At 38.6% G+C, this 281,926-nt stretch overlaps 15 protein-coding genes and 2 non-coding genes across 25 annotated transcripts; 3 read left to right on the top strand and 14 right to left on the bottom strand.

Moving 5' to 3' along the window:
• Positions 1–4,567: 4,567 nt before the first annotated feature.
• Positions 4,568–38,753, bottom strand: yrk (Yes-related kinase). 6 transcript variants are annotated; one of them, XM_067426665.1, is made up of 14 exons: positions 38,426–38,753; positions 25,165–25,201; positions 22,639–22,897; positions 22,447–22,549; positions 22,172–22,270; positions 21,985–22,088; positions 19,636–19,785; positions 15,373–15,537; positions 14,171–14,326; positions 13,428–13,607; positions 10,935–11,011; positions 8,027–8,180; positions 7,647–7,778; positions 4,568–6,072 (listed from the first exon to the last, which is right to left on the bottom strand). In XM_067426665.1, exons 3-14 carry the CDS (start codon positions 22,844–22,846, stop codon positions 5,864–5,866), a joined length of 1,737 nt encoding a protein of 578 aa, XP_067282766.1. In that variant the 5' UTR covers positions 22,847–22,897; positions 25,165–25,201; positions 38,426–38,753; the 3' UTR covers positions 4,568–5,863. The 6 variants fall into 6 exon arrangements, with proteins under 6 accessions (XP_067282766.1, XP_067282764.1, XP_067282763.1 ...); XM_067426663.1 differs by lacking the exon at positions 14,171–14,326 and having other exon boundaries at positions 22,639–22,894; positions 25,046–25,201; positions 38,426–38,744; XM_067426662.1 differs by lacking the exon at positions 14,171–14,326 and having other exon boundaries at positions 25,046–25,201; positions 38,426–38,744.
• A 1,189-nt stretch (positions 38,754–39,942) lies between these two features.
• sesn2 (sestrin 2) lies at positions 39,943–48,745 on the bottom strand. The gene is made up of 10 exons (XM_067425392.1): positions 48,549–48,745; positions 47,159–47,224; positions 46,557–46,745; positions 46,268–46,450; positions 43,411–43,623; positions 43,176–43,317; positions 42,610–42,722; positions 41,506–41,696; positions 41,153–41,297; positions 39,943–40,539 (listed from the first exon to the last, which is right to left on the bottom strand). Exons 1-10 carry the CDS (start codon positions 48,573–48,575, stop codon positions 40,453–40,455), a joined length of 1,356 nt encoding a protein of 451 aa, XP_067281493.1. The 5' UTR covers positions 48,576–48,745; the 3' UTR covers positions 39,943–40,452.
• Positions 48,746–50,710: 1,965 nt separating this feature from the next.
• Positions 50,711–62,773, bottom strand: matn1 (matrilin 1). Of its 2 annotated transcripts, none has more exons than XM_067425276.1 (8): positions 62,623–62,773; positions 58,644–58,990; positions 56,704–56,926; positions 54,441–54,569; positions 52,933–53,337; positions 52,699–52,851; positions 52,527–52,604; positions 50,711–51,380 (listed from the first exon to the last, which is right to left on the bottom strand). In XM_067425276.1, exons 1-8 carry the CDS (start codon positions 62,702–62,704, stop codon positions 51,331–51,333), a joined length of 1,467 nt encoding a protein of 488 aa, XP_067281377.1. In that variant the 5' UTR covers positions 62,705–62,773; the 3' UTR covers positions 50,711–51,330. The 2 variants fall into 2 exon arrangements, with proteins under 2 accessions (XP_067281377.1, XP_067281376.1); XM_067425275.1 differs by having other exon boundaries at positions 52,527–52,607.
• A 4,789-nt stretch (positions 62,774–67,562) lies between these two features.
• On the bottom strand, positions 67,563–75,537 carry LOC137047605 (Mtp family protein). Its single transcript, XM_067425391.1, has 7 exons — positions 75,379–75,537; positions 72,002–72,110; positions 71,133–71,209; positions 70,153–70,281; positions 69,934–70,029; positions 67,985–68,077; positions 67,563–67,825 (listed from the first exon to the last, which is right to left on the bottom strand). The coding sequence occupies exons 1-7, from the start codon at positions 75,445–75,447 to the stop codon at positions 67,751–67,753; spliced, it is 648 nt and encodes a 215-aa protein (XP_067281492.1). The 5' UTR covers positions 75,448–75,537; the 3' UTR covers positions 67,563–67,750.
• A 2,175-nt stretch (positions 75,538–77,712) lies between these two features.
• On the bottom strand, positions 77,713–90,263 carry LOC137047872 (uncharacterized). Its single transcript, XM_067425778.1, has 10 exons — positions 90,194–90,263; positions 90,056–90,124; positions 88,017–88,967; positions 86,945–87,051; positions 86,726–86,826; positions 86,540–86,643; positions 85,822–86,044; positions 84,493–84,896; positions 82,477–82,799; positions 77,713–77,816 (listed from the first exon to the last, which is right to left on the bottom strand). The coding sequence occupies exons 2-9, from the start codon at positions 90,087–90,089 to the stop codon at positions 82,486–82,488; spliced, it is 2,238 nt and encodes a 745-aa protein (XP_067281879.1). The 5' UTR covers positions 90,090–90,124; positions 90,194–90,263; the 3' UTR covers positions 77,713–77,816; positions 82,477–82,485.
• Positions 90,264–92,973: 2,710 nt separating this feature from the next.
• sdc3 (syndecan 3) lies at positions 92,974–135,215 on the bottom strand. Its single transcript, XM_067426743.1, has 5 exons — positions 134,835–135,215; positions 104,807–104,900; positions 102,609–103,267; positions 99,403–99,628; positions 92,974–96,774 (listed from the first exon to the last, which is right to left on the bottom strand). Exons 1-5 carry the CDS (start codon positions 134,886–134,888, stop codon positions 96,608–96,610), a joined length of 1,200 nt encoding a protein of 399 aa, XP_067282844.1. The 5' UTR covers positions 134,889–135,215; the 3' UTR covers positions 92,974–96,607.
• Positions 135,216–140,036: 4,821 nt separating this feature from the next.
• On the bottom strand, positions 140,037–146,657 carry LOC137048376 (uncharacterized). The gene is made up of 3 exons (XM_067426511.1): positions 144,945–146,657; positions 140,466–144,817; positions 140,037–140,174 (listed from the first exon to the last, which is right to left on the bottom strand). The coding sequence occupies exons 1-2, from the start codon at positions 146,655–146,657 to the stop codon at positions 140,735–140,737; spliced, it is 5,796 nt and encodes a 1,931-aa protein (XP_067282612.1). The 3' UTR covers positions 140,037–140,174; positions 140,466–140,734.
• Positions 146,658–150,450: 3,793 nt separating this feature from the next.
• pum1 (pumilio RNA-binding family member 1) lies at positions 150,451–189,725 on the bottom strand. Of its 2 annotated transcripts, none has more exons than XM_067426784.1 (22): positions 189,576–189,725; positions 177,058–177,371; positions 173,088–173,156; positions 172,892–172,997; positions 172,627–172,814; positions 171,506–171,675; positions 169,971–170,214; positions 169,579–169,672; positions 167,157–167,258; positions 165,395–165,537; positions 163,833–163,971; positions 162,003–162,131; positions 161,607–161,897; positions 160,345–160,581; positions 158,098–158,365; positions 157,841–157,970; positions 157,424–157,558; positions 157,184–157,321; positions 155,470–155,595; positions 155,261–155,382; positions 154,976–155,168; positions 150,451–151,882 (listed from the first exon to the last, which is right to left on the bottom strand). In XM_067426784.1, exons 2-22 carry the CDS (start codon positions 177,358–177,360, stop codon positions 151,751–151,753), a joined length of 3,459 nt encoding a protein of 1,152 aa, XP_067282885.1. In that variant the 5' UTR covers positions 177,361–177,371; positions 189,576–189,725; the 3' UTR covers positions 150,451–151,750. The 2 variants fall into 2 exon arrangements, with proteins under 2 accessions (XP_067282885.1, XP_067282884.1); XM_067426783.1 differs by having other exon boundaries at positions 169,579–169,687.
• LOC137048579 (small nucleolar RNA SNORA5) lies at positions 153,202–153,336 on the bottom strand. Its single transcript, XR_010899464.1, has one exon. It is a non-coding gene; the product is annotated as a small nucleolar RNA SNORA5 (small nucleolar RNA).
• Positions 155,729–155,864, bottom strand: LOC137048580 (small nucleolar RNA SNORA5). Its single transcript, XR_010899465.1, has one exon. It is a non-coding gene; the product is annotated as a small nucleolar RNA SNORA5 (small nucleolar RNA).
• Positions 189,726–194,449: 4,724 nt separating the features above from the next.
• Positions 194,450–202,264, bottom strand: nkain1 (sodium/potassium transporting ATPase interacting 1). The gene is made up of 8 exons (XM_067425366.1): positions 201,969–202,264; positions 201,446–201,760; positions 199,305–199,442; positions 199,092–199,172; positions 197,750–197,947; positions 197,607–197,664; positions 197,444–197,525; positions 194,450–195,236 (listed from the first exon to the last, which is right to left on the bottom strand). The coding sequence occupies exons 2-8, from the start codon at positions 201,497–201,499 to the stop codon at positions 195,227–195,229; spliced, it is 621 nt and encodes a 206-aa protein (XP_067281467.1). The 5' UTR covers positions 201,500–201,760; positions 201,969–202,264; the 3' UTR covers positions 194,450–195,226.
• A 1,109-nt stretch (positions 202,265–203,373) lies between these two features.
• Positions 203,374–209,775, bottom strand: snrnp40 (small nuclear ribonucleoprotein 40 (U5)). Its single transcript, XM_067424932.1, has 10 exons — positions 209,530–209,775; positions 208,520–208,649; positions 208,339–208,432; positions 207,180–207,345; positions 205,589–205,711; positions 205,377–205,497; positions 205,115–205,197; positions 204,193–204,254; positions 204,003–204,106; positions 203,374–203,872 (listed from the first exon to the last, which is right to left on the bottom strand). The coding sequence occupies exons 1-10, from the start codon at positions 209,638–209,640 to the stop codon at positions 203,823–203,825; spliced, it is 1,044 nt and encodes a 347-aa protein (XP_067281033.1). The 5' UTR covers positions 209,641–209,775; the 3' UTR covers positions 203,374–203,822.
• A 93-nt stretch (positions 209,776–209,868) lies between these two features.
• Positions 209,869–214,527, top strand: zcchc17 (zinc finger, CCHC domain containing 17). The gene is made up of 8 exons (XM_067424933.1): positions 209,869–210,095; positions 210,433–210,512; positions 210,591–210,648; positions 212,089–212,189; positions 212,322–212,413; positions 212,700–212,800; positions 213,984–214,108; positions 214,239–214,527. The coding sequence occupies exons 2-8, from the start codon at positions 210,438–210,440 to the stop codon at positions 214,395–214,397; spliced, it is 711 nt and encodes a 236-aa protein (XP_067281034.1). The 5' UTR covers positions 209,869–210,095; positions 210,433–210,437; the 3' UTR covers positions 214,398–214,527.
• Positions 214,528–214,762: 235 nt separating this feature from the next.
• On the bottom strand, positions 214,763–217,645 carry fabp3 (fatty acid binding protein 3, muscle and heart). The gene is made up of 4 exons (XM_067424934.1): positions 217,458–217,645; positions 215,633–215,805; positions 215,221–215,322; positions 214,763–215,042 (listed from the first exon to the last, which is right to left on the bottom strand). Exons 1-4 carry the CDS (start codon positions 217,528–217,530, stop codon positions 214,989–214,991), a joined length of 402 nt encoding a protein of 133 aa, XP_067281035.1. The 5' UTR covers positions 217,531–217,645; the 3' UTR covers positions 214,763–214,988.
• An 8,967-nt stretch (positions 217,646–226,612) lies between these two features.
• dclk3 (doublecortin-like kinase 3) lies at positions 226,613–239,137 on the top strand. The gene is made up of 5 exons (XM_067425341.1): positions 226,613–227,177; positions 231,814–233,282; positions 236,834–236,966; positions 237,099–237,266; positions 238,568–239,137. The coding sequence occupies exons 1-5, from the start codon at positions 227,114–227,116 to the stop codon at positions 238,981–238,983; spliced, it is 2,250 nt and encodes a 749-aa protein (XP_067281442.1). The 5' UTR covers positions 226,613–227,113; the 3' UTR covers positions 238,984–239,137.
• Positions 239,138–242,931: 3,794 nt separating this feature from the next.
• Positions 242,932–257,100, top strand: zftraf1 (zinc finger TRAF-type containing 1). The gene is made up of 4 exons (XM_067425345.1): positions 242,932–243,910; positions 247,992–248,230; positions 253,043–253,254; positions 255,403–257,100. The coding sequence occupies exons 1-4, from the start codon at positions 243,602–243,604 to the stop codon at positions 255,792–255,794; spliced, it is 1,152 nt and encodes a 383-aa protein (XP_067281446.1). The 5' UTR covers positions 242,932–243,601; the 3' UTR covers positions 255,795–257,100.
• A 397-nt stretch (positions 257,101–257,497) lies between these two features.
• On the bottom strand, positions 257,498–276,287 carry arpp21 (cAMP-regulated phosphoprotein, 21). 2 transcript variants are annotated; one of them, XM_067425342.1, is made up of 20 exons: positions 276,099–276,287; positions 271,103–271,345; positions 270,971–271,006; positions 268,771–268,839; positions 268,396–268,504; positions 265,633–265,711; positions 265,497–265,556; positions 265,262–265,399; positions 265,086–265,185; positions 264,871–264,969; positions 264,385–264,422; positions 263,599–263,655; positions 262,761–262,933; positions 262,130–262,240; positions 261,813–261,961; positions 260,991–261,071; positions 259,489–259,695; positions 259,327–259,405; positions 258,881–258,987; positions 257,498–258,208 (listed from the first exon to the last, which is right to left on the bottom strand). In XM_067425342.1, the coding sequence occupies exons 2-20, from the start codon at positions 271,232–271,234 to the stop codon at positions 257,984–257,986; spliced, it is 2,049 nt and encodes a 682-aa protein (XP_067281443.1). In that variant the 5' UTR covers positions 271,235–271,345; positions 276,099–276,287; the 3' UTR covers positions 257,498–257,983. The 2 variants fall into 2 exon arrangements, with proteins under 2 accessions (XP_067281443.1, XP_067281444.1); XM_067425343.1 differs by having other exon boundaries at positions 271,103–271,352.
• Positions 276,288–281,926: the final 5,639 nt, after the last annotated feature.

The raw sequence follows: 281,926 nt of genomic DNA on the forward strand, positions 1-281,926 counted from the left end.
AATGGCTGATGTTTTAGTTCTACTTTGTGGAACAGCTAAAATATATAAACTGAAGATCTAAGGGGCCTTCTTGGTTTATAGACAGAAAGTATTTTAAGAGATAGTCTGGTACAAGACCAGTGGTAACTTCTAAACTAATAAAATGATTTTCAGATCAGTGCGAAACTAACATATTACCAGTGAAAATACTCAATAATAAGCATAAAGTGTGCTTTTGTTCTCGTTCAGCACTAGCGCAGCAGAATTTTGAATTAATTATAGCTGTTTGTTTTTTTTGTATTTTCAGGTAGATCAATCAAAATAATAATTTATCTCAGATCAGGCTTTAGAATTAGCTTCTTACTTCTTTCTATGGTTTCTTACGTGTTGCAGCATTAAAGGGTTAGTTCACCCAAAAACGGGTGAACACAAATTTAGATATATTTTTGTTTAAAGCTGATGGCTGAGAAAGGCCTCAGAAAGGCCTCCATTGGCATTCAGTACATTTCCACTGACCCACTTACAAGACCCATAAAAGGCACTAACAAAGTCCATCTCACTACAGTGGCTGTACAATAATTTTACGAAGTGCAGAGAATAGTTTTTGTGCGCAAAAAAAATCTAAATAATGACTTTATCCTCCAAGTTATTGTGGTCCGTGTAGGTCTCGGACGTGAACTCACCTAGAACTCATGCAATAGCGGCGCTCCTCCTCTTCCGGGTCATGTATTTGAATGGCTGAGCCGAGTCATATTCTGGCGCATGCATCGAGTTCACGTCAATAACTTGGTGAATAAAGTCGTTATTTTGATTTTGTGCGCACAATAACTATTTTCGTCGCATTGTAAAATTATTGTACAGCCACTGTAGTGAGATGGACTTTGTAACGAAGTCTTTCCAATGGATTTCCAATGCCAGTGGAGGCCTTTCTGAAGCCTTTCTCAGCCATCAGCTTTCAACAAAAATATCTTAATTTGTGTTCCGAAGATAAACTAAGGTGTTACGGGTGTCCAACGACATGAGGGTGAGTAATTAATGAAATAATTTTCCATTTTTGAGTGAACTAACCCTTTAAGAGCCATGTCCGTTGTTCACTAAAATTTGTTTTGCAAAGCTTATATCTAATTGTAACATAAACCCTTATGCCCATCTGATATGATCAGGTATTTTGTTGACAATAAAGAGTCAATTCCCAGTTTAGAACCCCCCAGTAATTATGCAGCTACATTGTTCTTCCACAACTAAGAACTGCATAACATTTGACACATACAGTCCCTGACAAAAGTCTTGTCGCTTATCTATTTTCTAGAAATACCTGATATTAACCTGACTTTTAATTAATTCATTGGTGTTAGAAATAGCTCATATGAAAAGCTAAAACCCTCCCAAATGATGTTTTAATGCACTGAAATAAATAATTTTTCACAGAAAAAATATTTATCATTTAATCAAGACAGAAAGGTCAAATTTTGGCAAGACAAAAGTTTTGTCGCCTATACAGAAATGGAACAAATTTACTGCAAATAGAAAAATATGTCAGCAAATTAAGTTGTGGTGCTGTGAGATCCAAATTTAATATCTTGTATGACTTCCATGAGCTTGAAGGACTGCATCCATGCGGTTTGGCAAGGATTCATAAAATTTATTGATGAAGTCATCAGGAATAGCTAAGAAAGCAGTCTTGCATGCCTGCCAGAGTTCATCAATATTCTTTGGTTGCATCTTCATGCGTCCTCTTTCATCCTACCCCACATATGCTCAATGATGTTCATGTCTGGTGACTGGGCTGGCCAATCCTGGAGCATCTTGATCTTCTTCGCCTTGAGGAACTTTGATGTAGAGATGGAAGTATGCGATGGAGCACCGTCCTGCTGCAGAATTTGGCCTCTTTTATGGTTGTGAATACAAGAGGTAGCTAAGATTTCTTGGTATTTTAGACTATTGATGTTGCCTTCCACCCTGCAGATCTCTCGCACACCCCCCATACTGGATGTAACCCCAGACCATGGATTTTTCCGCCACCAAACTTCACTGTTTTCTGGGTAAATCTCGGATCCATTCTGGCTCCAGTAGGTCTCCTGCAATATTTGCGGCGACTGTGGTGTAATTCAACAGAAAATTCATCTGAAAATCCACCTTACGATCAATTGCAAGATATTATCACAAATATAGCAGGATTATATTAACCCAGTTAAAAGTTTCACAAGGGTGTTTATGATCTAAGTCAGTTTTCAAAAGATCATTATTTTATATGGAATATATTTGTGTATTATACAGTAGGAAATGTTTCACTCTTTGTTATATTGCAGGCATTTGCTAAAATCATTTAAGTTCAATTTTTGTCTCATTAATGTACACACAGCCCCCCATATGGACAGAAAAAATAGAATTGTTGACGTTTTTGTAGATTTATTAAAAAAGAAAAAATGAAATACCACATGGTCCTAAGTATTCAGACCCTTTTTTCTGTGACAGACAGTCATATATTTAACTCAGGTGCTGTCCATTTCTACTGATACTCCTTCATTTGAGTCCAGCTGTGTTTGATTATACGGATTGGACTCAGGAAAGCCACACTCCTGCCTATATAAGACCTTACAGCTCACAGTGCATGTCAGAGCAAATGACAATCATGAGGTCAAGGAAACTGCCTGAAGAGCTCAGAGGCAGAATTGTGGCAAGGCACAGATCTGGCCAAGGTTACAACAAAATGATGCTGTACTTAAGGTTCCTAAGAGCACACATAATCCTTAAAGGGGTACTTCAGCACTGGGAAGATGAATCTGTATTTAAACTGGGTCATCAATGTAGGAGAAATGTGAAATTATTTTTGAATTTGGTGCCGTCTAGACTGAGAAAAGACAGAAAAGGTATTTTTGTCTCATGGGGATGAAAGACTACAATTCCCAGAATGCTTTGCTGCCCTGTGAAGTCATTCCCAAAGCCACTGGATTACTGTGACTGAGTTGGAGAAGACACTACAATTAAAAACTGAACGCGTCTGTTCAATATAATGAGTGAGTCGCCGCGTAAGTCTCACAGCACTGAGCACTAACTGCAGGAGTCAGATAAATGAGCTGATAAATGAGCTCTAGTGATGAGAGCTGAGGTTATCGCGACTACACTCGCGGCATAAGCTCACAACGCGAGTTCAGTCTGGCGCGTTTCAGTTCATGCCTTTGCAAGCTTAACTTTCATAGAAATTAATTTGAGAAGTTAAAAGACTTCCATTGCTCACCATAGCTGTGCCTGTAGCTGCGAGCTGAGCTCTGAGTGTGATCTCCATCCCCCATGCGCGGGTTCAAAACATGTGGAAATGGCTCCCTCTGCTGGCTGTAGTCTTTAGCCTTTGGCCAAACATTCCTCCTATGATGCAAAATCGTCAATTTGCGTCAGGAGGAATTTTTCCAGAAATAAAATGCATACATCTCTTGTCTCAGGGGGATATGAGGGGGGAAAGCACAATCATTTGAATATACTCCAGGGTTTCTACTGATACAAAGCCATATGCTAATCGCTGAAGTAACCCTTTAAATGGAAGACGTTTGGGACAACCAGAACCCTTCCTAGAGCTGGCTGGCCGGACAAACTGAGCTATAAGGAGAGAAGAGCCTTGGTGAGAGAGATAAAGAAGAACTCAAAGATCACTGTGGCTAAGCTCCTGACATTTGACATTTATGCATTTGGCAGACGCTTTTATCCAAAGCGACTTACATTGCATTGTACACATTTTACATATATATATATATAATATGATACTTATAATCACTGTTGGAATTTTAAATAGTTATAGCTATAGAACATACTTTTTTAGTGGTCATGAAGTTAATAGGCAATTTTTTCAAGCTACTCAAGAGAGGATGCGATTTCAGCGTTGAACAAATCTCTTGAATAGAATGATTCAATGACAAATACATTCAGTCACTTGTTGCCACCTACTGGTGTAATGGTGCAATTGATATCTTTATAGATCTTATTCACAGCAGCGCCATCTTTGATTATTAACGGGAATATCATCTATTCAGTGGGTTGTGCTGTTTATTTTGATTGTTCTGCTGACAAAACACTGCAAAAAAATATATTTCCAAGAAGAAGAAGAGAAAAAAAAAACACCCGACAATAATGAGCTCAGAAAAATAATAAGTGAGAGCTTTGTATAGGCTTTTTTTTTTCGTTTCTTTTTTTTATTATTTTTTTTACAGCGGATGCCGTTGAAAACACGGTAAGTCCCATTTTTGATACTGGTCATGGCGCTGCCCTGAATAAGGTCTATTTGAAGCTTCAGTTTACATTTTTTTAAAGGTGATTTACCCTCATTTGATCACTATCGTGTTTATCCGATTCTGAACTGTAAACTTTTATCTCAGTACTTCTCTGATTAATTGTTTCATGTGACAATGTTGTGGGGAAAAAACGTGAGGAAACGCAAAAGCATTGACATAGGTTTTCCTTCCATGATCTCATATTTTCTTCCCCATGTCCGTTTAGTGGTTCAGTAAGATTGAGATATTTTACCGATCAGCTGTAATGTTTTGCAGAGTCCTGCAAAAGTGAACGTCAGGTAAAATAAACATGTTAGACACATGGGTTCAGTTCAGTAAGCTCAGTATAATAATAAAATGGCACAAACATTACAGAACTGTAATACACATTCTTCAGGGTTACAGCAGAATATCACTGACCCTGCATAAAGGCACAGGTTTGATATCCACTTAAATTATAAACTAAATCACAGAGATATGATGTAAAATACAGTGTAAAATGCAGGACAAAAAAAACTATAAAAACAGTAGTTCTCATTGTATAGGACAGCTCTGAAGGAAGTCTTTTTGAATGCTATCTTTAAAGTCAATACTGTGTCTTTAAAGTCATCATAAAACAACTGGACTGCTCTCTAATAAGATAATACAAGAATGTTAGCTTAAAAATTAAACAAAAACGATTATTATAAGCAATAACAAGACTGGCTAAATGAACACACGCAAGAGCACTTCAAACTATCTTGAGATGGGCACACAATCACCTTTCATGATTTCATTTTCGCCTTTCGAATATCAAGACCTATGCATTCAGTTTCCCTTTTTTGCCAGACAAAAAAAGAAAGACAAACTTGTTACATTGAAAAATGCACATTCAGGAGCTGGAAGAGCTTTCTCTGTGATTGAATTTTAGATTTGCATGTCACATTCATCACAAATCATACCTTCGACTAGATAGCTGTGTGAAAAATCTCAGTTATCTGGATTACTGTTGAATGTCCAATAGAGATATTCTGTTTTATATCAGAAATGAATGAACTCATTAGAAATGAACAGTCTACAGAGCATTCAAACACTCTGTAGATATAATGAAACAGACAGGGGTTAATATGATTAAATGGGAAACTATTTGCTATTGCCAAAACAAAAAGATGGAAGGTGTATTAATTGTGCATATTTAGGCCTGGTTTCACAGACAAGTCTTAGATTAAGCCAGGATTTAGTTCATTTAAGTAGCTTTTATAAATGTGCCTTAGAAAAACACTGATGTGCATCTTGAGACAGAACAATGGCACTGACATATTTCATATTTACAGCTCAAACATGCATTTTAGTCTGGGTCTAGCCTTGTCTGTGATACCAGGGGTTAAAGTTACAGAAACAACATTAACATTGCCCATTTTATTACGTCATAAAAGTAACCCATCTTACAGTTTGTGAGCAGTATCTTGGAAAGCACGTTCAGTTTGAAGCTCTCAAGCTAAAGCACAAGATGTTCTGAGCCTGTGATGGAGGTGCCGTGGATCAAAACCAGTTTATGGAGGTATTGGGATAGAAAAGTAAAGGCAATTGCATCTTTCCTGAAGGGTATATTGAAGTAATGCACGTAAGAGTGTATGCGTCTATCACAGGTTCTCTCCAGGCTGGTACTGGGGTTCAGTAGCAGTAAAGTAGTCCTCCAGGAAGCCCTGCAGGTACTCAAAGGTGTGCCTCTCATCCGGATCCTTCCTCCAGCACTGCAGCATCAGCTCATGCAGAGACCCCGGACAGCCCTGTGGACTCGGCATTCGATAGCCACGCTCCACCTGTTCCAGGACCTCTCGGTTGTTCATCCCTACAAAAAATCATACACACAGAAAGATAATTAAATATACTACAGGATTAGTGCAATTTTTTAGCCTGACGTGGTCATATTCAATTCTAGTCAGAATAAGAGTCTGAAACTGCTCCATTGGGCTGTTATTATGGGGCGTGTTTTAACCAAACCAGGAAAGACATCAATTGGATAGAACTACAACCAATCAGAGCAACGAAGCGACGCATAACGTTATGTTGTCAAATGTCAACAGAACTGCACTGTGTTGCCAAGTCGGCATTTTTTCCCCGCGGGTTGAAGCGACCTCAATTATGTGATATATAGACCCAGGAATGCAAAGTTTAGCAGGCAACCTTGCTAAAATAACACACATTTTACCCCCCAAACGCCATTTTTTCTGGAGAACCCCCCCGAGAAGCTATTGTTCAGGGCTAGTAGTTGGCAGATTTTGTTGTAAAAACTTGGCAACCCTGTCTGCACGTGCGCTGAAATAAACGGTCTTTGCCGGTGTTGAAAAAAAAGAGTTTAAGGATACACAGTTACTTACCAACATGATCATCATTTCAGAGAGAAATAGTGAAGGTGATGCATATACGAACAAGCTCTGCGTTTAGGATTTGAAAAAATTCAATCCAAGCCCCTTTGATGACGTGGAGGATTACGCTACTGTTGATCATCTGTCCATCATCGTCTAAAGCCCGCCCTGATGATTTCATTGGGCCGAACAGTTTCTGTTCAGGCATAATCACTCCTCTATGGATCGAGTCCAGACCGAACTGCCCGAGCTCAAATGTTGTGGTTCGGCTGCCATCCAGGCTAGCGATTTTTATTATAAAGCCGTGCGTCCACCAAAGCGATTTTAGCCAGCTGAAAACACCTCAAGCCTTGTTCACCCCGCCAGCAACAAAGCGACACGATCCCACTAATTTTAATGGAGCGCTGGCGACTTCCGGCGACACGAGCGACAGTGACCGTTGGCGACAGAATGTGGTCGTGTCAAGCAATGCGAGACACGCCACAAAAGTGCAGAAATTTCAACTTTATGCAAATGAGAAGCGATTTTCGCGAGCGACAACCAATAGGAGTGAAGTCAGTGGCGTGCGCGTGATCCGTCTGCTGTTTTGCTACTGCGGTGTCGAGTCAAGATGGAGGAGAAGTTGATTTTAGCTGTTAGCAATTTCCTACGTTCTTTACGATATGTCTCTGTGACACATATCGTCATACAGACACATTAAAAAAAAATTATACATGGAAAAACGTGTCTGCGATTGTGGGGATATCAAGTAAGTGAATAGGTGACCTCTAGCGAATGGAAAAGTCACATAGTGCACCTTTAATCAAAGCTTAAAATGACTTTTATAATAAAATATTTTTTGAAAATACTACAGAGTGGATAACAATGTTGTAAGAAACACGACTGCAAATGTAAATTTCAGAATCTTTAGAAAAATGTAATGGGACTTAAAAAATTCGAAGTTGTTAATTTACTCGTATTTTAGCTCATTCTGCCTGTGTACAAAAGAAAACGCAAATGAAGAAGATCAGAAATAACCGGTGTGAATAAAAACAATAGCCATGGATGTGTGGCGCACCTGGGTAAGGCACTCGGCCCTTGGTGATGAGCTCAGTCAACAGGATACCAAAAGACCACACATCTGATTTGATGGTAAATTTTCCATATAGAGCAGCCTCAGGGGCGGTCCACTTTATCGGAAACTTTGCTCCTGTAATTTGAGGATTGAGACAATCAGTTCAGCACATTTAATGATTATAATAAATGGACAGCATTGAACCAAAAGCAGCCCAAAATCAAGAAATGAAAGATGAAAACTGTACAGCAGTAAAATGAGTATTAGAACAAAATGTGCTTGAATGATATTGAGTAGAGGCTAAGGAAAAGATAAATAACATTTAATAGTATGAAATAAAGGATAGACTTAAGATCAAGTTCTGGTCATAGATTGTCAGTGACCTTGTCTAGCTGTGTACTCATTGTCCTCGATGAGTCTAGCCAGTCCAAAGTCTGCAATCTTACAGACCAGACCCTCTCCGACCAGGATATTGGCAGCTCGCAGGTCTCTGTGGATGTAGTTCATCCGCTCAATATAGGCCATGCCTCCAGCGATCTAGAAGAAAGAAAGCGCTTTCGTCACAATACTTAAGAAGTGAGATCGAAATATTAGTATTAGAGTGTGTTCACACTTGTAGTTCGGTTCTCTTGCTTCTTTTGGTCCGGACCAAAAGGGCAAATGATACATTTAGTCCTGGTTTGCTTAGCGTTCACACTGTCATTTTTAACACTGACCTAAAGATATAAAACAAAACAAAAACGGCCTTTATGATGTAAATTTTGCGACTGAATTCACCGAACATCTAAAACAATGCTGTGCGCTGGCCTAAATGCTCTTACTGTATGTATCCGTACATATTTTACCAGCTGGGAACTCACAACAAGTTAGGTTCTGTCGACTAAGACAAGAAAAACCAGGGCTGTGTCCCAAATCGACCCCTATAACCTTAAATAGGGCACTGTTTTAGGGGACAGCCATTTGCAGTGGTGTCCGAAAACATAGTGGACATTATTGAGTGCACTCATTCAATCCCACAATGCACAGCAATTAAAGGCCCTATCATACACCCATCGCAATACGGCGCCAGATGCGGTGCAAGTATTTTTTGCTAGTTTCGGCCTTACGGAGTTATCATTTTCACGTCCTTTGCCATATAGTTTAAATAGCAAATGCAATGGCGTCCATCTTTTCACCCATAGGCATGCTGGACTGAAAACGAGGTGTGTTCAGGCACATTGTTGGTGCGTTGCTATTCTGAGAAACTGAAAACAACTGTGCCTTATTTTTTTGTGTTATTTAAGGAGCGTGTTAGTAATATGCGCCCTGCTTATTACACACACAGGGATGCGCAGCAGCACACCAACATGTTTAAATATTAAAAATAAAAGTATTCCTCTCTGGAGAAGTGTTCAGTCTTTCCTCTCACAAATTCCTCCACGTAAATAGCGAATCCACCATGGTGTGAGCACAACTGGCTTTTAAAGGGAATGGGAGATGAGACTCTGATTGGTTTATTGATGTTACGACTAAAACACACCCATGACTCGTTAAGAGAATAGGGACATCCCATTTGGACCATGCGCCTGGCACGCCGACCATTTTTCCCATTGTTACACTAGCAAAAGTTGATTCGGACTTGCCCACACTTGCTCTATACGCTTTAGACCATGTGCTTAGATCGTTAAAATAGGGCCCAATGAGTAAGCAACCGTTGTATGCTTAACAGCTAGAGAATACCCATAATGCACCATGAGAGTCGTGTGTGGAATGAATTCCCGTGTGTGACCAGTAGATGGCGCCTGCAGCTGAATCATCCAGCCATTCGTTTTCCAAACTGCTGGTCCAATGTGGCTACAGCGTAATATCATACAGGTATAAATATCTTTTTAATTGATCATTAAATTATGTAATTAAAGGTTTATTTATAGATTCCATGACAGAACTATGGATAAATCTTTTCATTACTACCGAAGTTGCCAGTTTGCTAAGTTTCAGGTGATTATTAATCATCGAGCACAAACTATGCTAGAGGCGCACTCAGTGTCTGAATACACTCCTTCAACTGGACTATATTAGTGGAGTAGTGTAGGGTCTTCTAATTGTGAATGAGGGTGTAGGGAGCGATTTTGAACACAGCACGTGTGTGTTTGCGGGTCGTATCTTGGGTCATCACATGCTGATTTTGGTTCGTTTAGATGTCTTTGGGCCTTTTCAGGAGTCTCAGTCCATTTGTTTGGTGCGCACCAGAGTTCGGAAGGCAGCGTTCAACTTATTCAAATGAACTGCAATATCAGAGCAATCGCACCAGTTCGTTTTAATAAAACCAAACATGCCAAGGGTGGACACGGTCTCTATAAAGACATGCTTTCAAAATGAATAAGAAGATCTTGGCACTTTTTTTTTTCGAGGCAACTTATCGTTTCTTATTCAAATTCTTTTCTTGTTTCTTATTTATTTTTCTTATTCATATTTCACCAGTGGTGTACATATCATGCATATAATTAACTGATCCAGGATCTGAAGATTAATTATGGCTGGATATATGTAACCATTTATAGAAATGGGAAATGCAAAGAACAATTCTGGTAATGCTGCATATTTTTGATTCAATAAATCAACTGACTCACGAGTCATTCATTCAAGAATCGCACTACATAGGTTGAGCTGTTTGTTTTTGATTCCCTAAAAAACTGATCTCACATGACTCATTTGTTCAAGAATCAGACTAGAGGTTACATTGTATTTTTTTTTAATTTACTAGACAGAAACACCGGCTTCTAGGTCCCAACCTTAAAGCATTTAACACTAAGGGCCAGATGTACAAACAGCTTGCTCCAGTGCAAACCCTCTTTTGGTGTTAAAAAATTACTGTCAGGACTATAAATTAGCGCTGAAAAGGTGTTGACAAGGTTATTCCGCTGCTGATCTTATTGCATATGCATTTGTAGGAGTTTCCCTTTCAGACACAAAATTTATGGGAGGAGAATATTTAAATCAATCATGCAAGGTTAATTACTAAGGTCTCTGCTTGTCAGTTTACTGGTGTTTGCGTCATTATGTACAGCATGTCTTAAACAAGACGCTAATTCGTGCTGCTTTAGGTAGATTGCTCAGGTCATTATGTGAATGAGCTGCTGTCGTCAGTAGATCACACACAGAACTTGCCACTCCTAATGGCATTTTTTTGGGATTGCGCTTTCACACTAATTTGCCCTGTTTAGTAAATCTGGACCCGAGTTGCTTCAGGAAGACTTTCCCAGTAATGGATAGCAAGTGCTTCGTGGATATTTGTTGACTAAGAAGGTTTACCTGGGCTGCCATGTCCACGAGTTGAGGCAATTTTAAATTTCTGCCCTCTCCATCCTTTAAAAAGTCCAACAAGCTTCCTAAAACACAGAAGCATCAAAGAAAAATGTAAATAGATAAATGTACTATATTATATATATATTAGGGATGCAACAATACAGTTAGTCCACGGTTCAATACATACCTCGGTTTTTAACCAGGTTTTTTTGGTTCGGTTCGGGTTTTTTGCTATTCTATTCTTAGGCGACAGAAAAAGGTTAGGGAGATTTTTTTTTATTGCTATAGTCTTTCTTGATTTTATTTAAAAGACTTGAAAACCCTTACTTAAACTTAAATCTTTACTTAAAAAACCCTTGTACACATTCCCAGTGTATTGTATAATATAATATATAATTAAAACTACATAGTCTTCAATATACAACATTGATTAAAAGCTACTGTATTAAAGTTTTTTTTGTTTTTTTGATAACATCATTAGAGGTGAACGGTACCTTTAAGGATTAGGCTGCGCTGCTGTCAATTGAAGACCTGCTTACATCTCATATACAGACGCGCGATTTTACTTTCACTTTAGACATAACTGACTGTGTTTATATGTTAACCTTGTGTGTATTTGACTGTATTAGCGCAGTAAGACTGTCCAGTAATCACGTGTGCTTGACAGATGTTGCGTGGAAATAAAATTAAAGGGGGGGTTGAAATGCTGTTTCATGCATACTGAGCTTTTTACACTGTTAAAGACTTGGATTCCCATCCTAAACATAGACAAAGTTTCAAAAACTAATGTTGGACGTTTGATGGAGTATTTCTGTGTCAAAAATACTCCTTCCGGTTTCTCACAAGTTTCGGAGAGTTTTTTTTCGAGTATGGGTCTACTTGACGTTAATAGAACGGAAGGTCCTTGTATGGGCCGTACGGGCTCTTCTCCCGGTAGGGTGCGCGCGCGCGTGACTAGAGCGAGAGAGGAAATGCACGCCCATAAACACTCGCTCAGGTGCAGATCCAGTCCTCTGTGAAGACTTATGTCGCGTGCCGCGCTCCACTTTATTCCTATGGGTGACGTCGAGCGACTTCAACGCTTCAGCACAGCATTCCGGGACATTTGAACCGATTTGAACGCAGAAATGACGGGAAGCTTCAAAGCATCGCTTCAGTCGCGTCTCAAAGTGGATTTCCACGCCACTGCTGTCAGGACTTTACCAAATCATACCAAAGAAGTGTGTTTCTGACGGAGCGGTCCCAGCGATAAAGGTTCGGTCCTGCTTTGGAAGCAGCCGGTGAGTAAATCTGCTTCAAATGTCTCTGCTATTGGCTCGTCGCGTGAGTAAACATCAGTAAACGACACAATCGCGTGCTCCATCATTCAAATGCGCTAACGGTTACTCCATTGTTGTTCTGTATAACGTTACACTAGTCTGACTCTGACGTGCAAAACCGTTTTGCTTGCTACTTCTAAGGTCTAGTCGCATACAATAGTCAATAAACCGAATCATGTCCTCATAAACTGCTTGTAAAGACACAGAAATGTGGAGAGGCCACTAAATACAGTCCATACCACAGAGACGGACGTCCTGATGTTGCTGTTTCTTCTGTTCAATTTATTTCTGCCTCAGATTTGATTCTGGATCATATCTGTATTAGCTGAGATAGCGATGGGTTTCTCCACGCTTGAGGACGTCACCGCTTTGTTTCGTGATCGTCATTCTTTAGCTCCGCCCACACGATACGCCTCCAGGCGCTCGTTTTTTTCCGGAAAGACTCGGTACAGCCTATATTTCTTTTATAAATATAATAAAACTAAAGACTTTTCGGAGATATGAAGGATGCAATACTACTCTATAGGTACTCAAGATTGACATGAGATTGACTGAAACTGAGTGTTTCACCCCCCCCTTTAAAGGCTTTAAAACGCGGCTAAACATCCCTTAACTTTAGTAGACTCACAGGCACACTCAAAAAGAGCCGAAATAAACTGAGAGAAATATTTCAAATGAAGAGAAATGGAAATAATTAATTAAATGCAAAACCGAAAAAAACACAATCCACCAGTGCGTATTAACCCGTGAATGCTGTACCGAATAGTTCAATATTATATTGAGTATTGTGGCATCCCTAATATATATATATATATAATTTCAGCAAGGACACTTACAATCAATCAAACGTGACAGTAAAGACAGGAATTATAATGTTACAAAATACATTATAGAACCCTGGAGATTTCCAAATAAAAAAACTTTTCAACATTGATATTAATCAGAAATGTTTTTGCGCAGCAATTATCATATCAGAATGATTTCTGAAAGATCATGTGGCACTGAAGACTGAAGTAATGATGCTGAAAATTCAGCTTCGACCACAGGAATACATTACAGTTTAAGATATAATCACATAGGAAACAGCTTGTTTAATCTTATCTTCAAATCTTACCGACCCCAAACCTTTGAATGGTAGCCCATGTGTTCCCTTAGACAGCATTCTACTAACGGTATATACCTTGACTCATGAACTCTGTGATGATATAGATGGGCTCCTCAGACACCACAGCATACAGCTGTACCAGTTTATCATGCCGGAGTCTCTTCATGATCTGGGCCTCGTCCAGGAAAGCCTCCGGAGACATGGTGCCTGGCTTCAAGGTTTTGACTGCAACTTTAGTTGTGCCATTCCACATGCCTACACATAGAAATGTTGTCAGACACAGCCAGAAGTGTTTGGCAGAACATGGCAATGTTTAGGGGATGAAAGAAGGGGTAGGGAGAAACAGATGTAGATGCATCTGGGAATACGGCCACACACCAAAGCAACAGGAAGCTGGGATTACTGCAGACAACTGTACACTAAGCTACTGGAACAGTTTTTTTGTTGGCGTTCTTTTTCAAAATATATGCAATGTTTGTCGAATGTGCTGTTGCATTTTTAATGTCAAAATAAACATCGACACAGCGCTAAAATGCTCTTGGGGTTTAGCTGATGTAGTGCATTCGAGGATTAGCTGACAGTTCAGAACCATAGACTGATGCTTGGCAAAGCAGGGTCAATCACAACATTTGTGCTTTATGCTTTTTGGATATTCAGCATTGTGAATGACCCACAAAAGGACACCTTTCCATGTTCTCTTGTCATTGTGACTGGTGTGCATGGAAAAACGTGCTGAAGGCGGATGCGTCCTTTGGGAACGCTGGCTGTAGCTTTAGCAAATGCTGACATGAACATCGACACTGTCGTATCCCTCTCACCCATCCAGACGTCGCCAAAACAACCCTGACCCAACTTCCTGTTGAGCTGCAGCGTTTCCCGGGCGATCTCCCAGGCGTCCCGCCCCAAACCCAATGTTTGGGGCGTGGAATTTGGACAGGCTTTAGTCAAGTAGCAACATAAACCATCATTACTTCCTGTTAAGAGTGTTGAAAGAGAGAGGGGGGTGGGGGGTGGAAAAGGAGGGAAAGAGGGTGGCATGCAATGTTAGATGGACCAGAGAGAGAGAACAAAAACAGCACAGCCTTACATTATTTCCCTGACATCCATTTCTTTCCTCTACAGTGCCTTGAAATATTTTGTGCAACCTTCTTTCTTCAATTGGAACGTAAATGATATCTTGAGAAATGTCTTTTGTTTTTTATTTTTGTCCATACAATAATAGTCTAAGGTAACTAAAACCGGTTACCGACGGATGGGTGAAATCTTTAAAAAGGTACAATATGTAACTTTTTTTGTCCAACAAAATTTAAATAATGAGTCAACATCATCAATCCTTCTTCAAAACAGTTTTTTCTTTGTCTTTGCCTTTATTCACTATGGTAATCCTGTAACAAGTCTTTATATTTTACACCTGTTGGTTATATTGAATTCAAGTTGAAAGAATGTGACAAATTTGCTTTAATTCAACAACTACCGCAAATGGCAAACAGAGGAGAGTCTCCTGGCAAAAAGAGGACGTGACAGAGCTCGTAATAAAACAAGAATAAACATAAACGGCTTTACAGAGACGTTGAGAACAGAGGGATTTGGAAAGCTGATAAAGCGACGCAGAGATGATGGTGTTTTTATTACTCAACAGGTGAGTGAGGTATTTTATTAAACAGATACATTTCCATATGTAGCTCTCTAACAGAGTTTAATGTAAAGCATCACCTATTGTGACGGCTCCGTTCATTGTGGTTGTTGTAGCGCTCTGCTGGATCTTATTATAAAGAAAGTAGCATGTCTATTAATGGGTAAAGCTACACTAATGTCTACAGCTAGTCAGTAGAGCCAAAGCACAACTAAAACAATGCTCTTCTGCAAAATGCATGCAGTTTTGTTTTCTAAAGTTACATAGTGTACCTTTAAGAAATGTAATATTGTTGCAAGGCACTATACCACAGGCAGGGTGAGCAAGGTGTGCGAGGTTTGTTCCCTTTCTCCTGCAACATGTTCCCATGCTTTTTGTGGTTCCTACCCATCCACACTTCACCAAACTGGCCATTGCCCAGTTTCTTAATGAGCTGAAGGGACTCCCTGGGAATCTCCCAAACATCCTTAGTCTTCACGGACAGGTCAGCCAGTTTAGGCATGCCCCGCCTACAGCTGCCAATCAGACGGCAGCACAGCCCTGCTGCACGCTCTGAAGAACAGAGCACGGAAAGAAAGAAAGACGTGGATAGAAACAAAAAGAGAAAGAAATGCAGAAGACACAAACAGCAGGCTATATAAAACACACATTTACAAATGCACAAATCAGATTAAAGAAGGAATCACAAACACATGAAAAACCTGTGTGATACATGTTCCCTCAGCAGAGGGCGCCAGAGCTCACTGACAGCCAGCGGAGGCAGCCTGTGTCAGAATAGTGTTGGTGAGTTGTGCTAAAGGATGTGTTAGACATACTGTATATCTGTGAATTTTGTCCATCTGTGTTTGTGTGTGCATTTGCTGAAATTCTGCTCGTGCAAACTGAATTTTTAATTTTGCATTTTTTATGCTCAGAATAACAATTTGGAATGTAACGAACAACATATACAATTATTCATTTTATTGTATCCATAAATTATATTATGTATCATTACTGTACATATAAAAAGACGTGGGGCTCTGTGCAAACCTTACACATTTTATAAATTACTTTAAATTATATGTAAATCTTTTGGAACAAACTAAAAACAAAAATCCCCAAAAACATGAAATGCTTTGAAAGTACTGGGATTTATGTCATTTGTACTATTTTAGTTTTTTTCCTGGCATCTAATGTTAATGTGATAATGTGCGTATATAACACTGATTGTTTGTTCTTGAGGCATTGAATAAAGTAACAAAAATGAATAAATAAAAAATTAACAAATTAAAGGATGTGTAAGATGCAAGCATTATCTTATAGCATAAGCCATTTTTAATCTAATATAATTACTATTATTATTACAGTAAGGTACAAATACCTTAATAAATAAAATGTATATAATTATAATTTATTATCAATTAATTAATTAATAAGCTCATAACAACGAAGCAATTGACTGATAACATGTTTTTTGTGATAGTGCTTTTTCTACTGTCTCACTTTGAAAAATACCTGACAGTTTTTAATGTTTTTGGAAGAAGCCTCTGGACTGCTTTTATTTCATCAGGAATATTGTGAAATATTATTACAACTTAAATGAGCTGTTTTCTATGTAAAAACATTGTAATATGTAATTTATTCCTGTGTTTAAAGCTGAATTTCCAGTCTTTAGGGTCACATTTCCCCCCCCAATAATATTATTTATTTAAAAAATATATATAATTTATTATTATTATCATCATCAGTGTTGAACTGCTTAATGTTTTTTTTTCAAACTGTGACATTTCTTATAGGATTAGTTGATAAAAAGTTCAAAAGAACAGCATTTATTTGAATTATAAAATGTTTGTAACAAATGTAAAAAGCCTTTACTGTCAGTTTTGATCAATTTAATGCATCCTTGTTATATCAAATAATTAATTACTTTAAAAAAAATCTTACTGTCCCCAAAATGTTGAGTGTTCGGTCCAACTCATTAGCTATTGAACAGTAGCACTTTGGGTTAATACATTTGGATTAATATAAGTGGGACTATTTCAATATGTAGAGTAGAAACTATGTCTACAAAGAGTCTACAAACTGGGAAATGTGTTCAGCACTTAGAACTGAAAGTAACTGTTCAGTGGTAATTGGTGGTTTGCCCCATATTTGGGGTGCTAGGAGGTCTAATTTCAGTTTTAGGTTAAAGTGGTCTGTCTGAGAAGCAGCTGTAGAGATACACACATGTAGGTGTGTGTAAGTGACTGTAGAGTCAACAAAAACAGTGAAACAGGAAGGCTGAAGACACAAGACTGACAGCTTGAGTAGGAGGATCACTAACAGAAACATACACTTGTCGAAGCAGAGAAGTCATTTGGGCATTACGAGGAAATAAAAAAGGGCAAGCATAAACTGAGCTGCTGATAACTTTATTCGCAGTAAATATCACAACAAACCAAAGCCCAGCCAATAAACGATTCTTCCTTCTGAAGAAATTCTTTAATAGACAAAAGGACCCCCCATGCTTTCAAGGGGTCCTATTATGTTTTTTTTTTTACTTGTTCAAGAGTGTTAATGTTAGTTAATGTTGCTGTTTGATTGTGAAAAAACATCTGTAAAGTTATAAAGTCACTTCAAACTGAGTTCTTCTCTATATCAGTGTCATGTTTCTGAACTTCTGAAACGCCTCCATTAGTCTTGAGTTTGAAATGGCAGAACTGATGCAACAGTTAGTGTAGTTGCAGTAGTGTTTACAGTTACAGACATGCTGATGTTTACAGCACCTCAGCCGAGATGATACGCGCTGGTCGTGGTAAGGGGTGTTACATTTCAGATATATGTTTTAAACAGAACCAATCACAACTGTGTGCTGTGCTTTTTTTCTTTTAATTTAGGTTTTTATTCACATTTAAACGTTGCTCAGCGAACATAAACAGAAGCTCAAACGAACTTCCTTGACACACGAGTATAAACCTCTTTTGGTTTTTGGTTCTTTAGGAAGTTCAATCGTGATGCGTAACGAGAATGAACCTCATTGGTTCTTGAGGAAGCTCAATCGTGATGCGTAACGAGAATGAACCTCATTGGTTCTTGAGGAAGCTCAATCGTGATGCGTAACGAGAATGAACCTCATTGGTTCTTGAGGAAGCTCAATCGTGATGCGTAACGAGAATGAACCTCATTGGTTCTTGAGGAAGCTCAATCGTGATGCGTAACGAGAATGAACCTCATTGGTTCTTGAGGAAGCTCAATCGTGATGTGTAACGAGAATGAACCTCATTGGTTCTTGAGGAAGCTCAATCGTGATGTGTAACGAGAATGAACCTCATTGGTTCTTGAGGAAGCTCAATCGTGATGCGTAACGAGAATGAACCTCATTGGTTCTTGAGGAAGCTCAATCGTGCTGCGTAACGAGAATGAACCTCATTGGTTCTTGAGGAAGCTCAATCGTGATGCGTAACGAGAATGAACCTCATTGGTTCTTGAGGAAGCTCAATCGTGCTGCGTAACACGAGAATTAACCTCATTGGTTCTTGAGGAAGCTCAATCATGATGCGTAATGAGAATGAACCTCATTGGTTCTTGAGGAAGCTCAATCATGATGCGTAACGAGAATGAACCTCATTGGTTCTTGAGGAAGTTTAATCGTGCTGCGTAACGAGAATGAACCTCATTGGTTCTTGAGGAAGCTCAATCGTGATACGTAACGAGAATGAACCTCATTGGTTCTTGAGGAAGCTCAATCGTGCTGCGTAACATGAGAATGAACCTCATTGGTTCTTGAGGAAGCTCAATCGTGATGCGTAACGAGAATGAACCTCATTGGTTCTTGAGGAAGCTCAACTGTGGTGCGTAACGAGAATGAACCTCATTGGTTCTTGAGGAAGCCCAATCGTGATGCGTAACACGAATGAACCTCATTGGTTCTTGAGGAAGCTCAATCATGATGCGTAACGAGAATGAACCTCATTGGTTCTTGAGGAAGCTCAATCGTGATGCGTAACACGAATGAACCTCATTGGTTCTTGAGGAAGCTCAATCATGATGCGTAACGAGAATGAACCTCATTGGTTCTTGAGAAAGCTCAATCATGATGCGTAACGAGAAAGAACCTCATTGGTTCTTGAGGAAGCTCAATCGTGCTGCGTAACACGAGAATGAACCTCATTGGTTCTCGGACGTCAAGTGAACATGCTTGAGCTTCCGTAAACCACAACTGATGAGTGAGTTGATGAATGTTTATATGAATCTTTTTATATAGATCTTTTTATATTTTATATAAAAGCCTAAATCTGTTCATATAAAGTGATCGAATCTCTTCAGAAAATGTGGACTAAACCGCTCAAATAATATGGATTAGTTTTATGAACTCTTTATGAACTTTTTGAAGTGTCAGTGGTAGTTGTGCAGCTGTCAATGGAGGGACAGAAAACTCTCAGATTCCATCAAAAAGATTCATTTGTGTTTTGAAGATGAACGAAGTCTTACGGATTTGGAACAAAATGAGGGTGAGTAATAATTGCCAGAATTTTGGGTGACCTAGCCCTTTAAATGATGAAGCTGACAGCATTAACAAGATCATGAACCTGTAAATGAGCATAATAGGACCCCTTTAATAAAATATCCCCTCATGGATGTTGAAATCACTGTATGTTATAGGTGTGTGAAGTATACTCATAGTGAACTGACCTGTATAATGCTCCACCAGCTGCTGGACGGTATCAAACTGTGTCCTTGTTGTAATGTAATAACCACCATTGTCCAGCTTCCGAATCTTATAGTGCTTGACATGATCGCCCTTCGCATCATCCCAGTCTCTGATGGACAAAGAGTATGCTCCTAGGGGTGAAAAGATGCTTTCAAAGGTTTGAATACCCTTCGGTTTTTAAATTGGTTGGTGAGACAAATTCAGTGGATATCAAATTAATTTTTAATATTAAATTTAATAAAAAAAGATTAATCTTTTCAGTTGCACTAAATAATTGCATTGACATCTTATTAATATAACCTGCATTATAGAACATCCACTGTATTACACACCATCAACACACACACATTATTTCAGTTGTACTAAATGTAGGCTTTCAAAGTTAATGCATGCATGTGAATTAAACTGTTTTAAGCCTTTTTTATTATTAATGTTTGGGGTCAGTAAGATTTTCAGCACCATTACTCCAGTCTTTAGTGTCACATGATCCTTCAGAAATAATTTAATATGCTGAAGAAGTATTATCAATCGCAACATCATCAATTATATGCAGGGCTTGACATTAACACCCTCCAACCACCCAAATGTGTGTTTGTGCTTCAGGAGTGGCGTGTAACGTCTACTAACCACTTTTCCAGGTTGAATTTTATATATACATTTTTCAATTGTAGTCTTTTAAAAAGGCGTCTAAAATAATAAACTAAGTGCAGTGTAGTGTTGTCAAAAATATAGATTTTTCGATACCGAAATATCTGAAATGCTTCTAATACACATTTTTCACCGAATAGACACACAATACAGGCTGCTCTCTCTCTCTCTCTCTCTCTCTCTCTCTCTCTCTCTCTCTCTCTCTCTCTCTCTCTCTCTCTCTCTCTCTCTCTGAAAGCAAGTTACACACAAACCCGCCTCTCCTCACACACTCGCTTCATTTGATCTGGCTGGATATTGTTGCTGTTACAGGGCTTACATTTTTTGAGATTGCACATAATTTGACTCATTCTTGAAGATTTTGTGCTCACACTCAAAGTGCGGCACATAAAAGCCACCTCTTAGCCCTAATTTGAGTTCTTTTTTGCTGCTTATTGCACTTAAACAGTCAAATACACACAAAATAATGTCAAAATGCTGGTCTTGGCGAGTATTCAAGTAAACACAGTCAGTTCTATTTTAAGTGAATGTAAATAGACGAGAAAGAAAACGCATGTGTAAAGGCGGGCGTACACGGTGCGATTTTTGATGTTGTACAAACTCGCAGGCAATTTTTTTCTCTCAGTAGAAATCGCGTGAACATTGTGGATGTGCGTGGCTCACTGCGTGTGAGAGGAATTACGAGCCGAGCACATTAAGAGCCCCTCCCGACCTTACGATAATTTTTAAGCATGTTTTAAAAACCCGGTCCCCTATTGCCAAATCATGCACAGGCACGTCACATAGGCTCAATCTATGAGTATTATTAGGCTATATAGCTCAGTGGCTACAACCATACAGCATATACACACACACACACACATACATATACCTACACACACACACACACACACACACTTTCTCTCTCTCGTCTCTCTCCCTCTGGTTGTTTCGGTTGAAAGGATGTTCACAGCTTTTCAACAAATCATTTGCACACATATTTTTTCTTTATTTTTTTTATCTGAAGCTATCAGCACCATTGAAAGCTCCGATGTCTGTGTTTAACGTGAAAGTTTGTGTGATCGCAGCCGGCTCGCGGTGCAAACAATCGTGCCGTGTACCAGCTGATTTGATGCGATGATCAAATTAATGACTCGTAGCGTCTGCAATATCTCACGACCTCCCGAATGTCCGAATTCACACAGTGTACGCCCACCTTAACAGTATAATGGATCTGTGCGTCAGCTCTTAAAGTGACAGCAGCCTAATATTCCTGCTGCCAAATTATGGGATAATAATTAAACATATCTATATGGCAGTTTTTCCCCATGGTATCGATGTGAAAATGGTGAAAATGCTGAGTGGCTAGTAACTTTGGAAAACCTCAAGCCACAGTGACTGCTGAGCAAAATTAATGTCAAGCCATGCAAGTAAAGGATTAATAATCTTACTGATCCCAAACATTTGAATGGTAGTGTATATGCACATACATTTCCCTACTTACACAAATATATTTGATCTTCCTTCGAAAAAGGAAATGAATGTGTTAACAACTAAAAACATCAGATTAATCACAATTCTACAAATCATAATTTTACAAATATATTTTTGATCGACAGCCTTTTTAAAAAAAAGTATAAGTAGTCCTTATTAAAAGTGAAATGTACAGTATGTATTGCTAAATTTAAAATAAAAGCCTTTACCTTTCGTTGTCTCGCTCTCACGTATTAAGAATGTCCCTCTAGGGTTAGTTTGTGCCAACAACTGTCGTTCGGCATCCTTCCGGCCCATCTTCCCAAAATACCACCTGCATTGACCGGAAATGTACTTTAAAACGTGTATATAATGTGATTGTATATTGATGAAAGGACATGTTTATGTGTAACTCACTCCTCAGCTTGTATGGAGTCCACAGGGGCCACATAATTACTGGGAATGTATCCAGACTTCCCTGTGTCCAGTGAACGAGCCTCCCACCAGTCACCCTCGCTGGGCACGGAGAACGACCAGAAGAAAGGAAATGAGACAGAAAGAGAGAGAGACAAAGGGAACAACAGGGAGAGAAGCAAAGGGGAAAAAAGGAAGATTTGGTTAGTATCTGTGGTTTATTTGTGGTCAAAAAAGACTGTGTGAATCTTATTTTAATTGTCCTTATTTGAACTTACGTGTTGTTGATAATATGGAACTTTTCTCCTTTCTGGAAACTCAGGTCATCCTCTGTTCGGGCATCATAGTCATAGAGGGCTATAAAGAGTGTTACACCGCCTCCTGAACAAACACACATACACATTTGCTTTCAGTAAGGGAAGTAATGCTGTTATCATTATGAAATGCTGAAAATCACATCTTCTACACACCTGTGATGGCGGCTGGGCGGGACGAAGGTGCAGGCACTGGGTTTGAAAAATCATTAAAGTTTGGGATCAGCCCCGTTCCCAAGTTAAAAGTCGGATCGGGGATGTATCGGGAGGGTTCTAATGCCTGGGTCCCATTGCCTGCGTCGCACGAGTTGGGACTCGACACAGCTTTGCTGGCCTTCCTCTGCTTACAGCAAGCACAGCCCATAATATTCGATATTTTCAAAGCATACAGCTCATCACCCTGGAAACAGAGCTTCTTTCCATAGAAACAAGATAGAAGAAAATTAATTTGAAAGTAGTATCTGGTAAAATAATTTAAATCTAATGCAATGATATTCGTTTTTAATGTGTGACTTAAGTCAGGGCAGCACGATTTTGATTAAAAAAATAAAATTGTTACCTTATTGCGATATTAAATGTTTTTAGGGTTGCAAAATTTGGTCTAAATGTTTGTGATTATATATATATAAATATGACTATAATATATTTTTACTAAATATATATTTTTTAAGGTAATGTAGTTACACATTACTACATGTACATAATATAGTAATAACAAAGTAATAACTAACCCTAAACCAAACCCTAACGTTATAGTAAGTTAATTAATAATACTCAGTGCTTATTTGAGTAAGTACAATATGCTACGTCACCTTAAAATAAAGTGTAACCTAATAATTATTATTATAATTAAAAATTATGGTAACACTTTACAATAAGGTCTCATTTGTTAACATTAGTTAATGTACTAACTAACACAAACTAACATTTGTTACAGTATTTTAATAAAAACACAGTGGTTCATTGTTAGCTCACATGCATTAACTGATGTTAACAAATACAACTTTTGATTTTAATAATGTATTAGTAAATATTGAAATTAACATTAAATAAGATGAATAAATGCTGTAGAAGTATTGATCATAGTTAACTAGTGTTAATCAAATGTAAAGTGATCCTAAAATTGTTAAATCCTACATTTATTATAGTATATATAATTATTATTATTTTACTAAATACAAATATTAGATAAATATAAAAAATACTATTGTAATTCAGTAATATTGCATTAGAGCTTTTTATTTCAGTGGAAACCACCGACTGACAGCTTCTCTTTTGTTGACAATGAGAGGTTTATAAGTGCTTCTCATTACAAGATTGTGAAGATGATGTTCCCAAACACACAACATAAGTGACCCAAACTCATTTGATTAAACTGCAGTCTTACGATTAGATAATAGCACTGAGCTATATCACAATTTTGATTAATCGTGAAGCCCTAGCTTAAGTCTTCAGAATGATTCTGTGCTCTCTGTATGATGATAATGCCATTTTATGGAGTGTGTCCATGTTGAAAAGTTTCTATACTAGGTTTCCAGCAAGCAATTTTGCATTTAAAATACGTCTAATAGCCGTCCAAACACAGCTCTGACGTCTAGGCTAAAGCCAGGCAAAATTTGGACTGTCAGTGAAGATGTGAGAGACCTCTAACCATAGCCCAAGAATAGACATCTAGAAGATGAACATGTCAAAGAAATTAAACCAAACACCTAGTAATCACTTTTGACTTTGCTTACATAATGGAATATCGCACATCTCGCAAGTTATTTTGGCAAAAATGCATACACACCACATTCAAGATTATTCCGGCTAGAAGTGGGTCACTCCTAATAGGGCTATATGGGGTCTATAGTTAAAGGGTTAGTTCACCCAAAAATGAAAATGATTTCATTAATTACTCACCCTCATGTCGTTGGACACCTGTAAGACCTTCGTTCATCTTCGGGAACACAAATCAAGATATTTTTGTTGAAAGCTGAGAAAGGCCTCAGAAAGGCCTCCATTGGCATTCATTCCCACTAACAAGACCCATAAAGGCACTAAACACATCGATACAAAGTCCATCTCACTACAGAGGCTGTACAATAATTTTACCAAGTGATGAAAATAGTTTTTGTGCACAAAAAAATCTAAATAATGACTTTATCCGCCAAGTTATTGTCTTCCGTGTAGGTCTTGGAGGTGAACTCAGGCGATAGCGGCGGCTCCTCCTCTTCCGGGTCATGTATTGAACGTCATATTCTCGCGCATGCGTCGAGTTCACGTCAATAGCTTGGTGGATAAAGTCGTTATTTTGATTTTTGTGCGCACAATAACTATTTTCCTGGCATTGTAAAATTATTGTACAGCCTCTGTAGTAAGATGGACTTTGTAATGTCTTCTTTAGTGCCTTTATGGGTCCTGTGAGTGGGAATGAATGCCAATGGAGGCCTTTCTGAAGCCTTTCTCAGCTTTCAACAAAAATATCTTCATTTGTGTTCTGAAGATGAACGAAGGTCTTACGAGTGTCCAACGACATGAGGGTGAGTAATTAATGAAATAATGTATTTTTGTGTGAACTAACCCTTTAACAGGGACAGTGAAGTGACTGCTATTGCTTGCTGGGATCCCCCCAGTGGTGAGGGTGTAAATGTAATGGATGTAAAGGTCAGTTGTCAGTCGACAATCAGATTTGCCTCTCACCAGATCATCAGATCAGCTTTCCATACACACCATCATCCTGGGAAGAAAGATAGAGAAACCAAGATGCAAATATAAGTATCGGACAGAAAGAAAGTAAAATGACTTCATATTTTGTGACTTAACACTTTTTTTCGTGCTACATCCTCTTTCTGTCCTGTCTAGAGAAAGGGAAGTTCTCTGTTAAAATTCCCCTTGAAAATGTACGTGTGTGCGCAATGTCCACTGTTTGACTGTATTAAGCTATGTCCTGTATTTCTATCTGAATGACCATCAGTGGATCAACAGGATGCCAGTTTTGCGAGCGTTTCCTGTCCGGCCCACTAAAGCCTCCCCCTCATTTCCTGCTGAGAGGGGAGAGGGTCCAGCTGTAGATGGGCAACACATTTACAGCACATACACCGCTCCACCCCTTGGACAATCTGTTTTCTTTCTGCCACATGAAAATATTTCAAACTTACTCTAAGATACACATAAACATCCCATTTCACAGAGCCGACACACACAAACACACTTGCAAATGCGGCAAAGTCGCTACGCTTAGCGAATCTACAATTATTACAAGCTTTTGTTTAAAATAAGTGTGTATGAGAAAACAATAGTCCACCACCCATGCCTATTGTTTCCATTTTTATCATGTCTTTTTAGGAATTTCTTATGAATCCATTAGCCCATTAAAATCTTCATATCTGTGCAGAATTACAAAAAAATACAATATAAGAAACGATTAAGAGCATGACGTATAAAAACAGGCTCATACTTCTTATTTTCTGTTCTGATAATCATGTGTAATCTGATTTTACGCTGGGAAATGGACTGCAAAAATTGAATTGAATGCAAGTTGGAAAGGCCTGAACAAATAAAGGTCTCATTAAACAGCTGAACACAAAAGAGAATAGTTGTTGACACAAGTGAATAAAAGCAAATGAGCATACGGCTGAAGAATGAAAAGCTGACTGTCTGTCTATACATTTTTCTTTTGGCTTTCAAAACTGGAAATGAGAACAGGCTGGGGTTGAGCAATGAAGGGAAGTCTCGGACATTGCAATGAGTGCAGAAAAAAATAATATGCTAAACGTTTTAGCCATCAACACTGTAAAAAAATGATATGATCGCTACGTTACGACAACATGATTTCACATAACTCATCAAATCAAGTTAAGCAATTTTCAACTTTTTTAAAGTTATACAAGATTCAACAATTTTTTAAAGTCAGTTTAATGACTTCAACATCCAAGTTGATTACACTTAAAAGTCAGAGACAGAGTTTGAAAGCACATTTTGATTGGTTTGTGTATGAATAAGCCAAATAAACTATAGAGATGCACGCATGTTGAAACACATACAACACTTTTTTCTTTTACTCTTTTAGAGCTCAGGAGAAGTAATGAATTTCTAAATTATCTTTTATTCAAATATTAATATTTGGTGGTATCTTATGAAATTAACAAACAAAAACAGACACAAATGAGAGTATAAGTATATAGATTTACAAAATGAATGTGCATTGCAGCTTAAATAAAAAAAGAGTTTAAATTAATTTTCAAATCGCTGACATTCAGGCTTATATTTGGTTTAGTTCCTTTGTTCGATATCTCTTTTCATTCAGCTTTTTTGGCCAAATTAAGTTGTTTGCACCATAAACCTTAGTTTACTTTAAAACAAAATGTGAAAAAACAGCTTTTCACGTTCTACCTTATTTAACCCTAAATGGTTCATGATAGCACCTTAAAGGTAGATAATACTACTTCAGTGAACTATTACGCTCATTTTAAGAGTAGATAGTATAAAGTTGTTTTTCAAGAGTATTGCAATTGCCTCTGTGAAAAGCTGTAATACCTCCAAAGGTAAACTTTTTGCACTTTTTTTTTTCTAGTATGTACTAATGGTAGCCGCTTACCACAGCAACTAGGTAAAAGTGTTAAGAGAAATCATTGTGTTAAAAAGGCATTTCCCTCTTTACCACCACACCACAAACTTTATGCAAACAGAATGAGACTTGAGTTTATCTGCCACAGGTACATTGTAAGAGATGTGAAGATTGTGACCTGTTCTCAGTGGCAGAGATAAGCAGCTATGAGAACTGCATAATGCTATAATAAGTGCCCAGAACCAAGAAAAGATGCAAACTATAGTCCTTTTCATACATGCAGTCTTTACTGGTAAATTACCGGTCAGAGATTGTGTGTGAACAGGAGGACCTTTTCAAAAATACCTGTAAATCTGTTCCGGCAGTTTACCAGTAAGGAAAGTTGTAACATCACCAGTAAATAACAAGTATTGTGCCAAATTCTGATCCCATGCAAGAGTATTACCCCCTAGTATTTCTAATTTTTAGGCGCTAAGCCCTGGAGGGCAAAACAGCCACAGAACTGAAGCACAAGCCTGTCAATTTGCTTAAACTGTTTGAACAAATGCAAGTTTTGGGCCTTTGTGATCCATATACAGCTCCTGCTGCAGTATTTCAATCACTTAAACAGTGGGACGTTTTTAAAACTCTTTAAAACGTACACCAATAAGGATTAAATTAAGCAAAGTTAATGCTAATTTGTTGATCTGGGCTGGGTTGCACCACTTCATTTTAAACACAGATTAATAGGTTGTTACATTTAAAGGGCAGAACCAAGACCAGGCTAAAGAATTCAGTTTAGTGCAATTAAAGTGCTTATAACAGTGATATTAAAAGATTAAATTTAGTTTACACCTTTTTGATGATGTATAGCCTACTATGCAGGTGAGATGAGCAAGGAATAAGAACGCAATGCGTTGACCTTTATAATGGTTTTCAACGGGAAAACACTTAACGAGAAACCTGTTTTTAGATTGTGTGTTCATCTGCTTTCCTGTACAAAGTATGCGTCATCAATTAGGTGTATTGAATTTGGTCTTTTAATATCACTACTGCATTAAACATTTACTGCAAACCTGGTAAAAATGACTGACGGGCAATGCAGAAAAGCCTTGTTTTGCCTTTTAGGTGCGCATTCCTATAATGGTGTGACGTCACTTGAAAACTATGAATTGGTAGGTTTAGAAGTAGGTGTGGGGGGAGGTTAGGATTAGGCAATCAGGTAGAGACTTCAAGGGGGGTAATAATTTGGCAGGGGGTTAAAATCTGGGACGTGCGCTGTGTGAACACAGAATGAAGATTACCGCTACAATCACGCACGGATTCTCTTAAAGATGACGAATGTAGTATGTCCCAAAGCTTGCATACTCTTCTGCTACACACTCAAAAGTATGTACTTTTTCTTCACAAGAAGAGTTACATACTTTTAGGACATTATATAAGTAGGCAAATTGAGACCCAGCAAGTATGTCCGAATTCAAAGTACCTACTCATAAAAGAGTGGGAAAAAAGTACCTGGATGATCCGGTGAGATTCTGAAGTGTGCATATAATGGACACTTTACTATCCCATGAGGCCATGGGAGAGGCTTTGTGAAAGACAGCAAAGCGACCCAACTGACGCCTGTAACGCATACTCTCATACTATATAGAAGAATATTTTGTAGCGGTCATGAAATAATTACTTAATGGCTTTCATTCATAGCCTGGATGCCAGCCGAACTTAGCCCCGCCCACAAAATTTAGGTCGGACGGTTCGGTCCGCCCTTGCTCCATAGAGGAGTGATTATGCCTGAACAGAAACTGTTCTGACCAATGAAATCATCAGGGCGGGCTTTAGACGATGACGGACAGATGATCTACAGTAACATAATCATGCCATCATCAAAGGGGCTTGGATTATATTTGTTTGAATCCTAAACGGAGAGCTTGTTTGTATCTGCATCACCTTCACAATTTCTCTCTGAAATGATGATCATGTTGGGTAAGTACTCTGTGTATCATTAAATTATTAAAAAAATTTACAACACCGGCAAAGATTGTTTATTCCAGCGCGTGTGCAGACAGGGTTGGCAAGTTATTACAATAAAACCCGCCAACTACAGCCCAAAACAATAGCTTGGGGGGTTCTCCAGGAAAAATGGTGTTTGGGGAGTAAAATTTTGGCAAGGTTGCCTGCTAAAATTCGCACTCGTGGGTCTATATATCACATAATAGTCACTTCAACCCGCGGACATAAAAAACAAAACGCGGGGAAAAAAGCGGACTTGGCAACACAGTGCAGTTGAGCTCTGTTGACGTCACTTCGTTGCTCTGATTGGTTGTAGGTCTATCCAATTGAGATCTTTCCTGGTTCGGTTGAAACACGCCTCATAATCACAGCCCAAACGAGCAGTATCAGAGTATGATTTCATTCCAACACTGTAAAAAAAAATCTCCAATTGAAAATTTTGTAGTGACTGATCAAATATACATTTTTCAGTTGACTGAATTGAAATTCTGTGAATTGATGCAATTGAATTCACAAAATTCAATTCGGATAAGTCACTTTAAAATGTTCAATTGGAGATTTTTTGTTTTGTTTGTTTTTTACAGTGAATTGGAAACTACATCATGTGAATCAAACATTTTAAACATGGATTAGCCACACAATTAGCCTTGGAAGGCTAATGTTAATATTTTGAATGCTTTAAAATGTAAAACTTTTTGACATCAAACGGACTTGGGTCGGCACCGAAAGCTCTAGTGTGAAACTGCTCTTCGTTGTAGACTGAGATCAACAAGGTCAGCAATTGCACAGCACCAAGATCTTCTCGTCTGAGCCGTCTCAGCGGTCTGTCATCGCTTGTCAATGTCAAAATATTTGAGATCATGACCAATCAAATCAGACTTTATGTTCACAGAAGCTGCGGAGCACGAATTCCACCGCAGCGCAATGCTTCAGTAAACACAGTATGAAAGAAGTATGAGATAGGATCCAAGTAGAAAACATTTTACATTTGACAGTGGTTTTAGGATAGAAATGGTAAAGGGTAGAAGGATAGAAATGGTAAAGTTCACCAAAAAATTCAATCAGCTCCATATTTACTCCCCTAGGTGTGAATGAAGTTCTGCTTTCAGACAAATACAATCGGAGTTATATTAAAAAATGTCCTGCTAATCCAACTTTATGATGGCAGTGAATGGCAGCCCAAAAAAGTTCATCCATCCATTATAAAAGTACTCCTCACGTCTCCGGGTGTTAAAAAAGGCCTTTTTCCTTCTGAATCGATGGGTTTGTGTAAGAAATATATCCATATTTAACATGTTATAAAGTAAAATATCTATGTAGCTTCTGGTGGATCGCCTTCTGTGCTCAACGGGACACAACGTATGATGTCAGACGCGTAAGTGTTTTGATCCGAGAGGCGCTACACTTTCTGCGCAAGTTGAATATGGAAGGTGGTCCGTAAATATTTTACTTTAGAAAGTTTTGGATATATAATATGGATATTTTTCTTACACAAATTAAATTAGGGGATAATTTTTGGGTAACTATCCCTTTATTTCAGACACGAAACTGAACTGAAGGGATCACACGCTTTTAGAGAGGCGACTTGTGCACATTTCGGTGTGTGTGTGTGTGTGTTTGTGTGTGTGTCAGACAGCACAAGACTGCAAGTTGTTGTTTTTCCCAAGTTATTGCGTTTAATAACTCTTTTTAACATCAAGCAAGTCACAAGTCGTGTGCCCAGTCTATTCTCTGCTATATGCGTCGCAGCTTCAACCTAAAATGTACACTTTTGTGATCATTTAACATTTAATCATTTAGCAGACGTTTTTATCCAAAGTGACTTACAAAAAGGGGAGAGCAATAGAACGAAACAAACAAGGGCAACAACCTGCAAGAGCTGTAAGAAGTCTCAGTTAATCAAGCACAGTAAACAATTTTTTTTAAATGCATTTAAATATACTGAATAATGCAGTGAAATGTTATGAAATGTCATATTAAATATCAGTAATATGAAATATTTAATCCGGAAAGGACAAAACAAATGATAATGAAGGAACCCCTAAAAGGTTCCATACAGAAACTTTTTCCTGGTTACAAAGAAGCCTGAAGGGTTCTTTCGATTGAACCCTTAAAAAGGGTTCTATATAGAACCTTTAAGGTTCCAAATACGTAGTGCTGATAGAACCTTTTAAGATTCTATGTACATCCTTTTCTTCTAAGAGTGTAAATTTCCCTCTTGGGGAAGCCCCCCGACCCTCCTAACTATAGCTCAGATTTGAGACCTTGTGATTATAATGGCCTGCCACTCTTAGAAGAAAAGGTTCTATAGAGAACCTTAAAAGGTTCAATGAGCACTACGTATTTGGAACCCCTAAAAGGTTCACTGCAAAAAATGCTTTTCTTACCTAGTATTTTTGTCTGGTTTCTAGTCCAAACATCTAAACATTCTTAAAACAAGAAGTCTTTACCAGACAAGCAAAAGTAATTGTCCTTTTTTTGGGGAAAAATAACTCAAAATGAAGAGAGTTTTTGCTAAGATAAGAAATTCATTTTTTTTGCAGTGTTAAAGAACCCTTTTTAAGTGCCAAAAGGGTTCTCTCTTGTCATTATAGAACCCTTTTAGCATAAAAGGGCCTTTGGAGTATACTCAACTTCTATATATAACCGTTTAAGGGTTCCAAATACGTGGCGGCGATAGAACCTTTTCTTCTAAGAGTGATACGGCTCTGTTGTCCTCTTCTGAGCACAGAGCTCTTCTGAACGTCTAGCAGAGACACATCATATTTCTGAGAGTGAAGAGACTTCAGTCTCAAGTCTCACTTTGCTCTCCGTTTGAGCAAACAGTTGAGAAAATAAAGAGGAAGCCACACGTCTCCCCTCTTGCTCGCCGATCCACATTTTAACAGAAGAGACGAGATGAGTCTACTTTCAGTGTTTAAATATATTTTACAGCAGAAAACACAGAGACCACACTTTTTTCTAAAAGTGGTTTGACACGTACGCATGCACACAGAGAGTTAGCACCGTCAATCACGCGTTAACTAACACACTGTAATGACAACGTGTTTCTCTGGCACAAGAGTAAACTACAGCTGAATACAAGGGCCTTTAAATGCTCGACAGCCCAAACTCTTCTAAATGATTTTCAATAAATGCACAAACGAAATGAAATGCATATCACTGATCAAAGAATAGGAGTCATTTCGACATGGAAGGTTATGAAAACAAGTAATATAAAAGCACCCAGAGGTTGTCACTGACAAGCTCAAAATGAGTCTAAAAACACATCTTCACCAATGGTGCACTCTAAAAAATGCTGGGTTAAAAACAACCCAAGTTGGGTTGAAAATGCACTAACCCAACAATTGGGTTGATTTTACCCAACGGTTGAGTTGTTTTAACCCAGCAGTTGGGTTAAATGTTGCTTAAAACAACTCAAATGTTGGGTTTGTGCATTTTCAACCCAACTTGGGTTGTTTTTAACCCAGCATTTTTTAGAGTGTGGCATTCACAGCTGTGCCAATAAGAGGAAGTCGCATTTGAGGGTTTGAGGGCTTTACCAACAGCAAATGCAAAAGACCATTTAGTTTGCCAATAGAGCGAAGACCAGTCTGATCACAACCGAAACCCGTGTCGTGTATTCAGGTCGTGTGATGAGCGCTGTAGCACTTTTTTGGAATATAGATAGAGTGAGATGCCTTATGTAGGTGCAACAGATTACTAAGATTATATCTGCATGAAGGAAGATGGTAAGAATCTGTGGCCAGACAAAGGAGGTCACTGTAAATGGTGAAATTCATTTGGTTCACACTGACATCTTGCAACACACTGGATCACACGTCAGTCACAAACACCCCTCCTGTGAAGTTTTCAGTGGATAAGATAACTGTGATGAGAAATCGATCCAAATAGGGACAGCACAAGACGAAAAAATGACGAAGCAATGACATTCATTCATTTATTAATATCAGTCAAACAGGATATTTCCTCAATTTTTACATTTAGATCATCAAACACACCCTTAAAGTTAAGCACTAATAATTTAACACCAATTTGGCCAAATGGGAAAATAATCTTGCAACATTATATGCAAGTTTTTTGTTATTGAATGTGTGGATTACTGCACAAAGTGATAAAAAAATATGCTATTTATTGTATAAAAATGTTCACTTGCCCAAAATAAAAAATAAAAAACACTGTAAAATGCAAACTTTTGCAGATTTCAAAATGTCAATTTTCATACTGTACATCATTACAATGTGATGCCTAGGCTAGATTCAATTTTAGTTTTTAGTGTTTTTGGATAATATATATAAGCATTTTAATACTGGCCGTTTATCTGTGGTCCAAGAAAATAATTTTCGGCCAGAATATTTTTATTTGCTTTGCTATGTGTGTGTGTTCTTTGCTATGGGCGAAGGGACAAATTTAACAGCATTGTGCACATCTTCACACTTTGACTCATTTGTTTCCTCTTTTCTGAGTATCTTTCTCTTTGTATTGCCTCCAAAGAAAGAAATGTATATACTAAACCAATTCAATTCAAATGTATGCCAGGGACCAGGGACATAATTGCGCCATTTTACCATCTCTACTATAAAGTTTAAAGTGAGCAGTGCGTTAAAATAACACAGCGGTTCACTTACAAGCGCTCATGGTGGTTTATGATGATCTTTCAGCAATACATCCTCTAATATTTTTATCTAGAGGGATATCGCTTTAATGGGGATTTTATCCACATTAAAGGGATAGATGAACAAAAACATTTCAATTCTGTCATCATTTACTCACCCTCACATTGTTCCAAACCTGTATGAGTTTCTTTCTTCTGCTCAACACAATAAGATACACAAGATATTTAGACGAACGGCGGTTACCAAACAGTTGGCGGCACCCATTGACCTCCACATGGAAAAAAATACTATGTAAGTCAGTTCCTCAATTTATATATCTGTTCAGCCAAAGAAAGAAATTCATACAAGTTTAGAACAACGTTCATTTTTAAACGATCCTTTTAAGAGCTGCACGGTTCACACGGTTATTTGGACAACACTGGCAGAAACACGGGAGCAGAAAAAATAGATATACTTTTGCTAAAACAAGAATGCAGCAAAATAAAATTATTTGTATCTGTCAGCGTCATACAAATGATTCCGACCGTTTAACTAAACCAGGTTTGTGACAAGTTAACATCTGGTGCCTTTAGACGTTTTGCTTTTCCCCATAAATTTAGCATTATTAATCAGCATATTAAGAGCATTTCATAATAAACAATGTTATAATTTGGAAAATTATTTAGCGATGGCAAGGGAAGAAAAGACAAGACATGAAACTATGAAATAGCTTTGTTTTGTGCTCATGATGAGAGTTTTGATTATTGGATTATGCACATTGTTTATTACTTTTTGCTAAATATAAAAATGGTCTATACTTTTCTTAAGAGGTAAACCCTGCTCTTGTAAACCCCAGTGTTTTCTCAGTCTCAAGGCCCTCTATCTGTCTAAATGTAAAGAAGCATGATGAAACATCTGATTTATTCTTTTAATATTCATAATCAGTTGGGAGAAGTATTTACTTTTTTGGTTTATGGTAAAAATTCTTAGACATCACTGCTTTGACTCTCAAGGCCCAAGAATCCCATCTTTGATGAATATTTTGAGTGTTTAAGATTTGTTTCTTTACAAAGTACTATTGCTGCCCCGATGGAAATAATAATAATAATAATTCACTATATTTATATAACGCTTTTCTAGGCACTCAAAATGTATAACTGTTCCAAAAAAGTATTGTCCGGACGTCTGCTGGGAAGGAAATATAGGGACCAGAGCTCTGGATCAATTGAATACTAATGCACTTTCAAGACTGCTTGTCGCATATGATATGAATGTCATACAAAAATTTTTTGACAAAATATATACTTTATGCATGTAATATGTATATATACAGTAGTGGCCTAAAATGATGAGTTTGAGAGTTTCTAGGAAATTTTTCACCCTTTATTCAAATATTATAAAAACAAGCTTTTGTAAGCATATTGCGTAGCTGTGCTTGTTTTATTTGTGATAATAACGCAATCAAAAAACATGACAAATTGTGAAAACATCATTTTTGACTATCATATTAAGAAATTATGAATGAAAAAAAGTAAAAGAGAATTACAGAAATGAATAACTCGTCATCATCAAGAAATCCGTCTCCAGCGTGATGACGGCGTTCTTTCGAATATTCAGATCTAATATGATTTCTGACCTGTAAGGTTGCCAGAATAATAATCATACACTGTTTGTCAATAGGCCAGAGGAGAACTGCCCCCCCGACTGAGCCTGGTTTCTCCTATGGTTTATTAATCTCCATCATGTCCTGGTGGAGATTTGGTTTCTTGCCACTAACATTTCATTCTAAGTTTTCAACTAATTAACCAAATAAAATGAATTACTAAACTAAATTAACTATATCATCTAAATTACTGATCTGCTTTAATTGGTCCACATGCCGAATCATTCTGTTGCAATATTCTCCTGTTTAACACTCTAAAGCTGCTTTGAAACAATCGGCATTGTAAAAGCGCTAAATAAATAAAGGTGACTTGGCTTGTAGTCAATGCTCTTCCCTGTGAGAATTTTAAAAAATCTTTGTTATATATTATACATTTTTTTAATCAAAACTTTTTGCTATGCAAAAAAACAACAACAAAAATGCATAAAAAAAGAAAAAGCTTACAGGGAAGAGCATTGACTACAAGTCAAGTCACCTTTATTTATTTAGCGCTTTTACAATGCCGATTGTTTCAAAGCAGCTTCACAGTGTTAAACAGGAGAATATTGCAACAGAATGATTCGGCATATATATTATAAACACACATCTCCTCCCAATATCACTGTTAGTTGCTACTGTACATCAAAGAGTCATTACTAAAATTCATGGGCCCAGGACAACATTTTAATTGGGTGGGCTCCCTTTTCCCAGGCCTAATAAGTGCACTATATCTTACATGATGACAGGCCCAGGGCAACACTGCAGCTTGATCCCACAAAATGCTTTAGTTGTACCCCATTCCTTTTCTTACAGCTCATTCTCTTCCCTTATCCCCTACTTCTCATACACAGGAAGTTCCCTCCCCCCCTCCATCAGGAAGTCTTGTGTGAGTGGAACTGGAATGATAGGACACCAGGAAACAAGTTGTCACACTGCAACCCTCTCTCACACACACACACACAAACTTTCAAGAAAACACTCAGTGAACAAATAAACAATGAACATGCATGTAGACAAATTTGAGCCACTAGACAAACCAATACAGTAGAGAGAGAGAGAGAGAGAGAGAGAGAGAGAGAGAGAGAGAGAGAGAGAGAGAGAGAGAGAGAGAGAGAGAGAGAGAGAGAGAGAGAGAGAGAGAGAGAGAGAGAGAGAGAGAGAGAGAGAGAGAGAGAGAGAGAAGACAATAGCAAAGTATGTCCTGGGAACAGAAAGTCAGGTGTCACAAACACAGGCACTTCCTTTTTCCACATGATGTCAATTTCCTCCATAGTGAGATTCCACAAACAGGCATTTCACGAACAGCCAGTATTTTAGCTTATAGGTGCCTTAAGAAAACACAACACTTGCACTTTTTCTCTGTAAAAACTCACTCACTTCTTTATAGTTTAAGTGAATAAGTCTTCCATTTTCTTTCAAGTGAGTCAATGACATTCAGACTTACCTTTGGACACAATATAAACGTATTCTAACAACCGTCCTACGCAAACACAACAGATGACATGTCGGTACTGAGCTGTTCACCAAAAGGTCGAAATGCATATCAGAGACTTTGACTTGGTCAGTTCTACCATATTGCATTTTGGACAATTTCACCGGACAGCCGCACCCACTTCCTCCCATAGCGCCAAGGGAGAGCAGCCAGGAAGTGACCTTGTACAGAACAGGAAGTGATGAAGCCAATGGCCTAATCTAGTCCTAGAGACATTCCATTCTGTTTTCCACCCACTTATTTTAATCAAAACACATGATGCTTTTAAATGACAGTTTCGTCGATTATGAAACGAGTTTAGCAAGAGCGCTCATGATTCCCATCTTCAGTCCAGTCTTTCTCTTTCCGTTTCACTTTACACCACCAAACAAGGTTGATATATTCCTTGACATACACCAATATCAACAAATGAACCAATGAATCGAAATTACAGGAGCGGTATAACACACACACAGTGAGAAAAGACCAAGATAAGATCAAATTAGGTAGCAGAGATTGTGTGTGTGTGTGTGTGTGTGTGTGTGTGTGTGTGTGTTTGAGAGAGAGAGAGAGAGAGAGAGAGAGAGAGAGAGAGAGAGAGAGAGAGAGAGAGAGAGAGAGAGAGAGAGAGTGTGAGTGTGAGTGTGTGTGTAATTATATATATCTTTCTCTCACACCGTGTGTGTTTGTGTGTGTGTGTGTAAGGATATATATCTTTCTCTCACACCGTATGTGTGTGTGTGTGTGTAATGATATATATCTTTCTCTCACACCATGTGTGTGTGTGTGTGTAATTATATATATCTTTCTCTCACACCGTGTGTGTGTGTGTGTGTGTGTGTGTGTGTGTGTGTGTGTGTGTGTGTGTAAGGATATATATCTTTCTCTCACACCGTATGTGTGTGTGTGTGTGTGTGTGTGTGTAATGATATATATATTTCTCTCACACCGTGTGTGTGTGTGTGTGTGTGTGTGTAAGGATATATATCTTTCTCTCACACCGTATGTGTGTGTGTGTGTGTGTGTGTGTGTGTGTGTGTGTGTGTGTGTGTGTGTGTGTGTGTGTGTAATGATATATATATTTCTCTCACACCGTGTGTGTGTGTGTGTGTGTGTGTGTGTGTGTGTGTGTGTAGCACATTGGTCTACATGTAACTACACAGAGACTGAAGCTCTAAACCAACACAGCAGCAACTTTCTCCTTATCTTGCTCTCCATCTGATTTAGTTCATTCACACAGATAAAGCAGATACAAATTGTTTGCCTCACGCAAACAGTCAAAGTTGAATAAACAATGCAATCAATTCAATGCACCTGCTGCCAAATTCCTCCTTTCCTCATCCAACTCATATAAAAGTTTCAGATCATCCCAGCTCTCGGTTTCACCATCATAATGTGTCTCTTTGCCTTCCACTTAGAGCAGTCATCAGACTCTCATAGGGGAACTGACAGCTTCCACCATATAAAGCTATTGCACTTTTGAACTTTATTAGCAATGTCTACCTATATGAAAACCAAAGAGTCAATGCATCACTAAACAAGCTCGTTAACACCCCCGAATTGTCACCAGATAGGTTTATTCTTCTTATGTGAACACTTAAAATAGTAAAAAAAAATACTTTATTATAAATCTATTTCTTAATAACAAAAGATAGTTAGTAAGTAAACATGCGTAAGGAGAAGTTATTGATTCCTACCTGTATCAATCTCTAACACAGCGGCAGTGACAGAGGCGGATCAGAGCGAAAGCATGTGAAGTGTAGACAGTCCGTGCGGCGTTCAGCCGGCCGCGGATGCGCTCGCTCGAGTCGCGCGGTGTCCGGAAGGGCTGATGAATTCCGCGCGCTCTCTGCGCGACGCGACTCCCCCTCCTTTCAGTCAGCACATAATCCTACATAGTCAAATTATTTCCGGAAAATTATGTGTTTGCTAAATGCTTCACACACTACTGAGGCTTAACACCTACACAAGGCGGAAAATTGTCGACTTGTCTCGGTGACATTTTAGTCTGTTTTATGGCAGTTACTAGTAGGCTATACTATAAGCTATGTTCTGAGAGAGAAAACCGTTGGAAATTCACCTCAGTTAAGATATTAAACGCGATTAAATATTCAGATATCGTAGTTGTGTTGTAAACAGTACTGTCAGTTAATATATTGTTGAATGCTAAGTTAACTTGCAACCGGAAAAATATTTCTTGGCCCGTTACCGACGGCTAGTGTCTGTTTCGTGGTAGTGCAGTTCTGTCTGGCTTTAGCGAATGGGGACAAAAGGTGTTAGAGATGAGTAAAGTTAGGCCTATTGAAAATTAAATGCTAGTTAGGCTACTCATCTTCAAGTTGTTCCTACCCTGTATGAGTCTCTCTTCTGCTGAACACAATAGAAGATACTTTGAATAATGTTGGTAACCAAACAGTTTCCATACTATGGAAGGAAATTGGGCCCTTCAACCCATATTTTTCTAAATATCTTCTGTGTTCAGCTCAAGAAATAAATTCATACAAAACTGGAACAACTCAAGGGTATGGAAGCCCGTTTCCCTAAATAAAAAATAAATAAAAGAGTACATTTTGAGAGTTATAAAGTCAGAATTCTGAGACGTGTGATATAAAGTCAATTCTGAAATATAAACTAGCAATTTCATGATATAAAGTCACAATTCTGACTGAGAAAAAAGTTAGAATTGTGACTTTATATCACGTAATTGTGAGAAAAACAGTCAGAATTCAGGGATGAAAAGTTGCAATTACTCTTAATTTTTTGTTTAGTGGCAGACACGGCCCTCCATATTAGGGCGAGTAAATGACAGATTTTTTTTTTTGGGTAAACTATCCCTTTAAAATTAACTTTCCACAATTAGGGAACAAAATATCACCTAAAACACTTTAAAAAACTTTTTTTCCTTTTTATCTTTAATCTAAAATTACGAGCTGTTTTTATTGGTTATTTTTTGCAAGTTGGTAATGTCTAAAAAATATGAAATTTGTGTAATTATAAAACATTGAATAAAAAAGTCACTGTATACAATTAAAAATCCCAATAATGTTATAATATGTCAATATGTTTTCTGTTAATTTTATGTTAGATAAATAATAGTTTATCAAGCATTTGTATAGCCTCTCACACAAAAAAAATCATGTCTCTATAACTTAATAAAGCTAAATATTATTTGTGGAATTTGCCATATACAAGCACATTAATCAAAACAGGAATGTCATAGTAAAATATTTTATTATACAAAAAAATGCACAAATAACAAACACCAACAACAAAATGTGATTTTTTTTTCATCCAGTTTTGCCCACTATAAATCAGCTCTCAATCTGAGAGAGAAATAGGCAGTTCTTAGTGTCAAACTTACATAAACATTCATCAAAACACACACACACACACACACACACACACACACACACACACACACACACAATACTGCAGCAGGGCAAAGACACATTCACAGTATAAGAAAAAGACCACAATGAGGCAATTTACTCATAAGACGTGTGCAAAATTCGCTGCCTCCTACATTCGATCCAGTAGCAATGATCAACCAGCCCATAGAAGCCAAAAATACGAAACGAGAAAATCAAACAAAATAGCTCTTGAGCCTTTGTGCTTTAAAGTGTGATTGCGTGCAATTTGTGTGTCAACACATGCTACAATCAGAGCATAAGAGTGAATACAGGTCATCCCTTGTTTTAATGCTCTTTGGAAAAGCTTGTGCGCATTAGGTCATGTAGCGTGTAATTGCTCTGAGAGCATAAAGTAAAGCTGCCTGCAGTCGGGCCTCCATCAGTAACAGGTTCACGTGGACCTGCATAAAGAGATCAACACAAATTAGACATTTAAGTAACATACATCAGCTAATAAACACACATGTGAAGTTTGTGCCATAACATGATTAATAAAGAAAGTCACCAGCCAAAAAAAAACTCAATGGCCATCTGATTTTATTTTTAAAAGGAGTTTTCAGTCTGACACAACCATCAGAAAGAGTTTAATCCTAAAGAAAACCACTAGAGGCCGCTAACACATCACACCAAAATGCAAAAAGCCAACAAAATCTGGAATCTGAGGGTGCAAAAAATATGTAAATATTGAGAAAATCGCCTTTAAAAATGTCAAAATGAAGTCCTTAGCAATGCATATTACTAACAATAATACATTTTTGATATATTTTAAGTAGTTAATTTACAAAATATCTTCATGGAACATGATCTTTACTTAATATCACAATGATTTTTGGCATAAAATAAAAAACTTTAATTTTGACCCATAGAATGCATTATTGGCTATTGCCACAAATATACCTGAGACGCATGACTGGTTTTGTGCTCCAGGGTCACATATTTAAATTAAAATGATACTTTATGAACACACTTGACACTGCCATCCACTAGAAGTCTTGCACTTCTTGTCACACGTACCTTTTCTGAGTGCCGGAACTGCCTCCAAAAGGAGAAGTACATTCTTGGTGTGGTTTTCTCCGGGTGACAAGCCACTGTCTTCACATACACTTTTAAACTGCGTTCCAACAGCTGGTTGACCTCCCCATAATTGTAGTCGTCGTACCTGTGTATGCAAACATTGGCATGCAGATGCACACATTCACATTAGACCATCTTTAACAACCAAAATTATTATTATGCAGTCCTTATATATGATTATGGCAAGGACTATTTTTCCTCTTTATATAAACGTCACCCTAACTCACTTCTGGCCCTACGGCTGAATGTTCTGAGGTTGATTATTTCGTAGCTATGATGCATAAATGACTGACCTTATTCCAAAAATACAGTGAATGTAATTCCATATGGCCTTGCGGAGAGTGGAAGTGTCCACGTGCGAGTGCATGGCCATGGTGTGATACGTGAGCGCACACACCACCTGAAACTTCTCATCCAGAAGCTGTGCCATCTCCCCATACAGCCTGTTCATAAGAGAGAAGCCGTGATCTTCCCACGAATAGTCCTGCAAGCACAAAATCACACACAAGTTATTATTTACTAAAACAAAAAATATTAAATTGAGAAATGTTGCCTTGAAATAAACAAGTTTAAGCTGAAGTACTAAAAGGACTAAAACTGAAATAAAAATTTATTAAAAATTGCTCTATTTTAAAAACAAAAACATAAAAAGGTACTGTAAAAACAAAGTGACTAACATTTATACTGAACATATCAAACTAAAATTGCAAAAATAATAATTAGAAGTTAAATTATAATTAATAATAAAGAAATATAATTTATTTTAAAACAAACAAAACATCATAAAAAAGGCAAACGTGCAAAATAAAGTTCCTAAAGCTTATTAAAAAATTAAAAATATAAACCCAATATTGAATTAATAAGAGCTAAATTAAAGAAATATTTTCAAAAAAACAAACGACTAAATCTTAAACTAGTGTATTATTTCAGTTTTAGGTTTATATTTTCAGTTTTAGTAACTTTGTTATGTCCTTTTTTTACATTTTGTTTGAATCTATTTACTTCAATTTATTTAAGCATAAGGTTTTATATTTTCAGTTTAATTTGGAAGTAAATAGATGTTTTTAAATAAAAATAAAAATAATTGAAATAAAGCAAAAGCACAAAGTTACTCAAATTTAAAATAAACTATAAACCTACAACTGAATTAATAATAAAAATGTAATTTCAGTTTAGGTTCTTATTTTCAAAACAAACAAAAGCTAATAAGAAAAAGCAAAACAAAACTACTAAATTTCAACAAAGACAACATTAAAAATAAGAGCTAATTAGAAAAATGAATACCATATTATTGTTAGTTATGTATAGTTATGTCACATTGTATACTTCAGCGATAAAGTGCCTTCTGTGTAGTATATCTTTGATATTGTGTGTGAGAATACACACGAGTACTGAACCTGAGCTCTCATGGTGGGGGGCGCCTGCACTCCTCGAGGACTAAAATCCTGGTAGGTAAAATCTGCATCCACAACGAACCGCGAGACACAATCGGGAAGAACGGAGCGTTGAACTGTGAAAACACCGATCAGAGAGTGAAGAAAAAGGAAGGAGGGGAAATACTGCAAACTTCTGCTTTTGTGTGTTGCATCCATAATAAAGCATTAAAACATGATCATCTTAAGCACTATTCGCACAGGATTAGTATTATCCCTCTTATAGGGACCTCTGTGATTTAGAAATTTCTCCCCCACATCGGAGTTTTGCGTTGGGCATTCGCACAGGAATTTTTACTGTACAAATTACAGACATGGCCGATTCGCACAGGATTAAAATCGCAGACATTCTGTGCAATTATTACAAATCACCAGAGGAGATCATACTAGTCCAGTGCGAATAAGGCTTTAGGGGGAAAATGCATTGGTACCTGTTAAATTTATGGGATGTACTAAAATTATTCAACTTCTCATGTGCATAAGCTACAACAGAAGACTGTGAATTGAATTATCTGTGTGCGTGTTCATACCGTCAGTATGTTCCAGCAAACTCTCGGTCCTTTCTCTTTCAAAGCGAGTAACCAGCTCTTCCTGAGTAAACTCTTCCCCCTGCTGCTGAACCCTCATCATCTTCTCCATCAACAGCTTAACCTCATTCACAGCCTCAGACCACTGCACACACATATTCACATTAAAAAAGATTTCCTTAAAAAAACGAACACACTAAATCTTTAACTTGTGACGCATGTGTCATGATTTAAATACCTCTTGCTGATTTCTGGTGTTGTCTGGAGCGGAGCAACAGGACTCTGTGGGCGAACGTGGTCGGAGCGCTGGATCTTCTGACTGCTCAGGCTCGGGGAGAACGCCACAACCCCAGACAAACGAGGCCAGAGAGTGGGCATGGCACATCAAAACAACCGCCTGGATCAGTTCAGCCAGGGACCATCGCGCCTCGGCACCCGGACAAACTAACTCCTGTGAATATAGAAGAGTACAGTGGTGGCCAAAAGTTTGTTTTTAATTACCCTGCAAGTTAGAACAATTTAGCAAGTAGTATTTTATATTTTGTAAATATTTTAAATAGGGCTGTGCAAATATCGAAATATCGCAAATGTACATATTGCAATATGTATATCGCAACAGCATGCAATATCTTAATGATTTGAATAGGCTACTTCAACATTGTGAAATGTGTAAGTATTAGGTCAACGCATAGAGCAGAGTATAGACTGGGCACATGACTGCTACTTATGTGACTTGCTTGATGTTAATAAGAGTTATTAAAGGTGCACTTTGCAACTTTCCGTCCACTTGATGGCACCTATTCAAAACAAATGTGTAGTTTGATGACGCAAAGTGTGAGCGCAGCATCTTGGGAGATGTGGTCTTCACATCACAGCCAGTGGGAAATAGGACTCAGGCAGAAATCACGTTCATGCATGCGGTTATTAACGTTACTGTAGTGAAGCAGAGCAGGACCGAGTGTTGTGGACCTGAGCACGGCTGCTGGAGCGATTGTTAAACAAATACCCGCCTCGCGAATACCGGGACTTTTATTATGACGGGACGAGACACATTCACCGGGCGCCTGCACTGATCCGCTCTTCCGGTTATGATTTTGAGGTAATGCAGCTCTGTTTATCATATATGATACATTTAAGTGTGTTTAAAATGATGTTATGACTTTACTCCGTGCGTTCACTTGTTCACACTGCTAAGAGTAAAGCGCTCCTGCCAAATAAAAGCCGAAATCGAGGGAAGCGCAGATATGACGCGATTGACAGGCGACTCCCTCAAATGCAATGCTGAAACGTCCCTGTCCTTAGTTAAAATAGCAATTTTCTCACAATTTACAAATAGTTGGAAACATCTGGGATATTGTAGGTACTCAACTGAACAAAATATATAACACTGGCCTAGTGGTTTTTGGATATTTTACTGCAAAAATACTACATAGTTCACCTTTAAATGCAATAATTTGCAAAAAACAATAACTTCCAGTCTCGCGCTGTCTGACACACACACGCATACCGAAACGTGAACGATTTGTGACATAAATGTTTGCTAAAACACTACCTCCCCCTATAGAATGTAAAACACAAATGGTTAAAAAATAATCATTTAAATAGATTTTACACACTAATCGTATCGAATATCGCATTTTCTTCAATATCGCACAGCCCTAATTTTAAATATAAGGGAAGAACTAAACTCTAAACTTGGTTAAGGTATTTATCTAACAAAATAAAACTACAGCTACAGGTTTATTTTACTGTGCAAAAAATGCAAACAAAAACAAAAAACATATTGTATTGTATTTTTCTTCAGATATTATTTTGCACAGAGCTTTACTGCCTTCATTTTTAGTGAATCCATTCACCGATCAAATAAATGATTCACTAATTGAATCGATGATTCACAGATTTATTTTAACCCATACCTTCATTTATTAATCAAAATAGTTATACTATAAATTACTATATACTTCAGTTATACTATAAATTAGTATAAATTAGTAAATTCACTTTTTATTATGCGGTCACTCTAATATACCCTTTATGTTCTAAATAATTTACTTATTACATAATTAATCTACTGAAAAGAAATGTATAGGGCGACCTAAGATAGGTGGACCTCCTTTTTGTTTGTTACCTTTTTGATTTTTTTAAAGGTTTGCTTGACTATCTACTTAAAATTTTGACCTGCTTGTCCCTTAGAAATTACCGGAGGCAGCTGGAGGGTTTTAAAACAGAGAAAGCACACGAAACTGTACAGGTCTGGAGATCTTGTACTAAAGACTTTTGATTGTTCATTTTGCTTTAAAATTGTGTGTGTGTGTGTGTGTGTGTGTGTGTGTGTGTGTGTGTGTGTGTGTGTGTCTTTTAGAAAGAAAAAAAATAAGAAAATGCTCTCTATTTCATGTTCGGTTGTTTAGTGAAGATGATTGATGTAGCCTATGATTGTTTTTTTTTTTTTTTTTTTTTTTTTTAATTTTGTGGCTGCTGCTTTAATGACAGCTTGGTTTTTATAGCGATTAAATATTCAATATCTCTACCCTCCATAATTGATGTAGTTGCTACATTATTAGCAGGATCAGTTAAAACTATTATTATTATATAGGCTTTTTTTACCAACAGAGGGCAAAAGTCTTCAAAAACAACGACAGATTTGACACGTTCACAGGAACGATGGTTCCGACATCAGTACTATTTTATGCTAGCCTAACAAGCCAGACCCACATCAAGATGTTTGGTCTGGAAACTCACCATTGAGAGAGCTCAATCCTTCAAACTCCCTCTGCCTCAATAGGATAACACTACAACCAACCAGAGCAACGAAGGTGAAGCAGAGCCCGATGATCGATTGCGCTGCAAACCCAACCCAGCCATCATTATGTTAAGCCCCGCCCACCGACTCTATACACGATGTGATTGGCCTGACCAGAGTTTGGTTTTTACAGCTCAGACGTTTATTGAGAGTTGCTAGACGATACTCAGCAGATTAGATTTGCTGCCGCTAGGGTGCGTCTAGATTTCTAGGCTAATTTTATGCTGTTACAATAGTGAAACAACAAACATGGACATTCGGAGACGTGAAACGAAACGACACTGCATTTTACCTGTATATGCTCCTGCGTGATGAGCCAGGGTCTGTGTGCGAGCAGTTTGTTGAGAGTCTGCAGGTGCTGTATTTTAGGCGGTGCGTGGTCAAGTCCTCTAAGCCAGGACTCATCTCCACCAGCAAGCAGAAACGCAGAGCTGTGGTGCTGAACTAAATATGAGCACTGGTGACGTGCAGACGCCTGCAAAGACAGAAAATTACTGTTGTGTATATTATAAACACATACTCATTTGTGCACACTTGCAATCTAAAAGGCACCAAACGAAAATATAAACCTCCTCCCTCACCAAGATGATTATGAAATGTCTCCATGACAAAGGCAGAGGGCCATCCAGCTGGAGCAATGCATGCTGGGTACGAAGGAAACAGGCCAAGTATGTGGGATGTAGCCCCATCGCCATGATGATATGATCGGCACGTCCCTCAGACAACAGAGCCTCTGACATCACTTCCTGTGCGGCACCTTCCTCCAGAATCTAACACATACAGATATTCAGCAAACAGGAAACACTGACACTGATATATAGGTTGCTCAGAGAAATTTCATATTTTTTTTATAAAAACTGGCAAATATTTTACATAAAAACCCCTTTTTAGAGTATCATTTTATTGAAATGCATAATCTCGGTTCTCATGTCAGTTATGGGTCACATGACATGCAGAAAAACAAATCAAAAATTTGATTTTTTAAGTGTGATTGGTGTACTTTGATTCTAATTTATGGTTTAATTAATGATTAGCTTGTCATAAACCCAACAAACCCATGCAATATCCTCTCAAAGCCCAGTTTGGAAAACCCTGATTTAAAGAAACAGATCAGAAATTGCTGGAGGTAAAGACCAATACTATAGACACAAAAACAAGGATGTTAAAAAACAACATCGTGCACCTCTTCAGTTGGGATAAAGGCACTGGGCCCTGAGGGCAACACCTGGGGTGCATCAACTGCTTCCTCCTGAGAAAAAGAAAGACAATAGAGGTATAGAAAATACAAGGCTGTCTGTTGTCTAGTTCAATGTTTTGGGATAATAAGCCTTCTTTTATCAGAAAGATATGAATGTGCATTATCATGCAACTGGCACCAAGCTATCACTCCAGTATATGCTGATAACTGTTTACTAACGACTAAATGGGTGCGAGGCATTTGCGCAAAATGGTTCATTCGAACAATTAAAGGTGTAGTTCACCCAAAAAAGAATCACGCTCAAATTGTTGTTCCAAACCCATGGGCGTTGAAAAAGACCCACCCACTTTATAAGACCAATGATATTGGACCCACTCTCTAATCCCAAACTGATAAACACTATATTATTAACATATTAGATGCTTTATTTCCACTTTTCAAATAAATTCTTTATTTTTATTGAAAATAAATGCCTTTCTGATCTGATATGTGATGGGAAAAGGGAGTAGAGTTAGTTCGGCAAAAGGCGGATTCGAGCCTCGGGTCGATTTGCGTCAAAAGTTTCTGCCATGTGCCTTTCCCCTACACTATTGCCACAGTTAATCATTTTTGGTGTCTTCTGTAATTTTGTCTTGCCCAACCAGACGTTTAATAAACAAGGCTGGCTATTTGCCTGTAATGTAAATGGCATCTTCTCCAGTATTCTGGGGGAGGACCCATCTACATTTTGTTTCGCTTCTGACATGTATGTCCAAACCTGTATACATTTCTTTGTTCTGCTGAACACAAAGGAAGATATTTGGAAGAATTTGTAACCAACCATATCTCGGCAGCCATTGATCAACATACTGAGGGGGAAACTACTATATTCAATGGCTCTCTAAAATCTGCTTGGTTACAAACACCCTTCATTCATTCATTTTTGGGTGAACTATCCCCTTAATTCAAACGATTTAGTGGTTCTTTTGAGTCATCGTGCGGTTTATTAAAGTGAACTCGGTTCTTTCTTGACTAAACTGTCATACAAGCATGTCTTAAACATATCTCACGTAAGATTTATTAAAACATTTTAATATTTATCTTTCTTTTCGCCTCATCAGTCAAACGGTACACCACCATCGAGTCCAAAAGAAACGGTTCTGGGTTCAGTGAGTCACCAATTCACGATTAACAAAAACAATTCAGTGCGATTAATAAATAAATAATTCGACCGATTTACTAGTTTAACTCAAACGAACAATTAATTGGTTCACGGGATTGACATAGTTCGTCCAAAACGTAACGTTACCTTTCAGACAAAGCTTCGACAACAAACTTTATAAGTGTGACAGGACGATATAAGAGTGACTCGGTCAGACCGGCTTAATAAGCTCACCTTCATCGGGCGAATATAGGTGTTCATCTTGAACAGAATAATGATGATAAAGAGTCTCGGAGGGTCTGTGCTCTAGGACTTCATTGTGCCTGTAGGAGTGTAGTTTGGAAAGCAGGAAACAGCACGGGGAGGAGGCGTGGCGTACGTGAACACACAGCGTCGGGCTCTTGCATCACCTCCCCGGCGCAGCATGACGCAACCCACCGGTAACGGAGATCAGAGCTCTGGCTCCAGCTGTAACCTGGTAGCACTGTAAACGTCTACAGTTCAGAGTTGATTAAATTAAAGGGCAGAGTGTTTTTTTCCACTCATCAATAGGTTAAATCTGTTTGACAGGTAGCTTATTTGACAGGTAGCCTAATTTATAGTTAGGCCTGGATTCGCAAACCAGGATTCCTTTGAGTCTAACTTTTATAAAAGTATTTGAGAAAAACACATTACTGATGTGAATCTTGTGACAAAACAATGGCACTGACACATTTTTAAGGTATATCAGTGCAAGTTGGTTTCAATTAACAGCTCAAACATTAATTTTAGTGGGATTAGGATTTGATGCAAGCTGGTAGACTTTAGCAACAAAGCAATGTATAAGCTTTCCATTTCCATCTTAAAAATGAAAATTCACACATCCTAATGATATTGTTGTGAACAGTTCTCAATAATTCTCCATTTTTTAATTTTTTTTTACATAAAATTATAGATTGGGCTGATCAAAATTATCAAAGAGTGAGTGGCTCTATTTTATTTAGTTATCAGAATGTCATTTTTAATCAGACTGATGACTTATGCCGAACTTCTCTAAAGATTTAGTACATTTAAAGGGATAGTTCATCCAAAAATGATTTGATACAATGATAATGATACAAATGATCCCATAATTTACTCACCCTCAAGTCATCCTAGCTGTATATGACTTTATTCTTCTTTTAGCCAAATACAACCAGAGTTTTATTAAAAAATATCCTGGTTCTTCCAAGCTTTAATAATGGTAGTGAATGGTAACTTTGATTTTGAAAGCTAAAAAAGTGCATCCATCCATCATAACAGTAATCCATACGGCTCCAGTAAGTTAATAAAGGCTTTCTGAAGCAATGCAGTGTGCTTGGAAAAATATCCATATTTATACCTGTATAATATATACATATATGCTATAATTACTGGCTTCCGGTAATGGTCGTACGCGAGTCGAGTTCCAGCGGAAGAGTGACCTCTGATCCGATGCTTGAGAATCGAGCAAAACAAAACACCAGTCATGAATTAGAAGTCTAAAACAATAATTAAAAAGAGAAATGATGCATAAGTTTGAGTTTGTTGCCCTATTTGTTTGAACCGCAAGAGGTGTCTATTCTTAATAAAGCTTACACTACTCCTACATCCAGCATCATGCATCAGGTCAGAGGTCACTTTTCCACCAGAAATTGATTCGTATATGACCGCCACATCATTTTAACCTCTCCCTTCAACAATCGACTGCAAGTTTTTATACAGATCTGCCATCATCCAGTCAACAACAGAACCAAGCCCGGCCTACATGTACATCACAATACAGAAGAACAGATCTCTCACTACTTCGGTTTCATTGACTTTAAAATGGTCAAGGTGGACTGCACCTGAAAATCACATAACAACTGAAAAACAGAATAAGAAAGAGTATATTTAAATTCACCGTATTCATAAAACATTATAGGCAAAAAGTACACAGAGGACTTACAATAATATTTGGATGTGCACATCCAAAGGATACTTTACTATCCCATGACCATGAGGCTATGGGAAGTTTATGAATGGCAGTGATGCTGGTAGGTCACATGACAATGACAACATGGCGAATGTAGTGCGTCCGAGATACATAATTACTAAAAACATTAATTGCTGTGTTGTATTCAACATTAAAATTGGCAGATAATGAAGGCTCTGTAGTTAGAGAACACCTCATTCACTTCACCTACCACCTTTCATTACCGCTGATGTTATATAACTGCAGCTGCTATACATGCTTACACACACTTATGCTTGCACTTTACATCCCTCGGTACCCGTGGCTCCTAATAATAAATAATTACACTGAACATTTTCTCTTATGTAACCTTGTATTGAAGTGAAATCAAGCCTAACACGCAGCTGTTCGACACGCTCAAAAACAAGGACACAACAAACAAAGACACAGACACAAAATGGGGTTTTATTGAATCACATCACAAGCATATTTAGCACTTGCCGAGTCAGTGAATGTTTGCCTGTGAGTTACGTGTGTGTGTGTGTGTGTGTGTGTGTTGTGTCTGTGTATGTGTGTGCTTCATAGAGTGTTTTATGTGAGAAAATAATCAAGCATTCACACATTTATTTCAAGTCAAAACTTATATTAAATTACCATTATATATAAAATAATACCTTCGGGGCAGAATCTGAAAGAATGTGTTTGAGAAAGCTCGGATGATGAAAAGGGAAGACAGAATGAAGCCTTCACTGGATCTAATAGACACACCACCTCCCCACAGGGAAGACTTTATTGTCCATGTGAAGATCGTCTCAGGTTTTTTACTCTTACAGGGGTTCGATGGGGGGATGGCTGTTTGAGAACTGACACCTTCCGCTTTTATGGTGACCATAATTCAGAGTAAGCGTGGTCACATGACAATCAGTGCTCCATCCCCATGGACAATAGTGATGAAGGCAGATAGAAATGGAGTGGATCTTAAGCATTAGGGTCAGAGGTCACAGGAGGCATTTTTTACAAGAAAAGAAAGGGATGGTAGAGTAAGATTTAGAGGTTTGATCCTTCTCAAACGATCTTGTTCTCCAGGGCAGCGATCCTTTTCGTCACAGCGTCCAGTGATGCTTTTGTCAAGGAAAGGATGCAATAGAACCATCCTAACCAGCTCTAAACACTTCTGAGGCTTTATGCATTTATATGGCTATACTTCTACATTTCTTTTAGAGACACTTAATTTCTGGTCATTACTGATAATCTGATAATTATTTGTATGTTATGGCTGATAACCAGTAAATGTATAGTATACTACTATACATATATAGTATATTTATATATAGTATAAAATACTATATTTTATATACTTATGTATATATATATTTTAACTTATTTTATATAAAAAGATGAATTTATATATCAAACATTATGTATAGTATGAAAAAATGGATATTCATTCACTAAAGATTACATTTAACAATGTTATTACATTTTGTTAGTATATGTTTTATTTTATATTATGTTTTTATATTTGTATTATATATTTGAAAAAAATTATATATTTTTTATTTTTTTAAAACAATTATTGTTTTGAAACAATATGTCAGAAAATCGATAAGCCAATTTTTTTTTCATGTCATGACTGAAACCAGTAAATTAATTTTAATATACTTATATATTTTTTAAATTCATACACATAACTTATTATTTGATGTATGACATTTTAATACAATATATTATAAAATATATACTATTATGTCTAAATTTAAACTTAAAAAAATTAAAAATTAAAATGTAGGTATCACAACATTATTATGTACATAATGAAAAAAATGTATATTCATTCACTAAAGATTAAATTTAAGTGTCATTAAATTATTGTTTCAAATATAAATATTATATTTAAATTCTATTTTTTTTTAATATTTATTATATATGTTATATTTAGAAAAATGCATTTTTGTAAAAAAAAAAAGTACAAATAGTTGAAAATGAGCATGCTAAATTACATTTCCAATATAACACTATATCATGCATTCCTAATTCTTTGCATATGATTTTAATTATTATACAAATGTGTTTCTTTTTTTTCTTTTTTTTAAGGCACATCTTTCCTCGGAAGATAGAGAAGACACATTTAACTGATATATAGACCAGCATTATGTAAATCAATACTGAATAATGAGCGTTATAGTCTTTGTGTAGAGTATTTTCAGCATAGCAGAAGGGGAGTTGAGCTCTGAACGCAAACGCTGTTAAGGAAAGGATATATTTCTTTGTTAATGCCTGTAGTGCCTCCTCCACCTTTTTCTGGAACTTGACAACGGAATTACATTCACAGGGATCTTCTGCTGTAAGTAATAGGACAGCAAAAACAAATCAAATGGATGAAGTTTCAATGCTAGTCTGGTTTCAGTGCTAATTTTACAGGATTTTATTTACCTTCACAAACATTGATTTGCAGCTTCTTGGCGATTTGGTTCATGGTTTTGAAGTCCGCTGTGTAGAAGTAATGGTCAGCGATGGGCTCAGAGGCGATCTCTCTCAGCTCGTCCTCAACAGCATTGCCAACACCCACAGCGTACATCTTAAAGCCTGAAGCACACACACAATGTACTGTAAAACACTCATTGCACTTTGCATTGCATATCTGTGTGTGTGTGTGTTTCCTCTAACCGCTCTCCTTGGCCTTCCTGGCGGCGTCTCCAATGAAGTCTTGCGACCTGCCGTCAGTGAAGAATATACCGACCTTTGCTACTCCAGGTCTGGCTCCCTGGTTAGGATTGAAGCTGTTGTCCACCAGGAAACTGAGGGCCTGGCCAGTCATGGTTCCCCTCTCCATATAGTCCATCCTTTTCACAGCTTCTTTCAGGGACTTTTTGTTGTTGTAGCGTCCCAAAGGGAACTCCTGCTTCACGGAGCTGGAATACTGCACCAGTCCCACATGGGTGTTGGTTTCCGACACGTCCAGTTTGTCGATGATCATGTTGATCCATTTCTTGACCAGCTCGAAGTTCTCTGGTCTCACACTCTTGGACCCGTCGATCACGAAGACCACATCTGTGGCTGCGTTACTGCAAGCTGAAACAAGAGAGAGAGCAAGTGTTTGTTAAATGGGGTTTCCAAACTGGGGTCCTGGGACCCCCACGGGGCCGCAAGAGGGGGCCTCAAAATTTTACTAAATTAATTTATGACTCTCAAAGTTAATATGTAAACTTAAGATAATAAAAATAAAGTGTTAATTATACATTTGCCAAATACACAGTACCAGTCAAAAGTTTGGAAACATTACTATTTTTAATGTTTTTGAAAAAAGTCTCTTATGCTCATGCAAGGCTGCATAATTAGATTTTTTTTTAAATACAGAAAAAAACAGTAATATTTTAAAATATTATTACAATTTAAAATAATAAAAAATGTATATATTTGATTATATTTTAAAATGTAATTTATGAGATCCAAGCTGAATTTTCAGCATCATTACTCCAGTCTGTTGTGCTGCTTAAGACAATTCAGCTTTGATCACTGGAATATAATATATTTTAAAGTATAATAAAAACATTATTTTAAATTGTAATAATATTTCACAATATTACAGTATTTTATATATTTTTGATAAACCGGTACAGTTTTATTTATTTATATATATATATATATATATATATATATATATATATATATATATATATATATATATATATATATATATATATATATATATATATATATATATATATAAAACAGTTCCTTGTGACAATCTTAAAACATAACTGATTGTCTTTAATGTTTGTCTAACATTACTCTGGTGGGCATAAACAGATTTATACCCACTTATAAACTTATAAGTAGCACTTAGAATTTAGCATTTCTTGTTTTATAAATTATTCTGTATGAAAATATATAGAAGCCTTTATATTTTAGGACAAGGATGTTGATATTTGAGGGTAATATTAACAAGCTCAACACCATAGTGGTAACTGATGTCGAATTATAAATGGGCCATTGAGTCACATGATTTGTCCATTTAGAGTGAATGTGTGTTGGGTAGTAGGTTGTGAAAAATAAAATGTCTCTTGACCAATAAGACTGTGATTCATCATTAAAGCAGGGGTTTTATATCCATCAAAAACTGCACATGTATATGAAGTCTTTGACACTTACCCAACATTCACACACATACTCACCGCTGCATGATCGGCCGTCGCTCATGAGTGTGTGGCCATCTCTGCAGGCGCACTTGAAAGATCCGGGTGTGCTGATGCAAATGTGCTCACAGTCATGATCGCCTGACGCGCATAGGTCCGACACATTTTCTACCATGAATGTAACACACACACACACACCGGGTGGGGGAAGGAAGGGTTAGCGAGGAGAGAATTATTCTATGTAAAAGTGGGAACTCAAGAAAATCAATGCGTTTTAACAATCCGCTGCACTCGAAACGAACAGCAAATCTTTAAAACACACAGAAATATGTCAGAGACCCAGGCACTTGAGGACAGAAGATAACAATCATAAACGTTTTGGCTTTTCTCTCAATATTGTTTGTCTCAGGTGGCTGTTGCTCTGATGCAGACTTTCTACCGCATTGGTTCTCAACCTTTTAAAGTTTCTCAAATATCACATACAGTGCAAAAAAGGACGTCTTGTTTTAATAAAAATTTCAAGATACATTTACTAGGGAAGCAACATGATTTAATATGTTAAGTCTTGTTTTCTAAAAATGGGAAACAAACAAAAAATATTTTTCTTCACTGACAAATATTTGTATATTATAGCCTACTAAAGACATCAAGTGAAATGTTTTATTTTTTTGCAGCTGATCTTATTGCGTATGTATTTGTAGGAGTTTCCCTTATTTAAAGTGCCCCTATTATGCTTTTTTTTTTTTTTTTTTTTTTTAAGTTTTTGATTTAGTTTTTAAGGTCTCCTACAACAGTTTTACACGCATCAAAGGTACAAAAATACTTTGATTTTCCTATAATATAGATCGTAGATTGATATTATCAATCTGATTGGTCATTTACATTTACATTTATGCATTTGGCAGATGCTTTTATCCAAAGCAACTTACATTGCATTCAAGGCACACATTTTTACATTGTCATTTCTTGCTTTCCCTGGGAATCGAACCCATGACCTTTCCGTTGCTAGTGCCACGCTCTACTGGTTGAGCTACAGGAAAGTCCCAGTCTGTTGTGACTGGTCTATCGCGTACAGCGCGTGTCGGACGCTAAACGCCTCAACTGAACTTCAGCTCCAGAGACTTCCAAGCTCAGCAATTGTACACACTGTAAAGACTGTAACGATGGCGTGGATTTTACAATTTCAAAACAAATCTTACTCCTTTATCTTTACTCAAAGTAGTAAGAACGACAGACGATCTGCATTAATAGACCGTTTTAGGTAATAGTGTCCCACAGCTGATGAGCAGATGATAAGAATGATAATAACGTGAGTTCACCGGAAACGTACACAATATAAAACAAAACGATGTATTTGAACACTCGGTAAAAAATATATACATCAATAATTATTCATATGTACAGGTTGTGATTCTGAGGAGCAGCTGGTCCAAATAAACTGGAACTGACTCATCTTTCAAGAGCAAGCGTTTTGTGAATCCCACGAGAAGCAGTCGTCAGTAAAATGACATGTTTAAGGGTGGGTCAAGTTGTTAGCAGGAGGAAAACGTTCAACATAGGCGGGCACTCTAATTATGTAAAATACATCAATACATTTATTCATCATGCACTTTTGACTTTACAACTGCGCAGAATGTTTAAACAGCTACATTACACACTGCATGAAAGGTAATATTTGGGGAAAAAAGTAATAATATATATAATAATATTAATAAAATAATGCAACGTATTTTACTACGTTTTTTTCTAGTCAATTTACTAATATTTGTAGCATTAGTTAATTCCCCCAAAAAACATCTTAAGGAAATGCTGTGATAGTTGTGCTGCTCTTGGTAGATTAATTGTGTTGGTCATTATGTAAATTAGCTGTTGCGTCTGTGTTCCTTAATTAGCACATTGTCAGTAGATCATGCGCAGAACTTTCCACTCTCATCTGCACTTTTATGGAATTGCGTTCTCACGCTAATTGGCCCTGTTTAGGAAATCTGACCCTTATATCTTAGGTCATCTTGCTTCTCAAGTAAATATATCTTGAATTAAAAAGTACTTTTTTTCCAGTGCATAACCAAGCTGAGAACCACTGCACTGCAGCGACTACGATCACATCAGTGATTACACATGCTTTTACTTCCTCCCCCGGAGAGCCGAGTGCAGTGCAGCATCGAGCACAGGGTGGAGATCTACGGAGATTAATGATAACATGCCCAACAGTACATGCCCTCATATACACCTTTAATATCTCTGGCCGTGGTGAGGACAGTCTCCAGACCTTTATTTCCTTCCCCTTCATCCTCTCACTTACCACAGAAGGCCTCCTGGAACTTCTTGGTGAGCTTCTCAATGAGGCTGTAGCTCTCCACGTAGTCCACGTGATCCTCCAGAGGCTCGCTGGCCATTTGCCTGAGCGTGGTCATGTCCACACGGCCCACTCCGATGGCAAATAGCTCAATTCCGGACTCACGCGCCTTTGCTGCAATGTCACGGATGTTGTCCTGAGGTCTGCCATCAGTCACAATAATTGCCACCTGCAAATGATTATTAATGAGATTTTTTTATCTAAAACTGGAGATATTCTTACATAATAGTAGATTTAGAATTCGCCTGGGTGTAATGTATCCATTGTGGATTACGTAACGCAAGATGCATGTTGCCAAAGAGGCTTAAAGCTGTTATTGATGCAAATAGGGGTTTTATGAGATTGCTACACTCTTGAATTTTCACAGCGAAGCCATAGAAGAACCCTTTGTGGTACCCCGAAGAACCTATATAGTGATGATTTCACACTTGGCTTGATTGCTTGGTCAGAAACAAAAATCAATTGCTTCCACCTTTGGTCTGTTCACATAGCCTGGATGCCAGCCGAACTTAGCCCCGCCCACAACATTTTTAGGTCAGGCGGTTCGGTCTGGCCTCCATCCATAGAGGAGTGATTATGCCTGAACAGAAACTGTTCAGACCAATGAAATCATCAGGGCGGGCTTTAGACGATGACGGACAGATGATCAACAGTAACGTAATCATGCACGTCATCAAAGGGGCTTGGATTATATTTACTCGAATCCTAAACGGAGAGTTTGTTTGTATCTGCATTCACCTTCACAATTTCTCTCTGAAATGATGAACATGTTGGATAAGTGCTCTGTGTATCATTAAAATCTTTTATTTTTTTACAACACCGGCAAAAAGATCGTTTATTCCAGCTCGCGTGCAGACAGGGTTGCCAAGTTTTTACAACAAAACCTGCCAACTACTAGCCCTAAACAATAGCTTCTCGGGGGGGTTCACCGAGAAAAAATGGTGTTTGAGGAGTAACGTGTTATTTTTTCCCTGCTTAAATTCACACTCATGGGTCTGCATGACCACGTCAGGCTACTGTTCACATTAACTGTGTCTCAAATTCAGATGCTGCATCCTTCAAAGGCTGCTTTTGTGGACTGAATGTTACAGTGGATTGGCAAAGGTCTAATTTCTCCCCGTTTGTCTATGATCAGTGTAGCGTTTTTAACATCTTGGAACATAATTAGAGAATGCCCTTTTAATTGGTCACTTCAGTCATTGTGAGTCACGTATCGTAGCAACGATGACAACAAGTGACAACAGCGGGAAATGTAAACATTTTCATTTTTGTCATTCAGAAATTAACAAAAGATGGTTCAGCTATAGGCGCCACCATCTCGTTAGCAGCAGGAATTCATTCGCCGACCGTCACAGTGCATTATGGGTATTCTCTAGCTGTTGAGCTTGCATCACTCATTATTGCGGTGCATTGTTGGATTGTCGTTAAAGTAGTATATATTTACATAAATTAATAATCATTTGAAGCAAATTGAGTATTTTAAACACATCGAAAATCATTCCAGAATAGTGAGCAATCTAGAGTGTGGTAAATAGATACAATAGGATCATGTATGGCTGAAACTATTGCCATTTTAGTCTTTAAGCAGCCTTATATTGTCTACATTATGCCTTTATTGTGAATTTGATTATAAACAATATGCTTTCGTGTTGTGCTGCTAGTGTTTGCCAGTGATTCTATGCTTTTCTGGGACCGGGAAATGACTGAAATGGTGTTAAGATAACATTTTCCCAAGACACACATTATGAACCTGGCATCCTCCATTCTTTCTGACAACAAAGCACCTGCTGAACACAACAAGCTCGTAATCACGACTTCTGAAGTGGGAATTAGGGAACTTCCGATAGCACGTGAAGGCAGCATAAGTGTAACGTTAGGGTTCTGACCTTGCTGATACCAGGTGATTTGCGCGCTCCCTCGGCTTCACTGAAGGCCACGTTCATGGCGAACTGGATGGCGAGGCCTGTCATGGTGCCGGTGGACAGAGGCTCGATCTTGGACACGGCCTTGACAAGCGCCGCCTTGGTTTTGTGGGACTTCAGCGAGACCTCGTTCTTCACCCGACTGGCGTAGTTCACGACGCCCACGCGAGTAGCATCAGCTCCGACGGTCAAACCGTCAATAACTTTGGCTAGGAAGACCTTGACCTGCTCAAACTCAGCGGGGCGGACGCTTCGAGAGCTGTCGATTATGAACACTACATCGGTGGGCTTGGTGTTACACAAACCTGCGGCTGGAAAGAGTGAAAGAACAGAGAGAGGATGTAAATATGTGTGATACTGTACAATTCAATATGTTTAGATCCCAGACAGGCCACACACACAAATTATTTGAGAAAAACCATGTACTTCCAGCCACTATGACCACATAGGCTCAGTGGGTTTCTATATAGCACAGGGGTTCGTGACTCCAAAATGTTCTATAAGGAGAAATGTCTTAAAGGGATAGTTCACCCAAAAATGACAATTCTGTCATTAATTACTCACCCGCATGTCGTTCAAAACCTGTAAGACTTTAGTTCGTCTTCGAAACACAAAGGAAGATCTTTTTGATGAAATCTGAAATCTCTGATCCTTCAAAAAGTTTGATTGAATTGGTTGAAAGATTGAATTTAGACATTAATCAACTCATATCAGTTATGATAAAAGGAAAGCTCAAGCATTATCGCTTGGCATGCAAGAACCAATGAGAATCATTTTTGTGTTACGCATCACGTCTGAGCTTCAGCAAGAACCAATGAGGTTCATTCTCGTGTTACGCATCACGTTTGAGCTTCAGCGAGAACCAATGAGGTTCATTCTCGTGTTACGCATCACGTTTTGAGCTTCAGCAAGAACCAATGAGGTTAATTTTCTTGTTACGCATCACGTTTGAGCTTCAGCAAGAACCAATGAGGTTCATTCTCATGTTACGCATCACGTTTGAGCTTCAGCAAGAACCAATGAGGTTCATTCTCATGTTACGCATCACGTTTGAGCTTCAGCAAGAACCAATGAGGTTCATTCTCGTGTTACGCATCACATTTGAACTTCAGTGAGAACCAATGAGGTTCATTCTTGTGTTACGCATCACGTTTGAGCTTCAGCAGGAACCAATGAGGTTAATTCTTGTGTTACGCATCACGTCTGAGCTTCAGCAAGAACCAATGAGGTTCATTCTCGTGTTACGCATCACGTTTGAACTTCAGCGAGAACCAATGAGGTTCATTCTCGTCAAGCTTGCATGAAGCAGGTTCGGTTGAGCTTCTGTTTATGTTCGCTGACTAATGTTTATATGTGAATAAAAGCCTAAATTCAATCTGTTCATCATATAAATCGATCGAGTCTCTTCAGAAAATGTGGACTAAACCGCTCAATTAATATGGATTTTTACAAGTTTTACAATTTCTTCATGAACTTTTTGAAGCGTCAGTGGTAGCTGCGTAGCTGTCAATGGAGGGACAGAAAACTCTCAGATTTCATCAAAAAGATTCATTTGTGTTCAGAAGATGAATGAAATTCTTACGGGTTGGGAACGACATGATGGAGAGTAATTAATGACAGAATTGTAATTTTTGGGTGAACTATCCTTTTAAATGATTGCATAATATTTTCATGTTTTTCTTTTTATCTATAGTGATAAAGTTTACAAGCTGTTTAATTCATAACATCAAATTAAAAAACGAATAAAAAAAAGTGAATTAAATCTAAATCCATAAAATTACCCAATAATGGGAACCACTAAAAGGTTATATGACACGCATCACAGAACACTTTACAGTTCCACTTAGAGTCTTTTCTTCTAGGAGTGAATTATCGTCTTATTAAGATGGGGAATGTACTGTGGTAGAATTTTTCAAACTGATATGAATCGAGTTAGGCTATTTCTAGAAAAAAAGGTGGACTCTAACCAACCTGTGGGGACGGAAACCACTATCACTGCTTTACCACTTCCGAGAGAGTCAGGTGACGTTAACATGATGCATACATATGATCTGTTGATAATATTCTCCATACTTTCTCATTGGTTACACACATACCAAATTGAATCACTAAGGTATAATATTCTGTATGTTAGATAGACACTATTAATGTGCATATGAAACTCTCCTGCAAGGTCTATTATTTATTGAGAAGTAGTTTACAGCACATTTCAAGCATATTTTTGAATCATAAAGTAGGAATCGAGTAAAATGTAAATGAAGATAATCATTAAAACCATAGTACCATCAAATTATTTCATAACACTTTCTCGGTACTCTTGACTCCTCATCACTCTTTTGATCAGAAAATACTGTGCCGTAGATTTACTTTGAGGAGAGACATGTTCCTTCAGAAATCATTCTGATGTAATGATTTAGTGCTGAAGAAACATTTCTGAAAGTTGAACACAGTTGTGCTGCTTAATTTTTGTGGAAGCTGCAATAATAGGATACTTTGAGAAATAGAGTTCAAAAGAACAGCATTTATTTTAAATAGAAATCTTTACATTATACATCTCTTTACTGTCACTTTTGATCAATTTAATTGTATCCTTGCTGAATAAAATGATTAATTCCTTTAAAATAACGCTTTTAAATAGTGGTGTACAAATTGGGGTGTGGGAAAGAAAGAGAGTGAGAAGCCAGACAGTCTGCATGTCACTCAATAAATGTACAGTGCTGGCCGTTCTCATAATAACTCCCATTGATTATACATTCAGCCTCAGGTATGCACACACACACACACACACACACACACACACACACACACACACACACACACACACACACACACACACACACACACACACACACACACACACACTCACGCAGTACAGGGACTCTTTGTGCACAAATGTAGACATTTGAATCCTTAAAAACACATTTTCCTAGAGGACGTACAAGTTGTGTACAACCACTGGAAACATAACTCTAATTACCTACTCGATTAGATTATTTCTCTTCGTTTTTAACACCTAGACCTGCATAAATTAAACTAATAATTGATACTAGGCGCAGTTCTATAAAGCAATTCTACACAGAAATTAGAAAAACATAACATGCATTTAAAGGTCAAAGGTCATATATTTGCTTAACATTGAACACTACCATCCAAACTGTTGTGCAAAACAAAAATATAGGAGAATAAAATGATTGTAAATGCATTTTAGCAGCTCAGTCTTCCTATAGATGTGATAATGCTTGTGTCCAGGCTTCTGAACCAACTTAAACCAGCAAGACATTCTGACTGACACACATTTTTGTGCAATTTTGTCTGATTATCTGGTTATTTAGCATGCAAGTCAAGCGGCGAGGAACTAATCAAACCAGATAAACTGATTGATTAGTTAGTGGATAGACAAACATTATCAAAGTATCTTCTTACTCAGTATTTTAGTCTTGTTTCCTAGTACGAATATCTAAATATTATTAAATCAAGACAAATCCGTAAATAAGTAAATGCTATGAAGTTTACTTAAAAACGGATCAGAATGAAGTGAGTTTCTGCTTAAAACAAGATAGAATATGTCAATTATATAAAAAAATAATCTTATTTTTCTGACCCCTATGGCAGATTTTTTTGGTCACACTTTAGTTTCAGGTCCAATTCTCACTATTAACTCATTTTGCCTCAATAAACTCCTAATTACTGCTGATTAATAGTTAGTACGGTAGTTGTTAAGTTTAGGTATTGGGTGATTAAGGGATGAAAGAATAAGGTCATGCAGAATAAGGCATTAGTATGTGCTAATAAACAGCCTAGTAATATGAATGCTAAGTAGTGAGAATTTGACCCTAAACTAAATTATTTTTTCCCCTAAAGACCTTTTTGTTGTTGTAGTGTTTATTCTGTTGGTGATAAATGAATAACATTGCTGGATCTGTTAATGATGCTATTTTCTTACCCATAGCAGCAGCATTTCTCAGATCCACGGTGGCTTGAGCTCCCAGGATGCATAGCAGCATCACAAACCCCTTCAGCGTCATAATGTAAAGCGGCGTGAGTCCTAAAGACCTGCTCGACAACCAGAGACAGACTGATTCACAGCGAGAGAAACGTGCAGGTTATCAACACACACATATTCACAGATACACACTTAAGTTTGGAGACGCCGCCCTCAAATTCATCTCCCTGAGGTGTACGGGCTGTTTTTGGGAGGAGGGGGATACCTGAGAGTTTGGGTAGGAAAGACAAACACACCTTGATCTGTGTATGTGTTTGTATAAGGGAAACCGGGTTCATTCGGAGCCCTAGGAGGGGTCTCTAACTTGGGGTTGAACTCAAATAAACATTAGGATGAATCTGTCTTTTCTGGGCACTTTTCCTTTCAAATTAATCTCACACACGCAGGAATTTATGCACAGGAATTATGTGGGAAGCCTCCATGCCTGATCCAACACAGACGGCCCTGTTCTGACTGTGTGTACGTGTATGTCTGTGTTTTTCTACTATACACACCATGCCGTGTCTAGTATGCGTATGCCTGCTGGGAAATGCGAGTATCGTATGTGTGTCTGAGACAAAAATGTATAATATTGAGTCAAGTGTGATATGCCATTTCTAGAAGGTTTCTATTAGAGGTGCTCACCACAAGCTCTATTTTCCCCTACAGATACAAAATTTTGTTTTTTATTATGGAATATTGAGGTATTTATTATAAAAGATTTATCCTTGCACCTCATTTCTTTAAAAGAAAATGAATGTACCCTCATAATCTTTAACCGAAATAACTTCCCCTCCCTCTTGCAGCGACACCTCTTCTCTTCTCACGTGAGTGACGAGGGCGGGGCAACCTGTCACTCACATGAGATCGGCCAATAGCAATCCACAACCATCCAATCAAATCTCCACGGACAAAATCAAGCCCCGGCCTACATTTGTTCTTGTTCGATAAGCCGTTTCACTCTATATACGTCACAATCAGGGAAGAAACGGCTATTTATGCAACTTATGTTGACTTTAAAGGATTTTTTCATTATTTACTGTAACTGGCATGTCTTTCTAAACCAAGCATGAAAATAAATAAAAATAGTGCCCACAGCTATCAAGCTAGTGATTTTTTTAGTTTTTGGTTTCCTGTGTTGAAAATCAAGTGTTCAGTGTTGTTTATATGTCTATGCTGTGTTTTTAATATGCTTTTAATCAAACCATGTGCAAATTCATAAGTCAACACCATTGTAGAGTATTTTCTCTTTAAAATGTTAGCGAAACAAAGACAGTCTCAAAGACCTGGCTTGAAATCGCTGGCGTTTCTGACATCACAACCAATCATGTAACCAATCATGTCAACATGTGGGCGGGCTTTAGCATCTCATTAACTGTAATGTGAAGCAGGAGCGTCTCAAGAGAAACGTTTCTAAGGATGCTGACCGATACTGAAGGCAGACTGAGGGTGCGTTCACACTTGTCATATTTGGTTCGGTTAAAACGAACCCTGGTGCGATTGCTCGGTTAGTGCGGTTCATTTGAACATATGTGAGCGCTGCCATCCGAAACCCTGGTGCACACAAAACAAGCGGACCGAGACCGCTTAAAAGATGGCTATCGGTCTGCTTCCAAACGAACTCTGGTGCGGTTCGATTGATATATGAACACAACACGGACCAAAGACATGTAAACGGACCAAAAACCGGACGTAATGTCACAAGATGAGATGCATAGTCAGCTGATTTGACGACGCAGAAAGATCGGTGTATCCAAAATGAATAACTTTAACATTAGAGGGCAAACGTGGAGCAACAAGAAAATGCCTAATCAATATTTGGTCAGACGAGCATGTTTCGAAAATGCTAGAAAAAAACGCACAAAAAGCATACCTGGTTTTTCTCATCAAAGGACCAGTGCTGCCCATTATTAGTAGGAACAGACGACAGAACGCCCGTCTCTTTTCTGCACAACGGAGGAAATACTGATGCTGTTTTGAATGTTTTGAACATTTTATGAGCTCTTCATGAGATCTCAGCGGGTAAAAATAATGCCATATGTACACGCATAAAATGACCGTGTGTAATCCGCACACAGCATTGTTTTGAATGTTCGGTAAGCGAGCTCCTACGTCATATAAGCCGACCAATCAGGTTGTGAGCGTCTCCCTATGCCTTTGGTTCGGTAACTTTAGGTTCGCTGTTAAAAATGCCAGTGTGAACGCTAAGCGGACCAGGACTATATGTTTTGTTTTTGTTTTTTGGTCCGGACCAAACGAACCAAACTAACCGAACTACAATTGTGAACGCACCCTGAGATGGCGAACAAGAACATGGTTTGTGTAACATTAGCAACACATCATTAGCTGTTTGATAAGCCAAAGGATAATCATATTCCTTACTGTTATGTGCTTAGTTGTAAAGAGCACCGTTGTGCAGCGTTTACCTCAGTAAAGTTGAGCGAGTGGATCAGGGGTGAGTGAGTGAGCTGGGCCCCCACATTTGCATATTCATGGTTCTGCGTAAATGAAGCAAGGGTGTAGAGTTACATACAAGCTATTATATTTTAGGGCATGAGGAATTTTCTTTCACATGAAAAATCATTTAAATATGTCATTTTGTTGATCAAAGATGAGCTTTAAGTGATACAATTATACTACAGGGGTACTTTAAAATTCAGTGAGATATTGGATTTTTTGAAAAAGGTACAAACTGTAGACAGTTTTATGTTTTTTGCCCTGCCACCATCCATTTCACCGCTTAAAAAAATGTTTTTTGTTTGAGAATAAATGAGTCTGGAATGACATGAGGGTGAGGAACCGTTTAAAGCTGCTAGTGAAGTACTCTGAAACACTCAGAAAATAATTCCCCGGTAGTCGTGTTTGTCTATGTAAATGAACTGCGTGTGTTTGTTTATATATTGCACAACACAGCAATTAAGGTTTCTGAACACACACTGTTTCTCTCGGCCTCCTGCTTCTATCCATCCATCCACGACCTGCCGGAAAAAGCTCTCCGTACATGAAGTGTGCCAATGACTTTCACAAGAACATTTAAGTTTCCTTTTTTGCCCCATCTGTAGCACAGTAACACTCACTGGAAAACAGCTTAAATACATCTTAAATACTTTATATACACTGTTCAAAAGTCTGGAGTCTTTGTCTCTTGAAAAAAAAGTATCTTATGCTCACCAAGCCTGCATTTACTGAATGAAAAATACAGTAAAAACAGTAATATTATGAAATATTAGGCTATTACAATTTTAAATTATCTGAATATATATCAAAATGTAATTTATTCCTGTAAAGTAAAGCTGAATTTTCAGCATTATTACTCTTCTCTACTCTCATCATTACATTAACTACATTACATTAGTTTTTCATTAAAAACAAACAAAAAAAACAATATTATTTATTTTTTCATGTATCATTGAGCACGGTTAAGATTTTTTTTTGGTTCACATTTATTATATCAAGCAAATCATATATTTAATAATACAGATGAAATATTCCCTCTCTTTTCTTACACATAAAGCGGTCAAAATAAAAAGCTTCACATTAGTTACTATCTCCTAATCATAAAAAATCCCCAGATGTCACTAGTTTCTGACTCATGGCCAAACGGTAATGATAGTGGTGCATCAAGGAAACTACACTGCAAAAACCAGGAGCCACACACACACACACACACACACACACACACACACACACAACCCTTAGCTAACGCTCAATTCACTATATACACATCATGTGCGGACGTGCTGTAGTACGTAAAGAACAAGCCTATTTAAATCTCGAAATAAAGCAAAATAACTGAGAAAAATAAGAATTAGTCTTCAGGTGCCATGTCCATAATTTATAACAAAAAATCTAGCATGAATTCAATCTCAAAATAATTATAAAACCAGTTATTACACCACCATCTGCATGAACATGGTTGAACAACAGATTTGTGACAATACGGTTTTAGGAAACAGTCGTGACTAGTTGATTTCTTCAACGATGCATCATACTAGTTGTACGGGAAACGCACCCCAAGTTGATGAGTGAGTGTAGTGAGTGTGTGTGTGTGTGTGTGTGTGTGTGTGTGTGTGTGTGTGTGTGTATGTGTGTGTGTATGCCCTTGTTTATATTACATTGTGGCGACCAAATGTCCCCATAAGGATAGTAAAACCTGAGATCACCTACATTGTGGGGACCAGCCAGCGGTCGGCACTTTTCAAAAGGCTTATAAATCATACAGGTTTATTTGAGAAAGTAAAAATGCAGAATGTTTCCTGTGATGGGTAGGTTTAGGGGCAGTGTAGGGGGATAGAAAATAGTTTGTACGAAAAAAAAACCATTACGTCTATGAGTCCCCACAAAGATAGTGAACCAGACGTGTGCGTGTGTGTGTGTGTGTGTGTGTGTGTGTGTGTGTGTGTTTATCCGGGAGAAGTGCCTGTACAAGCCCTCCATCCCGTTATGACTTCATACAGGGCCATACTCGAGATTAAAAAAAAAAGTCTGAAACTGTTTTAATCTGGAAAGAGTGTGTTTGGCACAGAAATACTCATGTGTGTGTGTCCAACATTTTTTTTTTAAACTGGCCATGTTTAGCATGAGAATCAACTCTATAATAGTGTAATAATTAAGATTGTATGAACTAGCATTAGACCCCACTTTAAGATTTGTTTATGGAAAATCAGAATAAAATGAGATAAAAGATAACATATCTGACATTGAGGTCAGAAAAAAAATCCCCACTGGCAGATATTTTATCTTGTTTTAAGCACAATCTCAATCATATATATATAGGTATTTTCCTGGAAAAACTAAGCAACAAATTTCCACTTTGCAGTGTATTTATGCCACATTATAGTTGCTGTTTAAACGGTCTCCCTTCACCATGCTTAAGGACACAATAATGAGAAACACATGAATCCTTCATTATTTACCTTTATTGTGTCAAAGCAAGGATGTAAGCATAGGCATGTCTGTTTGTGTATCGCTTCTGCATGTTAGCATGTGTGTGTATATCTGTGCTTACTGTGGTGTAACTCAAAAGGGTTAATCGTGTTTGTTTTGCGTCATAAAGGCAGGCATGCAGGAAATACGGTTGCATTTCATTTTAGGGCTCTTGATAGGTCGGGGGTTTGCCTTCTGCCTTCATTTTGAGAGCTTCGTCATAAGAAGGTAGCTTCACCTGTTAGTCAAACACAACAAAATAGTCAAAATATAATTCATTAAAAAAAAGATCTGTGATAATGTGCATTGGGCAGTGGCCTGGGATTGTATATTTATTATGATGCATTACAACGGCCGTATCTTGTGACACCAAAACAATCTCTATAAATGCACTTACTGTCACTGTGTTTCCAGAGTCAACGTGGATGTCAGTGGCTCTCTGTTCCTTTAGGAGGTAGAAACACTTCATTGACACCCGAAGGGCATACAGCTACACAGAGAAACACAGGGGTATTAATAAAAGCCCAAAAGCACAGAATGATTCTAGACGTATAAATGAACACACAGCTATGCAGAAACCATCGAGAGGGCAGTTTAATTTCCCTCTACCTTTTCCTAAATCCATCTCAATCGGCCAGAGGGACAGAACATGCGTTATGACTGGCTCTATACATCGCTTTCATACCGCAAACCCCCCTTACAGCAAAACAAGCTTCGGTTTAGACTGCACAATTCAGAGCAGCAGACAAAACAACACTGTGTGTGTGTGTGTGTGTGTGTGTGTGTGTGTGTGTGTGTGTGTGTGTGTGTGTGTGTGTGTGTGTGTGTGTGTGTGTGTGTGTGTGTGTGCGCGCATGTTTTGTGACATATGAGGACACAAATGTGTATAATGACATGGGTATGACACAAGGAGAGGGTGAAATATGAGGACATTACCCATGTCCTCACTTTTCAAAATGCTTATAAAAATGGTTATAAATCATACAGGATTAATTATTTTTAGAAAGTAAAAATGCAGAATGTTTCCTGTGATGGGTAGGTTTAGGGGTAGGGGCAGTGTAAGGGGATAGAAAATACGGTTTGTACAGTATAAAAAACATTACGCCTATGGAGAGTCCCCCATATGTCACAAAAACAAACGTGTGAGTCTGTGTGTGTGTGTGTAAGTTCATTTTTATTAGAATGATGACATATCATATCTGTGTTTATGTGTAGACAGTGGCATTCAAATTAAGCAAAAACTACCGTTTTTTTTTTTTATTATTATTTTTTTACGTTTTTTTTGTTGTTGTTGAAAAGTTGCTTTTATTCAGCAAGGATGTATTACATTAACCAAAAAATGTCAGTAAAGACATTTATAATGTTACAAAAACAATTGGCTTAAAATAAATGCTCATCAAAAATCCTTCAAAATGTATTAGTGTTTCCACAAAAATATTAAGGTATTGATAATAATCATAAAAGGTTCTTGAACATCAAATCATCATATCAGAACGATTTCTGAAGGATCATGTGACACTGAAGACTGGAGTAATGATGCTGAAAATTTAGCTTTGATCACAGGAATACATTACATTTCACAAAATATTACAATAGAAAACAGTTTTTTAAATTCTGAAATTTCACAATATTACTGATTTTACTGTATGTTTGATCACATAAACGCAGGCTTGGAGAGCAGAAGAGATGTCTTTCAAAAAACAACTTCAAAGTTGAATTGAAAAATAAAATAAATCTCTTTATATTAGATGTTGTTCTTGGTCTGACAACGGCAATAAATATATTTGAAAATCCTAAAACTTATTTTCTAGTTTGAATATGATTTTGAATGCAGTTTTTTTCAATGCAGTGAGAGACTTTTGGACCCCATTACACACACAGGTTTTTTGGAGACTTTCCGCAACACTATACACACTGTATATTTTATCCCTTAACCCAAACCCTGCCATCACAGAAAGCGTTAAGCGTTTTACACTTTTTAAAAAGCATTATATTATATCATTAATCATAAGCCATTTTCTTCATGGGGACCAAAAATGTCCCCACAAGGAAAAAAGGTTTCAGATATTGCCATCTTTGTGGGAACATTTTGACCACATAACGTAGGGTTTACCTGGACACACACACACAGGCACACACACATACACACGCGCACAGATAAACACATGCGCAAACGCACACACACACACACACACTTGCACACACAAACACACATGCATGCATAAACACATGCGCGTGCACACACAAACACTCGAACACACATACGCACGCACGCACGCACGCACGCACGCACGCACGGACGGACGGACGGACACACACACACACACACACACACACAATTTATACCTTCAGCAGGATGCCCAGCATAAAGGTCACACTGTACAACATGGTGAACTGGCCAATGTCCTCCTCGTTCAACTTATTGATTCCTTTCAGCTCCTTCTGTTAGGCACATACACACAAGTACATTAATCAATTATTGCGAAATTAACAGAATTCAACTAAATACTGATTTCACCTTTACAGCCAAGTCAATATTTCGTTTTGTGAAGGGGTGACTCTCACCATAGCTTGTATAACGTCTCTATATGTGGGGACCCCAGGCACACTAAAGGCTCCATAACACAGCGAGAGAAAACTCAGCGTCACCTCCACACACATCATCAGCGCGAACGGAAGGACACACATCGGGCGCTGGAGAGAAACAATCACACACTCAATCATTCACACTCCAAATACAAAACAGGGGGAAAAAACATGGGTTTTGATCTGATCAGATTTGAAATGTGTAGTTTGGAGAGAGCGCTAGGACTCCGTGTTTCACCACCTTCATAAATATTGAGACAAGCTCTCTTTCTGGACGCTGGGTAAATATTGGTGTCAGAGTTTCAAATCGAAGGGGCACACACTGAACCATTGCTTAAGCAAACTCACATGCATACACATCCAATAAAACAAAACCTGACTAGACTTATTCAAAGCGGATCAACACACTGATCGTTTCATTACCAATTTAGCATGTATATTTGGCTTCAGGAGCAGTTTCCCCAATGAGAATGAGTTATTTGTGGATTGAATATGGTGCGCAGTCAAACATCACAGTAATCCCAGTATGATAATGCCATGAATATTTCTGCTCCAGGTTAAAGGAAACATTGTGAATGAGGCGAAAAATAAACTAAGTGTGATATAATAATCTTTAGTGTCACGGATAAGACGATCACCTTAACACTTGTCCTATTTTAAAATTAGTGAAAGTAGTAATTTGAGATGTTATGAATCTAGACATAAAATGGTAAGTGCATCATGCTTCTTTAATTGTATGTAAATTCACATTAGGTATTATTTGATGGATTTTTTTTTCAATAAATAAAAATAAATATTAACATTTTCTATGCATGTATTCATGTTTTAATGTATTCAAATGTATTTCATAATGCATCACTGTGGTTTTTTCCCTCATAAACCACATTTCCATGTATTTATGTTCAGAGTACAGATGGAAACTTGTTTGTGAGTGGCAGTAAATGTCCCGCACACAGTACCTTGCGTTGAGAGAAAAGAACCAGCAGCGCAGAGATCGACATCAGAACCAGCATCAGGATGTTAGTGCTGATATCAACTGGAAAAACATCAACAACAGATTATTTTAATATCTTCTATTACTTCTATATTATCTGCAATTGTTTGATAACACTTTATAATAACTGCATCAATCATTAGCATTAGTAAATCGTCATTTATAAAGCATTAATAAGCAGCTTTTTATAAATACAGCTATAAATGCTTTTTTCTTGCATATATATATAAGCATATCTATAATGTATCATTTATCATTTCTAAGAATTACATTATTTACAAACCAGTTACTTAGGAGTTTTCAGTGGATCATTTAAGTAAATTATCAATAAACTACTTAAAGTTACATTTATACATATTATTTAGACATATAGTAATAGGTACTCAGTTTTTGCTCTATTAACATACATTTCCTACTGTAAATCATAATTAATTTAGGCAGTTATAAAACATTTAGTAGTTTGTTAACCATTTGTGAAAATTCAGCCTTGCTTACATGAATTAATTACATTTTACAATATATTACAATAGAAAACATTTATTTTAAATGGTAATATTATTAACACGGTGCATTTCTAATGATGATCATGTGAACTCTTGGCACAAAACAAATAAGAAATTGATAGCACGTCATTTTACAGTGTCCTTGTTACACATAGTTACTATAATAATAACTATAAATTATAATTACATACCCTAAATCCTATGGTAAGTACATGTAGTTAATTCATATTGCTCAATACTTAAATGTATAACTACATTGCAACAAGAACACCTTAAAATAAAGTGCAACTGAAAAAGGTAACATAACTGTAACTGAATGAAGGGAACTCACACACACGCTGGCCCCTGGGAGCCTTTGATTCATAATAGGAGACAGAATATCCCACGTTCTCCCATGAAACCGTAAGACAGGTCCCCACCAATCTCACCATGTTAACAATCTAGAGAGACGTACACACACACACACGCACGCACACACAGAGGGGGTACAGATGAGATGAATGTGACAGAATGAATTCATAAAGGTAAACTGGTGTCTGTTTGTGTGTACTCTGGCAGTCGGTCTGTTTGGTCTCTCTCCTCTGAGCCAACACCAACAGAACAAGTTACACAAGAACAGCGGTTCATTCAGAAAAACCTATAAAAGTGTAAATTACATAACATAGACACAACCTCCTCCCTCATCTATCCTATGGAGGTTTAAATATGGACAGAGGGTTTCCTGTAAACGCATTTATTTCTGAACTGATTATCATTATTATATAATGTGGTTTGTTTAAATATTTATTCAAGTCTCCAATTCAATTTGGAATATCGATTTTTCACTTTATTTATTTCAGATCATGACGTAAAATTGTTTCTCAGTAGTCTATGCATATAGTTAGCTTCTCTGTCTATGCATCTCATCTATTGGTAGCTAAATAAATACTAGCTTCAGATAAAGAGATGGCTAATGCTGAATGGCAAATGTAACACGGTTATTTAAATGTGTCCAACTACATGTCAACTAACTCATTAATTTACTACAGGTCAACTTATTTAAATGTGAAACATGTTAACTAAGTTGTTAATTTGCACCTACATGTCAACTAACTCTCATTCATTTGCAACTACATGTCAACTAAATCATTAATTTGCAACTACAGGTCAATTAACTCATTAATTTTCAAAAACAGGTCAACTTACTCAATTTATAACTACAGGTCAACTAGCTCATTAATTTGCAACTACAGGTCAACTAGCTCATTAATTTGCAACTACAGGTCAACTAACAATATTTGCAACTACAGGTCAACTAGCTCATTAAATTGCAACTACACGTAAACTAACTCAATTTTCACCTACAGGTCAACTAACTAAATTTTCAGCTACAGGTTTACTAACTAATTTCCAACTACAGGTCAACTTACTCTAATTGGCAACAACACGTCAACTAACTAAATTTGCAACTACAGGTCAACTAAATAATTATTTTGCAACTACAGGTCAACTAACTCTAATTTGCAATTACAGGTCAACTAACTCTAATTTGCAATTACAGGTTAACTAACTCAATTTTCACCTACAGGTCAACTAACTCAATTTTCAGCTACAGGTTTACTAACTAATTTCAAACTACAGGTCAACTTACTCTAATTGGCAACAACACGTCAACTAACTTAATTTTCAGCTACAGGTTTACTAACTAAATTTGCAACTACAGGTCAACTTACTCAATTTGCACCTACAGGTTAACCAACTCATTAATTTGCAACTACAGGTCAACTAACTCTAATTTCACCTACAGGTTTACTAACTAATTTCCAACTACAGGTCAACTTACTCTAATTGGCAACAACACGCCAACTAAATAAATGTGCAACTACAGGTCAACTAACTCATTAATTTCACCTACAGGTTTACTAACTAATTTCCAACTACAGGTCAACTTACTCTAATTGGCAACAACATGCCAACTAAATAAATGTGCAACTACAGGTCAACTAACTCATTAATTTGCAACTACAGGTCAACTAAATCATTATTTTGCAACTACAGGTCAACTAACTCTAATTTGCAACTACAGGTCAACTAACTAAATTTTCACCTACAGGTCAACTAACTAAATTTTCAGCTACAGGTTTACTAACTAATTTCAAACTACAGGTCAACTTACTCTAATTGGCAACAACACGTCAACTAAATAAATGTGCAACTACAGGTCAACTAACTCATTAATTTCACCTACAGGTTTACTAACTAATTTCCAACTACAGGTCAACTTACTCTAATTGGCAACAACACGCCAACTAAATAAATGTGCAACTACAGGTCAACTAACTCATTAATTTGCAACTACAGGTCAACTAAATCATTATTTTGCAACTACAGGTCAACTAACTCTAATTTGCAACTACAGGTCAACTAACTAAATTTTCACCTACAGGTCAACTAACTAAATTTTCAGCTACAGGTTTACTAACTAATTTCCAACTACAGGTCAACTTACTCTAATTGGCAACAACACGCCAACTAAATAAATGTGCAACTACAGGTCAACTAACTCATTAATTTGCAACTACAGGTCAACTAAATCATTATTTTGCAACTACAGGTCAACTAACTCTAATTTGCAACTACAGGTCAACTAACTAAATTTTCACCTACAGGTCAACTAACTAAATTTGCAACTGCAGGTCAACTAACTAAATTTGCAACTACAGATCAACTAACTACATTTTCACCTACAGGTTTACTAACTAATTTCCAACTACAGGTCAACTTACTCTAATTTGCAACTACACGTCAACTAACTAAACTTGCAACTACAGCTCAACTAACTTTCATTAATTTTCAAGTCAACTTACTCTATTTTGCAATAAAACCTCAACTAACTCAATCTGCAACTACAGTAGCTACTCAACTAGCTAATTAATTTACAACTACAAAACAACTACTTAAATTTGCAACCAGGTCAACTAATTCTCATTAATGTGCAACTACAGGTAAACTAACTCATTGATTTGCAACTACAGGCCAACTTGCATTAATTTGGAACTTTGTGTATATTAACTTATTAATTTGCAACTCTGTCAGCTAAATCATTAATTTACAACTACATGTCAACTTACTCACAATTTATTTAAATAACTCATTACTTTGCAATTACATGTCAACTGATACTAATTAATCTGCAACTTCATGTCAACTGACTCATTAATTTGCAACAACATGTCAACTAACTCTCAGAGTATTAGTAGTCTGGTTAGGGTTCAGGTTGGTAGAATAAGTTGACATGTAGTTACTTCTAGTCAGTAAAATGTCTGTTGGGAAGCATCAAAATAAATGTAGTTAGTTAGTGGATTATAGTAAGTAGAATGTCTAAAGTGGACTAATAAAACAGAGTTACCAAAATAAGTCTGAACCTGTGGCTCAGTAACTGACAGTGACTTCAAAATGGAGCCAACTTCCTCTAACTGCACAAACTTCTCCATTAGGTGTTTGCATTAAAACAAATGACAAATAAAAGCAACAATATGGTCATGCTAGTACCGGCGTACAAAACCTAGTGACTTTGAAAGTCTCTTGAACTATTACTGCAAGTGAATTCACTTGATGTTTTATACTAACCCAAGTTACAGGAAAGCACTTTTTAATTTCAACTATATAAGCACATATTGTATGCAGCATCTATAGGTAAGTGTATATGTTTGTATGAAGCCGTTTTACCAGATACAAGATGGCAAACGTGAGGGTCGCCGTGTTGACATGGCAGCAGAGTGTGCGTGTTCCCGACATCTTTCTCTCCGGCTCTTTCTCAATTAGACAAGCAAAACTGAAACACTCAGAAACAGTCACATAAATCCACCCTGTTGATACTGACGAATACATATGCAAGTTCCTGTGTGGTTGTCAGAGCTTCCTGTGGACTTTCCGAGAACTTCATCATGAATTATTTTGGTTATCTTTGGCATATTTTTGTGATTTGTATCATGAGTTGCACAATGAGAATTGGCACTTTAAATTCTGTAGAAGGATACATCACTTTTCTGATGCACAACCCTATATAAAGATCAAATTAAGCACTGATAATGGGAAAAATGACTAACATTCACCATATTTGCGGCCAAACAAAACATTAGGCAACTACATTGATTCTCTAAACATGCTCATTTCTTTGACACGAACATTAAAAAACTGGTCTTTGAGGGTCAGAAGTCTAGCTGATAGACAGGTGTTCAAATACTTATTTTCCTCACTGTATGTTGCAAAGTTACTTACACTGTAAAAAATTATTTAGAAAAAAAGTTGCCTGGTTGCCTTAAAATTTTGAGTTCATTGAAATTAAAATTTTGAGTTAATACAATGAACATTTTTTGGGATTCGACAACCTTTATTAAAATATTATTAAAAGATGTTGTAAGCATTTTGGGTAATTGTGTGTTTTATTTTTGATGACGCAGTGAAATATGCCAAATTGTGCTATTTTCATGATTCATCAGATTTTTTATGTGGTTCAGATAAAATATTTTAAGTTTCTATTTATTAAACAAATTTCCTTCATTGTATCAAATCAAATTTTTAAGTTCAATAAACTCAACATTTTAAGGCAACCAGGTTACTTACTTTTTTAAGTTAAACCAACAAAAAACAACTTTTTTTTTTACAGTGTAGAGTTGTTGAAGTGGATGATTAAAATAAAATGTACCCAAATAAATAAATAACAGGTACTCCAGTAAATTGTAATTTAATTTATCGTTAATGGTATTTAATTGTATTTTTGCATGAAGCAGCCTTTGAACATCCTTTATGAATTCCTCACTTAACATGACTGAAGTTTGTATTTCCAGTAATTTAACTTATAAGTCTTAAGTGGTCAGACTAAAAAGCAAACATGTCACAAGCGTTTACTTGTATCTCTCTACATTTTCTCACTATATCTGAAAGCAACCAGAGACAGGAAGTGGAAGGGAAGTAGAGCATGCACTTGCGTATGTGTGATGGTTATATTAACGCTGCGAGCAGGCTGTGGTGTAATGATCATGCAGAGTTTCTAAATATCTTTGAAAAAAAAATTGTCCTGCCTTTACTCAGTCCCATGTGAGAGAAACTGAGTAAAGAGTAAATCTATGGAGAATGAGAATACAAGCATGTAGTGGTGAGAGGTGAGAAGGACTGAACCCTCCAAAAAAAAAAAAAAAAAACTCCAAAAGACCTCAGAAGTGTTGTGGAGAAGTAAACCGAGATCAATGCTCTTGTAAAACGGCGTCCCCTTGTGGCAATTGCTAGTCTCTTCTATAGGTGCTCTCACATACTGTACTTTTATCCTCAGTCTTTGGCTGTGTCTGAAATCGCATACTTCTCTACTAAAAAACAGTATGTGACTAGACTAGAGTAGTATGTCTGAATTCACAGTACTTATAAAACACTAGGCATAAAGTCCCTGGATGACCTACTACTTCTGGTGAGATTCTTAAATATGAATACAAAAAACACTTTACTATCCCATGAGGCCACGGCAGAGGGTTTGTGAATGAGCATGGCGACATGGCGAATTTATAATCTCCTGATTACGTTCATACTCATTTACATTGCTTTTATCCAAAGCGACTTACAACTGAGGAGTACAGGAAGCGATCAGTCATGAAGAGGTGAAGAAACCCCAAAAGTGTCTGAAATACTAAGTTTTGGACATTACTCAGAGGGAAAAGAGAAATAGTTTTTTTTTTCTTAAGATACGATTAAGTGCTCACAGAAGAGATAAGTCAGTGATTCTGCCATCCAGGCATGTTTCTGGATTGTGGGACAAACATGCAGAAGCAGGGAGAACATACAAACTCCACACAGAAAGGCCTCCTGGTTCTCTACATAGAACGTCATTTTTTGCGGTTGTGAAATACTTACTCAGAGAATGCGATTTTGGACGCAGCCTTTGATTAACCAAACTAGGGGGGGCGGATGAACACGTCCTATGCACCACTGCCTGTGTATATGCCTGATTCCAGTTCACTAGTCCAGTAAATCTCGTGCACATACATAATAACAACACAACACAGCAAAACATCAGAGAAAGAGCACTTTAATAGCGCTTGCACACCACAGCAAAAACAGAAGACAAACATATAAAGAAATGAAAATATTTCCTGTGGATCTTCTCAGTCAGCGCCCTGAAACACAACACAGACATTTATCAGTAATATCAGGCACAGAAACAGAAGGTAGCCCCTAAACAGAACTTTACTGAAAGAAATCACTTAAACCAGCAGGTCTTAAACCAACCACGCACCAGTTAGTTCAAGGATATACATTCATGTATTAAGACCCATTTAAAGTAGAATGTGATGTCATTTAGCAATGTAATGTAAATCAAATGGAATTAAATTATAATAGATTAAATAAAATTGACTTTTTTTACTGTCAATGAACTAAATCTCTCACACACACACACACACACACACACACACACACACACACACACACACACACACACACACACACACACACTTTTTAGAATTTATATAAAATTCTCTTAAATATTTATGCATGTGTATTTATATATACACATAATTAAACCCTGTACACACACATATTATGTAAACATAATATATATATAACCCCAAATCAGAAAAAGTTGGGAGAGTTTGGAAAACGCAAATAAAAAAAGAAAGTAGTGATTTCTAAATTTACTTTGACTTGTATTTCATTGCAGACAATATGAACACAAAATATTTCATGTTTTGTCTGGTCAACTTCATGTCATTTGTAAATATGCATCCTTTCCTGTCATGGTGATTGAAATTATGATTTGGTACAAAAGTAGTATCCAAGAAAGATCTAATCCTTTAGGAGCAAAGATGGGCTGAGGATCACCAGTTTGCCAACAAATACGTGAGAAAATTATTGAAATGTTTAAAAACAATGTTCCTCAAAGAAAGATAGGAAGAGATTTGGATATTTCACATTCAACAGTGCATAACATAATTACAAGATTCAAGGAATCTGGAGGAATTTCAGTGCGTAAAGGCCAAGGCCGCAAGCCTAAGCTGAACAACCGTGATCTCCGATCCCTCAGGCGGCACTGCATCAAGAATCGTCATTCATCTATACGCGATATCACCACATGGGCTCAGGACTACTTTGGCAAACCTTTGTTAAGTACCACAATACGTAGTTACATCCACAAATGCCAGTTAAAACTGTACTGTGCCAAAAGGAAGCCTTATGTTAACAGTGTCCAGAAGCGCCGTCGACTTCTCTGGGCTCGGAGGCATCTGGGATGGAGCATCACACAGTGGAAATGTGTACTGTGGTCAGATGAATCAGTATTTCAGGTATTTTTTGGGAGGAATGGACGCCGTGTGCTCCGGACCAAAGAAGAAAAGGATCATCCAGACTGTTACCAGCAACAAGTCCGAAAGCCAGGGTCTGTCATGGTATGGGGTTGTGTCAGTGCCCTTGGCAAAGGTAACTTCCACTTCTGTGAAGGCACCATTAATGCTGAAAAGTACATAGAGATTTTGGAGCATAATATGCTGCCTTCAAGAAGATATCTTTTCCAGGGACGTCCATGCATATTTCAACAAGACAATGCAAAACCACATTCTGCACACATTACAAAGTCCTGGCTGCGGAGGAAGAGGGTACGGGTACTTGACTGGCCTGCCTGCAGTCCCGACCTGTCTCCAATAGAGAATGTGTGGCGCATTTTGAAGCGCAAAATGCGACAACGAAGACCCCGTACTGTTGCCCACCTTAAGACTTGTTTGCAGGAAGAATGGGACAAAATTACACCTGAAACACTTCATCACTTGGTGTCTTCAGTCCCTTAACGTCTTTTAAGTGTTGTGAAAAGGAATGGCAACATTACAAAGTGGTAAATGCTTTACTGTCCCAACTTTTTTTGAAATGTGTTGCAGGTCTGAATGACAGGAAAGGATGCATATTTACAAATGATATGAAGTTAACCGGACAAAACATGAAATATTTTGTTTTCATATTGTCTGCAATGAAATACAAGTCAAAGTAATTTTAGAAATCACTACTTTTTTATTTTATTTGCACATTCCATACTGTCCCAACTTGTTCTGATTTGGGGTTATATATATATATATATATATATATATATATATATATATATATATATATATATATATATATATATATATATATATATATATATATATATATATATTTTATATATATATATTAGGGATACCACAATACCCAATATAATATTGAACCATTCGGTATGGCATTCACAGATTAATAAGCGCTTATGAATTGCATTTTTTTTTTTTTTTTCTCTTCATTTGAAATATTTTTTTATATTTTTCTCAGTTTATTTAGTCTCGGTTTGAGGTTGCCTGTAAGTCTACACGCTGATATGAGCAAAATATCCAATCATATGCACTAAATTTTATGTTTAGCTGCATTTTAAAGCCTTGCCGGTTAAACATATCATTTGCGTGCTTATGCACAGTTTTGTGTTCAGTGCGCACACTAAAAGCCTGTTAAGCACACGCGATTACTGGACTAAGTAATCTTACCTGTCAAATACACACAAGGTTAACATATAAACACAGTCGGTTATGTCTAAAGTGAAAGTAAAATCTGCTATGTAGTAGCAGACTATGTAGTTTTATTTTTAGCCTACATTTATTAATTCAATTTCATACTTAACTGCTGCTGTACATCTCTGAGCTGCCACTGTAAATCTTTATATATATTTATGTTATATTATAGGCTACAATACACTGGGAATGTGTACAAGGGTTTTTAGTTATTTTAGTACAAGTTACACAAAATATAAATGAGAAATGTTGCCTTGACAACTATCTGAATTTTTTCCTCTGTTTAAAAAAATCCACTTACTTTTAATGTTTAATTCAAGTTAATTATATTAATCCTGATTCAGCACAAACACTTTGCAAAAACAGATGAAACACAATCTCTTTTTTTGTAACTTAATGATATGAACTATTGTAAGATGTTTGTAATGTTTTCCAGTCTTTAGATTGTTTTGCACTTTTTTGCAGTAAAATTTCTCCACAGACCCTCCAGCATTCCTTTGGCCCGGACCCCAGTTTTCAAAAATTATAATTAGGGATGTCCCGATCAGGTTTATTTTTGCCCCCGAGTCCGAGTCATTTGATTTTGAGTATCTGGCGATACCGAGTCCCGATCCAAAACTTCTATAATAGCCTACATAAAATAAATAAATAAAGAAGAGCAAAAAAAAACGATGTCCCTTATTTTTTATTTAATTCACCTTATTTTAACATTCAACAACTGTATTAACAAACAGAGCACTTCTGTGAGGTAGCTTGAACAATTAAGTAATAAATAACATAAATTCTTCACTTTTGGATTTTAATGCAACAGTAAATATAAAAAAAGTCCGGGACCGGAGTTGTGCAGTAGAGAGCAGGAAGTACAACGGCGATATCAAAAGCCCGCCCACACTCTCACAGATGCAGAACAATTAATTATGTTGGTGTGAAATTAACAGTTATGGAAATGTAGAAATTAAAGCTAAAGCTCCAATCTGCTCCCAAAAATCCCCAAAAAAGTCCGTTAGTGCCTCAGTGACAACTTTACTCAGAGAAGACGTTGATCTCAGCTGTCAATCATGACGTCACACACCCCGTTTTTATAGCATCAGATAACTAAATAAAACTAAACTTATTTAAAAAAACGAACACTTGAAATGAAATCATCGGGATGATAACTGCCTTCAATGACATTAACTTTGGGGGAAAATATTTGAAGTGTAATTTGATTGGTGTCCACAGGTGCGGCTATACTGGGAGCGGTCACTGGGGGGCGATCGAGCCGCGGAGGCTTCAATTTCTGAGAGGGATACTGCAGGCTTGATTTAAACCAACCATAGACAGTAAAATAAATGGACACAGCGTTCCCATAGACTTCAATGGCGAAAAATGAAGTCAATTAGAAGCACTCAGTTTGGCTGAGCGAACTGCGCAGGCTCAGACTGAGCTTGATGACGTAGATGTGACGGGAGCCTCCTGTCTGACAGTTGTAGGTCTTCAAGTAGTTGTGGAAAGTGAAATCTGAATCACGTTGTTTAAATGTTTTGTCCCGTGGCTTTTGGCTCACTATGGGCTTCTCCCCATTCTTCTCCCTTGACTTTATCAGACTTTATGCCTCCATGTCCCCCTGATTGCCTCATAGACAGTCAAAGATTGCCTGCGAGCGTCTCCTCCTGTCTATATGGTAATTTCTCCACTGTGGGACAGAGTCGCGTTGGTTATGAGGCAATCGTTAGCCTATTTTTACAAAAACGGCTTCTACGGGGCGATAGTGTAAGATACAAAGTAATGGAGCCTTTCATACATTGTCGTGTTTCTTTAGAAATAAACAATGGACAAATGGAGTCTTTAAACGCCTCAGATGTAAAGTTATTCACTATCAAAGTGACTCAAAAATGAATGGGAGTCAATGGGATGCTAACAGCAGGTGATGGCTTGGTTAGCAATGGCCGCCCCTATGGGTGGTACGCTTTCCGAGAGCTAGATTACCCCCTTGAAACCAACCAACCGTACAACATAAAACAAGTGACGTCATGCCGCATCCGTTGCTGTTTCTGTGTGGAGTTAAAAGGGTCTAACTCCGTGCCACCACATAATTATTGATGTGTTCAAAAAAATTATGAGAATATACATATATATCCAAGTCCTGATCGAGACTGAAATCACGTGATCGGATCGGGACATCCCTAATTATAATGACACATACTGTTCTATTATCATTTATAAAATGCAACATATGTTTATATAGACTCTGCATTCACATGGCACTACACATCACCTGCTGTTGTTAAAAGTTGATCGGTGAAAAATCACAATGAAAGGTAGGCTCCGCCTCGCTGACTCTGATTGGCTGACTGTCCTCGGGCTCCACCTTGACATTGGGCAGCAGGGGGTCAGGTGTGGGTTTGGGAAGGCTGGGCTGAGGCTGAGGCTGAGGCTGAGGCTGCGCTCCTTGGAGCTGAACGTAATGTTGTTGGGGCAGGAGCTGAGTGTACTGGCTCTCATGATGACCCTGTGATGATAACTGTGGCCGAAACACCGCCTGTGTGTACTGAGCCGGCTGACTATACATGTCAGTAGTCCAAGGGTAGGCCTGAAATGCTTAATAGAAACATGTGGATTACCACCACTTCAGCTCTGCGGCACATTTTGGATTTTTTGGAGAATTAGGCATATCTGATTTTAAAAGAGCACACTACCAACATACATTGGTGTAAATTGATCAAAATGGTCTCATTTTACAGAAAACACGACATTTTAACACAGCGGTGGAATATTGCATATATTCTATTGCATCTATTCACAATTTTACATATAAAGAAATAATGTTTTTAGTTATTTTAAATTAATTTATTATTTAAAAATCTACATTTTTGTATCTATTTGGTCTACAGCCTTTCTGAAAGTGTCTATTGATTCTACTAATTGGCACTAAACAGGGGAGAAAATAATTTTTCCCTATAAAAATAATCCAAAAAAAAGTTCTTGAGATGTATCTGTCCAAAGTATCTCCAACTCATCTGCATTGACATAAGCCTGCCACTAGGAAATCGAAAAAAAGGCTCCGCCTCTTTAACTTTGTAAAGGCAGATCTCAGGGCTCTGATTGGTCTAGAAGCATGATCGACATGTCTATAAAGAGCTGAGATTCTCCGCTTTTTTTGTCATATGATACAGTATGGGATGACATCATCAAAAATCGCGGCTAACATTGACAATCAAAACTAAGGATAATAAGAGTATTTGTCTGTATCACATGTTTTGATCTGGACATCGGTGATATATTACAGTGTGGTTTGGCCATGCTTGCTCACAGACATTTGAAAATAGTCTCATTTTGAGGCAAACAACCTACAGAACAAGCTGATATAGCGTTTGAGGCTAGTAGCTTTACAACAAGTTTGTGATCCGAACAGGAATATGACTCATTTGTTTGCTTGTTCAAAGGAGTCATTTCAATCTTTGTGATTCTTTTGATAATAAAGTTACTGTAAATTATTAGATTGGTGAAATATTCTTGAGGGTGAGAGCTTTAATTTGATATATGACTTGTCTATTTTAGGTTAGTCTGTGTGATACAAATATGAAAATTTATATTATTTGTATAATTTTCAAGGTCATTGCGGAGAGGTCGAATTCAGAACATATTTTTTTTCTCTATGTAATATAAATACAGAAGTTATTGGGTTATTAAGAAAGCTGAGTTTCTAATCTTTCAAATTATACCATGTCTAGTTTTGTGGTGCTCGAGTTATAGATTTTTTTTTAAAGATTATGAGGATGCAATATGGGGGGTGCAGAGCTGAAGTGGTTAAAGAAAGATGTGTGGTTCTCCAGTGGTGTAATGCGGTAGACAGGGTAAACCCAGCCTGACCTGCCGGCAATTTGATTTCGCCCGGCAACTCAGTCTGGAAACCCATACATTCATTTCCCCTACTTTGGTTACACTTTTGCGGGAACCAATCACAGACGGGCCCATCCACACAAAAACTATTCTCGTGGCTTCATAAAATGATTATAGAGCCACTGTAGTGAGATGGGCTTTGTAACGACGTCTTTAGTGCCTTTATGGGTCTTGAGAGAGGAAATGACATTGGTGTCAATGAAGGCCTTTCTGAGCCATCGGATTTCAACACTAATATCTTCATCTGTGTCTGAAGATGAACGGAGGTCTTACGGGTGTCGAACGACATGAGGGTAAGTAATTAAAGAGAGCATTTTCATTTTTGGGTGAACTAACCCTTTAATCTGAGCTTGGCCTGGTGATAGCCAGACAGGTAATGTGATGGACTTACCATGAACTCCAGACTGGAGCAGCATCTGGTTGCCGGTTTGAGACTGGAGATACGCATGTCCGCTGCTGGTGTATGCGGGCAGAGTGTTGTTGGTACCCGTGGTGAGGGGCAGATATGGAGCCCCGCTGCTCTCTGTAGGGTTGGGCGTGAGGTAAGGAGAGGGTGTGAGGTACGACATGTGGGAGTATTGGGGCAATAGTGTGCTGGACTGCTGCATAAGACAACTAGTTTGTTGGGGTAACAGAGTGTTTGGTTGCTGATGCAGGAGACTATTAGTCTGCTGAGTTAATAAGGCGTTAGACTGTTGAGGAAATGTGTTGAGATGGTAGTTTAAAGTGCTGTTCTGTGAAGCAGAAGTCATGAAGTCCAGCTTCACAGACGTGCCCATGGCATCATAGTCAAACCTGTGAACAACAGAAACACATTTGAGGATCAAAATGTGACATTAAAAGATCTGATCGTTTTGAACATAAAGCGGGAGTTTCCAAACATTTTTAGTATTGGGCCAGAGACAAGGCAATCAGAAGGCATTCATTTAGTTTATCCAAAAATTGATGTCATTTATGACTCCCCCTAATGTCGTTCCACATCCGTAAGACCTCCGTTCATCTTCACAACACAGTTTAAGATATTTTATATTTTAGTCCCAGAGCATATGCAGTCTATGCACACTTTACTGTCCATGTCCAGAAAGGGAATAAAAACATCATCAAAGTAGTCCATATGTGACATCAGTGGGTTAATTAGAGTCTCTTGAAGCATCGAAAATACATTTTGGTCCAAAAATAACAAAAACTACGCCATGAATCAATGAATCGATCAATGATTCGGATCGCCAATGTCACGTGATTTCAGCAGTTTGGATCACGTGTCAAACTGCCAAGCTGCTGAAATCACGTGACATTGATCGATTCACTGATTCATGACCGTTTGAATCTTTATTTGAGGTTTGAAGACAAACGCGGAAGAGAAGACAATGCTGAATAAAATCGTAGTTTTTGTTATTTTTGGCAAAAAATGTATTTTCGATGCTTCAAGAGATTCTTATTAACCCACTGATGTCACATATGGACTACTTTGATAATGTTTTTATTAGCTTTTTTATGTCTTTTTCTAGTTTTATGAGGTCTTACGGGTGTCAAAACCGTAATTAATGCAGAGTAATTAATGACAGAATTTTAATTTTTGGGTGAACTAACCCTTTAAGTAGCAGGATCACTCTAGTACAGACCTCCACTTCTGAAAAATCACTACATAAAATGCCATCTAGTGACGCTTAGTGGTTGACAAGGGAACTACGTGGGATGAGTAACCTAGTTTCATACTAACCCTGTGTCAGTCTGTAAGCTCAGCGGTGTTGTGTCTGTGGAGCTGGGCTCGCTGTGTTCAGGTGTATCCAGCAGCAGGGATACGGTGTGTGTGGATGGGTTGTATGCCGTGATGAGAGGCAAGGAGGCTCTTCGAATCGGAGGAGGACTGTGCATGGGAGGGGGCATGTACTCCAAAAAACCTCCTTGAGATACACACGGTGCCACATCAACACAAGCTGAACCTGATGCACACAAAAAATTGCATTTGCACAAACAAAAAAACAGGGATATAAGTTTTTTCCCCTTCTCGATAGTCCACTTTAAGCATTCTAATAAATATAAGTAACTTTGCACTTATATGTAAACTAACTCTCATTAGAGTATTGTCAGCCTGTTAGGGTTAGCAGAATAATTTGACGCACTGGAGAGCATCAGAATAAAGTGTTAGCCGATATTAAGCAGACAGTCTAATAATATTGTAATGACTGCAAGTTGACGTAGTAGCAAAGTTTTTTATAGCTAGTAAAATGTCCAAAGTGAACTCAAATTTGTGTTAACAAAACAGATGCCCATGTTTTGAATGTGCAGCCATTTTCAGTCGGCTCTAATTAAATAGCGTAACCCTATTGTGTAGTTTAACTAAACCGTTTAATCCCTAATGCATAATTGAATTACATAGCTCAGATCCTAATATACAGCTTAATTAAAGGGTTTAGGTGTATGTTTGAGTGTGTGACCTTGTGGACTGGTGCGGCTGGTCCGGATGGTACTGTAGGGGGGAAGTGTGTTCCCAGGCTTGGGATGTTGAGATGCCATAGCAGGAGCTGTAAAAATTGGTGGCCTGTACAGACACAAAGGAATTATACAATTGATTATATGCATTACATCAGACAATATGTTAGCTGCATTGTGTAAACACTAACCTGTTGACCTGGGCACACGGTGGAGCCCGACTAGCAGGAGGCTTTTTGGTTGTAACTTTTGCAGTTTTTCTCCATTTGGCTCGACGGTTCTGAAACCATACCTGATGGTAGGATCAGAGTGCAATTATTGACACTGGCATGTAGTTTTATTAATATAATGACAGATTAATGTAAGAAGGGGCTTGAGATCATAAGGAATGGATGCCTGTGGGCAGAGACCATGATTCTCTGGGGCGTAACTCCAACAGCAGCTGCGATCTCCTTTCTCTTGTCTCCATCAGGGTAGTGATCATCCTGAAATACACGCTCCAGCTCCTCCAACTGATCTACACACACACACACACACACACACACACACACACACACACACACACACACACACACACACACACACACACACACACACACAAAGATGTTGGTACACCTATTATCATGAGGAAAATCCATAGGCAGTAATGTTTTTTTATACAGAGCTAATTATATTTTCTAGCCCCCACCCCTTAACCTATACCCATCACAGAAAACCTACATTTTTTTCAGTATTTTTATTTTAAGTTTTTAATTATAAGGACATCGTCATGTATTTATAAAGTAGAGGGTGTGGCATGAAATCTGAACACACTACAATTTAAGAAAGCGCACACGCACGCGCACACACACACACACACACACACACACACACACACACACACACACACACACACACACACACACACACACACACACACACACACACACACACACACACACACACACACAGTATATATTTATATATAGTGTGTGTGTGTATATGTATATATATATATATATATATACCAGAGTTTGGTTTTTACAGCTCAGTAGGTATTGAGAGTTGCTAGATGACACTTGTGGCAGATTAGATTTGCTGTCGCTTGGGTGCATCTAGATTTCTAGGCTAAATTCAAAGTGCTTTACATAGAATTTAATTAGAATAGTGATAACATATGCATAATTAATAAAAATTCCACGTGTAAGAATTAAAATAAAAACAGGGACAATTAAAATAGTTGTAAAGATATATATCTTAAAAGTCCAAGAGTTCTTCTGTGAAACAGAAAAGATGTTTTGAAGAATGTTTTGTCCATACAGTGAAAGTCTATGAGGTCGAAAACACAGGACAGGATTGTATGGACAGCAAAACACTGAGACATTTTTCAAAATATCTTTTGTGAAACATACAGGTTTTGGAAATGACATTAAGGATAGTACATTATGACATAAATTTATTTATTTAAGGTGAACTAATCCTTTAATATGTACATTCTCTCACCTGAGCTGTAGAAGGTGCGCGTTTTCTTCTTTGGAGGCATTAGAGGGACATCAGCGCTGATGAAGGGTAAAGCCTGAGTGCTGGTTTCTCCTCTGATGGAGGTCAGAGGCATAAGGGCCGCTCTGCTGGCGAAACGGGTGTATCGGCGAGTGGTGTAAACCTGCCGTAGCGTCACCTCCAGTGGTCTCGTGGACACCATGGCTTGAGGATCAACCGCAGGGCTGCTTCCATAGGGCCGTTTGCCCAAACACGGGGCCTCCAACTGGGCCTGTGGCGGGACCTGAGGTGGAAGTAGAGGCTGGGGCTGAAAGGGAAGGAGTGTGGGATTTTGAGGCGGTAACGTGATAGATAATGGTCTCGGTGGGGATTTTATAGGGGGTTGCTGGGAGAAATCTAAAGACTTGGGTGGGCATAATGAAAGGTCTTCATTCGTACATCTCTCTACCGGCTGATCACACACCATCACCAGGTCTATGGTGCAATCTGGGCCCATCTGCAAAATACAGTCGTCCTCTAGAGGCGGCACCAGCAAGTCTCTCGCCTCTTCTGCATCATCCTCCTTCTCCTCCTCATCTGTCTTTGTTTCATCATCTTTTAAACCTAACATACTTTCATGCTCATCTTCTTTATACTGTTCATCTGATTCAACGTTATCTGCTTTTTCGTTTTGCTCTTCTTCTTTTTCTTCTGTGCTTTTCTGCTTGGTGTCCTCAGTTTTGTTTTCTTCCTCTTCCGTCTCTATTTTCTTTTCTTCAGGTTCTTGAACTACTGCCCAGCTATCCTCAGTTATTTCCTCTAGATTCACCTCAGAGTCCTTCTTGAGCTCCCCTGACTCCTTGTCTTCCACCTCTTCTGAATTATTTTTTATTTCTCTTTCATTCTCTTGCTCAGCATTTCTGTATTTACAATACCCTATCTGCTCGTCTTCTTCACACAGAGGACATGGACCCTCTGGAAACATGACATGGCAAGAAAAAGACAATTATAAGACAAACCAAAACTAATAAGCAAACTTGAAATCTATCAATTAATCTAAATTCATTTTTTTTGAGAGCCTGATTACAAAAACAAAAGTCTCACCTTTAAAAGTGATGTTGCAAGCACACAATTATGTTGACATTATAATTAAATGTAGTCTATATGACAGACTTGTGCTCCACATGTTGCAATTAAATATTTTCCCTTTTTTAAGTGATTTCAATCATATTTCAAGCAATTCAAAACCACTGTACATTATTTATCGGCTTTAATATATTGGCCAAATTAAAAATGAACATATATAATACATCCCTAAAAGAAATGTGCTTTATTATCTCTCCAACCTAAAAAACTTTCAAACTTTGTTTTCAAAAGGGAAAGTTCACCAAAAAAAGGATAATTCTGTCATCATGTAGGCTACTCCCCTTCCTGTTGTTCCAAATCTTAACCTTTTTTCTTCTGTGGAACACAAAACGTATTTTAAATAATTGTCAAACAAACCGTTTCGACTTTCATTGAATGCAAAACATTTAAATAAAATTAAATAAAGAGTAATTTCCAAAAAAAATCTTCCTTTAAGTTCCACAGAGGAAAATGATACAGGTGTAAAAGAACTTGAAGTGAGTAAATGACAGGATTTTTATTTCTGGGTGGAATACCCCTTTAACTTCGAGACATGGCTCTCCTTGTTTCAAAAAAAGAAACAAGTTTAAAGTAATTTATGTGTTGAATGTTACAGTTGTTCAAAACACGTGAATTTTTTTGCAAAGGCTCGCACGCGCGGGTCTGTGTGTGGAAACCCTATGGTGGAAACTATAAAAAATGTTATTGCCGAAGGTTTATCATCCAGTTAGTTACAAACATTACTTTAAGTTAGCCTACAATATTAAAAGTGACTCTTTATCCACGTGCTTGTTTCTCACTAATTAGAGAATAAATTGAACCTCCGCCCTGAGTATCAAACCATTAGACCTTTTATCCGTTTAGAAACGAGACCAATTAGACAATTATCGGTGTCAAAAATAATGAGTCAATCAGCTCATTTACATCAAATCACCCACCGTAATCACTGGCAAACAAGGCATCTTCGGCCATCGTGTAGCCCACGCGCACAGGCCTCTATCTGTAAACTAGATATTAAAGTAATTGAGCTTGAGTGAAGCGTTAACTCCAGCATCAGTATTGATCTGATTGATAACCTGCAGTCGCTGCTCAGGTTACATCACGTGACGTGACACACAGGAGGCGTGTTTCCATCAGGTTCGGTGTGTGTGCGGTTTCATTCATGCGCCCTTTACCTTCACTTAGAGCAGGGTTGCATTTAACAGTATCTCTAGTCTTATATTAGTTTAAATAAAATGGAAAAACAGTGTATAGAAATATACGCCTATACCATAATTGCCCGAAATTTGGTTTGTTTGAGTAGCCTATGCATTTTATTAGAAATTAATGACAGTAACAACAAAAAATCTAATAGTTTTAAATAAACTGTCGACTCATCTGACCTTTTCTTTGTAAAATGACAATGTATGTGTAAAACTTAATTTCATTCTGGAGCAAAAGAGTTCGTAAGATGAAACTAGCACTGCATCCGAAATCGCATATTGTGTATATGGCATTTGGCATTTGGTTTGAAACTTTGTGAACGTAAAACAAAAATATGTTCTATATAGTATGAATGTGGGAAGTAAGAATGAAATCCAGCTTGTCATTATCATGTGACCTGCAGTTGCGTTGCTCCACCGCCATCCATAAATCCTCTCCCTTTGCCTCCTGGGATATTAAAGTGTCCATTATATGCACACTTCAGAATATCGCCAGAAGTGGTAGGTCATCCGGGTACTTTGTGCCAACTCTTTTATGAGTGCTGTGAATTCAATTTTGTGACTTACTGTGTTTTGCCTACTAGGGAAGATTTTGGATGCAGCTGGAGTTAAAATTGTGGCTGATATTGCTTCTGGTTCAAACCTGACAGCAAATGGAGCATGTGCCATCTGAAATGGCATACTTCTCTACTATATAGTAAGCAAAAAATACTGTAAAAAGTACCCCAATAAGTGCACATATGATGGACCCTTTACTATCCCATGGCCACAGTAGAGTATTTGTGAATAGCTGTGGAACAATGCAACGGACAGCATGGCAGCGTCCAAAATCACACACTCTAAGTAGATACTTATTTAGCATAAGTAATTACTTCACGACAGCTACAAAGTATGTTCTATAGAGTATGAAGGACATCTGGTTGACTGCATTCGCCACACGCCGCTTCACTGCCATTCACAAATCCTCTCCTGTTGCCTCATGGGATAGTAAAGTGGCCGTCATATTGAAAGGGGATTCTGAAATCCACTGCCTTCTTCAATATACCTGTATATATATATATCCTAATTAAACTAATAATCAAAGCCTTAATCAATATTTATCCTGCTTTATTATTATGATGATTTAATTATTCTTTCCAGTTATGATTTTGCTTAAGAGAACCATTGATCTAAAGTGTGTATTTGGTCTCTGAGTGGTGACTGAGGGTCTGGCCTACACTGTAAAAAATTAAAACGGAAAATGTAACTGGTAATTTTCTGCCAGCACATTATCCAGTAATTTTATGGAGATTTCCGTTAACCATTAAAGCACAAAAATGCAATGTGTAATTCAAAATACAGGTAAAACACCTGTAAAAAAAAAACAATACGAAAAATTCCTTTTCCTCCTTTCCTCATATTTATACAGTACATTGTGCCCAATTTTTACTGACTTTTTTTTTTTTTTTTTACAGTGTAGAGGTGTGTGATGTGTCACTAAACCCTTGATAGCATAAAGGAGGTATTTTAGAGGTATCACACACCCCTAACAGGCCAGGGATGCAGTAACAGTATTCGCTCTGGCTTCCAGATATGAAATACGGAATTGTCTTTCATTTAATTTATTATATTTTACTTATTTTTTATTTCCTTTTACTGAAACACTAGAGTCAATATGAATATTGCCTGTACTAATATCTGTACTCTCACTGAGAGAAAGCACATGTTATCAGTGTGTTTTGGGTCAGAACTGGAGCTTAATCAGCTCCAACCTTGGAGAGACTATCTGTGTGTGTGCGCAGTATTCTGTGTGACAGATCAGTGTTGAGAATGGGTATCCTAAGAGATGGGTGGACTTGTTGTTCTGGACAAACTGGTGCCTGCTCCAGATCAGGACGGTCAGTACAGGCCTAAATTCGGGTGAAAGCTTCAACACGTTCTATGGACATGTGAATCTGAGAGAGAGAGAGGCATACGAACTCCTTGTGAGACTTAAAGCTGGCTTCTGCTGATGAAACTGCAAACTATTCTTCAGTACATTTTTTCTTTTAATTAATTGCACTCGTGACTCTTGGTCTTCATTTCTCACTACTGGTCCTGGGTCATAAACCCCTGACAATATGCACACTTCAGAATCTCATCAAAAGTATTAAACCATCCGTGTACTTAGCTCTATGTTTAGTTGTTTTGAGATTGGTTGCAGGTTCATTTTCATCTTTGTTCTGGTCTAATAGTCAAGCTTGAAATGTTTCATGTTCTCCTCATTGTTTTATATAAACATACAGATATACAGCGGCATTATGCTATTCTTTAGACCTCACTCAATGGTGTTCAAGTAGTAAAAGTCCATATCGGTTAAAAAAAATTGCAGTAATTTAAGCAAAGCCTACACTTTCAAATAAGGACATACATCTTTCGTCACATACTGTTTTTTGCCTACTATATACTAGGGAAGTATGCGATTTCAGATGCAGCCCATATGTCACATGACAGTGACAACATGGCAAATGTAATATGTCCGGATTACATTCATATTATATAGAACATACTATGAAAATTCGGAGCACTTAGTATATATAATACTACAAATATAGTGAGAATAGTTCAGTAGTATGCTATTGCAAGCATGGCCAACTTCAGACTTTTAACCAATTAAAACACAGCAGCTACAGAGATAACCAATCAGGTTTTATTTTGAATAGAGTGTCATATTAGTGACAGAACTTTGCCTCTTTATACACAAATCAACCAATGAAGAAAAAAAAATTAAAACAGAGAAAAACAAAAGTTATTTTTAAAAAATGTGCATGTATAAAACCACGCTGGGCGACCATCAGACCAGGACCATGCTGGTCTGTGATTGGCACACAGACACAGGAAGGCCCGCCTCATATTTGGCTATGAATAGAAAGAGTTACCAGTAGAAAAGACAGCAATGCAAACTCAAAGTTTCACTGACATCCATAACATTAACACACAGTGATCTCCAGACGTTCTTGACAGCTGGACAGGTGGATGTGTGTCGTTGGGATTGTGGGGCTTCACAAGATTAGATCGTGGTGGGGTGAAAGCTGTGAACATTTTGATCGAAATATTAAACCTCCAGCACCAACAGCTTGTTTTTTTGTACAAAAAATGTTAAACAATCATCATGTCTTAATACCTGAATTTCACATACTAATCGTAGTCTTGCAACTGTAAGTTCAGCATGTAAGCGTTTGATTAACGTTATTCAAGTCCATATTCCAATCAGACACTAATGATTGCCGAGGTTTTGTGAGTATTTATCGTGACGTGTTAGAGCCAGTCTCGCAGACACAAATCCTGAACTAGTAGATCAAAGATTTTCTATTGTTATCATATATTTTGACAAATTAAATAAAACAAATGCATTACAATTGGCTTCTGCACAACAATTAGCTCTTTGTTTAGTTGTTTTGAGACTGGTTGCAGGTTCATTTTCATAAATGAATCATAAATGATTAATTTTCCCTATTGTTACTATGCAAACATTTTATTTTATGTCCACATACAGATGTGCAATGGCATGTTGGTATTCTTTAGACCTCATTAAATGGTGTTCCAGTAATAAATGTCAATATCAGTAATAAAAAAAAAAAAGTTGGTTGTCAAAGGTTAAATGTATTTATTTTCAGGTTGTTTGACAGGGACAATGCACATCAGCAGTACATAAATGTACAATGTGCCAGAATTAACCACAAGGCTCTTTTACATGTGAAGTCCCTGGACTGATGGTAAAATCGTCACCCTAAAAAAATTAAAAATAGATGACCGATAATCGGTTTGACAACTGATAATCGGTTTGCTCACCAAAAATCGGATTGGTTTGACTGCCGATTATCGGTTGTTAAACCGATTATTAGTCATCAAACCGATTATCGGCCTGTAACTATCACTCAGTGTCCTAGAGACTGGCTCTTACCATAGTAATTTAAATCAAATGTGTGCTGTGATGTGTCAGAAATTCTTCAAGGTCCTATATAATAATAATAAGGCCGAGGCTGTGATGGTATAAGTAACGTGTTTTGTGTGTTTGTGCAATTGTCAGTGTCATATAGCAATTTAAGTGCAGGGAGAGGAGAATACGTCCCCCACGAAGGAAGAACTATCAGTGAGTGAAACACTTGCAGATGCATGAAAACAAGCCAATATACACACTCTCACACACTGTTAGACGTGATCATACAATATTCAAGCTACAGGTACTGTTGCACAGGTGTGACATTACAATCTCAGACTGAAGTACAACCACCCCGTATGGGTCTCAAGATTTCCCTCACCTGCCCAAAATGTCCCACAGGCGTCTTGAATGTGCTCTTGTACATATGCTCGAGTGTCGTTTTCTCACATAAAAAAAAAACCATCACCATGGATTCGAAACACATGATTTGTGATCAAATAGGAAGCGTTATTTGATGTCACGTTTCAGTGTTACGTCAGCTTTACCCTCAGCCATATGTTTATAAATGGAGGTGGGTATAATTATTCTTGGTTACTGTAGATATAAAAAGGAAAATTTGGGGACCTGCGCACAAGCCGTCCCAGATTCGATATAGTACATTTGCACGTTTGGATATTTAAAATGATATGTGTTAAGACAAGTAATGTCATTTCAGCATTTTGCTAACATCTTGTGCTACATCTGCGAGTAACACTGACATCACACACACCACATGACATGTCACATACATTCTGAGCATGTCAACCACAGAGTCTGTTGTTGATAGCTTGTTATTGCTAATTCATGCATTTCTAGTCATTTTGCCTTTATGAATGAAATGTAGTCTAACATAACACATCATATAAAAGAAAATAACCCAGGAAAAAGTGATAGTAATTATGAAATCGTACTATTTAAAGGCTTTCAGCTTGAATATCTTTGTTAGACACACTATTTTTCTTCCCAAACCATTAAGTTTACATTGCATGTGTTAACCACAGCGATAATGTCCCAATCCCCTAATCACACAAGTTCCCCATCACCATCCGTCTCGAGCATGACTGTCCATCAGGCCTGTTTGTGCAAGTGGAGAACGAGAAAGACTAACCTTTCAAAACAATTCACCAATGATCGTGACACACTAAACGCTGTGCATTCAGCATTTCTCCAGGTTAAACAGATAGAAAAAAAAAATGTAAATGATGTCCAGGTGGATATCGATAGCATGTGTGTGTTTATTTTTTACTACAATAGCATGGTTAAAAAGCATGACAAACAAAAAAAAGTCAAGTTGATATTTACACCGATAACTGCACAGCTAAATAGATAATATCCTTCACTACGAATATTATGATCACCAATTTCCTTCCATTCAGAGCTGCTGATATATTATTGATTATTACTAATGATTACTAAAGATTTTGTACAGAGCAGAGGAGAGGCTAGTCCTCTGGTTCTATGCATGCGCTCCCTCACAGCAAACCTTCAGTGTTTTTAATGTGCTGTGTTCGTGTTTCGGGCTCCCTGCTCCAAACGGAGGTGCCGACACATGCTCTCGCCAGCAGAGGGAGTCGGAGTGTGTGTGTGTGTGTGCGTCTAGGCTGGGGTCACAAGGGCACCGTAGACATACAATTGCACACATATGCGCAAGCACACACACACACACACAAAATACTCGCTCTGGTCGAGCTCTGTTTCTAGCACCAGGGAAATGGAAGGCACCGCACAACTCTGGATCACTGACCTTGGTGACAGAAGAGCATTTCGAGTACGGACTCTACTTCTGCCATGCAACTCTCATTTCTGCTCCCTTTTCTCCCTCTCGCTTGACTTGCACAATCCCTCCATGACCCCAACTGTGTTCTTTTCCTCTCCCGTGTTTTTGTCATGCTTTTTTCTGTTTTTTTTTTGCTCCCATGTTTGCAGTCCGAGAGTATTATTGTGCAGGAAACACATCTGAAACATAGTGTCTTTACAAAAAAAAGATTTAGGTCATAATTCCATAGAACAACAATCCTAAACATATCAATAATAACATGTTCTTAAAAAAGTTTTTTCTTCGGTGTATGTGTACACTCAAGCCCCGCCCTCATTGACCCCGCCCCTAGCCCAAGCCCCTCCCACAACCAATTCCATTTTTTTCTACATTGATCTTTTTCAGTGTTTTTTTTTTTTGTGGTTTTTTTTTGGAAAAGAAAGTTCTGAGTCCGTGGAATGAGAGGCACTCTCATGGGGAAACAAGGAAGAAAGGGATCAAAGGAAAAGGGGCGAGATGGAAAGAAAGGAGGAGGGGGTCAGGTAGAGACGGGGCGAGGTTGGAGAGATGGAGAAGGGTAAACGGATGGATGTTAGGCGTAGAATTCTTCCTGCTTGTCCGGTTTCTGGTAGGTGACGGTGGCTTGTTTGGGCTCATCCAATGTGTAGCTGCCTTCATCTTTCTTTTTCATCCGGTAGACGAGTAACATTACGAGGAACGCAGCGAAGAGCGCTCCGACTACACCTCCGACAATCACCGCTGGAGACAGAACAAGAGACGCTGATTACTTACAGCACTTCAAATTCACATCATTATGAACACTTCAGCAACCATTACTTCTCTCCCACCATCAATAAATGTGCAAGTGTCATCTCTGGGTCAATGACAAATAAGAGTGTTCAAGATAATGAGAGCGGATTTAAGGCCCTGTCCACACGGAGACGCGTTTAGCTGTATACGTATACATTTTGTACCGTATCAGCGTTTCGTCCACACGGATCCGGCGTTTTAGAAGCATGAATCCGATATTTTTCGAAACCGGGTCCCAAAGTGGATAAATCTGAAAACGATCATCTTCCGTTTTCGTGTGTACAGCGAATCCGTATATTTTCTGAAACGGTGATGTCATCACACTACGTCCAGCACGGTGAAAGAGTTTAGGGATACAACTACGGGCACTGGGCATGCGCACATCAATATCGCGTCATTTAATTAACGTATCTGCATTATTGTAAGGGTATGTTTAGGGTTGGGGTAGGTGTAGGCATTAATAAAACACATCTGTTAAGTAGCAAATGTATTTATTGTTATTTTATCGTGAGATTTTGCCTCACCTCCGACCACTGCTATACCCCTTCTAGCCACAACTCTTCTTCTCCGTTTTTAGTGTATTTCTGTGGCAGAATTACAGCGCCACACACTGGCCTGGCATGCAAACTACATCGTTTTTAGTCCGTTTCGGTAATCTCGTGTGGACGCAGATATTTCTTGAAACGAGGGGGAGAAAAGATCGGATTGGGAAAGCGCTGGCTTCGTGTGGACGGGGCCTAAATCACTTTTCAAATCAAGTTCTTTAAAATGTCATCTTTTGTGTCACTTTTGATCAATTTAATGCATCTTTGCAGCAAAGATGCAGCAAAAGTGACAGTAAAACACATTTAAATTGATCCTGTTCTGTCTGGTAACTTTTTATTCACAATATTAATATGTATGACAATTTAAAAACAAATTAGAATGCATGTTTTATTTAATTTGTTTAAAAAAGGCAGAAATAAATGGTAATTCAAACGATACAAATTTTATAAAAATTCTAATATTTTATTTATTAGTCCAGGATCCTAAAAAATATTAAGCATATTCAGGAATGGGTTTTCAACAATGATAATAATCAGAAATGTATCTTAAACAACAAATCATCATTTCAGAATGTAGGAATGATGAAGACTGGAGGAATGATGCTGAAAATTCAGCAGGATGGATGGATGGGTTTCATTAATATTATTAAACCAAACACATTGTGCAATAAAAAAAACAAATCAACAGAAAGACATAGAAATAGAGATATAGACAAACAAACACAAAACACATTTAATAAAGGCAGGGAGAGTTTTATCTCCCTCTAAAACTAAAGCTTAACTGCGAGAGCCCAAGATACAGTGTATGAGCTAAATCCAAACTAATTTCACGCTATAGCCTGCGACTCCTACGTCTTTACCTATGACCAGGAAGTCTGCAAATACAAAGGCAAACAGTCCTCCAATCAGAATGGCTGAGGAGAAAGAGACAGCATATCAGATGACAGAGAGAAACGAGAGGGGAGAGAGAGACAGAGGCGCAGCTAAACAAACAGAGGAGAAGGTGAATGTGAACAAGGAAGAGAGACAAAGAGCAGAAGACCGTGTTCTCCAGAGAGAGAGAGAGAGAGAGAGAGAGAAAGAGAGAGAGAGAGAGAGAGAGAGAGAGAGAGAGAGAGAGAGAGAGAGAGAGGCTCTTGATTGAGAAGCATAAGAGCAAAGCTGATCTTAAAGGGACAGTACACCAAAAATAAGTGAATCAGTGTAAATAATTATTGGGTGAACTGTACCTTTAAAAACCTCATACATCAAACAAAACACTATTGATTTTGCTCACATGATTAAAAGATTTGTGAAATGCTATTTCATGCTTAAACCTTGAAAATAATACAATAATGATATTGAAAGTATAGGGTCAGTCAGATTTTAAAATAAGAAATAAATTATTATTTTATTCAGCAAGTATATATTAAATTAATCAAAAGTAACAGTAAAAAGACATGTATAATATAAAAGATTTCTATTTCAAATAAATGCCTATTTATCAAAGACTGTATCACTGAAATGTATCACGGTTTGCACAAAAATATTGAGCATCATAACTGCTTTCAACATTATAATAAGAAATGTTTCTTGATTTCTGAAGGATCATGAGACACTGAAGACTGGAGTAATGGTGCTGAAAATTCAGTTTCAATCACAGAAATAAATTACACTTTTCAATATATTTAAATAGTTTGCCTATATAATATCTTACAATTTACTGTATTTTTTATTAAAATAAATATTGCAGCTTCGGTTTAGCATAAGAGACTTCTTTCAAAAACTCACTGCCCCTTGACTTTTGCATGTTTTTGCCAATAATAATTTTCCACTATAGAGTTTTTTTTAGTTCAGTGGGATTATTCATTTGCATCGTATTTAAATAATCTTATAAGCAACAGGGAGACAGACAAAAATATGTACAGGAAAAAATAGAAAATTAAAGATATATACAAGACAAAAAGACAGACAGGTCAACAGACAGAAGCCAAAAAAAGTCTGGAGAGACTGAACTGTGTTGTGGTGTGTTTGAGCGTGTCTGGTCTCTCACCTATCAAAACTTCCTTCCTCTCGAGGATGTTCTTCTGTGGAAGTTGAGCGGCTGAGCTTCCGGCAGCATCTACGGTGTTTCCAGACAGATCTGCTTCTCCTGCCGCTCTGCCTCGCCCGAGCTCGTTGCCGTTGCCGTGGCGAACTTCAGTCTCGCGGATTTCAAAATCACCACTTGGACCTGGTCCTGCAACTTCATTATTTACAGTTTCATCTGTTGTTTGTGTCTAAATGAGGAAGAAGGGGAAAAAAAATAAAAAAATAATAACCCTTCACATTTGCACAATAGATCATGTGCAGCTGAAAAGAACATTTCCAGAGAAGCAGAAAAACTGCTGACCAACCGTTCTGTAGAACTTCTTGGTTTGTAAATAGTTTTTAAATCAGGTGAGAGTAGAACTAGCAAAATCTTCTGATGAAAGTGTGATTTTGATGCAATATGCACGAATGGCATTCATTCACAGGTGACATCATATGTACAAATACAATTCATTATTGTCCAAAAACTTTTGAGGACCACTGTATTTGGGCTCAATATGAATGAGAGCATGCTTACAGAGCACGAGTACAATGTAAACAGCAATAATGGAATAGGGATGGACAATATATTGGTACAATATCAGTAATTGAGCAACATTATTTATATTATTAGTGGCATACCTGTATTCCATAATTTTTTATATCGGTCCAGCCTTACATGGAATATTATATTTTTATTTATTTAAGATATATAGATAATATACCATTTTAATATCTAATATCTATTTGTATTGGTGTATCCTAACATGGAATTATTTATTTATTTATTTATTTATACAACACTGATACCAATTTAAAGGGTTACTTCAGCGATTAGCATATGGCTTTGTATCAGTAGAAACCCTGGAGTATATTCAAATTATTGTGCTTTCCCCCCTCATATCCCCCTGAGACAAGAGATTTATGCATTTTATTTCTGGAAAAATTCCTCCTATGATGCAAATTGACGATTTTTGCATCATAGGAGGAATGTTTGCCCAAAGGCTAAAGACTACAGCCAGCAGAGGGAGCCATTTCCGCATGTTTTGAACCCGCGCATGGGGGATGGGAGATTACACTCAGCTTGCAGGGAGAGCTCAGCTCAGCTACAGGCACTCATTTAAACGGAGCTATGGTGAGCAATGTAAGTCTTTTAACTTCTCAAATTAATTTCTATGAAAGTTAAGCTTGCAAAGGCATGAACTGAAACACGCCAGACTGAACTCGCGTTGCGAATGTATGCCGCGAGTGTAGTCGCGATTACCTCAGCTCTCATCACTCGTGCAGTTAGTGCTCAGTGCTGTGATACTCACTCATTATATTGAACACACACGTTCAGTTTTTAATTGTAGTGTCTCTAACTCAGTCACAGTAATCAAGTTGGTGGTGTTGGGAATGGCCTCACGGGGCAGCGAAGCATTCTGGGAATTGTAGTCTTTCATCCCCATGGGACAAAAATACATTTTCTGTCTTTTCTCAGTCTAGAAGACACCAAATTCAAAAATAATTTCACATTTCTACTGCATTGATGACCCAGTTTAAATACAGATTCATCTTCCCAGCGCTGAAGTACCCCTTTAATATCTGCAATTTATTAAAAATATTCACAGGCTTATCTGTTTTGGCCAGAATTGTCATATTGATGCATGCATAGAACGAACGAACTAACTAACTAACTAACTAACCAACTAACTATTTGTGTGTATCCTTGTAAAGAACTTACTAACTAACTATTTGAGCATCCTTTTAGGGAACTAACTAACTAACTAACTAAATAAATATTTATTTGTGCATCATTTTAGGGAACTCACTAACTAGCTAACTAACTAACTAAATAAATAAATAAATAAATAAATAAATATTTGTGTATCCTTGCATATAACTAACTAACTAACTAACTAACTAACTAACTAACTAACTAACTAACTAACTAACTAACTAACTAACTATTTGTGTATCCTTGCATAGAACTAACTAACTAACTAACTAACTAACTAACTAACTAACTAACTAACTAACTAACTAACTATTTGTGTATCCTTGCATAGAACTAACTAACTAACTAACTAACTAACTAACTAACTAACTAACTAACTAACTAACCAACTAACTAACTAACCAACTAACTATTTGTGTATCCTTGCAAAGAACTTACTAACTAACTATTTGAGCATCCTTTTAGGGAACTAACTAACTAACAAACTAAATAAATAAATATTTATTTGTGCATCATTTTAGGGAACTCACTAACTAGCTAACTAACTAACTAACTAAATAAATAAATAAATAAATAAATAAATAAATAAATAAATATTTGTGTATCCTTGCATATAACTAACTAACTAACTAACTAACTAACTAACTAACTAACTAACTAACTAACTAACTAACTAACTAACTAACTAACTATTTGTGTATCCTTGCATAGAACTAACTAACTAACTAACTAACTATGCATCCTTTTAGGGAACTAACTAACCAACTAACTAACCAACCAACCAACCAACTACATAAATAACTATTTGCGCATCCTTTTAGGGAACTAACTAACCAGCTAACCAGCTAACCAACCAACCAACCAACCAACCAACCAACCAACCAACCAACCAACTTCACCCTGCTCACCCTGTGGTCTGTGTGGGTCCTAACACCCCAGTATAGCGATGGGGACACTGTACTGTCAAAGAGCACCGTCTTTTGGATGAGACGTTAAACCGAGGTCCTGACTCTCTGTGGTCGTTAAAAATCACAGGATGTCCTTCGATTAAGAGTAGGGGTGTAACCCTGGCATCCTGGCCAAATATGCCCAATGCCCGCTGTCCATCATGGCCTCCTAATAATCCCCATATAATGATTGGCTTAATCACCCGGTCTTCTGTCCACCAATCAGCTGGTGTGTGGTGAGCGTTCTGGCGTAATATGGCTGCCGTCGCATCATCCAGGTGGTGCTGCACATTGGTGGTGGTTCAGGAGATCCCCCCCTTCTATATGTAAAGCGCTTTGGGTGCCTAGAAAAGCGCTATATAAATGTAAAATGATTTTTATAATATAACTAACTAACTAACTAACTAACTAACTAACTAACTAACTAACTAACTAACTAACTAACCAATTATTTGTGCATCTTGCATGGAACTAACTAACTAACTAACTAACTAACTATTTCGAGTTCAAACCCAAATATCCCACCTGTGTAGTGGAGCTGATCAGCGAGCGTGTGCTGCTCTCAGTCGGGGCAGCTCGGCTCGGGGTGGTCTGCGGTTGCCGGGGCCGTGCGGGGGCGGGGCTTGGAGTGGTCGGGACAGGACGGGCTCGGGTCGGTTTAGCAGTGGTGGATGTAACAGTCGTGGGTGTAACCTCAGTGGTTGTGATGTCATCTGTCGTCGTCTCTGGTGTGCTGGTTGTCTCGAACATCATTGTTTCTGTAGTGATGAACAGATCGTCCTCCTCCTCCAGATCACTAGTGGCCGTTGTACTCTCACCCAGAGTGGTGGATGAGTCCACAAACACTGCAGGAACATCAGTCAGCCGGGGTGCAACCGTAGCCTTCGACCGCTCTTCTTCTCGCTCTTTGTCAGAATCCAATGTTACCGATTCGGGTTCTTTTTCCTGCTCCGTCGTCGTTCTCATTTCCTCCTCCACAATCTCCATCTCCAGATTGCCGTCTTTGTCTCCATCTTGTCCCAGGCCGCTCTCTCGCTCCACCTCAGGTGGAGGTGGGCTACTCGGCTCTGCGGCGGGAGAGGCGGAGGGGGCGGGGCCAGTGGCCTGTGTGGTGGAAAGTGGGAGGGGCTCCTCTGTAATGACAGCCACACCTGCTGCAGTCGGACGCACGTCCATATCTGGAACTGAAAGCGTAGGGAAAGAGCTATGAAAACACTGTGAAGGAGATCAATACTCACAGCCATTTTAGATCGTGTTAATGTGTCATATGATACCTAGCACAAGGCTTCAAAGCAACCTTTAGATTGGTCAGCCCTGGAATGTGAACATCCCCATGGCAACACATGAATAAAATATCAATAACCTTGGTAAGAAATACACAAGCACACACACTAGACACAAAGAACAAAGCAAACAGCGCTGCAAACACAAACTCTCCTCATAAAGCACACACACACACACACACACAGATGGTGGTTCTTTAACTACAGGCACTTCTATGTCCCAAGGGTTGATTTTTATTAAAGCAAACTGATTTCAGCAGATAAAACAGATGAAGGCCACATTACAAACTTTGCCTTCAGTTATTTTTTGCTGCTTTTCAAATGCTTTTTATGTGTAGATTTTATTGTTTTTTACCCTTGACCCTTGACGTCTTATCTCAACTTATGAAAATCCATCATAACAATACTAAAACAAACTATGTTAATATAAACAAACAAATAAATAAATAATAATAATAAGTTTAATTTATATAGGATGCTTTACAAGTAGTATCAGAATAATTCACAGAAAGTCAATTCACGGTCATAAGTCATTCCACGTAGTTAATAATTATTAGAAGGATTGTAGACATGTGTAAATATGTTTGTTTCATTTATATTATCATTTTTTTACATACATTCCTTTTCAGCTACAGCAACATCTCTCATTTAAAGTTGATGTACCAAAATAACTGAAATGAGAAATAATAAAACAAAAACAATAAAAATGACAAAAAAATTAAAATATCAAACCAAAACAAAATATTAAACCTTTGAATGATATTAAAATAACAAGAAAGTCTCCTGAGATATATTTCTGTCCACTGTTAAATAAAGTTAATGGTCAAGTTAAATAAAGAGTCAAAAGTGTGTTTGAAGAGAGTTTACTTTCTAAAAGTGCACAGCGCAAACACACACAAACTAGCGGACATTGGCTGTCTACACCCAGATTCCTGCTTAATTAACTGATCTTATTTACTGCAATCTGATTACTGAGGATCAGATAATTACACACACACACACACACACGTTGGTATATGTGGGACTCGTATATCGCATATTTACGGGGACTTTCCATAGACATAATTATTTTTATACTGTATAAACTGTACATTCTATAAACTTCACACACTAATATATGAATAAGTGCTTTTTATATACAAGAAAAGGTCCTATTTTACTGTCAGTCTGTGGGTTTCAGCTTAGCAAACGCTAAAATAACTATGAAGTTGTGGGAGGAGTGTGTGTGTGTGTGTGTGTGTGTGTCAGAGAGAGAGAGAGAGAGAGAGAGATGAAGATGAGGAAAGGCGTTGAGTTGTGAGAATTACAGCAGCTGGTGAGGGGATTGGAAGTCTGGGATGGACTTTTAAACAAGGCAGCTGTGACCTCTTAATGAGTGATTCACACGTCACACACACACTAAAGTGACACACAGACAAACACAACACATATCAAACTCACAGCCAGAGCCAGATCCAGAGAAGAAGTCCTCATCGTCGTATAATTCATCTCCGGAGCTCTCGAGGTCGCTCGGTCGAGATGTGCGGCGCTGAGCCTTAAAACAGATAACAATACAAATTTAGAAACGGTTGTGACGTCACCGGAAGTGGAATGATTATTATTTCAAAACCAATATAATATTCACAGTGTGTGTGTGTGTGTTCGTTCATGTGTAAGTGTGAAGGGGTCTAGCGTGGGGAGCAGTTTCATCGAGAGGCCTGTTGCTAGGGGCAACACTTGCCTTTAACCCAATTTCTTAAATAGGGATGAAAATTCAGCAGAAAAAGACTCTAGAATGTCCTCAGACCCAACGGGTCACATAAATTAGATAATCACACACAAAAACTACAGTACAAGAAATTTGAATAGGGTATGTGTAATGCTTAACAAATTCCATGATATATCCATTATATTTTAATACAAACAGTTCCATTAAAAAAAAAGTTTTAGAGGCTGTTTTGGCAAGAAACATACTTCAAGACCTTTGGGCTACTAGAATAAGTTAAGTTGCAATGTTCAAAACTCATTATTTTCCCCATATTCTCTATTGTTGCAGCTCCTCTCCTCCCAGTCTGTCAGTAACGCTCTGTGTACTTCCTGTCTTTGTGAAGCCCCTCCTTTTAAAAAGCACACTGTGCTCTGATTGGTCGGCTGGACCAGCCTGCGGTGATTGGTGCGTGTTTGGGAAATGTCCCGCCTCTTACCATAACTGCAAGGTTCAACCCACTACCAACTAACTCAACCAGGCCATTATTCATACTAATTATTTAAATGAATATTGTGACGTGTTCGCTCCCGGAGGAAAACTGAAGACTACAGTGGAGTAAAAGCGCTACACCCCTTCTCTGTATTACTCTTTTCTCTTATGGTCTCTTTCCTTCCCCCCACTCTCATGATTGGTTGACCTCGCTCTATTCCGGCAACACCCCATAAATACTTAAACCCATAAACCGACCCCATGCCCTCCTTATAACCCCCTATAAACACACACACACAGGCCCAAAATGCTGTCAGTCATCAGCATGCACCTAAGCTTAAGTGCATCACACACAAACAGACACACAGTTATGATTGCGCACAGTTCTGTATCTGGTTTAATTACATATGCACATAATGTGTGTTTCTGTAAGCATGTGTCATTCACTCTGCTCATGTAAAATGATGGGCCCTATTTTAACGATCTAAGCCCACTTTCGCTAGTTTAACGACGGGCAAAATGGTTGGGGTGGCCTGCGCATGGTCCAAACGGGATGCCCCTAGTCTCCTAATAAACCATGGGTGTGTTTGGGGCGTAACGTGCAATAAACCAATCAGAGTCTCATCTCCCCTTCAAAAGCCACATGGCGGATTCTCCATTCCCATGGAGGAATTTGCAGGTGGAAAGACTGAACGCTTCTCTAGTGAGGAAGCGGACCTGCTCGTGCTCGAGGTTAAAGCATACGAGCAGATCATCAATGGGACAAGCCGGATTCCCCCAAAGCTGCCTGAAAATATGACATGTAGGCATTTTTATATTTATGTACACAATAATAATATTTAACATTTTAATCCTTTAATTTTTTGTGTGTGTCCTTGTTTATATTACATTGTGGGGACCAAATGTCCCCATAAGGATAGTAAAACCTGAGATCACCTACATTGTGGGGACCAGCCAGCGGTCGCCACTTTTCAAAAGGCTTATAAATCATACAGGATGAGTTTGTTGAGAAAGTAAAAATGCAGAATGTTTCCTGTGATGGGTAGGTTTAGGGGCAGGGGCAGTGTGTGTGTGTGTGTGTGTGTGTGTGTGTGTGTGTGTGATGAGTAGGTTTAGGGGCAGTGTGTGTGTGTGTGTGTGTGTGTGTGTGTGTTTTTGGGTAGGTTTAGGGGCAGGGGCAGTGTGTGTGTGTGTGCGTGTGTCTGTGTGTGTTGGGTAGGTTCAGGGGCAGTGTGTGTGTTTGTGTTTGCGTGTTGGGTAGGTTTAGGGCCAGGGGCAGTGTGTGTGTGTGTTGGGTAGGCTTAGGGGCAGTGTGTGTGTGTGTGTGTGTGTGTGTGTGTGTGTGTGTGTTGGGTAGGTTTAGGGGCAGTGTGTGTGTGTGTGTGTGTGTGTGTGTGTGTGTGTGTGTGTGTGTGTGTGTGTGTGTGTGTGTGTTGGGTAGGTTTAGGGGCAGTGTGTGTGTGTGTGTGTGTGTGTGTGTGTGTGTGTTGGGTAGGTTTAGGGGCAGGAGTAGTGTAGGGGGATAGAATATACAGTTTGTACGGTATAAAAACCGAGACGGGGGCCATTTCTTTTGTTCTCATTCTCTCCTGTTTTTGTTAGTAGTGAAGGAAGGTAAGCGTGTTGTTGTTTATTTGTATTTATTCTGTGCAGGTTATTTCGATCCCATCCCACTAGTTAGTAATCTTTTGTTAGTTGTTTTGGCCACACCGCTCTTGTACGTGCTTCCCTTGTGTTTCTGTTGGGACTGTGTTTAGTTTGTTCCGTGTTTTCACTCATTTATTGTAAATAAATCTCTGTAAATCTTATATTGTGTAGTGAGTGCTGGGACTGAGAACGTTTAAACCTTTTTTGTTGCTTTTGAATATTCTTTAAAACGTTACTTCTCTTTTCCCCGTAGAAATCTAAAATGCGACCGTAACATCTATGGAGAGTCCCCACAAAGATAGTGAACCAGACGCGTGCATGCGTGAGTGCGTGTGTGTGTTGTGCTCCCGCCCATAGTCACATATGACTAAAGAGTATCTATTTCAGTTCCTCAAAATAGCAACGCGCCAGCAATGCGTCTGAACACACCTGGTCTTCAGACCAGACGCCCATGGGCCAACAGATGGCGCGAGTGCATTTGCTCACTGAATAGTGGTTCAAATTAAATGGATTCATTAAATGTTTGATTCATAGTTCATTGATTCATTGCAATATTCCTGCCAATCAGAAATGCATTCGTCTGAACACTTGAACACACTGAAATCATCACGATATTCATGATGCATAATGTTATTTTGCCAGCAGAATCATTGACTATATCAGCTAGAGCTAGTACACGAGCAAACTCAAGTGATTCCAATTACTATTCTAGCCATTTTTATCAACTAAAGCGGTTCTAAACGGTGCTATGGATTCGTGCTGATCTTTTTTTAAACACAAAGTGCATGTGAACACCAGGGAATCATTTCCAACTGTGCCTCAATCTGAACTGCTATTAACCACAGGCCATTCACCAAATGCAATCAAGTCTAATGCGATTTCCTCTCCAACCTGTACAACACTGAGAAATACATGCAGCAGACGCACCGCAGCTCCTTCCCAAATCCTTGCAAAATCTGCTGCTGGAGAAGCAAGATTCAGCCAGTATGCATATTTGGAAAGATTGTGTGTTTGTGGACGTCTGCGTATCCTCCCCTGTAATGGTGGGGTTGGTTTGTGGTGCAATTTGGTCTACGATATGATTAAGGGGTAGAACTGGCCTGCACAGCAAGGGTTCTTTCACAGTTTGTGTGTGTGTGTGTGTGTGTGTGTGTGTGTGTGTTTGCGTAGAGATAGAGAGGGGGTGTGGGTAAAGGCGTTTTAGAGTCTAATGTAAATATAACATCCATCTGTCTGCCAGCACAGAACGATAAAGAAACCAGACTCGGGCTGCGTGATTATGAATGATCAGTTTCCTTTGATATTATAATTATGATTATTCATTTTGATTAATAGAATTTGCACTATAATACTTATTTTGTGTATGAGAGAAATGGGTACATCTGTAAGTGTCCAAATGAACATTAGCCCTGAATAATTAAACTCTAATTATAAAAAACTTTATTTATAATATTTTTAAAAATATAAGTTTACGCTACTTAAGTTTTTTAAGCTATTTATTTAAGCTATTTATTGGAAACATTATATTCAAATAACAAATATATACTTTAGGTAATAGGAATGTAATAACAAAAGGTATAAACGTGTAGCCTGGTATCTCTCTAGATGAACAGCTGTGAGGACGACAATAGATTGAGAGAGTGTGTGAATGAATATATGAGAGAGAGAGAGAGAGAGAGAGAGAGAGAGAGAGAGAGAGAGAGAGAGAGAGAGAGAGAGAGAGAGAGAGATCACCGTGTAAGTAAAGTTAAGAGGTGAGTTGGTCACTGGGTAATGACCTCATTATAAGAGTTAAACACACGTATGTGGATGAACACACGTCTGTATAATCTACATATGCCATTTAAATACTCATAAATACACATTACAGCACCTCCACCTAAAACATCTGACCCTCAACTCAAGTTTAAACTTTGTCTCTTGAAATGTTATATACGTGTATGAAGTGGACAGCTGTTTCAGAGGGACAATCCTTAATCCAACCAGCAAGTGATCCCATAATCCCACGGGATTAGGACCATGTCGGATGCCCATATGGGTAAGACGCCGGTGTGTCAGTATAAGAGCTCCTCCATTACACACAAGTATTAAGCATTTAAAATGCTGTGACAAAATCTGACCCTGGTTTAGTCAACATATAGCGGGGTATATAACCACAATCAACATTTTCAACAAATTCAACATTAAATTTAAACTCAGCAATAGCCCTCTTCTGAAATGTGACATATTTGAGAGTAAAATAGGATATTCAATGAGAAACAAATGTAGGCTGGAGTGTAGTTTTATTATTCTGGAATTGATTAGATGGTGGAAAGTGACAGGAGTTGGCAGGAGAGAGGTTGAAAAATAAAGGTTGGGAAAAAGATAAATAAATAAATGGAAAGAACGGACACACACACACACAGAATCTGAATAACTTCTAATATAAACATATACTAAATATTATATATATATATATATATATATATATATATATATATATATATATATATATATATATATATATATATATATATATATATATATATATATATATATATATATATATATATATATCTATCTATCTATCTATCTATCTCTCACACACACACATACATATATACACACACATATACATATATACACACACATATACATATACACACACACACACACACACACACTCAATACAATAAATATATAATAAAAATAATACAATATATACAATAAATATTGGAACATAATGTATGTATCAATATTTATTTGAATATATACACACATATTTAGTGTTGTCAAATCAATTAAATTGCAATTAATAAATATATATTTGTTAATTTGTATGGTTTTATTGTGAACCAAAATTCACATTTTAAATAATTTTGGCATTGAATATGGATGCTAATATTTATATTTTAGCATCCATATTATTAATTATATACTCAATTCCAAAATAATTTAAACTGTGAAAATTTTTGATCACAATAATACCATTTAAATTAAAAAATGTTACATTAAATGAAAGAAATTCCCCTCATTTTTGATGTAAGCTTCTATGTTACAAGAGAAGTGTAATCTTTGTAATGAACAAAGATGAGGAGTTAAGGCAGTTTTGGGTTGGGTTGTCCAAGTGTGATGTTGGCAAAGTGTCTAGAAAGCTTTCCGCTGAGAAGTTGCCATGGAAACACTTTCACGGTATATTATCCGAGTCATGACCGTTCTTCCCACACGACAGCCAGCCCAAAACACCCGAAATCACTGCCGTCTGGGATAACAAACTGGGTAAAAACTGGGTAAACTCGCCACAGCATGTGCGTAACATGACGGCTTTCACATGGACTCGTGATAAAGCGAAGATCGACTGGTTTAAGTGCGCAGTGCTTGTGAAGTTTCAAGGATAGTATTTTGTGTGTGTGTGTGTGTGTGTGTGTGTGTGTGTGTGTGTGTGTGTGTGTGTGTGTGTGTATGTGAATGAACTCTCTCTCCTCACAGGCAGATGGGGCTTCCTGCAGATCATAACTTCTCTTGTGTTTCTAAGAAACTTTTCAAAAGAGCTAAAAAATGCGGCCAGGGGCTAGGGAATGGCCTGCCTTTGTGCGTATGTGGGTGTGCATGTAAGGGCGAGTGTGTGTGGCCCGTCTTTGTGATTATGAGCAATCCTCCCCCCTTCCCAGAATCCCCTGCTGTTCTCAGTGAGTGTGTGTTTGAACTTCTGTGTGTGCCCGGAGATCCTCATTTCCCATATCTTCGGGGACAATCTCAATTTTGCTGCACAAATAAAAAGGAAGGATAAGGTACACAGAAATGAGGGAACATGGGCAACGGCAGGCTTTCTGGAACAGCAGTCGCTGGAAGTGCAATTGGGGCAATTCTGAACTATTACGGAGAGTTGTTGCTCAGTAACTGCATACCTGACTGGAGTACAGAAGTGGATGAGAAACACTGTGGAAATCTGGTCCGGTGTCAAGTATTTAATAGCATCTGCTGCCACTGACGACACCACAGATTCATGCTTTCCAATAAAGGAGTGTGCGTTTTGTGTCATGAGATCATGACATGACATGCTTTTATGTTCATGGCCCAACATGTCTTTAAAAGGTGTGATGTAAGTAAAGCAAACAGACAACGGTTTTGTTTTCCAAGGTAAACGGCACGTCCAGGCACATACTCAAGTATGTGATTAAAATGCTTACGCTTGCACACCTACACAGTTGATACACACCCCATTGTATTTCCTGTGTGTGTACAGGTGTGTACATGCATTTCCTCGTCCTTCATCTATGGATTTTTAGGCAAGGTGAAATGGAGGGATCTACCGTTCGATACATTTTGAAAGGAATCCCTTTTATTCAGCAAGGACGCACTAAAGTGTCAAATGTAACAGTAAAAAGTAGGTTTATAAGTGGTAAACATTGCTCTTTGTCATTATTCATGAAAGAATCCTGAAAAAAATGGTAAATGGACTGGATTTATATAGCGCTTTTAACAGACCCTATGGCCATCCAAATCGCTTTACATTTTTTCCTCACATTCATACACCGACGGCGATGTTAGCGATGTAGGGCACCATCCAGCTCGTCGGGAGCAGCTGGGGTTAGGTGTCTTGCTCATGGACACCTCGAAAGCTGGAACCGGGGATCGAACCACCAACCTTTCGGTTTGTAGACACAATCTACATGAACCACTGAGCCACTGCCGCCCCTTAAAAAAATATGCATCAAGGTTCCACAACAATATTAACTCATTCCCACCATTGAAAGAATTTTCCATCATTCATGAGACTGGCTGGCCAGATCATATACTTCCCTACTATATAGGCTAGTAGGCGGAAAAAAAGTATGTGACGAATGAAGTAGGCCATGTCTGAAATTCACAGCACTAAAAAAGCACCCGAATGATCTATTACTTCTGGTGAGATTCTGAAGTGTGCATACGATGGACACTTAAATCATCTTTGACATTAGGATATGTACCGAAAACTTTTAAGTTGGCTATAATTAAACCACTTATTAAAAAAACGCAACTTGATCCTAAAGAATTAGTCAATTACAGGCCAATCTCGAATCTACCGTTTCTATCAAAAATACTAGAAAAGGCCGTGTCTTCACAATTATGTTCTTTTTTAGAAAGAAACGGTATATGTGAGGATTTCCAGTCAGGATTTAGACCGTATCATAGTACTGAGACTGCTCTAATTAGAGTTACAAATGATTTACTCTTATCATCTGATCGTGGTTGTATCTCTCTATTAGTGTTACTCGATCTTAGCGCTACATTTGATACTATCGATCACAATATTCTTCTGAATAGAATCGAAAATTATGTTGGCGTTAGTGGAACTGCTTTGGCATGGTTTAAATCGTACTTATCTGACCGTTATCAGTTTGTAGCAGTAAATGAAGAGATGTCACACCGATCACAAGTTCAGTATGGGGTACCGCAAGGCTCAGTGTTAGGACCGTTGCTTTTCACCCTGTATCTGCTCCACTGGGAGATATCATTAGGAAACATGGCGTTAGTTTTCATTGTTATGCTGACGATACTCAGCTCTATATTTCCTCACGCCCGGATGAAACCTACCAGTTCACAAGATTAACAGAATGCATAGCTGATATAAAAAATTGGATGAATAGTAATTTTCTGCAACTTAATTCAGATAAAACTGAATGTTTAATTATTGGACAGAAAAGCTCCACAAGTAGTAACCGAGAATACTGTCTAACACTTGATGACTGCTCTGTCAAGCCCTCGTCGTCAGTGAGGAACCTGGGTGTGCTCTTTGATACCAATCTTTCATTTGAAAGCCACGTTTCTAGCATCTGTAAAACCGCATTCTATCATCTTAAAAATATATCTAAATTACGGCACATGCTTTCAATGCAAAATGCTGAACAGTTAGTACATGCGTTCATGAGCTCAAGGCTAGATTATTGTAATGCTCTACTGGGTGGTTGCCCTGCTCGCTTAATAAACAAACTCCAGCTAGTCCAAAATGCAGCAGCTAGAGTTCTTACTAGAACCAGGAAGTATGATCATATTAGTCCAGTTCTGTCAACACTGCACTGGCTCCCTATTAAACATCGCATACATTTTAAAATCTTGCTTATTACTTACAAAGCACTAAATAGTTTAGCTCCCCGGTACTTAAGCGAGCTCTTAACGCATTATACCCCATCACGTCGATTGCGGTCTCAAAACTCTGGCCAGTTGATAATACCTAGAATATCTAAATCAACTGCAGGCGGTCGATCATTTTCCTATTTAGCTCCTAAATTGTGGAATAGTCTTCCTAGCATTGTTCGGGAAGCAGACACACTCTGTCAGTTTAAATCTAGACTAAAAACACATCTCTTTACTATGGCATACACATAGAACATTTTTAACTTTCATTATTCAGATCAATTGACTGATTGTTAGGCTGCATTAACTAGGTCAGCCGGAACCGGGAACACTTCCCATAACACCTGATGTACTCGTTACATCATAAAAAGAGTGAAATCTACGCTAATGTTAGTCTCTCTGTTTATCCCGAGGTTTATCCCGGATCTGGGCCCTGTCCGGATCGGATGGTGGACCTGCCTGGACATGACCAACGCATCCTGGAGTGTCTGCTGAGCCGTGTCAAATGGTGTCTCCTCCGAATTTGCCTCACTGGCACGACATGCTCAAAACCCGTCTTCGGCGCAATAATTCCGATCTTTCATGTATTCATACTCTTGTGTAATTGACGCCCCATCCTAAATAAATCTGTCTCTTCCGTGATACCCTGAAAATTTTGAATAATCCGATCTAATATGATTTCCGACCTGTAAGGTTGCCAGAATAATAATCTTACACGGTGTGTTAATAGGCCAGAGGAGAACTGGCACCCCGACTGAGTCTGGTTTCTCCCAAGGTTTATTTTTCTCCATCATGCCCCGATGGAGTTTTGGTTCCTTGCCACTGTCGCCTTTGGCTTGGCTTGCTCAGTTGGGGACACTAAAAATATGATTAAAGTTATTCAACTTATTATACAAATAAAATATATGAATTAGGTCTTATTTAATTCTATAAACTATAATACTAATCTGCCAACATTGTCGCTATATGATAAATTAAAATAAGCTGATAACATCACTGTTTTCTCCAGTACGACTGTACAGCCAAATCTAATTTTGTCGCAATATTATCCTGTTTGACACTGTGAAGCTGCTTTGACACAATCGTGATTGTAAAAGCGCTATATAAATAAAGTTGATTGATTGATTGATTAAAGGGTTAGTTCACCCAAAAATGTAATTTCTTTCATTAATGACTCCCCCTAATGTCGTTCCACACCCGTAAGACCTCCGTTCATCTTCAGAACACAGTTTAAGATATTTTAGGTTTGGTCCGAGGACTTTCTGTCCTTTGAATGTAAGTGTATGCCCACTTGCTGTCCCAGTCCAGAAGGTAATGAAAACATCATCAAAGTAGTCCATATGTGGCATCAGTTGGTTAGTTTGACTCTTTTGAAGCGTCGACAATATATTTTGGTCCAAAAATAACAAAAGCTATGACTTTATTCAGCATTGTCTGGTCCTCAATGAATTGTCCTCAAATAAAGATTCAAACGGTCGTGAATCAGCAGATTGAGTCGTGATTCGTATCGCCAATGTCACGTGATTTCAGCAGTTTGCCAGTGTGATACGCAATCCGAATCATGATTCATGACCTTTTGATTCTTTATGTAAGGAACACGGAAGAGAAGACAATGCTGAATAGTCGTATTTTTTGTTATTTTGGGACCAAAATGTATTGTCGACGCTTCAAAAGAGTCAAACTAACCCACTGATGTCACATATGGACTACTTTGAGGATGTTTTCATTACCTTCTGGACGTGGACAGCAAGTGGGCATACACTTACATTCAAAGGACAGAAAGGCCTCGGACTAAACCTAAAATATCTTAAACTGTGTTCTGAAGATGAACGGAGGTCTTACGGGTGTGGAACGACATTAGGGGGAGTCATTAATGAAAGAAATTTCATTTTTGGGTGAACTAACCCTTTAAGTGTCCCATGAGGACACAGGAGAGGGTTTATGAATGACAGTCAAGAAACGCAACTGACCCAGCTAATTCACATGATAAAGACAACATGGCAAATGTAGTACATCGAGATAACATTCATACTATATAGAACATCCATCCATCATCTATCTATCTACGCTATTCATCCAAGTGGTTAATTCATGCTAACAACATGCAAATTATTGTCAACAATGCATGTTGTTAAAATGATTCATGTTTATAACATGCTAATTTAATGCTAGCATTGTGCAGATCCATGCTAGCAAAACATCCTAATTCATGCTAGCAACATGCAAATTAATATTAACAATGTATTTAAACATGTTAGAAATTGTAAAACATCCTAATTCATGCTAGCAATGTGTTAAAAAAATGTTAGCAAAATGCTAATTTATGTTAGAAACATACTAAGAATGGGCTAAAACATCCATCCGTCCATCTATCGACTGTACGGTCTTCAAAATGGTCAAACTTTAACCTTTAAAACTACTTTTTTTTTACTTATTCAAACTTTCTGGTCATGCTCTCTCAAACCAATTTTAAAGTTCGTCTAAAACCTTTTGAGTTCTTTTAACCAATCTAGTTCTAGGCTCTGTTCTTTCTTTTCATATATTGTATGTTCAGATCTTCATACAACACAATATCCTGGGGCAATGACATTTTTGTGAAAATGTTAAAAAATGCTGATTAAGACAATGATTTTGCAGTGTTGAAAGGGCAAAAAATAAGTGGATGTCATTTAAAATCCCGTTTGTTTCACCACCACAGGTTATGTTACGTGTCATTTAGTGACATCCAGTACAGTAATTGCAGGGACTATCCTGCTTGAGTAACTTGGGGTTACGAGTCTTACTTAAGGTCTCAGTAATGACAGGGCATCTGTCTAACGCTCCATTTCAGAATCCGTGAGCTTTGGGTTGCCAGCCCACACCATTAACCTCTACTCAACCATCATGTGATGTGCGTGTCTGTGCATGTGCATTATAAATGAAAGTCACATTGGCTTCAGAATAAGACTCATCTGACCAGAATTCAGATCAGGGTCATTATCACGCCCATTAAAAAACATCAGGTTAAAGCAGGAATGCAGCTGCTGGACACACACTCCTTCCTTTTCCACACCGTTAGATGAAAATGAACTATGTGGAATGTGTTTATTTAAAGGAGTGCAAACATGCAGCGAATGGACTGTTCTTTCTCAACATTTTCTGGCTCTCTCCAACTACAGATCTCCAGACTAAACGGCCCCGAAACAAAACATTCAAATCCATTTATTGCAACAACAAAAAAACTGTTGTAAATATGTTGGTAATATTAGCAAGTCTCAAAACAGATATTTCACGAGTTTGTGCGCCCATATCTTAGTGAAAGTGGTAAACAGATTTGGCTTGCTGTCTGCTATAGAAGGGCTCGGAGAGGATATTCTACCCGAGCGCCGATTGCCCCCCATAACAGGCAAATTGAATGAATAAGTCATTTATATAGCGCTTTCATATGTACTACTGTACACCCAAAGCGCTTTACACTCGTGTCAGGGATCTCTCCTCATCCACCACCCGTGTGGTGTACAAAATTGTACAAAAGGAGGAACAGGGGAGGAGGAGGAGGAGGAGGGAGGCTTTAGGAACTAAAAAGGGGAAGAGGTAAGCTGCTGGTTTTATACCTTGGTATCAATTGAAAGATTAGATGGGCGTACTCCTCCCGAAATAACGTTTATTAACTACACTTAGTTTTTGGGCTCTACTAGAACAGGTTTTCATGCTTGAATGCTCAAAACAACCCTTATCCTCCATTGTTGCAGCTCCTCTCTTCCCAGTCTGTCAGTAACGCTCTGTTTAGTTCCTGTCTCTATGAAGCCCCTCCTTTCCTTCATTCATTGCTCTTATGGGTCAGCTGGACCAATGTGGTGTGATTGGTCAACCACTTTGAGCATATTTGGGAAATGTTTTGTCAGGCAATCACCAGACCAAGCTCAAGCGTTTAAGATTGAACATTGGTCTGAGGATTCTGCTCTGTATTTTCTACTTCACAAGAGGCGTGATTAACAAGCATAGTTTAAATGACTCCGTACGCAAATGGATCGTCCTTCAACAAATCAGACCAACCATCCATTGTTTCTCTAGCTGTCATCGTGTTAAACCCATCAATAGTGTGCCAGGTGGATAAGCCGGTGTGTGATTGGTCCCTGCTAAACTGTAACAGAAGCAGAAATAAATTTACAAGTTTCCAGACTGAGTTGCCGGGCGAAATCAAATCATCGGCAGATCGGGCTGGGTTTACCCAGTCTAGAAAATGTAACCATAACTGTGAGTTACAACAAACTACTAACCAGAGCTTGACATTAACACCCATCAACCAGCCAAATGTGTGTGTATTTCAGCAGAGGAGTGTAACGCAGTCATACTACTAGCCACTTTGGCAGGTTGAATTTTAGATATAATATATACATTTTAATTTAATGTAGTCTTTTAAAAAGGCATTTGAAAAAAACTACGTGCAATGTAGTGTTGTCAAAAATATAGTCGATACATATCAATACTGAAATATCTCTCTCTCTCTAACAACAAATGACACACAATCCCGCCTTTCCTCACACACTCACTTCATTTGCTCCGGATAAATACTGTTGCGGTTACAGGGCTTGAATTTCGTCATGAGATTCGGCATAATTAGACTCATTCCTGCAGATTTTGAGCTGGTAATGCCGGTCTTGGCGAGTATTCACATAAACACAGTCAGTTCTGTTTTAAGTGACCGTAAACAGTTGAGAAAGAATGTGTAATAGTAAAATGGATCCGTGCGTCAAGTCTTAAAGTGACAGCAGCCTAATATTCCTGCTGCCAAATTATGAGATAATACAAAAAATATCTCTATGGATTTTTCCCCATGGTATCAATGTCAAAATTGTGGCCAATGGAAATGGTGAGTGGCTAGTAACTTTGGAAAAACTCGAGCCACAGTGACTGCTGAGCAAAAAAGTAAATGTCAAGCCCTGGTACTAACTAACTCAACCAGGCCTTGCCACATTATTTAGGCTATGCCTTGAGAGGGAACTATTAAAATGATTATTAATGTAACTATTAAAATACAATTGACGTGTTCGTTCCTGGAAGAAAACTCAAGACTACAATGGAGGCGTTTCAAGGGGGTTCAGAAACAGTGACACTGATATTATAGAGAAGAACTCCCACTGGAGGGACTTTGTAACTTTGCAAAGCTTTTTCATGCTCAAACAGCAACATAACACACTAAAAGAGATGAACAAATAATAATAAAGCATAACTCATGTTACTCATGATTTGGAGATCATATATCAGTTCTTTACCCAAAATAATGTTTTCCAGTCTGAAGCTCAGCTGTAGTGACCCCCCCCCCCCTCCCCTCTGTAATCGGTTTTCTAGGTTGTGTCAAATGTCCTGCTCTGTGTACCATCCCACAAAGCTCTTTAGTAACTGTGTTTAATGCTCTCTCTCTCTCTCCCCCAGTGTGCTCTACCTCCAGCAGGTGATTCTGTTGTAATCTTTCATCCCTACACTTGTGGATTAGCAGCAGTGTAATCTGCTTTCCAGCACATCTGCCCGAGCGGACGCACATCTCACTTAACTCATATCGATCAATATCACTTTCCATGCACAACATGATAAGTGAGGAGATTAGCAGGAAGGAATGGAGAGGAAAATAGATTGACTGAGGCAGCTGATTCCGGTCTTTCCTCTCTCCGTCTCTCACTCCACCTGCTTTTGCAAATGCACGAAAATGACAGGCAGCTATTTAACACGTTTGCACATTTAACATGTATCCATTTGTTCCCGCTCAAAGGTTTATCTGGGTTATCCTGAAAATCACTGCGTTGGAATAACCGTGTACAGTGTGACAGTCGCATTCCTCCAAACACAGCTGCTCTTATTACCTGATGTGTCAAAATATAATCATACCTGGGGTTATTGCAATTAGATACAAATGAGTGATATTCTGAAAGACATTTTCCTTACATAAATTAGATGCAGACACTGCATGAGCACGACAATATGCCGTATACACTAAATGACAGACAGACATTTTTTTAGATTATCTGCAATACCCTTTTTCTTCAAAAAAAAAAAAAGAAATAAATACTTCAGATACTTATTCAGAAATGACACATACAATTGATCAAAATTGACAGTAAAAGCATATCAAATGTTACAAAAGAGATCAATTTACAATGAATGTTTTATTCATAATTTTTTGAATGTATCGTTTCAGGATCTTGGTTATAATAATATTATGTTATAATGTTATAATAAAGAAATGAGCATGAAATCATATTTGAATGATTTCTGAAGGATCATATGACATTGAAGACTGTGTGAGTAATGATGCTGAAAATTCAGCTTTGATATATAAAATATATGACACTATAAAGCAGTCTTTTAAAATCGTATCAATATTTGAAAATTTGACAGTATTTTTGATCAAATAAATGCACCCTTGATGACTTTTTCCATCAACCAATAGCCATAACCACTAGTATATATACACCAATAAAAAGGGTTACTAGAAAAGCGAGAGGGCATAAGTTATTCATTTATTAACTAAATATCAGCTCTGTGCATTAGGTTGAATATAATGTCAACACTTGCAACTGTCTATTTTGTTAATAGTATTCATCAAACACCAATATTGATAAGAAAAAAATCCCTATTCCTGACTGGATCACTTCAGTGACTTTACAGATATAGTTCACCCAAAAATGAAAATTACCCCATGATTTACTCCCCCTCCAGCAATTCCTAGGTGTATACGACTTTCTTCTTTCAGACGAGTTAGATTTAAAAAAATAAATAGTTATTTTAGTTTATAATGTTTTAGATATGGCCTTTATTAACCCTCTGGAGCCATATGGATTACTTTCATGATGGATTGATGCCCTTTTTTGGGGTTCAAAATCTTAGGTACCATTCATTTCCTGTTATAAAGTTGGGGAGTGTCAGGTTATGTTTTAATATTTGTTTGGCTGACAGAAGCAGGTTATATACACCTATGGCTTGAGGGTGAGTAAATCATTTTTGGGGCAAACTATCCCTTTAATAAGCCTCTGCAACCAAATGTGAACAAAAGTTAACCCTAAAATGAAAAAATGTAAAGTTAATTTTAATAACAAGCTTCCCTCTTCTTTCTTTTTTTGCTGTGCTATTGGATTTTTTTAATTTAATTTTCATATCAATTTTGCTGGTCAGCGGAGTTGGTCGAGACTTCTTGATTTTATTTTTGCTCTACTAAGGAACTGACTCGTTTATTCCACTGACAGTCAAGTTGTGACTGCTGGAGGACCTTCGTTTTGCTCCAGTCACAGCAATATCTGCTGTACTATCATTCAGTGTGTGTGGGAATGACAGCGTAGAGCTGATCTTGGCCTAAGCCCTTGACTCGGAGGCCAAACATTGGGGGAGGTGTGAGCGCGAGCCTTTGAGTCAGAATCCATCAGCTCTATGATATCTGTAGTGAAGCTGGCATCCAGCAGATTGTTGATAATGCAGGCCGTGGCCTTCTACTGTCTGTCAGAAACTGTTGGATCAGGCTACTGAACATCATATGCCATTTAAAGGGATAGTTCACCCAAGATTTTTTTTCCATACTAGTGAAGTCAATGGGGTCCATCAACTGTGCGATTACTCATATTCTTCAAAATATCTTCTTTTGTGTTCAACAGAAGAAAGAAATTCATACAGGTTTGGAACAACATGGGAGTGAGTAAAGGATGACAATTTTCCTTTTTGGGTCTAATATCCCTTCAAATTTGATAAATCATGAAGATAGCACTATTTGGCATGTTTCACTGCGTCATCAGAAATAAAACACACACAATTACCCAATATGCTTACAAAATCTTTTAATAATATTTTAATAAAGGTTGTTGAATCTCAAAAAATGTTAATTGTATTAACTCAAAATTTTAATTTCAATTAACTCAAAATGTTAAGGCAACCAGGCAACATTTTTTCTAAATAATTATTTACAGTGTAACTGAAAGAGACAATGACGCTGTTTTTCATGTTTAATAATGTAAAGCTGCTTGCTTTTAAGTAATCAATGGTATAAAGTGCTATATAATTATGATGTGACTTTGTTGGAGTGCCAAATTGCAGAGCTTATATTTGTTGTTCTTATAAAATACTGTTTATTTTGCCATTTAAAAAAAAAAACATGCAGCGATCTAAACGCCGCTCTCAGCAAACACCAGTAAACTGACCAGCACAAACCTTAGTAAATGACCTTGCATGGTTGATTTAAATACTCTCCTCCCACAAATGTTGCATCTGAAAGGGGAACTCCTTTGTTTGGCTATCCCCAGACCAAGCTCAATTTTAAAATTGCTCCTTTTCATCGCTAATTTATCACTGCGCATCTTTAATAAATCCTGACAGTAGTTTAACACCAAAAGAGGGTTTGTGCTGGCAGAAGCTGATAGTAAATATGACCACGAATCGATTGGAGAAGCCCGGAGTGAAGTCTGTCATTTCACCAGAAGATGGAGTTATGACATTCTGATTTAAAATGACAAAGTTTTTTTTGACAAAAATTTAAACATGCATTGAAGAATTGTTCACAATAAGATCAATAACATACTTAGAAAATAGACACAGTGATTTTTCATTTAATTTAAGGCATTAAGGCATTACTTTTTTATTTAATTAATATAATTTAAATTAATAATAAAATCTCCTTTGTGTTTTATGAAAAAAAAGACAACATTAAGGTTTGGAATGACATGAGAGAGTAAATGAGACCGTGAACTATCCATCCACCTATGTATTAATTACGCCAACCTTCCACTAGGCATGCAATGGAGACGTGTGCACAATAATACAATATTTATTTGCAAAAAGGCGACAAAAAAAATAGAGTTTAAAAAACGTCAAGGGTTTCTTTTTATATCTTCACTGTTCATTTGTGTAATATCACAGCTCTTGTGCAGAACTGAAAGATCTCAGTGTTATTTACAGGGTCTCTCTCTTAGTCATTCTCCACACTTGACAGAAGTCTGCATTTCATCAGCCGTGTGTGTGTGTGTGTGTGTGTGTGTGTGTGTGTGTGTGAGATACTCAGAGCCTGGCTGAGCAGCACACAATATCTTCAGCCAACATTCTGACATTTCATATTTTTAAAACGTCACAATCATGTCTCCGGTACAGACTATTATGCTTGTTTTTTGTCAAGAATGGATGAATACAAAGTAAAGCATTCTCTCTCCAGTCACAAAAACAACCTACACTGGTTATTCAATAAAGTGTGCAATGATACTGTGCATTACATCATCCCGCATTGAGAAGTCAATGAAAAGCTTGAGGAGACTAAAGATAGTAAAATGAATATTCTCTGTACGCCAACCAAGGTCACAGCTAATGGAAACCAAGGGCTGATATTGAAAAGAATTTGCTATCTGTATAAAAGTATTCAGTGATTTTAGCATTACAAATGAGACCCTAAATGGACCAAACTGCAGGACAATATAGTCTAGAGAATTGGTCAGTCCGTCAATCAAGAAGAAAGACCTAGTTCATGTCTTCATCCACCTGGAAGACATCTTTCAGTAAAGATTTGATCAGAGCAACAAGCCTGAATTTAGATTTGACGAGCCTCTTAACGGCACTGTAGGAAGACGTTCTGGTTGAGTTGCAAAGACGCTGTGTTCATTTGCACATCAATGTGCACAAAGCTCTCGAACGACTCTTTGAGCTTCAAAAACGTCAACTGTTGAGTGGTTAATCTTCAGTAGAGGTTATACCGAAGGTGAGCCTGACCTTTTGTGCACGTGTTTGCGCATACAGGCTGAGAAACAAAGAAATTGCAAATGGATTTAAGCGCTGCACGGTGTGAAATCCTCAGAGATGTGCGCAGACGCTTTACTTTATGCGTGTGCTGTCACGCACATTGGTGTCTTTTTGGCTGTAGGCTGATTTTTTTCTCTCTGGCTCTTATCTGGGAGTGTTTACTTGGTATAAATAAATCCCTTAAATAAAATGTGTGAGAATAATAAATATTTTACAACTATTAAAGTCTTTTGGCTATGCATTTTGGTCATATTATATGACATACATCCACTGGAACTAAAAACCTCTAGGGAATCATCCATTCAGATTTTATAAGTTTGATGATATATGGACAAACAAACTGAATTTAGTCACTAATACCGTTTGCATATACTCTGCAGTACACACTCCATGGGAAATGACTACTAAATAATGTAAAGTCCTTCTCGGCAGGAAATCCCCTCAGCATTATTCCTCCGAGTCCAGTCTTCAGTGTCACATGACCCTTCAGAAATCCTTCTGATATGATGATTCAATGCTCAAGAAACATTTCTGATTGTTATCAATGTTAAAGACAGTTGTGCTGCTTCATCTTTTTGTGGAAACCTTTTTTTAATAAAAAGAATGATCAAAAGAACAGTATTTGTTTGAAATAGCCTTTACTGTTTATTTTGATCATGCTTTCTTATTTACTAAAAATAAATAGTAAAAATAAATAGTAAATAGTGATTTAATTCCCATTGGTTTTTGTGGTTTAAATCAGTGTGACGACAGCACTCATTTTACATTTTTAGGATGTTTTGGGTTTTTCTCATGTGGTTTCTGTAACTCAGAGACACAAACATAAGCTGCGAAGCATCAGAAAGTTTTAAATCCAGTCGCTGTCTTTCCAGCTGAGCCGCTCTCATTAATTTTGCGGTCTGGCTGCGATCCAGATCCTGCATTCTACATGGTTTTGTTTAAGCAGTTTAAGCTTGTGTCAGTTAATTAAGATTTGACATATGAGGTTGTGCCTTCATTGAACTCATTTATTATATTACGCAATTTTAATAGTGACGGCACTTTCTGGAGTCACAGAAGCTGTGTGAACGCAGTCATACACAACACACACACACACACACACACACACCTTCTAAAGATCAGCTACAGCTACAGTGTCCAACAGTTCACGCCCAATTATTTTAGCGGCACTGGTTACAGAATTTTTTTTGCCATGTCGTGTGAGATGCTACAAAACACAAGAGGCACAAGCTAGGGCATGTGTGTTTATACTGTAAAACCAGTGCTTGACATTAACACCCACCAAACGGCTAAATGTGTGTGTATTTCAGCAGAAGTGTTTAACGCAGTCACTCCTTCTAGCCACTTTGGCAGGTTGAATTTTATATATAATATATACCTTTTTTTTATTGTAGTCTTTTCCATTCATTTCTACCAAAGAGATTTTTAAAACAAAGTCTTTGTTAAAGCATCATATGAACCAAGCTAATCAGCTACGGGTGAATGACAGCATTACAAGCTTTAATCTGAAGCGTACAAGCTTTAATCTGAAGCAAAGTAGTATTTGAAAATGTAATAAACATACAAAGGTACAAGACTGCGTACCTGGTGGCTTTACTGATGGAAAGAACTAGTTGAAGAAAAAGTTGTTGCCTTCATTTTTTTTTTAAATAAGTACAATCAACTTGAAATGAGTTCAATCTAGTATAACTTACAAAAAAATGTACACAAAATTGCTTAACTTATTTTGATGCGTTAAAGCAATGTAAAAACATGTTGTCATAACTTATTGAGCACTAAGCAATGTGAACAGCATAACAGACTATAAACAATATATTATTTTTTTTGTAAAATATGCACATACAGTATATTTAAATATTTTGAGAGCATAGGAGATCAACTTGATTACGTCTTTCACAGGGCTTCATGGGAGTGGGCGGAGCTAAAGAGCTATTTTGGCACATTTTGATTGTGGCAACGCTCTGATTGGTGGAACTTTCTGTACAGCCTTATGGGTAATGTAGTCTTCACCATGAATTCTGCTATTAAACACGATTATCTTAAGAATAAGCTGAAATAACGTGGGCTGACGGCTTTAGCCGAAGCAAATACCTTAGATTAACAACCTCAGCTGTGTTTCCATTGCCCTTCAATTTGCATCAAAAACTCAAATTATGTCACAAAATGTCAACTTTGTCAAAAAATTCCCATGCACCGCAAAAAGGTTTTTACGCTCACATGATGTGGTTTTTCAGGCAATTCTAAAAACACATATTCCACAAAACTCTAATGGAAACTTTTTTTGCATTTACAGGTCAGCTGGCAATGACATAAGTCACATGATCATTCTTTAAAGATGGCATGGTATGTTCATCCAGAAATTCTGACACCGCTTACTTTTACCTCCCAGAAAAACCTCATACGTGGCCACATCCAAGTATAAAAGCCTTTCCTTGCCATTAATGCTTGGGTAACACACCTACGTCTTCTTCGATTACAAATAATGGCTAGTGCGGTGACTGCGATATACGTAAACCTACCAACATCCGTCTCCATTAATTTTTTGGAATGAATAATCGCGAGAGAGCAAAAAAAATTACAGTTTAGTCACATAACATCCCACGCCATCATTTCACAATAGTTTTTTTTTAATCGACATTTAGAAAATATCGCAAAAGTTTTACGCAAATCTCTAATGGAAAGCCAGGCTACAGTAGGTCTGTCTTTACAGGTTTATACGTTATCATTAAAAATGTCCCTATTGAGAAAATGAGTGGAGTTTTAAACCCAGACCCCGTCTGTTCCCAGTCGAATGGTAAAATGCTTCTGATGTTCTTCATTTGTAAGCCGCTTTGGATTAAAAGCATCTGCTAAATGCCTAACTGTAAATGTATATGTAAACAAATGTCATTTATTCACAAAGACATCTCATTAAACGCACGAACGCGTGCTCTCAAATGAATGAAAGCACTTAGTTGTATGATGCAGTTCATCATCTGTCTACATAACAAACACAAATCTCGGTGATTAATGGCCTGCACATCGCATCTGACAAGGGTTATCTAAGTATTCCTCGTTCCCAATTAACTCTAGGCTGCTTTTATCATTGTATAGACACTCGTCTGGCGCTCGCCTCGCCCCACCCTTAACGACATTCCAGAATCCCCCTGAGCACGAGGCCACGCCCACTTTCACTCGTTAACCCAATTACACTCATGGTTTTACTATCTCCACGGAAACGCGTCACCACCCCTACCCTTTCCCCAAGCAATAGGCCATGAGAACATCTGCAGAGCAAACAAACAGGCAGGGAAGGAGGAGGAAAAGGAAGGACATGCGCATAAACACGTTTTCTCCGGGCAAGGGCTGTCCTGTTTGGCTACAATAGCCATATTCATATTTATAGAGCGGCTTGGTGAGGCATCTTAAAACTCATTGTGGCTTTGGAACGCCTCCTACCAATGCTCTCTAATTTCGGGTCTTATTATAGCATGGCGCACACACGCAAGCACATAAATTTGGGACAGAAAAAAGCTCGTCATCTTGAGGAGAAAAATAACATTCAATCAAGCTGCGGGTTTTTCTGTGATACCCGATAGCAAACTGCCATTTGCACATATAAAACCATATCCGTAAAAGAATTACAACACTACAGCCTGTTATAAACCCATAAATGTCCACATATCCAGTTGTAAAACATAGTTTATAGTAGTGTCTCTCTCTCTCTCTCTTTCTTCCTGTGTGTGTCTCTCTCTCTCTTTCTCTCTCAGGTATGGAGTGATTTCCCCTCCCCCACCAGACTGCTGGAGCCGCATCTTAATTAGCGAGGGAGGCCGAGAAAGAGAGAGAGAGACAGAACGAAAAGAGCAAGCAGGGAAAGAGAAAAGGGTGAATGACAGAATGAGAGGGGCAAAGAAAAGGGAGCGACCAGAGATACGGCTGTGACGGAGATGTGCTCTGCCGTTGTCATGGCGACAGGAACAGGTAGAGGAGCAGTCTCCTGGGAAAGAGCAGCGAGCCCCGATAGTCTCCACCTTTCGTTTCCACCTCTCTCAGCTATTCATCCCTCTCTCTCTGCTCTCTTTCTGTGGCTGTATGAGCGCTGATCCCAAAATGGGTTTCTACAGTACTATGTTAGAGCTTGTAATAGTAAATCACAGCTTGTTCATCTAATTACCTCACAGATCAAGGAGTGAAGGGAATATTGCGGGTTCAATAAGGGCGGATGACCGAATGAGAGGCAAGCATTGGTGGCATAATGATGATTACTACAAACATTATTTTGACTCAGTCCTCTTTTGTAAAAAAAAAAAAAAAAAGTATATATTTAATATATATTTATAAATAACTAAAACAATGTGTGTCTGTCTGTCTGTCTGTCTGTCTGTCTGTCTGTGAGTGTGTACACTCTAAAAAATGCTGGGTTGTTTTAACCCAATGTTGGGTCAAATATGGACTAACCCAGCAATTGGGTTGTTTTAATCCCACGGTTGGGTTAAATATTTGCTTAAGACAACCGAATCGCTGGGTTAAAACAACCCAACTGCTGGGTTAGTCCATATTTTTTTACTCAGAATTTTTTAGAGTGTATATATATATATATAAAAAAAACTGTATTTGACAGCATTAATATATATATTAGTGCTGTCAAATCAATTAATCGCAATCAACATAAGTTTGTCAATGTGCGTGTATTTATAAAATTAATACATCTAAAATGCATACTCTCTAAAAAATGCTGGGTTGTTTTAACCCAATGTTGGGTCAAATATGGACTAACCCAGCAATTGGGTTGTTTTAACCAAGCGATTGGGTTGTTTTAGTCATGCGGTTGGGTTAAATATTTGCTTAAGACAACCCAATCACTGGGTTAAAACAACCCAAATGCTGGGTTAGTCCATATTTGACCCAACATTGGGTTGTTTTTTACTCTAATTTTTTAGAGTGTACACACAAACAGCAGGATTTTTAAAGCAGAAATGTAAAGCTTACATTTTTATAGAAACACATTAATTATGCTGTAAAACTATTTTTTGTGTTATCTTTGTTCTCATCATTTTTATGGTCTTTTTAAGGTTTTAGGCTTTATATTTGTATGACAACAAAGACTTTACACAGGAAAGGTAAGCAAACAATTATTTTCAGAATAAAATCATATTGTTTGAGTCTCATCTCATGGCTATACTATTGAAGAGTATATCATTTTATGGCTCTGCACCATTCACTTCCATTGTGCCCCACAGTAACTCAGCTTTTTGCTTAAGGAATGAGTCAAACATTTTTTTGTGGTAATCAACATAATATATTTCTTCAAATGAAACCTTGAGGATTTTTCCCAACTGAATGAATGAACGAGACGCACATGACAATGATTTGACCCAGATTTCACCTACGTGCATCCATCATCTTCAGGTTATCGTGCAGGAGGCGGCTGACGGATGTGAGGAGGTCAAAGGGAGGTGAGGGAGTGTGCTGTGGCTCATTTAGTTTATGTGAAGCAGGTGGGCTGATAAGGTGAACCTCTTCGACTGACACCTCGAAATTAAACGCTTTCACGCCAGAAACAGGGCCATTTGGTGGACCTGATAATGTTTTTTCTGTAGCGACACTCCGTCTGTAAGCCTTGGGAAATGCTCTTATTATGTCAGCATGGAATTACCACAATTCCATGTTTGTTGCAAGACTGTGGCTAAGACTGAGATTTGCTTTGAGAAATTTCAAGCGGTCAGGTGTTACCACAAACAATTAGACTGATGTCTGAGAAGAAACATACACTGTCAAAATACGATCAAATTTATATGCAAAACTTGTTTTACAGAACTGACAAGCTTCTGTGCTCTTTGTGTAGGAAAGCGTCACATTTGTGGCTGTTCACACAGAGCGTGTTTTTGCATTTTGCAAAGGTCAAGAGACAAGTTTAAGCTGAACTTGAGCACAGTGTTTTTAGAGCGCCGTGTCGTGTGAGATGCTACAAAACACAAGAGGCACAAGCTAGGGCATGTGTGTTTATACTGTAAAACCAGTGCTTGACATTAACACCCACCAAACGGCTAAATGTGTGTATTTCAGCAGAAGTGTTTAACGCAGTCACTCCTTCTAGCCACTTTGGCGGGATGAATTTTATATATAATATGTACCTTTTTTTATTGTAGTCTTTTAAAAAGGCATCTGAAATAAACTAAGTGCAATGTAGTGTTGTCAAAAATATTGTACAAAATCGACATATACAGATACATATCGATACTGAAATATCTGAAAAGCTTCTAATACTAATTTTTCCACAATAGACACATGATACCAGCTGTGCTTTCTCTCTTATCACTCCACAACCGAGTGACACACAAACCCGCCTCTCCTCACACTCGCTTCATCTGATGAATATTGTGGCAGTTACAGGGCTTGAATTTTGGTGTGGGATTGCACATCATTTTACTAACTTCCAGATTTTGTGCTCAAACACTCAAAGAAAGTGCACCACCTCTCAGCACTAAATGGAGTATTTTTCACTGCTTATTGCACTTAAACAGTCAAACACAGAAAATAATGTCAAAATGCCAGTCTTGGGAAGTATTCACGTAAACACAGTCAACTATGTTTTAAGTGAACGTAAACAGTTGAGAAAGAAAACGCATGTGTAACAGTACAATGGATCCGTGCATCAGGTTTTAAAGTGACAGCAGCCTAATATACCAACATGGCAGTTTTTCCCCATGGTATTGATGTCAAAATTGTGGCTTGTGAAAATGCTGAGTGGCCACTGGCTTTAGAAAATGTTAATGTCAAGACCTGCATGAATGAAAAAACAGGTTGAAAGTGAACAGCCCCTTTTAAATGTCAATTGTTGCTCCTAGACACAAAGTATATTTATATGCGGAATTATAATCGCGCTACAGCGTTTTTTGTCTTTTCACTGAAGCCAACTTTTGTCTGATTAATGTTTACATCCAAGCTTCCGTCGCATTATTGGACTAACAGACCCATACTGAAGCCATTTCAGTCAGACTAAAGTGTTTAAGTGACATTTTAAAAAGACAAATGATTGCTTTAGCTAGACTGAGATGGAATGTTAATGAAGTATATGTAAACATACATTACTGAGAATAAATCGAAAGGCTTTTCTCTCTCGCATTTGTCTCCTGAAAAAAAAAGATCTCATTTTACAGTCCCTAAAAAATTTCCAAGACACCAAAGCCTGATCAAAAGTCACAGATTTCAATATAAAGTCAGACATTGCTCATCCGATTCTTCCAAAACCAAATGATCCATGTTGTGCAACTGGATTTTGCTGGGGTGTGTCACAACTACCGACTGTTTTTGCTGAAATCTCGCCCTCCTATGCTGAAGGTCAGAGACCCGCCCTAAAGACCACCTCTGATCATTTCAAACGGGATGGAAGTTCACTTTCAGACTGTAGGGTCATTTTCTCAGCAGGGATCTGGGTCACAGGGGCTGTTAACACCCTCCCGCCGAGAGACGCATCCACACACACTGATTCCTCAGCAACTAAGATGCCGGCTTTACGGCATGCCAAAAATTGAGACGAACTTTAACACTTTTAGGAGAAACATCTGAGACTATGAGACACTTCAATGGGTCAGTTCATCATTCCTGACTTCTGTGGATCACAAAATGAGATATTTGGAAAAATGTCTCTATTTTTTGTCCATGCATTGAAAGTCAATGGGGTCCAAGTTGTTTTAGACTCTAATGACTTCTTCCATTCTGTACCGCTGCATTAGAAAGTCATACAGGTATTGAATGAAACTTGGGTGAGTAAATGACACAATTTTTGTCTGAACTCAACATTTTGGCCCCAATCCCATGTTGGTTTATTTTCCCAAGCAATGCTAATCCTCCTCACAGGCAACACAGTCTTTAAGCGTAGCATGTACCAATCAAAACTCAAAACTTTCTATCGCTTGTGCGTCTGTAAAGCAAGACCTTTCTACAGCTGAGTGAGAACGCCAGCAGCAGAAACTTCCTGTGTCAAATTGCTTCACACATTCCTCTCTACTCATTTTCTCTCGTTCCCTCCTCCTCATCTCCCTCCCTCTCTATGGTTGTCTTTGTCGTCTACAGCACAAAACACTGATTCAGTGCTGAACCCAGGAGTCCAACATGATCCTTTAAAACACACATAAACGCAGGAGCTCTCAGGAGCGGATGCGCGTCCATTAGCTCAATTCCCAGATCTAAATTAAACTCCATCTCTGGCACACAAAGCCAGAAAGGATATGACACCAACTGACCTGATCCACATGAGGCTTCCGTTTGAAGTGGCCACAAAATCTCAACCAATCACACATTATACTACAAGTGTGTTGATTCATTTTGAGTGGGCAACATGGGTCTGAAACTAACACTCAACACCAGCCAAATGTGTGAATTTGTTCGTCAACAGCTTACCGTGACTTGTAATTCAGATCATTCTGACACTTGACAAAAAAATGATTCCGTAGACACAAACAGATTTGATAAAATCTTGTTGTACTGTGTGTTTGGATCCATCTCAGGAGTAAAGTTTCCTTCAAATCTACACTTTGACCCGCTTACAATGCAAATACAACCAATGCAATTTCACTTGTTTGTTGCTAAGGGGATGATGAATTGAGAAATCAACTTTCCCTTGAGCTTTTGGTATATACAAGGTCATGGTAATATGAGAATATCCTCTAAATTTCAGAGCTAAAAACTTCCTTGTTAGTCAAAGAAAAGCTTTTATAGACACCAGGCTCAGCAAACGGTCCTGTGCTTTATATTTGCGTCACAGCGCAAAGAAACACCGCCTCTACATGGCGTCTAATCCAGTAGCCCCGCCCACCGACTCATGCAAGGCTCGAGCTGGTCAACAACAATAAACATGCAGAGGAAGGTACCAAGATATTGCGCCATTCCTGGTTGTGGAAGAACACAGTCGCTGCATAAGCTTCCTTCTGATCCTAATATGTGGAATGTGTGGTTGAACTTTAAGTTCCAGCTCACATGGAGAACACAGTGGTGTTCACTTCATTTCACTCTGGGATCGTTTGTAAACAAATCTCCGGTCGATGCTGGATTTGAATCCGACAGGAATGGTGCAACACACTTATGTGAGTAAAACGTGTTTTTAAATGTAATAGTATTGCATTGTTATAGATCGTTTAGCTTATGTGTACGTGTCTGACAGAAACATACCTTTAGCACGCTGGACTTAGACACGCATGTGCCATCGCTCACAAAGCTCTGCAGGACGACGAATCTCATTATATTCCGTTCTTAAACTGTGTTGTTGCCTCTCGAGTCTCGACTGAGCCTCTGTCGGGCTATGTGTAATATAAAAATAATAGTCCAATCAATCGTGGGTGGATGAGAAATAAATCATTGTGTTTGTTTGATAAAAGACGTTTACGAGCCCTGCGAGAGAATCATTCCGCTTGGCGCTTCTCCCTCGTGAACTGACAGGGGAGCTGAAGCTCATTAAATATGCAAATCTTATCCAATCCTAGCCGTGGGCGTTTACTTCCAAGTCTCCAGTGCGCCACGCCCACCAAAAGAGAGAGAGCCTCAAAACCAGTGTAGAAAATAGCCTATTACTTATTAGTTATGATGTTTTTGAATGTAACAACTACAAGAACATCCTTAGTTGACCTCAGACAACAGTATTTTTTTTTTAAAAGCCAGTTCATGACACCTTTAAGGGGTCATTATAATCTAGAAAGTCCTAAAGTGGACCAAAATGAGATCCATGTTCACAAGGTCATGAGTGCAAAAAAAAGTCATTTTTAGCCCACCAAAAGCATGTTTGTTTACAAATGATGGGTTACTTTTATATCTAGCATGGAAAAATAAAAATGTCAGGTAAATTCAGCATTCATCAACTACTGTGGGTAAAAAAAAAGCTTAATATTTTGGGCAACATTTACAATAATGCTCAACTATAAGACATTTTCTCCTCTTAGTTGGGTTTCAAAGAAAGAAAAAAGAAAGAATTTTTTTTTTATTTTCTCCAAAGGAAATTAGATTTTTATAAAATTATAAACCGTTAAAGACAGACTTAATGTGATCCATGTTGTTGTTAATCAATGGTATATACTTTCGTTGAAGCCATCAGCCCGCATTATTTGAACTTATTTTTTTAAATAATCAAGTTCAATAGCAGAATTCCTGGAGGGAGAAAAAAAAAACGTACCCATAACTCTTCAAAGATTTGTGTGTATTTCAAATCAAAATTTGTTATGTTGTGATTCACCTCGTAGATGGATGGCTTGGCTTATAACTCATAAACTAAGACTTAAAAAATCCCTATAGTAAAAAGATAATGGGGGAAAAAATACTTCCGGCAGCTGAAAAAGTGGACAGGCGCTGTGTTGGCATGAATTTGAGACCACCAGTAGCACCCGTGGTTTATCATTGCCTGTCAAATGTTTAAAAGAATGGCTTTGAACTTAACACAAGAGCTCAGTAGCATAGAAAGTTATAGAAAAAGACTCTAAAGAAGAGCTCTGTTATAAGGATTTCATGATGATGCATTTCCTCGGCGCAGGTAAATATACAAGTCTCTAGGTAGATCCTGTGTTCTACTGTGTTTTTTTCCAGTTTCAAACAAAACAAATAACGACAAACAAACAAAAAAATTACGTAAATAAATTTGATACAGAATTGACCCTTTTCATATTTCCGGATCGTAATGTCGTCATAGTTGGGTAAACTTTTACAGCAGTGAATGAGGGACAGTTACATTAAATAATATTTTTTTTATATTTTTTTGTCCCAATTTGCTCAAATAACAAGAAAAACTCTACAATAGTGTTTTCAACTTTCAAAATAGGGATTAAAATAAATAATTGGCAAAGGCAATTGGAAGAGAGAAATGTCATTTTTACTGTCCCTCGCAGGCGTTATTTATTTATTTAGTTATTTTTGTAATTTGATGCTAAGGTAATATAACACTAAGTATAGCGCTATAACTGTACATACATTAAAAAAATATATAGGCCTATATATATATATATATATATATAAAAACTGCAGGATTTTACGATGCTGATGACCGTTAAAACACGCGTCATTACAGTCTGTGTAAAAGGTACTTTGCTCTCTCGCGCCGTGAAAACCAATGACGTCATCCCCCCGCAGCCTGCTGCCCTCCCACACCCCCCCACACCCCACCTCAGGCGATCTCCGGCCAATATCGTCCGCCGATCGGCGACACTTTCAACACCTCCGCCTGTTACCTGCCGTAACCCATTATAATGCAGCCCAGCGGTAATTACCGGCCATGTCTGGAGCCACAGATCCCTCTTGACCTCAAAGAAAACCCTCCGTGTGGAGGGACCACCGACAGGCAAACATGAGGGACAAAAGGCTCATAATTAAACCCTAATTAGATGCGACGCGTTAATTATAGTTTATCAAGACACGCGCGCATACATACAAACAAGCTCACGCGGCCAACATAATCAGACAACCGGGGAAAAAAGCGGTTAACGGTGCGTCCATGACCCTCAACACCAAACACACACACACCTACACCCACACAAAAATGGCCAAACAAGGCAAAGGTGCAGGCTGGCCCGTATAGGTCCCAGCGCGCAGCTTTCTCCAGCCCACTTGCAGCGCTCCCCAGGCCGCCAGAGACGCGCTGTCTGCGGTCAGCCGAGAGAATGTGGGTCGCGTCCAAGATTTACAACCGAGCTACTGTCGCCTAATTAATGACCTTACCATTCACACTCTCCCATAACGATTACCGCAAACACGCACGAACATAATCCCGAATGTGAATGTTGAACATGCGCGTGTGCCCCGCGGTAAGTCGCCGTTCTCGTAACAATAGAGAGCCATTCTTACCAGTGCGGTGTGCGCCAGCAGCAGCGCGAGCGCCATCCAGCACGGGCGCTTCATGGTGCTCCGAACGCAGCAAAACACGGGGCTCGGGCTCTCGTCTCCCCGCTCCTCGTTAAGGTACTAGGTAGGAGTAAACCTTTCGTTCTCGGTATCCAACTTCAGGGCATGCGCTTTTGTAGGCACATCCGTCTGCCCGTGAACGCGTACGGCACGGTCAAATCCTCGCAAAACCACGCGAAGACCGAGGAGGAGCAGCAGCGCGCGCACGGCCTCAAGTGATTTCCTCCCCTCTGACTTCAGTGGTTGAGACTTGATGGATGTGGAAGCAGGGAAGACCAGAGCCCCTCTCTCTCTCTCTCCCTCTCTCTCCTCCGCTTATGGCGTGTGTGAGAAGAGGACGGGCATTGGGTGTTTTCTCCTCGTGCGGCTGAGGATGCCCCCTGCAGCCCAGTCAAGCATCGGCGTCTTCCCTCCCTTCTCCTCCCCTATCGCGATTCCATCAAAGCCTCCCGCATATCATTTTTATTTTGTCTACAGTAGACATATGTTTTTGATAAAACATATCGTGCTACTGTTTGGACTTCCAGTGAATCTTATAAAGGGCGTTAAAGAATCAGAATCTAAATAAGATTTATTTTTAACACACACACACACACACACACACACACACACACACACACACACACACACACACACACATTTACAGACAGACAGTCTGGTGCGCTATCTTTCTGGGGAGTCTCCATAGACGTAATGGTTTTCACGCTGTATGAACTGTTCTATCCCCCTACTCCTACTCCTAAACCTACCCATCACACTAAACTTTCTGCATTTTTACATTTCCAACATAACTCATTCTGTATGATTTATTAGCTTTTATACCCATGGGGACCTCAAGTTAGGTCCCCACAGTGACAGGAGTCTCCATGAGTTAATGCATTGAAGTATAGACATATGTTTTTGATAATACCAATCGTGCTACGGTTTGGACTTCCAGTGAATCTTATAAAGGACGTCTAAGAATCAGAATTTGAATAAGATTTATTGGCAAGTGTGTTTTTACCTACACACACACACACACACACACAACGCACACATACATTACACACGCACACACATACACTCACACACGCTTGTTTAACATAGTGAGGACATTACTTCCATTGATTTTATATCAGTTATATCATATTTTCTCTCCCCTAACCCAACCTCTATCCCTAAACCACCCATCCAAGAAATGTGCAAAACAATAGATTTAAATAAAAACTTGTTTTGGATGATTTATAAGCCTCAAATGTCCTCACTAGTGAGTAGTTTTCACATTTTACTATACAAGTGAGGTAATTTGTGGCCTCACAAGTATTGACAAAACACACACACACACACACACACACACACACACACACACATACACACACACGCAAGTCATTTGTCTTGGTCACAGATGCAGCTTTCAGTGCACAGAAACAACAAAACCCAAAGATTTTTTTATACAATGCACATAAAATTGCTCATTTAACTCAATAAACAGTGTTTAGTGCAGAATAAACATGAGTATAGGATACCTTTAGATTACATTATTATTATTCGAGACAGATAATATGTTTATGAAAGTCAGATTCGGTGTTATTGGGCAGTAAAGATATCACTACGTTAGAGATATTGGGTAGAGACAGCTCAAAACTCTGTCTCAGACACTAATCTAGAAACACACTTATGTTGCAAATCTACAATATGCATTTAGAGATGCTTATTAATAAATGGACTGAGTCAATGCCTTGGTACTTGAGAAATAACCTTATAAAACATACGGTATCATTTTGTGAGAAACCTTCAGGTCTAGTCTTTTTGCTATAAATCTTTAATGATTTTTAATGATAATCTTTAATGATAAATTTCAAGATAAACAGTCACTGGACTAGAGCAACTTGTGTTTACTTAATAAACTATACCTATTTTTATTTATTTTAAAATACATCAAATATTAAACAAAAGACTTCTGAGGAAAGTTTATATATATTAATCTCTCTTGATCTAATTTTATTGCATTGTATGTTTTGCCCCCCATAATTAAAACTATAGCTCTGATCATAAAACATGTAAATATCTTCATACCAAGACATTGAAAGGGGGATTCTGAAATCCACTGCCGCTTCAATATAACTGAAGGAGTGCAGTAACAGTGTTCAGTGTTTCAGTAAAAGGAAATATAAAATATATAATTTTTATAATAAATAAATTAAATGAAAGACAAATCCATATTTCCTATTTAGAAGCCTCCAAATAGGAAATATAGGGGGTGGGGGTGTGTGTGCAACAATCTCCACATTATATATATATATATATATATATATATATATATATATATATATATATATATATATATATATATATATATATATATATATATATATATATATATATTCTTTTACTGAAACACTAGAGTCAATATGAATATTGCCTGTACTAATATCTGTACTCTCACTGAGAGAAAGCACATGTTATCATTGTGTTTTGGGTCAGAACTGGAGCTTAATCAGCTCCAACCTTGGGGAGACTATCTGTGTGTGTGCGCAGTATTCTGTGTGACAGATCAGTGTTGAGAATGGGTATCCTAAGAGATGGGTGGACTTGTTGTTCTGGGCAAACTGGCGCCTGCTCCAGATCTGGAAGGTCACTACAGGCCTAAATTCAGGTGAAAGCTTCTACATGTGATCTATGGACATGTGAATCTGATTAACTGACAATGTGTGGATATTTACCATGACTGTTCATTTTCTCTGAGCCAATCAGCATCATTCACCTTACAGTAATGACGTGGATAGACCTTGAAAACTGTCAAACTGTTGAGACAATTGTATGTATGATGGACGGGGTGACAAGAGAGAGAGAGAGAGAGAGAGAGAGAGAGAGAGAGAGAGAGAGAGAGAGAGAGAGAGAGAGAGAGGGAGCGCGGCCTACAAACTCCTTGTGAGACTTGAAGCTGGCTTCTGCTGATGAAACTGCAAACTATTATCATTATATCAGTTTTATATACTGTTTTAAAAGTATTGATTTATTTTATAAGCTATCATAATTTAATCTTACTTTTTGTCCATAAAAATAACATCCGCATGATTTGAGCCGCTGAATGAAACTCTCCTTCTCGACTGTGAGCTCCATATTCTCACTATATCATTTCACGAGTTCACACTTACATATCATTTATAGAGAGTTTATTTAAATGCGTATTTGGCGTGCTGCCCCGGGGGAGGGCTTCGAGCTCGGACTTCGGCCCGAACCCAGAGTACCCCCCTGTATGTAAGTAGTGATTTGGAACTAAAAAGAGCAAAAAGTGGAGAAGGGGTGGTGGAGGGATGCTGATAAACTGTCAACAAAATGGAGATAAGAAAGCTGCGTATATATACACCTGTTTTGTTGATTAGCTGAGTACTCTCTGTGTCAATTATCTGAACGAGCTCCTCCTGAACCTTGTTAAATAAAAACATCATTTATGGGCCATTTGCTAGAATGTATTTTATATTTCATCTAAAGGTTTAATAAACTCCTTCATTTTTTGATGAGTATATGTCAGGCTTTACTTGGTTAATATTCATAGCACTTTTGTGATGGAACAAAGATCTATTTTGATTCTGGTTATTAAAGCTACACTGCGCAACTTTATTAGTTTATTCTTAGCTAAAAACACTAGTTCTTTCAAAAATATATGTGCTCATTAATGTATATTTACTTCTTTCAAGTAATAAAGTATTCTCGTAAGTTTATAATATGCCATTGAAAATACATACGAGTGAGGGGTTCGAATGCCGGTCGCCATGTTGCTCCTCCATCTTGAAAGTACATTAGCCAAAGAGGGACATACCCGTAAATTCAAGCTTCGCCTTTCGCGTTTTAACACTCGATGGCACCGTGTCGAATGTGAAGAGGGGGATTGCCATGTTAATCTTGGACTAAATCGGCCACCGTAGGAGTTAAAACGAAATCGGAATTGAGAGGAACAGAAACTATTATTCACTGGATGGTCATATACCTTTACACCGCTAGATGGGGGAAAATATCACACAGTGGAGCTTTAAAGTTTTCATCTTTTTATCATTCATCAGCTGGAGACAAAATCCTTCTGAAAGTGGTTCCAGCGATACCGTTCCAGTGTTGTTGTGCTGTGGTCTTACCTGTTGTCAACTTGTCATAGAATCAGAACGATTATTAAAACGATATAGTAACAACCGCCATCTTTGGTGTGAAAGTGCTTTTAGTGTCCTTTGAAAAATGCAAGATTTACAATTACACGGCATCTGGCAGACGCTTTCATCTAAAGAGATTTGCAATGCATTCGAGGTAAGCATTTTGCCATAATGTGTTCCCTGGAAAGATGTTACGCAAGATCATTTCGAAACCACTTATGTGTGTGTGATTTCTAAAGAAATCCTTTATCTAGGCGTATCTGCAACTTTCATCAAGACAGTAGTGTCCTCAGGCCATGCCATTAAGACGATTCATTAATTACTCAATATAATGTTTTTTTAAAGAGCTATTATGCCCTTTTAAAGTGACGGTGCCCTACTAGAACAGGTTTTCTTGCTTGAATGTTCAAAGACCGCCTCATATTCTCCATTGCCTCTCCTCCCAGTCTGTCAGTAATGCTCTGTTTAGTTCCTGTCTTTATGAAGCCGCTTCTTCTGAAAAAGCCCAATGGGCTCTCTCTGATTGGTCAACTGCTTCAAGCGCGTTGGAAATGTCCCACCCTTTACCATAACTGCGAGTTTCTATGGTTTCAACACTACTAACTCAACCAGGCCCCGCCCCTTTTTTTAGCATATGCCTTTAGCAGGAATAGTTTAAAAGGTGCTGTATGTAGGTTTTTCACTTTAGGTGTGTTCGACATCGGCTGCGGCTGGATGCATGCGATCGGCGAGAGTAGTCGAGTGCAGGCGGGGAGGAGCTGCAAACGGAGACGTGAAGTCGGACACTTCCTACCTCCCGCAGTGACGCTTGCGCTGCGTTTGCAAACTTTATCGCAGCTTAAGTTAAATAAATGCAATATTTTTTAAACACAGATGTTTCAAATGATATTTTCATTCAAAGCTTAATGTTCAGCTTAATAAAGCGTCTATTTGGACAAGATTAAAGTTCAACATATAAACCTACACTATCACTGAAGTGTCGTCAACGGTTTTTATCAGTTTTAGTTTGATAAACATGACTGTTACGATTTAGTATATAGCTGGATTAATGTGCGCTGACCGCCACAGTGTTCTTGTCAGAGAACTCAGAGTCATTGACAGATGATAGCCTTTTAATGAATGCTTTGGCATCAACATAGATGGACATGTGCAAGGTTTTCTAAACAATGAAAGAGAAATAATAATTAACATATAGATCACTTAAGTGTTACATGCTAGATTAAATAAACTCAAAGTATCTTATTCCTCAAACAATTATAACGATCGCTGTATTAAACTTCAAAGAATTGACAGCCCATGATACAGCACATAACTCACGTGAGGTAAACAGATCCACGTGAGGTAAACAGATCGCATTAGTAGGCTATACATAAATATAACTCTTATAAACAGTATCTGCAATGAATACACTTGCAATGTAACATTAATATTCAAATAACACTGGACTTACTTGTCCGTTACTCATGCAATGTCCTTAAAGTGTAAGCAATCCAGCGAGCGAACTTTCTTCCCCGTCGGAATGGCGGATGCAGCTCTATAACGCTACGCATATTCTCAGTGTATTAAATGAGCGCAAGCTCCGCAGCTGCGCATGTTGCGCAATAGTCTGTGACGTGCAGCGCTGATTCAGTGCGCATCTCCGGTATTATGCTGAACATGGAGAATTCAGAACAGCCGCCCCCACATTTGAGCAGCAAATGTGTTGATTAGTAGAATTCTTCATGTTTGCAGATATAACATATTTTCTGGCAGGCCTGGAAGTGGGATAAGGCGGGCTACCGGTCGGGTGTATATTTTACCTCCCACTTGAATTTCAACAGTCCGTACACAACCATCTTTGCTTGGAATGAGTTTCACCACATGACCTATTGGCCATTGGGCTCGTGGTAGATTGGGGTCAATTATCATTACCACGGTATCCAGTGCAAGTGGCTCTGTCGGCTGCTGCCACTTGTAGCGGGATTGAAGGGTTGGCAGGTATTCACGTAGGTAATGGATCCAGAACTGATCTATTAGGTTCTGGCAATGTCGCCATCTACGGCGTCCTATGGTTTCAGGAGCATAAACGGCTTGTGGCAAAGAAGCATCCCGCCGCCCCATTAGAAGCATATTTGGTGTTATAGGGTCAGGATTGGCCACATCCGATGACACGTATCCAAGTGGCTTGGAATTGAGAATACCTTCCACTTCAACTAGGATGGTGTGAAGTACATCTTCTGACAATGATTGAGCTCCTACAGCAACCTGGAGTGCACTCTTGATAGAACGAATCTCCCGCTCCCATGCCCCGCCGAAGTGTGGTGCATTAGGGGGATTGAATTTGAACTCAATCTGGTAATCGGTCAGTTGTCGTTGAAGCCGTGGTTCCAATTCTTTGAATGCCATTCGAAGTTCCCTGTCAGAACCTCTAAAATTCGTCCCTTGATCGGAAATTATTTCTGCTGGTTTACCTCGCCTGGCAATGAATCTGCGGAGGGCCAGTAGGAAGGCATCTGTATCCATTGAATTAAGGAGATCCAAATGAATGGCACGTGTCGTCAGGCACTTAAAAATCACCCCCCACCGCTTCTCGTTTCGTCTGCCTATCTTGGCGATAAATGGCCCGAAACAGTCAACACCTGTTGAGAAGAAAGGTGGGCGGAAGATGCGGAGTCGAGACATTGGCAAATCTGCCATTTGAGGAACTTTAGGCTGTGCTCTCCATCTTTGACATTCGGGGCATTGAAGTTGGTACCTTTTGATGACTTGTCGACCTCTCAAGATCCAATACTGTCTCCTGATTTCTGCAAACAACCTTTCAGAGCCAGTATGTAACAGCCGTTCATCATAGTCTTTGATTAGAAGCATGGTAGCTGGATGACGAGGGTCGAGGACAATGGGATGGATATCAAGATCACTAACCTGCTGTAACTGCCGTAGCCTCCCACCTACTCTGATGAGACCCATTGTTTGGTCCAGTTCTGGCGCTAGATTTCTGAGTCTGCTGCTGATATGAACAGGCTGGTCAGCTCTTAGTGAAACAAGCTCTTCTGGAAAACTTTGTGCTTGGCAGGCTCGTAGGAGAATAGCTTCTGCTTCACGGTAGCTGTTAATTGAGTGAGTCTGGTTTGGCTCTGCCGCCCCGTGGCATTGCTGACGTACAGCTTCGACCAGTTCCTTCCATGATTCAAACTGGTTCACATCTGGGATATTTTGTGGCACAGATGCAAAACTGCAGAATGTCATCCCCTTTAGTTCGTTAGACTTGGGTAGCTGAGTGATGGGTGGTCTCTGAGGCCATTTATCTGGAGCTTGCAACAGGAAAGACGGCCCGTTACTCCATCTGCTAGGTCTAGTAAGCTCTAGAAGCGTTTTGCCTCGTGTCAAGTCATCAGCTGGATTATTAGGTGAGTCGACATAACGCCATGATCGCTGATCTGTCAGTTCTTGTATCTCGGATACGCGAGTGCCGACAAATACCTTGAACCGGCATGACTCTGACTGTAGCCATTCTAGGACTGTTGTCGAGTCTGTCCATAAGGTGGTCTGTTGCAAGAAGGAAGACAATTCCGTCTGGATTAATTTTGCCAGCTGTGCTCCAGCCAGCGCCGCACACAACTCTAGCCGTGGCACGGTCTGTTGGCGTTTAGGGGCCACTTTTGACCTGGCCATTATGAATGAGACATTGGTGATGCCCTCATCAGATGTACAGAGGTAGGCTACTGCTCCATACGCCCTCTCCGACGCGTCACAGAAAACATGCAGGTGGTGCACAAATCTAGAACTATCCATTGCTTCAGGAACATAGCAACGTGGGATTGAAACTGTGCTGAGGTGTGGTAACTCCTTCTCCCAGATATTCCAAGACTCGCGCAGTTCAGCAGGGAGGTCTGGGTCATCCCAGTCTCTTTTCTTCGACCATAGCTGCTGTATGAGAATCTTGGCTCTGGTGGTATAAGGCGTGATGAAACCCAATGGGTCATATTGACTCGCTAGTATCTTGTAAACTGTACGCATTGTCAGTACTGAATGTTCGATAGGTCGATATCTGTAACCCAGTGTGTCAGTTCTACAATTCCAGCAGAGTCCTAATGCGGGTTCTTGAGGGTCACATCGTTTGTACTCCAGCCACCGTTCCATATCCTGGGATCTGGCATCAGATGGTAAGTGAGCTACTACTGATGATTGGTTGCTAGTCCACTGCCTGATTTCAAATCCGCCATCCGCCAATAGTGCACGCAAGTCATCCACTCTACTCTTGGCTGCCTCCGCAGTAGGTAGACTCTCCAGACAATTATCAACATAGAAACTGGATTCGACATTCTGGATGAGGTCAGAAGTGCTGCGTGGGTGTTCTTTGACGTGCTTTTGTAGCGCATAGATGGCACAGCAGGGACTACTGCTGGTCCCGAACGGCAGCACCTGCCATTCATATACTTGCGGTGGAATCTCTCGTTGCAAGTCTCGCCAAAGGAATCTTAGTAAGGGTCTGTCCTCAGGCAACAGGCGAACCTGGTGAAACATACCCTTAATGTCTCCACTGATCGCAACACGGTGCAGTCGAAATCGCAGTAGGACTCCGAGGAGGGATGGTCCCAGGTTTGGTCCTGGCAGGAGTTGCTCATTGAGAGAAGTACCCTTGTATACAAATGAACAATTGAACACCAGACGTGCCTTTCCATTGTGGTAGACGAGGTGATGTGGCAGATACCAGGATTCTTCAGATTCATTAGCTTCTTTAGCCGTGATCTCCTTGACATAACCTGCATGAATTAGTCTGTTCATCTCACCTTGATAGGCAGCTGCCTTCTCTGGTTGATCTCGAAGTCTCCTTTCAGTACTGCGGAGATTGGCAAGCACAGCTTCTTGAGGAACACGCAGCTTTGGGGAATCATCAGTTCTTAACAAGGGAGTGGCATAGCGTTGAATTCCATCAATTAGCACCCTACAGGTCTTGCTGTCTAATATCTTGATAGAATCTTGGTCCTGTTTCGAACGAGTTAACAGCTTTTCACTGCGGTAAGGTAGAGAATCTAGCTGCCACAATCTCTCAACATCTCTGTAGAGGGTATCATAGGCTGCTGAAGCGGTAATGAAATAACTCTGATGAGTGGAGGTTGCTCGATTTGGAAGACCTTCGGGACCTTGAAGAGCCCAGCCTAGTTTTGTACGGACAGCGACTGGCCCAACCTCCGTGCCTCCATAGACGGTTTCTACCGCTGTGATCAGAGTGCTATTATCTGAGCCAATCAGCAACAGGGGCAGAACATTCTTGAATGACTGCAAAGGAATATCTCTCAAGTGCGCATATCGTCGTTGTAGAGCTTTGACTGGGTAGCTCTGTTCCACTAGATCTAATCCATCTGCAGTGAAGGCATTGTGGATTCTGTATCTGACTCCTGGTTTGGTTCTGGAGGACACATCGAAGGTAACAATTGAGCCAGCCAGGAATGTGACATCGGGACGGATAGTACGTAAGGCTAAAGTTTCCTCCTTCCCTTCCAGCTGAAGCTGTTGAGCAGCAGCAGGTATCAGCATGGTACGTTCAGCTCCATCGTCTAATATTGCAAAGGTCTCGATAGCTCTGTCCTTATTATGTAGAAGCACAGGAACAACTTTCAGTAGTACTCGGCCTGAGGGACTTGAAGGTGTGAGGTAGATCCTACTGTTTAGTGCACTGGTAGGCTTAACCTTGGCTCGCTCTTCAGCAATCCCATGGAGGACCTGGAGATGTATCTCCCCACAGATTCCACAAGGTTTCTTTAGGTTACAGTCCTCTGGGCAGTGAGAACGGCCACATTTCCAGTACCGTTTCCCTTTCTGCTATCCATTGCATGAGGTTGTCTGTAGATTGCTCCTTTATTTCTGAGCACTGTGTTATATAATGCTCTTTGCTGTGGCAGAACAGACAATGGACTTTGGACTTCTTCCATTGGGTGGGTGGAGGTACCGGTTTAGGTGCTTTGACGCTTTGTGGCTCGGTGCCATGGTAGACTGAAGTGCTCTGTCCCTTTGATCGAGTTGAAGCCCTTCCCTGAAGTGAATAAGAGTATTTCTCTTTCTGATAGCGTTCAACTAGTCTACTGGACAGACGCTGTTGTTGAGCTTTACCCTGCAGCCAACCAGAAAAGTCCTGGAGATTATATGGATTAAGGCTGGTGACATTCAGCTTGCCTTGCATCTGTAGAAACTCAATGAAATTGTCCCTGAGATATTTGGGCAGTTTGCTGAGGAGCCTGTCTACATGGGAACAACAGCTGAGTTCAATGCCTCTCGGGCCCTCCAGAGACAGCAACATACTCACAAGAAGATGAACCCTTAAGGCGAATGACTGGAAACTAAAAGCTTCACCGACCTTCACATCTGGAGCGTTGAGTATGGCTGCTATTTCGCTCTGTGCTAATTGATGCGGCTGTCCATAGTGCAACTGTAGAGCCTGCATCGCTGCTGTATATGGCTGAGCTTCGTGTCGACAAGACTGTCCAATCATTTGAGCCTCTGGGAGCTTAAGATGTTCAAGCAACACATGATATTTGTATTTCTCTGACAGCTCAGGATGTGGGTCTAGTAGATTATCCAGAGCTAGTTTCAGATTGGCAAATTCCCTTTCACTGTCTACAGCAAAGTCTGGTATGGAAGGTTTTGGGGCTCCATATAAGTTAATGGGAGGTGGAGGAGCTGCTTGACAATTGGCATACTGGGGCCAAGTTACTTGTGCTGGGTAGTGAACACTATGTGCACCAGCATATCTAGGCTGTGCTGAGTCAGCACCAGGATAATTGGGATGGCAATCAGCATAAACAGAAGGTACAGAGTGTTGCGTCGTATGCATTGCAGATGGAGGATTAGTGGCCCATTGCTGCTGAGACCAAAAGGGGGCGCCCTCAACCTTTATAGACCTTTTAATTCCAGGAGGTAATTTATCTTCATATTGCCGGTGTGGGAGTAACTGTCCTTGTAGAGCTGTATAAGGAGCTGTAGGAGGTTGTGGAGACACAAAGCATGACGATGGAATTGAGTGGACTGAACTCACATCATTCAGTGGAAGTGTTTGCTGGGTGGAATGAGCTCTTATGGAACTATGTGCAACGTTCTGTATAACTGGAACTTGTGCGAGCGGAGATAATTCGTCTCTCCTTTGTTCAGGGCTCATTATATCAGGCTGAGAGTCTGGAAAGTCAACTGGTGTCTTTGTGGTGGGTGGAGCAGTCGAGGTAATGTTATGAACTGGCTCAGGGGAAAGTGCTCCCTTCTGAGATGCTATAGCTGCTTCTTGGAGTGAAAGGTTGTCTGCTTCCTCCTCCTCTAGGAAGGCATTAATACGTTTTAACATATCCTGTCGACGCTGCTGCCTTTTCTCATAAAGTGACAGTCGGCTTGTAAGCTGTGAAATCTCAGCTGACTCCTCCCTCTCAGCTGCGTTGATGTTCTCCATTAATTCCCTCAAGGACATTTTATCCATTATTCGGTCTTGCTCGACTTTACGTACTGGTGTAGACATACTCGGCGAAGATAACGCTCTGACACCAGCTGGGGGACTAGTTGCTCTTGGAAAATTATAGTCCATAACATAGTCTTCCAGATGCTGAGGAAGCTTACTCTGTCTCACTGGTCTCCCTGCTGGCTGATCTGGACTGGACGGGTTATCATTGGGCAATGACATTTCTGTAGTAGTCAGCTCCGGCTCGAAGGACCATGTTACGATTTAGTATATAGCTGGATTAATGTGCGCTGACCGCCACAGTGTTCTTGTCAGAGAACTCAGAGTCATTGACAGATGATAGCCTTTTAATGAATGCTTTGGCATCAACATAGATGGACATGTGCAAGGTTTTCTAAACAATGAAAGAGAAATAATAATTAACATATAGATCACTTAAGTGTTACATGCTAGATCAAATAAACTCAAAGTATCTTATTCCTCAAACAATTATAACGATCGCTGTATTAAACTTCAAAGAATTGACAGCCCATGATACAGCACATAACTCACGTGAGGTAAACAGATCCACGTGAGGTAAACAGATCGCATTAGTAGGCTATACATGAATAACTCTTATAAACAGTATCTGCAATGAATACACTTGCAATGTAACATTAACCCGTTTAATCCCAAATTTTTTCCTGCAATGTGAGTACATGCAATTTACTCCTTAGACCTCCCTAACACACAAATGGTATGCCTTCTTTGATTTTATGTTGGTTAAGTTAGTGAAATATTAGGTTTTATACTCGGTCACAATAGTGACCGGTGGGAAACAGCATAGACAGAATTCATACAAATTCTTCTATTAGACCTATTTACCGGTTTGAAACTTAAAATAACAATAAAATGTCCAACATATAAGAATGAGATATGATTAGGATTTACTTCAAAACTATTTCTATTGTTCATTATACACAATAAAAAAAAAAAAAATTGGGGGTATGAAAATTGCAGCCCATTGAAATAAATACAAAAATCTAGGTAACACGTTCATCTTCACTGAATAACGTGTCTGGCCAAAGAGAGGGGAAGAGGTGACCAACAAACCTTGAAAAGATCTAGGCACATACATGTAGTTATTACTCCTAAATATTAGGAAGAGCAACTTTGAACATTGAAGCACCAATTGGTAAATCCGAAATTTGGAAGTTTACAAGGTATATCTTATAAGGTTTATAAGGTATATCTCATAGATATAGATAGACAGACAGACAGACAGAAGTATAGACTGATAGACAGATAGACAGAAGTATAGATAGATAGACAGACAGACAGACAGAAGTATAGATAGATAGACAGACAGGCAGACAGACAGACAGACAGACAGAAGTATAGATAGACAGACAAAGAGAAGTATAGACAGACAGACAGACAGACAGAAGTTTAGATAGATGGATAGATAGATAGACAGAAGTATAGACAGACAGACATATAGATAGACAGACAGAAGTATAGTTAGACAGACAGACAGAAGTATAGTTAGTTAGACAGAAGTATAGATAGATAGACAGACAGACAGACAGAAAGAAGTATAGCTAGACAAAGGTATAGACAGACAGAAGTACAGACAGAAGTACGATGGATGGATGGATGGATGGATGGATGGATGGATGGATGGATGGATGGATGGACGGATGGATGGATGGATGGACGGATGGATGGACGAATGGATGGACGGATGGATGGACGGATGGATAGTTTTCAGTTCAATCTGTGAGTGAGTTCATATGAATAACACAGAATGACATAGAGGGGACATATTCTGTGTTATACTACCGGTCACAATTGTGACCGTCTTCTTTTATCTGCATCCTGACAGCAGAATAAACCATGTATTCATATAATTTCAATATGTATGTATAGATGACCCTTTCATGATGATGTGTGCAAAAAATGAATGAGCTATTCAAAAATTAACTTTGATTAATTCATTACATTTTCCTGTCATTTCTGTGCTTTCACATTGTCATTGTGCTAAGATGGCAGTACCAAGAAATAAGTGTGTGTGGTCACACGACCAAACTATGCAGCAATGTTAAACCTGCCCAGAACTCATGTAGACATCTTAAATGGGTATTATAAATGAAAATTTGCTTCATACTAGAAGTTGCTTTTTAATACAACACTAAAATATTCGAGGAAAATTTACGGTCACAATTGTGACCGGTGGGATTAAACGGGTTAATATTCAAATAACACTGGACTTACTTGTCCGTTACTCATGCAATGTCCTTAAAGTGTAAGCAATCCAGCGAGCGAACTTTCTTCCCCGTCGGAATGGCGGATGCAGCTCTATAACGCTACGCATATTCTCAGTGTATTAAATGAGCGCAAGCTCCGCAGCTGCGCATGTTGCGCAATAGTCTGTGACGTGCAGCGCTGATTCAGTGCGCATCTCCGGTATTATGCTGAACATGGAGAATTCAGAACAATGACAATATAACATCGCGACTACATGAAAAGAGGTTTTACTATTATAAATAAATGATTTGTGAGCATTAGCGTAACATAAGGTTTTAGAATAAACACGAAACACACGTGATCACTGTCATACGGCGAATCGGCCAATCGTGGATCAGCTGTGTCGTCCTCAGAGCCAATCGTGGATCAGCTGTGTCGTCATCAGAGCCAATCGTGGATCAGCTGTGTCGTCATCAGAGCCAATCGTGGATCAGCTGTGTCGTCATCAGAGTTCGAGCAGCCTCCTGCAGTCCGCCCTGAAGAATCTGCAGCGGCTGCTCTCGAATCGCTCTCGCAGTACTTTGTTGACATGTCAGAGTAATGTGCCGTCGGCACTGCCTCAAGTCGAACAAAATTTCTAACCAGCACGCACTGCTTCAAGTCAGCCGCCGATCGGTCTGCGCATCGCTGGGTGAAGTCGAACAAGCCTTTTACTAAAGCATAAAAAAAGCATTGTTATGTGCCACACACTGCCAGTTCGCCCAATAGTATTTTGACAGGACCAGAGGGAAACAACGATCTCCAATATTAAAAATTGCCTGCAGTACCAATTTCAACCAAAAGTCCATCTTCATACCGCACCTTTAAACTGATAGAGTATGGAGTGGTGCAGGTGTGACATCACTTTGAAGGCCAAAATGCAGAACGGAAGTGAACATTTAAGCACGTCCGGTTCCCTCATCTTAAAGTCAATTTTTGGTTTTGTTTAAACCAAAAGTTTTGGTTAAATGGCTGAAACAAGGTCAGTGGTGAACGCAAGCTCAAGACACTTTCACGTTTTATTCTTCAACATAAATACATCAGTTGTACCCCACTCTTGAAAAAGGCGGTTGCTAAGAAGTGGCTAATGAGACTACAGAGGCTGTCGTGGAGATTAAATGTCATCACACTGAACAGGTAAACTCAGGCCGCTTTTACACTCATGCTCATAATTGTGCTCTTATAAAGAAGTCTAACTCTGGGGATTTTTTTTAAATAACAGTTGTCGAAAGCTTAGTGATGGTGACGTTAAAGTCGAGCGACTGTGGTGTCGTTTTTTTTATAGCCTACCTTTAGCTTTTCTGCTGGCGACTGCATTTAGGCTTCAAAATTCATTTAAGTTGTGTTCATCTGTCATAATTATCTTGATGGACTAAACGTGCATGTATCATAAACTTTTGTTAATCCAAAAGCCAAGGGTAAAATCCTATTGGTTTTTTCTCGAGGGAGCCACCTACAAAATGACATCAAACCTGCACCACCCTATTGTGACGGGATAAAGGGAATAACTCCCTTTGGAGTGACTTTCTAGACCTTTTTCAGCAACATTACACACTAACAGAAAGGAGAACGTGTAAAAAAAAAAGAAACGAAAAAGCACAAGACGTTCATTTGTTGTGATGATAGACTATAGACACTAGAATTGTTCCAAACGAAACTCAAGAGTAGTTTTTCTCAAGAAGTCTAGAGATTTATGACAGAATAGCTCATCACAGGTCTGAAGCACATGGAAAGGAAGAGTCAGAGGCCGTTGTGAAATTTTGAAATTTTTTCATTGTTTTGTTTCAAAATAAAGATCACACGTTGTTTAGAGACAATCTACAACTGGAGTTACAAAAAATAGTTGCCCAGGCAGAAAGCACACACAGCATCTGTTACCTATACACATTATGGTTACAAGTGTGCCTGCATAAAGAGAATCATAGGAAATATACACAAGGCTGTTTAAATATACACCAGAGAGTGTTCCAAATCAAAAACCAATGGCCAGTATGTTACAATCACTTACAAGTAGACAAAAGAATGGCAAATCTGTACACACCTCCGACTCTGACCCAGGGCAGTCGAGCGCGTCACACACACACATACACACAAACGCGCTTGCTGCTTCCTGCCCAGGAGCCAGGGAGGGACTATAAAAGATCTTAAAAAAAGAAAGGGATGAGTGGAGGTGAAAAAGAGGTGGCTGGTGAATGGCTAAAAGCAGAGTGCGCACTTTCTCTGTTCTTTGTACATCTATGCAGTAATAATTCAAAGGGCTTCAAAACCAACAAAAAATCTGATATTACAATTTACAATATATAACAACTCATAACTCAAACCACAACCAAAGAGGTGAGAATTTACACTGAAATGCACAAGATTTTCTTTTTTCATTTTGTCGTTTTTTTTTCTCCTCATACCAAAAAAGGGCTGTAGAAGCGAGTCCACATTTACATTAGCGAAGGTTTACAAATGTACAATTATACAATCAGAAGTATGTATTCACTACAGGGGAAGATTATAGATACAGATTGGACATCAAAAACCAGAAAAACTACAAAGTTTTATATATATATTTATATATATATGCAAAGGTCTACACCAAGTATGCACTAAATAGTTTATAGAAGCAAGACCAAAAACGTCTCCCATGCTAAATGTCTGCGTGTTAGCAATCAAGTGTTAGTGAGAATGTATGTATGCATGTATGTGTGTGTGTGTGCGTGTGTGTTATGAAAGAATATGCGAGTTAGAAAGGTGTTGCGAAGCAATAAAGTGTGTTCGCGCAAGCCTACATGATTGAACGTGGGATAAATCAAATATTCTCTCATTTCATAAAGGACCAAAAAAGGACCATCATTTAGGTAGTAGAGCGAAAAACGGAAGAAATGCTAAAAAGGGAGAGGAAAAAACGAACACAAAAAAACAGGTCACGACAACCTGGGGATGATTCAGCGATGAGGGGAAGGTTTCGGCAACTCCACCCTAACCTCCCTACGTCGTCCAAACAGGCTCACACACACACACGCGTGCACAGACGGCCATCCTACAGGAGTTATGGGAAGGGTTTACATGATGCCATTAGGAGGCGCACAGAGTGGGCCGAGGTCAACGCCGTTCTTCATGTAGTACTTCTCCAGCTTGGCCAAAATGTGCTTTCCGTACGTGTACTTCCTCAGCGTTGCAATATGGGGCCGGATCTACACAAAACCAGACAAAACCCATCACAAATCACTCACAGATATTGGACACTTTAACATAGGTGTGGGCGATATGACCAAAACCTATTTCACTAGACAATGAGTTATACTTTTTATTCAAAATAAAGCAGCAGTCAATAAAAAAAAAAAAAAAAATAGGATGAATACAACAAATATACATCTTAAAGGTGCAGTATGTAATATTTAAGAGGATCTATTGACAGAAATGCAATATAATATACATAACTGTTTATAGTGGTGTTTAAAAACCTTACATAATGAAGTGTTATATTTTTATTACCTTAAGAATGGGTCATTTCTATCAACATACACAGCGGGTCCCCTTACAGTGAAGTCGCAATTTTGCGACTTCTGTTTCTACAGTAGCCCTAAACGGACAAACTTCTCTACAGAGCACTAGTCACTCTCTGCTGTCTCAGACGACGATATTTTTGTCTTGTGTCGGCCACCGTAGCTTCTCTACGTGCTTCAAAAAGATGGAGTGAGCAGAGGGCGGTGGCAATTCTCAACCTCACCACTAGATGCCGCTAAAATTTAAACAGTGCAACTTTAAATAAATAAACCCACAGTATCTATGTTTAATATGGAAGAAATGCTACATAAATTGTGACACTTCCAGTTTTTGTCCAACTGTTAATGTTCATTTAAGACATAACATTAACATATGGGCATTTTGACAATTTTGTGTATTTGATCAAGCGCACTGAAGCCCTGAAAGAAAACTGAAATCAGCATCACACGCTGTCCTGTTGTGCAGACATTTACATACCCTAATACGACCAATGTTTTTTAATGTCAATATCTTAGAGCCGATATTAGGCCAATTTAAATTAATATTTAATCAATTTGGAATAAATCAAATGAAAATGATTTAAAACTCTAATTTAAACAGATGCATTTTAGATGGCAATTAATCATTACAGTATTCTTCACAAATAAAGAAATTATTTTTTAAATATGAATAAAAAGCAAGGAAACGCCATAATCAAGAGGGGACTCGTAATCTGGTAAGTTTGTGCACACTGACACTCGCTAACACTACATTTCCATACAGCACACAGTGAAAATGACATGAATGTGACAGCGGGCAGCTGAATATAGCACAGCACAGTTTGAAATCAAGGGTCTTTAAAGTTTGTCGAAACTTAATTTAAATGTTTATTAGATACTCCAAGATTTGTTTAAATTATATAAATGCATATTTGCAGCACCAACACAGATTTGAATGTTCGCTGTATCATCCAGTAGTGTGTCTGGTATGATCAATACAGATCTCACAGCACAGACAGGTTACAAATGCATGTAAGTAGACTTTTCTGTCCCCAGTATTCATATAAAAGAACATGGGTCCCATAGACTACTGATTCACTGTTGCAGCCGTTTTGGCCAGTGTGATCCACTAAAGAGGAAACACTGAATTTGACAAGACTGCAGTTCTACCAATATTTGACAGGATCTCAGCAAGTTCAGCTTTGTTTGTTTCATTACTGGATGAATCAGTGTTTTTGAACAAATATCTTGAATGAATGATTCAATTATAAATATATCTTTTTATAGACCTACTGGTGTAACAATATAATTGACCACTTTAAGCATCAAGCTACTTTCAAAAGGTGATTTACTATATATTGTGATCACTACCCTTACTTTTTTAGTCTATTTTTCAAACCTGTCCTGGAGGCACCCCAGGCCTGCACATTTTGTGTCTCCCTCATTTATCACACCTGATTCAACTCATCAGCTCGTTAGTAGAGACTGCAAGAACTACATTATGTGTATCTGATGAGAGATATACACAAAATATGCAGGTCTCCAGGACTGGTTTAAAGCTTGGGACATACACTGCAAGAACAAAGAGATTTGTTCGTTTTCTCGAGGTGGCAAGAGCAAGAATAAAGTTCGTTCCGGCCAGTACATGCCATACTTCACGAGAAAAGCAGGTGCCGATCATCTGCGCTTCTCCGCATTAACCACGCCCACTTTAAATGTCTGACCAATCACACGATAGTTCTGGACACCCGCAAGAAACAAGTTCTGCTCAGGCGATGTGTCGAGAACAAGCTGCGAGTACTCCCAAACCAGGACTGCGAGAACAAAATGACGTAATCTCACAGCCCTGGAAGCAAGACATTTTTTCTCTGTTCTTGCGGAGTATGTTGCAGCCTTAAAAGCCACTGCCGTAGACATCAGTGTTTATATCCAAACTCTAAACTTTGATCCCAGTACTTCGGTGATCATATGAATTGTTTTAAGACAGAAATAATGATACTATGCGGTTAAAAGGAGTGTTTGTGAAGCTGTTTCACATCTATACATTATAACTGCTCTCTCCGGCTCAGAACACAGATCTGAATGTTTGCCGTTCAATAGACAAACAAATCGTTATCATTTATGAATAAAAGCTGATTTATACTTCTGGGCCGCAGCCTCTATGCCGTGGCCTTCGTGCTGATTTTCATTTATACTTCTGGGTCCTTGTCCACATTGACGTGTAGTTACACAGTGCTTGCGGTCCGAGTAGAATTGATGCGTTGTTTTATTTTTGGAGAGGTGCACGTCAGGGTACGGTATACACGCGACGCAGAAGTATAAATTGGGGTTAAAGGGAAAGGTCACCCAAAAATGTAAATTCTGTCATCCTTTACTCACCCTCAAGTTGTTCCAAACCTGTATGAGTCTCTTCTGCTGAACACAAAAGAAAATATCTTGAAGAATGTTTGTAACAAAGCAGATAGCTCAACCATTGACTACTATAGTATTTTCCCCCTACTATGTTAGTCAATGGTTGCTCTATTTACTTGGTTATAAACAGTCTTCAAAATATATTCAGCAGAGAAAAGAAACTCATACAGGTTTGGTGAGTAAATTATGATATTTTTTTATTTTAGGGTGAACTATCCCTTTAAGATTGCATGGAAGTTTGAATGGAGATTTTTTTAATGATTAATCGTGCAGCTCTAATTTTATCTCTCACTTTATTTCATTACCATTATAAACCTAGTCATACCGCCCAGCACCATTTTGGCACAAACAGGAAGAGAAGAACTACTGATAATGAGATGGCAGCCGCACCTTGTGCATTACAATCTTGCGTTGTGTCGGCTCGGCCACATCGATCATCTTCTGCACAACATAGTTGGCATACTGGTCCTTCATCATGGTGTATAAGGCACTGTGGGGCCCGTCCGCCATACTGCACACCTCATCAATCAGCATCGCCCTCTCGGCACGCAACGAGTGGGTCACACACTTTTCCACCACGTTACTGAGAAAGAAAACACAAACGCCCCCCAAATAAGACACTTCCTCCAGCACGCCTTTGTGTTTGTCATGCACGCGTAAATGCTTTGTGCGTACCTGGCAAACTTATGCTGGCTGAGCCCCAGAACATTTCCTCGGATTTCAGATACAATCTTGCTCTTGTCCTCAGCGCGGCCGTGCTCCAAAACGTGCTGGATCACATAATTCCCATACTGATCCTATATGGGGATGGGGGGAAAAGGGTTTTAAGAGGAATGGATAAGATCCTGGTTCAGTGCAGAAAAAGAGACGGCTTCATAAATTACCTGGACCAGCTGCTCGGTGTGTTGATGTATTTCCTCCAGTATCGGTAGAGTCTGCTCAGGCAGGCAGTGCTCCAGAATACGCTGGATCACCCGACAACCATATGGGTGTGTGGACAGGGCAAACACCTGCACAACACACACAGTTATTAGTTAAACGTACACACAAGAGACAAAGGTTTTAAATACACTTCAAAAAAAGCTCCTCCAGACACTACAGGATGATAATGCAGTTCTCTCACAGCACAGACAGGTTACAAATGCATGTAAGTAGACTTTTCTGTCCCCAGTATTCATTTAAAAAGAACATGGGTCCCATAGACTACTGACTCACTGTTGCAGCCGTTTTGGCCAGTGTGATCCACTAAAGAGGAAACACTGAATTTGACAAGACTGCAGTTCATATATATCTTCAGCAAGGAGCCATTTATAATGCGACAAAAATAAACATTTCAAATAAATGCTGTTCTTTTGAACTTTCTATTAAATATATAAAAATATTTGTAATTCTAAATAAATGTGTCAGTAGCTATATTTACATGGACACTTGTTAATTAATTACGATTGATGAATCCGAACAGTGTTTACACGAATGCTAAATAAAGTGATCAGGTAGAGGTGTGCGTTTATATGAAGCACTGATCAGATTTAATCTTTTGACATGCGCACACTGCATGAATACACAGATTTTCGCAGTTGTTGCATACTAACCATCGTCCTTTTCTTTGTTTTAAAAAGCAGACTTTTTCTATTATTTCGAGTCCTAATTAGGCAACGACGAGCACATGCACCATTATGACTTGCTGATTATATTTATCAAACAGTAAAAATTAAATTCCCATCCCCTGAACAAGGCGTCTGAGGATAAGGGTCTGAAACAAGGACTGGTGGGACTCCACTTCACAAACGAAGAGTGGAAAGAGAATTTTAGAACGACAAGACAATCATTTATGACACTTTATTCAACAGGAAGAACAGCTTGTTATGTGCGCCAAGACGCCATTGCACATGCGCAGTACCTTCCAGTTTTGGTTTTCAATCCGATCAAGTGTTTACAAGGCCATTCAATGGGCTTACAAAAGGAATAAACCATCCCTTACAATCCGAATTAAATTTTAATCAGATCTGGCCAGTTCATTTCCGATTGACGTGGTTACAGGTGACTTTTTGTTCGGATTGTGCTACTAGTGCAGTTACAATTGGATTATAAGGGTTTATGTAAACGCAGCTATAGTTTTGGCAAAAATATTAAGCAGCACGGCTGCTAGTAAGAGCATCACCTGAATCACAGGGATAAATGTTAATTTAAAATATATTCAAATCGTATTAATTTCACAATATAGAACACTTTTGTTTTTAATGAAATAAATGCAGTCTTGGTGAGAATAAGACAAAAATATTTTTAAAAAGGTGATAATTTTACACCAATTGATTGTTTAAAAATAGGAATGCCTGAGTATTATGTATCTACATATTTGTCATTAATACATTATGATTTTTTTCATTAGAAATGCACCATTATTAATAATTAATATAAAACCATTATAATCATATATTTTCATTGGATATACAGTGATTCTGCACTGAAGTTGTCCTTAAAACAAAAACAAGGGCTCCATAAATAAGTCACAAAGGTTCCCACGGTACACAAACAAACACACTTAAATCCCTTCCTATTCAAACATACAGCGTTTCACACAATTGAAAAGAGACACACCTGTCCTTTGAATGCATCAATGATGAACTGAAGAGCATGAGGCTGGACACACTCAATGCATTTCTGCACCACATGATTGCCATTTTGATCTTTCACACACTTTAACACATGTCCGTCAAGCTCCCGAACCATCTCATTCTGTAAAAGACAAACAAATTTCATTCAATTCATACACTGTGTAACTTCACCACAGCCACGTGAATCATTTTAACATGCGTGTTCAGCCTTTCATAAACTTACAATGACTTGTTGGTCCGAAGGGATGAACTCCAAAGCTTTTTGGATCACTCTGCAGCCGTACATCTGCAGCGCCAGGGATAAAACATGACCGCGGATCCGCTCGGCCAGCGCCAACTTCTGATCGAGACTGCCAAACTAAACACATAAAACAGCTTTTAGCATCCTAATTGACATCCAGTACACTTAATGCATATAACTGATGAACTTTGCAACATTGAAACTGGTATTAGAAGATATTACTGTGAAGCTGCATTGAAACAATCTATAATTTATATTAATATATATAAATAAATGTGACTTGACAACGCAGTACCAAATCAGGTTTAAATCTGAACCGGCAGCCTCTCGGTCCTTGTCTTAAACCACTGTGTTTATTAGATGCATGATACATTTATCAACAAAAGAACTCAGTATTACCTCAAAGAACTTCTGGATGACATAATTTCCAAACACATCAACCATGAGCTGGTAGGCCGCCTGTAGTATCTCGTTGAAGACCAACTGACGTTCTGCAGGACTTGCTCTCTCCAATTTCAGCTGGATAAACCTGCACACAATCCAGATGGTTTTTAAAATATTTTGGACCTTTATTTCTTATTCCCGATATTATCATATCATGCCGAAGTGCTGGAATAAGGGTCCTGACTTTCTAGCATTTGTGAGCTGTAGCAGACCTGGAGCCATGCTGGTCCTGAGAGAACTCCATGACGTGTCCCGCGATCTCTCTCAACTGCAGGTTGGGGTAGCGGTTGTTTCTGAAATCCTCGAGGAGACGGCTGCGTCCCGAAGGCATCACATCAGACATCCCATAACGTAGCCGTGAGGACGGGAAGAGCTGGCTGCTGGGACTGAAGAGAGACGAGCCTGTGGTGGCATTGCGGTACTTCGCCTCTGCTCCTGGCGCTGCCGAGATGAAACGCCCACTGCCATTGGTTAGTCCACCTGTGGGGGAGGAGCCAGAAGGGAGCACCTGTTAGGCCCAAGCGGCAACCTCCCGCGATCTCTCTTGAAGCCAATATGGAAGTAATGTAAACTGCAGTTCATTGACTGGCCGCTAGGGACAGGCTCCAGAAGAGAGCAGAATCTCATTGAGCACCATGTTAATTTTACAGCAGAAAAAACATGTTTACAGCCTGGTACAAATTGTGGTTTTGGCCAAAACGGCTAATTTTGATCTTCAAGACAACTGTGAGGGGGGGTGAATTTTTTAAAAACTCATTCGTTTACGTTGTATAAAGCCTTAAAGTTCTGCATAATTAGGGGCGTGGTTTGAGTGACAGGTGGATAGCCATTTATCCGCCGTCTATAGTCAGTCACCTAAGCTCCGCCCACATCCTGCCTTTTTGCCCATATTCTGTTATCCGGGAGTGACACACGATGACTCGCAAGATGGCCACGCCCAGCTCGCCCCTACTTTAAAGGGTTACTTCACCCAAAAAGGAAATGTATGTCATTAATGACACCCGTAAGACCTCCGTTCATCTTCAGACACAGTTTAAGATATTTTATATTTAGTCCGAGAGTGTATGCACACTATACTGTCCATGTCCAGAAAAGGAATAAAAACATCATCAAAGTAGTCCATATGTGACATCAGTTAGTTCATTAGAATCTCTTTAAGCATCGGTAATACATTTTCGTCCAAAAATAACAAAAACTATGACTTTATTCAGCATTGTCTTCTCTTCCGCATTTGTTTTCAAACATCAAAAAGATTCAAACGGTCATGAATCAGCGTATTAATTGATGATTTGGATCGTGTGTCAAACTGCCAAATTAGTGAAATCACGTGACATTGGCGATGCGAATCATGAATCAATACTCTGATTCAAGACCGTGACCATGACTGCGTTCCGAAGATGAACGGAGGTCTTACGTGTGTGGAACAACATTAGGGCGAGTCATTAATCACATACATTTCATTTTTGGGCGAACTAACCCTTTAAGATTCAGAACGGTTTATCGCAGGGCTATTCAAATCTTACCCTGGATGGCCAATGCATTGCAGAGTTTAGCTTCAACCCTAAACAAACACACCCACTGGTGATTGTCTAATGATCCTGAAGACATTGATTAGCATGTTCAGGTGTGTTTGATAAGGGTTGGAGCTAAACTCTGCAGTGCATTGGGCCCTCCAGGGTAATATTTGAATAGCCCTGGCTTATCGGAATCCTATGGATGACGTCACGTCCATTTTTTTTACAGTCTATGATTAGGCCCCATTTACACTGCATGATTCAAGGGACCCAATTCCGATTTTTTTCCTCTCATGTGGCACAGATCAGATATGACGTGAACGTGTAAGCAGTAAAATAACGCATGGATTCCGATATCCTCAGATCGGATTCAGGCCTCACTCATATGTGGTAATAAATCAGATTTTAATCAGATACATGCATTTGCGTCTGTATGTAATCGGTCAAATCGGATATTCCCCAGTAAATGCGAGTCGTAAGTCATTGAAAAAAGGACAGAGGCAAATGACGTTAACTCAGGTGGACACAAACTGTGATCAAGGGCCAGTGTTGCCAAGTCCGCTGTTTTCCTGCAGAATTGGGCAACTTTAACACAGTTTTGAGTTGCAATTGGGCAACCCTGTCAAGGGCTCTGCTCTTTTTCTCCACCTCACGATAGAAACATTGTATAATAATTTTGTCTGTGTCCAGTGCATAGCCCGCCGTTTCACTTCCTTTTCTGGTTAAGAACATCTTGGGCTGCTTCGCCAGTGTACAGTGTAAATGCAAATATTGGATACGGGTCGCATTTAAAAGATGATACAAGCGGGTTGTCAAAAAAAATCGGATATAGTCACCAAATCGGTATTGTGCATCAAGACCTGCAGTGTAAATGCAGCCTTCAATTCAATTCATTAAAGAGGTTTGATGAAAAGACACCTGAAACCATACATGCAGTGTACTCACCAAGGTTAAGACTGCTTGAAGACCCATGAGTTGAGAGTGAGGGAGGCGGGGTGAGAGAGTGGGAGGGGCCTTGGTTTGGAAGAGGCATGCCTACTGGGCCAGGGGAAGAGCTAAAGCTGAGGCCATTGTAGAACCCCCCATGGCCAATAGGAGTGAGGCTGCTGGGTGTACGCTTGTACAGATCAGAGCTACCCGTCAGAGAGTCCCGACGTGACCCACTGGAACTGGAATTAGGCACTGCAAAAACAAAAAACAAAAAAAATGGATATACAAAAATTCAATCCGAGTCAGATTTCATAGATTATTAAATGCAAATCTAAAACATTTAAGCTTTAGGAACAAACATGATTTTTGTGATTTGGTCATGCAGTGCAGTATGCTTTACAGTTCACTTAAAGCTGGAACACACACCACAAAGTCCTTAGGAACAAAGTCATGCAGAAACAAGCACATGGAGATGCATGACAAATTAAAATAATGGCCTGGTTTTACAGACAGTGCTTAGATTAAGCCAGGATTAGGCTTTAGTTTAATTAGGACAATTAAGAAGCTTTTATAGACATACCTTAGAAAACACATTACTGATGTGGACCGTAAGCCAAAACAATGGCACTGACATTTTAAGATATATGAATGCAAGCTGCTTTGAATTTAAACAGCTCAGACATGCATTTTAGTCTGAGACTAGCTTAAGCCTTGACTGTGAAACCAGGGGGAAATTGTAAAATCTGCTTAAAATATCAACATCCCTCAGACTGGATGGATTCATAGGCTTAATAAATCATCTATGCCCATCATACACTATATGATTATCTGTGAAATTGGTCAATTGTGATTGTCCAAAATCTGCAGACTGGCTCTGACTTTGGCCAAACTAGCATCAACTCTCCCAGACTCCAAATTGGGGCCAAAAAAGCAAAAGCTGTAAAAGTGTAATGCAGTTTTTACTTTAAAATTATCATTACGGCAAAATATTCACAGAAACTACATAAAACAACATTTGCATCGCATTTTACCTAGGCAATGGCAATGCAACACTGGCACTGAAACATTTGAATGCTTTAATTATTTTTTTAATAATATGGAATATTTCTGGAATAATGTACACTAAAAAAAACACAAACCAGGAACATGTGCATATAAAAGTAGACAGTGTAATTTTTTATGTCGACTTAATAGTAGATACCTTGTAAGGAGGAAAAACCCCAAAGCATATTTTAGTGATCTTTATTTTAAACATAACTAAACTTGAGATCACATACCTGCTGTGCCAAAACCCCCGAGTGCTGCTCCAAGTGTGGCTCCCAGAGAAGAAGACGGGTTGGCATTGAATCCAAGTGAGGTGTTCCCTGGCTGGGCAGAGCCTTGTGAAAATAGTGAGGAGCTCTGTGAGGAGGAGCTGGGGGATCCACTCCCGTAAAAAGAGCTTCCTCCCAACGCCCCGCTCCCCTGCTGCCCAGGAGCCTGCTGGGAACTCAATGCACGAAACGCCCCGCTTGCTCCGCCACCAAGACCGCCATTAGCCCCACCTGCTGAGGCGGCAGCAGCGGCCACTGTGAAATCATAATAAGATATTCATATACAAGACAAGATTTTGAGAGCATTTCATGGTGGTCTGTAGACCGTGTAACCTTGATGTGTTATTTTCAAACATGTACCTGCTGCGGAAGGGCTGATGATAACCGACGCAGGGGCCATCAGTCGAACTGGGCCACCACGAGCACCTGTATTCACCACAAGTGCACCTGTCTGGTCATAATACGCAGCTGGAGCCAACACAGGATAGCCTGGAGTACCAAAGATACACCGTAATCAGACATTGTTCTAACCTTGAGAGTTTGATCTGTTCACACCAACAGCGATTCAACTGCTCAAGATTGTACTGTCGGTTGATAGTAGGTGTCCCAACAAAACTGTTCTACACCTCTGAGGGCCCCAAGCAAAATGTTGTGAAGGGATATTGTGTCAAAATAACTACTTTATCGGTTTGTCAAGGATAAATAAAGAATTAAAAAATGTTGCAAAAACTCTTACATCGTTCTTGCTGCATTTTCTTTCTCTTTTCCTGCTCCAGACAGATAGCTTTGCTAGGAAGCCATATGTCAAGATGCATGTCATTATCTGCCACAATGCATGACGTCCGAGTCAAAAACATTTATTAAATAAATATAATTAAGTAGGCCCTATTGGGGAAAAAAAAAAATTCCCACATTGCCCAGCTAAATTTGCATCCACATTTATATTTGCATGTTATTTAAAAAAGTGTTTACATTATATAGTAATATACTTCTTAATATTTGAGAGCAAGTGGGTCCCCTGGTGCATAGTTTGCGTATAGGGAGGACTGACACTGGTATCCAGTCCAATTAGGATTTCAACTGAGAGTCCAGGCTTCCCACACTTTTGACAAATGAAATCCCATGACTTTTACCAGTCATCAGTGATTAGTTTAAGGCTTTCAGCAATGTTTAGCTAATCCTATAACTTAGATCTCTTTACTTTACTTACATTCAAACGTTTGGGTCCGATTAATGCTTTTGAAAGAAGTCTTTTGTGCTCAGCAAGGCTGCATTTATTTGATCAACCATTACTCCAGTCTTCAGCTTCACATGATCCATCTGAAACCTTTCTAATATGCCGATTTGCAGCACAAGAAACATTTCATGTGATCAATATTTATAACATTTGTGATGCCATTTTTTGGGGGGGAATTATACATTTTTCAGGAATCTTAAAGCTACACAGTGTAACCTTTTCAGTTTATTCTCAGCTAAAAACACTTAGTTCTTTCAAAAATATATGTGCTCATTAATGTATATTTACTTCTTTCAAGTAATAAAGTATTCTCGTAAGTTTATAATATGCCATTGAAAATACATACGGGTGAGGGGTTCGAATGCCGGTCGCCATGTTGCCCCTCCATCTTGAAAGTACATTAGCCAAAGAGGGACATACCCGTAAATTCAAGCTTCGCCTTTCGCGTTTTAACACTCGATGGCACCGTGTCGAATGTGAAGAGGGGGATTGACATGTTAATCTTGGACTAAATCGGCCACCGTAGGAGTTAAAACGAAATCAGAATTGAGAGGAACAGAAACTATTATTCACTGGATGGTCATATACCTTTACACCGCTAGATGGGGGAAAATATCACACAGTGTAGCTTTAATGGAATAGAGTTCAAAAGAACAGCATGTATTTGGAATATAAATTATTTGGAACATTATAAAAGTATTTAGTCTCAATTTGATATGCATCCTTGCTGAATAAAAAACAAATACACGATCTTAAAATTCCCTGATATTTCTGGGTTTTCTATGATGATCAGGATCCTGGTATCGCACATTTGCATAAGATTAAACGTTACTCCACTTTGTTACACTGCCAATCGCAACATTCTTTAAAAAGGAAAATCTTCGAGTCGCATTGCCTTGAAAATCACTGTCAGTGTGATCAGCCCTTTAAAAGACACATCAAGAGTCCTTTACCAGGTACGCCTGCTGCCAGACCCTGTCCAAAAGCCAAGGCGGAGTTCACAGCTGCTGCTGCTACAAGCTGCTCTGTCTGCTGACCCTGCTGTCCTTGACTGGGAGTCAGAGGTCGTTGGTTTCCACCTGCACGCATCACCTGGGGCAAACAAAATTAGTTGAATGTATGCGTGTTGTGACCTTCATAAACAAACACTGATGTACAATAGTGATCAAATTTGATTAAAATCACTTTTTCAAAGCAACTTGACAAATAATGATTGTATTAATTACACCTTTACACCAGTAGGTGGCAATTTGTCATTGAAACATTCATTCAAAAATTCATTCAAAAATTATAATTCATCCAGTAATGAAACAAGGCTGCATCCGACATCACATACTTCCCTACCATATAATAGATGGAAAAAGGTACGTCACAAAATTAGTATGTCCACATTCACAGCAGTCATACAGAGAGTCTCCAAAAAGTACCTGGATAATCTACTACTTCCAGCGAGATTCTAAAGTGTGCATATTTACTTTACTATCCCATGGTAGGAGAGGACTTGTGAATGGCAGTGAAGCGACGCAACTGACGGTGGTAAGGCATAGAGCATAAAAAAATATGGACGACTCGACATTATCCGTTTCTGCTTGCCATAGTTGAAGCTTTCAGGCGGCCTGCACGGCGCTGACATCTTGGGACAGAGTCTGCGCAGTAGAGAGCAGGAAGTACAGCTGCGATATCAAAAGCCCGCCCACACTCTCGCAGATGCAGAACAATTAATTATGTTGGTGTGAAATAAACAGTTATGGAAATGTAGAAATTAAAGCTGAAGCTCCAATCTGCTCCCAAAAAAGTCTGTTAGTGCCTCAGTGACAACTTCACTCAGAGAAGACGTCAGTCTCAGCTGTCAATCATGACGTCACACACCCCGTTTTTATAGCATCAGATAACTAACTAAAACTAAACTTATTTTAAAAACGAACACTTGAAATGAAATCATCGTGATGATAACTGCCTTCAATGACATAAACTAACTTTGGGGAAAAAATATTTGAGGTGTAATTTTATTGTTTAGTTTGCCTCACGTCCATTAGAAAACACAGAGGGGCGACTATACTGGGACCGGTCACCGGGGGGCGATCGAGGCACGAAAGCTTAAGTTTCTGAGAGGGGTACTGCAGGCCTGTGGTAAGGTCACATGATAATGACCCTGTCGTCTGCAGTACGTCTGCATTATATTCATTCTACACACACTCGTACTATAGTATATAGAACATACTTTTTTAGCAGTCGTGAAGTAATTACTTATTCAAAAGTGAGTACGCAATTTCGGACGCAGCCCAAGTCTTTAAGAGGGAGTCATTGAATCATTCAAAGCGTTTTTTTACTTTGTTGATGTTAAAATGTTAATTAAATATTTGCAGCAATTTACAAGTCTTCAGAATCTCTAGTAAATTGCATGCTATTTTGCTTAGTTGTCTGTTCTGAATCAAGGAAGAATCGTGATTTCCATTTTAAATTGTGGTTCTCAATTCATCCAGATTTGTGCAGCTCTGATTGGCTAAACTCTTACCTGCTGTTGGTTCTGTTGATTCTGTGCTGCCGACTGCTGATTGGCCGAGTTGGAGGGGTTGGCGGCCTGCTGCTGAAATAGGCTGGCAGGATACACACCCCATGGAGTCACACCATAGTACTGAGGAGGCATTACCGCTGGACCTGAAAGACACACACACGTCATCACTCAGATGAAGGGCCAAAGCACACTGTTTTCAGAGCAGTCTCAGGGGCTTTGATGTACACAGGACTCGAGCCGGCAGCCATTTCCTCTGCCTTTGTGCTTCAGGAGCATCAAAGCAGGTGTGTGTGTGTGTGCTTGTGTGCTTGTGTACGTGGTTTAATCAAGCAAACTGCCTCAATCCTAGAGCTAAATCTCAAGCCTCTGGAGGACGGCGTCTAAACTCTTAGCCATCATGAGCAACACTTCTTATCCACTCCAGACTGAGACTGCTCAGCGGAGCATCTTTAGCAACAGACGGCTCCTGTCACAGCGAGTACGGCACTCAAAGTACTCGTTCAAGTACAAAGAAACCTCACACACATTTACATTATTATGCCACGTGCAATGCGTTAGCATATTTGCATATTTAAGATGGAGAGTATACATTTAATGTGCATTCAAAGGATTTGCTGAATAAAAGTTAATTTCTTTAAAAGAATCGTAGCAGCCACAAAGATGCATTACACTGATCAGCAAAACTGCTGTTAACATTGAGAATAAATGTTTTCGAGCAGCAAATCCTCCAATCAGAATGATTTCTGAAGGATCATGTGACAATGAAGACTGTAGTAATGATGCTTAAAAAAACACGGAAATAAATTACATTTTAAAACGTATTGAAATGGGAAACAGTTATTTTAAATTGTAATTGCACAATATTACTGTATTTTTTTATCAAATAAATGCAGACTTGGTGAGCATAATCATCATAGCTATCAAAATCGAGTGTTCGGCATTTTGTGTACGTGAGTTTTTGTTGTAGATGTCTATAAAAAAAAAATTTTTAAAAAATGTTTGTGTATTGTGCTAATTAATTGAGATTTCTTACAGCTCTTACAGGTTGTTGGCCTTGTCTGTTTCGTTGCTTCTATTACTCTCCCCTTTTTTGTAAGTCGCTTTGGATAAAAGCGTCTGCTAAATGATTAAATGTAAATGTAAAATGCATAAGTGACTTATTTATATATATAAATTAAAAAGAGCATTTTTACAGACCCCACACAGCTCTCTAGAAAAATAATGTCTATCTGGTCAAGTATAGAATATAAAATTATTATATGTTAGTGTTTTTCATGTTGCTAGGCTGATTGTTTTCTAAGTTGTAATATGTCTATGTCTATTTATTTGGGAAGTAGAAGCACTTAAAATAATGTAATCAGCTTTCATTAAATCCTAAAATAAACCCTGATAGGGTGATCAGAACCCCAAAGTGATGCTGAATGTACATTATTCATTATATCACTGGACTCATTAACATACGATTTACATTATTTAATATTAGTCGTCAACTTTTTTTAATAAATCGCTTTATACAGATAGTTTCAAAGTACCTTTACAGTGATAATTAATTTCGGCTGTTCATCAATTATTAAATTAGTTTATTTCATCTATAAATCAGTTCTGCAAAAAAGGTCATCGTCCAGCTCATTTCTCATACAACAGCGTCTGTACAGTCAGATCAAATATAATGTTGACTATTAATCAATAAAACTGAGATATCTTGAAAGCAACTATACATGATGCATATCCATTTCAAGTTGTAAGCGTGCTTCTCTCTCACCAAGAGTGGCGGCAGCAGCGAGGCCGGCGGCGTACGGATCAGTGCCAGGCGGAGCAGTGCTAATGATGTACGGATTCGGCACGAATGCAGCTGGGGCCAAACCTAAATGCACAAACAAAAAGAAACCAAATTTAGTAAATCACCTGAAACTTTTGTACATTAAAAGTTGTAGTAAGCGATTTCAGAGAAACGCTATTGAAAATTGAGATTAACACCCAAACAAACAATTTGCTAGATGTCTGTTCGGGGTGTGTGTGCGCTGAAGAAAAATGTGTTTGTACCTAGTCCTGGTGGGGGGGAAAAAACGAAAGAAAAAAAAACAATCAGGGAAGAGCTAGTACCCGCATTAATACTGGAAAAGCTTTCCAACACCTGAAAACAGATGCAGAGTTAGCATTGTATCAGCTCGATACGCAAGTAACATTGGTTTTGCTGTTTCCAGGATAATGTTTTGTTGTTGTTAAATCACAGCGGGTTTATCCATACTTGCTGTCTGACACACCAGCTATTAGGTGTAGGCTGAGGTGCATAGCGTGTTTGTTATCTTGGGGGCGGAGCAATTAAGGAAGGGGTGTGTTTCTTTTGTGTAGGGTCGATTTTTAGACATCAACAGGGCTTCTCAGAAATTGCTCATTGCACCTTTAAAGGGATAGTTCACCCAAAAATGAAAATTCTGCCATAATTTCCTCACCCTCATGTTGTACCAAACCTGTATGAAATTCTTTGTTCTGCTGAACACAAGATTTTTTGAAGAATGTTTGTAACAAAGCAGACAGAACAACCATTGACTGCCATAGTATTTCTCCCTACTATGGTAGTCAATGTTTGATTTATCTGCTTTGTTACAAACATTCTTCAAAATATCTTCTTTTGTATGCAGCAGAAGAAAGAAAGTCATACAGGTTTGGTACAACATGAGGGTGAGAAAATTATGACAATTTTCATTTTTGGGTGAACTATCCCTTTAAAGGGTTAGTTCACCCAAAAATGAAATTGATGTCATTAATGACTCCCCCTAATGTCGTTCCACACCTGCAAGATATCCGTTCATCTTCAGACACAGTTTAAGATATTTTATATTTTAGTCCCAGAGCATATGCAGTCTATGCACACTTTACTGTCCATGTCCAAAAAGGGAATAAAAACATCATCAAAGTAGTCCATATCGGAAAAAATTTTGGTCAAAAAATTACAAAAAGCGCTTTATTCAGCATTGTCTTCTCTTCCACGTTTGTTTTCAAACCTCAAATAAAGATTCAAACGGCCCTGAATCGATCAATGGGTGCGTTTACATGCACATTCTTAAGCCGATTATGCCTAATAAGCCAACAATGAACATGGTCATGTAAACGCGGTAACCCGTTTTCTTTTATCAGAGTAATGTCATAAACGGCGTAAGCATAAACCGGTCGGAACAGGTTGTTTTTTGCCTCTTACCTCGATTTCATGCTGCATGTAAACGCATTAACCTGCTTTCTGTCGGCTTATTGAAGTGCGTATGTGTAATAGGTGACAAAAACGCAAACTTAGAGCACATTTAAATGCATCCAGACAGAGCGAGCTAGCGTTTGCATGATATAAGGACATATATTACAAACGCAGACTCGTTTAAGACCCAGAATATTTTAAAGAGGTGTTCTCTTTTCTCAGTAGCCTAGTAGTCTAGAAGAGTTTCAGTCAAAACGCTGAATAACTGCATAAGGGATAATATGAGCCGTAAATCTCCCGCTGACACGGTGCACGCTTTATTTAACATCACAACTGACGTCACATTTGAAAAACTCAGTCAGTTATATGGACATTATTATTTTTGACGGCACTACAAGGAAAAACCCGGTTTATAAATAGTCATGTAAACACGTTTAACTTGCGTTGTCCGTTTACTGGTTTGCAAATATAAACGGGAAAACTGGTTATTTCAATAAGCTGATTTTTTTGGGGTTATCAGCTTACTGGTGTGCATGTAAACGCACCCAATGATTCGGATCGCCAATGTCACGTGATTTCAGCAGTTTGAATCGCCTGCCAAACTGCTGAAATCACGTGACATCGGCGATCTGAATCATTGATAGATTTATTGATTCATGGCCGTTTGAATCTTTATTTGAGGAACACGGAAGAGAAGACTGATGCTGAATAGTCGTAGTTTTTGTATTTTCGACGCTTCAAGAGATTCTAACTAACTGACGTCACATATGGACTATGATGATGTTTTTATTAGCTTTCTGGACATGGACAGTATAGTGTGCATTGACTGCATTTGCTCTGGGACTAAATATAAAATATCTTAAACTGTGTCTGAAGATGAACGGAGGTCTTACGGGTGTGGAACAACATTAGAGTCATTAATGACATAAATTTCATTTTTGGGTGAACTAACCCTTCAAGAGTTCTGGACACTCAGAACTACAGTCAAACTCACCGATGTGTTGCTGTTGAGCTGCGGCGAGCGCGTACTGCTGCTGTTGGGCTGCTGTGAGCTGCTGCACCGCCAGAGCGCTGGGCCTCTGGAACAGCTGCAACACATGAAGCTTTCATCAGACATTAAACATTTGCTTTTGTCTACAGTCATATATGCAAAGGCTTCAGAAGCACATGCAAATGTGACTAATAATTACTTTTCCATAATAACTTCCAAAGAGGCTGAGCATTACTTCAAACAAAAGTTTCTCAAAGTTAGCCTTCACATGCATGGCCTTTGCTAGCAATTATCTCAACACAAATATTTATAAATACACACGAGCTCACATAATTATTATTCTACTCTAATTACAGTCTTGAGAGTTGAAAGTGCTAGCATCATGAGATATTCACCTGTTGAGGGGAGTTGTAGTCAAACAGGCTGACGGTAGCAGCTGTGGAGTCGAGAGGCAGCTGGCCTCCTGTGTAATCAAACTGCAAAGTCTCCATAGAAACAGATTCCATGGGGTCCAGGGTCACATTTTGGGTTTCAACATTTGAGAACTCCTCTGCTGGTTTTGGCCCTGCACCTCCAACCATTTCTGGTCCACCCAAATCCACCTCTGGACCAGTCGGAGGGCAGTTCCCAGGAGTACGACTGAAACAAAAGAGAGGTTTGTATTCAATACGTTGTAGAAATACTGAAAGTACACATATGGAAAGCCCCACATAGAGAACTGAGGGAGGATAAACATTAGGCTGCAATGTCCACCAAAGCGCTTTTAGTCAGCTGAAAACGCCTCGCTGTTGGCGCTTGCGAGCGTTTTGACAGGGCAGCGTTTTTTTCTAAGTTGAGACTCTTTACTTGTTATGATACGGAATATCCACGGAAGTGTTACTAGTATCTAATTTCACAGGTAGTTTGTTTCTGTATTGATTTTATATATAAAACTGTAGCTGCAATATAAAGAATTTGCTCTGGCTCTTGTTTTTTTAAAATCATTTTGTTCCGTTATTATTGCTTGTTGTCATCTGTTGACATTGTACACGCTGCACGCAGAATGTGGCGGTATTTGTCCCACCTCTCCTACACTGTGGAGTGAAGAGTGACAGTGATGAGCGCTGCGTTTTACTCAAAGTTGAACATTCTTCATTCTCGGCGTTCAATAAAAAAACGGCGAGCACTCAGCGCTTGAACGTGAAATATTCGCTCAGAACCTCGCTCTGGCGCTCCAAATGAAAACGCCAGCTAGCCGCGTGAAAAAACACTTTGGTGGACACACAGCCTTACCGTCTCTAATGCTCAACAAAACCTGTATTGATTTGATCAAAATATTGACATTTTAACTGGATTAGTGAAATATTCATAATATTTGTTCTATTTGAATATATTTTAAAATGTATTTATTTCTGTGGCGCAAGGCTGAATTTTCTTCAGTCTTCAGTCATGATCCTTCAGAAATAATTTTAATATGCTGCTCAAAAAACATTTGTTTTTAGTCGTCAATATTAAAAACAATATTGTTTTGCTTAATATTTTAGTGGAACCCACCTTTTTTAGGATTCTTTGATGAATAGAATTTATAAAAATAGAAATTTGAAAATGGAAAATGTTTGACATTTTGAAATAAATCTTATAATTATAAATGTCTTTACTGTTTTGATTAAATTGATGCATCCTTCCTGAATAAAAACAATTTCTTTAAAAAAAAAATCTTCATGAACCCAAACTAATATTAACTAACAATGTAAAATAACTGTTTTCTGTGTGAACATATAGTATGTAATTTATTAATTTAATGAATTTTCAGTCACATGATCTTTCACAAATCACACTTTTTTGTAACATTAACAATCGTTACTGCCACATTTGATCAATTTGATGCATTTTTGCTGAATTAAAACATTTATTTTAAAAAATGATTATACTAAGAATTGATGGCGTTTACCTAAAATCCTTAACGTCCACATCAAGTCCATTCTGATTGGGCAGTCCATTGGGGTTATCCAAAACATCTGGCTCTGTCTCTTTCAGTTCCTTCCGCTCCGGGTCAAATGTTGTTTTGGGTTTTTGTTCCACCCTTTTCTCAGGGTCATCAGCCTCTGAGTCTCTTGGACCCTAAGAGAAATAGAAAGGATTGAAGTGAGAATGGAGCTTAAAGGAACAGTTCATCCAAAAATGTTGTCTTTATTTATTCGCCCTCATGTCCTTCCAAAACATTACTTAGGAACAACATGAGGCCAGCAAATAAAATAAAAAATGTCAGCTTTGTGTGAAATCTTAAAGGGTTAGTTCACCCAAAAATGAAATGTCATTAATGACTCCCCCTAATGTCGTTCCACACCCGTAAGACCTCCGTTCATCTTCAGACACAGTTTAAGATATTTTATATTTAGTCCGAGAGCGGATTCAGTCAATGCACACTATACTGTCCACGTCCAGAAAGGGAATAAAAACAAAATCAAAGTAGTCCATATGTGACATCAGTTAGTTCACTAGAATCTCTTGAAGCATCTAAAATACATTTTGGTCCAAAAATAAAAAATTATTCAGAATTGTCTTCTCTTCCGTGTTCCTCAAATAAAGATTCAAACGGCCATGAATCAGTGAATCAATCAATGATTCGGATCGCCTGCCAAACTGCTGAAATCATGTGACATTGGCAATCCGAATCATTGATCGATTCACTGATTCTTGACTGTTTGAATCTTTATTTGAGGTCTGAAAACAAACACGGAAGAGAAGACAATGCTGAATAAAGTCGTAGTTTTTGTTATTTCTGGACCAAGATGTATTTTCGATGCTTCAAGAGATTCTAGTTAACCCACTGATGTCTCGTATGGATTACTGTGATGATGTTTTTATTACCTTTCTGGACATGAACAGTAAAGTGTGCATAGACTTAGATACGCTGTCGGACTAAATATAAAATATCTTAAACTGTGTCTGAAGATGAACGGAGGTCTTACGGGTGTGGAACGACATTAGGGTGAGGAGTTAATGATTTTTTTAAAAAATAAAAACTACTAAGAATGTTTTGATGACAAGATAAATAAATTCAAGACTTACATATGCTCCTTTGCGCAAACATGAGTCCATTTTCTCAGCAGGGGAGGAGCTAAGCACGTACTCCACCATAGACACGCCTAATCCACCGCTCTCAGAGCGTGGCGACAGCACAGACCCCGCCTCTCCGACGGCATGGAAGCCCTGACCTGGTCGGCGCTGCACCATGATTGGCTGGGACACGGAGTGATCTACAGAAAAAAAAGGGGTATTAGAGAGAAAAATACTAAATATGTAAAATACAACCATGCCATCTGCAGACACATACCAGAGGTTCCCCAAGCACTGTCTCTCCACTGGTCCAGAAAGATCCCTTTTGGTCCATCTTTCCCTGAATCATCAGTTTCCCAGAATTTCTTACCAGTTAGGAGCTGCTGCAGAGTGGGAACATCAGACAGAAAAATATTAATACATAAGAATGCAAAATGAAGCATCAAGAAGATGAGAAAGGTAAGGACTCTCACCTCTCCCATGGCTCGGCCCTCCAGCGCAAGTGCTTGGAAGTCATGGTTAAGCTCATCCATTGATCGTACCTGTGTGAAAAAACATACAAGGATTTTAACATTTTATGCAAGTTATACAATTAAAGAGGAGGACCTATGATGATTTTTTCTCCATGTTCAACTTTCTTTAGTGTGTAATGCTTTTGTTTGAGAAAGAAAAAGGTCTGCAAAAAAAAAAAAAAAAGCACTTTTGAGAGTACTTCGACTCGGCGCAGTAAAAAGTCCCGGCTGAAAAATCCTCCCTCACATCTCCCCCTCACCCCTATTGACAGAAATGAGAGAGTGAGGGGGAGATTTTCAGCTGGGATTTTTTACTGCGCCGAGCCGAAGTACTCTCAGAAGTGCTATTTCTCCATACATCATAGTTCTCCTTTTTAATCCGCTTAGAAAAGCTCCACGTTTTATTTTGTCACCATACTTGATCGTTCAACTTTTCGTGTACCTGTATCTAAATAGAGGAAAACGTGGAGGTGTTTGGTCGCTTTAACTTGATCTCTGTTTGGTACTGTAGTAAATGAACCGGGCTTAGTGGGCTAAGCTAAATGCTATCAGATCGTCAGAGCGATTAAGTGCAAGCAACATTTAGACAAGAGAGGGATGTATCAACTCGTTTTAGTTAAGGGAATAACAGTAATATGTAGGGATGGGTACAGAGAGAGAGAGAGAGAGAGAGGAGAGGAGAGAGAGAGAGAGGAGAGAGAGAGGAGAGAGAGAGCGAGAGGAGAGAGAGAGAGAGAGAGAGAGAGAGAGAGGAGAGAGAGAGAGAGAGAGAGAGAGAGAGAGAGAGAGAGAGAGAGAGAGAGAGAGAGAGAGAGAGAGAGAGAGGAGAGGAGAGGAGAGAGAGAGAGAGAGAGAGAGAGAGAGGAGAGAGAGAGAGAGAGAGAGAGAGAGGCAAAACGACAGCCCTGATTAGTGATGACGGAGGACAGAACTAAACATTAAAACATAGCCTGGTTACACTTCAGATCTGTGATAGTCTGATTTTATTTTAGATTTTGGCTTCCAAAGATTATAATAATAATATTTATGTCTAGCACAACTTAATTCCCTTTGCAGCAACGCTGTCATTTCTCACTAAAACTCAAACGCAATGACAGAATTAGCACGATCAGTGATTGTTGTAAAATACAGTCTAGCTACTGTTGGTAAATTGTGGGACGCGTTTAATAATAAAAAGAGCAATTAAAAGCACAAAAATGTGCGCAAGAGATTGTTCCCAAATCGGCGCGCGCTCTGAAACAGCCGCAACGAGACGAGCAAATCACACTTTCGGTTTCGCACTCACGTCTAAACGATCAAATGTACACACACATCAAGTCAAAATGACCGGCTTGGAGTCTCTTTAACACAACACAGTTTGTGTCTAAAATGGACGTTGTTATTATGGATACAGTCGGGAGCAAATGTAGTGCATCTGCCTATTACCAGTCGCCTATAGAGCTGCACATCTGTCTTAAAGAGGCAGCAGTGTAAATAAATATGCTGATGAATTATTGCGAATTAAACAACCAAATGCAAAGAGCAAATCACTCACAGCTCTTGAATGAATAACTTCAGCTTTGATAAGCATTAATTTAGGCTATTTATGATAAACTATGCAGTGTTATTTTACATTTGATTACTAGAATTCTTCCTGAAATGTAGGCTGTGTATTTTTGTTAAGTGTTTGTGTGTGTGTGTGTCTATATATATAAGCAGTATCGGTAAGAGTAGTAATACCGTTAAAACCTTAACGATACCCATCCCTAGTAAAATGAAAGCGGTGAAGTATCCCTTCAAAGGCCTATTTATTCATCAGTATTAGTCATATTCATACAATTAATGTGTTTAAGTAGGCTAAAGTGGGGCATTGTGTCTGTCATCAATTTTTATTAAATAAATGTGCTTGTATTTTTTACATTATTGTAAACTGTAAAATGAGTAGATTATTTCTGACTAGTCTACAGTGCAGACATTCATTTCATTTTAGGTCTCTCAGGTATGCTAACTGCAAGCCAACATATAAAGTTAATAAAGATAAAGTTAACAAGTTGAATTATTTTGTTGTTATTAAGTTAAAAGTGAATCGATGCTGCGTTCCACTCCAATTTTAGACATGCACTTGCGAACTTCCCTAAGCACTTCCCCTAGGGGGAATCCCCGCCGCCATTTTGAAGTGCATTCCACTAAGTGAAGTGGACATGGGAAGTTTATATGGACAGACCCTTGCTCCCTTGATTTTGACTGAGGGAGCGAGTCTACTTCATATATACACTTCAGGCAGCTTCATATACCACAATGCAATGCGATTGTGATGTCACGGCATATCGCGTTTAATTTACCCCACCACAAACAACTTTATGATATTTTAAATATTTTTTTGAAACATTCAAAACAACCCAAATACACCTATATACATATAGAATGTTGCATTAAACAATTTCGTAAAGGAAAAAAAATATTAATTAATACACTCCATCACAGGGGTGTCGCAGGAGTGTCCAACCCTGGTCCTGGAGAGCTACCATCCTGCAGATTTTAGCTTCAACCTGAATCAAACACACCTGAAGCAGCTAATCATGGCAATCAGGGTGCTAGATAATCATAGACAGGTGTGTTGGAGCAGTGCTGGAACTGAAATCTGCAGGACCGTAGCTCTCCAGGAGCAGGGTTGGACACCCCTGCCATAGTGGATTCCAAAGCCCCTTTCACACTGCACGTCGGACCCGCAATATTCCCGGAACATTGCCGGGTCGCCTTCTATGTGAAAGCAGCCACGTCCCGGCATTGATTACCGAATTGAACCCGGGTCGGGGACCTAGTAATATTGCGGTATTCGACCTGGGACGAGTGCTGTGTGAACAAAAGCCGTAACATATGCCGCAACGTGTACGTAGTTATCGTGCGACTCCTAGAGCTTGTTTTTCCAATAATACAACCCTGCAGTGCCAGAAGAGCTCGTCGGTGTTTTAAACGCAGAGTGCTCGTATACAAAAGAAACTAAAATTAAACACGCAGAAATATGTGCAAACTGGACACAAGTGGAGACCACGGAGCTCCTTACTATCCACGCTGAAGCTGAGATTGCTCGCCATTACACGTCACATCAGGATGTCACGTGTCAACTCGACCCGGGACCGTTACGGGTTGTGTGTGAAAGCGCACATATTACGGTATTTCGCTGGCAGTGTGAATGGACCAAATCTAGCGACCCGGGAACAAATGTCGGGTCGCATTATCCGTGTATTTGCCGGAATCGCAGTGTGAAAGGGGCCATTGCAAAGTTTCCGCCAGTAGTGGGCACTCATGCAACGCAAGCAATGACGCACATCCGAGTGAACGAGACGGAGGGAAGTTTTGCGAGTGAAGGGCATATTAAAAACGAATTGGAACGCAGCACTAGTTATTATTATTAATATTTATTTATGTTATTTATTCCCTTTGTTGCACTTTGAGATTCTTCGGAGTGAAAAGAATAATAATTATTATTACTGGTGCCTGCCATGAACCATGACTCCACAACAAACAGAAACAAACCGTGGCTCCAAAACAGTGATGTGAACCGACCTGTGGCATAGGTGTATCGATACACTTCAAGGTCGCAATGTACATGAACTCCAATATAATCATAGATATGCATTCATAGATTCCTCCTCCGTCTGCTCCAGACATGCAGATAGGGATTAATGCCGCTAACTACGTTTGGAGACGCTCAGTCAACTTTCTCTCGAATGTTTATGGACCAGCTTTGACTATTTCAATATGACAGACAGCTTACATTCAGCGGGTAAGGATATAATCAATCTGTCTGTCTGTCGATCAAGCTTTTTTCCCGGAATGAACACGTCGCAGTATTCTGCATTTAAATATTCAGATCAGAGCACATTGTAAAATAAAGCGGCGAGGAAAAAAAAAAAATATATATAGATTTTTTTTTTTTAACAGTTCTCACCTGGTTGTCTCCATGAATGTTGTCACCAGTCGGCCAGCGATGTTTGCAATTGTTGTATCCAGGCTGGTCTCCATGTTGCCGCTGGAAGAAGTAATCAACCATGGCGTCATCTTGAGAGCGCCCTGCTCCCTGCGTAGGGGGCGGGGCCTGAGGAGAAGGGCCGGGTTGGGGGGTGTGGCCCGCAGCACTCAGCACCACAGGCATGCTGGGTAATGGCCTGTCAGGGGGAGGCAGTCTCAGGTGGGGGCTGAACGAATCCTGCCAGAGCACAGCTTTCCTCTTCAACACACACGCTACGCTCATTCCACCAGAGACTGTAACACAAGAACAAAACAAAACACTATTAACCCCAAGGCATCTGGGATTGCTTTGCATTTAAAGCGCATTCAGTTACTATACATTACCACACCTGTGCCTCTCAAAGCAGGCAGAGAATGAGAAGGCTCACAAATATTGCACAAAATTAAAACCAGCTTATCTTATTTTAAAGAAGTCTATTTATTTGAACAGCACAGCAAATCTGATAAAGAGTCAACTGAAAGGATTCTAGTAAGGACAAACTAAATAAAATCCCTGACCCAGGAAAATAAAGGGCAGTAAAAAAGATGAAACACATTGTGTCTGGGCTGAAATGAGGTCAATTTAATCCATCAGTGTGATAGTCAGCGCTCACTACGGCGTCGCACACACTTGTTGAGGTTCAGTGGGGAAAGCAGAGGTTGTTGTTCTTGTTAATCAAGCAGAGCTGGTCTGTCAAATTGAGTCATTTCATTCTCATTCAAATGTGCATCTGATATCATTGTCACAGAATGACTTTTAAACACTGGGGAAAGCCACGAGTCGAAACTATGGAGGAATTTCCACTGCAAACAATTTTCCTGATGAGAAAAGGTACATTTCTAGGGTGACAAACACCACATGGCCAACAAAAAAAAAGACGCTGTTTGGATTTAAATAGGCAAATGCTTAAAAAAAGTCAATGATTGGATCATTATTTTGTTTCTAGCATGTCATATGTTTGGCAACAGTTTCTAACCCTAATTGATGGAGTGTGTAGCTTTTCATTTCTTAAACAACTGTAGGAAGACACATCATGGCCATATTCCAGGATCAATGTTAAGATTCATCAGCTCGCATTGTGAAAGAATGGTTGGGAGGAAGCATGAAAAATCATTTTCAATCAAAATAACATTATTTCCATCAAGTGGAGCATCATTTTCGGCCAAGATCTTGTACTGACAAAGTCCAGCTCTGTAGAGTCTCCTCCAGCACATCCCAAAGACTTTCAATGAATTTATGCTCTGGACTCATGGTAGTGCCATAAACAGACAAATACATCACAGAGATGGAAAAAAAGCGTTGTCATATAACAATGCAATCCACTGAAAAAAAAACATTAATGTAAAAATAATTTAAGTTACAAAAAGTTTTACTTTTAAAGTTCACTTAACAGAGTGCATTATTTTACGTGAAGCAATGAAGGGATTACTGCTTTTGTGACTGAACTGTCTTCACATATTCATTATTCTTAAGTTGAATTATCCCATGATTTACTAAATGGCTGTAATTTGCCCGCTCAGGAGTGAGTCGTGATTGAAAATATACAATGTGCTTGTAGTTGCTTTTTTAGATCCACCTTTTGTTCTGATTTGCCTCTTGTTTTAAAGCGATCGTTCCCCCAAAAATGAAGATTACCTCATGATTTACTCACCCTCAAGCCATCCTAGGTGTATATGATGTTCTTTCAGACAAATTCACTTTCTAGGCAAGTTGTATGGAAGGTGGTCCACTGGAAGATAGAGTTTTTACTTTATAACGTGTTAAATATAGATATTATTCTTACAAAAAAACACCGATTTGCTTCAGAAGGCCTTTATTAACCCCTGGAGCCGTGTGGAGCTCTTTTATAATGGATGGATGTACTTTTTTGGTCTTCAAATTTTGGGCTGCCATTCTTTGCTATTAAAAAGCTTGCAAGGACTTTAAAAATATATATATAACTGATTGTATTTGTTTGTACACATTGTATGCGTCTGAAATAAAGAAAAAAAGTCATATACACCTAGGATGGCTTAAAGGTGAGTAAATCATGAGGTAATTTTCATTTTTGGGTGAACTATCGTTTTAAAGCAAGAGGCAAATCAGAAAAGGTTGATCTAAAAAAAAGCAACTACAAGCACAAAATGTTTATTTTGAATCACGACTCACTCCTGAGCGGGCAAATAACCATTTATAGTGAATAACAGGGGGTTATTTGCAAAAATTTCCTACCACAGCAACTCAAGCCAAGAGATGTGCAATAACAAGGAGAGAAAATATTTTCCTTTTGTGACACAGTTTCACATGTTTTCTCCCTTATTTCTGCTTGCAAGAAAATTAGTTATCCCGTTCCCATTTTTGTGTTGATATATCAGCCATGAAAAATATGATTTCAGATTTGATGGTCCCTTTAACACATTCTGTTGACTTTAACTTTGCAATTACTCTCATTATAGTATTAGCAGGCTGTCTGTTTAATATCTGCTAACTCTTTATGTGATGGTCCTGGTCCTCCAGCAGTAGATACCAGTCACAACAGTACCTTTGCAACTACATGTCAACTTATTCTAACCGTAACAGTCAACTAATACTCTAATAAGAGTTGGTTGAAATATATAGGTTGCAATGTTACTTGAGCCCCTTTCACACTGCGATTCCGGCAAATACACGGATAATGCGACCCGGCATTTGTTCCCGGGCCGCTAGATTTGGACCATTCACACTGCCAGCGAAATACCGTAATATGTACGCTTCACACACAACCCGTAACGGTCCCGGGTCGAGTTGACACGTGACATCTGGATGTGACGTGTAATGGCGAGCGATCTCAGCTTCAGCGCGGATAGTAAAGAGCTCCGGCGTGGTCTCGACTTGTGTCCAGTTTGCGCACATTTCTGCGTGTTTAATTTTAGTTTCTTTTGTATACGAACACTCTCTGCGTTTAAAACACAGACTAGCTCTTCTGGCACTGCAGGGTTTTATTGAAAAAACAAGCTCTAGGAGTCGCACGATACGTACACGTTGCGGCATTAGTTTTGGCTTTTGTTCACACAGCATTCGTCTCTGTGGATGGTCCATGCTCTCTGTGTTTCAGAGTGAAGTGTGACACTGTTCTTTTACATGCAAGCAGATCATGATCCAGTGTTTTCATTGTCCTAGAGTGGCTCGATTCACAGTAAAAGCTGATCCACAGAAACTTGTCTACATCTGTTCTGAGTTTGGGTCTCTTATAAGGTACATTTTCGAATGTAACATGCACCAACCATCTTCCCGAATAGAGTGGCAAAATTAAGATGGGTATAAAATGAGTATTGTAATTTTACTTTTTTTTTTTTACACTTTTATAATTATTATTAAGACTTGCACTTTCTTTTGTTTGTTTTATTTATTTATTTTTACTGTTAAATACTACGATAGTTGAATTACTAATTTAATTTCTATATTATTAATTATAGTTATTATTAAATAGTCCTATTGATATATACTCACAATAGTTTTGGCCAAATTGTGCTGCGGGGATCGAACCCCGCAATGTTACTAGGTCCCCGACCCGGGTTCAATTCGGTAATCAATACCGTGACGTGGTTGCTTTCACACAGAAGGCGACCCGGCAATCTTCCGGGAATATTGCGGGTCCGACGTGCAGTGTGAAAGGGGCTTTATAGTCAACAGATTGTCTTAAAAGGAACAATAAAGTGAAAACATGATTTTTCTTTCAGTATTTCTATATAACAAAGAGAGACACTTCTCTAACGGTCAGAAATGTGCAATCATGCCTCATGTGGATATACATGTCTCAAGTGCTGTAGTGGGAAGATCAGTGGCTCCAATCTTTCTGTCATTTAAACCCAGTAATGTCAATTAATGAAATTACAACTGGCCTTGTTTTATGATTAAGACAAACAGCAATTTATTTAAATGAAAAAGAGAAATGAAACTTTCTGGTAAAATTAACTACAATATAAAAATCTAAATATGAAGTGGTGCATTTAATATTGCTATAAATAGCCTAAATGATTAACAAGAGCATTTCTGGTTTCAGCAACACCCAAAAGAGCGGCCACAAGAGTTTTGCTCTTGCTTTCATATCTAAAACTGAACTGATCTTTTCAAGAGATACATAGATGTAGGCCACCAACACAAACAGCAAATTAATCCAGACTGCAAAATCCTCATGCATTGGTGTAATCTCACCCCAAAATGGTGCCAGAGGTGTGTTGGCAGCTCTGAGTGTACATCGTCACATAGACCTTTCTGGAAATAAAAGAATCTCCAAAAAAGCACAACGTTTATTCCATAACCACCTTTCATAACTTTGTTAGCCGAGTGTCACACTCCCGTTTAAATATTCACCATGCATTGGAACATTCATACTAACACACACAGTTTAGCACTGAATGAAACTGGGTTTATGGTTAGGAAGAAAACAGAAGAACTTGGATGCAGAGTGTCAAGATATTTAGACTATGTGATGCATTTGATACACAAATATGAAAGTTATTGCAATGCTGGTGAAAGCATACTGAGACAACACAATGTGAAATCCAATGAAATGGATCAAGGATAAACCACAAACATTTTAAAAGACACTGTGTGTCATGTAATCCTGACAACTGTTTGAAAGGACCACAGATTTGTTGCATTAGTGCCATTAGTACCTAAGGTTTTGGAAACCGGAGAACCAGCTGCCTTGAAGATCATGTGCTGGGACAAAAGGCTCAGTCAGTTTAAATTTCCCAAGCTAACTATGACTAAGACGAGTCTGACCAGTCATCCCACTTGAAAGAATGGCTGGATTTTTAAAGCGACCCAGATAAGCTACCAACTGCTCATAAAAATGCAAAAAAAGTTCTCTCACTTTATGTATAAAGCACAATAAAAACAACAGCGGTGGACCATTGTGCTGAAAAATATCATTTAAAAGAAAAAGGAAATGCGTAAAAAACAATAAGAAAACAAAACAAAAACAAAACAATTGATGTTTAGACAAAACCCCATTTTTTTAAATTTAAGTTTTTAATTTTGCTTTAAAAAGTGATTCTGACGAGATCATCCTAATACAGAAGTATTCCACCGTTATGGGTCTGCTATGGCAAAAGCCCAGTCACCCCTTTTCTTTAGACTAAAGTTATTACTTCTTTATTATAAATAATAAACAAAACGAAAGTAACACGGGGAAAACCCTCACGGGCGACTGCCCGCACACACATAATAAAACATAAACAAACCATAACATAAACTCCAGGCCTAGTCCTCTCTCGTCTTCCACGCTCCACATTTATACTCCAATCACTTTGCCGTGAGCCGAGACCGGTGTGGCGGCGATCAGCTGCCGCTCATTATCACTCCATCAGCCGGCTCTCACGGTCCCTCACCTCGCTGATTGCCACAATGCTTTTATTTACGTTACCAAACATTTGTTATAACCGTAGTAAATATACGTAAAGTTTAACGTTTAAATGCCAGTACAAATTACTACTGTATTGATATAAAAATATATACAAATAACGTTACACATAATGTTATTGATGGCCAACGGACCTTTTCACTGAGGTAATGACGCAATGACGTGCACTTGCTAGCCTGTTCCATTTACGTGTTCTCCGAATGCTAAAGAGGAGCCTCGCCTAGCCTCTGAAGGAAGTGACTTGGAAGGATCCGTCCTTCCAAGGAAGCATCCTTGACATTGAGAAACACCTTGAGTCTTGCTCAGAGACGCGATTACAGTGCTGAGAATTTATTTTGAACTATTCTCGTTGGCGAAATGGATAGGCAATATGGTGCCTAAAATGCAAGTAACTTAATATTCAATTCTTGGTTAGTATACTTGTTTAAAATCAATTTCACATTTTTTATCATGCTGATATCTGGGTTATTCCTGTGATATAAATATAGACTCGCATGCAGTGAAAGCATGCACACGCAATACTCTAATCTTCAAGACTACATCAGGTGGGTGTGTGTGAGGGATAAACTTGATAATGTCAGCTTGTATATCGTTAAGACAACGATTACAATATTAATCGCAGACGAGATATATATCGCACACACCCCTACATGGCAAAAGTGCTATGTCCAGATTAATACTACACACATACCTACTATATAGAACACTTTTATTCACATTTTATTTTATTCAAAATTGGCATCTACTCAAGAGTGTGCGATTTTCAACGTAGCCATACTCTCTGTGCGGTTTGTTTGGGTATTCAATAACGTACATTTGGGAATGCTTCTCAAGTCTAATACGCTCCGTTTCATCCAAAGTGTTATCATTTACATATCATATTAACTGTTATCATTTACATGTGTAAAGCAGCTTGGCTAACAAACTCTCTGTATCTGCTGTGAGTTTAGGTTGCTTAATCCTTTATAAACCTAAATGCTATGTTTGCCTTTTTTGATGTCCACATGTTCTTGTTCAAGATATTTATTTATATTTGCTGTAGCATTTTTATGGTAAGTCCCCAAATATCAAAGATTTAATCGCGATTGAATTAAATGTTGTTTGGTCAAATGTATTAAACAAAGATTTTATCATGCTGTCAAGTGTACCAACAACAACAATCACCTGGCCGTTGGTGCCCGCTACCAGCATTTGTTTTCATTCGTAACGTACAAAACTTGATTATGTTTATATTTCGTAATGTATTTAACAGTGTTGTTCAATAAACCATAATTTGCTTTTGATACTTTATTTGAACCAATTATTATGGCGTCATTATTATACCCATGTATTTAAAGTCACATTGTTCAATTAGGTCTATTTATTACCACAAAAAGGATCAGATGACATGATTACCCAAATAATCGTTTGTCACAGCCCTAATTTCAAGGTCACTAAATAACACTGGACACTAGGGCTGGGTATTGACACAAATTTTACAATTCTATTCACAAGCTTGCAATATGATTCGATTTAGATTCGGTTTTGATTATTTTGGGGATATAGAGATACAATACATGGCAAAATTCCTCAAGAAACATACTAATGTGGTAAACTGTGGGAGTCTGTTGTAGCACTTGTAACTAAGGGTGCACCGATCCGATATTAGGATCGGATATCGGCCGCGATACTGACGACAAAGCTGGATCGGGGATCGGAAAAATGAACAGATCCACAGGCCGATCCAGGTGTTTGTTTTTTTGTTTTTTAGCAGCAGAACTACGTTATTCGTCAGTTTCACGTGTGTCGCATGCTCGAAGCAACATGGAGCGAGCCAGAGAGACGGATGTGTAGAGATATTTTATGCTTACCACGCCAACTAGTTTGTCTGTCGGCAATACTACCAATTTAATCCAGAAACACCATGTTAAAAAGCACGCTGCATTCTTGCAGCTCAGCAAACACTAAAGGAGTGGACAATACAGCTCAGCAACTGACTTGCACTATGCAAAGGATTAATTTAGTGTAAGTGACTGATAGTGGATATGGATAAAGGCTAATGTAGTGAACTGACGGTAACGACACGCTGTTGACGCTCGCGCATCTTGAGGAGAAATCAAAAAAGCGCCGCTCACACATAGTAATTTCGGCAAACATTCAAAATGTTACGTTTTATCTTTATAACATATGATACAGTTAAACAACATCACACAACCAAATGTGCTGTTTTCCTGAATACCATCACGATTGAAAATGTCACTGATTTCCTATGACAGCTCCATAAACAATCATTAACATTAGTTACTTACATTTTAGATGCAATATTGAGTCTTTTTGTTCTATTTCAGCTGCGAAAATAGTTCCAAACAAAGATTCCAAGTAACAAAGTTCCAAACAGCAGAACCATAACGCATCTAACGTGTTTTGAATGATTCATTTCGGTTGAATCAAAGATTCAATAACCTGTTCGTAAACGACTGCCTCATTCTTAAAGGAATCAGTCGTTTGAATGAATTGTTTGAATTAATGACTCAATGACTCACTCATTAAGACTCACCTACTGCCACCTACTGGTGGTTTAGTTTCCTATATTTTTCAACATTTATTTTGTTTATTCAAAAATACAAATCACATAACATTATTTAATGCAGTAGTAATTTTTCTGGGTAAATCATTTAATTTGATTGGTAACATCCCTATAGTGTCTTATTTTAATTTAATGTATAGATCAAATTTAAGAATATAATATGAAACCTGAAGCATAGCTTATATTTAATAAGATTAGGGGAAAATGCCCTTTATAAAGGTAAAATATCACAAATATGCAGATTTGAAATATGTCAAAGCTGATTGAACACTGGTGAGAATATTGCTTCAGAATAAGTTATATTTACAACAAACACACACACACACACCAAACTTTTTTCCAGACAAGCACATTTTTTACTCGGACAAGTGAATGACCATTTTACTTATTCGAAGGAGAGACATGAGCATGCTTAATGTCGAGCCCTAAATTATATTTTAGATTTGAATGCACAATTGTTTTTTAAATAAATAAGAATTCAACACTTTGCATGCATCTGTTATTTTGTCTTATTATCTTGATTTAGTAAAGTCTGGTGCCTTTAGTCTCTTCAAGGAAGGTGTACAGTTTATTATTAATTTAACAATAGTATCGGATCGGTATCGGGTATCGACAGATACATAAAGCCCAGGCATCGGTATCGGGACTGAAAAAGTCGGATCGGTGCACCCCTACTTGTAACTATAATATTGAAGATAAAAATGTACTTATTTGTATACAAGCACTACACTCAATAATGGCTTATTATAATAATAGTTATATTATAAACTTTACAATTCAACGGCAATTCATTTTTTTAAATTTTAACATTTAAATGGTGTGTTTCATAAAAACATGGCAGATTTATTCAAACATGCATTACATTTTTAAGAGCATAAAAAAAATATAGGCCTAATGAATATTTAATATGGTGCATATATTTAGTAAAATGCTCTTCTCTAGAGTAAACTTTTCTAGCTGACTAACAGGTTTATGGACACTGGAAATGTTTTTTCTGATGTTCATATAATGTTACAAGATGTTTTACTGACGTCTTTCCATGGTTGAAACACTGAGCAATTACATGTGACGCTACGGATTCCGGTAACTTGTTCCGTATCTTTTAACACACTGACATTCAGAGGCTCATTCATGTTTATTTGGTGCTGTAACTGTATTAAAGCTGAAGAGAAGTTCAGTTCGTGTGCTGCTTTTCTTGAGCTGAGCCAGAGCGATCTCACACCATAGCGCAAAAATGGTATTTATGTTTTTGAATTTCGTAATACAAATGGAAGCAATTTGAAATCTGAGGCGTTGTTACATATTAATAGTAAAGCACAAAGATTATTGCGATTTATTGGATGGGAGGCATGCTACAATATCCTGTTCATCCATCAACTAAAAACAGGATGACTAATCGATTCCTGGGATAAAAGAACCAATATCAGTTCGTAAAAATGAGAATCGATTCAAATCAAGAAATCTATATTTTTTTTACCCAGCCCTAGTGGACACAGGCAATGTCCACTTCACGCACAAATTAAACCCGTTTTTGCATTTTATCAGTTACCATATAGGCCTAAGTTTTAAATGTCTACTTTCTAATTTGCCCCTTGGAACATCAAACGCTGCAATTGCAACACAGCTAGATTATACAGCTGCACCAGATCCCCATTAGGTGTAATCCTGTACACACTGATGAAGTAATGCCCTGAGCTTCAAATCAAGATAGCACACAGGGTGAAGCAACACACTGTTTAGACAGACAGATAACTGTGTGCACGCAGCACTCCAGTAATCCTGAGGCCTCCATCAGAACAAAAAACACCCACACCTCTTTTAAATGATAAACATGGTCACATATATCAGCACATAAGGCACGACTGGTCAAACCCATGAGTCAAATTAGCTTAAAGCCTATAGGGCAAACTACTAGACGTTTAGAGGTGCAAAAAATCATACAAAAATTGCCACCTTGTGGTTACATTTTTTCATGCAATAGGATTGCCTTCATGACTTTAAGCCAGTGATTCTCAACTGGCGGTTTATGATCCAAAAACGGGTGTGAGACAAACATCATTAACTTGTTATGGTAGCACAATACAGGAGAAAATGGTTCTTCTATTTTTTGCTGCTGATGTCAATCAACATTTTGGTGCAAATTCAACCATTACTTGGTAGAAACTATGACAAAGGAGACAGATACCCACATTGACAGATTATGTGACATGCCCTCATCCTCAAAACAAAACCATGCAAGGTAAAAGAAAATGTGAATTTCACTAGGCCTACATTAAATATGCATTATATTTGGGTATCCAAGAAAAAAATTTGGGTCTTGAAGCAAAACCTGTTGAGAACTAGGCTTCACAACACCTGCATATGGAAAAAACACACTCGACTCCCACACTTGTGACTTAGTGGAAAAGAAAAGTAAAATCCCACCATGACAGCTAGAGAAATCCCCCGTGTACAGGATCAAGCCGAACTCCCCTTCACATTCATCACATCACGGCCCTTGTAGTAGCTTGCTTTGATAATAAAGTGCAAAAGTTGGGTTACAGAAACTAAAAATCCCATTTATTTATTTCATAGGTGAATTTATTTTAAACAATAAATTATAAGCTGTTAAGCACAGACCTACTGTGAGCTATGAGGTTGTTAGGGGTAAAGTCTGACTTATGACATCTATGTTCTACTTTTCAAGTTAATCGTAGAGATTGTGATCTTTTTTGTCATCATAATAATGTTAAAATACAGCATTAACTGCATACTAGAGTGTTCTCCAACATGCGTCTTTCATACGTACAAAACAATTCAACAGCAGTACGGCTGTGCAATGAATCGATTTGTAGTTTAGATATTGTTCGATTTCATCCAACAATCATGAAAATCATTGTGCCGAAAGCTCTTCCTTTCCTTTAAAGCGGCATGCTTTCGCCCCTCCAAATCAGTCAAATCATGTGATGTGACTGCCATAATATGCAGGCTACTTTTATTTAAAAAAAAAAAGTGTTATTAAAAGCACATTAAACTGCGAAAGGGACCCCATGTGCGTACGCGCGCGACAAGATGGATAAGCAAAGTATGCTCAGCCGTGTGTCTTAAAAGGTCAAATATACACAAAAATGACAAAATGTCCATCTTGGCGATTATTTAAATAACGACAGTCATTTATGTCTTAAGCGAATAAACAGTCGGGGGAGAAAAAAAAAAAGATACTCGAATGCGTGTCATTATATTAGATCCGTGCATTCGATCTTAAAACAATGGAAATATGTTAAATAAAAGACAAAATCCCTCACTGCTCTTGACAGAACAACTTCAGTGGTTTTAATTTTAATCACTGTATATTTAATTCATACAGTGAAGACTATGCAGTGTTTTAAAGTTTTAATTCATGGTTTAATTACAATTTTGACAACCGATTGTGGCAATACTCAATACTGAGTCTAGATTCTCTCAATAGTACATATCAAATCTGTGAAGATTGCGATTCAGACTGTGGATCCTGATTTTTTTGTTATAAGATTGTAATTTTTTTTGGAAAGATCGCACAAAAAACAAAAAAATCGTACTAAAAGCTTCCGCAAATAATCTCCAGCAATCAGAGAACCGAAACAAGCAAATCCAAGCAAAAGAACTCTTTGGACATAAATATTTTTTTGTTGTTGCTTGAAATCCAACTTTGTAATGTTGTGGGTTCATGGCTTCAACTCTTAAAGACTTATTTTTTTAAGTGGCAAGGATATTTTGTCCTATAAGCTATTGAGCTACCTAGACGCATATGATTTCCAAACAAAGTTGAGACAGCCATTGTCCGTCTAGATTACATGCACTTTACAGCCTGATCGGTTTCGCCATTACATGACCAGAGCTCCACAGACACCCGGAAACAACGATCCTGAGCTCGGGTGGCTGCATGTACACCTCCCGGAAGTGGGCAGAGATACCGTAACTGGTTACCCAGACCAAAGCATGCGTTTGCATCATGGTAACACAAACAGGTAACAAAAGACGCGAGCCTTAACCCTCTAGCTAACCGCTGGAGGAGGAGGGTGAGCATAAACAGTCACTAACGGTGTACACGAACCCGTTGACATCAGACAGTCGCGAAACACACGCTTTTACCACCCATTAATTCACGACATAGGAATCGGCGAGGGGCGGAACTGTCTGGCAAGGCTTTGATCAAACGTTTTAATGACAATAACACGGCCTAAACTGGTTTCCAATAAAACAACGGACACAAACGGGCATGTAAAACGCACGGACCGGTACCTGTAAGTCCACGAGCCGGCTCTGCGTTATTCTACAGATCCTCTTCCCGGTAACAAAAGGCCCGGGCCGTCTGGACAGGAAGAGCGTTACAGCAGGAGGAAGACCCGGGGAGAGGAGGGGGAGCCACTGCCTTGTAATAAAGCTCTTAAAATCACTTGTTACGCCTCATAACTCCAAAATATAAACGCGAGGTAAGCTAAAAGGGTTCAGGAGGAAAAGACGGTTTTAAAACAGAGGTTTACTCACAGGTGGAGGATGCGGATGGTGACGGATTTCAGCCCCGGTTCGCAGCAGCTCCCTAGCTTTCACACCGACAACATGGCGGCTCGATCCAAGCAGACGCGCGCGGGGCATCATGGGTAGAATGAGAAGGAGCGCGTGCGGTTCATTGCGCCAAGAGGGGAGTGTCGTCCTTTGTTGTGCTCGAGACTCAAACAACAATGTACAGATTTACAGGAGCGAACGCCGACAGGGGCTTTTAACCGTGCAGTTTTTTTGTTGTTCCTTTTATAAATGTTTTCATCATTTGGCTGTATCTGTTGTGTGAGCGCAGGTATTTTACCACCAGAGCGCAATAAGCACACCCGCTAGTCTCAGTAGAAAATGCTAAATAAATAAATATTTTTTTCTGTCAGGCAATTTTTAAAAGGCAATATTGGTGTGTTTGTAATACAGTTACATTTATTATATCATTTATAGTAATTAGAATATAAGTAATATAGAAATGTACACACAAAAATACTTAATTTTCTAATGTGCTTGGTAGTACCGTACTCTACAAAAAAAGTAATTCATTAATTAATAGCTACTGATTAGCTACATCTTAAACACTGTAAATAGATTTAATGTACTAATTACTCTCTCTAAAAAGTATTGGATTACCTACTTTCTAAATCCCACATCAACATCGACCGGATGAACAGTACAAGGACAAACACAAAACTGCACTTTTGATTCTTTCAAATAAAAAATATAGCATAAATTATTCTTGAACTGACCAAAGTGTGTAAAAGGAGGTTACAGGTTACATTAAAAACACATTTTAACATTACATTTTGATGTTAAATCAAATATCAAATATGTTATAGTAGGCTATTTAACGCAACATCAATAATTAAATTACAGAAAAAATATAGTATCCCTTACTTTAATTTTTCCAAGGGAAAAGTATTTTAATTAGAGTAATTATATTACTTAGTAATGCAGGTCCCACTTTATATTAGGTGGCCTTATGCTTACATCAAAAAACAAGTGAAATGTTATTGTTAATGTACTTATTGTGCTCATATTCTATTGCAATACACTTTTGCTGATATTGAGATGGGATGCGTGTAAGTTAGGGTGTGGCGGTGTGGGTAAGTTTAAGGGTAGAGTTTTTAAATAAAATAATTAAATATCTAATTTTTGTGGTTGAAATAGGAATCCCAGCTGTTACAGAATACTTAAGTGTATGGTATTTTCAAATCAGTTTTATGCAATTCACAAGAAAAATAAGTCCGTTATTGCTAATACTTTGATTATAAACAGTTTAATTACTTAGAACTTGTAAAAACCTAGATGAAAAAACTGTGAAATCACTTAATTTGAAATTATATGAATTTATGTGTACACATCATTCTTAATGTTTGAACAACTGCAATATATATTGTTTTTTTTTTTTTGTATTTTAAAATTGGCCAGTTGAAAATTATTATATGTCATTGACACAATTATAAATGTAACTACAGAAAATAATTACAGATGTAATTACATGCAGGTAATTTTTAAAATGTAAGTACAATGTAAATACATGTATGTACACCATAAATGCATTGTATCAAATTATTAATTAAAATGTTTGTACATTAAGGCCTCCTAATGTAAAGTGGGTCCGTAATGAATTACACCTAACAATAGAATCAAGCATCACATATTCACAATGTGAACACAGACATGTTTACATGTGTAGTCATCTTAGTCTCTTTAAAATACAATGTTAATCATACATTAATAATAGATGGTTTACATCTTTCAGAGTGGTACTTTTAGTTACTAATTTTACTAACTAATTAGTACTTTTAGTTACTAATTTTATTGGTGGAGTTAATAAAACAGTTGCAAAAGCCATGAGGTAGAAAAAGGCCTGCTCTCTGTTATAAGTTGCATTAATGTGAATTAAAACGGTCCTCTATTTAAAATGTGACAGCTGTGTTATCTTATATATAATTACAGGATAACAAAGACACCTTAAAATAAAGTGAAACCTATAATCTCAATCCCTAGTTATACAATGTTAATAATGGATTAATAAAAGACCCTTTAAATAAATGCCTTTAATTTTAAAAGTACTGTCAATTTATGTTTGAGTCATTTCAACTTAAAGTACATTAAACTGACTTAGTTGAATCTTGTGTAACTTATAAAAAAGTTGAAAATGAGCTAATTTATTTTTGATAAGCTAAAGCAATGTACAAACAAATGTTGATATAACTTATTGATCATATAATTATTTTATTTTTTACAGTGTGCACTGTAAAAAATAATACCCTATATCTACTCAATAAAATTGTGGCAACAGATTACAAACAATGTTATTAATTAAATTCAACACACTTAAAAATTGAGTTAGAATTAATCAAATGAGCACATTAAAAATTAACTATTCAAAATGAGTAACTGCAAACATCACACAAAATAATTAAGTAAAATTTAAACAAAAATATTGGTTTCCTTGGACAAAAACCTGACTATGGTAATAAATACTACTTAATGGAATTGTTTTGATTTAACACAAAATTAAGTTGGTATTATTATTTTTAATGAGTGGATTAATTAAAATCATTTAATTAAATCTGATTGCAGGTATGAATAACAGACAGACATCAAAGATGAATTACAAACTCATTTTATTGCCAACAAGTCACAAATTTTGTATTCTCAGTGTGAACATTGACTATTCTTTACCATCAGAACTGCAACTTCAAGGCCTGTGAGAACTTCCAAGCATTCGATAACAATTCCAGTGTCATTTGGACTGTCACTTTTAGCTCCTGTCCTGGTCACAATTACTGCCATCACAAGCTGTTCAGTTCCTGACTGTTCTTCATTTTCCTGCAATCATAAACAGCAGTGAGACTCAAAACCTAAGAAATACTGATTAAAAGAGAGAATCTGAAACTATTTGTGTCTTACAATACTGATCAAACAAGTTAAGTCCAGTCAACAATATTATGGTTAAGTAACCAACAATAATTTATTTAAATTCACACATTTGGTATATTGAAATTAAGTTTGCATACGTTGAATTCTTTGATGCGATCTCCTGTACGTTCCCCAAGGAATTCTGCCATGCAGCGGATGTCCACCTCTCGTCATATCAACAGGACAATGTTCATCCTAAAAGAAAGAAATGAATTAATGATATCTCCTCTAAGGGCCGTGACATTTACCAAACATGCTCTAAACAGTGCCAATAGCATAGCAACACCCTGGACAAGCAATCAAAATCAACAGCACATTTTAGATAAGTTAAATATGTGAAAAATAATGCTTTTTCCTTTTAAATTTACTGAAGAAAACCAGATTAAAGGGTTAGTTCACACAAAATAAAATTTCATGTACTCACCCACGTCATCCGAGACCCATTTTTTGATTAAATCTGATCCACACATAGGCAGCAACGACAGTGCACCTTTAAGGTCCTATAGGCCCTATATATTAAAAATGACATTCATATTACATCAAGTAGACAACTTGGACAATTTACAACAGCTTTTTCAAATATAAATGACATAATAGTCCTTACCTTTGTCAGAAATGAGTCTGCATCGAGGAACTCCAGTGCATGTGTGCCTCGTGCTGTGAGCTGCATTAAGCATGCGTTTTAACAGGAAATGCTTCTAAATTGAAAACAGCTCATTTGTATCATGTTGGATTAATTCAATATTCTCTCGAGTTGAAATTATTCAAAAATAATAGCTAAATCCTTAACAACCACATTTAGTAGATTTTATTCCAGTAATTTTTAAATAATTTCAATGCAAAAAACTGTCAAAAAAACAAGAAATTAATTTTGTTAAATAAAGTTTACATATGAAATTCAATGAAATCTACAAACCCACAGATTGACTTTTTACAGTGTGTGTATTATAGTGTTTCACATGATTTTGGGAACATCCTTCATTTATTATAATCTTCCAGAGTATAGCAGCAGGTCATAGGATAAAAGGTAAGAAATAGATATGAAAAAATCCCAGTTGATTAATCTGTTTAGTTATTATGTTTTCTGAAATGTCATGTTTAAATATGCAATATCTAATTAAAATATGCACTTGCATACACGTATTTCCAGAAATCTGAATGTTAGATAAAGACAAAAATTGTATTATTCTTGTTCAAAATTCTTTTCTGAAAGGTTTTTATGGCCGTATATGCGTTGTAATTGAGATGCAAATAGATCAAGGCCTGGTTCCACAGACAGGTCTGAGATTAAGCCAGGAATAGGCCTTGGTTTATTTAGGATCTTTTATAATCGTGCCTTTAAAAAACATTACTGATGTGAATCTTGAGACAAAACAATGGCACTGACATATTTTAAGATTTATCTGTGTAAATTGCTTTCAGTTAAAACAGCTCAAACATGCATTTTAGTCTGAGACAGGGGATGAAATGTAATAAAAAACACATAAATGTGTATTTAGGACATTTTCCTGCCAGTTTCCTTTTACGGTGTCTTGCCTTAAATGTAAATTTGTTCACACACTTTACCGGTGTAATTATTAAATGTTTATTTTCTCTTTACAAACATGCAGTACTAGAAAAGCGGCATGTTCTTCTGCAAACACAAGTTGCAGTCACTCTAAAATAACAAGCTGTTGGAAATGTGAGCAGCTACTTCACTGCCTTTGTGTAAATGGCAGAGGGACATTGGCCACGACTGAACTATCGCAATTGACCTACGATGAGATAAAGCAGGTCTGGTCATTGTCTTCACATCTGACTCAACGCTCTCTAGGGAGCACCAGTTTTATACACTTAGCCCCGTGAAAACGAGACAGAGTTTCTTATCCTCATCCATCAAAGACGTGTTTTATTCCACACGACCCCCCTGTGGTGCATTTATTAGTGAACACGACAAAGAATAATCTAGAAAGAGTTTATTATGCTGAACAACTGTCCCACCCTTCAGGTGTGTCCCTCACACACCCACTCGCTCACTCACACACACAAACACAGACTTCCTGAAACAAGTATTGTACATTAACATACATTCACTCTAAGCTTTTGTTCAAATAAACATTTATGGCTAGTCACATTATGCGTCAGGTACATATCAAAACTTGTTGTCCGTGTACATCGTCACAATCAGAAACGCACATTCATGCACGCAGACGTATGAGGGCCACCCACTCCTCTACCGTGAGTTTTACATGCACAAAGTCCTACAGCATTCCCCAAAATACACATCTACCCAACCTAAAACATTCATCTAACACATTACATTATAGTGTCTTATATCAGAGTATAAACAATCACGCACACACACACCGGAAAGAGCCGAGCGGGCCGCTCCGGCGTGTGCTCAAAGATTACCTGGGTCAAAGGTCGGCCACCTTGTGAATACACAAACATATACAAAGGCCTATGTGCTCGTGCACATATGAACACACACAGAAGATCTGTTGCGGTCTTCAAGTCCTATTGAATAATGCTTGTCTGAGCATCTTGTGGTCCTGCCCATATTCTTGTTCTCTCTCTAGGACTCCGGCTGGTGTGGCACTATATATTTTCTCCAATAGAGGGAGACACAGTTTGAGAGACAGACGTTGAAGTTGTAGAACATTTCCCACAATGCAGAGGACTTCATCTCTCAGAGATAAGCAGTTGTTTTCCTCTGAAGTTGGGTTTTCCTCTGGTTTCTATCCAGCCCTGGATCGATATACAAGTATAAAATAACATACATTTACAAAGGGAAATTTCTAATCCAACAGGATGTGGCTGCGTCCGAAATAGCACACTCTCTTGAGGAGGTACTTATTTTAAATGAGTAATTAACTAAAAAAGTAGCTATATAGTTATAATGTGACCTAACAGCGTCACTACCATTCATAAATCCTCTCTCGTGGCCTCATGGGACAGTAAAGTGTCCAATGCACACTTCAAAATCTCGCTGGAAGTAGTAGTAGATCATTCGGGTACTTTTTGCAGACTCTTTTATAGCCCTATTCGGACGGTAATTGTTTCTCACTTGGAAGTCCGTAAAAATAAATTTGCATGTCACCTCAGTTTTAAAACTTGTGCGTTCAGATGGTGATTTATTCACGGTGGAGGAGCGAGATTTCTATCATATGCTTGGTTTAATAAAAATAAATGCACATTTAATTTAATAATAGGCATTTAATATCTTAATTATTATTGAATTAATAAATATGTTAAAACAATAGGAAGATATAGATGCACATTATAGTTAAAATGGTTTTCTGTCATGTATTTTATCTCAAAATAAAGGATGTTGTTTTATTCCACATGGAAATGGGCAGAAATAAGTGAATACAGCCTCTGATTTACACGAGGTAAACATAATGCTGCTTGTTATTTTAACATGTATTATTGCTGCCGTAATAACGCCCTATTTCAAATGTTTATGTGCTTTCCTTCTTTTTATTTTTGAGGAGTGATGAAATATACTGCTTTTGTAAATACTTGCCAGCATTTCAGTAATAAAGCTCTAGATCTGGGGTAGGGAACGTTGATCCTGGAGAGCCACTGTCCTGCAGAGTTTAGCTTTAACCCTAATCGTACACACCTGCACAAGCTAATCAAGGTCTTTAGGATGACTAAAGTTACAGGCAAGTGAGTATTTTATCAGGGTTAACAAAACAGGGCAGTGGCTCTCCAGGATCGATGTTCCCTACCGCTGCTCTAGATCTACAGCGAAGCGCAACTGTACGGTGCTCTGCAGGGGTCAAAAAGGATATAAACTGTGATTTTTTAACTCAGAGATGTGGATTTGGATGGCTATTAAATCACCACACGACCTTAGTGTTTGTCAAAAAACAGGAGGTAATTCGGCTGGGGATTTTTACACATGTGGTGGGAGAAAACACTGACATTCTGGATTCAGACGGCAAGAAAATCACTGACTAGCCCCTGTAAATGATGAAAATACCTTACGACCCCACGAGAAAAAATTACCGTCCGAATAGGACTTATGAGTACTGTGAATTCGGACACTTATTTTGTCACTTACTGTTTATCGCCTACTATATAGTATGGAAGTATGTGATATCGGATGCAGCATGTGTTTGAAGTACTACCATACTACTTATTATAGTACATAGTATGTATACTGTGCAAAGTATGTACATTTTCACAGCCGAATGGCCATATGTCAAAATGAGAATCATGCAACTGCAGCTATTTTTAACATGTTTTAAAAAATAAATAAAACATACCATTAAAATGCAAAATAACATTATAATTAAAATGTATTAAAATATACAAATTAGTAAATTGCTAAATGAATGAATAGATCATATAGATAAACTATTTACTACAAAATATATTTATAAAAAATATATAAATATACATTTCCTGGAAACAACCTGAACAAACAATGTGATCACAATAGGGGACATTACTTATGAAATGTTCATCGTTTCATTATATAATTGCTGTGTCTGAATCACATACTGAGTAGGTTTGTTTTGAATAAGTAATTACTTCACAACAGCTAAAAAAGTATGCTCTATATATGAGTATGTGTCGTATGAATGTATTCCTTAATGTACTATACTGTCATGTGACCTACCAACATCTGCCATTCACAAATCCTCTCCCGTGGCCTCATGGGATAGTAAAGTGCCCATCGGATGCACACTTCAAAATCTCGTCAGAATAAATAGGTCATCCTGGTACTTTTTGCCAACTTTTTATGATTACTGTGGACATTTTTCGCCTACTATATTGTAGGGAAGTATGTGATTTCGGATGCAGCCCATCTGTTTCACATGCAATTTTTTTGAAAAGCCATAGGCTGTAGTTGTGACGCTTGATAAAATTAGATTTCTAGACACTGTACATTTTGAAAGAGTAACATTTTGAGTAAAGAATGATCGAACTGAATGTGTACTTACGTATAGAGAGGCTGCAGCTGTAAGTGAGAACTCTTCTGTGGAGGCTGGTAACTATAAGAGTCCAATCCACCAATGAAATCGACTGCAGCAGAGACAGAAAGTCATCAAAACTTAAGCACTTCAATATGGCTGGAATTCAGAGTTCCAAATAAAGTACACTTACAGGTGTCCTCATCATCCAGGACTCTACTGACATAGCAGGCATAAACAAATCCAAAGAGCTGAAACACAGAGCAATGCGTGAACAGGCATTCAGGTGAAAAAAATTCACTTAGTAAATGTAAAGAAAGGAGATCAATCACTCACTGCGAGAAAAACTTGCAAGGCTGAGCTGACCACCTCAATGTACTGGTAATCCAGTAGACAGCCACTGACAGTGATCACATGATGATCCTGAGGAGCCAATGGCGAGTCAGGCACTGGAGTAACTAAGCAACCAGGCCCATTCTCCATCCACCAGGAACGATGAAGTGATGTGTTAAATGTCATCAGGAAATCCCTGTCCTGCAGCAGAACACAAACAGGATTTAGAAGGAAAAAAATATAAAAAAAATCAATGATTTAAAACATGTGTGATTCAGGTAGTCAGGAATAGTATTTTAGCTTTTAGTTAAATACAGTTATTTTAATTTCTTATGCATGATTTTTTATTTAATTTCCTATGCATCTGTTTTGAATATTTTTTTTCTATGTAAAGCACTTTTTCATTATCATTGTGTATGAAATGAGCTTTATCAATAAACTTGCCTAGCCTAATCATCAACTCAACTTTGACTTTGAAGTTATATTTTAACTCTATATTTGCTTGATTTTAGTTTTACTAACATTTTTAATTTTTAGTTTTCATATTAAATAATTTATTTCATTAATTTAAACAGTTATTTTGTGATGTGTTTTTGTCCTTTTATTAGTTCTTTTTAATATTGCTATTTAGGTTTAACCCCCCAGTTTTAAGTTTTTGTCTATTTACAGTTAATAATTTAATATCTACCAGGTACAAACTAACTTGTTTAAAATTTAAATATTTTGACTTTCAGTATAAAAAATTATATATATATATATATATATATATATATATATATATATATATATATATATATATATATATTTAAAATTGATATTTATATTTTATTTCAGTGTTATTTTAATTAATTTTTTTAAGTTAATGATAATAACCCTGTTCCAAAGATAAATGTCTTCATAATCGTTATATTAACTCCTTTACAACCAGTGATTTTTAAGAAAACTTGCCAGCAGCCACTGCCAGCATTTTTGATCATTTTCACAAAACATGGCCCCAAGAATAGTTTGTTGCATGAATATGAACATTGAACATATTAAAAGAAATAACAGAGCAGAACTTTTTAAAAACAGCAACATTTAAAAGAAAAAGTTGAGAAAGTTTTGATCCAGAGATTTCTTTTACGGCACACCCAATTTTCATGATCGAAACAATTCACAATTAATACAATCAAATAAAGTGCCCTTAGTTTCACTTGTAAATACATGAGAAAAAATTATTTGTGAATGGGATTTCATGATAACTTTAAGGCTGCATTAAATTAAACATTTACTCAGACTCTCTGGCGTATTTACTCAATGACTTCCCATAGACTGGAGTCTGGACAGATGCAGTAAATCCACCTACCTGTGACAGGTGGCCAACTTCCAGGTAAAAACAGATGATGAAAGAGTTCCAGCCAACCCAGAGCACAAGCCACACAGCATACTGAAAGTGGATACACAAAAATATACTAATGAACACACACGAGACGCATGCAGTCTTCAAAAAGACACCCGTTTCAACATTAGGAGCTAAAAACATGCTGGTTTGTTTCCCCATGATTATGCATATGCCTACCAGTATAAGATATCTGGAGCGGATTTGAACAGTTCCAAACACTCCCAAAATGACAGCCACGATGTGGAGGAAATTGGCAAGGATGGGAGCCCACTGATATCCCAAAAAGTCAAACACCTGCCTCTGTAACGCAGCCACCTGTGAACAAACCAAGAACAGATTACATGCACAATCATGTTGCGTGTGTGTGCATAAAAAGCCCATATCAATACTGATAATGTCACGCATTGTCCTAGCCTTCAAATTGAGCGGTACTAGGCAAATATGAGACTGGCAAAGCAAGCTTGTGCTGCAGACTCCAAAGTTACATTGGCAGGAAAATGGTACGCAAAATCTGGTATCGCTGGCTACTATTCTTGGCAGAAATTGACATGCACAGCATCCATCCAAGAAACGGCCCAGTGCACATTAACCACAGAAAATTTTTCAGAGAAGGATCATCAGCCGTGCGAATATGTGCCAGAAATCTCAGACTACTCCCGTATGCAGGAACGCCCATCTCTGACAAAGCACTGCAGGTCCTCTGCCGCTTCGCATATGCGTTTATTAAATATTTGGGCTAATTTGGCGATGGAGTGAGTCTGGTGGTGGGTTAGTTTAGCCAAACTCTCAAGCTGTGTGTGTCTGGTGCCATGTTTGCTGAGCACTTTAATTATTTTAGTTCTATGGTCACCGTCGGACGCTTTTGTTTACTCAGATTTTCATAAAGACTGTTGGGTGTGAAAAGCTTAAAAACCTATTAAAGGGATAGTTCACCCAAAAATTATCCCATAATTCACTCAACCTCAAGTCGTCCTAGGTGTGTATGACTTTCTTCTTTCAGCCAAACACATATATTAGCCATCATTCCACTTCCACCATCGGCTCTGTTTCTGTTCAGTTTTCTGTGTTGGTTGATTGTTTGTAGTATTCTATATTTTTACTTGTTATTCATTTTTTTGTTATTTTTTCCCTTTGTTGCACTTTGAGATTCTTCTTAATGAAAAGTGCGTTAAATAAAATCTATTATTATCATTATAATATTATTATTGTATTTAAAAAATGTCCTGGCTCTTCCAAGCTTTATAATGGCAGCCCAACATTTGAAGCTCAAAAAAGTGCATCTATCCATTATTAAAGCGCTCCACACGGTTTCAGGGGCTAATAAAGGCCTTCTGAAGCAAAGCCATGCATTTTTGTGAAAAAAATATCTATATTTATAGCTTAATAAACTATAATCACTGGCTTCTGGTAACAGCTATATGCGAGTCTAGTTTGGGGAAAGGGTGACCTTTGACCTGACGCATGGCGTACTGATGAACGCGGAAACGCACAGAAAAGAGCAAACCAAAATCGAGAATTTTTGAGATTGTCGTCCTATCTGTTTGAACTGCAGGAGTCGTCTACTCTTACCTGAGCTCACGCTACTCCTACATCCAATGTCATGCATCGGGTCAGAGGATGTTTATTATATTATAGGTCGTTATTAACCCCCTGGGACCCTATGGGTTACTTTTATGATGGGTGGCTGCACTTTTTGGGGCTTCAAAATCTTAGTTACCATTCACTCCCATTAAAAAGCTTGGAAGAACCAGGATATTTTTACTCTAATTTTGTTTGGCTGAAACAAAAAAGTAATATACAGCTAGGATAGCTTGAGTGTGAGTAAATCATGGGATAATTTTCATTTTGGGCTGAAATAACCCTTTAACGTTGAATCAGTACAGTACAGATTGGGTGAACCATTAGGCCCCACTTAAGCCAATGGCAAGTAAATAAAAATATTGTCTCCGCACACATAGGAGCAATCCCAAAGCGCTGTGCTGCAGCTGTTTCCATGGAAACTGCCTGGAGCCCCGGCCCACAGCCCTATGAGAGAAGAGCCCCTTTCCTCAGGAGGCCCCTCATCCTCACATGCGCCTCACCTGTGTGTTGCACAAACAAATCATGCATATGCATGCAAATCTGGGGCATGAAGTTTCTCCAAGCAGGCAAAGTTTTGACAGGTGACTCAACTGGTCCCCAAAGAAAAAGAGAACCAGGGCACCGTCTCCCTCAGCTTCACCCACCCCTTCCGAAATCAGAACCCCAGGCCAGTGGACTCGCTAACACAACATGTTTTGAGGTTAGACTAGACATGAACATCAACAACAGTGTTTTACCAGCTGCAGGCAGCAGATGACCACCAGCGTGCACCTCCCGTCGCACCGACCCATGCTCTCGCGTTTGAGGCACGGCTTGGGCCCCGCGAGGCGTCGGGAGAAAGCGGAGTCCCCGGTGAGGTCCAGCTCGCTTCAGGGTCTTGCTTCACTATCACCGTTCAAAGCATCAAGAAGCCCACCGGGCCGCGTGCATGCTTCGGTGCGTCGATGCCTTCGGATGGCTGCCGGTCATACCGGACCTCCTCCGCTGAATTGTCCTGACCGAAGCGTCCTACAGCCCCGCTGCGGATCCGACTCTTAGCGGTTCTGCCACACCTTCATTCCGTACCGGGTACCAGGCGCAGAAAACCCCAAAATAGCACAAAGAACAGAGGAAGAGTCAGTGAGCGCGCTTAAGTGGCAGAAATGAGCATCATATGATAAGCATCAGACGGCGCGCGAGAGGGGGGGTGTAAGGGCGCGAGGTAAGAAAATAACGCAAATGAGATCTGGAGCGAGCACAAAGCGAGTCTTTGTGACTTACCGTGAGCTCCGGTATTCGTTTTTCCGAGCCGATGTACCGTCGGGGGTCTCAGACTGGCGCTGTAGTTTGAGCAACCATCCTCCAGCTCCGGCTCTTTGTCAACATCGGCACCGGGAGGAGGGTGAGCGCAGCGGGGTTTGTGGGTGGAAATCAGACACCCTCGTGCGAGTCGGACTGCAACCCGCTCGCGCAACCGCATAGAGACGCTCGCCGCCTGCTTGGCACAACATGAGGCGTTTTACAGAGCACAAAGAAAACCATCATGCGGCTATGGACACTTATTACTAAGTGGAAACGTTGCTATTTTTAAACAAATTTTACGTCAAATTATGCAAGATGTAAACATGCGCAATATACACAAATTTTTTTAGTACACACATTTTTATACAGTATACAGTACATACACATGTGTATATAAATTACCATATATATATATATATATATATATATATATATATATATATATATATATATATATATATATATACATACATTCCCAATATACACTACAGTTTTAGTAAACACAAACAGTTATACGGTAATTTTCATACATTTACACATGACACATACGTTTGTATGATATATACAGTACATTTACATTATGTATATTTGGTACATATTACTGTATACCTAACTAAAAATGTATTGCAAATATACAAACCCGATTCCAAAGTTGGGACACTAAATTGAGAATAACAAAATGCAATACTGAACAAATCAGAAACTTATATTTTATTCACAATATAATATAGATAACATATCAGATGTTGAAAGTGAGACATTTTGAAAAGTCTTGCCAAATGTTGGCTCATTTTGGATTTCATGAGAGCTACACATTCCAAAAAAGTTGGTACAGGTTGCAATAAGAGTCCGGTGTTAAATGTACATATAAGGAATAGCTGGAGGACCAATTTGCAATTTATTAGGTCAATTGGCAACATGATTGGGTATAAAAAGAGCCTCTCAGAGTGGCAGTGTCTCTCAGAAGTCAAGATGGGCAGAGGATCACCAATTCCCCCAATGCTGCGGCGAAAAATAGTGGAGCAATTTCAGAAAGGAGTTTCTCAGAGAAAAATTGCAAAGAGTTTATAGTTATCATCATCTACTATGTACAATATCATCCAAAGATTCAGAGAATCTGGAGCAATCTCTGTGTGTAAGGGTCAAGTCCGGAAAACCAGACTGGATGCCCGTGATCTTCGGGCCCTTAGACGGCACTGCTTCACATATACTGATACTGGAATGGAAATCACAACACGGGCTCAGAAATACTTCCAGAAAACATTGTCAGTGAACGCAATCCACCGTGCCATTCGCTGTCGCCGTCTAAAACTCTATAGGTCAAGAAAGAAGCCCTATCAAAACATGTAACCAGAAGTGCAGGCGTTCTCTAGGCCAAGGCTTATTTAAAATGGACTGGGGCAAAGTGGAAAACTGTTCTGTGGTCAGATTAATCAAAATGTAAAGCTCTTTTTGAAAAACTTGACGGTATGTCATCTGGACTAAGGACAAGGAACAACCCAAGTTGTTATCAGCGCTCAGTTCAGAAGCCTGCTTTATACATATATTAGGGCTGTCCAATTTATTAATTGCATCTAACATAAAACTTTGTTTTTAAATAGTGTGTGTGTGTACAGAAAGACAGTGCACATAATTTTGGAAACAAGTTTATTAAAAAGCATAAAAAAGCCACTGTTTTTGCATCACATCCGACCCACCCTCCCAAACTGGTCATCAATTTTCCAACCAAATACAAATGGCAAAAATTCCAAATAATATCTCCTTTTCCCCCCTCCTCTTCTCATTCTCACATTCAGCCACACACAAACAGTATTCGCACACACAAACACACAGTTACTGAATTTCTCCGATGTAGAGACGCTTATCACTGGAACCAGAGAGAACTGTGGGAGACATAAAATAATGGAGTTAAATGGAGCAGAAGTGGGTAAGACAGTATGGGAAGATTGTGCTCGCATTATAATTTCAGTTATATAGTTATATATTATATTAAAAGAAAAAAAAATATTTTACCAATGGGCTCTTCTGGATGGAAAGCCACCTCATTGACAGACCCAGCATGACCAGGCAGCTTATAAAGGATCCTACGGGACGTTGTATCCCAAATATACACAAACCTACAACACAGACGCATCACATTAACTCCACACATAATTAATCATACTGTACAAACACTGCATAAACCACACAAAAACAGCCATACCTGTCAGCAGAGCCGGCTGCAATCTTACCCCCATCAGGAGACCAACAGCATCTGAGAAGATTCTAAGGCACACAAAGAAAACCTTCATTTGCAAAAACACTTTAGCCCTGCAATATGAACTTCCAGTTTTGATGTTTACTGAAAGAATTCCTTGATAATTTACCCCTTATTAAGGGTGTGTTCACACTTGTAGTTTGGTTCACTTGGTTTGGACCAAAACACTGAACCTAAAGATACCGAACCAAAGGTTATGTTCACAACCTGTTTGGTCGGATTTCATTACATATTTTGTGACAGAACTTACCGAACATCCAAAACAATGCCGTGTGCTGGGCTAAATGCGCTCGTTGTATGTGCGTAGCTACATATGATGGTATTTTGACCAGCTGAGAACTCGTGAAGTGCTTATAAAATGAGTAAAGGTGTCAAAACAGCAGCAGGAATCCCTCCGTCTCACACACACACACACACACACACACACACACACACACACACACACACACACACACACACACACACACGAAGATCTGCAGTTTTGACGCCTGTACGGAACTGTGATGGACAACATCACAACTATGATGAGAAAAAACAGGCCATGCTTGAGCAATCTGTCCTTTTTAGGGTCACATCTCATGACATCATGTACCATTTTTGGTTGCTTTACATGTCTTTATTGTTGCATTCATGTTTCATTCAACCCACACCAGAGTTTATTTCACGCAGTTCACACTTTTTTAAATGAACCACACTAACAGAGCAATAGCACCAAGATTCGTTTTAATCAAACCAAACATTGCCAACTAGAAACAGCCTAAAAGTCAAGCTTTAAATACTTTATTTTAATTTTTTTAAATCACAATGGAAAACACATACTCTATTTATAAACAATAAAAGAACTTTAAAAAAAGAGAATTGGGCTTACCTTTTCAAAGTTATGGACATTTCCCTGAAAGATCTTCACACACCTCTCTTTTGGTGCAAATGGACGGATATCCCAGACACGCACTGTTCCAGACAGAAAACATCAGCCGACGTAATGCATGTAGGCAATCAGTCATGCACACATTAGTGACAGGTACACATTTACTACCATTCAAAGGTTCATGAAAGATTTCTTTCAATACAGACCTCAAACTTTTCAATGGTGGTTGTGTGTACACACGCACACACACATTAAAGCTTACCGCTGTTATCCATGGAGTTAGACAGCAGATAGGATCCATCTGCGCTGAGACTCAGACCGGTCACAGAGTCTCCATGACCCTGCATACTGTAAATCAGTTTGTTTTGTCTGAGATCCCACACCTGCAACATGAAACACACATTCAGACAAGAAGAAATAAACACAAATATAGTGAGGTATAAAATCCCGGAAGAGTATTTGTTGCACACAGACCTTTATGTCGTTGTCAATGCCTCCTGAGATGATCTGGTCACTGGTGTCATTGAACGTCACACTAAGAACCTGATACGTGTTCTGGAATGTGTGAACAGAGGCCTTCTTCCTGATGTCCCACAGCTACAAAGAAGATCCAATGACACCTTTAGACCATCTGAACACTCTTAACCGGACACATTCCTCAGTGAGATATCAATTATTAAATTCTTCATGCACGGTCAGGTTGAAATCAACCATTTTAAAAGCATTATAGGCAACAACCTAAAGACGTGTTGTAACAGCATCATTGTTGTAGCATTAATATCAAACAATCATAATACAAACACCAAACTTTATTTTATGGACTTAATATTTGCCTTTTTATACTAGAAAGATATTAAAAGGGATATTTTGACTTAAAAGGGAGATTTGGTTTGGGATACAAAATGATTCGGGATTCAAATGGCCTAGTTCATATTCAAACTAGACCATTTGAACTAAGACTAGGGGTGTACAATCCTCCCAAATTCTCATATCACGATCTTATAACAAGCAAACATATTCCACGATCTGAATCACAATCTTCCCAGTTTTATGATGACTATCGAGAAAATCCAGAATGGAACAGTAGTCTTCACTGTATCAAAATATACATTGTCTGTCTTTCTAGTATAAAAAGGTAAATATAAAGTCCATAAAATAAAGTTTGGTGTCTGCATTATGATTGTTTGATATTAATGCTACAACAATTATGTTGTTACAACATTTCTATGGAAAATAGTGTTTTAAAGTTTAACTCGGGGTTTAGTCTCTACACTGTATGAATTAAACGTACACTGATTATTATTAAAACTACTGAAGTTATTCAGTCAACAGCAGTGAACTGACTGTCTCTATGTAAATACTCACTAAAATTGACATTTTGAGATTTATTTTGTATATCTGACCATTTAGGCTCACGCTTGAAACACCAAGCATACTTTGTCTGACCGTCTCGTGTCGCGCACACAAAAAGCGCATGGCGATCAGTCTCTATTGCAGTTTAATGCGCTTTTAATATCTCTTTTTAAAATAAAGCATGTCCTGCATTTTGCAGCAGTCACATTACCTGATTTGGGCATTAAGTTTAAGAGAAGGAGGGGCAAAATCACAACACGTAAAAGGAAAGAAATTATCCTTTTTAACTAGATTACATTTACATGTTCATAATCACTAGAACCTGAAATTGAACCCGAAACTAAAATTTGATTCATTGTACAGCCATACAGCTGTTGAATTGTTTTGCAGGCATGAAAGTCACATGATAGAGACAGGTGATGTAATCATCCCATTTAGTAGGCAGTCACTGCTGTATTTTAATATTATTACGAGGACATAAAAGACCAGCCTATATGATTTACTTGAAAGTATATCATGGATGTGTTTATGATGGATCACGATATAAAATCGTTAGACTGCCTAATCCTAACTAGGTCATATTCACTATATCATGGGCCAGATTGAAAATGTATTGGAGTTTTGTTGTTTAAGACTCATAAGGTCGAAACATGTCACAGACTTCTAGCGGGTTTCCAGTCTAGACTTAGGGGTTAAATGGTGTCATGTTTACCTTTACAGTTCCATCATCACTGCCCGTGCAGGCCAGCTGTGGGCCGCGCCGCGCCGGAAAACATGAGTTCACAAAGGACGTGTGACCTTTCAGACGCTTCACACGCTCCCCTGTCTCACTGTCCCATACGCAGACAGTCTTGTCCGTGCTGGCTGAGAACAGCAGACTGGAAGACACAAACACACTCTTAGTATGTGATATCTACTGTATGCTTCGATCTTGCAAGTGTAAAATGGCAGTGTACACTCTTAAGAATAAAGGTTCTTTAGTGTCATCCTTGGTTCTATGAGGAACTTTAGAATTTTATTAAGAAAAAAAAAGGTTATTTTAAGAACTGTTCACTGACTCCCCTTTTCCACCAAGGCAGTGCTGGTCCTAGTTCGGAGCCAGAGCCTAGTTTAAAATCGGTTCTTTGTCTTTCCACACCAAGAGCACCAGCTCCGAGCCAGGAAAAGTGGTTCTTAAGTAGCACCAAAACATTGCTGGGCTAGAAGTAAAAACTGCTTGCATCATCGGCTGTTGGCGGGGTTACCGTGACCAACAAGACCAACAAAAACTTGTGATCCGTCATTTAAATAGAAGCAAATCGAGCTAATAGCTGCTCGATTGTAATTGCCGTCTATACAAATTATGGCGAGCTGCACGAATGTGTTGGATGTGCTGCGTTTTAATGCAGATGTAGGATCGTAAAGCCATGGGCATCAATAGTTACAGAAGGCTTGTTCGAGATGCATCGCTGCTGTGCAGACCAATCGCCGTATGACATCAAAGTAACAGCGAGAACATACGACTCCTTATGCTTTTGAATCGCTCATGCTGTATTGTGATACCATATACGCGGTGTTCTGCGCAGCGCCAATGCATCTTGAACGAGCCTGGAGTGTGTGTGTTTCCTGCTGCCTCGCTAGCGTTGCTGAGAAAGATGAGACGTATACAGTGACATAAGACCTGGCTCTGTGCTGGCTCTCTAGCCTGTGGAAAGACAAACTGGTTCATAGAGGACATTCCGGTTCATTCTGGTGGAAAAGGGGTATGAAAGGTTCTTTTTGGAACCAAAAATGGTAATTTTATAGAATCACACACTTGGAACCTTTATTTTTAAAAGGGTAAATGCTACAGTAAGATTTTTTTTATAATATTATCCGTTACACAAACGCACCTGCCGTCCGTATTGTAATGAAGCTCCATCACAGCTCCAGTGTGGCCTTTAAGCGTGGCGTAATTCTCACAGTCTCCATAGACATTCCACATCACTACAAGAACATCAGACATCATCAACAAAAGCAGATCAACGCATCAACACATAAGCTACACGTCAAAAAGTAAAATATAATACTCACAGATGAGGCGGTCATATCCAGAAGAGGCGAGTGTGGCTCCATTGGGGTGAAACTTGCAGCAGTAAACTTCACCTTCATGACCGGAGAGCAGCATTATGGGAGCCTGCAGACTGGAGCTGCGTGGGGGGCCCTGACATGAACACAGATTATTGTTTATGCAGGTGCTGTTATAAATACTCAAGGATGATGAAGCCTCCCATCCTTTGACTGCAGATGGCAGTCCTTCTCGATCGCTTACATGCACTAATTGTTTCATTCACTGTAGTCTCTCCTTTCTCAAGTGCATGATCTTTATTGATGTAATTAGTGAGGAAAGTGTGTATGATGCTAAACAGGGCTGCACGAGTAGTTGAAATCAAACTGAAACAGCGATTGGCCATTCATTCAATCGATTGAGAACGGCTAAATGACTTACTCGTAATACTTGTCATTGTCAATCATCATAACATTCAGTTTTGTGACGCGAGATGTAAAAAAGTGTATAAAATGAAAACATAAATTGTTCGAGACCTCTTCTACTTTTATGAGAAAACTTAATGGCTTCACTGAATATTCTAAATAGGTAAAAGTGCTTTAACGCAATTAGTTTACGTGAAATTTTACATTCATAAATGATTGTTTTTGTTGAGTGAAGTCAGGCTGTACATACAGTAATAGCGACTCTTAGAATAAGACATTTTATAAATAAGTCTTTATTTTACAATGCTATAACCAGTTGTATTATGAAAACCCCTGGTGCATTTTATTTATTTCTGTGAAGTTTTATTTGTGTTTGCATTATTGTGCGATGTTTGCACTTGAACGAAAGTAAATGTAACGTCAATGTAACGCCGTTACATTACCGGAGACACTGTAATCTGCGGAATGAATCACTGAACGAAGCCCCTTGGTGAATTGACTCAAAATATTCAGTGGGATGAATCAAAGCCCCACTACTACAACACATGCAGGATACACACATTTATGAGCTCCAGCTAGTCTTTTTAATCTAATGCAGCTCTCGGTCTTACCATAGCAGAGAGTTGTTGGTTCTGCGCCGCGGCCACCAGCTCTGTCCGCGGCCTCTTCACACCGGCGGGGACGAGTGCCATCTCAGCACCGCGCTTCTTCGGTTCGATCATTGTGGAAAAATACCCGACAATAAATGAAACCGCTTCAAAACGATGAGCTTTTTTCAAATGAATGCGCTTTCAGAGCCTCCCTCCACCATCGAGCAACACACGTTCGACCAGCAAAACACATTCGCTAACACGAAGCCTTCTGATTGGCTGACACGTACACAGCGCGGTCTCATTGGTTACTGTTAAATCTTTGACCCGGAAGACAATACACACTCACGGAACTTGTGTCATCTAAACAAGAGGAGTGTAGTGTTATGCTATACATTTATTTACGGTTTGCGTTGTAATGCTTTGCAGTGTATTATGGAGTGAAGTGTCTGTCGGTAATTGTGTTGTACTGTATTTCATATAGTGAAGATTTTTGGAATTTAAACTGCGACAGTTTAGCACGTGCACATTGCAGTTTTCTTATAGATTACTCTCACATTACAGTGTCCGCGATCTGATCCCATCCGGTAAGTTTAATCATCTTGATATTTGCCTGCGTTACATTACATAAGCACTTTATTTTGCAGCGTCTTTATTACACGTTGCATTTCGTTACTATAGAAATTACTTTAAATTGTGCGTAATTACATGCAACTAACCTAAACCACATCCTAATCTTATAGTAAGTACATGTAATTCATTATTATTACTCAGTACCTTAATGCATAATTACACTGTAACATGGGACACCTTAAACTAATGTGTAACCGCACTACAGCGTCTTCAGATGCAGTGGTCAATGGATGTATTTGTTTACACTTAAATGAGTAACATACAGATGACTAAACGTGTGTATCTCTGCAGGAGTGATGGCAGAGGAGCGGACGAGAGAGCCAGCTGGGCTGGATGGAGTTCCACCAATGTACAGCATTCTGAAGGGAGAGGTTAGATCTATCCTTTAAATCCTATCCTATAAATATGTTCTTTCTGATGTATTTATGTTGTTGTTCTTATTTACTCAGGTAGTGTCTGTCACATCATATGGAGCTTTTGTTAAGATTGCAGGATACAGAAAACAAGGTAAAGTTGGAGAGTTACTGAGATGTGTGTTCTCATTGAACAGGGTTAGTTCTAGCACCCAGAAATTAAAACTCTGTCATCATTTACTCACCCTCATGTCGTTCCAAACTCGTAAGACTTCCATTCATTGTCTGAACACAAATTAAGATCTTTTTGATAAAATCTGAGGGCTTTCTGTCCTTCCATTGACTAACAACTCAAACGTGCTGCTAGTAGTGAAGGGGAGTCGACTCCAAAAGAGTCGATTCCTTGACTCTGAATAGCCCCAGAGTCAGGGTCGACTCCAGTACAGAAATCGACTCTCGGTGTCGACTCTGTTGCTGTGCCCGAAATCACTCTGTTTTACTGAATCTCATCTAAAGTGCATGGAAGTTGAGTGCACTTTAAAGCAAGGAGTGAGTGAAATGAAGCGAGCCGCAAGGTAATCCACTGTTGTCGTGTACGCCGCGTCAGAGAGCTGTCGCAGAAACTTTGTCACACATTTATTTGAGTGCTTACTTTAGAAATAAAAAACAATAACAGCGACTTTAGTTTGTAATTATAGGCTTCCTCCATGCTAGCTTTAGTTTAATTGATGGTAGGCTATATATTATTGCAATAAATATAGATTTGGTTTCCCATGGTAACCATGTGTTTATTAAACTAACCATAAATCATAAAAATATCAAGAAGAAGCGCATCAATAGTGTGCATTATTTTATGTATAGTATCTTTAACTCCCCTTTTGACAATGATCATGTGCGTTTAGCGCCATCACTCGACAACATCTTTTTTCGTGACTTTTCCTAGGTTATGTAGGCCTAATAGATATATGTTGATAGCCATGAAAGTCATCACTAAATTGGACTAATTTGGATGGCCACGCTAAAAGTGTGCGGTTTTAATAAGAGGATTTTAGGACTTTGTGTTGGGAGGAAATCATTTAAGTGTGTAACAACAGCAAGTTTGTCTGATTTCTAACCCTGTATTGATGTAAAGTAAACGGAGTCGATTCCATAGACTCCCACAGTGGGAGTCGGGAATTGGAGTCGACTCCAGAAAACCTGGAATCGAACACCCCTAGCTGCTAGACACGAGAATGAACCTTGTTGGTTCTCACACGTCAAGTGAACATGCTTGAGCTCGTTTACCACAACTGATGAGTGAGTTGATGAATGTTTATATGTGAATAAAAGCCTAAATTACATCTGTTCATCATATAAAGTGATCGAATCTCTTCAGAAGCGTCAGTGGTAGTTGCGTAGCGGTCAGTGGAGGGTCAGAAAGCTCTCAGATTTCATCAAAAAGATCTTCATTTGTGCTCTGAAGATGAACGGAAGTCTTACGGGTTTAGAACGACATGAGGGCGAGTAATCACTGACAGAACTTTAATTTTTGGATGAACTATCCCTTTAAAACAACGAAGATGATTACACACAAAATAACTTATTTGTGTTTCAGGTCTGGTTCATAAGAGTGAGATGTCATCCTGTCGGGTGGAAAACCCATCTGAAATAGTTGATGTAGGGGAGCAAGTGTGGATAAAAGTCATTGGCTCAGAGGTACATTCAATTACAACACTAAAAGTGGAATTTATACTATAATTTTACATGCACCAGTGATTTAGTGTCTTTTATAATACAGTTACATTATTATTTTTCTAATAGTGCTTTTTGTTTTATATCCACTATCAGATGAAAGATGATAAAATCAAACTGTCCTTCTCTATGAAATCTGTCAATCAAGGCACTGGCCGGGATTTAGACCCCAACCATGTCATGGCAGAGTAAGAGCTTTTATTATACATGAGCACTGAACTTTAAATATCCCCAGTTTCATAGACAAGGCTTAAGATGGTCCCAGACTAAAATGGGAATGAGGTTCATTCTCAGACTAAAAGCTGAAATAAACTTGCACTGATATCTTAAAATATGTTATTGTCTTGTCTCAAGATGCACATCAGTAATGTGTTTTTGTAAGGCATGTTTATAAGCCACTGAAAATCCTGGCATAATCTAAGCCCTGCCTGTGAAAACAATAAATTAATAACTGTATAAATCAATGCTGTTCAGACAGGACGAACGTCGCCGGAGGCAGTTCAGAGATCACACTGGGCAGAGGATCACCTTGGAGGCTGTGCTCAACACCACATGCAAAAAGTGTGGCTGCATTGGTATGAACCTCCCGATTGTGTCAATCTGACCCAGTTCTAGTGCACATTAGACCCATGACACTTTTACAGACCACAAACACAACTGACATGCTATTTCAACAAGATTCAGCCACATGGAAATCACAACTACTTTAAGGAAAACAAAGACAAATCTGCTGAAAACCCACTGTAGCTTAGAGTATATGAAGGACGATATTAGTCATGGTGTGACTTTAACATTTAAAGCTACACTGTGTGATATTTTCCCCCATCTAGCGGTGTAAAGGTATATGACCATCCAGTGAATAATAGTTTCTGTTCCTCTCAATTCCGATTTTGTTTTAACTCCTACGGTGGCCGATTTAGTCCAAGATTAACATGGCAATCCGCCTCTTCACATTCGACACGGTGCCATCGAGTGTTAAAACGCGAAAGGCGAAGCTTAAATTTACGGTTATGTCCCTCTTTGGCTACTGTACTTTCAAGATGGAGGGTCAACATGGCGACCGGCATTTGAACCCCTCACCCGTATGTATTTTCAATGGCATATTATAAACTTAGGAGAATACTTTATTACTTGAAAGAAGTAAATATACATTAATGAGCACATATATTTTTGAAAGAGCTAAGTGTTTTTAGCTAAGAAACTAAAAAAGTTACACAGTGTAGCTTTAAAGCATGAATGTTTCTGATTGTCATTGCAATAGTTAAAAAAAAGTTTGTGGTCTGTTTAATGTCTATTCTGCTCTGCATTTATTGCATCGAAAATACCATAATAGTTTGAAATATTACAATTTTAAATAACTTTTTTTATTTGGAGATATTTTAAAATGTATTTTATTCCTGTGATGTAAAACAGATTTTTCAGCATTTTTAGTGTCACATGATCCTTCAGAAATCATTCTAATATAATTTGCTGCTCAGAAACATTTCTGATTATTATCATTGTTGAAAACAAGTGTTCAGGATTCTTTAAGTTTTAAATTCAAAAGAAAAGCATTTGCTTGAAATATAGTTTTGTTTCACAATGCAAATTAGTCCCCAAACTAGTGTGTATTACAGCAAACACGTGTGTATTTCATACACAGTCATCAGTTTTAGATCTCACCGTCTTCATTTGCAGATTGTATGTTTAATCTCTGAACATCTGTTATGACAGTGTTTAGATTGTAAATAATGGCGTGTATGTATGTTTGCATGTAAGGTCACTTTGCAAAGGATTGCTTCTCTAAGCCTGGACTGCAGTACAGTTTAGTGCCAGAAGAGGACGAGGAGCCGCCGCCAACCAGCAACCAGAACACCCAGTCAGAGCCCCAGAAACGTAAAAAGGTTCGAACACACCCCTTTGACATCAAAATGATTGCGTCAGATGATACGTTGTTGTGTAACCTTCTTCACTTGTTGCCAAGTTCTGCAATAGTCTTTAATTTGCGTGCTCATGATGCCCTTTATCATGCAGGAAAAGAAGGCAAAGAAAGAAAAGAAGAAAAAGAAAGAGCGGAAGAGAGACAGCTCTTCATCTGATAGCGGCGATGAAGGAGCCAAGCGGCCGCGGCATTCACACACACACTCAGACAAGAAGAAAAAACACAAGAAACACAAACACAAGGCAAAGTGATTTTGGTTAGCAAATCAATTCAAACTCATGCATGTCGTTTACTGCAGGTTTATTCAGATGAAATGTATCTCTGAGTGTATTTTTTGTTCATATTAAAAATGATTTGACCATTAAAAGGGACTGGTGTGTTTTGTGAAGGTTAAAAGGTTCACTGCACAACCTCTGAATGGCCCTTCACCCAGAAACACACAGACCCACGCGCTCGATTTAGCACACCGGCACGTCAGCCAGCAGACACTGGAACATGCTTAAATTAGAAAGACCTAACGGAAATATAGTTGTCCTTTTGGAAACTTCAAAACACACGTGGTACAGCACTGGAGCGTTTAATGGAGATGTTGACACAATAAATCGCACAAGGTGAATTTGGAGCAAATGTCATATTTATTGTAGTCCAAAGGCATATGACATTTGTAACACTGACAGCAGAGGCATAACACACACACCGAATGTGATATCATGTACAGGCGTCTGGAGGTATGACGTTGGAATTTTATTCAGTGTTTGAGTAACGGAACTGAACACCACAGAAAAAAACACTGGAAATGTACATAACCATTGATGAGGATGGGTTGCGAAGGAGGTTTCCCTTTATTCCCCCTTTATATAATGTCGTGTGGAGACGACGTCGCCAAGTGTCAATGTCTGTTAATAAAAGAAAGAGGTTGGTCTGTTGATATAAATTCATTCATGCAGTCACCCATAAATATTGAGAAAAGTAATCACTAAATGGGCGGCAGAATCGGTTATGCTTTTGCTGACTGTTCTTCTAATTCAGTTCTCAGCCAAAGAGGCACTTACTGTAAGTACACACAATACTGACCAGAGTGAGGCTGTTGTCGCTGACTTCTCGGACCAGGGTCGTCTCTTTACCGTCCCATTTCTGAACATGAACCAATTTGCCTCCATCTAAAGTTATCAAGGACTGAAGAAAAACAAGGTATAAGACAAGCAGTTCTCATTTAGAAAACAATTTAAAAAAATTAATCTTGCTACCTGGGAGCAACTATGACTGGCGTTTCTAAGCCTACATTAATGATTGACCCGACAAATGTCACGGGACGGGTCAATCTCATTGGGGTTTCTAAGAGGCCCTTGTTTGGCTTCAACAAAACCCTATTGTGTTATCCATCTTAACCACCCAATTCACAATGTGTCAGTCGTGACATTATCCGTGCCTTTAGCGGTCTCAGCACAGGAATACTGAAAGTCAGACTAATGTGAGATTTTATCACCTTGACTTTACGGTCATCTGCAGTGGTCTCGTCGAATTCCTCTCCCAGTTTGAAGTTGATTTCTGTGGATTTGAAAGTGCTGACAGTCTTTAGTGTGATGACATCGCCCTCCATGGAAATGATGGTTGTTGGTTTGGTCATACTGCCAACCTGACGCGTGGCAAAGCCCACACCTGATGAAGAAACACGCTTTCATTAGAAGTTATAAAGCCATTTCAACAAAGCACATGCAGAGGAACCAAAGATACTTTTAAACACTGTAATGTAGCTAAAAAAAATAAATAAAAAAATAATAATTATATATATATATATATATATATATATATATATATATATATATATATATATATATATATAGAATATATTAAATATAAGAACCAAAGTTGCTTTTAAAAACGGTCATGAAGCTAGTATGAAAATGTTAGAATGAAAATACCTTAATTAATTTTAATTATTAAAAAACTAAAATCTAAAAGAACTTAAAAACTTAAAGTTCTTAAATACAATAATAGTTTTAAAACATGGGGGTAAAAATTTAAAGGGCTTAAATAAAGTTTTTAAATACATTTTATGATTTAAAACAATTCTCATGAAGCTAAAAACTAAATGTTAAAATAAAAGGGCTTAATTAAAGTATTTTTAACAATCAAAAAAAGAAAGAGATTAAAGTCCTTAAAATAAAAATATTTTTAAAAAATTATAAAGAGCTTAAATATATAGTAAGAACCAAGGTTGCTTTTAAAAATAGTCATGCTCTAAAAAGCTAAAAACAAAATGATAATAGTTCATTTGATAGTTTTTTGATTTCATTTTTGATAGTTAAAAAAAATCTAAAGAGCTTAAAGTCCTTAAATATATAATTTATATAAAATCCACAATTTATTCGCAAAAATGCTAATAAGGAAAGAGCATCTGCATAGCTTAAGGCCAGTATTGTAATAATTAAACAACGTTTGCATATGAATATATTCAGTGGTTAGTCACGATTGAACACATCTCTGCAAATAACCAAACTCTGGAACGGTCAAAATGGTCAAATCAGCAGCACACACACGACTTGCAGCAATTGCTATTGATTTGTTTCGCAAATACGGTGTGTGCAGACGTGTTCTTTAACCAGAGATAAAGCGCAGGAAATCAGGGTTCATTCTAGTTTACTCAAATTGGCCAGATGGGAGGATGAAAAAAAAAAGAAAGAAGAAGAAAAAAAAAACACCCGCTATCTCTCACCCACACTTTCCTCCCTCTATTTCTTTCATACAGATGCACACTGATTGATTTTCTCCACATCTTTCTCTTTAAAGCCACATTTCACTCAACACTACATTATAAAATTACAAAAACCAAGATGCATATACTTCCATATGTTTTGTGCAACTAAATACCGAGGTCATGGTATAGTTCACGTACTGTAGGCAGAATGCATGCACTAAATTACGGTATTTCAATGGCAAAATAAAGGGCTTATTGTATTTTATACAAGACAACAGCAGTTGCTCTATATGGGTACACGTGGTCGTGGCATGAATGTGGTTGTGTGAGAGAGCACATGTGTGCGTGTGTGTGTGTGTGTGTGTGTGTGTGTGTGTGTGTGAGGTTCATCGAGAGACCCTCCCTGCACCACATCTTAAACACACCCATGCACACACACACACACACACACACACATGCACCTTGCACAGTAAATGCGTCTCAGATCAGCTTTCCCACTGAAACAGTCAGAAACACACACCCAAATTACATGTGCTTGCTTGCATCAAAAGGCACACACCCTACATTTAGCTGTAAAGCACACACACACACACACCACACACATCCTACTCACCAAGGGCTTTCATGTAGTCATCAAAATTCTTGCTCTCCTTTAAGTTCCATGTGCCAACAAAAACGTCTGCCATGTTTAGAGCTGAGTGAGAGAACAAGAGCAGAAGAATGAGAGCGAGGAAGAAAGAAGGCGTGCGTGAGTAAGAGAGAAAGAGAGAGAGGAGGGTAAGACAGCACAACTGAGCTTCTGCAATCCTACTGGCTGATTTATAACTGCTGTTTGTGATGTCACCAGTGCAAGCTTGGGGGGTGGAGGAGGGCGGAGCAATGGCAGAGAATAGAGGAGAGATGACTGACTGACAGGCGGGAGGGGGTCAGAGAGATGGGGAGATGGGAACTGTAGGACAATCAATTAATGATACAATAAAGAAAGATAAGAGGAACTACGCAAAATAAAAGAGATTGCTCACCCAGACATTTTTAAATTTTATCATCATTTACTCAGTCTCATGTATTTCCAAAATCCAAACCAGTTTCTTCTGTTGAACACAAAAGATGTTGGTGACCAGAAGGGTTGACGGTAGCCATTGACTTCACTAGTATTGTGAAGTATTTCCTTTTCCCACAATGGAAGTCAATGACTACCGTCAACCCTTCTGGGCACCAACATCTTTTGTGTTCAGCAGAAGAAAGAAACTCATACAGGTTTGGAAATAATATACTTTCTTTATGTCCGTATGCATCTGACTGTTTTAACCCCAATTTAGACACTTAAGAAAAATGTGGGATGCACAGATTCGCTAATAATTATGTGAAAAATCTTATGCTATTTTGTCTAAATAAATACAAAAGACATACAAATTATTTGAAATGCAACACGTGAAATTAGGCATTATTATGTACAGATTTAAAATGGATGTTCATTTTGAGAATTGCTAAAAATTACATTTACATGTAATTGTTTTAAGTGAGTGACTGATAAAAATGATTCTGTGGTGAAGAAAAATATATGAAAATAGAAATAAATGTCTACCTGAATAAGTAAGTTCAGGCAATAATTTAACCGGTACATTTTATATTTAAGCATGTAGAAATTAAAGCGTGATATCAGTGTTATAAAATTAAGTAAAACCTACTCAACTTTCTCATACTGGTGTTCCCATCATGCACAGCGGCGTGCATCATTAATTTCAGCTGTATTTACACAGTTTTATCATTGCTTTTGTTATTAGACATCTGGAGTTTTGTGCTCAAATCAAACAACCGTTCTTTTGTAATTGAGATCTCTGTGTTCGTGTGGGTACTGCATTACTTCTATTGTGTAGATGTGTAATCTTATCATAAAAATAAACAATATACTACTTTTTCTTCTTTCCTTTTCTGTTTTTTGCTACTCTGAGTAGTATACAAATCTTTGTATTTAGGGCACTTTTTGCGTTTCTTGCCTCTTCTTGACAGATCGCTTCCTCTACTCCTGAGTTGTAAGTCGCTCTGGATAAAAGCGTCTGCTAAATGCATAAATGTGAATGTAAATGTGTTGTCTACACAACATCTACTGCATTATTTACTTATATGTTCTAAGTGAAAAGCATACGTTTTTATGGCATGGCATAATTCAGTGTTATGTTGTTTTAGTAAAATGTACTTCAAACAGAGCATTGCTAAGTAAACTTCAATTAAGTAGAAATTCAAATATAACTGGCCAAGTTACAGTTACTTATTTTCTTTGTTTATTTTACTTAACTTAGTTGAGTTGATTTTACTTAATTCCAAAAGTGAGTTTTACTTGAAAAATCTATATGCAAAAACTCACAAAAGCAAAATCAAGCAAATTTTACTTGTCCTTTTTTAGTGACATCTAAATGCAAAAATTAAGAAAACTATGAACTATCAAATATCCAAAATTGACCCATATTGTTAACATTAAAAATGTCTTATATCATCAAATTCCTGTTATGATTGTGCATCTTTACCCTTTTTAAAAATGTTTGAATTTCATTGCAATAGAAAGCAAAATAGCTAACGTCACTCACACCAGTTTCTGCAATGACTTTTAACCAAGTGGTCATCTTTAGTGGAAGTCACTTGTCTTTAATTTTGAACTTGCTTTGTAATGTAAAACCAAACTAATGTCTTTTTTAGAAATATGTTAATTGAAAAATGTGGTTTGATGTTTTGTTAGTTACATTTTTCATTCATTTAGCAGATTCTTTTATCCAAATAAACTTGTGAGGAACCTCGCAAGTATTATCTAGTGCTGCAAAGACATTCATTCCTTTGCTTGGAGAGTGAGAGAAAGAGAGACAGAACGCAGGAAGAGGGGGGAGGAGTGATTGATATGGGGACCGGTGGGGTCAGGCCATATTCTCTCTCTCTTTTACAAGCCACTGAGGACATGACCTTATGTCAGAGGACTCGCTCTTCCCACCCTCACACTCTTTGACTGATTGTGTTTGGCCGTTCTGCTCAGTAAGAGGCAGTGAAGATCTAGTCGTATCAGCTGCTATTTGTACAATAATCACGAATCACAGTATGATTTGCACCAGTTTCGCTAAACCTTCCCCCGGCCCATCCTCTGAGCCGCACGGCTGAATTTAAAAGTGTTTGCAAGAAAGGCACGGTCTGAAACGGACGATTGTTTGAGCATTTATGAGTAGAGCAGACAACAGTAAGAAGGGTCTGAATACCAGGATTTGCACACCATAGGGTCTAGAGTTAAAGCTGAACTCTTGAATTTTTTATAGAGTGTAAGGCAAGCAGCTGTTCATGAACGTTAGACATCTGGTGCACACAGATTATTTTGATCAACAACAGTGTTTAAGAAAAAAAAAGAAAATTCATGTTGTGTATATATACACACAGAAAACTGATCCGCAAAAACACCAAGAAACGCTAAATTCGTGATTTGAAGAGTCTACACACTACAGAGGGCCTAAAGGGACATGGTGATGAAGAAAAATATGACATGGGAGGAAAAATGACATGGTAATGCTTTTGTGTTTGCATGCAAAACTTCTGAGTTCTTTGAGCGAATGCAAAGTTTTTGTGTGAGAATGCAAAAGCATCGAAATAAATGTTTTTCTCCCACCCCATATTATTAGATTTTTAGATTTACAATGAGCAGTTTTTTAGGTAACTGAAATAATATTGAAACGTATAGAGCCCCTGAAGAGACATGCATGGTGAAGGAAAAAAATATATATTTGTCAAAGCTTTCGCATTTTGCGTTTCATCACAAAAACTGCTGCCGAGAAACTATGCATTCACTCACAAAGACCTCAAAAAGATTTGCTTTCAAATGCTGTTTGGAGGAAATGTACCAGGATCTGTTTGTCCTCACTGCCCTGTGGGAACATGATGTGATATTCAAACATGCACCTGTTTGAGCATGTACAAATACACACAGACACACACCCTACACTGTCATCTCTCTCAGATATTTATATTTCAATTAATTAATCATTTATAAATTATTTTTATATATTTTTATATATAATGTCTCCAAAATTGTATACTCCAAAAAGTGAATTTGCAAACAAGAAATTTGGTAATTTATAGTTAAAATTCCATATAAAATACTCAATACTTTGAGAGTATGTTATAGTGATCAAAATGATATGATATTTTGACTATTGACTTTTTTTTCCACATTAGTGAAGTCAATGGGGTCCATCAACTGTTACCCATATTCTTCAAAATATCTTCTTTTGTGTTCAGCAGAAGAAAGAAATTCACACAGGGTTGGAACAAAATGAGGGTGAGTAAATGATGACAGCATTTTCATTTTGTGTGTGAACTTAAGTAGGCTAAATAATAATTAGATCGACTATTTGCACTTCACTGACAGTTATAATACAAGGACTCTATTCCTGTTCTCCCAGTTTTTCCCATTGACTTTGGAAGCTTGTATTGTCCATGTAAACCACATATTGTGAAACACAGTCCAGTCCTCTCTAAAGGATTGATGATAAAAGCTTATGTGTTGTATAATGGAACTTCTGGAATGATTTATATTTGGGTTTTCACCATTATATGCTTGGTATTTGAACACACATGCACAAAGTGGACTGCCATGTGTCTAACTCAACACAAATGTGTGACTAAACATGGTATGCAGAGTTCATGTGTTTGACGTTTGACACAAACAGGTGGTGGTAGAGAGAGAGAGAGAGAGAGAGAGAGAGAGAGAGAGAGAGAGAGAGAGAGAGAGAGAGAGAGAGAGAGAGAGAGAGAGAGAGAGAGAGAGAGAGAGAGAGAGAGAGAGAGAGAGAGAGAGAGAGAGAGAGAGAGAGAGAGAGAGAGAGAGAGAGAGAATCAGATCTAGGGAAAGAGGTGAGATCAGTGTTGCCAAGTCCGCGGTTTTCCCGCGGAATTGGGCTACTTTTAACCACTTGCCGCGGGTTGATTTTTTTATTCCGCGGGTTAATGGTTTAACATATTGCATCAGTTATATTTAGCTGAAATGGTTCTGTTAAAATAAATATTTTACTTTAGCCAATTCATATTCCACCAATGATAACAAGGATTCTAGGATGATGACATAAGCAATATCAGCATAACTGTGCTGATAAACGCACACTTTGTGAGGTACGGTGGCACTGCTGGGCTTGTCCGCTAATGTGTGTGTGTGTGTGTGTGTGTGTGTGTGTGCTGCGGCGCGCACCGGCTGTTTTCGTTTCCATGGTAACCGAATGCGTGCTCTCCAGGGTTGTTGTTGCTGGTAAAGAATAATTTAAAAAATAAATGTCATACACAGAAGAATTTTCTGAAAATTCTTCTGTGTATGACAAGTCTTTAACAGTGTAAAAAGCTCAGTATGCATGAAACAGCATTTCACCCCCCCTTTAATGAGGAATATCTTGCAATGTTTATTTTACATTATTTTTAATTTGAAATGAATTTCACAAGTTTGTGGTTCACTTCCACTGGAGTTGTAATTCTGCATTTTCCTGCCCGCATCCATTACGTTTTTAAGCTCATCAGCTCATCATTACGTTCATCAGCTGTCAATCTTAAGGTAAGATGATTTTATTTATGAAAATTGACTGTTTACAATTACTTATACAGTTACTTACTTATACTTATACAATTATCTTTTAGTATAAATGGTGTGTAGTGCATAACACTACCATAAAATGTGTATTGGAGTGTTTTATATTGATTTTTTTGGTATTGGGCTAGTTTTGGGCTAGTTGGATTGGCCATTGGGCTACTTTTGGGCTATTTTTGATTGGCCATTGGGCTGGTTTTGTTGCGAAAACCTGGCAACCCTGGGTGAGATGTCAAACCCCTTTTACTCAGATCATGAAGTTAAAGTCCAAGTCTCAAACACACAAAACAAAGGTCACAAATTGTGCCATAAGTACCATGTATTAGGCATGTCTGTTTAGATTCTGATCGGCAGCAGTATTCAAGACTCATTGATCAAAATAATGTTTTTTTCAGAGTCATGTCTTCAGCATAGGGGTTGGCTAACTGTTAAAAACTATGAAAAATAAAAATAAAATCACAATGTGCGACTCAATCAAGCAACAGTTAATGTTACTCTGTGGTGGTCTTTCAAAAGATCTGTCGTGTCAAGGTTTGTAACGTGCATCATAAATATCGCACAAAGCACACCGTCAAACATCTTAAAGACGTTTTAAGCTAAACGAAATGTTTTATATATTCATGATGTGTAAATCTGTAATAAAGTAATTCAAAAATATAGTACTTACAGTCCGATCCTGAATCGAAATCGCTCGCGCGGCCTGTTGTTGTTGGTATGGTTACAGGCCAACGGGGGAAAAATACAAAAATGGTAATTGGGGCCGATAACGTTACCCTTTAAAAAATATATTTGTACTCTATGTGTCCCTAAAGAGTCTTAAATGCGCATATTAGCACATGGTGTGCACATATTATCACCTAAATAATACATATTTAGCACAGTTCGAAACACTCAGCGCCTGATCGACCAATGAAGACTTTGTACTATTTTTTCCCTATAGTATTAATGCGCAATTTCACTAAAGTAGATTTAACTATTTATGAAACATTCTGTTGCATGTTTTATTGCAATTCATTATGTAAATTCAATTGTAACACACAAGTGACTGTGTCAGCATCATAGCAAAATAAATATATTTTATAAAACGGATCGTTAAAAATGTATAGTTCCGGTCCTTGATTCTGATGCCAGTCGTTGCATATAAACCTTTGACCTCATTACATCAGTATTACTGTGCCACTGTCGTGCATAATATTTACATTACATTTATTTATTTAGCAGACCCTAAGTTTAATCCAAAGTAATCAACAATGCGCCAACAAGGCTGGTATTCAGAAGCGTTGGGAATTTGAGAGTCGATTCCAAAGCTTGGAATCAATTGCGTCGAGGGAATCGACTCCTCTTTAAGAGCCCTTTTCAGTTCAACAGAGTTATAATGATTGGAAGTCAGTTTAATTTAATTTAATTTAATTTAATTTAATTTAATTTAATTTAATTTATATATCTATCTATGGTAAATCATGCTAGAATCATGGTAAACTATGGCAAATCATGGTAAACTATAAATCATGCTAGAATCATGGTAAACTATGGTAAATCATAGACTACTATAACGTGGTAAATCTACTGAGTAGCAAACCTATCTGTCTGTCTGTCTGATATGACTTCAAAACTGTCAAACTTTATTTTTATTTTTTTTAACTACTTTAAACTTCTGTTGTAAAGACGATCAAAACAGACAAGCTTACAGCCTGCCATGAACGTGAGATGTACAACCAATCGGAGGAGAGCCCTTATAGCCAATCATAGACGAAAAAGGCGGTACCTTCCCCTACCATCTCGGAGGAAAAAATATCGCCCCCGGCATCACGTTTTCGAACAAATCATTCTAATGAATGACTCGCTCATACCTGAATGAATCAGCCTTTGAACGAATCGTTTGACTGAATGATTCAATGATTCAATGACGCCGCCACCTGCCTATTTAGTTTCATATTTAAAAGTAGCCTATAGTTTCATTATATAGTTAAAGGGATAGTTCACCCAAAAATGAAAATGTGATGTTTATCTGCTTACCCCCAGGGCATCCAACATGCAGGCTAGGTGTGAACACACCTACATCTTGGATGTCCTGGGGGTAAGCAGATAAACATCACATTTTCATTTTTGGGTGAACTATCCCTTTAAAGATATGGAATGTGGAAATAGTGGTTGATTGAATGCATTTATAAATAAAATATTACGAGTGAAATATGAGATAACATTGTTGCTTATACAAGAGATAATAAAGTAGGCTAACTGTAGTCGCACGGCATGAAATGCTTGTCTGTCTTTTTCCCCAAATGTTTCTTCAAATTGCAAAGGCTGCCTGGCCACAATATAGCCTGTGCTGTGACCTATGGCTGTGACCTGTGACTAGTCCCAGTTAGTCAGCCAAAGATAAAGCACAGTAGCACGTTTTTTTTCTTTTTAAATTTATAAAAACATACAGAACAGAATAGTAAGTGAATATTATTAATGGGTCTAAGCCCCCTAGCGGTTCTAAATTCACTGTAAAGCACGGCTTCTTAGGGCTTATTGCTTTAATCTTGGTACTTACTTGGTACGCATGTTTTGTCAGGCATTGGAAAACCTATCACAGCAAAATCCTCTACGCCCCTCTACCGTCCTACACACACTGCCCTCTAATGGACAAGTTTATGCAACCCATTTACAGCTGCACACACACACACAGCAAAGATCAGCACAGCCATCCAAACGCAAACATATAGACACAAAGCAGGACTGCTGTGTTAACAGTAACCATGGTAATACGGCCATACTGAGAGACCTGCAAAGACAAAGTGAAAAGTCTTGAGAAGTTTAATTATATCTTAAACACAATAAGCAATAAAGGGGGAGTGGGTGTGAAATAAGGCAGAGAATATGGGAAAGAGAAAAAAGGGACTTTAAGGGATGTGGGAATTGGCTTTTATTGAATGCATTCTGAATGAATTTCTTTCAAATATTCACAAACAGATGCTCCGATCATATTCACTATAGACATCACATCTCATTCCTCCTTACCATGGAAGTAATACAAATAACATGTAAATGTAGGTCTATAAAAACTATAATTTGGTAAATATACATTTTATACAATAATAATACAATTATTTTCTTTTATAAAAATGCCTATTTTTTTATGCTGAATTCAGGGTGATTGGGACACTTTTTTTGCCATTGAGATGACTTGGAAAAAGTGTCCCAATCAACCAGAATTCACCTGTGCTTTTAATAATAACTGTGTTTTCAGGGTTTGCTATTCTTCTGAGAGTCAATGAAACCCAACCTGTGAGGATATTTTAGGAGTCCTTACAGTGAAAAAAAAACAAAACAAAAAAACAAAAACAAAGGCTCATTAATTGGCCACATACTGTTTTCATTATTTCAATAGGACGGCTACTATATGAAAACTGTATGAGATGGTCTCCTCACTATGTGTGTGTGTATGTGTGTGTGTGTGTGTGTGTGTGTGTGTGTGTGTGTGTGTGTGTGTGTGTGTGTGTGTGTGTGTGTGTGTGTGTGTGTGTGTGTGTGTGTGTGTGTTATGAGGACTAACTTGAGGTCCCCATGAGGAAAAAAGCTTATAGATCATATGTAATGTTTTTTTAAAACATAAAAAAACAGAACGTTTGGTTGGTTTAGGGGTAGGGTTAGTGTAAGGGTTGGGTTTCGAATAAAGACATTATGTCTATGGAGAGTCCCTTTGACCGTGTGTGTGTGCCTGGTAAACACTATATTATCGAGACAAAATTTCCCCACAAAGATGGCAATATCCAAAATCCTTGTCCTTTTGGAGACATTTTTAGTCACCATGAGGAAAACAGTTAATAAAACGTACTAAGTGGTGTAAATGCAGAAAGTTTTCTGTTGGGTAGGTTTAGGGGTAGTGTAAGGGGAGAGAATATTGTACAGAATACACATCATTATGTCTATGGAAAGTCTCCACACAAAAAATGGACAGAAAACCTGTGTGTGTGTGTGAGTGTGTGTGGCCTGATAAACCTTCATGGGGACATCCTAAATCCTTGTCCGTGTATGATTTATAAGGTGATTTCCTCATGGGGACCAAAAATGTCCCTTTTTTAGTCCCCATGAGGAAATCAGCTTATAAATCATACTAAATGATTTATTTTTATTTATTTTTTTGGTACAAATGCAGAAAGTGTTGTGTGATGGTTTAGGGGTAGGGTTAGTGTGAGGGAAGAGAATGTGTACAGTAGCCTATAAAAAAAAAAAACATTGTCTATGGAAAGTGCCCATAAAACATGAAAACAGCGCTCGCGTGCGTGAGTGCGTGTGTGTGTGTGTGTGTTTCAGCTCTCTGTGGGTTACCGGGGAGACGCGCTTGCAGCAGGATGCGGAGTATCCGGTAACGGTCTCGTAGCTTTTCCAAAAGATGCGGCTTCTCGATATCCCCATGTTACCTCATGTCTGATTGAATACTGGCTGTGCGCGCTGTCCGACCCACCGTGCTTTAAATTCAGCTCTATTTTAAACTTTCACGATTCCGCAAGCACAATGAGAAGCTCGTTTCGAGGTGCGCGTTGATTTCGTGATGGTTATGGACTTTTTTCACTATTTTGTAAAGCCGCCGGATATCTCTGGGACAGTATGAGCAGTGCATCAGACTCGTGGGTTTATATCGGCATAAATACTGATGAAAGTGCGAGCAGTGGAAGAGAATGACACCGGTGTGGAACCAGCGACCGGGGCGAGAGCCGCCGAGACCGAGATGGGGACCGACAGGTGAGTCCAAACGAGTCATAAATAAATACATTAAGAGAAACAGGACAGTGACCGAAAGTTAAACTAGGTCAGTTAACCAATCTCTATTTGCAGAAACTCTGCTATTCTTATGATGAACTGCCTAAACAAACAGAAGATATAATTATTATATTAATTAGTACGTTATTTATACAATATAGGCCTATTCCAGTGTCATTAATAGGCCTACATTTAAAAATTTCCAAACACAAAATAAATGTTTACAATTCAACCTTAATTCAATTTAAAAATAGCCTAACTTTCAACATTAGGTTTATTAATTAATATACATAGATAGTTAGGCTAATTAGTTTCACAATGGCTTTGTTTTGGTAACAAAAGGTCTTTCTTAGTGAGTTAAAAGTGAAACAGCATCTTGATGAATTCCTTAATGCCTCCTGCATCCCTCCACTTAAAGGCGTGTGTTTAAAACATGCATGGAAATAAAGATAGAAAGAAAACAAGCTGCGCAAGCTGAGTAAAGTGATCCGACATGATCAGATTTGATCCTTTTCCGTTACCCCTGGAGCATGCGGTGCAATTTGAGAATCTGCATGTCTCGGCATTGCTCCTCAATACACACCTGCTCTTAATTATTAATGTTGCACACTTCCTCTTTAATTCGCCTGTATAAGCTTTTTCCCCCTACTAAATCTGATCAAGCAATTTTGAGGGCTGCGCTCTTGATGAACAAAGCATATCTTTATCTACTAGCAAATTCAGGCTGTGTTCACAAGTGGCGTGTTTGGTTCGATTAAAACTAATCCTGGTGTGATTGCTCGTTAATGCGGTTCATTTCATTAGTGTGAATGCTGACATCTGAACCCTGGAGCACCAAACAAGGGGACCAAGACGCTGAAAAGATGGGACAAAGTAACTCCGGAACTGTTCCAATGAACACAACATAGACATGGAAACTAAAAGAAAAAAAACAGGACATGAAGTCACAAGGTGTGACCCTAAAAAGGACAGAATGCTCACACATACACTGTAAACCCAAATAAATTTGGCAATGTAAATTTTAAGTAAGCAGAACTTGAAGATTTTTATTTTGTAATCATACATTTTAATTGCTCTGTCTGAACTTAAAATATGTGAGTAAACTTATTTATACATTTAGCTTCAAATTACTGTTCAATCTCAACGCGTTAACTAGCTAATTCAATAAATGCCACCTTTTTAATTGGTTACACAATGCTTTGGTTGCATTAGCATAACATAGCATTTGCTGAATGAGGACAGCAATATAAAACATTTAACATGTATCTGTTCTCAAAGCTCAGGCTCGACTCGTCACAATGATGGACCCTACAAAAACCAACATATAAACTCTTCTAAAATAGCATAACAAAGCATTAAACACTATTAAATCTCCCAATTAATGTTAATCTCGCACACAGAAAAAAACACAATATAATACTTAATTCCCTTTTGAGTGTCATGGCAAAGCATGCTGGGAAATAGAAATCCCAGCCCAGGTTCGGTTTTAAAAATCTCTTTTTCAAGAGTGTCCTGGCCAAGATAGGCAGCAGTACAACCATACAACACAGAATACACAATAACATAAGACAACTAAAATAGCAGATACAACAACCACAACCAAAAGTTTGAATTAAAAGAAACAAGTTCATAAAACTCAAAACAATGAAAACATTTTGATGACTTAAAATGTGTTCGTTTTGAGAGCTCAAAAGAAAAAGAAAATGTTCTAAATACTCATAGAAATACATTTTGTAATCTAATTTGTTTAAAGGGGCACTATTATGTAGTATTTTTGCAGTAAATTATCCAAAAGACACCTAGCCAGTGTTATATATTTTGTTCAGTTGAATACTTACAAAATCCCAAATGTTTCCAACTATTTGTAAATTGTGAGAAAATTGCTATTTTAACCAATAAGCCTTCATATCTGCGTTTCCCTCGGTTTCCGGTTTTATTCTGCAGAAGAACTTTTCGCGTAGCAGTGTGAACAAGTGTCACAGCAGCACCCAGTGAACGCACAGAGTAACGTCATAAATTCATTTTAAAACACTTAAATGTATCTAATATGATAAAAAGAGCTGCATCACCTCCTACCAATGACCGGAAAAGCGGAACTAGTGTGTGTGCCCGGCGACTGTGTCCCGTCCCGTCAAAATAAAAGTCCTGGTGATCGCTCAGCTCCACAACACTCGCTCCTGCTCTGCTTCACACTACAGTAACGTTAATAATCACATTCATGAACATGAGTCCTATCCTGATCCTTTCCCACCCGCCGTGAGGTGAAGACCGCATGTCCCAAGATACTGAGCTCAAACTTGGCATCATCAAACTACGCCTTTGTTTAGAATAGGCGACCTCTAGTGGACGGAAAGTTGCATAGTGCACCTTTAGTTTGAGTTGGCTCTACTCAAAGCAATTCATTATTTTGAGCGTTATGGTTTACAGTGTTACCCGTTTTTTCTCGTCATAGTCGTGATGTTGTCCATCACAGTTTGTTAAAGGCGTCAGAACCGCGTCTCCTCTCAGCAGATCTTCGTTTGTGTGTGACGGAGGGATTCCTGCTGCTGTTTTGACTCCTTTACTCATTTTATAAGCTCTTCACGAGTTCTCAGCTGGTCAAAATACCATCATATGTAGCTACGCACATACAACGAGCGCATTTAGCCCAGCACACGGCATTGTTTTGGATGTTTGGTAAGTTCCTTAACAAAATACAGTATGTTTCATAAAAGCTGACAATCCGGTGGTGAACATATCCCCATGCCTTTAGTTTCTGTTAAAATGGAAAGCAGATCAGGAGATCAGGACAAGAAGTGTTTGTTGTTTTTTTTCGGTCTAAACTAAGTGAAAGTGTGAAAACAGCCTCAGATTGCATCCTCTCAGTTTCAACCTGTCCTCCAATCAATACACCTATATAGGTTGTTTGTCACTTCCTTGAATATAGGAACCATAGGAGCGTTTGCTCAAGTTGTGCTCCTATTGACAGCAGGACACTTTCATTTTAAAGCATTTTTCCCTTTTATCTGCGTAACATTTGAGGTTTTGCATAGCTCAGTTGGTAAAGCACTGCACTATACAACAACATGTGATCATGCAATTGTGAGTTCGAAACACGTGCTCATAAAGTGTGTATCCACTATAAATCACTGGGTAGGTTTAGGGATGAGGTGGGTGTAGTTTGTGGTAAAAAGTTCATTTTGCATTAAAATGAACATGCATTTTGATTGGTAATGCCAATCAAATGTCATTTCATGACGTCAGACCGACTGTTAAAAAATATGGACGCAGTGTCCGTGAGTCCCCCATAGGATTCTGATAAGCTGTTCTGAAGCGTAAAGTAGAGAAGAGCTGGCAATACGTCATCGCAAGTCACACTTGGGTAACAGAAAATGGGCAAAGAGGCGGGATGCGTACGGAGCTCAGATGACTCAGTGACTCAAACTATAGACGGCGGATACATTTGCTATCCACCTGCCACTCAAAGTAAACACACACTTAATCATGCAGAACTTTAAGGCTTTATATAATGTAAACAAATGAGTTATAAAAAAATGCACCCCCTCACAGTTGTCATGAAGGGTAAAATTAGCTGTTTAGACCAAAACCACAATTTGTACCAGGCTGTAAACATGTTTTTTTTTCTACTGTAAAGTGGGGAATTTTAATATGGAGCTCAATGAGATTCTGCTCCCCTTCTGGAGCCTGTCCCTAGTGGCCAGTCGATGAACTGCAGTTTAAATTACTTCCTTATTGGCTTCAAGAGAGATCGCGGGAGGTTGCCGCTTGCGTCAGACGTAACAGTGCGTTCACACTGCCGCCGGCGAGAGCGTAAAAATTTGCTCTTGCCGTTCTGCCAACAACGCTGTAGAACGCTTCGTGGACGCGCTGCCGCTCTGACGTAGATTGAATGTTTTTTCTTTTTTTAGACTGTATTTAAAGAGGCTGCAAATCAAACAAGCATGTTAATTGATAGACTGACCACAATAAGGTATACATTTACCTCTTGAAATCGTTTAAATGTGAAAGTAAGAGTGAATTGCATACCCACTAAAAAACGAGCGTTCTAGCGCCTGTAAAATAGTGTTGCGCAACTTCTTAACAAATTACACATCACTATGAATGGTCTCGTCATAAATGATAGGGAAACCCGCACAGCAATGATCAACTTCTCTTACATTTAGCTTGGGAACTAATGTGGTCGGAACCAAAGTTTGCAGGCCTGCGTTCTCTGGATTTCTCTCAAGTGGAGCACTTTTACATTCCGATTGGTTGCCACCAAACTGCGTCATAGCTCATTACCATAAAGTTGAGCTGATTTCAACTCTCCTCAGCGTGCAAATCGTCCAAGACACGCCGCGCCACTCTCACCGGAGCTCGCCGCCCGGCTCCCATTGAAAATGAATGACTTCCGGCCACCTTGCCGCTTTCGCCGCTGGCGGTGTGAACGCACAGTAACACGACACTGTCATTATTTTTACGCCAGCTAGAGGGCTCATGACTTTAAAACGTTCACCCCCCTTACAGTTATAGGTCATAATCACAATTATAGGTCGTAATAAGGTGCTTGAAAAACGACCTATAGAGTCATATTTTTTTGGAGGACAGTTTGCTCAGTTTATGTGTTTATGTGTTCCAGATCAAAGGATTAAACTGCCAAAATGCCCAAATGCTGCTCCTCGGCAACCTCTTCCATCTTACCTGCACAGATCAAGACCCCGAAGGCCACCGACAGACTTCGGGTCTTCAGAAAGCCCTTTGTGTCATTGGGAGGAAGCAGGAGTATCCAGAGCGACTGGCTACCATGCCAGGCACGCAGAATCGAGCCCGGTGCGGCCTCGAATCGTGACCGTGGTGCGACCGTGCGGGAGGGACAGCGTGCGAAAGATCTCGCTGCTGTTAAACCGGCGCGCTGTCCAGACGTTCGAGCAGCTCATGGCAGATGTGTCCGAGGCGCTTGGCTTCCCCTGCTGGAACAACGCTCGAATACGCCGCCTCTTTAGCCCTTCAGGCCGCGAGATCCACAGCCTTTCTGACTTCTTCCGCTTTGATCATGCCTTCCTGGCCTTTGGAAACAGCCGACCGTCTCTTGATGATGTAAGAGCGGCACTGGATGAGCTGTATCCAGAGATCCCCGGGCACTGCGAACACCTGCTGAGCGTATGGGAGCGTATCCTGAGACCCAAGGCCACTAAGGCGGATAGTGGTTTCCATGATGATGATCCAGAAGTGTCCTTACCTGCGGTGCATGATACACAGGTAAACCAACCACCTGTCAACAACCTGCAGCCTGTCGGAAGGCAAAAAGAAAAGGTGAAGAGAGAAAGGCAAAGAGAACCGTGGAGGAGGAAAGCTGACCTGCAGAAAGACGATGAAAAGGAGCCGAAGAAGGAGGAAAGAAAGAGAGATGCTGTTTACTGCTGGAGCTGTCGAGGATGTGGCCCTCCTATACCTCCAATCAGAAGCAGTCGATGTTCTCAGCCCAATAACCCCAGTAATACTGCTCAAAACAACATGGTTTCTTCGGAAAAAGCACAGCACAGACCCCTGAAAGCAGACAAGCATGTTGCCAATACAAAGTCTAGCCCATCTGTTTCTCAAAACGCTCTTAATTTGGAGACAATAACTGAGCGGGACATTAATAATCAGGAGCTGAGAGACTTGCAGGGTAATGTACCCCCTGATGATGCAGAAATATCGCTGGAGGACATTGAGCGATGCTACGACATGGGCCGCGTGGTTGGAGACGGGAACTTCGCGGTGGTCAGAGAGTGCCGTGTGAGAGGCCTGGCTGAAACCTTCGCCATGAAGATTGTGGACAACGCAAAGCTGCAGGGACGCGCTCACATGATCCAGAATGAGATCGCTCTGCTGCGTAGTCTGGATCATCCTCGGCTCATCCAGCTGTTTCGCTCTCATCAAACGGACACACATGTTTATCTGCTGATGGAGCTGGTCAGCGGCGGAGACCTGTTCGACGCTATCACTCAGAGCGGCAGTTTCACTGAGCCGAGCGCTGCGTGCATGATCACAGACATCAGTCAGGCTCTGGAATACATCCACAACAAGAGCATTGCACACCGAGACATCAAACCTGAAAACCTACTGGTACTCAAATTCAGTCTTAAAGGGATACTTCACAGCTTTTTCATATTAAACTATTTTATTCACTTAACTAAGAAGAGTTGATACATCCCTCTCTCGTCTCAGTGCGGTCACTTAATCTCTGATGTGCCGTGACGATCTGATAGCATTTAGCTTAGCCCACTAAGCCCAGTTCATTCACTATGGTACCAAGCAGAGATCAAGTTAGAAGCGACCAAACACCTCCGTGTTTTCCCCATTTAAATACAGTTACACGAAAAGTTGAATGATCAAGTATGGTGACATAAAATTAAACGTGCCGCTTTTCTAAGTGGATTAAAAAGGAGATCTATGATGTATGTCGGAATAACACTTCTTAGAGAACTTCGACTCGGCGTAGTAAAAAGTCTCGGCTGAAAAATCCTTCCTAACATAAAAAAAAAAAGGATTTTTAGGCGTGACTTTTGGGCTAAGCTAAATGCTATTAAAATGTCACCGCGCATCAGAGCGATTAAGTGCACGCACTCAGACGAGAGAGGGATGTATCAACTCATCTTAGTTTAGGGAATAACATAGTTTAATGTAAAAAAAAAAACAAGGGAATATACCTTTAAGGCCCATTCACACCAACAATGATAATGATATAGTTCTAAAAAATCATTCTAAAGAAGAATTGCCCACACCAGTCCACACCACAACTATAATTATAGTTGTAATTATAATTAACTATAATACATTTTCCATGTAAAGCACTTTGAATTGCCATTGTGTATGAAATGTGCTATACAAATAAAATTGCCTTGCCTTGCCTTGCCTATTACAGAACAGAGAAACGATATAGTTCACTATATTTAATTCACTATAGAATCACTTTCAGAACGTTTTTTTTTTCCAGCTGATGAATGATATAAAAACAATGACAGCCAATCAGAATGCATCCTGCTTTAAAGAGCTCGAGCATTTAAAACAACAGACGACAAAACTGCACTGCGCGATTAGAAAAAACAGAAAGGTATTGTCTGCAGGTGTGGACGCTGCAGTTATGTCTCTGTAAATGCAGAAGCTCTTTAAAGCAGGAAGGATTCTGATTTGCTGTCAATCATTATATCTTTTATCAGCTGAAAAAAAAAACGTTCTGAAAGTGATTCTAACCACATTGTTCCTCTGTGTCCTTATTGTTATAGTTGTGGACTCTGCTCTTCTTTAAACGATTTTTAAAACGAAATCTTTATAGTTAAAGGGATACTTCACAACTTTTTCATATTAAACTATGTTATTCCCTTAACTAAGACGGATTGATACATACCTCTCTCATCTCAGTGCGTGCACTTAATCTCTCTGACGCGCGGTGACGATCTGATAGCGTTTAGCTTAGCCCACTAAGCCCAGTTCATTCACTATGGTACCAAACAGAGATCAAGTTAGAAGCGACCAAACACCTCCACGTTTCCCCTATTTAAATACAGGTACACAAATAGTTGAACGATCAAGTATGGTGACACAAATGAGAGAGGGAAGGGGAAATGTGAGAGAGGATTTTTCAGCCGTGACTTTTTACTGCGACGAGTCGAAGTACTCTCAGAAGTGCTATTCCGCCATACATTATAGTTTTCCTTTTTAATCCGCTTAGAAAAGCGTTTTATTTTGTCACCATACTTGATCGTTCAACTATTCGTGTACCTGTATTTAAATAGAGGAAAACTTCCATAAACCACGTGGAGGTGTTTGGTACTTCTAACTTGATCTCTGTTTGGTACCGTAGTGAATGAACTGGGCTTAGTGGGCTAAGCTAAATGCTATCAGATCGTCACCGCGCGTCAGAGAGATTAAGTGCACGCAAAAAGAGGAAAAAGAGGAAAAAAGAGGAAACATAAAAAAGAAAGCGAAATATACAGGTATGTTAGTCTACTTATTGGTTACTTGTTCTCTACTAAGCTGGTCCCTCTATCATAACGTTGAGCAAAACATTACACTGAATATTAGTACTGGACAGACAACACGTCATGGTCATTTATTTCAGCTGCAGAACAATATAGCATAGTTCATTTGAATAAAAAAAACATTACATCAGAGATAGCTGTTTAGTGTAAATTGATCAAGTAATACTGTCATAACCATGGGCGTCACTAGGCCCTTTTTTATTTTTTTTATTTTTTATTTTTATTTTAGGCCCCCCCTAAAAAAATATGTGATTAACCTTTAAAACATATGAAACTGGCGCGAGGCTTCGGCTTCGTCCCGTCTTTTAGTCTTTGTGTCAGTGTGTTCTTCAATCCGCAGCGACGCCGAGTGACATGTTTTCAAGCTATTGTTATCTAATTTTTTGGCCTTCAGAACACCTTAAAATACACATATGTAGATCATAGAAATCAAAATTTTCTCCGAACTCCCCTAACATTTGTGATCTCAGTAATAATAAACCTAGCTACATTATTGGATTAATGCATGTACAATATGGCCATGAAATAAGGAAGTCATATTTGCTTTATAAGTTATAGTTAAAAAAAAAAAAGGGGGGGGGGGGGCATATCTATGCAAGATATGAATCTTGCCTAGGGTGCCAGAAAGGCTAGAAACGGCCCTGCAACTCGTCTTAGTTAAGGGAATAACATAGTTTAATATGAAAAAGCGGTGAAGTATCCCTTTAAGGTATAGTTATCTTTCTTGGTGTGAACAGGCCTTTATTTTATTTTATTTTTGTTTTGTTTTTTGTTTTTTTCTTGTGAAGTGTATATGTTATGAAGTGTATATATATACATATATATATATATATATATATATATATATATATATATATATATATATATATATATATATATATATATATATATATATTGTTATGCATTTTTTTGTAATTTGTTTTAGTATTTTTTATTTCCTTCACTTTAGTCATTCAACTTAAAATCATCTTAAACTTATTTATTTCGGTAAGGCAACATTTCTATTTTATTTCAGCTTTGGATCTAATACTTTTATTTTATTTCAGCTTATTTAAATTACTGAAAATGTTTTTAATAGTTTTAGTTAACACTAAAAACACTGCTCAAAGATACAATACTAAATGTTGAGCATTATTTCATAGACCACCCAAGTTTTTAAAATTATAATAGAACTAAACAACACAAAAGATAATATTATTCTTTTTATTATTAAATAATAACCTATAACATTAGTACCAGATATTACAACATTAAATGAAACGAGTGAAAAACATCATAAATAGGACAGGGGATTGGTGAATAGTTGCTTATTTACATAAAACATCTAACCGATTCAATAGAATTAATCGGATTTCCAACACTACACATGAGGACTGTTTAAGATGAACTGATCTTAAACAGATTCATTACAACAGATTCATCTGAACCGATTCACTAGATTCTGATTTTTAATGCATGCTATTCCCACATCTCACTCTATAGCGCCACTCGTTGGAAGAAGTAGCTCATTACCTGAAGCAAGCTGCAGTAGGCTATTTTGCAACCACTGTTGTATTTCACTGGACATGCATTTAAAAACAGTGAACAATACATCATCCAGCTGATATCACCTGTTTTTTGTGTACTGATTCTAAGGTGCAGCGGCATGGCAATGGAAGTTTGAATCTGAAGTTGGCAGATTTTGGATTAGCCATGGTAGTAACAGAGCCAGTGTTCACAGTTTGTGGCACACCTACATATGTTGCTCCAGAGATACTTGCAGAGACAGGTAAAGTCTGTGCTCACTCAGATTAGCTTGGACACACACACACAAAAAACTGAGCTACAGCTCTGTCCTAAATCTAAGTACACCGTGGATTAGTGTCAGATCAGAAATGCATGTGTATCTATATATGAATAGGTTACGGTGTTGGAGTGGACGTTTGGGCGATGGGTGTCATACTGTTTGTGCTGCTCAGTGGGTTTCCTCCGTTCCGCAGTCCAGATCGCAATCAAGAGGAACTATTCCATCTCATCCAGAAGGGAGAAGTCCACTTTCTGTCCCCTTACTGGGATAATGTCTCCGAGGGTGAGATCTTAAACTCCAACATCTGGCCCCCTACAAATTTAAAACGAGATTTAAGCGTTAGTTCACCCAAAAATTACAATTCTGTCATTAATTACTCTCCCTCATGTCGTTCCAAACCTGTAAGACTTTCGTTCATCTTCAGAACACAAATGAATCTTTTTGATGAAATCTGAGAGCTTTCTGTCCCTCCACTGACAGATACGCAACTACCACTGACACTTCAAAAAGTTCATAAAGAGATCATAAAACTAATCCATATTAATTTAGCGGTTTAGTCCACATTTTCCGAAGAGACTCGATCACTTTATAGGATTAACAGATTGAATTTAGGCTTTTATTCATATATAAAATTTATCAGTTAACATAAACGGAAGTTCGACCGAACCTGCTTGACATGAGAATGAACCTCATTGGTTCTCGCTGAAGCTCAGACGTGATGCGTAACACAAGAATGAACCTCATTGGTTCTTCCTGATGCTCAAAGGTGATGCGTAACACGAGAATGAACCTCATTGGTTCTCACTGAAGTTCAAACATGATGCGTAACACGAGAATGAACCTCATTGGTTCTCGCTGAAGCTCAAACGTGATGCGTAACACAAGAATGAATCTCATTGGTTCTCGCACGTCAAGCGAACATGCTTGAGCTTCCATAAACCACAACGGATGAGTGAGTTGAAGAATGTGTATATGTGAAAAAAAGCCTAAATTACATCTGTTCATCATATAAAGCAATTGAGTCTCTTCAGAAAATGTGGACTAAACCGCTCAATTAATATGGATTAGTTTTACAATCTCTTAATGGACTTTTTGAAGTGCCAGTGGTAGTTGTGCAGCTGTCAATGGAGGGACAGAAAACTCTCAAGGAAGGCTGAGTAATTAACGACTGAATATTCATTTTTGGGTCAACTATCACTTTAAGGCGGGGGTCTCCAAACTCTGTCCTGAAGGGCCACTGTCCTGCAGAGTTTAGCTACAACTCCAATTAAACACAATGAACCAGCTAATCAATGTCTTACAAGGGCCTAGTAAGACACTGATTAGCTGGCTCAGGTGTGTTTATTTGTGGAGTTTGGGGGCCCATGCTTTAAGCGTTAAAATGGAAATGCTGTCCTCATTAACTCCCTGCTGTTTCAAACTCATATGATGTTCTTTCTTTCAAGAGGCTCCATTAGTGCACTATATTCTCGGGTGAACTAAATGAGAGAATTTACATTTTTGGTTGAACCGTTCCTGTAAACCCTTAAGATCTGCTGGAATTTATATGCTTGTGATCAAGGGTTGATGTCTGTGTTTTGCAGGGGCTAAAGCTCTAGTCAGGGCTCTGCTGGAGGTCAACCCGAAAAGGCGTTTGACAGCAAGTCAAACCCTGCAGCACGACTGGCTACAACATGCAACCGCGCAAAAAGACCATAAGGTGGCGACGAAGGCCACTCACACCACAGCTGAGAGGCAGAGACTAAGCAGACAGCTGGAAATTAATAAGAGAGAGTCTCACAAACCTGAGATGTTGGCAGAGAAACGGCACGCAGCACAAATTCACCAGAACATACTGAACAATAACTATGAACCAGATGTTAACGCACACGGCAGAGACCAGGAGATCGAAGAGACTCATAATATGACGAGCAACCAACAACCTTTATCCCATGCAGAAGAGAGCACAACAAACAAGCAAAATACCACAGATCAGCACGTACCTGAGAAACCAGCATAGCAAGGAGACACGGACACAAAACAAGAGTAGCCTGCTCAGTAATGACTTACTTAGAGGGTAGTGAAGCCAGCATAAACAAAAAGAAACCAATGATATATGAAAATACCAAAAGAGTCAGCAGAACACAGGCCATGTCAATGTAAATAAGAGACAAATCTTAAAGGAATAGTTCACTTAAAAATGAAAATGTGATGTTTATCTGCTGCCTCCCAGGGCATCAAATATGTAGGTGTGTTTGTTTCTTCAGTCGAACACAAATGAAGATTTTTCACTCCAACCGTTGCTCGTATAATCCATATCAATGGGGTGTATTTCTATGAGAGTAAAAAACACACAGACATACGAATCCATATTAAACACAGCGGCTCGTGGCGACACATTGATGTCTTAAAGGTGCACTATGCAACTTTCCGTCCACTAGAGGTCGCCTATTCAAAACAAATGCGTGGTTTGATGACGCAAAGTTTGAGCGCAGCATCTTGGGAGATGTGGTCTTCACATCACAGCGGGTGGAAAATAGGACTCGGGCAGAAATCACATTGATGTGTGCGGTTATTACGTTACTGTAGTGTAAAGCAGAGCAGGACCGAATGTTGTGGAGCTGAGCACAGCTGCTGGAGAGATTTGCGAACACCGGGACTTTTATTATGACGGAACGGGACACATTCGCCGGATGCCTGCACTGATCCGCTCTTCCGGTTATGATTATGAGGTAATGCAGCTCTGTTTATCATATTAGGTACATTTAAGTGTGTTGAAAATTATGACGTTACTCCGTGCGTTCACTCATTCACACTGCTAAGAGTAAAGCGCTCCTGCCAAATAAAACCCGAAACCGAGGGAAGCTCAGATACGACGCAATTGACAGGCGACTTCCTCAAACACTATGCTGAAACGTCCCGGTCCTTAGTTAAAATAGCAATTTTCTCACAATTTACAAATATTTGGAAACATTTGGGATATTGTACAAAATATATAACACCGGCCTAGTAGTTTTTGGATATTTTACTGCAAAAATACTACATAGTGCACCTTTAAGACACGAAACGATCAGTTTCTGCCAGAAACAAAACAGTATGTTTTTTTTTTTTTGCCTCATATCAGACGAAACTCATCTAGTATTCCCATGTAAATATATCTATGATCGCGCCAGGATTTTGACCTTATTCGACGGAAGTAATGGCGTTGGGAATACTAGATGAGATTCGTTTGATACGAGGTAATAAAAATACCATAAATACTGTTGGGTTTCTCGCAGAAACTGATCATTTCGTGTCTTAAGACATCAATGTGTCGCCACGAGCCGCTGTGTTTAATATGGATTCGTATGTCTGTGTGTTTTTTACTCTCATAGAAATACACCCCATTGACATGCATTATACGAGTAACAGTTGGAGGTAAAAATCTTCATTTGTGTTCTACTGAAGAAACAAACACACCTACATCTTGGATGCCCTGGGGGTCAGCAGATAAACGTCACATTTTCATTTTTGGGTGAACTATCCCTTTAACACCATGATACAATGCAGTAAACAACATTTAGTGTGTTTTCTCTCTCAAACATATACTCAAAAGCACTGATTCTGACTGTTTTTTGACCTGCTCACTAGGCACAGGTGAAATCTGCACTGATTTTCACATTTCTGCACTCATTTTTTGATGGTTAGAGGTAGGTTTTATAAACACTTTTTGTTATACTGGTTGAAACTCTCTTCACATCCTGATAGCAATCAGTAATAGTGGTCTAAATATTAAAACATGTACTTATATCTTCTGTGGAAGTCTCAGGACCTTCATTGAATTCGGTCCAAATGCTTTCAAAGCTAGCTTGTAATTGCTAGCCACTTGCTTACCCTACCGGTAAATGAGTGCTGTAATTCTCTTATAAAATAATTCTCTTGTATAATCCAATATTTAAAAAACAAATATACGAATTCAGTATAAATTCCTTGTGGGCCTACAGGTCACTAACGAGATAAGCCAGGACATTATCACACATTATTATTATTAATATTAGCTAATGAGATTATTTACTTACTAGAGGAAGAAGGGCCATTTATGTTGTGTTATAATGTTGTATTTGTATGTGCAAGCCTCTAAATATTCTACATTTTCTCCTTGATCTGTGTTTAAAAGAGAGATGGCAAAACATTTCAATAAGAAAGGACTAGTTTAGTTTTTAAGAAGTATTAAAAATGTATCGGTCAAGCTCGGCCTCGCTAACTTGAGTGCCAATGTGTTTGTAAATGTTAGTTGGGTAGACTAGCTAGCAATAAGCTCAAAGTATATAGTATTATTTGTCTTCCTGCGTTTAATTTTATAGCACATATTTCAATTTGTTTGAGTTATTTTGCAAATCAGAAGACTCTTTGAAACATTATGAGTACTGTGTAAATGTTTTAGACTGTAGGATAACACCATTAAACTTTATTAGCTGTTCGGATACGTGTTTCTATAATTTGGTGAGTAAAATAATGTTTTTATGATATAAAATGTCTATTAATCTTTCTTCCATTCACAATTAATTTAGATTACACTTCATTTTAAGGCGTCTTTGTTACACTGTAAAATTATACATTTAAGTACTATTATGTAACTTGTAGTTACTATAGGGTTAGGTTTTGGGTTTGATTTGGTTTAGGGTTGCATGCCATTATGCATACCATAATTTATAGTTATTACTATAGTTTTAACTATAATTATTAACTATAGTTATAGTTAACATGCAACGGCACTGTAAAATAAAGTGTTACCTTAATTTATGTTCTCTGTAATTACAAAATTACACTTTTATAAGACATTTAAGGCATTTAAAGTACAAGAAGAGTTTGAGTTATAGGTAATTCAGTTTTTATACTGCTAATTTTATTAATGATATTCCTTTTTTTTGACGGAAAAGCCAGTTATTAACATAACCGGCCTGTTCTAACTGTGACATATATGATAATAAATACATCGCTCATCAATAAATATATTTTCCATCATCATTATGGTAAGAGCAAAAACAAATCTGAAATCCCGAGTGGTTCCGGGGTAATAATTAATGAAGAAAGCCTTTGCCCTTGTCAAGTGATTTATTCCTTTTATTTCCATTTATTCCAACCTTCATTGTAAATGTGATATTTCAAGTGTATTGTAATGTGCATAAAAACACTGTATTAATATCAGCATCATTACTAATGCCTTCTGTATTACACTGTTATATGCATATATTTTAATATGCATTTTATAATCAGGAAATGAACTCCCATCCCCCATATATAGCACACAAAACATATTCAGGTTGGACCAGCTAGACTGACAGCTGCCTTGTCCAAGCTAGTCCATCAAAGACCGCTTCATTTGATTGGCTAAGGGCATTTTCCCTCCCCCAGGGGTCACTCTGCTTTCAGGTCAAACAAAAAAGCAACCCTGAAAGGTGAAAACAATTAAAAGAGATTAAAAAGCAGCTTAAAATGTGTAACGTGTTATTAAAAAAACGTAAAAAAAAATTAAAAAAAGAAAAAAAGATTATTCCATTTATTATTCTGTATAATTATTTAGATGAATGACAACGACACACGATGACGTTGCCATTTTGTCGCATATCAGGAGTGTTAGGGGCTTTTGACCATAGTATGAAAAGGTTTTGTGTCACCTTTTTACTATTTCTTTATACTATAATCACCATGACAATAATGCGAAAAAATAACATAAATAAACCGACTAACAAATCCAAGCATTCCACATCTAACACAAAAGTTGAATAATTACAAGTTTAAAATTAAATTAAAAAAAGCTTCAGCCATGACCCGCAGGAGCCCGGTGCGCATGCGCAACACTTAGCTCTTTAAATATCCCCAGTCATCTGATGAAGCACAACATTTGCTGCAGCCAATCAGGGAGCGCGAAAGAGAAGGGCGGAGCGGCCATCATTACTAGTGGCAACGCATTCACTGACAGTTAAAGAACGGTTGACAGTATTCGCTTGTTCTTCAGCTCGCTCTGAGTAAACCGACCTCTGATAGGCGGGATCAGAAAGGGACAAGCGGACAGGGGGAGAGGAGGAGACACACAGGAAAAAAACAAAGATGGCAGTGTAGATTAAAGGAAGGACTATCGAAGAGACTCTGCAGCAAACTGATAACTTTTAGGCTTTCGGGAGAATCCGGATCGTGTCGGAGTGGCTTGGTAGTGATCGGAAGGTGGACCGGAGGGAAAGAGCCCGGCCGTGTCGCGGAGAGTTGTCGTGTGCGTGCTGTCACGGCGGATAACGGACCTAAACAACAGCCTGTTGTTTTGTTGAGCCTTAGCTATTTTTTTCTCTCTCTCTCTCTCTCTCTCTCTCTCTTCACAAGCTGAGAGCTGAAGCTTACCTGAGAAATATCCAACAAAAAAAATTACAGGGCAAACCGCAGTAAAACACAGATGAAATTATATTCACTGTCCCATTACCTAGTATCATATTACCCTAAATTAACCTATTTGACGTTTGATGGTTTACAAGTGAGTGCATTGTTGGCTGTCCAGACCCCCCATCATAAAAGGCCATCTACCTTGACAAAAGCTGAAAAGCTCACCCTGACATCCAGCGGATCCTGTGCACAGTCGGCCCAAATATCCCTCGTGACTCACTCGGATGTCTTCGATGGAAGAGCGGATGGAATTAGGCGTCGCGGCCGCCCCGGGCTCCTCATCATCGGGACTGGGTGTCGGTCCGGTGGGGGGCGCCCTGGATGCTGGTCCTGTGGGGAGCGCCGGACTGGCAGGTATCCAGGAGGAGTCCGGGGTGCGGAGAGACGCTTCGGGCTCCGAGGCCGACCCGGACGCGCCGCCCAAAAAACGCGTGAGGCAGCAGGAAGGAGAAGCGGGGAAGCTCGAGGAGCGCCTGTATTCGGTGCTGTGCTGCACGGTGTGTCTGGACCTGCCTAAAGCCTCGGTGTACCAGGTAAACAAAGCCCTTATGGAGCTTACAGTGCAGAGAAATCCTTATGCATGGCGTATATATCGTAAACATAATGCAGCATCCTCTTACAGATGAGATACAGCCTGTTATTATAGAACTGACACAAAGGATGTTATCTTTTTGTCATTGTGATTGTTTGTCTATTGTATGTCCATATAATACACGCTGTCTGTGACTCATAATGTGTGATGAAATGTCTAATAAAATGCTTGCGTTGACACATTTGCCATTCCAGGTACATGTTTTTTTTTTTTTTTAAGAGCAGGTATGGTGTTATTTTTCAAGATTTCAGATGTTACACTTCATGTGAGACAGACCTGAGCAGCTGTTTTTTGCTTTCAAAGGCCAACTTGACAATCAGGGTGGTCACATGATGTGTTTAACCCAATCACTGCTGGCCTCTTCTGATCACCCCTCCCCCAAATATGCACCCCATATAATCCCTCTGAAGCCACAGGCTAAACCAGCTGTAAAAGAACTTCCTCTTATGTTTACACACACCGTTCACAAGTTCTGGCTTTTTAGGTTTGCATACCTGTGTGTCCATTTAATGACATAAGGATCTAATTGGTTTGGATAATTGGATAAATCACACTAGAGTGGTCATTTTGTTTGCATGTGTCTGCTGCGCTGAAAATACAGAGGAGATATTAGACACACATAACACAGAGTTGGAGAAAACACTGACATCCTCTCACACTGACCCCATGTGATTCAGGGAGGAGGTGTCAGAGCGCATCAGCTCATGCGGTGTAATCTGTTTATTACAGAATCAGGGTTTAAATCATATCAAATGAGACGAACATGGGCAAGTCCGAAGCAAAACAAACAAGCCAAGGAGAAATAAATCAGCTGCCCACTGAATTAATCAGACTCGACAGACTTTACCTCCTGTGAAATGGATCCGCTGGTGAATTAGTAAACCCGTAACAGAATTATTAAAATCCTTGAACTAATCATAAAACTAGAATGATTACATCAGTGTTATATTGATTACTTCAGTCTTATATTGTTAACTAAAACTATTAAAATAATTTCTGTTAATTCAAACAAAGCGGAAATAAAATTGTGTATATATGAAAAACAGAGTAACACTTTATTTTAGAGTCCAATTTTTGCCATTAACTAGTTGCTTATTATCAGCATGCATATTACTAGGATATTTGCTGTTTATTAGCACTTATCAAGCACATATTAATGCCTTATTCTGCATGACATTATTCTACATCCCTTAATCCATACCCAATACCTAAACTTTACAACTACCTTACTAACTGTTAATAAGCAGTATTTTAGCAATTTAAGCTTTATTTAGCAATAAAGGAGTTTATTGAGGCAAAAGTCATAGTTAATAGTGAGAATTGAACCCTGATCTAAAGTGTGACCAATAAGTACTAACATTATTAACACAAATTAATATATATATATATATATATATATATATATATATATATATATATATATATATATATATATATATATATATATATAATAAAACCTAAAATATAAAAAATAAATAGTGATAAGTAAAACTAACAATGACTAAATTAAATGAACATTTAAAAATAAAAGCTAATTCAAAATAAAATATATAAAAAAAATTGTGGCATAGAATGGGTGAACAATTATCTTTGAACATAGTTTTAAAAACGTGTTTATGTTACATACAGCAAATAATCCATAATTACATGCAACTAACCCTAAAGTAAATACATGTAGTTAATTAATATTACTCAGTACTTCAGTGTATATTTACACTGTAACAAGGGCACCGTAAAATAGTGTAACATAAATTTAGTTTTAGATGCATTTGAGATGAAAGCAAATGACAAATTGAGTACATTTTTTATACGAGAAATAAAATTACAGGCTTTTAAAAATATTATAACCCATATTTACCTCCATTAAGATCAATTCACGAAACAAGAACAGAAACAGATTTTACTTAGCTCAGGGGTGCCCAGTCCTCTACTTCCAAAGTTCAGATCCAACCCTGATCAAACACACCTGTCTGTAATTATCAAGTGCTCCTGATACACTGTAGTGCTCCCTACACCCTCATTCACTATTCCCTACACTATTCCACTAATATATTCAGACACTGAGTGCGCCGCTTTTGCATGGTTTGTGCTCGCTGTTTAATAATCCCTTGAAATTTAAAGGGGTACTTCAGCGCTGGGAAGATGAATCTGTATTTGAACTGGGTCATCAATGTAGTAGAAATGTGAAATTATTTTTGAATTTGGTGCTTTCTAGACTGAGAAAAGACAGAAAATGTATTTTTGTCCCATGGGGATGAAAGACTACAATTCCCAGAATGCTTCGCTGCCCCGTGAGGCCATTCCCCAACGCCACCAACTTGATTACAGTGACTGAGTTAGAGAAGACACTACAATTAAAATGTGTTCAAAATAAGGAGTGAGTCACCGCGCGAGTATCACAGCACTGAGCACTAACTGCACGAGTGATAAGAGCTGAGGTAATAGCGACTACACTCGCGGCATACATTCACAACGTGAGTTCAGTCTGGCGCGTTTCAGTTCATGCCTTTACAAGCTTAACTTTCATAGAAATTAATTTGAGAAGTTAAAAGACTTACATTGCTCACCATAGCTCCGTTTAAATGATCCTGTCTGCAAGCTGAGCTCTCCCTGCCAGCTGAGTGTTATCTCCCCATCCCCCACGCGCAAGTTCAAAACATGCGGAAATGGCTCCCTCTGCTGGCTGTAGTCTTTAGCCTTTGGGCAAACATTCCTCCCATGATGCAAAAATCATCAATTTGCATCATAGGAGGAATTTTTCTAGAAATAAAATGCATAAATCTCTTGTCTCAGGGAGATATGAGGGGGGAAAGCACAATAATTTGAATATACTCCAGGGTTTCTACTGATACAAAGCCATATGCTAATCGCTGAAGTAACCCTTTAACAAACTGGCAGCTCCAGTAGTAATGAAAAGATTTATCTTGAACTCTGTCATGGAATCTATGTATAAACATTAATTTCATAATCAATTAAAAATGAGTTTATACCTGTATTACACTGTAGCCACATCGGACCAGCGCTTTGGGAAAGGATGGATGGATGATTCTGCTGCGGGCGCCATCTTCTGGCGAGACGTGGAAATTCATACAGTGCATTATGGGTATTCTGTAGCCATCATGTGCATCAGTTGTACACTCAATATTGCGGTGCATTATGGGATTGAATGAGTGCCCATGATAAAATCCACTATGGTTTCAGACACCATTACACATGGCTGTCTACTCAAATAGTGTCCTATTAAGCATATAGGGCAGTGGTTTTAAGGCACCCCAGCCCTGCACATTTCCCAGGGCGGCAGTGGCTCAGTGGTTCGTGTTGGTTGGCTAAAAACCCAAAAGTTGGTGGTTCCATCCCTGTTTCCACCTGACCAAGTGTCGAGGTTTCCATGAGCTAGACACCTAACCCAAGCTGCTCCCGATGAGCTGGATGTGGGTGAATGTGAGGCGATATGTAAAGCGCTCTGGTGGCCATGAGTCTGTTGAAAGCGCTATATAAATGCAGTCCATTTACTATTTTGTGTGTCTCCCTTATTTATCCCACCTGGTACAACTCATCAGTTCATTAATAGAAACTGCAAGAAATACATTGGGTGCGTCTGATAAGAGAGACGTGTGCAGGGCTACAGGACAGGTTTGAAAACCTCTGGTATAGGGAATGGTTTCAGACTCAGCCCTTATTTAGCTGGTTCAGTTGTGTTTGATCATGGTTGGATCTGAACAGGATTGGGCACCTTTGACTTCTAACTTCTCACCTGACCTCATCATTATCTCACAGTGCCTGCATCCAATAGGCATCACTTATGTGCAAATGTGGATATATTGGTGCGTTCCTCTCTGTGATGTCTTCGTACATAAGTTTTATTCTTTTAGAGAACTTTGTGAGGTTGCTTATTTCCCCTTAAATCATTCAGGAAACAAGTCTCTTTTTAAGGAAAATGAGGAAATGCCATCCTGTGGGATGGTTTGAGCTCTTGTCGTGCTCTGCGCCGTGGGCTGAAGATGTGTGCTCTCATTTCACAGTGTACAAACGGGCACCTGATGTGCGCTGGCTGCTTCATCCACCTGCTTGCTGACGCGCGCCTAAAAGAGGAGCAGGCCACGTGTCCTAACTGCCGCTGTGAGATAAGTAAGAGTCTGTGTTGCAGGAACCTGGCGGTGGAGAAAGCCGTGAGTGAACTGCCCTCTGAGTGCAGCTACTGCCTCAAACAGTTCCCTCGCTCCAGCCTCGACCGCCATCAAACAGAGGAGTGCCAGGACAGGTACAGCTGCACCGATTCACAAAACAGACTCCGCCTCAATGAGCACGATTATGCTCCACACATATGTAAAGCCACGGGGCGAATTCACTAAACACTTCTGCCACTCCACTTGTATAGTGTTGCTCAATCACTATTTAAATCCGTTATGATTCTTTTAGTGCAAGCTCCCACTTTTTCAGCAGCTTTGCTTCCCTAATAGTATTTTTTTTCCATAGGGACTTTAAAAAACCTTTGTTAAAAACAATCAGCTATGAGGTGAATCATAACATTGCAAACTTTGATACAAAGCAAAAATGTATTTGAAAATTTGACAAAAAGACTGTGAGAGAAAGAACGGCAATCCCATGAAACAATATAATTAAATTAAAAATAATGGAGAAACTGACTCTGATTGGTGGAATTTTCTGCACAGAATCATGGTTAAAGGGGGGGTGAAATGCTGTTTCATGCATACTGATCTTTTTACACTGTTAAAGACTTGGATTCCCATCCTAAACATAGACAAAGTTTCAAAAACTAATGTTGGACGTTTGATGGAGTATTTCTGTGTTAAAAATACTCCTTCCGGTTTCTCACAAGTTTCGGCGAGTTTTTTTCGAATATGGGTCTACTTGACGTTAATAGACCGGAAGGTCCTTGTATGGGTCATACGGGCTCTTCTCCCGGTAGGGTGCGCGCGCGCCTGACTAGAGCACGCCATAAACAGTCTCTCAGATGCAGATCCAGTCGTCCGTGAACACATATGTGAACACTTATGTGGCGCCGCGCTTCTCTTTATTCCTATGGGTGACGTCGAGCGACTTCAACGCTTCAGCACAGCATTCCGGGACATTTGAACCGATTTGAACGCAGAAATGACGGGAAGCTTCACAACATCGTTTCAGTCGCGTCTCAAAATGGATTTACACGCCACTGCTGTCAGGACTTTACCAAATCATACCAAAGAAGTGTGTTTTTGACGGAGCGGTCCCAGCGATAAAGGATAAAGGTCCTGCTTTGGAAGCAGCCGCTGAGTTAAACTGCTTCAAATGTCTCTGCTATTGGCTACGGACGCATGAGTAAACATCAGTAAACGACACGATCGCATGCTTCGTCATTCAAATGCGCTAACAGTTACTCCATTGTTGTTCTGTATAACGTTACACTATTCTGAAGTGCAGAACCGTTTTGCTTGCTACTTCTAAGGTCTAGTCGCATACAATAGTCAATAAACCGAATCATGTCCTCATAAACTGCAAGTAAAGACACAGAGATGTGGAGAGGCCACTAAATACAGTCCATACCACAGAGACGGACGTCCTGATGTTGCCGTTTCTCCTGTTCAATTTATTTCTCCCTCAGATTTGATTCTGGATCATATCTATTAGCTGACATAGCCATGGGTTCCTCCACGCTTGAGGACGTCACCGCTTTGCGCGCTTGTCATTCTTTAGCTCCGCCCACACGATACGCCTCCAGGCGCTCGGTTTTTTCCGGAAAGACTCGGTACAGCCTATATTTCTTTTATAAATATGATAAAACTAAAGACTTTTTGGAGATATGAAGGATGCAATACTACTCTATAGGTACTCAAGATTGACATGAGATTGACTGAAACTGAGTGTTTCACCCCCCCTTTTAATTTTGAATTTTCGTCATTAATTTGTGTTGTTTAACATGATTATTTAAAAAAAATAAGTTGAAATAATGCAGACTGACAGCTTCAACCCAAGCATATAGCATTGATTAAAGGGATAGTTCACCCAAAATAAAAATTCTGTCATGAATTACTCGTCCTCATGTCATTCCAAACCCGTAAGACTTTCATTCATCTTCAGAAGACAAATGAAGATATTATTGATGAAACCTGAGAGCTTTCTGACCCCTCCATAAGCCCCGTTTCCACCGCAGGAACTTTACCCAGGAACCAGGAACTTTGGGGTGGTACTCGGTGTGTTTAGACCGCAGGAACCAGGGTCTAAATGAAGTTCCGGGTAAATATTTCCCCCTTCAAACGGCCCTGCTCGCGAGGTAGTACTTTTTCAAAGTTCAGGAACTTTCGAGGGCGGGACTTGGGCGCTGAACATGCTGATTGGTTTAGCTCACGCAGCATTTTAGTTCAACCGGCATTTTTAAAAGTCTTTTGCGAGGTCTACGTTCAGTAAATATCAGTCTTGCTCTCTGTCTGATGGCGCGCGTTCGTCTCAGCCGTCTCACGTGCAATGTCCGTAATAGCTGATAATAATATACATTGTCATTTTAAATGTAGCTTAACAAGTTTTCTGAACATGCTGCATGCTGCTGAATCTGCATATTAGTGCTCTTTTCTGTCGTTGTTAGTTACCTCTTAGTAAACCTATACATAACCAGCAAAAGTAGCACAGCTTGAATCTCTTCCATACTCATTATTATTATTTTTTTACAGTCTATTTTTCACGATGTAAACGACCTGACTGATTACTTTTAAGTGTGTGTCCTTACATGACGTGACAGCGCGCGCCGCGCTCATGTTGACAAGAGAGGAAAGTTAATTTTTCTGAGGGGTAAACTTTTTATTTCGTACGTTATGAAGATAATGTTGGAATAATGACACAGCGTATATTGCTCCAAGACAAGTCCCCCCAATAATTCGAAATGGCCAAATTCGTCAATGTCAAAATGATTGAGATGGCCAATAAAATCAGAGACCAGCGCGTCAATAATGCCATAGTGGAGAGGGACTCTTTCTGGTGAAATCCCAAAAGAAAATGCACACAAACGTCTACCTATTCTTAATATACAATCATTGATGAACATCTTAGATTTTAATGAAGAAGAAAAACGATATGAGGGCAGATTAGAGCCTGGAGCCTTTGACACGTTTACAAAAATTCTACCACCAGACGACTAGGACGAATGTTAACAGCAGATCTATATATTTATTCACTAATGCGAAGAATCTCGGGACTAACAATATATTTGACGCGAATTAATGCAAATAGTCCCAAAATTATAATTTACCAACTAGAATTAGACCTAGAATTCTGTTCAATGTTCTGTTTTCTTTATGCTTTATAAAAAATAAAGCATAAAGAAATGTTCAAGACAGTTACGGCCTTAAATTTAATTACAACTTTCAAGGCTCAGAAAGGTAGTAAAGACATCATTAAAATAGTCCATGTGACTCCAGTGGTTCAGCCTTAATTTTATGAATCAATGAGAAGACAGAAATAATAATTTCGTTCTAGCCTGTGTCTACATGTCTCGAGTTTGGAAAAATATGAGGGTGAGTAACCAATGACAGAATTTACATTTTTGGGTGAACGATCCCTTTAACAACCTCGTAACTCACAGTAGGGTTGTTTTTAAAGGTTTATAAATGATATCCCTATGGATAAAATGAATGGAGTTTTTCATTCTAACTGCTACAATGGTTTCATGTGAGTGACAGGTTGCTGGAGGGGAAGAATTGAAACCTGCTGTTGGACAACCTTATTTCCCAGCCCTCATCAGAGAAGAGACGTCTTTGCGAGGCAACGGGAATGTTACTGTTTTTAAGACTATGAGGGCATATGTTTTTTTTAGATATATTGATGTGCACAGATTATTCATTTATAATAAATACTGGAATATTCCATAAAAAATAAAAAAAAAGAATTGTCCATTTTGATTTCATGGTGACTTTAATGTTAGGATATAACAACTGTTAAAATGATGTGTGTGTTCGTTTTCTAGTGAAAATGAATTGGGCTACACTTTAATGTAAGGTGACGTAGTTACATTGTACTTAAATAAGGAGTAATACGGAGTAATATTACTTGACTACATGTATTTATTAAAGAGCTTAGGGTTAGGCTTTGGTTTAGGGTTTGTTACTTGTAATTATTCAATTTACTGTTATTACTATAGTAAGTACATGAGTAACTATGTCACCTTCAAATAAAGTATTACCATTAATTGTAACCAGGCACAAATCCAGATGTGTAGATTTACACACATTCATTTAAAGAGAGACACTCTCATCCAGAGTGAATTATTTTAGTGATTTAGCATCACATATGATGATCAAAAGTCTCTTCAGAATTACTAAGATGCCTTGCTTTAAACAGGACTTTGGTGCAAATAAATCATCAGTGGGCGCAGTTTGTGTTTAGTGAATCTTCCCTATATTCTCATCTTAATCTAGTCATAAAGATGTAGAATGACTGTCATGCTTTCACTCACAAAAAAGTTAATCTTTTCAAATGTTATATAATTTGGTATGCAATCAGCAAGCAAAGATAAAGGGATGAAATGCAAAAGATTTAAATCAATTACATTTTATTTGTATAGCTCTTTTTAAAATAAATCAAATGCAGAAAATCATGATGATTGTCCTCACAGATATTCACAGACAAGTCTTAAATTAGTCCCAGACTAAAATTCATGTTTGAGCGGTTTTAACTGAAGTCATCTTAAAAGATGTCAGTGCCATTGTTTTGTCTCAAGATGGACGTCAGTAATGTTAAAAATAATAATAAAAGCTACTTAAATGCTCTATTTTAACTAAAGCCTAATCCTGGTTTAATCTAAGCCCTGTCTGTGAAATCAGGCCATAATATCTTCTCTTTATTCCTTATAGTCACATTTAGTAGATTTGAGCTGATCAATATTAAATTTGGATATGCTAATACAGCTCTGAAAAAAAATTAAGAGACCACTTAACATTGAGAAATCAATTTTAAGTGGTCTCTTAATTTTTCCATAGCCGTATATCTAAATTGTTATCTAAAGTTGTGTGATGATACAGTATTTACAGGCTATATTGTTAGAGTTGTTGGTTGATCATTTTTCACATTTTTCTTTTGGAAATAGAGTGACGCAGTGCAAGTACAAGCGGATTGGCTGTCCGTGGCACGGGCCGTTCCATGAGCTCAGCGCTCATGAGGAAGAGTGTTCCCACCCGTCTAAGACCGGCATGGAGCTGATGGGCATCCTGGACGAGATGGACCAGAGCCATCGCCGAGAGCTGCAGCTCTACAACAGCATCTTCAGCCTGCTGTGCTTCGAGAAGATCGGTTTTACAGGTGCATAACCTTGAGTCTCATTTCATTGCATATTTAGATCCTTTACTACGAACCAAAAATAAGCCGAGCTTCATTTGAAGATTCACTGACATAAAGCTCTATCCCCTGGTTTCAGAGTCAAGGCTTAAGTTAGTCCCAGACTAAAATGCATGTTTGAGCTGTTTTAACTGAAAGCAACTTGCTCTGATATATTTTAAAATACGTCAATGCCATTGTTTTGTCTCAAGAGGCACATCAGTAATGTTACATTTAGAAAAGTTAATAAAATTGAACTAAAACCTAATCCTGGTTTAATCTAAGCCCTGTCTGTGAAACCAGGCCCTAAAGAGACACGATCGCTTTGCCAATTCACTACCGACTTGGTCCTGAAGTCAGTACTTTTGACAACACTATGACACACTATAATCTGGTGTCTGTCCGTGTGGTGTGAACTGGCCTTTATATGACAAACACATTTAATTTACAGATGTAATAAACATTAATCAGTGAACATAAACAGGAGCACAACCGTACTTGCTTAAAATGCGAGAATGAACCTCATTAGTTCTTGCCGAAGCTCAAGCGTGATGCGTAACACGAGAATGAACCTCATTGGTTCTTGCTGAAGCTCAAGCGTGATGCGTAACACGAGAATGAACCTCATTGGTTCCTGCTGAAGCTCAGACGTGATGCGTAACACGAGAATGAACCTCATTGGTTCTTGCTGAAGCTCAAGCGTGATGCGTAACACGAGAATGAACCTCATTGGTTCCTGCTGAAGCTCAGACGTGATGCGTAACATGAGAATGAACCTCATTAGTTCTTGCCGAAGCTCAAGCGTGATGCGTAACACGAGAATGAACCTCATTGGTTCTTGCTGAAGCTCAAGCGTGATGCGTAACACGAGAATGAACCTCATTGGTTCTTGCTGAAGCTCAAGCGTGATGCGTAACACGAGAATGAACCTCATTGGTTCTTGCTGAAGCTGCTGAACAAATACAAGACGTATTGTTAATTCATGCTTACCTATTTAGTTAACAAATGAAACCCCTCCGGGCCTTGAACCCACGTCTCCAGCGATGGGAGGCGGACGTGCTAACACGGACGCAGTCTCTAGTGTGACTCGAGATCAGGGGAGTGAGGTTTACCTGCATAGCTCACCTCCCTAAACCTCACTCCCATTCAGGTCATGGCACGAATGTAACCCCTCCGGTCATACCTGCCCTGTTCCAAGTGGGGCTCGCCGAAGCAGCGTCTCCAACATGAGGCGGGTGCGCTAACAAGGAAGCTGAAGACTGTAGTCTCTATGCCATCAGTCGTTAGTGCGCCTCGTGAGATCAGGGAAATGAGGTTTACATCCACAGCTCTCACTAGCTGACCTCTGTTACAGAAAGTGTTACAGAAAATCATGTAAAGGTGCACTATGTAGTATTGTTGCAGTAAAATATCCAAAAATCACTAGGCTATATACCACTATAACCACAGTGTTATATATTTTGTTCAGCTGAGTTCTTACAATATCCCAAATGGTTCCAACAATTTGTAAATTGTGAGAAAATTGCTATTTTAACCAAAGAGCTGGGACGTCTGAGGGAGTTCCCTCGGTTTCCGGTTTTATTCTGCAGAAGCGCTTTACTCTCACTGCAGTGTGAACAAGTGTCACAGCAGCCGCTGAGCGAACACACAGAGTAACGTCATAACATCATTTTAAACACACTTAGATATGTCTTATATGATAAACTGAGCTGCATTCCCTCATACTCATGATCGGAAAAGCAGAAATAGTGCCGGCGGAAATAGTGTCCTATCATAATAAAAGTTCCGCTGCTCGCGAGATGTGTGTTGTTTATCTGATTAGCAATCGCTCCAGCAGCCGTGCTCAGCTCCACAACACTCACTCCTGCTCTGCTTCACACTACAGTAACGTTAATAACTGCATTCATGAACATGATTTCTGACCCGAGTCATATCCCGATTCTTTTCCACTGGCTGTGAGGTGAAGACCGCATGTCCCAAGATTCTGCGCTCAAACTCGGTGTCATCAAACTACACCTTTGTTTTGAATAGGTGCCCTCTAGCGGATGGAAAAGTTGCATAGTGCACCTTAAAAGTACATGAATGTGTCATGAATAAGTTGATAGCCTGTTCTCTTGTGTGTCTTTGCTCCAGAGGTGCAGTTCCGGCCATATCGCACCGACGACTTCATCACACGACTGTACTACGAGACGCCACGCTTCACCGTGCTCAACCAGACCTGGGTGCTGAAGGCACGGGTCAACGACTCGGAGCGCAACCCCAACCTGTCCTGCAAGCGCACGCTCTCCTTCCAGCTCATCCTGAAGAGCAAAGTGAACTCTGCACTGGAGTGCTCCTTCCTGCTCCTGAAGGGTCCGTACGACGACGTGAAAATCAAACCCGTCATCCAGCACCACGTCTTCTCCAACGACGCCAACGAAACCGAGTACGCCCTGCTGCCCATCAACGACAGCGTGGAGTGCAACAAGCTGCTGGCTGCCAAAAACATCAACCTCCGCCTCTTCATCTTTCAGATCCAGAAATAGAGGCACGGGACGACGGGGGCGGAAGAAACGGATCAGACGACGGGAGGAGGAGGAAGAGGGGATGGCGTGAAAAAAGGTGAAGCGAAGAGGGGAGAGGAGCACCACTGAACCACAGATACCTCTACGGGAGCAAAAGAAGGATGAATACGGCCCATCAGTACTGCAGTAGATCGTTTGTTTGTGTGTGAGTGTGTGTTGTTGCTGGTAAGCTTTCAGACCTTCTACAGCCAAAAAAAAGTCAATCTCACCCTGCTGATCTCTCATTGGCAGAGAAGGACGGGCCTGAATGAACAACACCAAGAGTCTGGGACTGTATTTGTGTGTTTCTGGGCCTGTTTGTATGGATATCAGCCAGTAATGACCGATGAGACGAGCGTTTTAAGGAATGAGACTGAGTGACAGGTGCAACCGATCATTCAGGCAGCGTTCGACTCTGCGTTCGTGTGTTTTCACGCAGTTTTCAGACCTTCCTCTTGAGGTTTACCCACACAGACGCTGCGGCGCAGCAGCTGCAACTGCTTTAAGTGTATTTTTGTATGTGAAGGTGGCCATTTTCATCAAAGCGCAGTCAGTTATCAGTCAGGCTGAACAAAATGGCTGCCGATACCACCACCCGAAAGATGCGATTTGCATGTTTTTCGTTTTTCCCCGAGAGCTCACCTTTAGTTGCGTAGCATCATAGCCTTGTAATCTAACTTAAGTTTGACCTTTTTAACACATTTATTTAAGACCCTGTGAATTTTACCCTTTTTTTCCTTCTTTGAATTTTGCCAGCTTTTAACCCCCTGTCCCCCCATTTTGTGAACACAGGTACATTTCTGATGATGTCACGATATTTATATTTATTGCTTTTATTTAACCTACATTAAGGTAACAGACTTTACACACTCACTCAACATGGCGAAACTGGAAAGATCTGATTGTGAGCCAATGTTACAAACCCCTTCCCTTCTTCCACCCTCATCCACCCACACACACATGTAAACAGACACAAACACACACAAATGACCTTCTTCCATACCTTCATTTCTCACGCACGCACGCACACACACGCACACACACGCACAGAGACACACACAAAGCTGGGGGTACAGAGCCAAAGGGGTAATCGGATCTCAGTTCAGATGAACGCGGCTGTGACTAAGTTTGACATACTTGAACGACAGAGCAAGCAGTTGAGCTGATCTAGCAGAGACTGTCACTTCTGATTAGAGGAGTTTAGTTTAAAACCGTTTCTGCATTTAAAGGCTTTTAATTCTCACTCTGGCTGTATATGTGCCTTTCTATTAAAGCTCATTTAAACTTGTGGCACTGCTTTTTTGACTACTTGAGGCTACTTAAGCACTTATTTCACACTGAAAACATTGTTATTCTCTGATAAATGCATGTTTGAAACAGTCATTTACTATATGTGAACGTACTAGTCATGTGGGTAAAACACCACGTGCTTCATCACTGACATTTACTCAGTCTGAATGATTCGGTCACGGACACCTAATCCTAAATGAATGAATGCTTTGTTATTGTAATTCCCTCTTATAGCCAACAGAGGGCGTTTTACTGAGTTAAATCTACATCTTAATCATAATCAAACCAATTTAATCAAAATTACTCCGCTAAATTTTATCTGAATGTCAAAACTCAAACGCCTATGAGATGACCGACTAACCCTGAATGTGTGTAAAGCATACAAGAAGCCATGGAACAGTTTACCAATTAAAAGGCCATATATTTAAGAAATGTCACTTAAATATTGTCCAGTCTCGTCAAATGTTACATCCTAATAAAATTCTGTAAAACAAACAAATAAACAAACAAAGAACAAAACATTATTTTAAAACGGTTCTACATTGACATTTGACTTTGTTGAATCTACTTTCATTCCTCACTCGTGTAATATAAGCCATTATAAACAAGATAAATATAGTATCATATACTATTCAAATATATTTTATGGATATTAAGCAAAAACACAATAATATAAATAGTATAAATTATGCTCTAACAGCAATTTAATCATGATGCTATTAATCTCCATGTAAAGTAAAATTCAAAACAAGTTCCTGACGAAGTAGAAAAGGCTGAATCTGAAGGATGCTACCAGACTCGAGTGCTACAGGCTGTACAGAACAAACACTGAATATGCAGATGAGTGTATAACAGCACTATGTGTGAATACAGAGTGTCCTTTAGTACCAGCATTGGTTCTGATTAACGTTACAGCCATTTTTGCAGCTACTTGACTGGAAGGAGACCCCCATCATATTGAGTGGTGGAGGGGAGGAAGGGGCCATAGAGTTGCAGTATACTTGAAGTCCAGCAGGGGGCACCAAACACTGTGTCTGCCCACCTTGGCCTGACACCAGCATTGCAGATGGATACGACTGATGCTGCTGCTGCTGCTGCTGCGGTACCTTTTTTAAGAGAAACAAAGCACATGTATATAAATTTGATTAAAAACCATTTTAATATTTAAATTTATACATATCAATAGTTATAATGATATATTAACATACACATGCATACATAAATAAATGCACACACAAATATATTAAAAATATTGTATGTATAAATGGAAATGTTTGTGTTTAGTAAATATATTAATAGAAATATTCTAATAATAATAATGATATACATTTTTAGAATGTTATAATTGTAATTATTAATTTAATATTTCTATTAATATATGAATATTCTAATTATATGTTTGTATATTATTTTAAAATATTGATTTTTAATTTAATATTACTGATATACACACACATTTTTAGAACACAAAAATTATATACATTTTTAGAATGTTTATATTCTTAATTATTAATAATTAAATATCATTAATTTTAATAATTTGTAAATATATTTTATTTTATATAATATATATTAAAAATAAAAACAATAATAATATCTATTAAAAATAACAATTAGTAGTATTTAAATCAATATTAAGAAATAATTTCTGTAATATTATTGTTGATTTAAATACTACTACTAGGTATTTTTTATTTTCATATTAAGCTATCAATAAAATGTGCATGGACTAGAATTTAAAACTACATTCCCTGTAGTTTGTTTATTTGCATCAGTACCTGATAGGAGGATGGGTAAGGTCCCATAATGCCTTGCTGTGTTTGTGGTAGAATCTGATTTCCCATCATGCCAGGGCAGCCTTGGTTAGATATCACAGACGGGTATCCTGTTGACAAATGTTGAAAAGTATGTGTGAGATTTATAGTGATCGCAGAATCCAAATGACAGCCAAAGATGCATAAGATGGATAAATTGAATAAATCTTTCTTTCTTTCTTTCTTCCTTTCTTTCTCTTTCTGCCTGTTAACACAACACAGATACTTGAACGTCTATATCTCATCTCAAATGCAGTCCATTTATCTGTGTGATATGAGAGCTGATATGAATAGCAGGAAAAGAGACCGGTTCACTGTGAGACCAGTGACTCCATCTCTTACAGTGTAACGGCCCCCTCTCCTACTACTGTGAGACTCGGCCAGAGTCACGCAGAGGGCTTCACGTGTACCTGTTTGTGTGCTGTAACCGCCTGCTGCGTATTGTTGAGATGCATTGGGACACTGAACAGGGTAACTGTACACCGAAACCTAAGAGGACACACCAGAGTTGACTCATAATTAGACTAACAGTATGACATTACATCGTATCTCATGACTCATTGATGATGTACCTGGCTGCTCTGCTGAGTCTGAGGGGGCGGGGCTGTGGGAGGAGCCAGTGTCATTCCAGGACTCATGTAACTGTCTGAATGGTGAGATGGAGCGTAACTGTGGTGAGGCGGAGCTCCTTGCATGTAGAATGATGACATATCTGGAAGATCTCCTGATGACTGGTGACTCAAGGTCATGTGACCAAACTGAGAGCTAATGTCTTCCCTCTAAAAAAAGCAAAAAATAAGTTTGGTGAGTACTGTTATCTACACTACCGTATACACTCACCTAAAGGATTATTAGGAACACCATACTAATACTGTGTTTGACCCCCTTTCGCCTTCAGAACTGCCTTAATTCTATGTGGCATTGATTCAACAAGGTGCTGAAAGTATTCTTTAGAAATGTTGGCCCATATTGATAGGAGAGCATCTTGCAGTTGATGGAGATTTGTGGGATGCACATCCAGGGCACGAAGCTCTCGTTCCACCACATCCCAAAGATGCTCTTTTGGGTTGAGATCTGGTGACTGTGGCGGCCATTTTAGTACAGTCAACTCAGTCATGTTCAAGAAACCAATTTGAAATGATTCAAGATTTGTGACTGTGCATTATCCTGGAAGTAGCCATCAGAGGATGGGGACATGGTGGTCAGAAAGAGATGGACATGGTCAGAAACAATGCTCAGGTAGGCCGTGGCATTTAAACGATGCCCAATTGGCACTAAGGGGCCTAAAGTGTGCCAAGAAAACATCCCCCACACCATTACACCACCACCACCAGCCTGCAGAGTGGTAACAAGGCATGATGGATCCATGTTCTCATTCTGTTTACGCCAAATTCTGGCTCTACCATCTGAATGTCTCAACAGAAATCGAGACTCATCAGACCAGGCAACATGTTTCCACTCTTCAACTGTCCAATTTTGGTGAGCTTGTGCAAATTGTAGCGTTTTTCCTATTTGTAGTGGAGATGAGTGGTACCCGGTGGGGTCTTCTGCTGTTGTAACCCATTCACCTCAAGGTTGTGCGTGTTGTGGCTTCACAAATGCTTTGCTGCATACCTCGGTTGTAACGAGTGGTTATTTCAGTCAAAGTTGCTCTTCTATCAGCTTGAATCAGTCGACCCATTCTCCTCTGACCTCGAGCATCAACAAGGCATTTTCGCCCACAGGACTGCCGCATACTGGATATTTTTCCCTTTTCACACCATTCTTTGTAAACCCTAGAAATGGTTGTGTGTGAAAATCCCAGTAACTGAGCAGATTGTGAAATACTCAGACCGGCCCGTCTGGCACCAACAATCATGCCACGCTCAAAATTGCTTAAATCACCTTTCTTTCCCATTCTGACATTCAGTTTGAAGTTCAGGAGATTGTCTTGAGCAGGTCCACACCCCTAAATGCATTGAAGCAACTGCCATGTGATTGGTTGATTAGATAATTGCATTAATGAGAAATTGAACAGGTGTTCCTAATAATCCTTTAGGTGAGTGTATATTATAATATATAAAATCTCACTTACAGTCTGTTCTATTGGATGTTGCTGAGAGGTAGAGACGTTTAACTGCTGAGGTGGAAGGTATGTCACAGAGGAGTACTGAACCTAAACCAGAAATGAGAGGACAGGATGGATGTGGTTTTGTGGTTGATTATATTATGCTATTTTTTGTCTTGTTACATATTGATATGTAACCATCTTTTATGCAAAATAACTTAGGACGGAACGATATATATATAAATTAGACATAGTAAACCTACACACGCACGCACGCACGCACGCACGCACGCACGCACGCACGCACGCACGCACGCACACGCACACGCACACGCACACGCGCACACACACGCACACACGCACGCACACACGCACGCACACACACACACACACACACACACACACACACACGTTCTTTGGGACTGTATTACAGAAACCTCCCATCTTAATTCTATACTTTTCTATAAATTAATTAATTTCTATAAATCTTATAATTCTAAGATTTGAAAAAATAATAATACAATTCCAAGTGAAATTCCTGTGGTTACTAACCAGACGTGACAGGATTGTAAGGTAGGATGTTTCTGTTAAAGAGTCCCGGAACATTATAAATGTACAGCATGAGAAAGGGATGTTCATTTTGATTACATCTAAAGATTACATTTAACTGTTTTTAAAGATGAATTTTAAGTGAGCATTTGATGGGTCACAAAGGTAATTTTAAATGTAAAAACAGGGCAAATGAACAGGAAAAATTATTAATCCAATATCGACCAACGCAGAAAAATAAAACTAAATCAAACAACCAATGTTGTATATATTGTGCACCATTATATATGTTTCACTTACCTGTGGGACACCATGGCTTGCTATTGGCTGCTGCTGAGGTGGAGGGGGCGGGGCTTGCGACGGTACTGGGTTAAGCTGGTTACTTGGTTTCTGACTTACTGGTGGGTTATAAACAGCTGGACTTCCATCAGGATTCAGAAATGGTTGCCCTAAAGCACATATTTATTGTTGGAGGAGAGAGATTATTTGGTGTATAGACTTACAGTCAGTGTGAACCAATGATTCAGCTTCCACTAAGTGAATTTGTGTGTGTGTGTGTGTGTGTGTGTGTGTGTGTGTGTGTGTGTGTGTGTGTGTGTGTGTGTGTGTGTGTGTACCTGTATGAGGATTTAATAAGATGCTCCCAGGAGGTATGGATGACTCAGCAGGCACGATAATGTAAGCAGTGCTGTTGTTGGGTGGAGCGTATGATAGCGATGACTCAGACACTGTTTGATTGATCAGACAGAAACGACGGCAGATCAGAAACATTATGAGGGATTCTGCACTATTTCTAGGTCACTAATCAAATAAGGAAATGTATTAACATTGATCATGTGACTCTTTGTACAGCACAAAGATGCTCTTTGGATCAACTCAAATTATGTTGAATCATGCTGTGTGAAGAAACAAAATATTAAGTTTTTTTCTCCGATACAATATTTCACTGCCATAATAAAAATAACATTTGGGTGACACTTTACAATAAGGTCTTATTTGTTAGCATTAGTTGCTGCATTTAACTAACAATGAACAATATTTTATGGCATTTATTAACCGTTGTTAAATGTTAGTAAATAAAAAATATATTCATGCTAGTTCTTATTAACTAATGCTATAGATTCAACTTTTGATCCTAAAAATGCATTACATGAAAATGTGATTAACATTAACTAAGATTAATAAATGATGTAAAAGTATTTTTTACTGTTAGCTGATGTTAAATAATGGCTAATGTTATTTTTGCACCTGGTTTGCAGAGTTTGGAGCTGCTGTCTGAGCGAGTGTGTGCAGATTTAGATGTCCATGTTGGGCTGTCCGAATCTGTGCTGCTCCAAGGTCGAGGGTCATTCCAGTGAGTGTCCAGCTCAAAGCTGCTCTGTCTGCTGCCGGACAGACGACCCGAACCATCCCCATTACCCCTGCAGAAGACAAAATCAGTCATAAGTTGAAAGTTTAAGATTAAAATCATTAAAGAGGACATATTTAGCCCTTGATTTAGTTTTTGTGGGTTCTACTGGAATAGGTTTTAATGCTTGAATGGTCCCAAAACATTATTTTATACATGTTTTTCATTGCTGCAGTTCCTCTCTTCTAGCCTGACAAGCCAGACCCACATCAAGATGTTTGGTCTGGAAACTCACCATTGACGGCTCAATCAGAGGGGCGGGATAAACGGTTGTCTTTCAAACTCCCTCTGCACGCGATAGGATAGTGCTACACCAACCAGAGCAAAGAAGGTGAAGCGGAGCTCCTTGATAGATTAAACATTCGCTGTATCCGGTCGGCTAAACTCAGAACACATCTTCCCTTTTTAAGAATGACTTCAGTGCCGTTCTTTGTTCTTTTCTCAGAGAAAAGCTTAACTCCAAGTCTTCCTTCGCCAGTTTCTGTGTTTACTAGAAGCACGCAAGCAACTCGGCTGTCGTCATTATGTTAAGCCCCGCCCACCGACTCTATACACGATGTGATTGGCCCGACCAGAGTTTGGCGTTTACAAACTCAGACAAGCTAAGCATATCAGAAAACACTCTTTGCCTCGGACATATCTTTAGAGTTCGGATTATGGATAAAAATAATTTCTCACCTAAAGAGCTGACGTCTTCTCTGGGTCTCACTGAGAATACTGCCGTCATCCAGACCTCTAAATAAAAGAAGAGGATAGTTGAAGTGCAGTCCCTTGATTTATATTAATTACATAGATAAAATTAAATATTTTTACATTTAAACCATTTACATGGATTACAAGATACTGATTACTTTGTTTTGGTTTACACTACCGTTCAAAAGTCAATAAGATGTAGTTTTTTTTAAAGAAATTAATATTTTTTTTCAGCAAGGATGCATTATACTGACCGAAAGTGTCAGTGAAAGCATTTATATTGTTACTGAACATTTTTATCTTAAATAAATGTTAAAAAATTTTTTTTACTTTATTTAATCAAAGAATCCTGAAAACAATTATCATACTTTCCACAAAAATAGAGATAAATGAACAGGAAATCAGCATATTAGAATCATTTCTGAAGGCTAGTGCGACACTCAAGATCACAGGAATAGTTATTTTATGATAGTAATATTTCACAATATTGGTGTATTTTTAATCAAATAAATTCAGGATTGATGAGAGGAGAATTTCAAAAACATGTACAAAAAACCTTACCAAACTCAAATTTTTGAACGGTATTGCATTATTATTATAATTATTATTATTATACTTGCATTATTATTATTAATATTATACTTAAATCATATAAAATGTATAAAGTTATATAAAAAATACAATTTATATTTATAGATATAATTAATATTATATTTATTGTATATATATTTAAATCACATTTCATGCATATTCTTTTTTTGAGAGATTTACCTGGTCTCGATATAAACATTCTGCGAAAGACAAGTGGACTGAAAAATAAAAGAGCACAAAATTAGAGGCCAAACCTTAATGTGATACCACACACACTTGAGATATAGAAAGATAGAAAGACGGTGTACTCGCGGAATAAGTCCCGCCTTCTAAATAAAACAGCCAATCGGTAAAGTCTTTGCATCACTGCACATGCTAGATGCAGCCTGAAAAATTATGATTTTTGTCATGATTTGATTGTTTAGAAATAAAATTTATGAGAAAGTTGTTGTCAGATTTCATTGGTGATTTCAAATATGAAATATAATCGTAAGTTTGATGATCAGCTTTGGAGAATTTGACGTTTCCCCATTCAAAGAGATAGGAGCTGTATATTCATGACGGAAATAGCTTTCTGAGAGGCGTTTTAAAGATGGACGCCGTGTGAAATTCTTGCCTTAAAGGGAATTTGGTTCTACTGTGTGTGCATGTTCAGTGTTTTCTTACGTCCTGTGAGAATATGCGTTCTCGGACTCTCTGGTACTCCTCCTCTCTCTCTTCTATCGACTTGCTTCTCATCTGTTCTTTTAGAGATGGTACCCTCAGCTATAAAAAACAACAGCAGATGCGAGTTAACCAGCCGCAAAGATCAGAGCTATTAGAGGAGCCATTCTTAGCTCTTTTGTACCCAAGTGGTCAGTGAAGTGTGCATTCGTCCAAACCTGACTGTCTTCTTTCTCCTGACTGGTGTCTCTTTTCAGGATTAATCTTCTTTCCTCGGTCTTTTCCTCCTGAACATGTTCAGCAAACCGATGTTCTGGTCTGAAAAACATGTTATATGGTTACACTCACATCCATTCCTTCATAAAGGAATATATAATCTCCATAACGGTCATACATCCTGGAATTGCAGGTTTTGTTGATGATAACCGCTTTTCCACTGTGATCCACATTGTGCTCCAGACCAAAATAAGCTGCGACCCTGTGGACCAGCATCCTGTGATACGAGGACATCTGAGGGAACTTTTTATAGGAACTAAAGAGAGAGAGAGAGAGACACACACACACACACATTATATCACATTACAAATATGTCTATCTCTAGACCATGAAAGACATGCATGGAACGGTACCTGTTGTCTGTCATAAAGTCAGTCATGTCTTGCTCGAGCTTTAAGAGCATCAGTCGGTCCCTGCAAGCCAAAAATAAACAGATTCAGCACGAATGGAGGGAGGAGAAGGAAGGGATATTTTCAATCTTTTACCCACCTGGGACTGCTCTTCAAAGTAGTGATTAAAAACTCCTCCAGATCAATGCCGGTGGAGTCGGTATACTCCAGACTGGGCTCTACAAGATACACATGGAATTACATTTTAGATTTGCATTTTAGATTAAAACTTTGAATCAAACATAAATTAATCAGCATTTGAGCGCAGAATCCTGGGACATGCAGTCTTCACCTCACAGCCAGTGGGAAATAATCGGGATAGGACTCGGGCAGAAATCATGTTGATGGATGTTATTAATAATGTTACTGTAGTGTGAAGCAGAGCAGAAGTGAGTGTTGAGGAGCTGAGCACAGCTGCTGGAGCGATTGTTAAACACCTCGCAAGCAAGCGGGACTTTTATTATGCCACAGTCGCCGGCGCAATTTCCGCTTTTCCGGTCACGAGTATGAGGTAATGTAGCTCTGTTTGTCATATCAGACACATCGGAGTGTGTTTAAAATGCTGTGACACTTGTTCACACTGCAGTAAAAATAAAGCGTTCCTGCAGAATAAAACCGAGGGGAACACAGATACGACTCCATTGAAAGGCGACTCCCTCACATGTCCCGATTCATTGGTTAAAATAGCATTTTTCCTCACGATTTACAAATAGTTGGAAACATTTGGGATATTGTAAGAACTGAACAAAATATATAACACTGGCCTAGTGGTGTTTGGATATTTTTCTGCAAAAATACTATGTAGGGCAGCTTTAAAGTGCCCCTATAATGTTATTTCAACAGATTTACATGCATCAAAGGTCAAAAAAACTTTTAATTTTCTCATAATATACATTGCACCACATGATTCTCAAACGACTTGTCGGATGAATCAGTCCCTCATCCCTCCGTTCCGAGAGCTACTCTGCTCTGATTGGTCAGACAGCCCAGTCTGTTGTGATTGGTCTATCGCGTACAGTGCTTGTCGGAAGCCATACTCCCATTACCATAACTGTGTACAATAACTGAGAAGTGAGGAAGACTCCGGAGCTGAAGTTCACTGTAAAGACAGTAACGATGGCATCAATTTTACAATATCAATCCGAGTGCGAGTCCGATGAGGAAATAATTTGAAAGAAGTTATTCATCCCAAACCTTCATCACAAGGACGACTTGAGCAGGACGTTTCTAAGTGAGACACTACTCATTTTGAGGTACATTATGGGATGTTGAAACTGTAATTCCTCACTATCAGCAATAACAAGAGTTTGTACATCAACAAACCCATGCGTATATTTCTAATTTATTGCGGTGGGAACTGTATCGATAACGGCATATGCTAGCCAGCACTAACGTAAATGACTGATGTAACAAACGTTTGTAAAACAAATCTTGCTCCATCCTTTAATTATACTCAAAGTCGTAAGAACGACAGACGATCTGCATTAATAGACAGTTTTAGGTAATAGTGTCCCACAATAAGACAGTAAGACAATAATAACATGAGTTAGCCAGAAACTTACACAATATAAAACAAAACTACATACACCCGGTAAAAAAAAAAAACAAATTATAAAAATAATTATACTGAATAAATTATTAATTCTTACAGGTTGTGATTCTGAGGAGGAAACTAATGCATATAAACTGGTACTGACCCATGTTTCACGAGCAAGCGCTTTGTGAATCCCGCATTGAACTCGATTCATTTTGATTTGAGAAGCAGTCGTCAGTAAAATGACATTTACATTTTACATTTAATCATTTAGCAGACGCTTTTATCCAAAGCGACTTACAAAAAAGGGGAGAGTAATAGAAGCAACGGAACAGACAAGGCCAAAAACCTGTAAGAGCTGTAAGAAATCTCAATTAATTAGCACAATACACAACATTTTTTTTTTTTTTTTTTTTTTTTTTTAAAGACAGACATCTACAACAAAAACTCACGTCCGCAAAGTGCCGAACGCTGGATTTTGATAGCTATGATAACAACCCATTAGGACTAAGGCTGTTGCCCCAGCTGTTGTCGTTAATGCAGATTCAGTGGCCCAATGGGTTGGTTTTGTATTCTAGCTAAACGCGCAGCAATAGCCATCTATAACAAAAACTCACGTACGCAATATACAGAACACTGGATTCTGATAGTTATGATAACTATCAGAATCCAGTGTTCTGTATATTGCGTACGTGAGTTTTTGTTATAGATGGCTATTGCTGCGCGTGACTTGCACATGACTTGTCAACAAAATGACTTGTTTGAGGGCGGGACAAGTTTTTTGCATTATGAACATTTATTTTCTAGTGCTGTAGAACCGTAACGCAGTGAGATTCAAACTAAATTTTCGAAATAGGGGGCACTTTAAAATCTTTAAGAAACATACACTACCATTCAAAGGTTTGAGGTCAGTACTTTTTTTTTTTTTTTAAAGAAATTAATACTTTTATTTAACAAGGGTGCAATTAAGTTGATCAAAAGTGAGAGTAAAGAATTATTGTTACAACAGATTTCCAATTCAAATAAATGCTGGTATTCTGAACTTTCTATTCATCAAAGAATCTTTAAAAAGGTATCACCGTTTCCACAAAAATATTAAGAAATTGATTATAATCATAAATGTTTCTTGAGCAGCAAATTATCATATCAGAATGATTTCTTACAGATCCCTTACAGATCTTACAGATCCCAATCTTTTGAACAGTAGATCTTCAAATTAATTTAGAATAATAAAAAATGGGCACTGCATTCATTACCTCATTACTTTTTTAACACTAAACATGTCAATTTGTCAATGATACACAAATAAATGCACGCTACGTAAATTACCTTTGGATAAACTTCTTTTTTTAGACGTGACGCTCTTCTCCTCTTCCTCATCATCACACTCAGGATTGTCCTCATGGTTACTAGATACAGCTGTCTTTCTCTCGTTTTCCTAAGTCCAGACAGAACAGAGTTCCTTCAAAAACTTTATCATTCACTTTAAGGATGTAATGGATGCGTCTGCATATTCAGGATTGGGGACCAAAACGTAATACACCATTAAAAAGCCCTTACTGTTCGAACACTAACGTCTTGATTCACTTACATGTCCTATCTATCAGACTATCAACATTAACTTTAAAATGGTGGATTTAAGATTGTAGATGTGCTTTTAGATTATGGAGAGAAAATAAAGACTATGATTAGAATGATTCTTACCTTGCTGTTCTCCTCAGTGGATAAAGACTCGTCACACACAGCTGTGCTCCGTACTAATTTCCCTTTGGCCTGTAACACACACACGTTCATTCAATAACATCTCTTTCCACATCACAAAAGAAAATAAATATATTTACCACAGAGGACTGTTTTCAGCGTATATTATTACTGCATGTTATTTCAACCCTATTATATACTGAACACAAAAGGAAGTGGAGAGATATATCCATATTTTCTTTTTATGGTTGCTGTCTTTTAAACTATTAACGTGATTTTTCTTTAAAGCTACACTGTGTGATATTTTCCCCCATCTAGCGGTGTAAAGGTATATGACCATCCAGTGAATAATAGTTTCTATTCCTCTCAATTCTAATTTCGTTTTGACTCCTACGGTGGCCGATTTAGTCCAAGATTAACATGGCAATCCCCCTCTTCACATTCGACACGGTGCCATCGAGTGTTAAAACGCGAAAGGCGAAGCTTGAATTTACGGGTGTGTCCCTCTTTGGCTAATGTACTTTCAAGATGGAGGAGCAACATGGCGACCGGCATTCGAACCCCTCACCCGTATGTATTTTCAATGGCATATTATAAACTTACGAGAATACTTTATTACTTGAAAGAAGTAAATATACATTAATGAGCACATATATTTTTGAAAGAACTAAGTGTTTTTAGCTAAGAATAAACTAAAAAAAGTTACACGGTGTAGCTTTAAAGTCCCAGTGAACTGGAAGTAGCGAGTGAGTTTTCTTCAGTGCCGTGACGTATTTCCAATGAAAGGGAATATTGAATAGAGGGCAGGGTTTGACTTCAGCGCTCCTCCTCTCCATCAATTCCTCACAGCAGACGAATGGTTAGAGGGGAGTGGTGAAGCATTTACAAACCTAACCCGTCAAACTGACGTCATCTGAGAAGAGAGCCGTTTCCAGACCGGAAGTTACTTTTCAGATTTTGATTAAAGATTACCGTGACAAACTATTTTTTTCTGTGAATTAACTTGAACAGATTTATTGTTCACCCTAAGACCTTTAATACGTGCTAACAAAGTAAAAATAGAGTAAATTTAGATTTCATGAGAACTTTAAAGCAGTTTCCCAGCGAACAGGGAATGTTCTCATAACCTAACGTTCTCAAAGTTATGAACAAACATTCCTCCAGTAACATAAATAGAATATTTTTTCACACTTGTTAAGACGTTCACTGAAACTTTAGCAGAAAAAATATTTTCCACTGAAATTTGAGTTGGACGTTCGCCTCGCACATTTTGTAAAAAGTTTCTACTTGTTTCAGACCGTTCAGAGAACATTCAAATGTAACGTTCCCACAATGTTTGTAGATAAAATTGTGTCATTTTTGACATTTTAAATGTATGGTTTGAACATTCAGAGAAGTTTAATAATTAACGTTTCCATAATAAAAAAATTATCAAACATTTCTTAGAACATATTTTTGTTAGCTGGGTTACAGTTGTTTTTTGTTTTACACATTTTACGATATGACAATGCCAGATATAAATTAAATCTAAAGTGCAATGTATATAAACAGCCAATTCCAGCTTAGTTTAAAAATACATTTTCAAAATATGCAGGATCTTGAGATTTGATTTCTGTTCAGTTTATATGTACGCTAATAAAAATGATTGGTATTTCTCCAATAAATAAATAAAATATATACATTTTCATTTGGCCAAATTTTAAAAATCATATAGATGGAAATAAGATTTCGCACTTTTTTTTATAAGATATTATTTTTAACACATCACTATTTTCATTCAGTAAATGCAGCAGAAAGGCGGCGATGTTATTGTATTTCTCATCATTGGATCAACTCTACAGGGTGAAAAGTGTAACTACGCTATTTTTAAACGATCTGAACCTGCTCCCAGACTGACTGAGAGCCACTGATGTGATTTATTTTATGAAGTTGGGTAACTCTGTACTATCAGGGGAGCGAATGCAATGTTTACTAATGGCATTCTGACTGAGACACAGAACCGCAGAGGTTAAACAGTCAGGAGCAAACGGCATTTACCCACACGGAGAGAGAGAGAATGAGTCAAAAAGCAATATTCTGCTGAGTATAGCCCCATCAATCTAGCATAAACGTCTGGGAAGCTAGAGAGGTAAATAAACTCATGCATGATATGAATGCTCCACAGGGAGGGTGTTTTAATGATTAGACCCAATTGCAATCCTACCTTCAGTTTCTTTTTAAGTTGTTCCTCTGATTTTGGCTGCTCAAAGAAAGAAAAAAAAAACATGATTAAAGGAAACTAATAGGAGGGAATGAAACAAGGACAAAAAGCTAAAGAGTGGATCTGGATTATCACCTGGCTTGGTTTATGACAATCCTCAGTGTCTGTGGTACAACATGGAGAGGAAGTCTCTTCCATAGTGCATTCTGGGAGATTTTCAGATTCTCCTGTTTCTGACATCTTGAAGTTTGCAGATTCAAAGGTCATATCAGTTATAGGCCACCATATACCCCATGACCATCCAAGCCAATTAGTACAGAGACAAGATGTCTTTTCCTTTTTTTTCTTGCTCTGCTCTTCTCTTGCCAGAACAGATGGCTAGATTCTTATTTAGTAAAGGAGAAAGAAAAGAAAACATCTCAGAACAAAAATCCTTTCAGATCTGTAATCATTTATTTGTTCTGAGTTCTATGGCAGGTATATTTTGTCAACATACAAAATACTCATCTGATAGTCGGAGTCGTATACGCTTAAGTAGGTGATTCATTAAGCTTCCAACCAAGTATCAATAATAATGAAATATATATTTTTTTCATTCAGGTCAGGTCAAACTGAACTTTGCACAAGCTCAAATTAAAATGAAATGAAACTAACCACACGATTGTGTACTGAAGAAAATTATTCCCATGCATTTTTTTGTTGATGTCAAATGCTGTGTTTCCAATCCAACAATATTTTGGTATACATTCATATGTTATTTGGTAGAAAGCTAGATAAATTAGACAAGCCAACATGGACAAATTGGGTAAAATCTTCAGAAATTATGGAAAAGACTACACAGGGTAAAAGGAAATACTAATTTAACAAGGAGAAGCATGGTTTGTGCCAACCACAATGTGTTGTGTGACAGATTAATGGCTGAAAAGTAAAAATTCAAGTGTTCAATGTATAAAAAAACAGGTCAATTAAAAGTCAGTTTTCCAGTTCTTTCTCTCGTGTTAACAGTTTCTGGCCTATGCCATTTAAAGTATTATCAATACATTTATGATTGATTTTAGGTACACACAACATAGCCCGGTAAGAAAATCTGGCCGATATATTCGATTATTTCCTTCATTTGAGACACTTCAGATACACACTGTTCACCAGATCTTGAAATATGATTCCAATCACATCAAAAAAGGAAAATATAGTTAAATACAGTCATATAGACTTTTTGTTTTTGTAATCAGGCTTTCAAAAATTATATGAAAATTTGGATTTAGATTTATCTGCCAATATATCGGTTATCTAGCCTAGAAATCTAGACGCACCCTAGTGGCAGCAAATTTAATCTGCCCGCGAATGTCGTCCATGGTGTCGTCTAGCAACTCTCCCTTCTGAGCTGTATTCCCTTAACTCTGGTCAGGCCAATCACATCATGTATAGAGTCGGTGGGCGGGGCCATAATGACGACAGCTGAGTTGCGTTTGCGTGCTTCTAGTAAACACAGAAACTGGCGAACGGCGGCGGTCTTTCGAATCAGCTTTGACTGCGACTCTGGAAGACTTGGAGTTGAGCTTTTCTCTGAGAAAAGAACAAAGAACGGCACTGAAGTCATTCTTAAAAAGGGAAGATGTGTTCGGAGTTTAGCCGACCGGATACGGCGATGTTTAATCTGTCAACTAGCTCTGCTTCACCTTCGTTGCTCTGGTTGGTTGTAGCGCTATCCTATCGCGTGCAGAGGGAGTTTGAAAGACAACCGTTTATCCGCCCCTCGGATTGAGCTGACAATGGTGAGTTTCCAGACCAAACATCTTGATGTGGGTCTGGCTTGTCAGGCTATCGGTTATCGCTTTCAAATATAAAGAATTATTGGTATCGGGCAATTTTGCATATCAGTGCATCCGTAGATATTTTTGTTTACATTTGCAGGATAACTGATTCTGGTACTTATTGTTAATGCAAAACCATTATGCAAAACCAGATGCAATGCTGATTTGGATAAAAAATACCTATGCGTGTAAGAGCTTTGCAGTGACGGCAAACATGGATTTGTATGCATGTATTATGTGCAGCTCCTTTCATAGCAGTGGCAGGTGCTGTAAATTATATTCCCAGAATGAAGACTCCCTGAATGGAAACCACACACACACACACACACACACACACACACACACACACACACACACAGACACACACACACACACACACACACACAGACTGCATCCTTCATTCTTATGTCAGCGCTCTCATCATGTTTTAACTCGTCTCCATGTCTGACCACTGAGTCACCGACTCACTTTCACCAGCGCTAAGCCGTACGCCTCCACACACGCAGAGACTTGGCACCTTCATCAGGTGTTCTCTGGGTTAGCTAACAGGTGGCTTCAAACTTGGATGCAAAATAACTGTGACAGAGATGCCATCTAACATCTGATGGGCAGCAGCACACTGGTGAGGGCCACTGACAAACACTTACATAAATGTACATGTGTCTACAAAAACATCTTAGAATAGACATAGTTGCTTAAGTAAATATGGTATACTATATTTATTTTGATGTTACCATAATTTAGTGTATAATATTTTATGATATACAATAATAAAATTATCAAAATCATCCAAACAAATATTAATAATAAAGGATTGTTTGGACCAGTTCTGTTTCTGTGTGCAGATAATACAAAACCCGGCCTGGATCTAGACCGGAGTAATTATGGAACGCTATGGGCAGAGAAGGAAAATCACTCCGCTCCACTCCGCTCAGATCCAGTCCGGCTTTCAGTCTGTTCTTTGTTGGTGACAAACAAAACATGAACTTTTACATTTTTTCCCTCAGTGGAAAAAAATATAAGAACTAATTTATTTAAGAATAGCAAGTTAATATTAACTACTAAAGTAACCTTGTGAAGAATTGTCCTCATTTACTAAATACAAACCTTTATGAGTTTCTCTCTTCTGCTTTTTGAAGATTTTGAAGAATGTGGGTAACCACACACTTGATGAACCCCATTGTATGGATGCGTGTTTCTTGAAATGGACTTTTTCCCCCTCACAATTCAGACTTTTTAACTCTCAATTGTGACTTAATATCATGCAATTCTGAGAGGGAAAAGCCAGAATGAGATGTAAATTTGCAATTGACAGTTTAAAAACCAGAATTGTCCGAATTGCCAAAAAGTCACAATTACCTTTTTTATTTTTTTATTCTGTGGCCGAAACAAGCTTTCATACAAAAAAAGAACTCATTTATGTCAGAAATCAAGTTACTTGATATTAACTAACTCGTTTACAAATCACTCACGATCAAACTAGTACTGTAATACTGCTTAAATAGACAGTTCAGTCGTTTTCTCACTCCTACCTGTATGAGTCTGCTGAACACAAGAGGATATTTTAAAGAATATGAGATAAACCCACACATTTGATGAACCCCTTTGTATAGACGCTTGTTTCCACCACTGAATAAAAAATTAAAAATGTAATTGTGACATTTTATCTCACAATTTTGACTATTTTTCTAAGAATTGCGAGATATAAAGTTAAAATTCTGACTTTTTTGTGCAATAAACAGTTTATATCGGGCAATTCTAAGAAAAGAAAAATCATAACGAGATGTAATCTCGCAATTGCGGAGGGAAAGTCAGAACTGCGTTAAAAAACCTTGCAATTGAGAGTTATAGAGTCTCATTTGTGAAATAAAGTCACAATAACCTTTTTTTATTTTGTGGCAGAAGCAAGCTTGCATACAATTGACTTCCAAAGAATAAAAAAAAAACTTTGATTTTAGGGACATTTTTAGGGATGCACAATATATCGACCACCATATCGGTATCAACCACTATATATTCCTTTTTAATGTAATCGTTATCGGCCAGATAAGAAAATGTGTCCGATATATTAAAACCGATAAATATTGGATTATTTGCTTCAGCTGAGACACTTCAGATGCACACTGTTCACCATAATGGTTTTGAATTTCTTGAAATTTGATTTGAATCAAAAAAATAAAGTTTTAAATAAAAAATAAATAAAAAGAAAATACAGTCATATAGGCTATATAAAATTATAATGAGAACATCATAAATGTGTGATTGTGTGACATGGCCTTTAATGGTGAGATTGTTGTTTTTTGTAATCAGGCTCTCATTAAAATGATACGAAAATTTGGATTTAGATTCATCGGCCAATATATTGGCTTTCAAAGAGAAAATATTCTCGGTTATCGGGCAACATTTTTTTTCTCATATCGGTGCATCCCTAGACATGTTTGTTTACTTTTGCATGATAACCAAGTCAATATGGCCCATCAACTGTTTGGTTACCGACCGTCATTCTTCAAAATATCTTTTGTGTTCAACAGAAATTCACACAGGTTTAGAACAACTTGAGGATGACTAAAATAATTGTCATTTTTGGGTGAACTATCCCTTTACTGAACTGCCCTTCTCCAAACAATGTGCCAAACTTAGTTTTTTTGATGACAATAGCTAATCTCAGTTTTAATCTAGTATAATTAAATGAAGACGAAACAGCATTTTGCTCACATTATGATTAATTGGTTAAAAGCGGAAAAGTTGTGCGCGCGTACAAAAGGCCACGCGCTCTGCAGAATAGCGCAAGGATCTGTGTTCAGAGATCCGATCCGTCTGTCTGTGTATGTCTGGCAGTGTGAAGATGTAGCTGCCGAGATGGGCTTCGGTTTCGACCACTATACGCCGCATTCCGGGTACAGTGTGACTAGCACGGGTTATATTTGGAGCGGCTGTTTGAGATCTCAGACTGTCACTGACGCACGGAGACGACGCAGGGAGCAGCTGTGCTTTCTAAAAACGACCCTAGACCTCGATCTACCATTGCTCTTTTGTTAAATGACCCTCCTTGATCCTAACACTATATATCAACAGAACCAATCCTCATAACAATATTAAGCTATTACAAGTTTGTATGGTGTTTTTGAGGTACCAAACTAGTTTGAGCTACCAAAACTACTGTTAGTATCAAAATGAATCAGACACAAGTGATATGATTGTGGATATGATGAGTAAAGTATGGTTACTCTTCACAACACAGTACAAACACGCGCCTCTCACGGTCGGTCACTACATGTTTCTAATTGAGTGCATGCGAGACAACCGACTTTGCTTACCTGTATGTAACGCGACCCGAGCAAACAACTGAAATTGTCAGAAATGAGCGCTTGTGCCGCCGGTGAGCTTGTCAAACATCTTCTGTTTCTGACAGCAGAGCGCGAGCAGACTCACTCACGCCACCCGCTTTCAACACACTCAATTAAATACGCGCGCGCACTCGTGCGCTCAGCCTCTTCCTGGCACTCACGCTGCGCGCTCACACACAAACACACACACGCGAGCACCGGTAAACAGAAGCGCTTGACATCCACACCAACATTAGTTATGAGGAAATGATACGTTAAGCAACTATATAAAAATATCACGTCTGATTGCCTTTAACCCCGACCAAAATATCCCAATAGTTTTGGCCAAAATAGCACAGTTAGGCTATTACAATCAATAGTTACAGTGTACACACCGCGTGTAAGAAACTTTCTATTTGTCTTTAGCTATTTATAAATGGCACTATTTTAATGATATTATGTAGGAAATATATCCATGATGTTTCAGTATCTATATAAGCTGTTTAATATTCTCATCTACAGATTAAAGTGTGAATTTGTGCAAAAGAACAGAGAGAACCCACCAAATACTGCAAGAGCACCTGTTAGATGAAAAGATTATGCGACACTCAGAATGACACACACACACACACACACACACACACACACACACACACACACACACACACACACACACACACACACACACACACACACACACACACACGAGTGCATATACCGCAACTAGACTTCACAGCTGCAGTGACTCTCTCTCTCTGCCATATGGCTTTAACGTTTCAGAGAACTGGAGATGTGTTTTTATGTAAAGAAGGATTTTGGAAAGAGTGTGAAACTGATAACACCTGACGCTTAATTAAATTAATACACATTTATCTGTGTGCATCTCAGGGAAAAACAGAAGAACATTATGTTTCTTGAGGTGTGTTATGAGTGTTGTACCTGTAATCACAGCTCAGAGGCTCAGTCTGTTGTTCTCTAACACACACACACACACACACACACACACACACACACACACACACACACACACACACACACACACACACACACACACACACACACACACACACACACACACAGAGAGACACGCAGACACACACGATGACAGGCAGACATACACACACAGACACACACACACACACACAAGACATACACAATGACACACAAACACACTCGCAGACATACACAATGATGGACAGACAGAAACACACACACAAACACTCCTAGACACACAGAAACTCGCAGACATACACAAACTCGCAGACATACACGACGACAGACAGATATGCACAACGACACACACAAACACACTCACAGACATACACAATGATGGACAGACAGAAACACACACACACACACACACACACACAAGGACACACACAAACACTCCTAGACACACAAACACAACGACAGACAGACATGCACAATGACACACACAAACACACTCACAGACATACACAATGACAGAGACAGACCCCCCCACACACACATACTCTCAGACACAGAGACAGACAGCCACACACACACAGACAGACACACACGCGCACACACACACAGAGGATAATCTGTCCATATATCCTGAGGAGGATAAGCAGTGCAGCACATTTCTCTCCTCTCCTCTCCTCTCATTTCTCCTCTCCTCTCCTCTCCTCTCCTCTCCTCTCCTCTCCTCTCCTCTCCTCTCCTCTCCTCTCCTCTCCTCTCCTCTCCTCTCCTCTCCTCATTTCTCCTCTCCTCTCCTCTCCTCTCCTCTCCTCATTTCTCCTCTCCTCTCCTCTCCTCATTTCTCCTCTCCTCTCATTTCTCCTCTCCTCTCCTCTCCTCATTTCTCCTCTCCTCTCCTCTCATTTCTCCTCTCCTCTCCTCTCCTCATTTCTCCTCTCCTCTCATTTCTCCTCTCCTCTCCTCTCCTCTCCTCTCCTCTCCTCATTTCTCCTCTCATCATTTCTCCTCTCCTCTCCTCATTTCTCCTCTCCTCTCCTCTCATTTCTCCTCTCCTCATTTCTCCTCTCCTCTCCTCTCCTCATTTCTCCTCTCCTCTCCTCATTTCTCCTCTCCTCTCCTCATTTCTCCTCTCCTCTCCTCTCCTCTCCTCTCCTCATTTCTCCTCTCCTCTCCTCATTTCTCCTCTCCTCTCCTCTCATTTCTCCTCTCCTCTCCTCTCCTCATTTCTCCTCTCCTCTCCTCTCTTCTCCTCATTTCTCCTCTCCTCTCCTCATTTCTCCTCTCCTCTCCTCTCCTCTCCTCTCCTCTCCTCTCCTCTCCTCTCCTCTCCTCTCCTCTCCTCTCCTCATTTCTCCTCTCCTCTCCTCTCCTCATTTCTCCTCTCCTCTCCTCATTTCTCCTCTCCTCTCCTCTCCTCTCCTCTCATTTCTCCTCTCCTCTCCTCATTTCTCCTCTCCTCTCATTTCTCATCTCCTCTCCTCTCCTCTCCTCTCCTCTCATTTCTCCTCTCCTCTCCTCATTTCTCCTCTCCTCTCCTCTCCTCATTTCTCCTCTCCTCTCCTCTCCTCTCCTCTCATTTCTCCTCTCCTCTCCTCTCCTCTCCTCTCCTCTCCTCTCCTCTCCTCTCCTCTCCTCTCATTTCTCCTCTCCTCTCCTCTCCTCATTTCTCCTCTCCTCTCCTCTCCTCTCCTCTCCTCTCCTCTCCTCTCCTCTCCTCTCCTCTCCTCTCCTCTCCTCTCCTCTCCTCTCCTCATTTCTCCTCTCCTCTCCTCTCCTCTCCTCATTTCTCCTCTCCTCTCCTCTCATTTCTCATCTCCTCTCCTCTCCTCTCCTCATTTCTCCTCTCCTCTCATTTCTCCTCTCCTCTCCTCATTTCTCCTCTCCTCTCCTCTCCTCTCCTCTCCTCTCCTCTCCTCTCCTCTCCTCTCCTCTCCTCTCCTCTCCTCTCATTTCTCATCTCCTCTCCTCATTTCTCATCTCCTCTCCTCTCCTCTCCTCTCCTCTCCTCTCCTCTCCTCTCCTCTCCTCTCCTCTCCTCTCCTCTCCTCTCATTTCTCCTCTCCTCTCCTCATTTCTCCTCTCCTCTCCTCATTTCTCCTCTCCTCTCCTCTCCTCTCCTCATTTCTCCTCTCCTCTCCTCATTTCTCCTCTCCTCTCCTCTCCTCTCCTCTCCTCTCCTCTTCTCTCCTCTCCTCTCCTCTCATTTCTCCTCTCCTCATTTCTCCTCTCCTCTCCTCTCCTCTCCTCATTTCTCCTCTCCTCTCCTCTCCTCTCCTCTCCTCTCATCTCCTCTCCTCATTTCTCCTCTCCTCTCCTCTCATTTCTCCTCTCCTCTCCTCTCCTCTCCTCTCCTCTCCTCTCCTCTCCTCTCCTCTCCTCTCCTCATTTCTCCTCTCCTCTCCTCATTTCTCCTCTCCTCTCCTCTCCTCTCCTCTCCTCTCCTCTCATCTCCTCTCCTCATTTCTCCTCTCCTCTCCTCTCATTTCTCCTCTCCTCTCCTCTCCTCTCCTCTCCTCTCCTCTCCTCTCCTCTCCTCTCCTCTCCTCTCCTCTCCTCTCCTCTCCTCTCCTCTCCTCTCCTCTCCTCTCCTCTCCTCTCCTCTCCTCTCCTCTCCTCTCCTCTCCTCTCCTCGAGTTGGCTGTGTTTGTCTTGTGTGGGACGGAGGGCAGAGCAGCTGCTTTTGTGCAGTTGACAGGACTGAGAGAGAGACGGAAAGATGGACAGCTTAAAAGAAACATCTATATTTAATTTGTCTTGTAAAAAAAAAACACACAAAAAAAAAAGGGAACTGAAGTGTTCCTCACTGCACTTCTATATATCCATCAACCCGCTCTTGTGGATTTGGCCACAGGTGGTCATCCACATCACAATGAATCTTTTCATATTCTAACATCTGTGACAGAATCTCCTGGTATGGCGAATCCAGGCCTGACGCTGATCTGATCTGGATGTCATTGCATGCATCATGCATAGCCTGGAGAAGAGTGACTTGTTGCTGAGGGCGCCTATCGTACACATTCAACCTCCACGGGGAGAAAAATTCTTCAATTGGGTTACGGTGAGTACTGGGGTAGATACAGGGTGGTAAATTGGTCAATTGATTATCATAAACTTTCATGATGCCTTTAGTTTATTTCATGATGGAATATTATCAGTTTCCATAAAAACTATGGATCAAGAGTAATGCAACAGTTACTTATTTTGAGCTGTTGTATCAGTTGATAGTTAGATCATTGTAATGCATTGAATACACAGTCATTTCAGATGTAATATGTGTGCTTTGCATTTTGAAATGGTAATAAACATTAATTAATGGTAAGTTATGTCATTTTGAACAGGTGATTTTGGTTCAATGAACCAATGATCTTTGGTTATGTGTATTGTATCCTAGCATTTGGAAGTTTCTGATATTAGTGCAAAAATGATTGTAAAAAACTGTAATGCATGATGTGGATCGACGATGTCCGACGAGAATCATTTATTGCACTGCTAGCCATGGGTTTTACACACACAGAAAAATCTATAAACCCCATTCCAAAAAAGTTGGGACACCGAACAAACTGTGAATAAAAACAGAATGCAATGATGAGGAAGTTTCAAATTTTACTATTTCATTCAGAACATAGATGGCATATCAAATGTGTAAACTGAGAAAATGTTACATTTTAAGGGGAAAATAAGTTGATTTTAAATTTCATTGCATCAACACATCTAAAAAAAAAGTTGGGACAAGGACATGTTTACCACTGTGTGGTCATCCCCTCTTCTTTTTTATATCAGTCTGCAAATGTCTGGGGACGGAGGAGACAATTTGCTCAACTTTAGGAATATGAATGTTGTCCCATTCTTGTCTAATACAGTCTTCTAGTTGCTCAACTGTCTTAGGACTTCTTTGTTGCATCTTCTTCTTTATGATGCACCAAATGTTTTCTATGGCCGAAAGATCTGGACTTTAGGCTGGCCATTTCAGTACCCGGATCTTTCTTCTACGCAGCCATGATGTTGTAATTGACGCAGTATATGATCTGGCCATAAGCTGCCCATGCCACACACACTCATGTAACCCCATACCATCAGAGATGCAGCTTCTGAACTGAGCGCTGATAACAACTTGGGTTGTTCCTTGTCCTTTAGTCCGGATGACATACCATCCCAGTTTTCCAAAAAGAGCTTTAAATTTGGATTAATCTGACCACAGAACAGTTTTCCACTTTGCCCCAGTCCATTTTAAATAAGCCTTGGCCTAGAGAACGCCTACACTTCTGGAACATGTTTTGATAGGGCTTCTTTCTTGACCTATAGTTTTAGACAGCGAACGGTGGATTGTGTTCACCAATGTTTTCTGGAAGTATTCCTGAGCCCGTGTTGTGATTTCCATTCCAGTATCAGTATATGTGAAGCAGTGCCGTCTAGGGGCCCGAAGATCACGGGCATCCAGTATGGTTTTCTGACCTTGACCCTTAGGCAGAGATTGTTCCAGATTCTCTGAATCTTTAGATGGTATTGTGCATTGTAGATGATGATAACTTCAAACTCTTTGCAATTTTTCTCTGAGAAACTCCTTTCTGAAATTGCTCCACTATTTTTCGCCGCAGCATTGGGGGAATTGGTGATCCTCTGCCCATCTTGACTTCTGAGAGACACTGCCACTCTGAGAGGCTCTTTTTATACCCAATCATGTTGCCAATTGACCTAATAAGTTGCAAAATCAGTCATCCAGCTGTTCCTTATATGTACATTTAACTTTTCCGGCCTCTTATTGCAACCTGTCCCAACTTTTTTGGAATGTGTAGCTCTGAATGAAATCCAAAATGAGCCAACATTTGGCATGACATTTCAAAATGTCTCACTTTCAACATTTGATATGTTATCTA

The sequence above is a fragment of the Pseudorasbora parva genome, chromosome 19 (assembly GCF_024679245.1).
Source record: "Pseudorasbora parva isolate DD20220531a chromosome 19, ASM2467924v1, whole genome shotgun sequence".
In the NCBI taxonomy this organism is placed as follows: domain Eukaryota; kingdom Metazoa; phylum Chordata; class Actinopteri; order Cypriniformes; family Gobionidae; genus Pseudorasbora; species Pseudorasbora parva.

What these genes read in the sequence shown, in the direction of transcription:
- sdc3 (XM_067426743.1), bottom strand. Translation starts at nt 134,888, where the DNA reads ATGAAGCGCCCGTGCTGGATGGCGCTCGCGCTGCTGCTGGCGCACACC. An exon ending in TGATCAGCTCCACTACACAG is followed by an intron (nt 99,629 to 102,608) that starts GTGGGATATTTG and finishes TTCCTCATTTAG; the next exon opens with ACACAAACAACAGATGAAAC. An exon ending in GAGGAAGGAAGTTTTGATAG is followed by an intron (nt 96,775 to 99,402) that starts GTGAGAGACCAG and finishes TTCTGTCTCCAG; the next exon opens with CGGTGATTGTCGGAGGTGTA.
- dclk3 (XM_067425341.1), top strand. Translation starts at nt 227,114, where the DNA reads ATGACACCGGTGTGGAACCAGCGACCGGGGCGAGAGCCGCCGAGACCG. An exon ending in ACCGAGATGGGGACCGACAG is followed by an intron (nt 227,178 to 231,813) that starts GTGAGTCCAAAC and finishes TATGTGTTCCAG; the next exon opens with ATCAAAGGATTAAACTGCCA. An exon ending in AGAGATACTTGCAGAGACAG is followed by an intron (nt 236,967 to 237,098) that starts GTAAAGTCTGTG and finishes ATATATGAATAG; the next exon opens with GTTACGGTGTTGGAGTGGAC.
- LOC137048376 (XM_067426511.1), bottom strand. Translation starts at nt 146,657, where the DNA reads ATGTCATTGCCCAATGATAACCCGTCCAGTCCAGATCAGCCAGCAGGG. An exon ending in GCGTCAAAGCACCTAAACCG is followed by an intron (nt 144,818 to 144,944) that starts GTACCTCCACCC and finishes TGCAATGGATAG; the next exon opens with CAGAAAGGGAAACGGTACTG.
- arpp21 (XM_067425342.1), bottom strand. Translation starts at nt 271,234, where the DNA reads ATGACCTTTGAATCTGCAAACTTCAAGATGTCAGAAACAGGAGAATCT. An exon ending in AATGTTTATATCGAGACCAG is followed by an intron (nt 263,656 to 264,384) that starts GTAAATCTCTCA and finishes TCTTTTATTTAG; the next exon opens with AGGTCTGGATGACGGCAGTA. An exon ending in AACATCCAATAGAACAGACT is followed by an intron (nt 259,696 to 260,990) that starts GTAAGTGAGATT and finishes TGCTTTTTTTAG; the next exon opens with AGGGAAGACATTAGCTCTCA.
- LOC137047605 (XM_067425391.1), bottom strand. Translation starts at nt 75,447, where the DNA reads ATGTCGGGAACACGCACACTCTGCTGCCATGTCAACACGGCGACCCTC. An exon ending in TCCCAGGGGCCAGCGTGTGT is followed by an intron (nt 71,210 to 72,001) that starts GTGAGTTCCCTT and finishes ATGTTTTTCCAG; the next exon opens with TTGATATCAGCACTAACATC. An exon ending in ACTCTGGAAACACAGTGACA is followed by an intron (nt 67,826 to 67,984) that starts GTAAGTGCATTT and finishes TTTGACTAACAG; the next exon opens with GTGAAGCTACCTTCTTATGA.
- zftraf1 (XM_067425345.1), top strand. Translation starts at nt 243,602, where the DNA reads ATGTCTTCGATGGAAGAGCGGATGGAATTAGGCGTCGCGGCCGCCCCG. An exon ending in ACAGAGGAGTGCCAGGACAG is followed by an intron (nt 248,231 to 253,042) that starts GTACAGCTGCAC and finishes TTTTGGAAATAG; the next exon opens with AGTGACGCAGTGCAAGTACA. An exon ending in CGAGAAGATCGGTTTTACAG is followed by an intron (nt 253,255 to 255,402) that starts GTGCATAACCTT and finishes TCTTTGCTCCAG; the next exon opens with AGGTGCAGTTCCGGCCATAT.
- fabp3 (XM_067424934.1), bottom strand. Translation starts at nt 217,530, where the DNA reads ATGGCAGACGTTTTTGTTGGCACATGGAACTTAAAGGAGAGCAAGAAT. An exon ending in TGACTACATGAAAGCCCTTG is followed by an intron (nt 215,806 to 217,457) that starts GTGAGTAGGATG and finishes TTTCTTCATCAG; the next exon opens with GTGTGGGCTTTGCCACGCGT. An exon ending in CAGATGACCGTAAAGTCAAG is followed by an intron (nt 215,323 to 215,632) that starts GTGATAAAATCT and finishes GTTTTTCTTCAG; the next exon opens with TCCTTGATAACTTTAGATGG.
- zcchc17 (XM_067424933.1), top strand. Translation starts at nt 210,438, where the DNA reads ATGGCAGAGGAGCGGACGAGAGAGCCAGCTGGGCTGGATGGAGTTCCA. An exon ending in ACAGCATTCTGAAGGGAGAG is followed by an intron (nt 210,513 to 210,590) that starts GTTAGATCTATC and finishes TTATTTACTCAG; the next exon opens with GTAGTGTCTGTCACATCATA. An exon ending in AGCCCCAGAAACGTAAAAAG is followed by an intron (nt 214,109 to 214,238) that starts GTTCGAACACAC and finishes TTTATCATGCAG; the next exon opens with GAAAAGAAGGCAAAGAAAGA.
- LOC137047872 (XM_067425778.1), bottom strand. Translation starts at nt 90,089, where the DNA reads ATGGCCGAAGATGCCTTGTTTGCCAGTGATTACG. An exon ending in CTTGTTTGCCAGTGATTACG is followed by an intron (nt 88,968 to 90,055) that starts GTGGGTGATTTG and finishes TCATGTTTCCAG; the next exon opens with AGGGTCCATGTCCTCTGTGT. An exon ending in AGCTTACAGACTGACACAGG is followed by an intron (nt 84,897 to 85,821) that starts GTTAGTATGAAA and finishes TGTTGTTCACAG; the next exon opens with GTTTGACTATGATGCCATGG.
- yrk (XM_067426665.1), bottom strand. Translation starts at nt 22,846, where the DNA reads ATGGGCTGTGCTTGCTGTAAGCAGAGGAAGGCCAGCAAAGCTGTGTCG. An exon ending in TTCCATATTATCAACAACAC is followed by an intron (nt 22,271 to 22,446) that starts GTAAGTTCAAAT and finishes CTCCGTGCCCAG; the next exon opens with CGAGGGTGACTGGTGGGAGG. An exon ending in TCGTGGACATGGCAGCCCAG is followed by an intron (nt 8,181 to 10,934) that starts GTAAACCTTCTT and finishes TCTTTCTTCTAG; the next exon opens with ATCGCTGGAGGCATGGCCTA.
- matn1 (XM_067425275.1), bottom strand. Translation starts at nt 62,704, where the DNA reads ATGACGCTGAAGGGGTTTGTGATGCTGCTATGCATCCTGGGAGCTCAA. An exon ending in AATCACCTGGTATCAGCAAG is followed by an intron (nt 56,927 to 58,643) that starts GTCAGAACCCTA and finishes AATCATTTGCAG; the next exon opens with GTGGCAATTATTGTGACTGA. An exon ending in GTTCCAGGAGGCCTTCTGTG is followed by an intron (nt 54,570 to 56,703) that starts GTAAGTGAGAGG and finishes CATTCATGGTAG; the next exon opens with AAAATGTGTCGGACCTATGC.
- snrnp40 (XM_067424932.1), bottom strand. Translation starts at nt 209,640, where the DNA reads ATGATCGAACCGAAGAAGCGCGGTGCTGAGATGGCACTCGTCCCCGCC. An exon ending in GTGATGATGGAACTGTAAAG is followed by an intron (nt 205,712 to 207,179) that starts GTAAACATGACA and finishes TCTTCTTTGTAG; the next exon opens with CTGTGGGACATCAGGAAGAA. An exon ending in CCATCCAGAAGAGCCCATTG is followed by an intron (nt 203,873 to 204,002) that starts GTAAAATATTTT and finishes TGTCTCCCACAG; the next exon opens with TTCTCTCTGGTTCCAGTGAT.
- nkain1 (XM_067425366.1), bottom strand. Translation starts at nt 201,499, where the DNA reads ATGGGTCGGTGCGACGGGAGGTGCACGCTGGTGGTCATCTGCTGCCTG. An exon ending in AAGTTGGCCACCTGTCACAG is followed by an intron (nt 197,948 to 199,091) that starts GTAGGTGGATTT and finishes GTTCTGCTGCAG; the next exon opens with GACAGGGATTTCCTGATGAC. An exon ending in CCTGGATGATGAGGACACCT is followed by an intron (nt 197,526 to 197,606) that starts GTAAGTGTACTT and finishes TCTCTGCTGCAG; the next exon opens with TCGATTTCATTGGTGGATTG.
- pum1 (XM_067426783.1), bottom strand. Translation starts at nt 177,360, where the DNA reads ATGAGCGTAGCGTGTGTGTTGAAGAGGAAAGCTGTGCTCTGGCAGGAT. An exon ending in TCTGGCAGCAGGCGTACCTG is followed by an intron (nt 162,132 to 163,832) that starts GTAAAGGACTCT and finishes TTGGTACTCCAG; the next exon opens with GCTATCCTGTGTTGGCTCCA. An exon ending in CTTCGGACCAACAAGTCATT is followed by an intron (nt 157,322 to 157,423) that starts GTAAGTTTATGA and finishes TGTCTTTTACAG; the next exon opens with AATGAGATGGTTCGGGAGCT.
- sesn2 (XM_067425392.1), bottom strand. Translation starts at nt 48,575, where the DNA reads ATGAACACCTATATTCGCCCGATGAAG. An exon ending in GACATTTCATAATCATCTTG is followed by an intron (nt 46,451 to 46,556) that starts GTGAGGGAGGAG and finishes CTGTCTTTGCAG; the next exon opens with GCGTCTGCACGTCACCAGTG. An exon ending in TTTGCTGGAACATACTGACG is followed by an intron (nt 42,723 to 43,175) that starts GTATGAACACGC and finishes GTGTTTTCACAG; the next exon opens with TTCAACGCTCCGTTCTTCCC.